Source organism: Neolamprologus multifasciatus, chromosome 2, assembly GCF_963576455.1.
Source record: "Neolamprologus multifasciatus chromosome 2, fNeoMul1.2, whole genome shotgun sequence".
In the NCBI taxonomy this organism is placed as follows: domain Eukaryota; kingdom Metazoa; phylum Chordata; class Actinopteri; order Cichliformes; family Cichlidae; genus Neolamprologus; species Neolamprologus multifasciatus.
This window is the reverse complement of record NC_140440.1, coordinates 8798634-9068034: the sequence shown is the minus strand read 5'-3', so window position 1 is coordinate 9068034 and position 269401 is coordinate 8798634. Positions and strand designations below refer to the sequence as shown.

The following is a 269401-nucleotide window of genomic DNA, read 5'->3' as shown; positions in this document are numbered from 1 at the left end:
TTCGGCTATAACAGGCCGTGTAATGTTACTCGGACATTGTTGGGGTGGTTTTTACCTTCGTGTTTACTGCTCATATAAAATCCCATCAATGGCCCTCTTAGATTATTTATTATTCAAATTAGAATTTATAGTTTCTACTTTATAAGTAGCGACTTTCGGTTTAGATTTGTATTTTTCTTTTTGCTTTTATCACCACGGTTATATTTCTGTTTTCATATAGCGTATTTTCTTTTAATGATTTTAGGCTAGTAGTGCATTCTTGTAAGGACTCTTCCCCTCCCTCATTCCCTCTAAAAGATACAACAGAACTGACTGGCTTGTCGAGCTTGAAGAATTGTTTAATTTCAGAGCCCCGGCGTTTCCTGAGGTGAGGTCTGCATTGGCTGCTAATAGAGATCTAATTGATGGGCCGAGTCCCGTTTCCGTGCTCTCTCTCCCTTTATTGCGCCCCGGCGTCTGCTGTAAAATAGGTCTGTAATCAGATTCCGCCTATTCCTCCTGGAGCAGGATGAGAGCTCAGGGCTGCGGAGAGAAAGAGATGGGGCAAAAAAAGAAAGAACAGGGGGGGAAAAAAAAAATCGTTATTAAAAAAGTTAAGCCTTGAGTAGAAATTCAACATACTGTTGAGGCTTGATGAAAAAGAGGAAAGTCGGCTTTAACATAGAAATTGCCTGACTTTTCTTTAAATAAACCCACATTATTACTATAGAACCCTCCAGTGCGGCTGCAGCACTCATTAGTGATTTTTTTTTAATCTGTCAGAATAGCCTTTTTCTCCTTTGGGATTCATAGGTTTGCAATATTTTTTATACTGAACTCTTACAAGATTAATATAGATCTGTCATAAAAGGCTTTGATATTGCTGACAAATGCGCCTTCTATAATTATTATTTTAACATGGTTATATGTGCTTTCGTGACTCGCACTCTTAGTTCATGATCTAATCAAATATCACACAGTCCACTGTTGTCATTCACCCAGAAGGTACAGAAGATGTCAATCAAATCAGACTGGCAGCAACAGAAACACACTGATTCTCTATTTTTTATTTATTTTTTGCCATCTCCTCTGCTTCTCTCTCCATCTCCTATAGAGCTTCCTGGAAGGCTGTGATTGGCCGTCTGTCTGGGCAGTGATAGCAGCCCTGGAGCCGAGGATGATTGATGATGGCGAGGGCAAGGCCGAGCGCTAGCAGCATAAAGCCCCATAGATGCCTCAATAAAGAGCCTGGCTAGTGGAGAGCCTGGGCCCCGCTCAATAGGGCCCCTCCGCCTCTAAGGACCCACGGCTAGAAGAGTGCATGGAGAGAGGGAGAGGAAGAGAGGGAGAAGGAGAGGTGCTCTGTTGTTGGATAATCTGTTTAGCTATCGAGCCAGCAGCCGTCTGAGGCTGGATAAGTGCAGCGACGGATGTGTGTGGGGTGAAAATAGCAGGGGTTGGCTGGTGGAGTGCTGGAGGGGAGATACAGGGAAAGAGAGAGAGGGAAAAACAGAGCGAGAGATGGATCATCCAGTCTCAGCATGCATAATGGAAAAAAGGGAAGCGGATGAACCAAACTGGAAATGAGATCTGCAGGCTGCTTTTCACACACACATACACGCACACTATAAATGATCAAAAGCCAAAAAAGTTGACCACAAGAAAGTGACTGGAGACTCAAACTGAGTGATCTGACCCCAGTGCTGCCACTCTGGTGGCCATTATTCAGCCTACAGATGCATAACTGTGGTGACCTTTGCTTCAGCAAATCAATGAGACCCTGCTAGGTTGGATTCCTTCGGTGCTGCGTCCACTGCTGTGGCCCCATGCAGCCCTGTTGCAACCCCTAGTTCACAGCAACTCTGAAAAGCACAATTAGGCAATAATCTGCTCCTACCAAGCCAGCTTTCAGCGACTCCAGCATGGCTACACGATGTCCTGCAGACCCCCCTGGCTGGAGTTGAGAGAATGGACTGTTGGCCTGATGACTGTTGGCCTGATGACTGTTGGCCTGATGAGGGTCTGGAAAGATCAAAGTTGTAGGGAAACACTTTCCAGAGCTTGGGCTAATAAGGACGAATATTTAAAAAAAAGTTTGCTATCAATTTACAAATAAATGAAAGTTTCATAACAGTTCCGGCCTGGTTTGAATGTGCTTCTCCCAAGAATACTTTGCACAGATTTTAACTCATTCAGATCTGCATTTTCTTCAGTTGGATTTGTCTTGCATGTTAATGAACATCTTTGTGTTAACGCATTCTAAAAATAAATCTACCAAAGTTTTCACCAACTACATCTGCTCTTTGATTAATCTGCTCTTGCACACCATGTAATAATATTAAAAAATACATATATATATATATATATATATATATATATATATATATATATATATATATATATATATATATATATATATATTTATAAGCACATGTCCAAACCATATCTCACAAATTTTAGAAAGGAAGTCAAGATTTTATAAGCAAATTGTTTAAATTTAGAGGTTATCTGGCACTGGACATTGAATGGAGGATTCTCACCTGCATGAAGATTCAAGGAAAGGTTAATGGGTTTGTAAGCCATATAAGAACAACATATCCCAGGACATAGTTACCGCTGATGTGTCCTTGCAGCACAGTGACAGGAGGGCATAGCATTGGAGGTCAAAACAATGGAGGTCAAACATGGAATCACAATAACAGAATAAACACACATCTCCCAAATCTTACTAGTAACCCAGAGCACAAATTTCTCCTGTGAATGAAGGCATTGACTGTGAGGTCAGTTTTTATTGCCTTATGAGGTCAAAACTAATCAAGTTTTTGCTTTCAAGTCTAACGTCCTCAGGCTGTTGAGACCTCAAAGCAGTAGTTGACTGGGCAGAAGATTCAAGTCAACAACATTTCAATAGCAAATTGTAATTTTAGTAGATTAGAGAATGAGGAGAAGGTGTTTTTTGACATGTTATGACAAAACCAATATAAAGAAGGCATAGCTATAACATGCTTTATATTTGTATGTTTGCCATGTAAGATGTACCAAAAGTCCAATAAATAGTCTAAACTTAAGATATTTGCAGTTATATTAATCACCGATCCAACATGAACACTAAATTGGATATCCAAAGTTGTATCAGTCACTGAATTTTTAAGTATTTGATCCTAAAGATAATTTTAAAAAACAGGATAGACAGACTGCAGACATACTGAAACAAAAATCACACAATTTCCTATTAAAGCTGAAAGCATTAAAGAAAAAACTCCATCTGTAAACTGAGTAGAACAGCCTGAACAAGAAAGAAATGCGATTCATTAAAGTGATTAAAGCCAAAATAGCATCAAAACCTACAGAACCTAACCTCCAGCAGTGGATTAGCAGGTAAAGGAAGAGTCAATGAATGTCAGCCGAAGAGTCAAACAATGAAGAAGGTGCAGGGGCTGTCCTTGAACAATGATGCCTTGCTGCTGACCTGGCCAGAATGCAGACACAGACTGCACCCTGAATCAAAGGTGGTAGTGGACTAAGCATTTGAAATGACTGCTAAAGGTGCAAAAAAGTAGATGAGTCTTATAAAAGCACTACAAATACACATTTTTTTTAACCAAACACTAAAGAAAAAGTTAAGTTTGTCTTTTAGGATACTTCTATTGCAGTGCTGCAATAACCAGGCAAGAACTTTTAAAAGAAGAAAAAACTCTTAACTGGACAAGAATTAACCCTGAGTTAAAATATATTTTAAGAGCACTTTAACAAATTAAAAGTAGACTAGAGAAGAGGTACTTCTGTCAAAAATGGTGACAGACCAGTATAATCCACTCACATAGGGATTGATTTGAAATAAAGGTGAATGTAGAGATGTTCAAAATAAACATAAAGCAGCATAATTGTAAATTAGACCTGTACTCAACTTTTGCCGTTTGTTGATTATTAATGTAGTGTATTTAACTAATTCAAAATATATAGAGCACCAATTATATCAGGACACTGAGCATTTTAAATTGTTTAATATTTTAGCAGCATTGCACAGGGTGAAAAAAATTCACAAACCCTCTTAAAGCAGGTTTAGGGCCACACTGTCTGATCAGACAGGACTTCGGGGTTTTTAGATGAACTGTGTGAACTCTGGGGACGGACTTACAACAAGGAGAAAAACAAAAACAAAGGAGACAGCAAAGCTAGAAAACACTGGTCAGGTTTCAAGATTCATGTACAAACAACACAGGAAGACAATCACTGGTTTAAAAACAAACAAACGAACTAGGTTTATGAAATAAACAATAATCATAATGACTAATGTTCAGGAGTGTGAAGCTGCTTGGCTTTTCTGTCAACCCCTCTTATCCTCGGCCTGTTATTAGGGTTTTGTAATCTCCTTATGATGCGAATGAATGACTTGTACTATTTACTAATGAACCTAAAACTGCCTAGCTAGCAACGAATTACATCTTATTGCTTTACAGTCAATTAAAGCCACAAGAAAAATCTGTGTGAGCAGTTCAAAAGCAATAGGTTGATGAAAGATAACAATCAGATGTGTCTTTATTGATTTGTGATTAGTGTGGGGGGCTCATTCGTGGGGTATCCATAACTTGATTTTGTCTCATATTATAATTGCTTAATTGGAGTGATTATTTAGCAATGGGAAACCAATCCACCTGTTCCCCCCTCTGTACACGTAAACGAGTCAACAGTGTTTGAAAGTCATGTTGAAGCATACAGTTACAAGTTCTGCATTACAAATAAAAGCCCCTGCATTCAAATCCTGCTTCCAAACTCCTTTTGCAGTAAATTATTTTTATGTGACATCCATTCATAATTTAATATTTTAGCTGGATGAGGTTAATCTGATTTAAACTAGTTTACCTACTAGCAGTTGGTGTTTTAGTCCAATTTTTAGTCAGATATCTTAAAGGACCAGTAAAAAGGAAAGCCTCAGATGCACCCTTTGTCATAAAAATGCAATATTTGGATAGACTTTTTATTTTTATGGTGCGTGTCCAAAATTTTGTCTCAATTGTTCATAGTAATAAAAGCCGAAAAAGACTTTGTCAATATACACTCAAAGCGAAAGCTGGCTGCTGCTGTGCTCTTTTCATATTTGTGGTTGAAATGTTAATGTAGTGGCAGAGAACAATCTTCCAAATTATAACTGAAAGTACATTTAGTTCTTTGTCCTCAAACAATGTCTGGGAAATTATCTGTCAGACTCCAAAGTAAGTGGAGGGCAGTGGAAGCTACCACAAATTCACCTCAGTGGTGATGGCTGGAGTTTATGGTGTTTTGGGTATAAATCAGGGGGATACATGCAATGTATTCACTGATGCTTGTGTGCTGGAAACAAATTAGAAGGTTTGTAACAATTTCCCACTTTTTCCCGTAACCATTTGGAAACTGATGAGAACAGGTGCTCTAATTTTGAAAGCAAAATGTCTTCTCCTTCTTGCTTTAACGTGAGATGAGTTTAGCTTGTGGGCTAGTATAACACCTGAACTCTTTCACCATGGAGCCATCCTGTTACATTATGTGCAGAATTGGTGCAGGATTCTCTTGCTGAAATAAGAAAATTCATATTGACTTGATTACTGCATATGTTTCTCCACCATCATGAATGGTGCTTTCAGAGATGTTAAGTTTTCCATACACCCCCATACAATCCCTGGTAATAGTTTTTGAAATGTGCACTCGTAACATGAAGTATAGTCCCCCTTATCTCTGGCTGGGATGTACTCTTTGTCCATGAACTCAAAAAACGAATTTCAAATTTTCATTGCCACAGGGCAGTTTTCCACTTCACTCCATCCATGTTGAAGAAGTTCAAGCCTGGAAAGGGCAATGCTATTTCTGGAATCTTCTCTCAGTATTTTATACGTATATTCTACACACAGTAGTCTCAATGCATGCTTGATCATCCAAGTAAGTAAATCCAAAAAGTTGACTCTGTTGATTTGGATGTTTTTAATCATGGTCACATATTTGGTCACATTCTCTGAGTCTTTTAACAATATTTTATACTTCAGGTGATAAAATCACCTAATTCTTTGCAGGTTTGCCGCTTTTTATAGTCTTTCTTTGGGCCCTGTCCTAATTGTTTTTCAAAAAGTGTTATTGAAGTAAAATTTTAAATGCATATGTATTTTTATTTATATTTTACTCAGCATACCATTTTTTGTTTTTTGTTTTTGGAAATGGTTGTACAGCACGGACAAATCCAATATGCGTGCTCTCAGGTGGAGCTATTATCCAGCACTGAATTATTTCATATTGCTGCTGTTGTTGTGTGCATTGTTGGTGGGCAGAGGTTAACAAAAGGCCAAGACAAATCCAAGCCACCGGCGCTGGCCGCATGGGGAAATGTTGGCAAGCGAGCCAGAGAATAATCATAGGCTAATCTGATTTCCAGCTCTGATAATGGAGGCCAGGCTAAATAAGAAAAATTCCAGGCAAATTTGTGCAAATGAAAAAGGATTCCTCCTGACATAATGGTATGGTGCAAGGCAGCCTCTAATGAGCAATAATCTGTCTAAGAGCTTCTCTCTCTCTACTGCCCGGTTTCTCCCTCCATCTTCTATCTCATCCTGTCTCACCTCCTCCCACCTTCCCCCTAGTTCTCCAGCTCTCATCAGCTTTTTCCCTATTCTTGGGAAGGTGCATGTAACAGCTGTGTGACACAGATGAGGAAGAAAGAGGAGGGAGTGAGGCTGTATTTATTGAGAGTATCTCATGAGCATGCCTTTGTAAATGTTCAATAATCCAGGTAAGAACGTATTTGCGGTGGAAAAGTTTCATCCAAATGAACCAAATTAAATTTCTTGGGTATCTCAATATCACATACAAACCAAGAATTTCCTTCATGACAAATATCAAATGTTTATAATTCATTTATTCAACAATACTGGTATTTATTCATATAAAAGTCTGTTGAAAAGGTTCACACAACATATCCATGGCACATGATTTTCTTTTATTGTTTATTTTTATATGTTTATGTCACAGTTTTTGCAGGAAATTGCCATGTGTTTGTTCTTCTTACCATTAGGTCACGTAAGTAAGTACTAGCTTTTCAAAACAAAAATAAAAACAAAACAAAAAAGGCATCCTCTAGCAACCCAATATGCTGTTTAAATGTTTTAAATGTCTTAAAAACAAGGTTTTTTTTTGTCTGAAATAGAACATATTTTTCCCCGATTTAAATAAAGATAAGAGCATTTGTTGGAGTTATTTTACAGAACTTTACACTTCACGCAAAAAATATATGCCTCAAATTTGTTTTACAAAAACAAATGTAGTTTATGGTTCACTTTGTGTCTTAAATATAATGAAGCACAAACATCTCAGTTTAAATGATAAAGAGGTAAAGTACATGTTAGATGTGAAATGAAGCACAAGATGTGTAACATCTCATGCAACATTGGGAAATCTACAGTTTGGTAGTTTTAGCCACTGCTGTACTTTGGGGCCAAAGGTTACCTTATATGGATAAAAGGATGGCATGCTAATTGGTGCTAAGTAACAGATTACTAAAGCAGTATAATTTAATTCACCGTAAGTTCCAGTTTGAGTAGCAGAGGCCAAACAAATGCTGATTGGGATGGGTTACTGTACATAAAAACTCACCACATTCAGAATTGTTATGAGATATCTGGCTTGCTATGCAGAATAGCCTGTCCATGGAGTTTAGCTTTATTTTTGTGGAAACTATGCACAGAAGTCAAAACTGCTTTTATACCAGGCTGGAAAATATGCTGGTTGCTGTGGTAGAATTGGAGATTTTAACAAAGGTGTCAATGAGGATCAACTTCCTTTTGGAGCCAGCCTCAAATGACACCTAAAGGAACTGCAGTTATTGTCACTTCCACACTTCATTCTTTAGATACAGAGTTTTTCATTTGGTCAGTTCCCATTGGCTGCCATGTTAAATGGGACAACTTGAACTATGGAATTTCGGTGAATGTTCTTCCAGAACCAACTTAAGGTGTTATGGAGCCTTAAGTTTTTGAACTGGGGTCCTCGCCCCCACCTGTCTGAGCACCACCAGTCAATGCTTGTTCTGCTTGAGCATTCATTTTTTGCTTTTCTCCCTCAGAGGGAAAAATCATTTTTTGGGGCATATTTGCAGAAATCTACTTATAAACAGTTACAGTGCATATGAACATGATTTCAGTTCTGACAAAGGCAGTAGAAATGATAAGACCAGTGGTATTAAATTTGCAGACAGCTAACATACTTATAAACATATTTTGTTTAGTCTTGCACGATTGCTAGTGATGTATGACACGCGCAGCAAATATACATTTATCCGCATGTCTTGTATGTCTTTTAAGCACTTTTGGACACCCCCAGTTGCTGTGGGAGCCCTAAGCAACTAGTTAATCTGCTTGTGCCTTAATGCTGCTCTAACATTGGATATTTCTATCTTTTATATACAGCGACTAAGCTATACCCTTTTTTTTAAAGTTAGCAGTAGAAAGGAAATAGTTTCTAGAAACAATAAATGCTTATAATTTTGTAAAAGGAGTTTTCTAATCTAAAGAAGAAGATGAAAATTTTTTTTTTTAAATGTATTTTTAAGGCTGCTTAAACAAACAAGATTTATCTATTTTGTTAATCGTCCTTTAGATGTGATGGTGGACATACACTGATAACTCTGGACAGAGACTGGCCAGCTGTTTCCACTTATTTCCAGTCTTTGTTCTAATACAAGCTCACTGACTGTAGTTTCACAATGAATGGAGAGACATTAGAGTGCTATCAATCTATCTTTCTGCAGATAAAGATATATCTTAAATATCATACATTTCCTTTTAATTGTCCTTCTCTAAAAGTCCTGACAAACATCAAAATGGCAATAATATTGAGGTTTTTCTTATTATCCTACTGATAGACTCTGCTGTATAATGTGTTACAACATCAGTATTCACACAGCGGTAGCAGCAGCAGCAGCAGCAGCTGTAAGACAATTTTACCTCTATAGAAAAATAACACCCTTCTCTCTCCCTCTCCCACTACTCCCCCTCCTCTGTCTCCTCAGCCAGCAGCAACAGCAGCAGCTTGGCTCTGTGTTCCTGACAACTTCCATAAATTATTGGAGATTTTCATATTTCAAATTTCATCTGCATTCATGTGGAGCAGCCAGGGCCCCGGCGGAGGCTAGCGTCGGGGTGTCGGGTGTGGAGGAAGCAGCCCCCTTGGTTGCAGCGCTGCCACCGGCTGCCTGCTCGGTGGCCCCAGAGACCCTTGGCTAATTGAATTGCATCCCCTGATTAGATTATCCTTGCGGCAGCTTGCTGCCAATCTGAAGTATGGGTGCCTTCTATCCTACTTAACCCTTCTGCCCCCCACCCGCTGCTGCAGGCACACACACACGACACACACACACACAGAGCAAAGGCAGAGTGCCCAATATATTCAGTGGCCATCAAAGTTGGCCAGTTTTGTTATTTTTCTTTTGCATTGTCTCGCCTTGTAAAAGTGGCCATCTTTCACCGCCTGGCCCTCACCACCACTCGTTCTGCACCAAATAGCCGAGTCTGGCAAACACTAAGTGTCATTACTCTAAGTTTGTTTTTCTGTTTGTTTTGCTTTTTCTTCACAGGTTTTGCTCAGGGACTGTGTGGTCAGCTTACTGAGGGACCAACTTGATGCATATATATATATACATATACATATATATATACACACGTATATATATATATACAAATACATATATATACACACGTATATATATACAAATACATATATACACACACGTATATATATACAAATACATATATACACACGTATATATATATATACACATATACATACATACACACGTATATATATATATATACATACATACACACGTATATATATATACATATACACACACGTATATATATATACATATACACACACGTATATATATATACACATATACATATATACACACGTATATATATACACATATACATATATACACACGTATATATATACACATATACATATATACACACGTATATATATACACATATACATATATACACATATACATATATACACACGTATATATACATATATATATTTATATATGCATACGTATATATATATATATATATATATATATATATATGTATATATATACGTGTGTGTATATATGTATATATATATATATATATATACGTGTGTGTATATATATGTATATGTGTGTATATATATGTATATGTGTATATATATATATATATATACGTGTGTATATATGTATATGTGTATATATATATATACGTGTGTATATATGTATATGTGTATATATATACGTATATACATATATACACGTATATACATATATACACGTATATACATATATATATATATATATACACACGTACATATACGTATATATATATATATATACGTACATATATGTATATACATAGTAGCTTTGACTAGTATTTTCTGTTAATGTTTATGTATATTAACTTTGCACAGTACGAACAGGGTTTTTTCAATACTGAAATTGATATGTTTACATTTTTCTATTGATGGTATTTGTAAATTTTTATCTATTTATTTATTAATAAATTCCAATTTACTTGACTAAATTATTTGAATGGACTCCCTTCTTGTCACCTACTTGCCAAAAAAAAAAAAAAAGTACTTTAATTACCGTTAACAGTTTAGTACAGTCTATCTGACACACATGCACCTGAAAACCTCTTTTAGTTTAGCCATGTTTAGCTTGAATTTTAAAAGACTTGGTTAGACTCCAATTTTCCCACTAAATCTAGAAAAAAAAACACACCACAGAGGAACATGAATGATATATTGCCACACTGCAGTTGCGTGATTATTTACCATTTATAAAACCATGTGGAAAATAAAGAAAAGATAATAACTTGAATTTCTTCCAACAAATGGTTATGTTCTTCACAAAACTTGTGGAAACAGTAACTTTCTCAATTTCTCATAGAAAAAAAACATAACGCAGCAATTGGTCAAAAATGCAGTCAAATAAGAAACAAATGCAGAAAAAGAGGGTATAAATAAACAGAAGTGATTGTAGAAACATTGGCAATAGTTCTGAAAATGATGTCACAATGACACATTTATTTAATTGAGAAATACACACAGTGGTGCCAAATGTGATATTTGGATAAAGAAGTCCAGCAAACATCATAAATGGCCTCATGACCCTGTGATGACTGGCAACACCTCCTCACCAACCCACCCCCACTCCTCGAAACTAACAGGCCATGTCATCTCATGCGTTGCCACATTTCAGTTTTGGGCCGATGCATAACCCAGATGAATATAAGTGTTCACTGAGGAAAAGTCATGTTCTGATGTAATTATCATCTATTGCTTCCTGTAATCGTATCAGATCTCTTTTGAACAATAATCTCATGGCGAACGTCTGGAAACGGAGCCCTCCTCCCTGTTTATTGTTCTCCACTCCGGTAAAACACAATTGAATTGAGGAGTCAGCTATTAGATTTTTTGCTCTGTAGAATAAACTGAAATCGTATTTTTGCTGGAAATTATCAATACATCTTGGAGAGCAAAAGTAAGAAGACACAAAGCAAAAGTAGACCCTGGGTAGAGTGAGAGGGTAGATGTAGTAGATGAAAGATGAGGGAGAGTTGATGGGAAGACTTTCACCAACTGGAAAAGGGGATTTATTGACATACTAGGGTCAGATGTATATGATACAGTTTGCAAATCACATCAAAAACTGTAAAATAGTGCTCTGCACACCAGATACTTTATTGTGTGCCTGTTAAATCCAGTAAGTAAATGGATATATATATTGAAATGTGGAAAGGAAGCTTCGTTCAGTACAAAAAAAACCAATCTCACCATGGCTAAGAATGAAAAAACAAAACAAAAATAACATTCTCAGAGATACAAAAATGAGCACATGTACTTGTCTGAAAGTTTCAAAAGTTATAAAGATAAATTATCGGGACAACTTTTAAACAAGACAAAAAACAATATTGCAATAAGCAGCAGTGGATATTGTCCTTTGTTTTCACGCTCAACACAATAACAGTAACGATGCTCCAGCATAGCTTCAGTTCTGAACAGTTTTCTGTTTTCTCTCACTCTTTAAATGATTCTGACAGCTTCAGAGAAAAAGGAATTATGCTTACACTTTAAGGCGATGCAGCAGGTCTGCAATGCTTTGCATCTGTCCTGTGAAATATTGATGACACAGAGTTTGAGGGAAACCAATAGCTTTAATTTGATCAGTAAACTCAGACAGTAAACACAGACAGCTGAAGAAATACATCCTGAAATGAGATTTTAAAAAAAGCAGCAGTGCCTTTGGGGGATTTTGTGTTTTAATACTTGAAATATACATAAATGTATCTGCAGTAGGGTGAGGTTCACACAAACAACTGTAGTACTTCTAGTTACTTTTAATCATCTGCGACTGGGTGACTTAACTCAAAACTTTGGTTTTCTTTTGTTTGAATATTGCACATTTTTTATAGGAAGACAGCTGATAGCGTGTCTGTTGGACCCCTGACACCTACAATATAAAAGAAAATAATGATTAATTGCAATCCAGAGCATGTCCATACAATTAAATAAATAAAGACCTACTTGTTGTTGAGGCTACTTTGGGAAAATATTTTAATTATGTAAAGTATTTCTATTTTTGGTAATGTAAAAGAAACCTCAGACAAAACCGTTGTATGTTTTCGGTGTGTTATCTTGGCACTGAGAACACTGAGGTCATGTTCTGAGGGGATTTTAAGCATCCAGTGAGGGTTTTGCTCTAACAAATAAAGACAAATATTATTTTAAATCAGAATAAACTGAAGGACATTTCCTCACATTTCCTCTCAGGATGTCATTAAACTTTCCATGGTATCCCTTCACAGAACAGCATTTCTCCAGTGATATCTTTAGGGTTAAAGTTGTGTCTTTGGAAGTTGTTAGTAATCCTTTGTTCACACTAACAGTGAAGAAACAATTGCTACAATGCTACAATCTTTATTTATTTGCTTTTGTTTTAACTTAATTTAACCAAGAAGGGAAACCTCGCATGTCCAATAGCTGGTGAAACCGGAGCTCATGGAGAAAACACACATTAAAAGCGATCAGTAAGACGATGAAAGCCGTTTATAAATGCAAGCCAGTGCCATTACAAGAACCTCACACTCTGACCCTGGGACACTTCTGCTGTGAGGCACTGCTGCTGTCATTTTCAGTGAAAGGCAGTGATATGAAGCTCCAAAGTGACAGCCAGTGACAAATCAAATGATGTGGTGAATCGCCAGCCAATCAAATGCTTCCATGTTTACAGAGCCATGCAAGCCCAGGGAGATGTTGACTGGTGTTAGAGCAACACTTCAATAGTGACTAATTGTGGCGTCGTGCTCCTCTGCTATACCACAAGCTTGCAAGTCAGGTGGACTAGTTTGCAAAATATGAGTGTGATGATGCAATGTTACCATGAAACTTTTCAATGGGACTCCTTAGACTAGGGAACAATTTTATAAGGATACTCTCACAGTTCTAACACCCATTTATTTAGACTGTATTTAGTATTGCTTGATGATATCATGTGATATGACCCAAATATTTCTACACGCTCACCAGCTAGCTAGCTGTTTAAGTTAAGTCACATAGTAGCAGGGACAGTTTGTTGCATCCTGAAAAAAGTGTAAGGACAGACAGGCATGATAATGTGTTACAGTCATATCAGTGTTTGTAATAGCACAAACAGGAGCGGGGTTAATGGATACGATTTGCTTGTTTTGGTGGCACAAATAGTCCTCACTGACATATAATCACTTTTTAATGATTCGGAACATTTTCTTGAATTATAGCAAATTATTTTGTAAACCTTTTGGCTATAGTTATAGACCACTGGAGGTCTCCAGACTTCACTTGGACAATCACTCAGTTAGTATATCATCAGCTAATGGTTTTAGTTTGTATTCTGGAATTAGAAAATGCTTTACAAGTAGTTATATGCAAAGTAAAAGCAAACAGAAACATAATATTTGAAAATAGGAACACTAAAACACATTAAACAGATGGATAATCTAAAACTGAATTGCACTAGGGTAAAGAAACAAACTGCAGTACCATGGCTGCAGTTTGGGGGTTTAATGGAGCTTACCTGAATACCTTTGAATGTTGTCCTTATGTTTTGACTCCATTGATTTCTTTCTTGGTTTTGGGTAAAATGCAAATTAAAGTTAATTAAAAATATAATAAACAAAAAAAAGTGTTTTTATTATAGGTTAACAAAAGCATGCTTTACTAACTGAAGCAATTTTATACATTAGTATCAATTAATATGATCAAATAATATAGTAAAATATTTGGAAAATGAATTGTTTTCAGAATGAGGGAATTTACCTACACATATTTTGATGTATTTAAATCTAATTTTGAGCACACAAAAGGCAAAATCCTCTATACTGCAGGCTGTATCATCAGCTAGCATAATATTTAGATTGCACCCACCCTTTGTAGCATCCATTACTGGATGCTTCTGGGTGAAATGTAACTTCAAAGTTGTAATTAATTCATACTCAATATACATAGCTCTGTTTTTTCAAATTAAGCCTGATATTTTGAATGCAGGTGTTTGTCTTTCTCTCTGATGATCCAAGTGGAATAGTTTAATTTATATTCACAAAATACAACATGTCTTTGGGATAATGGGGGCTGCACTGGGTGAATTTGTGTTTCCTTTAAGTCAAAGCTATGTGGCCGACAAATAAACCTCACCTGTTTTACGCTGGACCAGGAGGCTGAGGATGCTGAGGCATGTGCAGAGGGCTGGCGGCCTCCCTGTTTCCCTCAGTAGCCATCCAGCCATCCATCCATCTAGCCAGCTCTCCTGAGTCACTTTTCATAATTATTGAATTACATTCCTGGCAACCCATTAAGCAGGACATTCTCTTCTTAACCACCTGCTCTTCCCCCCTCCTCCACCTCATTTTACGCCATCAATCTTTCAGCGTTACCGGAGCCCCTAAAAGCTTTCTGACTGCTCTATAATGGGGGACAGCGCGGGGTCAGGGGGTGCTACAGGACTGTGTGTTCAGGAACAGTGATGCCTCAGCATTTGGGTGGGGAGCAGGGCAAAGGGACAGGTCGTGGTGTTGGTGTGAGGGGGCAGTGGGGGTCACTCTGTGCAGCCTGGCTGGAGTAGGTCACTGACTGGACCTTTGGCTGGGAACAGGAGGGAAAAGACATGTTTGTTTTGTGATTAGGTGACTTTGTGTGAAAGTTAACTAATCGTGTGCTTCAACAAATAAAAAAAACAAAAACAAAACTAAGGTGTGCTGAGACTGTTTATAAGATATTATAAATCTGTCACGTTCATACGGAAGCGTAGCGCTGCCACCCAGGCAAAAGAAAAATACAAGTGTATCACGTTATAACGTGAAAAGTTTATTGTTCTAACAAGATGCTTTTCCTGTTTGTACAATATACTTTTCACGTTTGAACAACATAATATCACGTTATTACAATATACATAATTATCACGTTCGTACAATATAAATATATTGTACGAACGTGATAATTATGTATATTGTAATAACGTATTACAATATACATAATTATCACGTTCGTACAATATAAATATATTGTACGAACGTGATAATTATGTATATTGTAATAACGTGATATTATGTTGTTCAAACGTGAAAAGTATATTGTACAAACATGATAGTATATTGTACAAACAGGAAAAGTATCTTGTTAGAACAATAAACTTTTCACGGTATAACGTGATACACTTGTATTTTTCTTTTGCCTGGGTGGCAGCTCTACGCTTCCGTACCGTTCAGGCATTTTTAAAATTTTTTATAATTTACTTTTTCACGCCCTGTTTTGGGTCATTCTGCTTTAGGTAGCAATTTCCTACATTTCCCAGAATGCCTTTCTTGTCATCCTTTAAAGAATGTTGGACGAAGGATAAACCTGCTGCATTAAGTGATGGATTCAAGCATTAAACACCTCCCCTGCAGGCTTGAAACAGCTGTAAGAAGTTTTAGTCAACAGAATCAGATTGTTAGTCCTTTTTTATCCCGTTATTGTGTTGGAGAGTGATTCTTTTTTTGTACCACAGCATGAAACTGTTTGTGTTGTGGCAAGAAAAAAAATGTAAATGAATTTCAAGGACAGCTTATGCGAAGTGAGAGGAAACTCTTATTCATTGCCTACACAAAAATATGCACATCTACTCATCAGATCAAAGTTTCAAAGAAGGGGAAACAGATCACTCAGGAATTGTGTAAGTGATGTAAGTTTCTTCTGACATTTCATTTTACATACTTTAAAAATGTGCTTCAATTTAAGTGCACATGTTGCAATAGTTTCTACTTCAACACAGGACATGAGTGAACAAGTGTTACACAGGATTTATATTGTAATTTCACCTGCTCTGTAATGACCGGCAATTCAAAGCCTCTTTGAGCTCACATCTGAGCAATAAAACATAACACAAAAATATCAGTTTCTGATTGGCTAGGATGTGTCTAGTAAACCTGCAGTTAGCAACTGAGTTTTGTTTGTATTTTTCAAATTTTTGAAGAAACTTTATTTGCATTTAACAGCTTAGATCGATGACCTATTCTTTTATTCCTGCCACCAGGCTACTGAATAACGCTAGTGATTTATCTTGATTGATATCAGTGGTTATCCTTAGCTGGCATGGCGGATATATGAACACTATTGGAATATATTAGAGTTTAGTAATACAATCATTTAGACAGACATTTCCTCACATACTAAATAATTCTGATGTAATGTCTTCTTTTAAGACTACAGGGATGTGTGCTTTCTTATTGTACATTTTTCCCTTTCCACTGTGATATGGTAGTAGCTGCAGCTACTACCATATCACTACAATACCATACATACAATACCATACCATACAATAACCACTTGTTTGGAGGAAACAAAATTTTAGGAACTGTAATTATACATAAAACCCACATGGTAATTTTACTTTACCTCTTCAGTGAAGATGGTTATTTCTTGTTTTCTTTCTCCGTGTGCTGTCTTGAGTGCAGTTGCTAGGTTATGAAGAAAACAGAAGTGATGCCATCCAGCACAACACCATTTTTGGACAGTCCCACCAACTGTATTACAACTACAGTGGTCATCTTAACCACTGTCACTTTAATGTCATACAAATATAAAGAAATTAATATGGTAAATGATGTTGCTGCTTTAAAATGTGTTTGTTTTATTACAAAGCATGAAGTTTCCTTATTCTTGTTTGTTGAAAGCTACAATTATGTCAGTAATTGTAGTCTGTTTACATAAAAACATTTGATAATACCATACTCAGTAATAATGCATTAAATGCAATAAATGTATTATAAATTCATAGAGATTTGCATTTTGCAAGATTTGTAATTTTAATTATTAGTAATAAATTGATAAATGGTCTTGATCCCTAATTAATTGAGCAGCTAAAGGACCTTTTTGGCTGGTTAATGTATTATTACGTCAAATGGGTTCTAGGACAATCACAGTGTGAAATTGGTGGGAGTCACACTTAACACTTTAAAGCTAAGTGTATCATATTTGATACATGTGTTTTTGTGAGTTTTGTGAGTTGTGAGACTTCTACATCGTCAGCATGACTTTTTTACCATCAAGAAATGATATAAATTGCATGACACATTTGCAATTAGTACATTGCTAAAATACGGCTAATGTAGCAAATGTGAAACAAATTAAAACGCATATACGCAGATTAAAATTTTATATATTTTTATATTTTTTTTCTAAAGAAAATAGGAACACTCCATTATCAAAAAATTAAAGATTTCTGGCAGTTATTTCATGGTTTGGGCTTTAAAGGGTTAACACCATAATCACAATACTCTATTAGACAGACAAAATACTAAAAAAGACTTGACTGTGCATTTTATCTTATGAAAGTAGCAGTTCCCTCATAAAGTCTTTAATTACCGGGACACAGTTTTGTTTTATCATTTAATTACCAGTAAAAATATTAAAGAGCATTACAGAAAACATGATAAGTAAGTATAAACTGCATAGTGACTCTATATCCGCCATCATTTTCAACATCGGTTTTCTGTATAGTTTGTTACCACTTATTATGAAAGATTTACATTTTTTGGCGTGGATCCATTTATTCCAACACATATGTATGCAAACCCTTTATACAAATTAACTATTGATGTAATAGGAGCACTATTAATCATGGTGAAACGGTAAATACTTTGACACTCATCACTTGAAAACCACTAACAGTATAATATGCTGGGGTATCTTGCTATTGTGAAACTCAGTGCTCTTTTCGCTGTGTTTTCCAGGAGATTCCACGTAAGTCAATGTTAAGTGAATAGTAAGGTTAGGCTCGTCTTTACCCTGCTGGCTTATTGACTCACCTGTCAATGCCACTGCAGGGAAAATCTATAAAGCCTAAGAATGTTATCTCAACATCCATTTGTGGGTGTGTTGGTTCACTCATGCATGCCGGGGTTTAATGGTGTTGCAAAATATTTTAGCAGAATGTGCTTTAAATTGACTGTTTTGGAGAAATGTTGTTAGTGTACGGTGTAAATGTACTGTCATTGAATGATGGGAAGAATGTTTCCATGAGAGCAGAAATATGTATAGATTTTAACAAAACAACAAGACCTTTCATAAAACTGTAAGAATTAACTTTTGCCCTTTGGTGACATTAGATTTTTAAAACGAGGTGACAGTTGTGCAGCTCTCATAAACTTATAACTAGGCATGAAAAGCGATAGTGGAGGATTGTGCAATATAATGAAGACTGTTAAGGGACAAAAATTTTACAAATATTGGTAACGGCAGTATCTAAAATGCGAATTACAGTTTGATAAAGTTTGGAGAAAAATTGTGGTCACAGTAAATAAAAATGCAGACTGTGGTGCAGGTCTCAGTCTTATGAATGAAAGTCTAAAATGATACACATCCATCATCCTGATCTAAAGTCGTTCACTTTGTACATCATCAAATTGCAGAGCTTTCTTGACTGGAACATTGGACACCAAAGAATAAACTGCAGGATACGTTGAGCAAATGGTTATTTCTTCTTCTTCTTGTTATAATAATGAGAAATAACCATTTGGTTTTTTGGGGGTTCTTTTTGCTGTTTATGAAAATGGGTTTAATAAGATGCTCAGTTATATAGTAAAAATTGTTATGTAACCACATCAAGAGCCTAAAAACTGGACTGACTGGACTAAATATTGTTTGGAAAATAAAATGCTAACTTGCTAAATCCTCATCAGATGATAGCTAGTATTTTTGAGGTTTTGTTTAATCTAATTTGTACCCTTTTTTTGCTCTTCACATGGATTTTTACCAACATAATCCCAAAGTCTACTTGAATAATAGCCTTAAACTCAAACAAATGACAGCAGAAGCTGTCGGCTGCTCTGTGTCTTTCCACTAGTCTGTATCCTTCCATGCACAATCTGTTTATTTTTTAAGGAAAGTAAAATATTACTTAGGACTTCAGTTTTGCTGAGGATCAGGGAAAGTACAAGACTACATGTCCTTACAAGGATAGTAAAACAAACGTGTGTTGTTCCATGTTTACAAGTAAGCACTATCAGTGCAGATGGAGGGTTCATGCCTCACCTCACAGCATGGAGCTCATTACCTAATGCTCAGATCCCAACACGTATTATTCATCTCTGACAGCTTGCGCACTTTGCATAAAACAAACACACACTCATAATCACACAGATACACACATGTTTGTACATCTATCTTTCTGAGGACCCTCACCGATAGAATGCGTTTCCGAGCCCCTCGCTCTAACCGTACCCATCCCAAATAAATTCCTAACCACTATCCTAACCTTAACTTAAACCTGATTCTGAAATTTTGACATTGAAACAGTTTTATAGGATGTGCATTTCCCAAAATTCTACTCTAAAGGCATCATAAACTCGAAAACTTAAACGCGTTCTCTTAAACACACAAGAAAGAAAAACTAGCCTGCTTTGCTGAACACAGACATAATGCACAGCTGCTCAAATCCACATATGCTGCATATAAAAGTGACCTTGCAGACCAAACGTAAACGTATGCCACACACACGCACACACACACACACACACACACACACTGAGAGCATATGAGTAATGAACAACCTTAATAACACCTCCAACTTTTCCTCTTCTTCTCTCTGCTGGCTGTTTAAATTCACATCCCCCTTTAACATCGTTCTAATCTGATTACCACTGGGCTAATGGCTCTCCTTCTGCTCCTCCCAGACACTCTGCCCAGACCTTGGAAAATACACACACACACACAAACACACACACAAACTGTTCAGGGTGTGTGCAGAGGCGCTACGTCTGCAAAGTATGGCAGAGGGAAAAGAGCTGAGAGAAAGAGAAGAAGGGAGAAGTTGGTGTATGGTGTTTATATGCATGTGGGTGAATGTTTTGGAGGGTGAGGGTCGGATGAGGGTGGAGGGGTGCAGCAGATCAGCGGCCAACTCCACTCCAAAACCCTCCCCTCACTCTCCCTTTCTCTTCCCTGCAATACCACCCCCTCCCCTTGAGGAAATCTATAGGGAGGGAAGGCAGAGACAGGTGCATTTCTCCACAAATTGAGTTAGCCAAGACATGCCACATCCAATTGGGTTAAATTGATGTGAGAGTTTGTGATGTCTGCCGTGGGTATTACAGCAAAGGTCAGTGTGCCGAGACAATGACATCAATCTGGTCCACGTGGCCGAGCGCTCGGGCCCCCACCAGCCCACTGATTCAAATGCAAACCTGCAAACGCAGGCAAGGGAAGGAGAGGGCGGACAAACGCTGGTATCAAACGGGTGGGCATTTTGTTTGCTTTTAAACAGACCTCAACACTCTCTGACTGACAGGATAGGATTGGATGGGAAATACCAATTAGCTCTTTTAATCATAAAGTATTAAACGCAGTAATCAAAAGGTGTCAACGATTCAGATAAATGTAATATTCAGGTTAATTTGCTTATATGGACATACCTCTGCAGTAAACCACTTAACAAGAGACGTTATTGAATTACAATATATACCATCTAAAATAGTTTGTTAAATATAATAAAGCGATATATTTCTGTCTTTAACTGAGCAGCATTTCATTTGTAGCAAAATAAATTGAGGCTGGTACTTTAAATGCTTCTGTCTGTCACTTATTTCATATAATTGAGTCTTGTTTTACTCTGAAAATAAAGTGTGTTATCATAATAAACCAGCTGTATGAACTGGGTGTGTCATAATAAGAATATGAGATTAGCGGAGTTACCCTAACCAAATCACAACATGCATCAACTTGGTTACTTGATTTAATTCCCCATCAAATTGTACATCAATGCAAACACAACCAGCAAAGACACTTTAGTCATGCTAATAAATGCCTGTAGGAGTGGCCTTGGTTTGCTGACTGATTGGCTTTGCTGAAGACATGGTAAACACATTTATGGCTAAAATGTTGACAGTACTGAGCAAATAAGGCCAGATATTTTCATGAGAATTTGGAATTGGAATCAGGAAGTCTTTTCACCTACACAGCAGAGTAGGTCGATTGCCAGTGGTGCCCAGAACAGCTAATATTAGTGTGCAGATTTGCTCATGCCTCATTAGGATGGACAGTCAGTTGAGGTAGAATAAAAAGCAACAAAGTCCTCGTTTAAAGTAAGCAAAAGTGTTGAGGGACCGATACAGTCCAAAGAGAACTTTCATCTAGGAGACTGACGTTTGTAACCAGTGGGTGACCATTATATGAATTAAAGTGTAGGTTTTTACATTTAAACTGCTTGGTTAGGTTTAGAAAAAGACAGTGTAGGTTGTGGCTAAAATCCACCATGATACGTTTTTAATCACATGTTCGAACCTTTTCCACTCCACCTAATATATAACTGCCAAAAAAGAATGAATAGACTCCATAGCTTTCCTAAAAAAGTTATTTTTATTGATGCAAGACGTAAACTTAAACCCCCATAAAACCCCAACCAGGATTGTTTTACTTGTTAAGATTTACAGCTGTTTTCTGAATTCTACCTGAGAATTCATGCAGAATATTGAGATTAGCTTAAAGTAAAGACTGGAATTAAAGGGAGAAAGTTAAAATCCATCTGAACTTGATTAGTTAGTCCTTGCTAGCACTGGATTGAACCTAAAAAGAATAAGGAACATTTTTCCAGTCTTCTATTGTCAAATTTTGTAGAGCCCATACAATTTGTGGCCTAAATTTCCTGTTATTACCCCACAGGAGTGGGACCCAGAGTGGTCTTCTGATGCTGTAGCTCTTCTGCTTCAAGGTTGCGCAATCAGAGATGCTGTTTTGCATACTTTGGTTAAAACAAGTGGCTATTTTTGTTCTTATTACCTTCCTATCAGCTCACAGCAGCCTGGTTATTCTCCTCTGGGAACCACGGAGAACACGTCCACAGATTTTCTTTCCACATTTATAACAGAGCATGAAAAACAACATTAACAACCCTCAGCTGAAACTAGTGAAACCTGCTTTTTAACTGACCTTCAAATGCGTCAACCAACCATTAAGAAATTCAGTTAAAGTTTGTGTCAACTTTGCTAGTGTCTTGGATGTTATTCATATATAAGCCTATCTCAGCAAGTCTGCCAATGCAATTTACCTCATGAACAGATATTGCCTATCAATTTCATATCCAACACATGAGTAGTAGTGGTTTAGGGCTACTTTGCTTCTGCTCTCAGAAAATCCAATAGAAACTTCATCATGCTGTCACCTCTACCAGGGCCTGCAAACCCAGATTTCAGGGGTATGGCTTTCATTCCACCTCTATTCAGAGAGCCATTTTCTTTGATCACATTAGCTTTATTGCTCTTCTTATGGTTCCCTCTGTCTTCTCACTGCTACTCTATATCAGCCCAGGGCTATTGGTTTTCATTCTGTGGCTTCAATCTGGACCTGGACCAGGCCAAGCTAGACCAGCTTACAGTGACGTTAATTCATATAAAAGCTATATGAACAGCCAAGTTCAACTCCTGACTTCCCAAGCTCACTCCATCAATGGGGCATTACAACTGACAGAGTACATTAAAAGGTAAATATACAGTAATAGTAATTTGTTGATGAATGTAGCTTTTCTCAAATCCCTCAAAGCAATAAGGGTAAATTGATGTTCTTCCTCTGGTACTTTTTTATATTAAGGTTTGCTTGATGTCATATTCATTTCTATAAAATGCCAAAACATACAAAAAATCTGATCACAATACCATGTAGAAAAAAGATGGTTGTTTTCAGTGATGCTCTGCATCGATCTTTATTTATCTCAGAGCTACTGTGCAGTTTATTTGTGTCTAATCTCACCTTTGTTTTTACCAAATGAGCTGAAAAGCTCTAATTTCTCTGTAAACTATCTGCAAACCCCAGCTGATTAAAGAGGAGTCATCATTTGCTCTCTTTGACAAGGTTTCCTGGAACCCATGGGATCCAGGAAGAAGGCTCAATTCATCGCCAGTCAGTGGAATCCCAGACCAGAGATTTGTCTGAGAGGCAATTTACTGTCATTTGCCAGAGAGCGCTGGGCTGATGCATAAACATCGTTCCTAATATGCCAATTCATCATCAGGCAGCCAGGGGATTCTGGGTGTGTTCTGATCAAATTTGCACCCAGCGATGATGAGGGGCATGTTGGTTTTGCTGCAGAAAAGTGCAGATCCAGCTATTTGTCACGTCAAGCTACCAAAGGGGAGGCAGAGGAGGGAAGATGCACTGCACAGAAATAATATACTGCAGAGGGGAAGGAAGCTCAAAGGTGTATCATGGCACTCTGTTTATACTCAGCTAACATATGCATTTTTAGCCTTGTAGTTTGGGCTGATCTAACACTTTAGTCTAAAATAAAAACGGTAGATTGTCTGAAATGTTTTACAGGCCTACTGACATTAGTGATCCCTTTACCTGATGCCTTTCAACTATAGTTGAGACTATAGGCCAAATTACTTATTACACAGGATACCTCATTCAAAACTTTCTCGTCTGTGCTGGGCATTGTTTACAAATGTAGATACATTTTTAAATCTAATAATAATAATAATAATACATCATCGTATGACAATAGCCAGTGGTTTCAAGATTTCATTTTGGAAACTGTGTTCCCTCTCTTGCACATCACAGGAGGTCTTTACTCACAACTGGCTCCAAAAATAATGGATATTCCCTACAAATCATTATCATTTTGTATACTCATATGTCTCTACCTCTGGGACATCACTGGTAAAAATTTATTTGCATCTATTGAATATTTGACATGGAATTGGGTACAAATATATTCAAACATTCTCAGCATGCTTTTAAATAAGTAACGTTGACATTTGACTATATGATTTCTTTTTTCAGTACTTGGTTATATTAAAAAAGTAAAGTAAAATCGCAGTACCTGTATTTAGCAGGCATTATGAACATTGAGGTCCCAGTTTTTGCTAAACATGACAACGTAATCATTTTCCAAAAGCAGTGCTGCAGTAGTCTCACGGAGAGCCTAGACTTCTCTATCTCTATCATACCTTCATAATATGGCCCCAAAGATCACCTGGGAAAGCTATTATTACAGTCTAGTTATGCATTAAAGTAAAGCAAACAGCAGGGGGCTGTGTTACTAAGTTCATGTAAAATGAGAGCTGTCATCACCCTAATGTTAAAAATGAGCTTTCTGAGATGTGTCTTGTGTTGCAAGGTGTCTCTTTCAAACCAGTAATGTTTGGGGTTTTGGTGCCTTAAATCAAAATGCAAATGAAAGAAAAGCTAACGACAGTAACAAAATATTCAAATTCCAGCCATCTGGTCAAATTCTGACATGCTACCTGCCTCTTAACATGAACTTTGTCACTTCAAGAGTAAAGTGGATGACTTCCAGCTCACTTCTAGCTCCCTGTGTTTATTCTTGAGCTGGTGTAGTTTTGCATCATTACCCATTCAGAATAACTCTTACTTATCCTATACTGGGCTTTGACATGACTCCTACTGCTAAATACAGGCACTATGAACATTGAGGTCCCAGTTTTTTCTAAACATGACAATGTAATCATTTTCCAAAAGCAGTGCTGCAGTAGTCTCACAGAGAGCCTAGACTTCTCTGTCTCTATGAAACCTTCATATTATGGTGCCTTAAATTACAAAAAAGAAGGAAAAAGAAAGAAAATGATCAATTAGCAGTTTTCATTTGAGTAAATTTTACTATATCTGGCATTTTTGTGCAACTGATTGCGTAAAATGCATTGTGCCATTTTTTTAAAGCTTTGGGTAAAAAAAAAAATCACAGTGATGATGCAGATGTTCTTATAAATCCACAAGAATATGTATCATATATAATACAGTTTGTGTTAAAGGGTTAGTGCATGCTCAGTTGGTACTAAGGAGTCCAAAATCTGCCGCAAAGATTTTCCCCAATGCCATTACACCACCCTCAGCCTGAACTGTTTCATGTTGTTTACACCAAATTTGGACCCCACCATTCAGATGTTACAGCATCACTCATCAGACCAGGCAAGGCTTTTCCAGTCTTCTGTTGTCCAATTGTGATGAGCACATGTGAATTAGCCTTAGTTTCCTGTTCTTATCTTTTAATCATTCTCTGTAAACCCTGGAGATGGTTTTATAGGACAGCCAGTAGGTCAGCACTTTCCGAAAGACTCAGACAAACTTATCTGACAACAACATTCAAAGCCACTAAAATTTTCCCCATTCTGATGCTCTGAACTTCAGTAGGTTATTTGTCTAAGATAATGCCATGGCTGATTGAACAGGTGTAGCCGGACTCACAAAGTGGCTGTTGAGTGTATTATAGCGTGTTATTTCTGGACAATCTATGCATTGTCTCAGGCAGACTTATTCGGCAGACTTGTTGTTCCATACAAAGTCATACATTTGATCATTTTTTATATTTTTCTTACCCGCTTCATGTAGTGATTAGTTTGGTGTGCAGGTGGGTTTTTTTTTAAAGTTCTTTACCAACAAACAAACAAACTACAACAAAACTGCTGCTGAAAAGTCATTTAAAAAATAAAGCTGGTGTTATGTGTTTTGTTTTGTTTTTTCTCTGAGAAAATTTCATGAAAATTGCAAAAGCATCAACAGTAAATGGGTGAAAAATGTGTTTTTAAAAAGGCTGAAGCATTTCTTAAAATGATCAGGCATCATTAGTCAAGCTGGAGCAAATAGTGCATTTGCTATGGACTATTTTCAAATGCTGATCAATACACATTTTGTGCTTTACTATTTCCAGAAGCGGGAATGTTGGATGGACTCTAAACACCGTATCTATCCATCCTAATGAAGCAATCTGACAAAACAAATGAACAAGATTTTGGCTACAGAGAACATATCATAATGATCAAATCGTTGTGTTCTTTTGATTTGTTCATATTATGAAAAATACATAAGAAATTATGCCTGTATCTTCTAGTGACTTGATATGGGCTCTAATGATGAAGCCCACTAACAAGAGCCTCTGTGAAAACATTAGAAAACATTGTAAATCAAAGCACCCTTTTTGTTTACCGACCAATTTGCCATCCGCATCTATTGATTTCAGCCAGAATGCCGAATCTTTGTCTTCCAGCTCTGTAGTGCAGCATCATCCTTCAGAGCCCAGACAGTGGCCTTCTGGGAACAGGAAGTGAATCAGAGTCTGCAGTGGACAGACTGACTCTGATGGCTCCCATCTGGCTGTTCTTTAAGGATTCCATCCAATCAAATTAGCTTTGATTGATCAACAAGTGCTGCCATTGGATGGTAGTCATGGCAATATAAATCACCCTCTCCCATCAATACGGATGGCTTCATTGAAGATGAGCAGTGGTGACAAAGTGTGCATGAATTTCGAGGAAGTTGACTTCCTCTTGTACAGTTTAGTAAATTTGAGGTTGCTGCTGGAGAGAAGAGAGATGATGGTATCAGGATCTTGCTGTTCAAAGATGGATGTGATTCAACATGAACTCTGGATCATGAAAAACTTGTCACAGTTATCTGATAAAATGATTTTCTAGCATGCAAATGAATGCGCTAATCATTACTTATTAACTGATTATAAAATATCAAATACTATGCACTTACCAAAATACACATATAACAAACACAGCTATACATTTTGTTTGGGAAGAAACCAAGGTTTGTTTAATTTAGCATCCATCTGGTATTCAACAATTAATTCACTAACAACTTTTTTTTTTATGAGGAAACGTTGCCAAATAGAGCTTCACAAATTGGATGTGGGACTCAATACCATTAAAATATTCAAAGTAATGCACAAACAGCAGTTGGAGTAACAAGTGCTAGACTGAAACATGTCAAATCAACAAAAAACGAACAAGCAAATCAGTTAAAATGGTGGCATGGTCAATTAAAATAGATTTTATTCACTTCTTCTCTAAATATCTTATCAATAAGCTGTAGCCAAAAGCTCTAAACAGAGGCAGTTTAACTTATCAGTCACGACTGTACTGTACTGTTCTACTATTATGAAGCACAAGCGGTATACTATGTGGTGCAGATGCTGAATCTGCAGAATGCATCTCCATTGGTGAGTTTCTTGTTGTTTCAGCTTCTAAAGCCACTGAAAACAGTGACTTCAAATTTGGGCCTGCAAATATTGTGCTAGCCATGCCAGTGCCAGCTTTTCGCCACTCCGTGTCAATGGAACAAGTTTTAGATTGGGCGCTGGAACTGCTTTAGTGGAAAATAGATAGTGTGGTTATCTAATCTAAATCTAAAGTGAACTGAAGTTAAGTAACTTCTAGTGAAGAAGTAGCTCGCAGGAGGAAAATGAGTGATGGTGGGCATGACAATGGAAAATAAATTAGAGCGCTAATTAACTAAAGTGATATGATCCTACTCCTTATTTATCATAATAGATTTTCATGTATTGAGAATTATAAAACTGCTATATCGTGATACCATCTTTATTATGGGTGATACTAATGGGAGCTGCTGTAATGTCCACCCCATGTGGTAAACGTCTTCAACTGAGTAATTATAAAAAATGTGGAAACAAACCATTGAGCACAGCTTCTTCAATATTTCTGCTGTTATGTTTAGCTTTCTTTGCATATAAGTTTAGATCTATTTGTTTTATTGTTATTTCAAAGCTTTTGTTTTAAAACTGAAAAATAAAAAAAGACTTTGTAAAATTAAAACTATATAGTACCTCATCTCAGTGGAAAAAGTGGAGAGAAACTTGCTTAAAAACACCAGCCATGGTAGATTTAGACTTTTTACTTTGCAGTAATAAAGTTCAAACATTGTTTGTGTATGAATGAATTGTAAAGTAGCCATTGTAATTTAACCTACATGACTGTGGGGGTTTATAAGTATGGTGTTCATTAGTTGTTAATAAGGGTGACTGAAGCTGTTCAGTTTTCAGTCAAACACACCTGCACACTAAAACTACCTCAAATCATCTGCATGATCAGGTGATGGCTGTACATCAGCTTAAATAAATGGTTATTTAATCTGTCTTACAAAATGTTTGTGAGAGACACTGTTTGAAGTTTTGTTACAGCAGTAACAATATAGCACCCTGACAGCTTGTGATATTGATAAGTTCATTACCATTTGTGACCTCAGATGTACAAGAAACAATAGATTTGAGAAGACCTGTTTTTGTGCATGCAGGGTTATTGTCTCTTGTTTGGGACTCTTTTGACTGTATGGAAATAATAATTCATATGAGCTGCCTGGTGATTTATGCAGATGGAGTCTGGGGGCAAAATAAAGAGTCTAATGTACAACTGGGGCCACGTGTTTAGTCTGAGCGCATCAAAAGAATATGAAATTGAGAACGGGGCACGAGGCTAAACAAATGAGCAGCTTTAGAAATTGATAGCAGGTGTTTACATGCGGCATTTTTGCATATTGTAATGTCGAAGCAGGGGTGTGTAATAAACATTACAAAGCGTTGTATAGTCTAATAATCAATATAACTCACAATGACCTTGACGTTTTATGATGGATTGGGAGACACGGCCTACTGTAATTGCTGCCCAGCCCTCCCTCCCTCTTTCCTTCCTTTCACCCTGCCGCCTCCGCTCCTTCTCTCTTCCCTTTTTTGACATTAAAAACCGCTCCATCATCCTCGATGCGCCGCCTTGTCGCCTGCCGCTCAGATGACCATTAATCGCTTAATTCCAGTAAACCTACGTGCGCACAAAAGGCCCCTGTCTGCTGCTTAATGCATGTGTGATTAAGCTTTTAGGCCGACCACACGGCATTATTAGCAAGCAGGTCCTTGTATAGAGAGCCAAATGCCTTCAGGGGGCCCGAGGGTGGTGTAGGATAGAGGAGGGGTGGGTGCGGAGGGTGAGAGGGGAGGCAAGTTAATGACACTGACCCTCACTTCCCCAACAGCTATTCAATTCAACAATAATAACGGGTCACGCAGCTGATTTATGAGGCTCAGGCTAATAATTGTCAATTGCTAATGCGGGGGTTGGAAGGGGGTTAATGCCAGTAGACTATACTAAATAAAATATGCTTTGACCCCACTGGGGGGAAAAGCAGGAGGCCAGAAAAAAAAAATGACAGATGATTTTTCAGATTGCCCCCCTCCCCAAAAAGCTTGTTGCAGTTTAACTGAGTCTAAATCACAACGTGGTTCGGCGTCTGTGACTTGAAACATTTATCTGGGACCTGACTCTGACTCTAAGCCTGACTCCGGCCTGCATACCCCATCCATCCGCCTGCATGGCTGCAATAAATTAATAACAACCAAACAATGTGTCGTGGAGAGGCGGATTCAATTACCAAGTTTATTTACAGGGAAAATCTCATGAAGGCCATTGACCAACGTTAAACAGCGCGGGATGAAACGATGACAAGAGCTCCGATAAGAATTTAATTCCATCTCATTTCAGACGATTTTATGAATCAAATTCTTGAACACTGGCAAGAGATTTAATGATCACATCTTTGCGAAATCTTATTTCAGGACCGGTCGATGGCATTTCTCTGCGTTAATGTCGACTTAGAGGTTGGAGTAATTTAGTAATTGATTCCTTGCCTGGCTCTCGCTCGTGCCAAGGCCGCGTTTGAGGGTAATATGTTTCCTAATCTTATCCACTGGAATAAGATTTTTATGTTAATCCACTGGCTGGTCTCTTGGTCACTTGGGAAGAGCAGATAAAGGCTCAGAGGGGCCAGAGAGGCCAGAGGAGACGAGCTGTGCTCTGCTGGAGCTGGCTGCAGCATCTGGAAGACAGTTAACGTAAGATAAGAGGGAAAAATTACACACAACACAACCTGTAGTCCACGAATTCAAAACAGTTACATTCGCAATTTATTACGTGATCATTATAAACCCATAAAGGCGAGATGAAATGGTGCTAAGTTGATTTTTTTCCCCTCCCTTCCTCTCCTTTACTGTATCTGACGATCACCGTGACCTCTGGTGATTTTATTTCATATATTTTAACAAGCTGTAAAGGCACATAATATTTTCTCCATAAAAATACACAAACAACAACACGAGGCTGAGCCTGCTCGCAGCAGGCTGTATCCCTGGCGTCTTTTGTGCTGGCTGAACGTTTTTTTCTGCAGACATGGAGAAAGACACCAGCTTCTAATTGAATTTTGCCTCTTTCCCAGATGTCACTTTCCATCTGTGCGCTTGGAAACGCGATGCGCCTTTTACGCACCAGCCTGGAACACCTTAAAGTCTGATGTTTGATCCCCCCCCCCCACTCCCCCCACCCCAACCCATCCTTTTGAGTTAACATATTTTGCGATGTTCAGTTTTACATGGTGAAAAGGAAGTACACCTAGACAAAATATCCAACACGAACGTGATTTATTACAGAATAATTGCCGCCCATTAATAATAACCCGAATTATTAGTGTAAAGATGTAGCAAAGCCTCCTTTCTCATCTTGTAATCGTTTTTCTCAGATATTTTTCACGCATTTTGCAACTAGAGGGAGACCTTCTATCCATCCCGTCAAATTGAGACATCAGACTAAATTGCCATGAGAAATCGTCCCCAAAATGAATTTTTTATCTGCTCCAGAGCCCCTCCCCTGCAACACGCGGCCTTATTAATAACCGTTTTGATAAGCGTAGGATTTCCTCGGGCGGAGGAGTGAGACATTGTAGGTGAAATGTGACAGCGGGACCCTCCCATCTTTCTCTCTCTCTCTCTTTATCCTCCTCTGTTACTTTGCCTTTTCAGGGGAGTGGATCCATCCAATCCATCCAGAGACAATGGCATTTTGTTCCACTTTTTGTCCCTCCTGTCGACCCGCATTCCTATATTGCTGAGCAACGATAGTGTGCACTAAATGGAGAGGAGTTCCTCCCATATCCCTTCTATTGTCCGGCACTTGCCAAGGGAATTTAAGGTCTTGCACACATCGCGTTTTCCTGATTTATTTAAGTGAATACATATGGTTGAGGCCCTTTATTTGCACCGTAATTACGAATTAAAGGACAATTATGTTAGTGTAAATCACTGTTTCTTCCTCACTCACTGTGTTTGGAAAAGGTGCTTTGTATGGAGAGTGTTTCAACCTGCAGCCAACAGACCCTGTGCATCCACATAAAAGCTGACTGCACGTCTTGCATCTTGCAAAATCTTTTCAAAAGTCATTGAAGTCAACTCACATTGCAGATTTTCTCCTTTCAGATTTTATATTCTCACATCAAAACAAAATCAAACTGCGGCTTTGGGTGCCAGCCGAACCAGCTGAAAGAATTAAAAGATGTTGAAACTATAAAAAAGGAGGCGTTTCAATAGCTGGTCTATGGCGGAGGGACTATAGACCACAAGAATAAAGAGCAGCTTCAGTGAAAGAAACCGATGGCTAAAAGCTATAATTGTATTTGCCTCGGCGAAATATCAGAAAAGACTTCTCGTTTCTTTGAGCGTTATTAGATTAATTCCCAGAGATGGTTTCTTTTCTCGCTGCCAGACGCGTGGAGGGAGGACGGTGAACCATTTGGCTCTTTGGTTTCAATAATCAAATTAACCATTTGGTACAACTTTTGGGTCCCAGCTCGTGTGTAGAAAGAGAAAATAAAAAAAAGAAAACATTTACATAATAGGCACCGGGTTGTGTCAAGAAAGAATTAACTTTTTTCTGTTCTCATTGATCCCTGGGAAGACAATGTACACAAGGAAGAAAAGGGAGAAACACACTGCAACACGTCAGCAATTGTGGAGAAAAATAATTGATGGCAGAAAGCAAGCAGGTTTTCTATTTTTTTATTTTTTTATTTAGCGGGAGCTGCACCTTGTTGTGTTCGGTGCCACATTCAGCTTCATATTCTCCTCTGTTTCAGTTTAAATAACAAAGCAAGTCAATATTTTTACTAAAAGGCAGCAATTAAAAAAATAAAATCGTATATTTTATGTCATGGAGGTATAAATGGTGCACTGTCTATAAGAATATATAGCTATAGGTAATATATCTTATTTTATTTAGTGCAGTTATTTAGAATATGAAATCTTTATGTCTTCAGATATTTCTAGTAAACGTCTACATTGTTTTTATATCAGCCCATAAAAATTATTGTATATAAAACTCAATATCATGACAAAATCAAATATTTCCGGGGTACTACAGTTACTAGAAACAAACATCCATAAAAATCTTATGATGACGTTTTATAGGTTTTAAGACAAAAATCTTGTAATATGTAATGTCCAAGCTGATAGCCTCAATATAATAATAATAATAATAGAAAATACTAACATACTCTATTGATCATTTTATCCTCAGATTATTATAAGAATATTATTGTAACACGTCGATGTAGGGCCACTACTCATATCAATCACCCAAACATGAACAGAATAATAAATTCAATAATCAAACACTTATGTGCTAAATTTAATAAATGCACCGTAATTGCTTTTTCTTCTTTTTGTGTTTCGATCATTTGAAAGGAAAAACTCGCTGCTTCAACAGAGGACTTGAACTCGGTCCAGTGGAAAAAAAGAGGAAGAAGAAACGCATCAAGAGTGTAAGCGCCATACAAAATGGTTCACCTTATTACGCAAACCAAATTAACCACTCAGCCAATATTGTGAGCCTAAGAGGTCCGATGACTGCCTCGCCAGTTCGTTACTTTCATTAGAAAGATGTTATTTGCCAAATAAACGGAATAATGAAAGTAATAAAGACAATTACAAACTCATTTGAATCATAAAAATACACCCGGAAGTTTCGGGGAGATTATATTGCAGCTGTGTAGGAAAAGATTTGGAAAAATGTTGGCAGAAAAGGCAAAATTTAGTATGAAATCGAAGCCGGAAAATACGTTTATTACCGCGAATAAATTCCAACACGTTGGGCTTTGAGCCCATGGAGACAATTTCTACCTTTCTTTCTACCTCCCCCCTTAATAACAGCAACAAAGTCGTGAACCACAAATGACACTGTCCGGATTTAAAATCGAGCTGTGTCTAAGAGTTTCGTGTTAAATAAAACCCGAAGAAATCCAGACAGGCGATACTGCGTGCAGGTAGCACACATTCAGTTTAAAAATCATATACGTGAATGCATATCTCGTTTCTTTTTCTCTAAAGCTGATATAAACAGATAATTAAAAAAATTAAACCAGGTGCATCTGTAACAAATTGTTTAGCCCCAATAAAAATATAGATGGTTATAAGAGATAAAAGCCGACACGTTTGGCTTCACTGCAGAAGACCAGAGTCAGGATCAGTGAAAATAGTCGGAGCAGACGGGCAGAAAGAAGAGGTAGAGGGGGAATACTATGTGAAATCCTGCCCAAGGTATACGGTCGCTTAAAAGGCTTAAAAGCTTGGAGAAAATTGGATCAGGGAGAATCGTCACCCAACTTTCATTATTTCCAAGTGGTGTGATTGAATTAAAGGGCAAGATGGTGGTTGGAGAGGAGTGGGGTGGATGGGTAGAGGGGTGGGCGGCGGCGGCGGTGGTGGTGGAGGGGTGCGTAATGGCGAGGTATTAAATTCTAATTAGAGATGCAGGGGATCAATGATAGGGAGGTTGGACAGCCCGGGCCCCCAGTGCCAGCCCAATAGACTGATGAGTTATTGTCATGTAAAAAAGCGCTAGCAATAAGACCAAACGCTTTGCTATTGTCCAAGCGGAAAGAGCCAAGTTTATTATGAGGACTATATGCTCTAGAGACCTCGGGCTAGGCGGCTCTTAGGGGGCTTTTCATAAAACAGGGCTAGGTTCCTATAAAGGAGGCCAGTTTTGGAGCAGGCGCTGAGCAGTGAACATCTACCCACCGTCCAGCCTTTTTTCCCCAATCAGTTCAAACCAAACAAGTAATCTTTCCCCCCAAACTCAGACCGCGCGTCCTCCTCATTTTTGTTTTTATTATTTTTTTCTTTCAAACCCATTTTTTGGGTGCTTTTGTTTGCCATTTTTTCCAGGGAAGTGCAGCTTTCTAACTCTACCGAGCCTTCTCAAATGTATAAAATGGAGTATTCTTACCTAAATTCCTCTGCCTACGAGTCATGTATGGCCGGGATGGACACTTCGAGCTTGGCATCGGCCTATGCGGACTTCAGTTCGTGCAGTCAAGCCAGTGGGTTTCAGTACAATCCCATCAGGACCACTTTTGGGGCCACCTCCGGCTGTCCGTCTCTCACGCCGGGGTCCTGCAGTCTGGGGACCCTGCGGGACCACCAGAGCAGCCCGTACGCCGCAGGTAAGCAGCGGCTCCAGAGCCACAACCCGGTGTATTATAGGACGCCTTGATTGCATTTGAAAATGGAAATGTGTTTAGTATTTACGAAACGAAATTTGCTTACACAAATGAAAGAATTTATCACGTTAGAAGCGATTGCAGGCAAGCGGTAATTCGGTTACGGGGTTATACTATCCCAGTCACACCCAAAACCGCCAACAGAATTATCTTAAGCTGCCAAAATGATAGGCATAATTTATTTACTTTGCGATGAGACATAAAGCTTCGAAAATAATTAGATAACCAAAGACTAAAGCTCATTATTGACACCGAATTGGAGTTACAGTAGCAACAAGCGGGGCGGATGGGAACATTATGACAAGTTTTCAAACTTGAGCCTCAATCTGAGGAGAACAATTAGTTTAACATTACAATTAACCCCATCACAGGTCTGCAACCTTATCAGTTCTGAACTAATTCAAAGGTAATCAAAGGCATAATACAATTGGAAGCTTTAGCCCAGCGTCCTTAACCGGATTTTAAACAAAATATTGAATTTGAATTTACTTCCATTTGACAACATCACATTTACACACCCCCATATCTCCCCATTACTGCACCGATAAGACCACTGCACGTGTAACCATGACATTTCATTTACAGTTCCATACAAACTCTTCACGGATCACGGGGGACTGAACGAGAAGAGAAAGCAGAGGCGCATCCGGACCACTTTCACCAGCGCACAGCTGAAGGAGCTGGAGCGGGTTTTTGCTGAAACACACTACCCGGACATCTACACTAGAGAGGAGCTGGCACTCAAAATCGATCTGACTGAAGCCAGAGTGCAGGTACATAACCATGTGACAGTGTGAAGTGCTGAGTACTACTGCTGTGTACACATTGGCAAAATAGACAACGTCTTTCTTTTGAGGCTTTCAGATATTAAAACGTCTTTATATGACTAAAATTATTTAGAGAACTCAACTTTTCTGTCGCCCTTTGTTTTGTCAGTCTTCTAGAAATTTAAGTCACGGTCGTTAAACGTTTCTACTTCCACCTTTTCACAACTAAACAGGTATGGTTCCAAAACCGACGTGCCAAATTCCGCAAGCAGGAGCGGGCTGCAGCAGCGGCTGCAGCGGCAGCCAAGTCCAGTTCTGGAAAAAAGTCCGATTCGAGAGATGAAGACAGCAAAGAGACCAAAACCACCGACCCTGACAGCACAGGAGGACCGGGCCCGAACCCCGTGCCCACCTCCAACTGCGGCGGGCCGAGCCCTACTGCAGGCCAAGTCAACACCACCGGGAACGGACAAGCGGACCAAGTGAAGACCTCCGTGTCCACCGGCATGGGAGTGACAGCACCAAGCCAAGGCTGGGCCACCGCACCGGGGACCATCACCTCTATCCCGGACTCATTGGGCGGGCCCTTCGCCAGCGTATTGTCGTCTTTGCAAAGACAGAACGGAGCCAAAGCTACGTTAGTAAAGACCAGCATGTTCTAATGAAGCTTCACATCGGGGAAAGAGAAGCAGAGCAGGGGAAGAGAGATACGTTTCCTCCTTCTCTGGAGACTGAAAAGCAATCGCCCAAGACTGACTTAAGGACAACAAAAAGCAGTTAGGAAAAAAAGATTACTACTGTTATCTTTTAATTTTACGCCTTGCGTCGTTTCTTGTGACCAGTTGGCAGTTTGCGGCAAACATATCCATCTTGACAAGTCAGATCGTCTTATAATAAAAAAGGTTATTTTCTACAAACAAGTGCAAGTTGTGTAAAATCTTTTCAAGCATGTCTCGGGACGAAATACACTGAGAAATAAGACAGAAAAGGTCTTTTTCTACGTGCACCAGTGTTATCTAAACATCCATTATTCATGCATTAATTAAAAACACATTAAGCTTGAAATACATACTTAAAATCGGATCAATTGACTTGTTAAGATGAATATATTTTGTTCAGATTTGGAGCATAAACAAACGTCGCCGCGCTGGAAAGGCGTAGTGGCATCAGTGAGCAAAGGAGCCTCGTTTAGTCACATTAAATGTCAGTGTTCATCAGATGCTTTGTTTCGTTCAGAGACGTTGAATCTCCACGACTGAGGATGCTTTCCACAAACATATGGTATGAAACAACCAATACCCAACAAGACGCTGACGCATTTTGCTGTTTTGTTCTCTGCAGACACAACCTGCTGTGTGGAAGTGGCCTCTTACAGCTGTGTTTTGGTTTCTAAGGCTGCTGAGAGTTTAGTTTCTTTAAATTATCGATATAAACACAATTATTTCCTCAAGAAAAAAGGCACAAACTTACTGCAATGTTCACCTCTGACAGGAAATCTGTATGTTTTGTGTGTCTTTCTACGGCAATGTTTTTGTGGCTCAAAATTGTATAGTGTTAATACGTATTATTGTCTCCTATAGTTGAACCATAGGCCATACTCCCTCGTAGATCGATCATACAAGTCTTTTTGATGTTTTACAAAATTCCCTCGGAAGAATTTATTTTGGGTAAAAAAGGGGAATGGATGCAAACATTGTATTTATTTCTATATAATTTGCATGTTGTCTCTTTGTCTGATTTTACAATGATTTCCCTCCCATTTTGTGAGCATTATGTAACATGTTTTGTCCAGGATCTGAAAGTTATTTATATGTAGGTAATGAATGCTTATATTTAAGAAGGAAATATTTCTACATGTGCACATAGTTTTCCAGGTGTACCATTGAAATGATTGTTGATGATAAAAAAAAATAATAGTCCATATTGTTTTTGTCATGTTTTTCTTTGGGAAAGAAATCGTGGAAATGATCGGTTATTATTTTTTTTTTGTAGTATACGATTCTTGAACAATTTTGAAAAAACATATTTTGTCACGGTGGTTTGAAAAGGGCGAAGATTTCAGCACCACGGACAGCACCGCGACGTTTCAGAATTCGTTCTTTCCGATTGACTTTTGGGAAAAAGAAAAATAATGGGAGAAGGTAATCCGGCCTTTAGTTTAATTTATGAAATCAGGATGTTTCTTTAAAAACAAACAAACAGACAAACAAACAAAGTCAGTCAATCTTTCTTCAAGAAACGAACTCTTATTAAAAGGCAATGTTTAAATTCGGGGGAAATATCGTTTACGAACTTGAAATTAGACTACACTAAAATACACAAATTAATTATTTTTCAAGAAATGAAACTCAATCAGGTTTATTTTTAAAATGGTAAATAAGGAGTTAAACAAACTGGCTGACACTTTTTCTATTATTAAAAAATATCAGTGGAATCCAGTTTTCTGACTCAAGGCACAATTTGGGAATAATCGCTACCAGATTTTAGGTGAGATCAAAAATACTACGGAAATCCGTTTGTTGAACACAGAATTCGTTTCATGTATAAGCCAGAGAGTCCATCGAGGTAAATGTTTTAATTTTATTAAGTCACATTTTTAAAAGGCACTCTAATCAAAAACTTAGGACCTTAATAGGCACCTCTTTGAATTTAAGGCCAAATAAATGTTCGGAGTCGTTATTCTCGGTTTATTCTGACCCAACTTGAGTATTATTTTAGTATCACCTGAAAACATCATTAGGCTACAGACAGGTTTTTTGTGTTTTATCTTTAGAAATTTATGGTGCCGTCATAAAAACGCACATGGAAAAAAAAGAGGTTTCTATTCTCACTGGGTTAGAATGAGCTATTATATTATTTGATAGTTTATCAATAGAAAGACACATTTTAAACAATTTCTATGTAAATCTTTAAATAACACTCGAAAAATGGTAACGGTCAGCCTTTTTGTTCTTGGAGTCACATGACACATAAAAAGGACAAAAAAAATACGCTGTGATTACAGGTGAAATGACTGAGCATAATATTTGTCCGTTTATTCGTGATTCCAAACCTGAAGAGTTTCGCTTTGTGACACTTTTAACAAACTGCCATCTCACTAAATGTACATTTTAAAGCATTTATTTACTTTTCTTCTGTATTTTTATTGCAAAATGACCAGACAGAAGCAGGGCGTTAATGTATAACATTTTATTTATAAACATACAGTATGCTATAAATGCAAATGCATTTAAACATCAAATTAATCTATATTTCGCATAGTGCTCAGGTGAATATTACAATAAATACAGAACAGACGTAAAAGGTTTCATTCCCCAACTATCCTGCGATAAGAAGACCGTCTGAATATAGAGCTCCGTCTCAAAGATCCCGCTATAAGAGACTGGGCTTGACAATTATTCGTTAACTAAATTGAGAAAAAAAAATACACAATCATAACAGAAGTTTAAAAATACTGTAGATCAAGAGATGACCCCAGAGGGGAAGCTTGGCTATAGGACACAGTTCAGGAGGAGAAAAAGGAGGCTGTTTGCTAGTTTGCTTTCATACAGCAAATCATTTGGTTTTAGGCTTAAACGTGCACTTTTTTTCATTACATCCACAACACATAACAGGAAGAGCTCTTCTCATACACCTTAAAAAAGAAGCAAGTGACTGAAAATGTGCAGCCAGCGCCACAAATCTTTAGTTTTCATCCAACCAAATATTGCACAGGTGCAGCTGCTGCTGGTATATGTTTATAGTATTTTTGCTCTTTACCTAGTAATAACGTGTATTAGTGATTTTTTTTTAATTTTCAAGGTATAAATGAATTCTATCATTGAGCCATTATCAAAATTACCTCAATTAAAAGCATAGAGAAGTCTATATCACTCTAGAATAAAACATCCAAATTAAATGAAATTTTCCCCTGCAGTATACATAATCTGTCTTTTACCAAGTAGACATCACACGCTTTATTTCATTTTATTCCAGTCTTTGCATTTTTTATAGCACTGCAAACCACAGAGGAAGGGAGGCGGGGGGATTATGAAATCAAATTTAAGTGAAAATAAACAGTACTTATCAACTAAAATAAAGCGTGATGTGAGGGAGAGCTGCAGCCTTCTTGTCTGCAGTTGAAAATTTGGCCAGATCCCTCCAACAAAATAAAATAAAACAACATAAAATAAAGGAGAAATAAAACACCATCATACAGCTGGTGTTTTTCCTGCATCACCTTGCTTTCCTAAGGCACATTGAAGTCTTGACTTTCCAAGCTGATAGATTGGAAGAGGAACAACCTGCTGTGACCCAAAAGCACAAAACCAGCTTTTAAGTCCTGTTATTGCCCTAATGATGAACCTACATCCATACTATGTCTTTATACTCGAAGCTAATTTTATTCTGTAAAGAAAAAGAGACACTGGAGGTCACTGCGAGGGCCAAGGGATAAAAATAGTGGCTTGCTCTATATTGTATTTGAGTCTAAATAGTCACCTTTATTGCACTTTCTATATCTGTTTGCTGTAATTTATCACTTAACTGAAGGAGGATACATTTATTAATGTGTTTCGGATTAAACCTGTTTAGGCTCTCTGTCTGCCTAGCTGCCTCACCACATAATCTATTCTTTCCAGTTTTTGGATGCTTATCCCTCCAAATTAAGAAAATCTCTCTTAAACGATAAAAAGTGATATAATATACTGGCAATAATTCACATTTTTGAACACCTTGTTTGTTGTTGTGTGTTCATTCAGACAGTACAGGGCATCAACATCGTCTACCTGTGTTTGAAGCATCTGCAGATGTGTTTTCTTTTCAACATGGCTGCCACCTCAGAGCAGTCTTTTTTTCTCGCTGCTGCGCGATGAAACACAGTCTGTGGTGGCATGAGGACCAATCAAATCCAGATTTCACTCATGCATCAGATGACACACATATGAAGATTTTTTTTTCCCCAACATTTCGGCCACATGATGAATCTTGAATGGTTATCGAACTGCAGAAGATGCAAAGATTCTGACACGCTGCGAAGGACGTGATTTGCAGATAATCAGGTTAAAACAGGGATGGGGGGCGGGGTTCTTCCTTTGAACCTTGTGCTTGTCAGTCGAGCGTCACAATGTGGTTGGCTGTCCGGCAGCTTGACAGGAAAGAAAAAGAGGGGAAAGAGAATCAAATTGACAATTTTTATAAACCACAATTGTTTTTCTGGGACTTCATGTTCAAGGACATGGAGCTTTAATGAAAGAAGACCTTCTTAATTTGAGATAAAGACTCAGGAGTCTTCTGATAGAGGCCCTGATTTGATTTTGCGGTTTACTGATCCCCGAATGATAACGGCTGTTGAGAGGTTACTGAAACACGAGCTGTGTTGTTCGAAAAAGTTTTGCTGTTGTGCAGTAAAGGTGAAAGGGACAGAAAGTTACTGTCTTCCTTTTCTGAGTGCAACACCCCCATTTCCTCCTTCTGCCCGTTTCAGCTTCACTGCATCTGGTGCACCTGTATTAAGCTGCGCTGGCGAGGATTTTCATATTAAAATACACTTGTCCTATCAGCCTCACAGTTACGCTGCAATAAAGAGTCTAAGTTTTGAAACACCCTGAAAAGTTTTAGCATAAAATAATGTCAAGTTTACTTTGAAAACAATAAATCAAAATAAATTTGGTTTGTTTTTCTACCTGGTTCATGAGAGCCGTATTTACTGCTGCTGCTCACATTATTAAAATCTGCATTTATTCATCATTGAAAATAAGACATATGGCCAACATTAGCAAACAATAAGGGAGAAGAATACCTTTCCTTTTCTTTTCTAATTTTATACAAAGATTAAACCTTCTGTTTTGTGAGGATGATTTAAAAAGATAGTTATTTATTTCTGGTTATTTTTAGCTATTTATGGTGGTGTTGTTTTTTAATTCCGTACACCCTGACCTGTGAAATGGGACGGTCTAGCCTTCAGATTTGTGTCACCGCTGTGTCGGTGGAGTTTAATAAACTCGGCCGTCTGCTCCTTGCTATCTAAAATATAACAGGACACTGGCGTAAATTCTCAACCGTCTCACACTTCTGTTTAATCAGTTTTCTGTTTAACGTTTATTCAGCTGTATGAAAATCCCAGAGGTACGGAAGAGGATTAGGGCCACTGGGAAGAAAAAAAAGTGGGCACGTCTTTTTTTTCTTCTTCTTTTCCTGAATTCTGAGAAAAAACGTCAGAATTCTGAGATTAACATCAGAATTCTGAGATTAAAGTCAGAATTCTGAGATTAAAGTCAGAATTCTGAGATTAGTCAGAATTCTGAGATTAGTCAGAATTCTGAGATTAAAATTGGAATTCTGAGAAAAAAAGTCAGAATTCTGGGGAAAAAAGTCAGAATTCTGAAAAAAAATAATTTAATAAAAAAGTCAGAATTCTGACTTTTTTCTCAGAATTCTGACTTTTTTCTCAGATTTGTTTTCCAGTGGCCCTAATCCTCTTCCGTACGGAGGAACCCACCCGATGGATTAATAAACTTTTATTTAATCTAATAATCTAATAACTTTGATCTCAGCCAAACCGATTTACTCCAGAACAAATAAAACACAGAAAAAAGGTAAACAATTACATTTTTAAGTTATCCGAGTGACTTATATCATGTTGAACCTGAGTAGCAAAAGAGCGGGGGTCTGAAAACGATGAAGCCGGGAGTCTGCTGCTCTCGCCGGCTGGAGTGACCATTGAACGCCCCGGCTTGCTTTCGAGCTGGTGGGTAACAGACGCCTCCGAAAACGTTGGCACACTTGCAAATATGCTAAAAGTTTATTTTGTGGCCCAGAAAGATTAATAAGAGTAATTTTAAAACTTAGTAGCGGCCGCCATTGTTGGCAGCTGAAATTTGGCTGGGCCGCGCTATGAATTCGGGCCACGAAGGACACACCCGACCCATCCTTCAAATTCGGGGAAATGAAGGACGCATTTGAAGGAGTCGACGAATTGGGACAGCCTTCGTCGCATGGCTATGACGTAATCAGCCTTCAAATGCGGCCTCCGGAGGATGCAGCCGACGTTTTGGGACACAGCTATAGATACAATGTAGGGGGAGACAGAGGAGGAAGACATAGGAGAGGGTTCAGGAGGACTCACAGCGGGAGCGGATGTAGCACTGGTGGCAGTTGAGGAGGCCGTTTTTTATTCGGACATCCGTCCCTGTGGTTGTATCGCCTAACTGTCCTTTACACACGCCACACTGAAGAGAGAGACAGAGGGAAATTGCAAATGTTGTTACCGACTGTTGTATCTTAAAGGAGAAGCCTGGTGTTCCCCTAAGTGTTTCTAAGTGTCAACAAATCCCATGAAAGACTTCATTAAATCTTTTTGGCTTTCAAACCTTCAATTTCTGTGGTACTGAGAATCAAACCAATTATTTCTACTAAAGGTGGACATTTTTAAAGACAGATCACATACAGATGGGTGACTGATTATTATTAAATCCTTTATTTATACAGGCTGTCCTTTTCCAAGTTCAGGCTGAATACGGAACACAGCTAATTTTAAAATGTCCTGTGACCTGTTATTGTAAGTGCTGTACATAAATTTAATCAGAGAGCAGAGGTAACCAGGCAGTCTTTGAAGCAAAGCCTCATCGATTCAACTGATACTCTTACACGTGTTTGATGATTTAAAAATCGTTTGCACTTGACTTGACTTGAAATATTTGTAGACTATTGTCTGAAGTAAAAAAATGAAGAAAAACAACAATAATTTAACCACTCTTATCTTTTAACACTGCTACTCATTTTATCTAATCTAATCTGGATAATACACAAAACAGAGAATGACAAAGATGAGCAGTCTCTCTTTCATCAACCTTAAAGCAGTGGATGTGGAAATAGAGGCTGAGGGTCTCTATGATCATGGCAGCCCCTTTCCCTAATGGCTGACCACAGCTGGAACACAGCTTCTTCCCACTGACAGACCTATAGGAGAGAGAGAGAGAGAAGTAGGAAGACACATAGAAGGAAAATCACCAATATTAAACACTCATCTGTTTAATTACCACCAGTTAAGCTACTTTGACAATAAAAAAGGATCCAGTTAATAACCAGTTTATTTTTTCATGTTGTTTTCATTCTGGAAAATTAGAAAAGACAGAAAGAAAAAATAATTCTCAAAGCATAAATATCCTCATCAGAAGACCAGATTCTATCTTTCTTTCAATCAAAGGGTGAAAAAAGTGTGGCAGTGAAGTAGATTCCACTCTTATGTTTTGTGGTGCTCTTTTTGACCCCTGCTAACTTGTGAGTCTGTATATTTAAAATAGTGAAAATTCATTGACTAGTATGCTGACTTAGCTCCTGGGGAAAAGCTAATATTTAGGGGTTTTGGTGTAGCCAAGAGATCCAGACTCTCTGTTCCTTCTATCAGTCACTGTCTTTAAATGGAAACACATTTGAAAAAACAACATTATCATCAGACAGTAGATGTGTTTTCAGCAAATGCATCCCCTCTTTTGAGCTCTACAAGGACTGCTCACCTGTGTGTAACTTAAGCCTGCTCAAACACGATTTGCCAATAAAACTGCAAACAGAAACCAGAAAGCCAGAAGTCTTATTCATTCCCTATAGATTCTGCAGGCAGTTATCTGTGGCAGAGATTCATGTACGTGCTGTCTTGTGCTTTCACTGATGTTCAGCAGAGGCTGTTTGCAGACATCACGGTGTGCATGTATGTTTTTGGTCTCCTCTGCATGCTGTTAACTGCATTTTAAAAACATGTTAACTGAAAGAAAACACAATTTCTTAAAGCTGGATAATGGATCATCTGGAGCAGTTTATGTGAATGTGCTCATTGTACGACGATGAAACATAAAAAAACAAAACTACATAAAATGAGTGAATAAACTGCTACTTCTCCTCGACTCCACTTCTTTGGTTCTATTCAAATACCATACAGGTTAGAGGGTAAATGCTGCTGGTACATGTTATGAGCTGGGTGGAGAAATGCAAGCAGCAAAGCAGAAAATGACAATGCAGAAGTGAATCACAAGCTCCCTTTCCTCCATGTGGGCCATTTGTGATGCAATACCTGTTGGGTGCTGGAGGCAGTGCGTCAGAGGGTGGTGGGCATGCTGCAGGGTTTTTTGATGAGCTGCGGCCCATGTTATTATCAATAGGGCCACTCCTGGAAATGGACAGCAACATGCAACATGACGATGACTCGCAGTTACAGCGACACTATTGGCTGTCAGAGTCAGACACAAGCCAATCCAAGACAGAACAACAGTCAAATCTGCTCTGTGATGTTTGGATAGATCCAGCATTACTTCATCCATTAAAATGTATTGTTATGTGTTACTATAGTATATGATTCTCCTGATAAGGTTTATAACACTTCGGTCATGGCAAACAATAACGCTGCTTCAAGTGCTGGAAGACTATGAAGCAAAATGCAGGTATAAGATGCCACCTGGTGGCCAAACAGCATAACAGGCGCTTTTACTCCAACACAATAGAAACCTGCTGGTTTCTGGTGTGATTATTTAAAATATGCATTTATAACATAGATTAAATATATATATATATTTTTTAAAAAGCAGAATTTTTTTTAAACTAAAGACAATGGACATGAGAGGATAAAATAATGTTAACGAATCACACTGCAACATGAACACATGGCACATTTGGAGACTATATGTGTCAGGAGAAGAAACTGCATTAATGTGCATGCATGGTTTTAACCCACCTCTATTTAGAAGAGGAAAACAAATGGAAACTATTAGAGAATAATATTCAGGAACTGTGGCAGAAGCTACACTGAAGCCTTGTTCGCTCTCACACACCTTCGTCCTCCTGGCGGTTTGCTGCCGTCTGCTGGGAGTTCTTGTTGTTTCTTAACTGGAGTTGAAGACTTGGCCAGCACCGGAGGAACCTTTTGGCCATTCTGTAGGCTGTGACCAAATTTCTCCGCCTGACTGCTGCTCTGACTCATTGAGCTGATGACAGCAGAGAGAGAAATGTGTTAAAATGATTGGTCAACTGTCAAAAATACACAGAATTCACACAAAGACACAAAACAAAATATCACACATCACACAGAAACAGGCGGATCAGTCTCACTGATCTCATTTTATCATTTAGTAGTTCATCATTTTAACCTGAGAGCAGTTCTCTTCTAAGCTGATTTACCTTTACTTAAAGTATCAAAATCAAAAGTGGCTCTGAGTTTAAAACTGAACCTTTCAACTCATTTGCAAAAAACAAAACAAAGAAAGCACTCCTATTTATGACCAAATATAGAGCAGTATTCTAACATTTAAGCCTCATTAAGTGCTACTGTGGATTAAGAACTTATTATTTGAAAAACATTGGAACATTTACTTAATGGAGACACCTTAACTAACCTTCTGGCTGTTTTCATGCTGTCATCAGCGGTGCTGATGTCACTAGTCCGGTCATTTTCTCTCCGTTTCAGATCCATGCTCTCTGTGCTCTCCCTCTGTGTCAGCAGGTAAGAAACAGCAAACTGTTAGCTCAACAGCCTCCATGTCCTCTTAAGTGACTTTCAAAAATAACTTGAGCCAGTTAAAAAGTAATGAATTTAGCAATAACTTATACTTATCATACTTATCATATATGCTATTAAAATCCAATGAAGTGCTCTATATGTGGTTGTGGCTTGTTTACAGCCACATACTGTCAGACCAAATTTAATAATGTAATTTTGTGCATGCATCAAGGAGCATCATAAACATATTCGTGTATAGACTATATTGTAAATTGTAAATTGCACCTTTTTTGTTTAACCTGAACTCATCTAAACGAGGTAGCAAACGAAAATACTTTATTAACAAAACAAAACAAAAAACATGCCACATGCAGGTGTTCTGGCCACTGTTCATATGAGGGTGAATTTATACAGTGTGACAGTACACAGCTCATATTATGATCAATGCGCTATTCACCGATTGCCTCTCCAGCAGTTCCTGTTTACGTTCCCAGTCAGCCAGAGAACGAACGATAGCGTCCTGAGGATCAGTTGGGAGGGAGGAGAGTTCACCTCGACTGGGGGAGGTCAGGGCGGAAGAGCGGGGCGTCAGAGGCGTCACCGTTTCCTCCAGTATCCGACGCTCCTGTTTCAATATGAAAATAGATGAATTTTAAACCATAATGTAGTGGTTTAAACTTCAAATTCACACACACACATATTACATGTAATTCAGTTGATATTGTTAAGCAGAAAAACCCATCACAGGTGCAGTCAAGCAAAAAACACACCCACACACACACCTCCTCGTGGTACTTCCTCTCCTCCTCTGCCACCTCCTTCTGTGCTTTCTCCCACTCCTCCTTCAGTTTCTCCTGCTCACGCTGGTACTTCTCCTGTTACCATGGCAACACAACACATGACATGCAGCACAGCAGAGAGGAAGACTAAACTGTCTGCAGTTGGAAAACAAAGGCAATGCGCAGACATATCCGACATCAACAGAGTACTGAGAGACTTTTCAAAAGGCCAACCAAATGCTAAAAATTCTCTGCTTGTGATAATGTTTTAACTTGGTCCACGAAGGCAGAGAGCTGCAATAACAGGCACACGCTACAACATTTCCATGCAGAATACCCTCTTTACGCACTTTAACTACATGAAACTTGATGTACAGACATATGTGAAGACAAATTTAGCTTCCTATCCACTGCTATGCCTAAAAACAGATTTCATATCTGCTTGTTAGGAACAAAAAGCAAACAAAGGAGACCAAAAGCAGGCAGTGCAGACAAAAGCAGAAAGCATATCATGCAGAAGCTCTCAAACAGTGGGTTCCTACACAATTTTCAAAACTCCATTTAAATGTTCTTTGGTTTGGAGTATGGTTTATAACTGCCTATATCCAATAAAAGCAGAAAAAACACAAACGTATTTTCTCAGATTACCTTTTTAACCTTTTAGACTTGTGTAAGAACCCCAAAAAGAAGGCGCCATTTAAAGATCAGATATTCAAAAAGAGGAAAATTAAACAAGACGCACAGCAGATCAAGACTGAGCCACATAGACAACACAGACACAGGGAGGCTAGAAGGAAGTAATGAGTACACTGATGCACCAGACATTCATCCATTTCAGCGCATCTCATCTCAAACCATCCTGCAACAACTGGAAGGAAGGGAAATCGGCTTTCATCACTGCTTCGTCTTTTTTCAAGACAACACTGTAGATGAGCTTGATAAATAATGGACACTGCAACTCCATTAAATGTTGACAAGTGTGTGGACTTGAGATGCACCTGTTACAAATCGAGGAGAGAGAGGGTGACTTGGGCAGCAGCAACAGCAGCAGCTTTGGACAGAGTCCTTGCCTCTGTCTGTGGCTTGAGATGGAGACAGTGAGGGAATAAAACCAAAACAGAGGTTCTTCCGCTGCACAAAATCGCCACCTAATGGTTAAAGTGTGCACAGACGCAGCTTGGGGGGGGATGGGGGTGAGTTTGCCTTTACAGGAGGATGTGTTCAATACAAAACAAATATGGAGGCAAGCTTTGCGAGCAGCAATGAAATGTGGTTAATAGGGATGGGTATCGTTTAGGTTTTATCCGATACCGGTGCCAAACTGGTACTTTTGAAACGGTGCCGGTGCTTAAACGGTGCTCAAACCGGTGCTTAAAGAATGGAGAACACAAAATTGGTCCAAAAACCTCTTATGTTCAGCTGTTTTTTTGTAAAAAGATAACAATGTTGACCTTTTCTGCAGCTATAGGGCATATATGGTATCACTCTTGGCTGGAAGCAGTGCTTAAACAATGGAGGAAAAAAACACAAACTTTGTCCAAAAACCTCTCATGTTTAACTGTTTTCCACTTTTTCTTTGGTCATTTTAGCCTTTTTGGCCAGGGTGAAGGGAGTATCTGCCATCAAACAAGAAGACAGCTGCATGTAGCTATGATGGTGTTTGCTAGTTCACCTTACATTCATTAATGTAATAACGTGGTTAGCCTACTCAACGTAAATTACACACGAACAACATGAAGCTACTCACGCAGAGAAGAACGGCTGCTGCTGCATCATCATCCGTCACCACCACACCCGCAGTAGATGCGCTCGGTGTGAGATCTCGCAGCAAGCTATCAAATACGGCGCTTTTTTAAAAAAAAAAACAAAAAACGCTATGCGTCGCCAGGTGTTTCATCGGATTTGAGGTGTTACCTCCTTTGCATAGTATCAGCTTAAAGCACTTGTTGCAGGCTGCTGAGTTTGCATCTTTTTCTGTGAAGTACAGCCAGACATTTGACCGCTTCGCCTTGGGCATTTTTAATCTGTAGCTCTGCTCTAAAAGGGCCCGCCTACTATCCTCGGAAACGTAAAATGATTGGCTAGAATTCAAAGTGTGTGACATCTCAGGAAAAAAAAGCACCGAAATAAAGCACCGAAATGTGCGCTGCTTTTCGGTCTGGTTACTACCGTTTATGTCAGAACCGGTGCCATCATGGCACCGGATACCGGTACCCATCCCTAGTGGTTAATACATCCGATTGTAAGCGGAGCAAGTCAGTGACTGTGCAGCTGTGCAGCAGTGTGGTCTGGATTCATGTTTAGTTCCAGTTACAAAAAAAAAAAAGCTTTCCAGAAAATCATATTAGAAATAATCTTTAATAGCAAAATTCAGTAACAACACCTGCTTTCCACACCGGCTGCAATTTATTATTATTATTTTTAAATCACCTCATTTGTAGCAATGAGTCTGAGGTCTCACAATTAAATCCTCAGGGGCCGAGACTGACCACAACCTGTCATGTCTTTCCACAAAACTGGTTTGTGCTGCTAAAACACAATATGTCATTATAGCACACTGTAGGTATGTTGTTCTCTATAAGAAAGCTAACCCCTAACTTTGCAGCCTCATGCACCATGCTCGACTCTTTTAGGTATACTGTGTACCTGCAGCATGCGCTCCTGCTCTTGCTGCCACCTTTCCTGACGCTTTCGCTCCTCATCCGGGTCCCAAGACCAGCGGTCTCCCCGCTTGGCCTGGGGTAACACCGGAACTGACACCTGATAGACCCCAACACACACACACACACACACACACATATATCACCATATACAAATATCCATGCACACATTCACATCCAACCACAACCCATTCACGCACAGATCAACACCAAAGTGCACACACATCCACCACAAAAAAAAAAGTAGAAGAAGAGAAGGGAGGAGACAGAAATAGTTGGTCTACCACAACAGCACTACTCCAATGCTAGCCAAAGGACTCCTACTAAGGAGAGAAGAGACAGAGAAAGAGAGAGATGAGCTTAAATGAAAATAAAATAAAAGCAGTCTCAGCCATCGACTACAGCATCATCATCTGGCATGCTACATAAACAGCTTTGTGTGTCCTATAATAATTAGCTGAGGCGCCTAAAATATGACAGTATGTGAGCACTGAATAATAAAACTGAAAGATTCACATGCAGTCATATTAATGGTTTTCTTGCTTTGCGTTTCTGTTAAAGTCTAAAACACCTTTTTTCACTCTTACCTGTTGTATTTTGTGTATTCCCTCCCTTCCGCATAATTTACTTTTACAACATTAAGCTAAACTACTGGTGTACCCATGGTGCTGCAGGAGGGGATAAGCAGTAAAAAGGGTTTTTGTGAATTTACTCACATTTCCACGGTGATCCTTTTCCGCCTCTTCTGCAGAGAAAGGAAACAGCGGTTAAAGCAAATGAGATATTTGGACACAGGGGATCAAACTAAGTCACTCGGGTATTGAGGAAAAAGACAACACGCCAAGTGCTGATTTCCTGAGGAGTAAAATGGGCATGAAAGAAAACAAAGACAGAGCTGAGTCCACCAAGAGCACCAATCATAGTCAGTAAATTAATAATTTGTCAAAGGTTCAAAGGTTTTATTTTGTCTTTCTGGTTAGAAAAATGTTGATATAAATTGAAACTTTGCCTCTTACTGGGTCAGGTTTTGTAGGTTTAACCAGTGTGTGGAAAACAGCTGAACATTTTTTTTTTGACCTCGTCTGGCCAGGACTCTGCAGTCTATTTACACCTACAGGCCAGTGGACACTCTTTCAATGATGAGGATGAACACATCCTGAACAGAGAGGAAGGCTGGTTTGAGCGTGGACTCAAGGAGGCCATTTACGTGAAAAGGGAACGACCTCTGAATCGAGGAGGGGGCCTAAGGGTACATCTTTCAGCATCTTACAATGATTGCAGCCATTCCCCAACTCTCTTTGAATGAATCAGTAGTCTTTGATCAATAGTCATGAGAATTTGCATAATTATGATTAAGGAACTGACCTCCCAGCCCATTGTTCCTTCAGCAGGCTGGTTTCAGTCATTATGCAAATGTACTGTTTATAAGATTGGGGAAACCTGCAGTCAGCTGAGACTGAAGACGTCACTTGGATGAGTGACAAAACATTTCTCCCACTGAAAACGCTACGTCCAGATGAACAGAATCAACTTTTAGAGATTATTTTTTTGAAATTCACGCTTGTTTATGCAGAAAGACTGCTACGCAAAAGGAGTCCACAACAACTTATAATAACAGTCAAATGTTTGAATGATTAAAACAACAGATAAACCTTACACAATTAAATCAATTTCTGTTAGTTACAGGCTGTAACTACAGTTCTGTGAGAATATATTTCTCCCCTACCCAACATCTGGCTTTCCCACTGCAGTGGGTACTGATTAATGCTGATCACAACTTTAATAGAGCTCTAATACACACCAGATGTTAGAGCTTTTGGTGGAAATGCCCCCATAATGTGAAGCACACTGAGGCAAGCATGAAACTAAAAGTTAAGCAGGTCAAAAATGTGTATAATCTTCTTTTAATACATTGTCAAAGGGCACTTCTTCTCATTAAGAGCTTCTGTAAACATGATGAGAACATCTTTTACAACAACAAGACACTGATGATCCAGTAATACTAAGAATGAGAAACACATTTAAAACACAGAAAACGTCACTGTTAGGGATGGGTACCGGTATCCGGTGCCATCATGGCACCGGTTCTGACATAAACGGTAGTAACCAGACCGAAAAGCAGCGCGCATTTCGGTGCTTTATTTCGGTGCTTTTTTTTCCTGAGCTGTGATACACTTTCTTCTTCCTTACATTTCTATTGGCGGTTGGCAAACAACTGAAAGGTGCATTACCGCCACCAACTGGTATGGAATGATACACTTTAGATTCTAGCCAATCATTTTACGTTTCGAGGATAGTAGGCGGGTCCAGGTACGTACGTTCTTTTAGAGCAGAGCTACAGATTAAAAATGCCCAAGGCGAAGCGGTCAAAAGTCTGGCTGTACTTCACAGCAAAAGATGCAAACTCAGCAGCCTGCAACAAGTGCTTTAAGCTGATACTGTCAAAGGAGGTCACACTTTAAATCCGATGAACCTAGCCCTGCCAGTGTAGCAGAAATGATGATGGCAGCAGCAGCCGTTCTTCTCTGCGTGAGTAGCTTAATGTTGTTCGTGTGTAATTTACGTTGAGTAAGCTAACCGCGTTATTAAATTAATGCATGTAACGTGAACTAGCAAACACCATCATAGCTACATGCGGCTGTCTTCTTGTTTGATGGCAGATACTCCCTTCACCCTGGCCAAAAAGGCTAAAATGACCGAAGAAAAAGTGGAAAACAGCTAAACATGAGAGGTTTTTGGACAAAGTTTGTGTTTTTTCCATTGTTTAAGCACTGCTTCCAGCCCAGAGTGATACCATATATGCCCTATACCTGCAGAAAAGACTAACATTGTTATCTTTTTACAAAAAACCAGCTGAACATGAGAGGTTTTTGGACCAATTTTGTGTTTTCCATTCTTTAAGCACCGGTTTGGCCACCGTTTAAGCACCGGCACCGTTTCAAAAGTACCGGTTTGGCACCGGTATCGGATAAAACCTAAACGATACCCATCCCTAGTCACTGTTCATTCACAAAAACGTTGGAAATGAAGGAATAAACAAGAGATGGGTCTGGGGTCTAGCCCTTGGAGAAACGGCAGGGAAGCCCTGTGCACCAGCACTCAAGGGCGGAAATGTGATCGCCACGAGTGGAGGGAGTTTACCTTGCGGAGCGAAGAACTCCCAGCGTAATTTAGGGCTGCTGGTTGCCAACGAAGACCTGACACTGTTTGCAAGCTCTATAGCGAAATAAAATAAAAATGTGCAGGTGGAAGGAAAAGAGGGAATTAGGGGAGAAAGGGAAAGAAAGGAGGAAAGAATAAGGGATAGATGTCAAAACCAGGAGGTGGAGAGGGTGCAGATTGCAGCATTCCTCCTGTGATACTGTAGGACTGATAAGCGGAAACTGGAAAACTGGTATAAAAAAAAACTAAAATCAAAATTTAAAAAAAAAAACCCTTAAAGAGCAACACTTTTTCCCCACATAAAAATGTATCCCAGTTTGGTTATACAAATTATGAATAAAAACAAATAAGAAAAAAAAACAATAAAGCAAGGCAGATTTTTTTTGATTGATGTTTTGTTGGATTGCATGTCCATCTCCTTTATGAAATAAAATGGGACATACTACAGCGATATGATAAGTGAGGCGAGGCTTTGCTAAAACAAGTCTCATCATGATCGCAAACCTTTGAATGCCCCTTTAATCATAGCAGCAAAGCAAAGTGACATATTGAAAGGCAAAAAGAAAAACAGGCACCAACAGCGAGTTGCTGATCAAGCATCCAAAACAATAAGTATGGTAAATAAGCCAGATGTCTGGGTGTTAAACATGTACATACCTGCTTTTGTTTCCCATTGCTGGTGATAACCAGATGATCCTGGTGGAGCTGAGCTTGATGACATCTCTGACCTCTGTAAGAGCTCCTGGGAGCAGGGATCATTGGCCTGCAGGTAGATTTAAGATTATAGAATAGAACGCCTTTTATTGTCAGTATACACATGTACAATGAGATACAGAGCATCTTCTACACAGTGCAGATATGTAGGAAAAGAAAGGGGGGTGAGGTGCACAGGTCTGCAGCACTATATACATACGAACAGTATTCAAAATTTAAAATGTACAAATATACAAATCGGGAAAAATAAAAGAATAAATATTGTTATATATTTACAAATTAAGGATTGCACCGTGGTGATGGTAGTTGTGTAGTCTGTGTGTAGAGGGAAGCCCTTGGATTGGGGGGTGGAACTGTGTTATGAGTGCATGTTATCTACTAGACATCTACTAGACAGACGGCTCATAATTTGAGTTTTGATATCACCTACTGGCTGATATGACTGTATATCAACCGCAGACTGGACAAGATTAGAGAGGTCTTCACTAGATGGTTTGGCCATTTCTTGTTCTTGTTTGGCTTCTGAAAAAAAGACATACAAGAAGTTTAAAATCTACTAAAATAGTTGCACAGTGTTGCATGAACTTCAGCAACACGTGTTTGTTCTAAAAGTAACCACAAGGTGTCAGCATACCTGCAGGTTGGTTTTGATGAGCTACAGCATTTGGCTTTTCTTCCTCTGAAGCAGCTGCTGTCTGGTCTCCAGTCTTTCCAAAGCTTTCCTGTGGCTTCTGCAGCTCCTGTAGGGGTCACACATGGATTTCTTTCTGAATGCTAAACTAAATTCTGCAGATCAAAGGGCCTATGTTGTGTAAGAAGTACAAACGAAACGTGATATTTCAGACTTTAAGAGTTTAATCTCAACTAAATTTGGGCAAAATCATTGCAAGATGCATGATATAATGCATGGCAAGGAACAGATTACAGGGCAAGTATTGAATATACGGCATTATTGAGAGAGGCAAAATACTCTGCACCCGGAAAACTGGCCTTGGAGTAAAATACCCACTAACCATGCTTCTTTAAAAGACAAAAAAAAATGTAAATAACTATAAAACATCGGAATTCTCACTGATGGGAGTGAGGTGGGCCGGCTGGGTGGTGTTGACTCAGTGACTTTCTCCTCCTGGACCTCCTGAGTGTCCTCAGAAGCTATCTCTGTAACATCTTGTGTCTCCTTTGCCTTTGTTGGCACTGGACTTCCTTCCCTAGCAGAGGTGTGGGTACTGTGAGGGAGTGAGGTTTCTGACAAGGGAGCATCTACAGTGCTGTTTTTGCTTTGGGAAGGGGATGCCTGAAAATGAGGAGGCGAGTCCCTCCCTTGACTTTCAGGTGTGGTGGGAACATCGTCGCTTCCAACGTCACCATTTACTCGCAGCAAACCATCCGCCTGGGTAAAAAGAGAAAAAGCTTAATGTTTAATTTTCTGTGTGTAGTGTTTATACCCTTCGCTTTTCAATAAATGGCTTCAACATGCATTAATGTTAAGAAAGCAAGCTGGAAGATATGGCTATACCATTCAATTTTATTTATTTTGCTCTAAATCATAACATATGCAATTTCAAGGTAAGATTACAGTATTGATATTTCTAGATAAGAAGGCGCTTATTGTCCAATTTATTCTTCATTCATTACATGGATGAATATAGAAATCCTGAACAACAGTGACTGTGAATAAAAATGTAAAATAAACCACGCCAAAAAACCCAGTGGCCTCATTTGTGGTCATTATGAACCTCTCTTCTCAGTTAGTAATTAGCTATTCATCCAGCTCACAAGACCACACTGCCCTCTATGAACAAGAGGCACTAATATATGTGCGAAGAGCTCCAAGTGAGCGGTAACTCAAGACACGGTGGTAAAGATGGGTGAATGCAGGCTCAGTCTCCCCCTCTCTGCCTCCACCTTCTCATCCCTCTCCTTGCAGCCTGTGTGGGCTCTCTTTGTCCGTCGGGAGCCCACTTCACATTGAGAGGGTCCTACTTGTCAACTTCTTAAGTCAATAGGGAACAGAGGGCTCCATTGAAACCCAGGCTTTGCTCAGACTCCTGACAAGGAATTCCAGAAAAGTGCTTTGTTCCATTTGGTCTGATAATAATCTTACCCTCCCTCTTTTCCACACCAAAACATAAGATCTCATCATGAAAATTCCCATTTGTAATTTTTTTCTAGAAGAAAAGGAAATGGATCCCGTTGAGAGTACTTCGAGCTAAATTGAAACATTACATGCTTCTTCGGGGAGGGAATGTCTTACATTTTCCTACAAACCAGCCGGCTCATCACCATGGCAGTTCTGTGGTATTCTAATGTAAATGCCAAGAGACCCGGAGAGGAATTTACCCACAAGGAGGGAAACCGACACTTGCAAGTAACCACATTTGAAACGGTCAAGGCCTTAATCACCGTTAGACTACCAAGATCTTATCTTCTTTTTTTGTATATAGGAATAAAGCTTTAGAATCGCTGTGTACACAACCTGAACAAGAAGCACTATACTGTATATCCACAGCAGCCCTGAAGTTTCCTGTGACAATACCTGCAGGCAGTGCAAATGAGAACGCAAATGTTGAAAGCAGCTGGATTGTCAGCTGCTTAGTGCATAGTCGTAGTCCAATATGTTCATGTACATGTTCGATGAACAGACACTAAGAAAGTGGGAGTCATGTGCACTTCCTTCTATACCCAGGCAGCATCCTAGCCCAAACCAAACTGGGTATATCGAATAGTGAGAACAGATCACACATGAATGGGTTTATTTCCTGCTGTGTCCCACAAGTGAGAGAGGGTAACATCTGCCAATGTTTTGGACTGATCCTCCTGATATTGTTCATGTGCAAAAACAGCTAAAAACAGGACTCAGCATTTGGAGTAGACTACTATGAACATTTTAATTGTTGTCACCTTATTCCTCAATCTTAAATGTTTCCACGTGTGAATTGTGGTGCAATGAAAAAAATATACGGACATCTGTGTTCTCACATTAGATATATCTAGGTAAGTCAATATCTGACCTCCTTCGCCTGAGTCAATCATACCTTGTTGTTCCAAGTTTCACCTCCTGCAGGTCGGGCCTGGAAATAAGGCTTGGGCATCAGCAAAGGCACCGGTTTGGGTGACAGGGCTCGGGTTGATGGCGGTTCAGAGGAGCGAGAGCGTATCTGAGACCGCTGGTGTGAGGACGGTTCTTTGGGAAACTCCTCGATTCGCGCCTCAAATGTAGAAGTAAACTTTGGAGTCGGGGCAGACTGCTGGCGCAGATACCTCATGGGCCCATTGAAGTCAGAATCGAAAGGGTCTGGTGTCGTGGGAGAGGCTGACAGGGAGAGGGAGAGCGGGAAAGGTGAGGTGGGGAAGGAGGGGTCCGCGGATATGCTGCGGTCCAACAACTTTGGCAGCTGCAGGCGTTCGAGGACTGTTTCGCTTATGGAGAAACGCTGGGCGTAACGTTGGAGAATGGCAGTCGCCTCCTCAGGATTTTTGGCTTTCTTGTATGCCTGCCGTAGATCCTCCTCACGACGCTCCCTTAGAAAGAAGAGAAAGCATAGCAGAGGTAAAGTAGTTGATATAACAATTATTTGAACCTACTCTTGCTTTAGCCAAGCTTAGTCTAAAAAGACGGATACAGAAATCAGTTGTAATTGCTACCAAAGGCTGACTGGTTGCTGTCAAACTCAAGAAACCTTTTTTTTCTTCACTGCAAAAGATCAGTTTCTTCTAGTCATTTCACAATCACTCACACAATCTGCTCTTCCTTTTAATTTCTGAAGGAGACCTATTTAAAGTGAACTCCAGGAGGAGCTGCATTCACCTTTGTGCCCGCTGACAGCAATGACAGGGGACATATAATTCTCTTTTCTGAGAATGACCCAGTTTTTCTTTACTTCTGATATCATACTGCGCAAAGAGCTATTGGCGTTCCTGTGGTATACTCATTAAAGCAGTTCTCAGTAGGTTGTCGTGGATGTAACTTACTTGTCCTCCACTATCTCCCTATAGGTCTTGATGCTTCTTCTCCTCTGAGAGGTATAGGTGTCTCCTGACATCAGGCGCTCCATCATCTTCCTTTCCTCCTCCTTTTTGATCAGATCCTGGGAAATACTCCTCCTCCGATTTTTCCATCGGGCCAGGTCCTGACACCCATACAGACAGATTCAAAGTATGTCCTGGTTCAGCAGCACTTTGAGCTCAATGTTATTTTACTGGGGCACAGCTAACATGACTTTAGAAGGCGCTTGTATAACAGGCCACAGGCAGTAAAACCATAGCAGTTAAAAAGGAATAATGAAAGTAATGCAAAGATGTGACAAACTGAATGCAAATAAATGTCAGTCCCATAAAACAAAGACCCAAAGATACAGAGTGAGCGATCTAATGTCTGAGAAACTCACATCCTGCCAATGGTCCTCCTCTTCCTTCATTTTGTTGTACTGGTTATGCATCCGCTCATGACGCACCTGACTGTGCGGCTGTAACGTGGCTTCTTCCTCACCACGCATGTCGATCATACTCACACTCCTGCAGGCAAGGGGAAAAAACAAGCAGTAATTATTTAAATCAAACGGGGCTTATTAGCTATACTACTAGTGATTCTATAGTACATGATGTACTACTACTGTAATGGTGTTTTCATTTTGTCACTGGAACACAATATAAAAAAAACTGCTTAAACATATTCTATACTTTCAATGCAACTTTGAAGAAGTAACATGTTTAATGTTGAATAAAAGCTACTTTTGGCTGCTCACTTAATCATAAGAGGTCACCATAGCAAGTAGGCCTACATGTTTGATCTGGCAGATTTCTTTTTACACCAGATGCCCTTCCTGAAGCAACCCAAAAGGGATTTCTCTCTCTTCCTGTAAAACTGGGATTTTTCTTTGCTTATAAGGCGAGTGTGTAATCCACTATACTACCGGAGCCACTGAAATGGTTAATGTCAAATAAACAGAGAAAATTAGCTTTACCATGTATACCATGGAACAGTCCAAACAGAATGTATCAAACAAACCACATCGTTCACAAACTACGTCAATTTATCATAATGAGGAAAGGTAAATAAACTGGTGCCAGTGTCTCAGAGAGATACCAAAAATAAAATCATTGTTCCATGGAAACATGTTTTTAAAGGAAACTTCATGCTCGCTTAGTAAGCAGAACTAAAATTTTATCAAGCCCATCGTTCCTTCGGAAGATCAAACAAAAATTTCTGCGTCTTTGCTCTTGTGATGGATTCAATATGTTTCAAAACACATTTAAATACATTTAATATCAGTTTCAATCTGAGTTTATCAGATGCAACAATCAGTATGATGTTCATACAATCATCGACTCATTAAAGGCAGTTTACATTTCTCTTTACATTTGTTCTGCAATGGCGAAACAGTTTTACATTACAGATGAGACAGAAAGTACAGCTTTATTGTTAGAGGCATGCAGCAACAATGCATGTTCATCACAGAATTAGAAAGCCTAAGAGCAATGACAACTGTCTTAACTATATGAATATAGCACCTGTCTATTTTCAGTACTTTTATGTGCTGGCAACAGGTAATTTTCAAAGGTATCGCTTGGCTTACAGTTATAAAAGTTACAAAAGAGTGGCAGTTAGATGGTACTCACTCACAAATGCTTTTTGGTTCTCACTGAGCAGTGTGTGCATTAAAGAACATTGCAGCAGGAGACTATTTTCACACCAAGGGGCAACTGCACTTAAGCAATCCCCTGTCATCATGCTGCACTTTTAGCTGTTGTGTATGGGATTAAAGGGACTGGGTGTTGGCAGGCTGGTAGAAATGGCTGCTTTACATGACACATGCAGCTGGCTCGCAGAAGCACTGAGGATGAGTTTAGCAAGTCCTCTCCACATCCTTGGCAGCAGGCCCGTTGAATAAATTTGAGAGAAATGGATTGTTGCCAGGCAAAGGCAAAAAAGCACTAGGTTTATTGAAGCCATATTTTCCATGATAAGCCAAAGAGCCAGGGACACTGTTTGACACTGTTGAAGCGCACAGCCAAAAATGTCCACCACAAATCATTTAACTGCAAGCAGGAAAATCTGCTTATTTGTGAGACATTTATGTTTTCCATGCAGAAAAAAGTTGTCACATAAGATCGCCTTGTAACAAATGCTGTCATACATCAGCACTGACTGGCTGCACTGATTCCCACTAATACATCTTCGAAAACAGAAATCAGATAAATTACTGTCATTGCAGAAAACATTTTGGTTCCATTCCACATTTCTTTAGACTATGTGGTGTTTAACATGTCATGTCAAAATTGCCCCAAAAGATGAATTAAAGGAATGATTTATGACATTAGGGTATCGATTCCAGTAAAGTTTGAGGTTCTATGGGCCACTTCCCATGATCCGTACCCTGGTAAGAGCATATTATGGTTAAATGACAGCACAATGCAGCATTTTTTTTAACACAAGATTGTCAATATGAAATTAATAAGAGAAAAACTAAACTTTTATAAATATAAATTGCTGTCAGTGGCGACATTTTTCTAAATTCCTTCAATTTCTGGCAGATTTCCCCACTTCCATGACCTATTTCCAACAATGAACAAATGATTTAATGACTTATTGAGCCAGCTGGATTTTGTACTGCAGAGCAATGCCAGGCAGCTGAGTCTGTGAGGGGTAAAAAGACAACTTACTGCGGATCATCTGACACACAAGCTGTGTGGCTGAATCTACAGAAGTCAGAAAGCATGGAGGGAAAACACAATCACAAATGAACACAAAACTCTGAAGAGAGAAACATCTCATCCACGCGTGCAAATATTAAAAAGCCATGTTTGCAGCTGATAATGAGTTAGTCTGTGACTATGCACCAGCTTAATTTGATTACTAATGCTTGAAACAAATGTGTGTGGTGACTTTTGGTTGTGTTAGCTCCTAGGTTAAATGGCAAACCTCAAACCAGACACAAGGGGGCAGTCTTATCCAGAACACAAATTTACTGCAGCACTAAAAGCACTGCTGGCATAAAATAAAGATAATTTAAAAAAACACATTATATGGCCATGATCTTAGAATGCAGTTGACACTAAACTATTGAAAAAAGAAAGAAAAAAAAGGAAATGTATGTTTTATTAGACAGCACAAGGGTAACATCAAGGATGCAGCTGTCTTTGTGTCTGTGACCACCACTTGTAGGTTTGGCCTTAACCACAAAGGTCTTCATACAGAGCTGTCTCTGTGATGTTGGAGGGGTGTGAGAGACAGTGTGGCCTGTGGTTTGAATCTCACAAGATGGAAAAAAAAAAAGACTAAATCAAGACCAGACAGTTTGCTAAAAATGGTATTTGTCATATGGTATGTCCTAGTAAAACATCTATTTGCCATATGTTTTGGGGTAGATAGATGTGTGGCTGGGAATATGCTTTAAAGCCAGCTTCACAGCTTCATTGGCACACTTTGAACTATCACTGTGCGATTGCTTAAGAGTAGTTGGGCCAATCTAGATTTGGATTCAAAGATCTAGACTGAAGAATTACTCATCGATTTTGGTTCAAACTGGATCAAATTTACTTCAGAATGCACTGAAGTTGTTTCCTAATTTGAAATCCCTGAACAGCTCAAAAGCTGCCAACTAAAGTCATGCACAGTTAATCAAAAAGCACATTCTCAAATGTTTCTACTTTCCCAAATTAATCAGTAACAAAAAAGCAAGGATAAGAGAAAAAGTCAACTTTTCAGACTTTCCATGCAGCCCTTTTCAACAACAGATTTTAGCTGGCACTATCAATTTGCATTCATGTAAAACAGGTAAAAAAAGTCATGCGGTCTTCAGATAGTGACATTCATCATCCACAGAGAAGCACTGCAGTCTCACGTCAAGATCACATGCTGATATAGAAAATTCAAAGGGATCATGGAAATAGAAGATCCCTTCACTTTGAAGTGAATTAAGCCGTTTTAGCTTAATGCAGCAAAGTTTCATTAAATAAAAGTGTAGCTGTTGGAGTGAGCTCACTTTGCTGGAAGACTGCTGTCCACCCAAGACGTGCCTTCGTGTGGATCATCCCTTTCAGTCTGTGGCTTTCCCTTCTGCCGGCACGTATCAGTCGTTTCTGTTGATGCGGTTGCCATGGCAGTGGGCACAGGAAGGAAGCTAGACGTACTCAGGGTGTCGATACATTTGGGCGAGGTCGGCATTTGACAAGCCTGTTTATCATCTCCTTTTGCATCTGCAGCTACCAGAGAACCTGCAACTCCTTTCCTCATTGCGACATCCTCCTGGTGTGTCACAGGTGAATGCTTCCCAGCTGTGTTGATGGGGCTCGTTTGAAACACGGAGGCGGCCGTGGCATTTGCTGCTAGAGTCGACGAATGGTGGAAGAATTCTTCTGAGCACGAGCGAGCTGGAGTACTGCAGAAAGCAAAGCAAACTAAACCGTTTTCCTGCCTGGTTATTATCCTACATCATAAGACAGCATTCCTCTGGAGAAGCCTCGTTTTTTTTAAAAGACATAAATCTATGAAAATAGCGCATGGTCACAAATTCCTTCAGAGCAGACAAAGTCAAAGCAAAATTCACAAAACAGTCTGCTGTTTGTCATTCTGTGATGAACAGCTACTTTCTGGGAGGCTTATTATTGGACTGTAAATTCCCAGAATACATGGTAGGGAGGGAGAGACTGGCCAGCTGCCGGCAGTGAAAAGGCCAGGCTTCAGTCCCAGCCTGCTCAGGGTCAGGGAAGGAAGAAGGCCTCATTTCCTTACATCCTGAGGGTGGGTCGAATGTTCATGTTCTCTGTGAATGTTTGTTTGTGTGTGGACACATACAGTACATTCTTGTGTGCATGCATATTATATATACATATATATGTATATTTATGTGTGTCCATGTTTCAGTTGTGCTTGCAGCTTTGCTCCTAGCATATGATTGCAGATTTGATGGAAATATATTGTGATATAACTGGAAAGCAACCACTTGGTTCTTTTGTTCTCCCTTTCACTTGATCAAAATTTATGTTTGATTGAAAAAAATCTAGAGAACAACAGATTTCTGATACTTTAGATGTTAAACAAATTTGGTCATTACTGCAACTACAAAAACAGCTAAAAAAAACATGGCACTGGGTATCTGCTCTACTCAACTAATTGAGTGAGACAGCAAAAGCTCTTAAAAAGGATGTGTTAACATTGCAAAAACCAATTAGCTGAAATTGAAAAAGAATTCTAGCCTTGGCTTTATTCAGGAAATATGCAAGATGGGGAACTCCATATCAAATATCCTACAAATCCCCTTTGTCTTGGACAACCATCCGATTTCTATTGAGGATTCACTCCCTCAACATTCTCAATATTCAATCAATGTCACAACATCTGTGCCAGAAGACAATGCTGGAAACTGGAGGCATGACTCTCCAACAGCACTGTGAACGAAACGTCGGTTTGACTAGGAAATAACACCGGATAAGGCCGGACTGCGCAATTACATAAGAGACCTAAACTGACATTTTTCAAGGAGCACTACAATCACATTGGATTTGTGTGAGCTGTAAAATATACAACGGCATTGTTCTTTGACAGCTCATAATCCTCACCTTGTTTCCTGACACCAAATGTATAATTTGAGACTTTGGGTTGTCCTGCTGCGTACAGACTTTCTGAAATTCTATAAGCAAAAGGCTGCAAGTGCATTATAGTGTGTCTGAAACTGGTTTAAATAAGATGTGACCCTCTTGCTAACTTATTGTTACCAAAGACTGGATAAAAGGAGCAGTGGAAAAGATGATCTGATAAAAGCAATGCCAAAAAGCAAAATTAAACACCATCTGGAAAAATCAGAAGAGTTTTCTACCATGGAAACGGTCCCAAAGAAAACTGTTCTTAGAGATGTTTGTTGAGTATCGTGACTATCACGAACATTGGTTTTGGACAGATACGCTACAGCTGAAATAAGCAAGGTCAATTTTTCAGTGTTTTCTGTGGCATTCAAGAGGATTAGAGTCAAATATATCAAAACTTGCACACGAAACACAGCACTACTTGATGTAGAATAAGTTAACCTTTTAAAAAACAAAAGTTCAGCTGAAATATTACTGCTGACTCTACTCATGACCAACAATAATAAAGATCTCTACACATTGAACACTAAACTCTTCTATCATGGACTTGCAACAAAGTTTCTTCCTGCAAAAACCAATTGTTGGCATTTGCCAGGAGGTTTTAGGCAGAGCCAAAAGAAAAATCATCAGTATCGAAAAACCAATTTCAATTTTGCTCATTTGGTGATTGATTTTCCAAACATAGCAGGAATAACTGTCAATCAAATGATCAGATTTTTACAGAAAATGTATACATTTCTATCAAATCTGTCAGAAAATCCATACCAAAATCCATACCATCCAAAGTTATTGCACTACCACCCAAAATGCCTATTCTGACCCCAAACAACTCCAAATACTGTTTATATATTATTATCAAACTGGAGTGTAGAATAACAATAGTGTCATGCTATTCGTTTTTCATTTACCTTGGAGCTGTTAGCTTAAAGCAGATATGGATAGTGGTGTGGTAATTTTACTTTATTTACTTTTCTGACCTCCACCCCCCCCCCCCACCTTAGCTGTGACACTGCACAGAGCTCTCTGCAGCCACCTAAAAACTTTACACATATAAAATAAATTTTTGCTTAAAAATCAGAGAAACAATGTGTAAAAGCACAAAAATAAACTTGATGGGTCAAATAATAAAAAAACAAACATAAAAAATAGTAATTACAAAAAGGAATGGGGATTTGATATCTGGTATTGAGAAAATATGAGTGAAGGTTAAGACCTTTGCTCAGAGGTGACCATCAGATGAATTACAGTCTCTCTTGGGGGCTCTGCTTGGGGCTGGGGGAGACTACTGGGCAGAGGCTCACTTCTCCTTCTTTTGCCTGCTGTATGGATCTCAATGCAAGGCGGAGATGCAGACTGCCTCCCTTCGTGCTTGTCCTTTTTAATGTGGTTCTCCTTTTGAATCTGTGTACAGGGTTCAAGGGGCAGGGCAGGGGATGGACTAGGGGATTCTCCAGGAGGGATTTCTAAGCTACAGACCTCATTTAGACTGAGGCATCACCCATTCATGCAACACACACACAGGAGAAGAATCCGTAATCACATTGGGAGGGAGTAAAATTAGTCACATGAGGATAATCACAACATGATGGTCATAAGACATGAAGCACAAACAGATGTGGGGAGGGTTGGGGAAAGAAAGAGTGAAGGACACACCATGACATAAAATAATAAGAGGTGAAGTAAAGAGATGGAGAAGGAGAGAAAGAGGAAAAGAATAAATGCAAAATCAATATGTGAGCTTTGATGGATGAAATTTAGGGAAATAACCAATTGGGTGATACATACAAGCTCAACACACTTCCCAAGAGTATATCTTACAAGTGAAGGAGCTGCTGTAAAAATGCAAACATTGTTGGGTAAAATTTTAATTAAACACGTATAATCTCCTGGAGATGCCTGTCATTGAAGCCAAATTAAATATAGAAATATATGAAACACAGCCCAACATTACTCTTATAAATTGCTATAAATCCTCTTTCCTTTGCAGCAGCACATTTGGGTCCTTCTCTGAATCCAAGCAAGCTGTGGCAGGTTCAGTTCAGTTGAGCCAAGATAACAGAAACGAAAACTTTGATTTGCGAGAAAAATTAAACCAATTCAGCTGTTTGGAAGAAATGTACTTTCCAGGAGTCCAACACGGAACAACAAATAAAGATTATTTTTCTTCTACCAAGTCATTATCATGTTAAGTAATCAAAATACTGACCAAAATAATTGCGATTGTTATTTTTGCCACAAGTATACGTTAGGGGTGCAACAACACTCGTATCGGTATTGAACCGTTCGACACTGTGCTTTTGGTTCGGTACGCATATGTATCGAACAATACAAAATTTTTTATTTATTTCATCAACTTTTCTTCTGACGATGCTGTCTGTGTTGAGAGCTCAGTGGATCTGCGTTCGACTACTCCGCCTAGGCTGCACTGTCGAGCACAGATCCACTGAGCGCAGCACAAGCTAGCAAGACAGTTAACGGAGATTTGCCTGTTGTGGCGTTAACGTCATTTCAGATTAATGCTGACAGCACTAATGGGAACACAACGAATATGACTGCACATTTACGCCGACATCATCCTAGTGTAAAGACAAAAACAACAAGCATGCATGCTACAAACTTTACCCGAGTCCTTTATACAGCCGTTAGCACATGATTCTCCTTATGGGGACCTGATATGTTTAATATGCTGCTGAGAGTATACCGCAGAAGAAGCGTATAGTACAGCTTTTATTTTGGAAAGAGCCATTTCTCTGTAATAAACTCTCTTTTCCAAAGATGAGTGATTTCTCGAGCAGATAGATTTTTTTTATTATTTTGTTGTTTCAGCAACATTACATTTAAAAACTGTACTTTTGAGTTAAAATATATATTTATAATTTTAATAAATGACAAATTAAAAAGGCATGAACATTTTTTTTGTATCGGAAAAATATCGAACCGTGACACCAAAGTATCGAACCGAACTGAACCGTGAATTTTGTGTATTGTTGCACTCCTAGTATACGTCCCTAAACACCAAACTCAAACAAGCAACGTCCGATGCTACAAGAGACAATCAAAGCACATCAAGGAATCCGCTGAGCAAGCGGAAATCGGAAACTTGTGATGAAATTTGCATGGTGCAATGCCAGACTATTTCAAAAAGACCTTTTGTTTTAAATCTGCTTCAGACATTTGTTTCAGTCAGAATTAGAGCCAATGAAAACCCACATCTGGCCTCTATTAGCCACTCACATCTGTACAATACTAGAAAAATAATCAAAATCTGAGAGGATTTATTACAGGCATATGCAATTTGACATAACACCTAATCTTTCCAGTTACTGTAAAAAAAACCCAAACAACCCCCCCCCCCCCCCCAAACATCACACACACACACACACACACACAAAACATTTTACAACATTGAAAAATGTCCAACTGCTGATTTGTTTTAATATCTGCCTTTCACACTGGTCAGTTTTATCAGTTCTGTATTAAAGTAATTACTTTAAATTATTTCATGGTCTACATCCACATCTACTAATCTCAGCCATCATCTTCAGGCTTATTTAAAAAAACAAAAAAAAAACCCAAAAAACTGTTTTAACAGGATTTCTGGGCAGTCAAACTTCTTCTATCCGCACCCAGAACTGTGCGCTTTCAGCCAGAACTTTTTAAACAAGCTTTAAGGGTTTATCTGCACCAATCAGTGTCAAGCCACAGTGGTGTAACATGTCCTGCTGATAATCTGTTCATTAAGCTATTAGACTTCTTTGTTTCTTATTTTGGATTGTGCCCAATTTAACAACAATTGTATATATCGACACATATGCTGTTAGAAGTTCTACACCCAAACAACAGAAACCTCTTAGTATTCCATACATATAATATTATATGATATTTCCAGTTAGGCTAAACTAAATGCCTTTTTGATAGCCAAGTCACAAAAGCACTCTATAGTGTTACACCTACCTAAGAGGTCTGTCACCCCCTACAGGTGAAGTGGCGGTACTCCAGCTCTTGTGTCCTCCCTCCTCTTTGTCGTTGCTCTTTTTGCGTAGTGGCGTTGGCAGATATCCACTCTGGTTGCTCTTGTTGGGCAGGTACTGGTTAAAGGGTACGGCGGTTCGTAGCTCGCTAACAGACGTCCGTCGTGCCAGCATGTCATCCTTACGAACGTCTGGCATCTTCCGGTGAGGAGCGCCGTCAGACTCCGAGTCGCTGCCACGGCCTAATGAGACAAACAGAGACGAACAGAAGTGTTCACTGGCACCAGAGGACACATTTGTCATCAAAATGGTATTTTTTAACCCATATGGAAGAAACAGACTATACTACATGTTATACATACACTGTGTGTCTTTAGAGACTACACAGCGATATCTCTCAAAAAGTATTTTGCATGAGAAAAACATAACCGCTTTTTTTGCATTGGTCATGACAGAAACGCTGATTAAAAGTTCTGAAATTAAGCAAAATGGCAGGAACAATGCTACCTGCTCATACTGATTTCCTTTACCTCAATGCTGAGAAAAAATAAGCTAAAAACAACAAAACTCAAAGTGTGGTAGAAGTAATCAGAGATTCAGCTATACTCTACAAAGCACCCAGTTCTAAGCCCATTTACACTTGTGACAAATCATGTAAACACAAGTATGTGTTATATTAAAGCCCCTTTTTCAATCTCAATGTGTTCAAAAAATGATAAAAAATGACTTAATTTTAAGTGTCTAAGAAAACTGTATCTTGCTGAGTCATTGCAAGAGAGAGACAGAGGGAGAACTGAAGGGAGACATAAGAGATTAAACCAAAAATAAGATCAGAGGAAAAACTGTTGATTGAGGAGTCTCGTGGCAGAAAGCCCAGATTTATTTCTTTAAACCATCATATACGCATAACAAAATTACAGTGGTCTAATAGTGTTATTATATGCAGTGCATTCTTGCCACAGAGCATAAATCAGATGCAAGCCTGTTTTTATGAAACAAAGCAGGTGACATAAATCATCACAAAACTTGCATTGTGCAGCTTGTGTTGACTAAATATTAGCACGCAGTTAGACACGGAGTAAATTCTTCCTGTGTGAATCAGATTTTAAACATAATGTTAGCTTTGTAATATCAGTGGTAACACCTGGCTTTGCAGAAGTTCATTGCTTAAGGACTTTCCCTACTTGGGGTCCTAAATTCCTCTGTGCGATGGCCCACTGTGATCCTCTAAGAACATATAGAAGAAAGAAATGAAACTCAGTCTCATTCAGCAGGTCACATGTTTACAGTTCCAGTGATTTACTGAAGCTATATCAGTCACATCCACGATTACTTGGCGAGTTTTTGCAAACCATAGCCTAGATATGTTAAAACCCGCAGCAAACAGATAACTGCAGCCTTGCTTTATTCAAGGTCGCTAAAAATTCCTCTCAAAGATGTTCAGCACATGTGCTACTGTCCCCTCCCTTTGAGTGCATGTGTACTCAGACTATGACCTATAAATTTATGACTCAATGTATATATATATTCAGAGTACAAACCCAGAATTTTAACCAGATCTAAGTCATAAAAGCTTCCCTTATTTTTGTGGACATACACTTAGAAGCAGCTGTCACATTTGAACTTGTGAAAAGCTTCTTTTTCTATCAAAATGCTTTTTATGTGGTTTCAAAGATTGACAGATCAAGGTCCAAAAAAAGACTTCGAGAAATCTGCACTTCTAACAACGAAGGGTTCAATTATGGCTCTTAACCCATGCAATGGAAACATGAGGGACTCTACCATCCAAGTCGATCCATCTTTAAGGAACAACATATGTTTTTTACAGGATGATGTGCTCCCTGTGCACATATGGTAATAGTGAAGCTTGAGAGAAAATGTATCATGGGTCAGGTCCATAGTGTACCAAGATTTTAGAAAAATACAGTGACATCAATAGTCATCATCATCATCTAGTTATACTGCATTACGAAAGAAAAAGTTACAAAGTCTAATTCAATAATGATCGCAGTAACTGAAAAGTTGTAACTACTTGGTGTCGAAAAACACCAAGTATGAAAAGACAAAATGTAAGAACAATGTGAGAAATAATTAATTCAACAATGTGTTGCTAACTAGAAATACGTAGCATTTATTATAACTGTACAATGCAAAAAGAAAAACTACAAGAAATAACACAAATGTACTACTATTAATACCAATAGTAGTAAATAAGTAACTAATACGTAGTATGTATTATTTCCAGTGCACAGAAGCACATCAGTTGCTGATGAAAGTGCATCATTATTACAGGTTCTGAAGAACATCTGGTCCATACCAAGACATCCAATGAATGTGAACAAACGTCAGCTTTGTTATATTCATCTGTGAGTCCGCTATTGTCGGAGTGATTTTTATCATCAGATGGTGAGTGCGAGTGTCCATGTGGGTGTCTGTGCACGTGCTTGTTTTTCTGACCACTCGAATGTGATCAGAAACACTGACCACATACACCGTACACTGCTGAGACATTATAATGCACCAACTATCCAGACATCCGAGGCACAAGCCTTCAAGGGAACTTCAAAGAAGAACAACAGGAATGACTACTGAGCTGCCAGGTCCCCAGCTATACGTGTCCGTACAAGCGCTAGTTACACTCTACATTTTAGTTTACAAAATTAACAGTTGTTGCCTTTATATAAGATGTCCATTTTCACTTCTATGCAAACTAAAATTAAAACGCAAATTAAAAAAAGATTCCAAGTTTGAATACAGACAATATCATTCTTACAATCGTAAACTGTTTATGTGGCAGTATGAGAAAAAAGCTATGCTTTCAGTTTATGATGATTTTTCATTGATTATGTATGAAGCCAGGAGTCTGAAAACAGTTTTCAGACACTTTGGAGAGATATTTTCTACGAGACCTTTAAAACTACCTCAATTACATCATTCAATCATTCTTTCAAACGGCTTGTGACTGGCAGTGGGCGCTACCCTGTAAACAGAGAAAGTGAGAAGGACAATTTTACTATAGGAGCCCACAAAAGTGCCTCATTTATCCAAACCGTATCCATCTCCACACATAGCCCAAACAAAAGGGCATTGCCAATATTGAATTTCTCGATTGAATCAAACTTCCTAATTTCTGTCAGGGTGAAGTCAGTTTTCAGTGCTGAACAGAGAAAAGGCTTTGTCTAAAGGTCAGGGCAGGGAAAACCTGCTGGAGTCAAGTTTGTATGGATGTTAACAAAAGGATTCTTTTGTCCTAGAGGTACTCAAAGCCCCCTGGGTTAAAAATATCTAGTTTGTACCTGTGGGTCTCATTTGATCACTGATATTTTGATAACCAGGAATAATAAATATCACAAGATTGTGATGTTAAATATGTAGCTTTTGAAAGCATGTATGAATCACAAAGTGCTTCTGAAATAAAATAAACTTATCAAAACTTAAAAGGAAATTCCACCACAGGTAACGGTATGCTAAACTCCAATCTGCCTCCTCAGTTCATCAGCTATCAACTCTCTTCGTTCTTTTCAATCTTTGGATGATATGTAGGTGTCAGCAGTTTGACAGTGTGACTAATCAGCTGTGGGTTACATGTGTCGGTGGAAAAATTGATTAGGTAATGCTTCTGTAGTATAAACAAGAGAGGTCACCCGAGGCTATTTTTAAGAAAACAGAGTCCATTTATTCCATCAAGTTTATTTTTGCGTAATAGTGGAATACCCTTGAAAAGCTAATTTTGGGTCACTGCCGGAAAAACTTGAGTTATTGTCAGATTTGGGGGTCGTCAGGCTGGTGTTGCTTATTGTATGTTTAATTCCCACTTCAAGCATGAAGAGAACGTAGCAGTTTCTTGTGGAACTTTTAGGGATCTATTAAAAGTATATAGTGACTTGTCTTGACTTGACTTATCTTGCCTACCTTTATTAGCAAACATGAGTAGACAGACAACAACAATTAACATTTGCCTGGTTCTCTTAACTCTTTCAAGCTGCCCGTGCATGTGTGTGCATGTGGTTAACAAGATTGCTAATAAAAGGTTTTCCACATGCCTGGCACCCCACCAAGCCTACACAGTCCATATTTTTTAATAGACAAAATGACAGCAGGCAGTACAACCTACGTTAAACTTGAAAAAAAGGTTTTAAAAAAATAAAGAGAAACATGGTAAGGGGTCAACTTTCAGTAGACTGGCTAAAACTTGTTTATTGGCCCATATTTAGGATGTTTTGGATACCATCATCCTAGCACTTTTTTTTTTTAAAATAGCAAATATTGCTTCTACAACCAAAAATGAAAGCTACTTATCTACAACAATAAAGTAAACACTTAAAAACACTAACACTAAAAAAACAGGATACATTGCGGATTTTTCCCTAAAGCACTATAGTTTGACTGTTGATGACAACAAGGGACAACAGTTTCCTTTTGCACTTCCCTCAAAACAAAAACATAATCAGACAGGATGCTTTTCCTCAGTTTTTCTCAACTTTTTCCCACATTCAGCTCAGCAATAAGAAGTACATGACACTGTGTGACAAACGCAGTAATCTCTTTTATAGTCTACCATTAAAATTTTATACCTTCAAATCCGCAAACAGTCTAGCAATTAGCAGCTTTTGATGAAAGCATGTGGCCAGTTTGGCATTATAAAATACTCATGTGAGACCAAAATGTATTTTTAACTCAATTTCTGACATCAGCACAAAGCCACTTCAAAGGTTTTGCAGCTTATGCTGGTCTTGCAAGTGTCATGCTACCATGTCGGATGTCTTAAACTGCACATATACAGTAGTAAGCATTTTTCGTAATAAACAACAAAGCAATGTAAACACGTTGAGGGAAATCTAGAGACAAAGACAGAAATTAATGTGACAAATTTAAAAGGATACATATTTAATCTCTATTTGATGCCTTCCAAATAATTACAAAGACCATATTTTTACATATATACATACATTATATGTAACAATATCTTCTGTTCTCAAAACCAAGAGCTGTTAGTTTCATAATCCTTGACATACCAGTCAAGTGTCAGATCAAAACCACTGAAAGCTCCTTCATGAAACCACAACTCTTCCTCTTCTTTGTCTCACATACTGTATAGAGATATGTCATACCTTCCTTAATCTTTGGTGTTGTCACTCATCTGAGTGCACGCTTAAAGAAACACATCAAAAAGCCGTAACTAAGAACAAAAGGTTCAAACATCAAGCACAGAGATACTTTTGTGCAGATGGCAATGGTATGAGGAAAGGTACAAACACCTTAAGACTGCGAGCTGGAACAAGTATGATAGCTGAGACTATTTTCATTCATACTAGATTTAACTAGATAAGCAACAGAGTTAATAAAGAAATAGAGTTATACAATAAATTACTGCATTGTGCATTTTTAGGGGAATTAAGGACTAAGATTTCAAAGAGCTTTCCCTGAATAAGCAGGGTTTAAGTGTTTCACTGTTTAAACTACAGCTTAAAGTCTCCCTGCTTACTTCTTCATAAGGACAGGCTCTAATTTGTACAGTAACAAGAGGCACTTTTCAAAATTTCTAAACAAAAGAAAAGGACAAAACAGGAGCTGTGTGGCTGTTGCTGCCTTGCCAACTTCATCTTTTCATAAATTTTGAAAGATGAATAAATGAAATGCCTTTGGTGTTACATCACTTGCTTGCTTGTTGGAGCATATGCTAATATTACATAACTGAAATGTGTTTGAAACAAAAACAAATGGGGACAGATTTGTTATTGAAACTAGACTCTAGGATGTTTTTTGACACTGCAGATTGACGTCAGATAAGGTGAAGAACACGGAGAGCTTTAATGTGGTGCGATTGTAGCCCTTGGTCTAAGAGAGTTAACAGACACTGGAACTGAGCCCAGCCACTACTGAAGTCCTTTTACAATGTATATTACCATGGCTTAAATATAACAAGAGCCAGAAATTGACTTCAAAACAGTACAGAGATTATTCATGTTATTCTCTCAAACAGCCTTTGACTTGAACTGGGCGTTGTCCTGCAAAAACACAGCCAGAACAACAAGCCTTCATACAGTAGCATTCAAAGCACAAAAAACCTCATTTATCTATATGTTGCATCTGTGCACCTTGCCCAACCTGCCCAAAGACTTACTTCTCACTCGCAGGAAAAACAGCTATTGCTAAAACAACACAATGGCTACTGAACATATTTAACCTGCAAATTGTGATTTAAAGGGTGGCCATTGTAACCAGTCTTTCACGGTCAACTAAAACTAGCAGTTCAGTGTGAATCGAAGAGTGTATAGACTCAATTTGTTTTCCTACCATCACTGCTGCCGCGGGCGACCAGGACGTCTGGTGACGGGGTTTGTCTTGAGCGTGATCCGAAGGAGTCCAGGCTGTCGAATGAATCCTCGCGCCCGTGGCGTGGCGGAGAGAGAGAGTCGCTGCGCTCAGAGTCCCAGCAGTCAATGTAGCCACTGTCCCGGATGCTGCGTTTAGGGCTCTCTGCCTCTTCTGTCTCCTGAGAATGCATACACACATTTTACAAAATGCATGAGCACAAAAAAGAGAGGTAACAAATGGTGGAGAGTAATGAAAGTTATCAAACACCCTAAAATGAATTAGGAATTTTCGATGCATATTCCATCAGTCGTCACTGAAGTCCCCCAAACTTGTGTTGTGTGGCCTTTGTGTCCACTATAGCCGTCATGCTGCAAGTCTCCACTCTGCCCACATCTATTTTTCCAATAACCTCTCTCTTCTTCTGCCTACATCACTCTTCATCATTTTCTCTTCACCTTAGTGACCCCTCCCTTTCTCTGTCCACAGCTTTAATGTGTTGTTGCAGCTAATGGAAGGTGGGGAAAGGCCTTTCCTGTCTACCAAAAGACTTCCTGCCCATGACCCCTCTACCATCTGTTATGCAACTCCCAAACTCTCCTAAATGTCTTTGTTATGCTTATAAAACAGGCTCTACAGCAGCAGAAGTCATGTGTGATTTGTTTCTTTCACTTTTACACAATTTAAACCAATATATTATAAATTATATACCACTATACCAGTTAAGTAAGAAAATATGCATCTCCCTCGTAACTCACCCTTTAACACAAGCACTTAAACTAAGCTTTTTACAAAAAGTAAATAAGAGTCCAGCTGAGCTCACATTTACCTGCTTAGTGCTTTTCAATCATCAGTTTTTGTAAGGTCCAGCTTCCATTTAGTAACTGTTGGAAGTGTGGTGGGAAGTGAATAGTCACTCTGGAATTTCATGCACCTGCACATGATGAGCTTTCCTTCATTTTATCAAAGTTTTTTTTTTGCTTTGTGGAATTATGGCTTTGTGCTGTCCGTCTGCAACGTGTGAACATCTGGGAAAGTATTTTTGCTGAATTGGCAGCAATTTCCCAGTTTTACAGAATAGCAAAAGGACGTCACATAGTGGAATAAATTGCACAGAACTGACATCATGGCTACAAATGACTGTCACAGAGGGTGTATGCATGTATGTGTCTTGAGGGTTTGCCATTTCTAACTTTTCTCCTTCCTCTTGGGTCATTAAAAAGGTAAAAGGTAGGTCAAATTCAATTTTCTTGACTGGATCTCAGGTGAAAAGTGTTTTCTCAGAAATGTTAGTACAGCGAACAAACACACATTTACTGAATCTCAGTTCCAAAATAAGTGATTCTGCAGAAGCTGTGTGTCATGCCTAAGGTCACTTTGGCTGTAGAAATGAATTACTGCAGGGATCAAATATTTAATATAGCATATGGTCTCCCTACCTATTACACTTTACAGCTCTGGTTACTAAGAGAGACATAATGGGGGGGAAAGCAAGTGCTGACTATATTATCCATGTACTTGAGATTTCCATTATATTTTTATCGCTGGCATAAACATGAGTTAACCAACCTTTCGCATCTGTGACAGCAGGCCCTCAAACTCTTTCAGGTCCAACGTGGGCCCGTTGTAGGATGTACAGCTATTGGCAGCACGACCCAACCAGTAGATAGTAATTAAAACCTGAAGAAAAGAAGAAATGCAGACAAAAATCATGAAAAAATATCAGCTGATCTTTCCAATAAAAGAAAAGCATGAAACAAATTAACCTTTTAAAACTAAAGAGCTACTTGATCACATTTCAATACCAACTCAAAGCACTCTGTCTTAATTCCAGTCAGCCTTACATCACCAACAATATTAAACTTATTAATTAAAAAAAATACCATTAAAAATTAGTTTTCAAATCCTAATTAGGGCTGGGCCATATCATACCGTTCACGGTAATACCGGTATAATTTTGGGCAACGATAGAAAAATGAAATATCGCGATAGAATATGGGTTAAACGCGCATGCGCAGTGCCTTTGTTTTCATACGCACACGTCGGAAAAAGCATGGCGGCGAAAGCAAATTGTTGAATGAAACGGATGAACCAGAACTGGTTTATAAAAATGCTGCAACGTCAGTGGTGTGGAACTGGTTTAGCTTTCGTTCGTCAGACACAACAAAGCACTACTTTTGGTAGAGCATGCTAGCGGGCCGTCGTTATTACCATGTTGTTTGGAAAATACGGCACACTTAAAATCAATCCTTTGATTTTTCTGAAAATCGACAGTGCCCCTTATAATCCAATGGGCCTTATGTATGAATTCTGGTTGTGTTTACTGACCTCTAAACGATTTTATGTGGTACACGGCGCTCGAAAATCTGTCAAATGTTTTAGTATGACTTTGCTAAGCTACGAACCCGGACTGCTTGATGGATTGTCAGCGCATTACGGCTATCGCAGGCAGGAGCCTGGCGGAGTGATACGTACTGTGCTTCAACATAATATTACCATATTGTGTGTGTATAACCTCTTTTTAAGTTTTGTGGATAATATACATGGTTATGCTGAGGATATGTCGGCCAATTTCCACTGGAAATGCCTTTTGGTTAAACTGTCAGCAAGGAATTTGCATTTGCACTGTTAATTTTTTATATAACTTTAATTCACATAAAACAGCTGCTTGTTTAAGTGAAAATACATTGATGTTTTTTTTTTTTTTGCACTAATAAAGTTGGAGTTGTAAAGTATTTTGTCTAGTGTCAGTTATATCATCAGTTATATCGTTATCGCAAATTTTCAAATGTATATCGTGATAAATATTTTTGGTCATATTGCCCTGCTCTAATCCTAATCGTCACCAGCAGAGAAAAAGCAGTCTGGGCAGCAGCCTCCCGGCCCACTGGCATCCCAAGTCTTCAAAATGATACCCTGGATTCACATTGTTCATTAGCCTGTCAACTCAAAATATGCTACACAGGTGTATCTCTGGTATGTTCATGCAGCAAAGCATTCAAATAGCTATAAATAATATTGGATGCATTGAAGGAAAAAGGAAAAAAACAAAGAAAAAACTACAACAAAACACCCACTCTCTTGCTTTCCCTTTTCCCTTTTTGTAAAACAGTGCCAGCTAGTTTCCTGGTAATTGCAGCTCAGCCTCTTCCAAAGAAGTGATAAGTTAGCAAACGCAGCTGGAAGAAACACAACAACACTGAGGCACTGTTCAGACACCGAAACTGGTCACAGGCACTTCTCTTGCTGACATATAGCCACCTTTCTGTGGTCACAGTGATTTATAATTGCCTGTTAGCTAGCTTAGTGCTGAGTATATCAGTTACCCGGTCATTCTTAACTCTCTGAAACACATTAACAGCAGCTGAATGAGCAGCTGAAAGAGCCTCTACTTTTGTTTTGGCACCACTGGTTGTAACAAATGCCCCAAAGTAACTGACTGTGGTTGAGGAACCAACGAACTGAAGTTCTTTTGTCAGCTAAATGTCTAAAATGCAAAATTTACACACCGACTCCGGCCAAAGGGAAATCACACAGAGCTGCACCTTTAACACTGTTGGCAAAGAGCTCCCAGCTATATTTACTGTGTCCATGTCAACGCGCTGTCCACAGGGAGCGCTTTGATAAGAAAGCTCAGCAAGGCTTAATGTGTTTATTTCAGTCATACTGTCAGTGTAAACAACTTCTGCCATTCAAACGCAGTTGGAGGGAGTGCAAAAGAACCAGTCTGCTGATCAGAATAAGCACAAAGCTAAATGAGACCTTTTATGTGAAGCTGTGTTGGACGGTGAAAATACGTTAAACTTTTAGCCTTATTAAAGGGTGAAACATCATTGAGCTGCAACTGGGGACAGTTCCATCGATTAATCATTGACTCTAACTATTATACAATTTTAGTTTCATAAGCCATATTTTCAGAACCACATGAGATTTTTTATCTAATATCCTGACACTACAGAGGTGAAGCTGTGACAATACAGCTGCTGAGGTTAAGCTTCATTAGCTGCATACTGCAGCTCTCTCAGCAGCAGAATATGGAGTTTCTGTGTCACCACAATAGCAGATTCATGCCAACTCCCACTGGAACTGGGTCAGCAACAAATGTGTTTCACTCGCTTACTATTGTGCTGTAAACACACCCTTATCAATCCCAAACTCCACAATCACATTCCAAAACTCTGTCTGTCTGTATGATTTACACATGCAGCACTAAACCAACCAATACTTAACGAAGAGCATTCTTAAAGAATTTCAAAGGCAAACTTTGAGTACATCTCAGCAGAGTTTCGACAGTCAGGAATGAAAATAAACGACGTGACAGCAGAATGATGCATAGCGCCACATATGCTTTGCCTTGTCAATTTCAGCAGCTGCCTGTCAGTGCACACGTGGACAGACCTGTCAAGGAAGTTCCACTGGAAAACAACATTCATCTTTTTGGTTCATGTGCAAACACACTTAAAGCCACGCACTGCAGGGTCATGAACGAAGTCAAAAATCCACCTATTATGTCAGGACCTCAGCACTATCCAGTGCATGCACACATGCATACAGATACAGATTTTGTTTTGTTACCTCACAGTCATCACTATGCATAATCAGGCCTTCTTCTTCACACTTTTACCTGCTAAATAACAGTCTCATGAACACAGCAGATTCAGCAGTATCTTATCCAGGCATACCTCTTTTAAAAATGGTAACGTCCCATCTGCTGTTTGCTAAACAACACCTTTGTCATCACATCAGCAAATTCCTTTCGATGCAGTTTCGTCACCACTCAATATTTGATGTGTTGCAGAGACAGCTGCTGTCAAATCCTAGTCCTTAGTCCTGAATCTACAGCACATCACAGCAGAAGGTTCCTTGCAAAAGTGTTGGCTGCTGGGAATATGTTAGCCATTTGCCACCGCTGCAAATGCTGGAGTCCCCCATGTTTAGTCAGCTAAATGAGCTAACAGGCCTGACCAGTGCTGCAGCTCGACACATTAACTTGTACAGTGCACAGCAGCATCACAGAGAGAGGAGGGGAGGACATAGCGAGAGAGAGAGCGCGAGTAGAACTGCTTTGACTGCAGAGTAGGCAGGGCCAGCATTGTGTGTTCTACTTCTTAAAGCAGCATTATTAGAAAAAGGATAGGAAGGTGCTGATTTGAGCAGACAGTGACTATAACGGGCCTCTAAATAATTAAAAGGCTGTAAGAGGGGCAAGAATAAAGACGCCTGAAATCAATCAAGACTCACAGAATATGTAGAAATAGTTGGCTTCGAAGGTGAAAGAAAACACTAAGCAAAAAATATGAAAAACCAACATACCATCTAAAACAAACAAAGTAAGATGCATGAACAGATAAATAGGGTAAAAGTGGAAAGGTAATAAAGGATAATACAGACAGAATAGAAACTAGATATTTAACACCATTTCATAGTAAGAGTTGTGTCAAGGTACTTTATGTAAAGGTAAATGCCCCACAATATAGAGAAAGAACCCCAGTGATCCAGCCCCAGGGACAAGAACGTAGAAAAGAGGAACAACTTTTTAACAGGAAAACACAGAGGTGGATCACGGATTAGTAAGAGCCATTGGAATTATGGATAGTGAAAGCAAAAAGAGAAACACAGCACCAGAATAACACTTTCTTTCCAAACATGTATTTAGCACACAAACAAATTATCCCACTGTAACCTGACAGTATCACTTACATTCTTGAGCTTTCGACTGCCGTCACTTCCCCTGGAGAATGAAACACAGAGAGAGACAGACAGAGGAGGTAGTGAGACTTCTGGTTCTATTCAGTGAAGTGTCTTACATAAAGATAACAGCAGACAACTTCAAGATGTGCCATCTCCCACATATCTATGTGAAACAGCAGAAAAAAACTAAACTTTGTGAAATATAAGAATCTGCAGTGACTGTAGCCCACGCACAGAAAGCGAACATTTTGGCAAAACCTTTTGTTAACAGTCTTAGCAACTGAATAACTGCTGAAATAGAAAGGAAAGAAACACTGACATTTAAAATGGTAAGTCCAGAATTCACAAAGAGAAATACTTTTGTAGTAGATAGAAGAGACACGTGCTATAGTCGTAGCCTAGTGAGTTGACTGCCAACTGATCTCTGGGAGGTGGAGCATCTCTAAGAGAACACCCCAGCGGAGGCCACTTAGCACCACAGACGCTGCCAAAATGAAATGATGCGAATCTTGCGGATTACCACGTGAGCTATAAATGGGAAGTGGAATGAAGCAATTGTAAACCTGACTAAAATGCACTCATGTTGTAGAAATACAAATTTCTAGGCTGAGAGGTGAAAAACAAAGACAGAGAAAACAAAGGCTAAAACACAGACACATACAGGAAGTGTGAGACTTTGTTTTCTTAAATAGTCTCAATCACATAAAATCCACAATCTGCCTTTTCTTAAGCTGTGAAAGACACGTGAAGCCTGATGAATGGCAAATAAATAAATAAATAAATGAAAATGGATAAAATAGACAACAAAAACATTTAAAAGTATTCTTAAACTAGAGTTGATAGCAATTATGTCCTGCCACAATCTTTGTACCTGGATCAGCGCAGCATTAGAGGATCACAGGATCAATAAATTGTTAAAATTGATGCTTGATTAAACATTAACGACTTGGGAAAAGCCAGAATAGTTATTATATCTTAGTATCAAGGTCAATAAAAATAACTAATGTATATCAAATCAGCACAAGGTCATTTCACAACATTTTACACTGTCCATAAAGATATTTAAAAAAATGTATACAAGGTCAACTTAAAAACAATTAATTATGGGAAACTCATATTTAGCTTAAATGTTACAGTTTTTTTAAATTAAGAATAATAACCTTTAATTTGGAAAAAAAAAAAAAAAGCATAATGGATGTAAACTATGTATAGCCAAGAGGTGAACACGAATTAGACTGGAATTATCTTTTGCTGGGCTGCTTATAGGCAAATGTAGAGGAGTTCAACCAGAGATGCTTGCGCGCTTCATCTTTTCATGTAGGACACTTCCCAAGACTCCAAAGACTGCTGAACCAACCCATTTGTTTGATGTATAAATGCACACAGCGTTTTTATTTTTTTGTTTGGTGCCTTCGTAAACATCTTTACAAAGGCTCTCAGCTTAACATGTCCTTATTATAAATATATTGTACTTCCAGGGATTCAAAAAGAAAAGATAAACAAGGACACGAAATAGCTTATCTTGTACTTATATACAGGATTTTCTTATGTGGGGATTTCAATGTTACAGGTACAGAACACAACTATTTTATGCCATAATTCATACAACACATCCTGAGACTCGGCTTAACTTAGGCCAACTCATTCAACATGCAAGTGACACTCAAAGTTGGGCTTTGAATGGCAGCAGGTACATGAGAAACAAATAAAGGTGGAGAAGGTGAAATGAGCTTGAGAGCATGAACAGCAACACCTCCCTCATCATCCTCTCATTCTGTCAGTTGACTAAATAAACATGGAGACAAGTACCTTTTGTCTGCTGTTAGCTAGTAAGTGCACAATCAACAGACAAATAGACATTCCACAAGGTATTAGATCATATTAAGAGGCCCAAGCTAATGTAAACAGCTGTCATATTCTTACATTTTTTTCCTGCATGTTTGTCTTTGTCGTTGAAATGACAAAATGTATTTAATGTAAAGGCTAAAAACAGATAAACTAGTAATGATATTGCTGCTTATTCTTTTCTCTTACATATGTATATTATATATTAAGCATGGGTATATACTAGGGGTGCAACAATACTCGTATTGGTATTGAACCGTTCGATACAGTGCTTTCGGTTCGGTACGCATATGTATCGAACAATACAAAATTTTTAATTTATTTTATCAACTTTTCTTCTGACGATGCTGTCTGTGTTGAGCGCTCAGTGAATCTGCGCTCAACAGTGCAGCCTAGGCGGAGTAGTCGAACGCAGATTCACTGAGCGCAGGGCAAGCTAGCGAGACAGAAGTTAAGCTCTCGTTCAGATCTTGCGTTTGGAACAACTTTGGTTTTCATGTGACGTATGACCCTGAAGGTAAGCGCGTCATGGACTAAAGTAAAACAGTATGTCGGATGTGCCACGCAATGCTCAATTACATTGGTGGGAACTACTGCATTAGCGCAGTTAGCTCGTTAATGTGTTGGCCGTCCAGCCCCACGCACGGAGCGATCCGCGGTAGCTCGTTGACGGAGATTTGCCGTGTTGTGGCGTTAACGTCATTTCAGATTAATGCTGACAGCACTAGTGGGAACACAACGAATATGACTGCATATTTACTCCGACATCATCCTAGTGCAAAGACAAGTGGAAGCAGACAAAAACAACAAGCACGCATGCTACAAACTTTACCTGAGTCATTTAGTCAGCCGTTAGCACATGATTCTCCTTATGGAGACCTGATATGTTTAATATGCTGCTGAGAATAGACCCCAGAATGGCACACTTGTGCTTGGAGGCGACCTCAACCTTGGACTGAATGAAGAAATGGAAAGGCTCAATACAGCAGGAACTCAGCGTAATTGGCAGTCCACAAATATAATCAAACAGTATATGAGCGACTTTGGTCTTTGCGATGCATGGCGCTCCCTTCACCCCACCAGTAAGGAATATACTTTTTTTTCACATGTTTATCACTCCTACTCTCGTCTAGATTATTTTTTGGTCAGCAGCTCACTGCTGAGTGACGTTTCAGACACTGAGATTCACCCTATAGCTGTCAGCGATCATGCTCCTGTATCTTTAACACTAATGCACAAGAATAATACTATGCCATGTAAAAACTGGAGATTTAATACATCACTGCTTAAAGATGAAGACTTTATTAAATATTTTAAAAAAGAGTGGACTTCATATTTAGACTTTAATGACACTCGCGGAACATCAGCTTCTGTTTTATGGGAAGCAGGGAAAGCTGTGATGAGAGGTAAAATAATTTCTTTCTCATCACATAAAAAGAAAAAAGAAAACAAAAATATTCAGGAATTAGAAAAAAACATCAAATCACTAGAAGAAGCCTACGCGTCCCACCAAGATCAGGAAACATTGAACAAAATACGCAAAACAAAACTAGAATTAAATGAGATAATTGATAGAAAAACAAAATTCTTAGTACAAAGACTACGCTTACAAAATTATGAACATAGTAATAAATCCGGTCAATTTCTAGCAAACCAGCTAAAAATAAATAAAGAAAAAACAACTATATGTGCTGTTCAAGATTCATCTGGGAACACAATATATGAACCGAAACAAATAAACAACATTTTCAGGGATTTCTATAAAACGTTGTATTCACCACAAATAAACCCATCTAAAAAGGAAATTGATCAATTTTTAGACAACATAACTCTCCCAAAATTATTAGACTCTCAAGCAATGGCACTGGATTCGCCACTGACATCAGGTGAACTCCAGGAAGCCCTGATAAGTATGTCCAATAATAAGGCTCCAGGTCCAGACGGCTTTCCTGCAGAATTCTACAAAGAATTCTGGACGATTCTAGCACCAGTTTTTTACAGAACGTTGTTAGAAATCAAAGAAAAGGGCAGACTTCCATCAAATATGAATTCTGCAAACATTAATCTCCTGCTAAAACCAGGCAAAGACCCTGTATATCCCTCAAGCTATCGTCCAATATCCCTTATTAATGTAGACCTCAAAATAATCTGCAAAGCTCTCTCGAAGAGACTAGAGAAAATAACCCCCCTCTTAATTCATCCTGACCAAACTGGTTTCATAAAAGGTAGGCACTCATCAACAAATACACGTAGATTACTTAATTTGATAGACTACTCATACAGTAAAAACCTTGAAACTACAATATTTTCCTTAGATGCAGAAAAAGCGTTTGACAGAGTTAACTGGAAATTTCTATTTGCAACTTTACACAAATTTGGTTTTGGATCTTCTTTCATCAACTGGTTAAAAATATTATATAATTCCCCAACAGCTTGTGTCAGAACAAATGACCAGACATCCTCCAGCTTATGTCTCCTGAGGGGCACCAGGCAGGGATGCCCACTCTCCCCTTCACTGTTTGCAATTTTTATCGAACCACTAGCAGCAGCAATTAGACAGAATTCAGCAATTAAGGGCATAAAATGCAAGAACGTGGAACATAAAATCAGCCTTTATGCTGATGATGTGTTACTCTTTCTCCAAAATTCACAAACCAATATCTCTGGGGTGATTGAATTGATAAACTCTTTTGCAAGAATATCAGATTACTCAATTAACTGGTCAAAATCTACAGTCCTTCCTATTAATTGCTGCTTCCATAATTCCTCTTCTACTCCACTGCAATCGCGAAATATAAAATATTTAGGTATTAATATTTCTCCCAAGCTTGCAGATCTAACTAAATTAAACCATACACCACTTTTAAAGAAAGTAGAAGGTGATCTGGCTAGATGGAAATGTCTACCCATATCACTCATGGGAAGGGTTGCTGCTATAAAAATGATGGTATTACCAAAAATAAATTATTTATTCTCAATGATCCCAACTAAACCGCTGCAAGATTGGTTCAGATCTCTAGATTCATATATGTCCAAATTCCTTTGGAAAAATAAGCCCCCACGTATAAGCTTAAAAACACTACAAAAGACCAAGGATAAAGGAGGATTAGAACTACCTAACTTTCAGCACTACTTCTTAGCCAACAGGCTTCAGTTTATCTCAGGATGGCTAAAACATACCCTTTTAGATGAACCTTGGCTAGATGTAGAACAAGCACTTTGCAATAATCTATAGATTTCAGATCTACCATTTATCAGCTCAAACATCCAACGACATGAATGCTTCAAAAGCATCAACATCAGCTCTTCTCTGACAGCATGGTGGGAGTTTCTGAAGTTGACAGAGTCTCCATTAATCCCATGCAAACGTACACCTATCTGGAACAACCCTGACATATTACAAAACAATAATATGATAAACTTTTCAGATTGGAATGGTAAAGGAATCAAATATGTAGAACATATACTAGAAGGAACAGAATTTATTTCATTTGACAGACTAGTTACACAATATGGGATCAACAAGAAAAGATTTTTAGAATATCAACAAATTAAATCCATAATAAAAAAGAAATTTAAACCGGGTCAAGTTGAACTACAAACACCACCAAGTGTGGTTCAATTTTTTACTCTTAAAACCCCCAAATTACTATCCAAAATATACAGAATGCTTTCTAAAACAGATGAATCAATATCACTTCCTATTGCAAAATGGGAAGCGGATTTATCAGTTAACTTAGACCAAAACTTCTGGTCTCAGATTTGCTTAAAAACCTTTCATCTAATCAGAAATCCCAGTCTGCAATTAATTCAATACAAAATACTACATAGAGTGCACTATACAGGTCATCGGATGTTCAAGATGGGCTTTGCATCTACCAACAACTGCTCACACTGCCAAACCAATTCACCGGACAATTATATCCATGCTCTTTGGTTCTGTCCACCAGTTCAGAAGTTTTGGCGCGAGATATGTGAAGACTTATCAAAGTGTCTGAAATGTAACATTCCAACTTCCCCCTTAGTGTGTTTGTTGGGCAGCTTAGATAATGTCACTTCAGAAAAGAATATAGCCCATATGGTTTTCACTGCCCTATGCATAGCCAAGAAAACAGTCCTCATGAACTGGAAAAATAAAAACAATCTTAATTCTAACCAATATAGAAATTATCTATTAGATTACATTAGTCTTGATACAGCCTCTGCCACCACATCAGATCAATCGCTCTGGGCTCCTCTGATCAGCTCCATCACCTAGTGGGGGTGGGGGGTCATATTTTGGTCTCGCCTTCACTGTTGTGATTGGTGTGGGGGTAGGGTCAGGCTTAGGGCGTCGGGGGGTTCCCCGGGAGCATCTTCCTTGGGGGGCTCAACCCGGGGTAGCGGTCATGGCCAATTAGGGGCTCTGTTGGCTCTTAGGTGACGGTTTCCTCGTGGCTACGTGCAGCAGGGCTAGGGGAGGGTCTGTGCTGACGGACGGGGGTTACTGACCTGGTAGCCTGGCTGCCCCTGGGTGGGTCCGGGACGGGCGTGAGGTTCTGGGGGCGCTCCGGCTCTGGCCTGGGGCCCTGGCCGGGCCTCGGGGGCCTGGGTCCTGGTTGGTGTGTTGCCGGGGTTGTGGGCCGGTGGGTATATGGGGGCCCACCACTGGCGCAGGGTGCCGCCGGTGCGCCGAGCCACCTGGGGGGCTCTTCAACTGGTGGGGGGGGGGGGTTGTCACATCTTGCAGGAGCTTTCCTCTCTCAGGAACTCTCTCTGCAAGAGGGGGAGATACAGGAGAGGTGGAGGAAGATCTCAGCCTGGGCGTCTATTGTCTTATGTAGTCTGGAAGATGAGTGGATGATGGGGTGGGTGCAGTTTTCTCTGTGGTGGGGTTGGGTGGACTGCCCCGGGCTCTGTGGGGCCGGGCGGCGCCGCTGCACTGGGCCCCGGTTCGGATGGGCCTGGGCCCCCCTTCCCTGGCGGGTTGCGGAGTATGGGGGTGCCTACTGGGGTCAGCGGGGGAGCTGGCCCCAGGGAGGGGTCACTTGCCCCTCCCTTCCTTCCCTCCCCATCTCCAGCTGCCTCCCTCTTCCCGCTCCACCACAACCACCCACACATGCAGGGCCTTGGAGTAGGGGTGTGTCACCAGGGTGCAGAGGAGGTAACCCCCCCCTCTGTCCCCTTCTGGCTGCCTCTGCCTCAATTTTATCCCGCAACTTAGACATTCACATTACTCACACTCTCATTACACATACATATAGGATCTTGGGGGTGGGCACGCTACACGGAATCCCAATTACCGTCAGGGTGTACACCTCACCCCTGGCGTCGTTGCCCACCTCTCAATTTTAAATACACGTAGACATTGAGGGCTAGCAGGAGGGACTATGCGCTTACCTGCTGCTCTCTGGCAGGTAGCTCCATGCCCTCCTGGGTTTTAAATGCACCTTAGAACACACATACATCAACACTACAATGAGCGGGTGGAGGGAGGTTAGGAGTCTTCTCTCACCCTCGTTCTCTGCGGTCTGCTGGAGCAGGGGGGCTAGGAGGAGGAGTTGGCCGTCCGACTGGGGTCCGGAATGTGGGGCCTCCCTGCTGCTGCGGAGTCGGGGCGGTCTGCTTCTCCCCACCGCAGGGAAAAGGGTAACACAACCTGGGTCTGGGTGCAGTTCTCCCCTCCAGGGGCAAGGGTACCTAGACCCGGTTCGTAGAGTACGCTTGGGGAGTGTGATTGTGTGTACAGCGTCTCTTTATGTCTGTCTCCACGTTGGTTGAGTGTGGAGTAAGTGCATATGAGAGCATGAGGGTGGGAATGGATGTTTGTATCTGTGTGTGCCTGTATGTCTCTGTCCATATGTCAGGTTGGGTATCAGACGCCACCTCTCTGAGGACAGCTCAGGCCCTCCAAGGTTTGGAGGCCTATCTCCCCCCACCACTTCCCCTGCCGGGGGCGGACTCCCTCAGACATCGGTGCGTTGGTGGTTCTTTGTGTCCGGGGGTGGGCGTCCGGGTACCCACCGGCTCACTCCTTGGCGGCTGCTTATCGGGGCCTGGAGCCTGGGGCTCGCTTGGGCCACTTCGGAGGTGGGGTGCCCCCGGCCTCTCGGCCTGGGGCTCGGTCACTCAGGCACAGCTGGCTGCCGGCGGAGCTCACGGGCACGTCACTGCAACCCCCCCTGGCTTCTGCTCCGTGGCTGCTGGGTGACCCCTCATCTGGGACTCTCCTCAGCTCTTTCTGGGACAGTGGCACGGCTGCCCCTCTGTTGGTCTTCCTTGGTCTCTTGTGTTCTGGGGGCCTCTGGATGTCTGGAGTTTTGATCTCCTCCATACCTGCTTCATGCCCTGGAGGACGGGGCAGTGGCCCCCCACACCCTCTAGCAGATCATTACATGAGGGAACCTTTTAAGAAAACAAGCGCGTCCATGCTCACAGGTGTACACACGGGTGATCACACACACAAACTACACCCTTTTTGGCTCCTACCTCAATGCACACTGTGCTGTCGATCTTACGTGCTGCACAATAATGTTTAATATTTAGTATTTACTGTCATATTCCCATATATCATTGTGATGTTGTTTATTGTATTACTCTCGTTTTCTTCTGCTTGTTTTCTTTTTTCTTTCTCAACAGGTGATCCAGGTGATTGATATATGTATTTTTTTTTTTCTGCTTATTCTGTTGGTTTTTGTTTTTTGCCCTTCTCCCCCGTCCCTCTTCTCAACTGTTTTTCTTTCCCTCTTTCTTTCTCCCTTTTCTTTCCCCCAGTCAAGTCTGTCCCGTATTCAGCAAGTGAAAATAAAATAAAGAATAAAAGGTGAATCAAATGGACCATTACGGCAAAGCTGGGATGGTCAATTTGGTAAAGAAAATCCGTTGGGCATCTTTCTTCGCCTTTAGACAATAATTCTGATGGCAAAAGAGCCAAACGGGACAGGCAAAAAAAAAAAAAAAAAAGAGAATAGACCCCAGAAGGATATCGAACCGTGACACCAAAGTATCAAACCAAACCGTGAATTTTGTGTATCGTTGCATCCCTAGTATATAGAAATAAAACTGATATAAAGTAACTTGGCTGAAAAAACAAAAACATTTTAAAACGCCTTTACAAATGGGCTAGCTAGTTATTTCTAAAAAAATTCTCTCATGTGATTAGATTTTATAATCTGGCTTTGAAAGTCATAATTTATTATTTACACTATATTTTTTGTTAGACATAACTACCAAGACATTTCCCTCTATTAGCTCTATGCTATGTGATGACAGTAACATTATTCTTTCTGCTTATGAGTTAATCTTTATTTATTTTTGATGAAAGCATTAAATGGTTTCCATAATTACTGCCAGTAGCATTAACTTAGCCATAATCAGTATATTTACGGATAATGCAACTGAGGTAACGATTTAACCTGTGTTTTATATTTTACAGCATTTCAAAATTTTCTGTGAAATCCACTAGACTGCTGAACAGAAACACAGCTGTCATCTCCTCTCATCTCCACTACCTGGCAAACCATTGCTTATCCTGGAAAATGAGCCATGACCATCAACAGGAACAGTAGATATTCTATTCCTCAGCTCACAGTGCACTACAATCTGTTTGTCTGAGCCCTAGCTGTCCAAAGTTTTCTAGAAGAGTAAAGGTGTAGGAAATAACCTTCTATATGTGAGAGAGTTACCTAAGCACCAGATGAAGTGCAGGGCTACTTGTACAATGAAAGCAAAGTTCCATTTTAACATGTCAACAGAAGCAATGGTGTATTGAGTAAATATAAATCCAGATTGCATCATTTTTAATATATTACTGCCTGCATGTTTTTGGAGATGCTATTAAACACTCAATGACAGAAAGAGAAAAAAAAATCACCCTGTGGCATATTAGGTACAGGCTCACTATGAATGCTAATGAGTCGCCCAATTTAATTGTGTTGTTACCCAAGGCTCTATCCTGGGCCCCTGTTCTTTGTTTCGATATATACCTACATTTTTCTTTTTTACCACATCACTCAAAACCAGTTGTAAACAGTGTTATGAAAATGACACAATTATATGTCCCTCTTCATCTAACAATCTTGATTGGCAATTTTAGACCTTTCTTACATTAACTAAATGATTATACTTGTAGATATGTGCACATGCCGAATCAAGAATAAATAAATAGAGACGCAAACAAAATAGAGATGCATTGCCCCATCTCCAAAAGCACCTTTAAAACCCTTCTGTGAATGAAACCTTGGTAATACACAGCCAGCAGACAGTGCATGCCAAAGACACAGAAACACCCACATATTCACACAAACACATATACAGTATGAAAAGCTAGATGCAGTTGGCTTTGTTACCAAGCAACAAAGTAGGAGTCATGGTTCAGTGTGTGATGCACACCCTTGTGTTTTATTTGGACAGAGACCAATTGTGTCTCACAGATATGCCATTGTTGCTTCACTGGCACAGGCTCATCAAACTTCCATTGACTCCCGTCTACTTATTTGTGTTTCAGTGAACTGCTTGATTGTCTGATGACAGACGGGTTACTGACAAAGTGAGACAAAGAAATGCACAACCAGTGTTTGAGACAAGCAGGCTAAAAGTGTTCACCATCACCATCTAGTGATATAAAGCATTTCCAACAAAGAATTTTAGGAAATACAGTTTTTTTTTTTGTCTTGTTTGAAAATTTAAACCTCAATTTAAATGTGATAAGAATAAGTAAAAAAAAAAAGTTTAAACAACTGTCCTATAACAACAGAGAAAAATATCTCCAAAGGTAAATGTGGAGATATTTACCTTCTGAAGCAGAGAAACATTTAAGAAAATTCCATTCACCAAAGCTTCACTTTACTATGAAAGAACAGCACCCTCACTGTTTTGTAGAGAGATGTAGAGAGAGTCTTGTGTAAATAAATGTCAAAGCTATAAATAATTTAAAGCTCACATTAGTAAGTTTTATTTTAAAACTGTCACCTTTAGTTAGCGCCACAGTAACAGTGTCAACAAACAGAGCGCAAAAAACAGTAAATTCTAAGACATTCACAAACTAAGCAAACTGATTAAAATTCATCAACTAACTTTTAGGCTCTTTTTTTGTCATCCGTGTATCTATGTTTTATCTAAGACTTTTCTACATACAGTATATATGGTCAAATCTACACAGTCAACTCTGCAGGACTCAACTTGTTCAAATGGTAGATATTATCTGTGGAACATAACTCAAGTGGTCGAGTCTTACTTGGCCGTGGGGCGTGTTGATGTGTCCTGCAGGTCTCCAGGGTCAAAGAGCTGGGAGCCCTTCAGTCCTAACTCCTCACAGCCACGCAAAAACACACTGAGGTTGTCCTGTAGAGCGAAAGCACAATTTCATTGGGATAAATACTAGGAGACAGAAAGAAAAGCTACATCAGACCTCAACTAATATACACTTTCTATTATAATTACAGAATTTTATTATTCTATTATTCTATTCTAAATGCAAACTCTGCAAGAAGGACCAGATCATTTAACATGAATATACACTGAACTACTCGAAACATGCGAGTCACACAGATGAGACAGATCACTTATTGACTTAAACATTTAAATCAACATGTTGCCTGGCTCATTATTTCATCAAATCAAAGTTCATCTAAAAATAAAGGGAATGAATATATAAATCAATATTAACTGCTAAAAGTGATTCTGTTGACACAGTTCTAGCCCTTCTGAGTATGTCTACTTCATTTATTTTCATTGGCATAGTAATCCCCCCCACCCCAATTTTATATTTTCTTTTCGATTAAATAGACTGAACTCCTGGTAGAAACATCTTTGCACACTAACAGCTAAAGAGAGAAAATGTCAACATTCTCTTAAATTATCCCACATGAACCATGTCCCACAAACATTTCCAAGGTCTCTGTCAGCCAAACACACTGAAATGACCAGATACTTTCTATCCTGCACAGAAACACACACAAACAAGGAGTCTCGCCATAAAAATCAGGATACCTGCTCAACAGAAATGTGACACCATCAGGTTTTGTGCCCAGCTTTCGTACATCTCATCTCTCAGATTACTCCAGCTTTCGCTCTTGACGGGTTCCTCTGTTCAAATATTTCCTGCTTCTTGTTTATCGGCTTCTTCTCCAATTCCTTCCTTCCTTCTCTCCTCAATGTTTTACTCTGCCCATTGTCTTAGTCCTTCTCCCTCGCTCTCCTTTGCTCTCTGACAAACTCTTTGTTGGACGCAACCTGAGCCAGGCTCTCCTCTCCAGTTCCCAGGTTCTCCCGCTCTCTTTGTTTCTATGTCTCTCAGTCTTTCAGAGGGCCACAACCTAAACCCTTTTCTCCCTTTCTCTCTCAGGGTGTCACCATTTCCTCTCCACCCCAATTGTCCCAAACACACTCTCTCCCTCTCACATGCCAAACACAAACACACTGTACTTGTATACATGCGCTTGCACAAAATGCTGCTTTAAATAAACTATTTTTGAAATATTCACACTACCAAGTGTAAAATTAAAAAAAACAAAACATGCATGGGTGCAATGACAAACATGCACACTTGCATGCACTTGTTCTCACGATCCTTTTCCAACTGTAGCAAACTACCCCTCCAAATCCACCCTGCAGCTTCCTGTGTTTTTGGGACAGTGCCATCTCTGCTCTCCTGGTGAGGCAACCCCACCCAAAGATATACACACTTACGCTAGGATATCTCTCTAACAGGACCAGCAAGGTCTTTTTGAGAAATTTTACTTCTGAAATGACTCACCTGCCGCAGGATTAAGCCGATCAAGGTCATATTAAACTTCAAAACAAAGGGGTTTCACATCAGCTGCATTTGATTAATACTAGTATTTATTTTCCAGACACAAGAAATGAGTTAACACTTGGAACAAGGAATCATCTAACTCGCAAAGGAGGATGATTAGAATTTTTGTGAAACATACTCTAAGAATATGATCATCATACTGATGTAACACAGGGAAGGCAAACATGTTTTATTTTTCTCACACAAAAACTTGGATCTTAGTCTCAAATAATATCTTTAAGCAGACATAATGAGTCTACTCTGAGCTGTTGCCTAACATCTGAAATTGCAGAAAGTTGAATATGAGACCAAATACAATACAGATCTTTAAAAAAAAAGAACCAAGAAGCATGCATAGATATGATTAATTATCACCTTTACAATAATTAACAATGACAAACATTGTAATATCCTTTTCTAGATTTAGATATGATAAGCTGAGCTGAATAAACAATGATTGCATTATCCAACTCAAGTAAATCACAAGATAAACTGTTGCATAGACACTAAAAGCATTGCAAACAAGGGAAGTGTACAACTACTTGACTAGATGTTGCTGTGCTTGCAAGTTGGCAGCATAGAAAGTGGTTAAAATAATTATCAACATTTTACCCATGTACTTTCAGGTTGACAGTTGGTTCTGCAATGTTTTTATAGAGCTGCAACCAGAGCAGAGAGCTCTCTTGCTCACAAACAAGATGGAAAAAAGACAGCTCAGAAAATCACAGCAGTTATGCATTATTTTTGTAGGCTGTATCACCCTAAACTGCTGAATGACCCTTTGACTAGAGGAATGCATAATCACATTTTTACAGGTGTGTGTTAACCTATAAGCAAAGATAATGGCTGCTGCAAGCACTGCTGATACTCCCACTTGGCAAGTAAACGGTAGATTTGTGACTTCAATGTTGTGCATAACACAAAGTAACACACATTTCTGCTGCAGGCGAAATGTTGTGGTTACAGAATAATGCAATTAATGATTTAACCTGGTTGGTAAATACAGACACATACATACACAGTATTTCTATAAACAGTGTCTCATCTTGTCAATTATCTATCTATAGTCCATCCATCTATACTCAGGGGATATGGTAGTGTGAAAGAGGAACTTAATCTTGTTTCCAATTAAGCAGTTTCATCTCACATTTTTCTCTGTTTAGTTCTAATATCATGTAGTCTGGAACCAGACTAAATAACAATAACAAAAGGGGATTTATCCGGCTCATTTGTTAGCAACTAACATGATAGATAAAGGGGTAATTTAGTGGATACTTGGAAATGGTAAATGGACTGGTTCTTATATAGCGCTTTTCTACTCATCTGAGCACTCAAAGCGCTTTACACAACTTGTGCATTCACCCATTCACACCCATTCGCACAAGCACATCTTTCTAAGTGCTTCATAGCTAACATTCACACACATTCATATTCTGATGGATGCATTGGAGAGCAATTTGGGGTTAGTATCTTGCCCAAGGATATTTGGCATGTAGACTAGGGGAAGCCAGAAATCGAACCACCAACCTTCCGATCAGTGGATGACCTGCTCTACCACCTGAGCTACAGCCACCCTGTAGCTCAGGTGGTAGAGCTCAGAAAGAGTGTGTGTGTGCGTTTTTAAGGAAGGGAGTATAACTTTGTTCTGATATGCAGGTCCTTGCCACAGGAAACTGGGTGTCTACCACAAAGAAATGACTGACAGCTCAATGTGTTTGGAGGAGGACCAGATGTCTGGAGGTAGACTCAGAAATAAAGCCCCTGTTCACTCTGTCCATTCTCAGCATTGTGGTGAAATTTGTATGAATTAGAATGGAATGTAAATTAATTTTACAAACATCAGAACATATGTTCTTTAGCTAACACATTGGTCACATATTCCGAGACGTAAAGGTCAAATTAGTTTTATATGTTTGGATTTCTTCAGACTTAACCTTCACTGGAATTTGATAAATGTCGTAATTAGAACAACAACTTTCTCAGGGAAGCAGGTCAGAGTTTAAGGCCTGATGTTGGACAATTGTTTTTGTCCCTTTCAAGAAAAACACTGCAAAAGACTTGGTAAGCCACCCACAGATCACCTCAGATATCCAAATATGAAATGCATTTTTCAGAGCTATCAGTCATATAAATTATTCTAACGGTGCAAAGTTTAATATGGCTCAATTTTTACTGCAGTGGTGAATCAGGTTTACAGATATTCTAATGACAACAGGATAATTAATTTTGCTTCAAACTGAAAAAAGAAAGTCTTCAACTTGATCAAGATGAAATTTTGAGTTGACAGCATACACTTTTATATTTTTTCAAAAATGAGTCATAGAATTTTTAAAATTGATATGCAAAATATGTAAAGTTCAAATTGGAAGGCATTTATGTAACATACCAGTGTTTATTATTAAAAATAATATAAAACACTTGATCTAATAAATGTCATGTCTAATGACTAATGAACTAATGAACATTTCACTCTTTGTGTTTGAGACGCATCTGGGTGGCGCTGTCACTTGGTGTTCGCTCGCTCGCTCTGTGGTATAGTATCGCTTCCTGTTCCTGCTCAAACACAGTGGTGTTTCTGAGTAGCTTATTTGCTTAGCAGTTTAATTAACAACTTTTAAATACATTATTTTTTCACAGTATAATCTTCACGTGCTTCATCCGAAGCACACTTTCTGTGTACTCACTACCTAATTCATAGTATTCACTCACTGTCTCTGTACTGTTTCGCTAGCTTAGCTCGTAGCCGACCCGTTAGCACCATGGCTACTTCACCTGTCCCTTCTGCACTTTCTTGCTCATTGTGTCAGATGTTTAGTTACTCCTCGGCCTCCTTTAGCAGTAATGATATCTGTAACAAATGTAGCATATTTGCAGCTCTGGAGGCCAGGATTACTGAATTGGAGACTCGGCTTTGCACCCTGCTCTCACCCTTAGCTAGCCAGGCCCCTGTAGCTGGTGCAGCCGAAGATAGCGTAGGCCCCGCTAGCTGTTCCCCGGCAGACCCCAAGCAGCTGGGGAAAGGCTGGGTAACGGTGAGAAGGAAGCGTAGTCCTAAACAGAAGCCCCAGGTACACCACCAACCCGTTCATGTGTCTAACCGTTTTTCCCCACTCGGTGACACACCCGCCGGGGGTCAAACTCTGGTAATTGGTGACTCTGTTCTCAGACATGTGAAGCTAGAGACACCGGCAACCATAGTCAATTGTCTTCCAGGGGCCAGAGCAGGCGACATTGAAGGAAATTTAAAACTGCTGGCTAAGGGTAAACGTAAATTCAATAAAATCATAATTCACGTCGGCAGTAATGACACCCGGTTACGCCAATCGGAGGTCACTAAAATCAATATTGAATCGGTGTGTAACTTTGCCAAAACAATGTCGGACTCTGTAGTTTTCTCTGGTCCCCTCCCCAATCAGACCAGGAGTGACATGTTTAGCCGCATGTTCTCCTTAAATTGCTGGCTGTCTGAGTGGTGTCCCAGAAACGATGTGGGCTTCATAGATAATTGGCAAACCTTCTGGAGGAAACCTGGTCTTGTTAGGAGAGATGGCATCCATCCCACTTTGGATGGAGCAGCTCTCATTTCTAGAAATATCGACAAATTTATTAAACCCCTCAAAACATGACTATCCAGAGTTGGGACCAGGAAGCAGAGTTGCAGTCTTACACGCCTCTCTGCAGCTTCTCTCCTCCTGCTACCCCCCCAAAAACCCATCTCCATAGAGACTGTGTCTGCTTCCAAAAAGACAAAAAACAAACTAAAACCAGCAACAACAACTTAAACAATCACAAAGAAAGAACAATACAGTATCCACATCTGAACCAAAGAGTAAAACAGTGAAATGTGGATTATTAAATATTAGGTCTCTCTCCTCCAAGTCTCTGTTAGTACATGACTTAATAATTGATCAACAAATTGATTTACTCTGCCTTACAGAAACCTGGTTGCAGCAGGATGATTATGTTAGTTTAAATGAATCAACACCCCCGAGTCATTCTAACTACCAGAAATCTCGAAGCACAGGTCGAGGGGGTGGTGTGGCAGCAATTTTTCACACCAGTCTATTAATTAATGAAAGACCAAGACAGACTTTTAATTCATTTGAAAGCCTGATGCTTAGCATTGTCCACCCCAGCTGTGAAACTCAGAAACCAGTCTTACTTGTTATCATCTATCGTCCACCTGGGCCTTACACAGAGTTTCTGTCTGATTTCTCAGACTTTATATCTAATTTAGTTCTGAGCTCAGATAAAATAATTATTGTGGGTGATTTTAACATCCATGTAGATGCTAAAAATGACAGCCTCAACATGGCATTTAATCTGTTGTTAGACTCAATTGGTTTCTCTCAAAATGTAAAAGAACCCACCCACCACTTTAATCACACTCTAGATCTTGTTTTAACATATGGCATAGAAACTGAACATTTAACAGTGTTTCCTGAAAACCCTCTCCTGTCTGATCATTTCTTGATAACATTTACATTTACAATAATTGATTACGCAGCAGTGGAGAGTGGACTTTATCAAAGTAGATGTCTTTCTGAAAGCGCTGTAACTAAGTTTAAGAATATAATCCAGCCACTGTTATCATCGTCAATGCCCTGTACCAACACAGAGCAGAGCAGCTATCTGAACGCTACCCCAACAGAGGTCGATTATCTTGTTAATAATTTCACCTCCTCACTACGTACGACTCTGGATACTGTAGCTCCAGTGAAAACTAAGGTCTCTAATCAGAAGTACCTGACCCCGTGGTATAATTCTCAAACACGTACCCTAAAGCAGATGACTCGTAATCTGGAGAGGAAATGGCGTGTCACAAATTTAGAGGATCATCATTTAGCCTGGAGAAATAGTTTGTTGCTTTATAAGAAAGCCCTCCGCAAAGCCAGAACAGCTTACTACTCATCACTGATTGAAGAAAATAAGAACAACCCCAGGTTTCTCTTCAGCACTGTAGCCAGGCTGACAAAAAGTCAGAGCTCTGTTGAGCCAACCATCCCTTTAACGTTAACTAGTGATGACTTCATGAACTTCTTCACAAATAAAATTTTTATCATTAGAGAAAAAATTACCAATAATCATCCCACAGATGTAATATTATCTACAGCTACTCTTAGTACCATTGATGTTAAGTTAGACTCTTTTTTTCCAATCGATCTTTCTGAGTTAACTTCAATAATTACTTCCTCCAAACCATCAACGTGTCTTTTAGACCCCATTCCTACAAAACTGCTCAAAGAAGTCCTGCCATTGATTAATTCTTCGATCTTATATATGATCAACCTATCTCTAATAATCGGCTATGTACCACAGGCCTTCAAGGTGGCTGCAGTTAAACCTTTACTCAAAAAGCCATCTCTAGACCCAGCAGTCTTAGCTAATTATAGGCCAATCTCCAACCTTCCTTTCATATCAAAAATCCTTGAAAGAGTAGTTGTCAAACAGCTAACAGATCATCTGCAGAGGAATGGTTTATTTGAAGAGTTTCAGTCAGGTTTCAGAGTTCATCACAGCACAGAAACAGCTTTATTGAAGGTTACAAATGATCTTCTTATGGCCTCTGACAGTGGACTCATCTCTGTGCTTGTCCTTCTTGACCTTAGTGCAGCATTCGATACTGTTGACCATAATATTCTATTAGAGCGATTAGAACATGCTGTAGGTATTACAGGTATTGCACTGCAGTGGTTTGTATCATATCTATCTAATAGACTCCAATTTGTGCATGTAAATGGAGAGTCCTCTTCACACACTGAGGTTAATTATGGAGTTCCACAGGGTTCGGTGCTAGGACCAATTCTGTTTACATTATACATGCTTCCCCTAGGCAGCATCATTAGAAGACATAGCATACATTTTCACTGCTATGCAGATGACACCCAGCTCTATCTGTCCATGAAGCCAGATAACACACACCAATTAGTTAAACTGCAGGAATGTCTTAAAGACATAAAGACTTGGATGGCCACTAACTTTCTGCTTCTTAACTCAGATAAAACTGAGGTCATTGTACTCGGCGCTGAAAAGCTTAGAAATATGGTATCTAACCAGATTCTTACTCTGGATGGCATTACCTTGGCCTCCAGTAACACTGTGAGGAACCTTGGAGTCATTTTTGACCAGGATATGTCCTTCAACGCACATATTAAACAAATATGTAAGACTGCGTTCTTCCATTTGCGCAACATCTCTAAAATTAGAAATATCCTGTCTCAGAGTGACGCTGAAAAACTAGTTCATGCATTTATTACTTCCAGGCTAGACTACTGCAATTCATTATTATCAGGATGTCCAAAAAACTCACTGAAAAGCCTTCAGTTAATCCAAAATGCTGCAGCAAGAGTACTGACAGGGACTAGAAGGAGAGAGCATATTTCTCCTGTTTTGGCTTCCCTTCATTGGCTTCCTGTTAAATCCAGAATTGAATTCAAAATCCTGCTCCTCACATACAAGGTCTTAAATAATCAGGCCCCATCTTATCTTAATGACCTTGTAGTACCATATCACCCTATTAGAGCACTTCGCTCCCGCTCTGCAGGCCTACTTGTTGTTCCTAGAGTATTTAAAAGTAGAATGGGAGGGAGAGCCTTCAGTTTTCAGGCCCCTCTTCTGTGGAACCAGCTTCCAGTTTGGATTCAGGAGACAGACACTATCTCTACTTTTAAGATTAGGCTTAAAACCTTCCTTTTTGCTAAAGCATATAGTTAGGGCTGGACCAGGTGACCCTGAATCCTCCCTTAGTTATACTGCAATAGATGTAGGCTGCCGGGGGATTCCCATGATGCATTGAGTTTTTCCTTTCCAGTCACCTTTCTCACTCACTATGTATTAACAGACCTCTCTGTATTGAATCGTATCTGTTATTAATCTCTGTCTCTCTTCCACAGCATGTCTTTATCCTGTCTTCCTTCTCTCACCCCAACCGGTCGCAGCAGATGGCCGCCCCTCCCTGAGCCTGGTTCTGCCGGAGGTTTCTTCCTGTTAAAAGGGAGTTTTTCCTTCCCACTGTCGCCAAAGTGCTTGCTCATAGGGGGTCATATGATTGTTGGGCTTTTCTCTGTATCTATGAAGCGCCTTGAGGCGACATTTGTTGTGATTTGGCGCTATATAAATAAAATTGAATTGAATTGAATTAATGAAACGCCTGTTCAAGCAGATTAATTACTACTATTCATATTAATTAATTACCACTACTCATCTTGCCAGGAGATCACCGTTGCATGTCTATTAACACACTATAAGACATGAGCATGCCAGTCAACCCAGAGATCCCTGGGATAAGAATCTGCCACAACCAGCGAACACTGACCTACACAGCTTGACCTGCCAAAACACTGAGGTAGCTGCTGTGATTATAAAACAGCCTAAACTCCACAGAGACTCGTTTTCGCATTAGCCCCCAAACAGGAAGAGGAAGGGGGAGTAGGCTATGTTTTATTACGATCGTCCAGATAACAGCAGACCCTTGTTTATGTATTTCTCACCTCACTAATCAAAGCCAAGAGGAAGAAAAATCCCTGCAAGGCCACAGGAACTTAAAAGCTATGAAACTTTGTAAGTATAACGAGTCACTTCATTCAGAACATATACATCCAGCCGCGTTTTTTGTTTTCTTGTTTAAACTTTTATTATATATTATCCTCTAGCTAGTAGTATAAACAGGCAGTCAATGGGTTACTGATTGTCCCTTTGAGCTAATTAGTAATGGTTGTGCTGTGTTTTTTGACCTTTAAGTGTCTACACCTGAGGCTAATTAGATTTCTTTTTATTTATAACTTTGGGACATGGAGTAGCCACAAGTGGACACAGTGATGCAACAGTTCTAGCTATAGCATCACCATGCCACCAGAGATACACTATGTGGACAAAAGTAATGGGCAACACCTCTTTAGCTGTTTGTACAAACAGTCTCAATTAGAGCCTGCTACTGAAACTTCTAAGTATTCCACAATAAACTACGAGTTATATTATTGCAAAGTGGAAGTGTTTAGGAACCACAGAAACTCAGCCATGAAGTGGAGTCCATGAAGTGAGCAGCTTCTGCAGGTGTTTTATGTGAGTGTCCTGGTATTTATAATAAACCGTGTAAACGGTCATGAATAAATTAATAACCAAAAAATCTTCAGATTACAGATTGTGGTTTATATCATCAAAAGGCGTCAAATAAGCTTAAAGATGCTCATTTATAATATCCCTTGTGTTAAAGCTTTTTTTTTCCTGTTGGTTTGATGCTCAGCAGAAAAGCATCAACAACCATGAGCTGAGTGGATAAAATATATCCACTCTGCTGAAGTAATGCAACAATGATCCAAGTACAGAGGTTTGAATAGTCTATTACTTTATGGTAGAAAACATATAGTGAAGACAGCGTAATTATCCAACGCTCTTTAATAGTCAGAGCACTCAATTAGTGGCACAGTGAGACAAGAGCAGCCATTCCGCCCCAACCACGGCCTCCATGCCTCATCTGTGATGTTATGATCTAAATAACTACATATTTTCTGTTGCTGAAGTACCAGAACTTCTGCTCTAAACTGCTATCATAGACAATCACCACATTTAATTCAGAAATTCCATTTTATTAAGGAAACATTCTGCCAGAGTAGTTTTCTTTGCTAAAACACATCAGTGTAAAGTACAGTTAAATAGCTGATGAAGCTTTCACAATGACACAAAACAGGGCAAAGCATCAGTTGTTTTCTTATCAATACAAGAATAGACTGCCTATTTCTTAAATACAGTGATATTTGCCAAAGGATCAAAATAAGTCATATGCATTTTCAGAATGACTCTAATAAAATATAGTTTTAATTGTCACTTTTTTTTTAAACTTTTACCTCTTGGTGTTCTATATTTACAAAAAAAAAAAGGTGTTAAATTAAACGTGAATATGAAAAAAATACAAAGACAGCCTGAAGTTATACACTGACAAGCTATTCATGAAGGGAAGAGAGATGGAAGTACATGCTATCAACTTTCACTGTGACTATGTTTACATGCGAGTGCTGGTCCTGAAAGGCCACTTCATCCAGATTAAGGTCTAAGGTCGTTATGAAAGAACTCTACTGTATTGCACTGTACTCAGCTGGAAAGTATCAGTGTCCGGATCAACTTCAATTCACAGAATCTCATTCAAAGCAAGACCCAGACTTGGGATTCTTCAGTAAAACCACAGACAACAATGAACAACTTCCATGTGAGGTTTTGGGAGCAGGAATAGGTTTCTATCATCTACATCTTTGAAAAATCCTTTTGGTTTTGATGCACCTCACCAATAATAATGCTGAGGCAGTAAATGACTTTGGGACGTATAAAATCCTCAAGTGGATTTTTTGTGTTCCTGCAGTGATCCAGTATATTTCATAGCCAAGGGCTCTCAAGATTATCTGGTTCACTGCAGAACTGTACAATAAGTAAGCTGTTAAGTGCTGAGTGTTACATGCGACTGCTAATGCACACTTTGGCTGTTGTGCACCACAGCAACAAACATAATCACCATCTTAATACAAACCAAAGAAACAACTTAATGTAACAGAAACTTCATCTAATTCACATCCATAACTTTAGGATACTGAATTCTACTACTACTGCTACTCAGCAACTTTTGAAAAGCAGACTTAACGACACGTTTTTCCCTGAGAGATTGTATCAGCTCACCCAAATTCCACAATGACACAACAGTACTTGGGCGAGGGAGAGGGGTGATGAATGGAAGAAAAGCCATTTCCTTACAAGCTGTTATTTTACGGAAAATGTGTTTCATATCTTTACTTTAATCAGCAAAGTGGGTGGCAGAGTGTTTAGTGGTAACTGTGGCCTACCCCAGCTTCCTCCTACAATTCAAAGAAATTTATATTAAGCTGACTGGTGATTCTAAGGATGCCTGAGAATGAGGGGAAGATAAAGATCTTGAAACATATGGGAAAAAGTGATGTATGAATGTATAATTAAATGTGGCCTGTAGTCTAAAGACTTTGAATATGACAGCAAGTTTTGATATTAGACAGCTTTGAATCAATGATAGAAAAAGGAGCAAACAATAAAATGGTTAAAATATTCAAGAATAACATCTTCTCGTCTTCAGTTTTGGTTAAAATGCTGTAAATCAGTCTAAAGAATGATTCCAAAACACTTACTAGGCCAGCAATCGGTGTTGGAAGTCTGTTGATTTTCTTCACCAGTCCAGGTCTAATTGAGCTCAGCAACCTGACAAAAGACGCATAAAAAAAAAGAAGAGTCGTGGCTTTAAAACTTCTTTTAATGACAAGTTGACTTCAATACTTCAAAGCATGCATTTCAAAGTTGAAATGTCGCTAGAGCAGAATGAAATAACTGCAGGCAAAATACATGAATAGGTTTAAACTGTGGGTGTCTCTACAGAGAAAAGAAAGGGGAATCTAAAGGGATAAAGAAACATTTCTAAAACTCCCCTGTGGCTTCTGGAACGTCTATAACGACGACGCATCCTAAAATCACAGTGGAGAATCGTTTCTGCTCCTTTCACCCACTGGGACCTGTTAACTAGTTCCAGTAAATGTTATATCACAGGGAAGCACACATGAGTAGGTTTGTCCTGGTGCTGTCGTCTCTCATCAGACCCACGCCGATGCAAAAACTTTTTGGCGGGAAGTGTACAGTACATTGCATTCCTCAAACTCTGCCCGCTTATCAGCCATGAACAAGCAGTTTCAGCATTCCCGCCTCTCTCTCCCTTCCTCTCTGTCTCCAGTTTCATCTTTTGTGCGTGTTTTCATCAGAGGAAGCGCTGTAATGATTCTCCTCTAAAAAGGAAAAATCCGCCCTTGGATACGAGGTATTAGATATCAACAGTCTTATGATGTTCATAGTATTTCAGCAGGTATTTTGAGATGAAGTGCTGTAATTTACCTTTTCAGTGAACTCTCTTTCCCTCAGCATGCCTCATGTACTCCTACGTTAAGTTGAAGATTTCCTGCTACACTGTATATTTCCCAGAATAATTCTGAACGATCCCAGGAGAAGGCAGTTCTTAATCCTACCTACATGCCAATATATTAAGATGTGTAGGTGGGGAGAATGAGTAATGGCATCAGAGAAGACAATATTTTCACTCTGAAAATTGCCTTGAATGTGAATGTTTGTCTGCTTTTTCGAAATGTAAGACTTTGTTTATAAACATGTTTTGGGGGAAATGGTTTTCAAATCCCATTTGTGGCTTTGATGGAATTATTCAAACTTATATGCTGGGAAAAGAGGCCCACTTGTGTCTCCTGAAAATTTCACTTTCAGCCATAACATGGTTGAACTGTGAGACGTGTCATCTATTATCAAAACAAAAGGCACAGTCAAAAGTAATCTAGACGCATAAACAAATAATCTTATGAGTGTGTACAGGGACATTTCCTAATTCTTTGAATATCAGGAAAATGAGGAAGCGGTTGGAGAGCATTTAAACTGTATGATTCAATCAGGTCTCTTCTCTACCTGAATTATATGTAAATGAATTACTTGACTGGTTGCGCAGTTTTGGGGCCAAGAGGATGTCACATGCTCCAGTAACCAAGGACTCACTATTTTGATCACAGCTCTTGCCAATGACCTCTATAAACGCACTGTTTCAATGATCCCCAGTCTGTAATCAATCTGCTACAGTGGCTACAGTCAATCTGTAGCCATTTACTGACAAGATTATCTCAGACATTGCACGACTTTCCATTTCTCCGACAGCATCTGTCACTTTATCTCAGGACTTAATAGGGAAATCTTATGATGCCATAGCAATACTTGCATTGCCACTTTTAATCCAGCACAAATGGCTAAATTAGTCTTTATTTACTTGGTTGTAATTTGCCCCCCTTTTGTCAGTCACTTAGAAAGCAATGTCAGGCTTTTATTTTTGAGACTTACAGTACTACTGCACGTCTAAATATTCCATGATTTCCTGGAAATCCCCAAACCAGTGGGCACACTAGTAAATTGGCTCTGATATCTGTATTCACAATAAAGACAGCACAAACACTGCGTTCGTGCAACACCGGCAGCAACTGGAACGTGGAAGAGGAAAGCGCAAGTGCATGTGAGTGCTTTCAGTCTCGTTTCAGCACCTCGACTCAATATGAGTGGGTATACCAGTTCAAGAGTCAAACTAGACGACAATTGAACCAGACGCCAGTCTTTCTGATCACTGGACCACACTTCAAAGTACTTGAAACAAAAACCTGCTTCACTGCTAATGTTCTTTCTATTCGCTTTAAATAGTGTGTGATTATTTTACGTTTACACTTCCTCTTCAAAATTCATTTAACCAACCAGAGCATTATGATACCGAAACAAATACAGTATTAAACCAAACAGCATATGTACAATTAAATTACAAAAACATTACAATGAATTGGTAAGATGACTAATCATTGAAAACTATTCAAGAATAATAAACGTACAAACCAGAGATGTGTAACATTCTGCTACTAGATTATAAGAAAAAAACAAAACAGCAACAATAACAAATATAGTCACAACTTACTCGCACAGTAGTATTCCATTCTCCAAACCTCCTCGGAAATCCTTCTCACCAAAACATCTTCCTGTCACAGCCTGCAGATGGGAGTAAAAGAATTGAGTTAGCAACATATAACATGTAAAGAGGGCTTCAGGTTAAAAGAAAAATTAAGAATGAAAAAAAAGTGCACCAAAAATTGTGTTTAGTAGCATTCACTGCTGAAAACCAAAAAGCAACACTTATCAGCACACCTTTTAAATCTTTCTTTGAACTGGATCGATTGTGTGGAGAGGTGCACAAAGACTTCTCGGACATATATCAACTCCCTCTCAAGTCAACAACGTTAAACGCTAACAAGCTTGACATAAGCTGCAGTCATCCCAGCCAAGTGGCTCTGGCAGGCTAATGTGGTGGGACAGGGGATTTATCGGGTAATAGTTGGTCAGACCCTCTGAGGAAAAAAAGCTGCCAGCTTGCATGTGAACAACTACTGTACATCACAAAACATGCATTTACTTGGACAAATATTGCACCAGATATGTTTGAATCTCAGATGTGACATTTCGTTTCCGTTACTGTGAGAAGTGATGGTTGTTCTTTACTGCAAGAGATTCTGGATTCTATTTTAAAGCTCTTAAGCTTTTTGAGCTACTTTTATGTGTAAAACTGGTCAATGACAAACACATACATGCATTTTGCACAGACAGACAAATAGACAGATAGATAAAATATAAGCAATCTTATAGATAATCTTATCTTTAGTGAAACTCCAGTGTTGAAATAATTACCTCCTCCTCCAAAAATCTGCTGTTGCAAGACTTTTAGGACCAAGCCTACTTAAAATCTATTTATTCCCACAAACGCTGGCAGACAGTTGGCGTAAAATGAGGAGACCTCTTTAGAATGCTCTTTTAAAAGCCAAAACAATTACAAGATTAAATTTCCTGAGAATTTCTTTCACATTTGTTTGCACAGCTGTGGGGAAAAGAAAAAGCGTGGAGATGTAGAGTATCTGGCCTGGCTGGATCTTTCTGTCAGCTTCTTGGCTAGTTTGGGAACCTGGACCTCTTACAAAAGAAATGGACTGCTGTGTGTCAATGAGTGGGCCGACAGTAGGCCTCATTTCTACGAGAGGCGTGATGTTTGGTGTTCAGGAGAGGCAGATAAAGAGATAAGCGGTGAAAGGAAAGTGGCAGAGAATTTTTCACTTTGCTGACATTTAGCTATTCACTGCCACTATTCCATACGGCAGCAGCACTTATGAACAGGCCATTGTGTGTCTGGTGTTGACAGCACAAAAGCAATGAGTGAAGCCTGAGTGTGAGGCCTAAAAGTCTGCCTTACAGTGCAAACAGATGGTTCACAAACCCACACTGTAACGGACCTGCTCTGCACAAAGAACTAATATTTCTTGAATTAAACATGAATCGGACAAAGGTCTATTCTAGGAGTTAAAAGTTTTTTTCTAAAACATGTGTTGTGCCTAGACACTCTTTACAGACATACAATGCAGGGTAGGGATGCATAAGATGCAGGATTATGTGCCAGGAGACCAAAATTTGGACCTTGGTTTTACTTTTCTCCCCCACTCACTGTTTGATGTCGTTTTTACTCGCAGGTTAGGATTAGTCACTAACATCTACTTGGTAAGGTTTAGAAAAAAATGACAACATGTTCCTTTAAAAGTGTAATTCCTCTTGTGTAAGTTGTGTAAGTGAGACACAGGGAAACTCAATCTTAAACTTAATCTGCAAGCAGGGAATAGAGCCAGTTTGTTATATTTTATTTGATTAACCTGCACAATAGCTGATGTGCAATATGCAGACTTGTATTTGCATTATTTTTCTAGCAAATACCTAACAAATAAAAAAAATTGTGGGAAAATGGCACCCCACAATAGTGTTCATGAGTTGGATCTCGTTATCTTTAAACTTAATTTGCACTGCTGTATAGTTTATGGACATACAGACAAAAAGAGCAACCAGTGTGCATCTGTGTGTTTATGCACCAGTGTGCATAGATGTGTCTAGGACCACACTGTGTCATAATGACATGCCCGCACACATGCACACTGCGATAACAATCCCATAAATGGTCTTGCAGTTGGAAACAAGATACAACATGTTATAGAATGAGGTTCTGTGATCCTCCTACGTGCATTTTGTTCCCTCTATAGACAGCCAGGCTAGCTATTTCTCCCTGTAATCTGTTATAAAATTTACAGAGTGTTTAGAATGGTCACATCTAACTCAGGAATAAATCAAATAATTCCCCAAATGTTAATTGGTTTAGTCAAGCAGACGACTATCGATGTACAACATCTTCTTCATTGACTGCCAGCAGTAGTTGGAGTCACTTTGATTCAGGGTAAAGATACCTTGCCAGAAAATTGTCTTGGCTCTTCGTGCTCATGCTTAACTTAAACAGTAAGATTAAATCGATTCCAAAACCACACCAAATATTTTATAACACAAAAGATTATTTTGTGAGAGATTTTACAACTAGAGGACAGCTAAATGATCCCACTATTAGCTAATGGCATTTTCATCCTTTATACAGTTGAGAATGAAATTTCCAGGTCTTACAATACTTTGTATACTGTAGTGTTGTGCATGAGAGATTATCCTTCCCAGGGGATTAGCGTTTCTGAATAGCAATCCCAGGTTACAGCACATTAAAAATAGCATTCCCTGGTTTGGTTCAAGACAGCAACATTTCATGGTCAGTGGACTAGACAGACAAAAACAACACAGGCCATTATTTTTTAAAATAAAATTTTTAAAAAAAACTTTCTATGCTGACTTATAATGTCCTTACAGGTGGTATTTTAGGATTTCAGTGGAATACACATAAACTATCATAATTTCATGAAAAAAAGAAACAATGAAAAAAATGTTTAGAACTGTACGTGAATATTAAGCTTTTTTGCCAAATCCAATAAATCCCATATTTCATTTTATTGGCCTTCAGTAGGTCAAAAATCCTCGGTAGAAACCAGTGTCTCCAAGGGTAAATCAATTAATATATTGCCTTTTGGGATTCATGCACATTAATATCAATTACATGTTTGACTTCTGGCTACAGAAAGTTCTGACCTGTAGAAAATGTAAAGGATTTGGTATCCTCATTATCCTGCTTTTCAGTTTGGCAGTGTCTGCACACAAGCCAAGGACTTTGATTCATGCACATCTGTGGCTCTAATAAGTGCCATTGTTAGAAGACACTCCTAACTCCTCTGTGACCCAAGGGAATTCTTAGTTTGACTATACCATTTGAGCAAAATACAAAATCAAATGGACATATTAGGTAAAATACTTGTTGATAATGGGCATACCAGTGGTGACATTAAAAATAAAAAATCATTATTTATAATAAGGGGCTAGCTACCTGCGTGGCCTTGCATCTCTGTTGCATCAGCTATTAAAATATTATTACCTGCAGGTTAATTATAAAGACACAGAAATCTACAAAAGATCATTTCAAGTGGGCAATAAAGATTTCAACAAAAACATTTCTCACAGCAGCTATAATGGAAATACTAATACCACAAAAACTATTTCCTGATCACAAAAACAAATATTCCAATGAGAACATTTCGAATTTAAAAGCTGTCAACGCAAAGATAAAGAATTTACAGCTTTGTAAAGAGCTGGAAGCTTCTGGATATGAATGTGTTTTCTAACCCCTTCAGGGTCATATGAGGGTATTCAATTAAAAAGAGGAATGTGTTGCCTTTGTTGTTTTCAGTGGAATGTCGCCCACATTGTTTCACACACAATCGAACGTTGTTGATTGGCTTTACTTTCCTTCTTTTCGCTTCCTTTTCCTTCAGAAGCCCTTCATGTGTCCAGACCAAACTAATTCTCATGGATTCATGTCTAGAGCACCCATTACTATTATTCTTACATCAACAAATAAAAGAAATCCCCGTTGGTTTGGAAATGCATGAATGAAGCTTGCAGAGTCAAACTTTTGCCAAATCAAGTATCCCTGAGGGAGCATTGGTGCGTGTGAATCTATTTTTTTACTTTGATGAAACGATTTCTGAAAACGAATACCCAATAAAAGGTCTAGCATGGAAACTCCCAGGAGACTTTGCTTTCATGTTCTGAGAGATAAAACATGTGAAGTTAGGATTAACTGTGGAGGAGACTCCTATCTGACGGTGGACCACAATTTCAAAACAATTTACTAAAAAAATATCGCCAAGAAAAATGAAAAACTAGGAACAGCAGTCATAACAACAGCTATATAAAAGAGCCTTCCATCAAATCATTGAGTCTAAGACTATCAGTGTTGGCTCCCTGTCTGAACCAGATTACTGCAATCCTTCCACTGTGACTGTCATCCAATGAAAACAAAGCCATTGCAGTAATCTCAGAGGCCTTGCTTTGGACCACTACCTGTCCCAAATTATCCAGTAATAGCTCAAGGTTTACAGAGAAGCTGTTTTTTGTGACTTGTAAAAGTAAAATATTACTTACATCAGGACCCTTGGGCAAAGTGTTATCGGCCTGTTAAAGAGCTGAAAGCTGCTAGCTCAGGGGCTGGTGAACATAAACAGAGACATGTGCTTCCAACCCACAGACTGCTTTATAACCACATGCCTCCTTTGTAGTCAAACACATTCTGCTTCACAGTATGTTGCCTTAAGTGTGTTGCATAATCCTGGTGGAATCCAACACTATGTGTTCAGGTCCAAGAACACATGTAAATACGTCTTCTGGCCTAGGGCCGATAATCTTGTTAATTCAACTGGGCAAGAATCTATCCTAATCTGTAAATGCTTCTGATTAACAGAACAAAGGCAAGAGTATGTGACCTAGCAATTCACTAAGAAGTGCGGGAGGAACAGAAAGAAACAATAATGCTGCTGCGTGATTTGTGAAGTTTAGTGTCTTTTCAAAGCAAGCGACACAATAAAACCACTCAATGTGTTCAGTACTGGAGAATCTAAATCAACTTTCCAGTTCAAGACAAAACACCATCTTGGCACAGAAATGGAGCGTAAACTGCCAAGTTTTTAGTATCATAAAAAGATAAAATCTTGCTTTTGGCTTTTTTGAAAATAAAGGACTTGATAAAAAAAAGGGAGATTTCCAAAGACAATAAATAAATAAATATATTAAAAAGGAGTGAAATTACGAACAAATGACTGTTCATAAGAGGAGACTGTCTGGCCGGGGGTACCCCGACTTATGGAGCCTCAACAAGTTCACCCAAATTTAAGGAGTGGTATCTGACTATGATTAGTCATCCAGACCTTTTCAGTGCCTGCCGCCACTGCCACCATCACAGGGATCCTTCATTGTGACTACAGAGCCTTCGCTCTGTGCACAGTGTGCTGGCGTTTGTATAAATGGGAGAAATAAAAGGAACTGGGAAGTTGATCTGGGGTCGGGGTTGATCTGAGCAAGCTAGGTTAATTTCTTTTGCTTATGTCAAATGAGATGAGTCAGCATTTGTGTATTTTTTTTGTGCACTGTTTATCCAATGGAGCACAATATGTGAGTTTTTTTTAATTGTGAAAATTATGTTGAATTTTTTCCTCTGAACTTCATACTTTCAAACAAAAAACAAAATATGTCTTTAGCATTGAGCCAACAGTTAGCTAACAGTTGGAACATCTTTTATCCCACATAAAAGACATTTTGGACTAGCTTCTAATACAAGAGATTATAACTACATAAAGTATTATCTAGAAAAACCATCTGTTGTATTTAAGAGTCACATAAAACTTGAACTTCAAAGTATGGAAAGAAAATCTATTTATCAACATATCATTAGGGATTTGCTAGAAACCATCATTTTTCAGTGTAAGAATGAGCTCCAAATCCTGTAACAAAGTAATTTCCAGTTAGCAAACTGAGGTGCTTAAGGTATTTGGGGCCCATGTGAATCTGGAAAACGGAATAGCGTGTCCATCTTTGAGCTCCATGCCTAATCTTTAGCATGCATCATGAGGTTTCTATGAGTTGGCAGAGGTTTTATAAGATTTGGGATAATATTGGATCTTGCCTCTGAAGTTGACACGGCAGCTCCCCATTAAATCACAACAATCATCAGCACATCCAGCCTTTCTCCATGTTAGACTGATCTGGAGACAGCATCACCAGATCCAGTTTGCAGAGCAAAAACAGCCAGAGGGATGATCAAACAAGCATGTTCGCACAATCTAGCCCTAAATGCCAGTGACTAACAACGGTTTATCAACCGACACAAACACAGAGACCCCTATTGGACAACACATCAAAAAGCATTCAGTTACCCAGGCTTCTACAAACCCATCAGTATATGTATTTGATGTCAGCATGTGTTTACAGGATGCAAACACCAAAGTTTTTTTTCTTCTTTTTGGCAGGAGTTAAGACAAATGGCTTTGAGGAAGCGGCTAAAGTTTTTAAGTCAATTGAGCAAAGTTGGAACGGCAGTAGTGCTGCTGCCCAGCCTGGAGACAATGAACAAAAGAGTATTATGAAACAGGTATTAAGCAAGCAATGACAGTTAATAGAAACTAATTGGCATGTTATTATAGGAAATAGTAGAATCAGCACTGGCGTGCAACAGTCCAATCACAGAGCAGGAATGCTCAGTTTATCTGATAGATGAGTGAGTTTTATAGAGAAAAACGTGTGAAAGACTGCCCTGAAAAATGCAATAAAGACTGCTGTCAGAAGGAAAGCATTTAGGTACAAAACATCACTTAATTTTAAAACTCAAAGATAAAACAGAAAAAAATATGTGTGGGACAGCATGTTATGCAAGACCTTTGTACCACACGCCGTAGGCAGCAGCAATGAATTATGTTGATTTATAGTCATGCAGAGCACAATAAAGAGGGAAAGGAAGGAATAAATAAAGTGTGCAGTTCAAGACAAGGAAAGGAAAAAACAGACTAGTTAAACAGAATAGTTTCAAAAGTGGTAGGAATCACCAGACACACCACAATATAATGTCACAATACAGCATCCATAATATGGCATAAAAACCTTTTGCTGAGTTATCACCTTTTTTCAAATTCTGTCCTTAAAAGTTAAACTTTGTCAGTATTGTTTGTATCCAATAAGAAAGTCATATCACTTCAGTTATTTATTTATTTATTTATTTATTTTTTGCTTCAAAATTATATTGCTAAGAATACCAACACTGGCACTAAAACTTGTCATAAATATTGTTATAAGATAGAGTTTATAAACGCAAGGAGGTTGCGGTCCTATTTTTACTCATGCGAATGTGCCTTTAGTTTGGTCTGAATTGGAAGGTAGCTTTGTCAAGCTAAGTGTGTACACTGTTGGATGCTTTTTCAGTTGAGTCAATTCAATTTCAGATTTATTTATCAAAATATCAATACCCTGAATTGGATAAGTGGAAGAGGATGGATGGACGGATGGATGGGTGGAAATATTAAATATTTGGTGTCCCTGTATGGATTAATATTTTCCAACCCCAACCCCCACCCCCCACCCCACCAGTATGCAATAGATTTCCTTTTAAAACACAAACAATCTCAGCAGTACTGTCACATTTCAGTCCAAAGAGCACAAATGTTTCCAGGCACATGGTGGATCCTGTGAGAGTCATCTGGCGTGGGAAACCTACAAAACCCATGCTTAGTCATGTACTGCTCCTACTCAGCAAGACACACTGGTTTTCTCTGAGAAGAAGTTTCATCACATTAACATGTTAGACTGGAGCTGTCAACTGACACTCGAAGAGCAATCGTGGTCCAGATAAATATTTAACTACAAATCTAGTAGGGGTGGGGAAAAAAAATGATACTGTGTAGTATCGTGATATTTTGTTTGCTAATAATGTATCGATACAGGGACAGCAGAAATCGATAATTTGTTACAAAAAAGTTTTTTGTGCTCTGACTTCAGAGCATGTTGATCCTTTTTCTGAGCAAGAATCCTGACATTCCTTCACTGTCCAAATGTGTTTAACGTTTTTTTGGCAGCAATAAACATGACAGTTTACTTATTTTCATTTAAGACATGTTTTATTTTAATTAAGTTTAAAACTTTTTTAATGTAAAATTATATTTTGTTTTAATTTACTTTCAAATTCTTCAGTTGCTGAATGAGCTGCATAGTTTTCATAAATTGCATAGTTCAGAATAGCTATAATTGTACCAGATGGTTGCGTTCAGTTAAGTTGGACTAGACTGTAATACAAACTGTTCAGTTTGTCAACAATAAAACTGAAATGAGAGAAATGAGAGAAAGACTGAGTGTGAGACTTTGATATTAGATAAAATGAATATTGATAAAGTTTACCTTTATGTACAGAATCTGAATATCGCAAAAATATTTTTAAAAATTGCAATAATATCGTAAGGCAGCACGGTGGCACGGTGGTTAGCACTGTTGCCGCACAGCAAGAAGGTCCTGTGTTCAATTCCACCATCAGGCCGGGGTCTTTCTGTGTGGAGTTTGCATGTTCTCCCCGTGTTTGTGTGGGTTCTCTCCGGGTACTCCGGCTTCCTCCCACCGTCCAAAGACATGCAGTTTGTGGGGATAGGTTAATTGGAAAATCCAAATTGCCATTAGGTGTGAATGTGCGAGTGAATGTGAGCGCGAATGGTTGTCTGTCCCTGTGTGTTGGCCCTGCGACAGACTGGCGACCTGTCCAGGGTGTACCCCACCTCTCGCCCTATGACAGCTGGGATAGGCTCCAGCGCCCCCCGCGACCCTGAAAAGGATAAGCGGAAGCGAATGGATGGATGGATGGCAATAATATCGTATCGTGCGTTACGTATTGTGATAATATCGTATCGTGGGATGTATGGTGATTCCCACCTCTAAAATCTAGTTGGTTAAAAATAAAAATAAATGTGGTCAATCTCATGCTAAAGTGGAAACAGCAAAATGAAAGCTCACATTGAATCCGAGAAAGACATTTTCTTGTGGTGGAGCTATAGCTACAGTTATGATAAAGTTTATTTCATGAATGAGGAGCATTTTTATGTTTTAACACAAATGGAGAAACAATAAAAATGAACTACCAAAGACTGAAACTGCACATGAAACCAAAAATATATATAGAGATCAAGGATTGACAAAAATGTACTGAAGAAAACCCAAGAGCCACATCTCAGTTAGCATGTTTAATTTTGAATTTCTTGAGTACAATAAGTACAATTACAAAAAGATTGAACAAGTGTGGAACAAGCCTCTTCTCTCTAAAAAGAAGATGGCAGCATGGCTTAAGCTTGCAAAGTAGTCTGAGCTGAATAAAACCTTTCTCCGTCCTTTGGACAAAGGAGAACTTGGACATAATGCAAAGGACAATCTTTGGTGAAAGGTCCAACACAGCATATTAGCACAAACAACTCATACTGTACTTTTCAAGTACAGTGGTGAAGGGGCGATAATTTTGGCTTATTTTTCAGCCACAGGACCAGCTGGAAGTTACCAAGTTGAGCGTCTTTGTATAAGAAATCTAGAGTTAAATTTAAGGCCATATGTCTGATAACTAAAGCTTGTCTGAGACTGAGTCATACAGCACGATCCTACCGCAAACACCAAATCTAAAATAGAATGATTCATATCTTTTGTTAGCCAAAGGGTCACAAAAGCCCAGTCAAAGTCCAGACCTCAACCTAACTGAAAAGCTGTGGTGGGCCCTTAAGACAGCTGTGCATACATTATTGCCGGCAAACCTCACTGAAGATAAGCGACGATATAAGGAAAAGCGGGCCAACAATGTGAGATACCGATAAAGTAAGTAATTCACAATATTGCTGCTACTGAATCATAGGGTGTACTTAGTTTTTCACAGGATTGCTTAGAATCCTTAAATAACTTTCCTAAAACTGCACATGTGCTGACTCATTTAAAGGTAATAGATACGTCTTATTGTTATGAATTGTAATATTGTAAAAAGGGTTTATAATCTTGATTACATTATGACAGAGGTTTTTGATATTAACATTTGTTAGTCATCACTGTAAAAACACCGCAGCTCTTTAAAGACTGCAGTTATTCTGATTTTTATGGAGATACGTTAGTGCTGGATACACAGAAGTCAGTTAACTGGAGGCCCTGGTTTTATGATATCATAATTGAAATGTCAGAATATAAAACACATGTCCTGTTTGGTTCTTTCCAAATGCTATCAGGCTTTTTTCTGTCTTGCTGATTTTTTTCTTTGGTTTTCAGTGAGTAGAAAGTGACTCTCTCACTCAAAGGTAAAACAGCTTTTAAGTTGAAAGGTTTTCTCGTGTTATGACCTTCATGTTTTTCTTTTTTCTTTTTTGACTGTACCTGAGTGCTGAGTGCCCCATGTTACTGGTAATACAAATAATTTTCTACTCTTGAGACACTGGTCAACGCGACTGTCAATTTTAATAGTAACCACCTCTCCTTTTCACCCTTGCATACAAGCGTGCAAGTGCCCAACCGCTTGTCACCTGCTTTCAATTAGCAGGAAAAAGACAGACAAACACAGCCACACACACCAAATCTGTTACATTCAGCTAAACACCCTGTGACAGTAATTCCCAAAGACTAGTAGGTGAACTTGGAGTGTAGCAAGTTTTCCACACTTGGCTCAACTTTTGCATCTCTCTTCAACAGAGCAATGAATCAACTCCCACTCATGAGAGAGGTGACACATATGGCACAATATTAACAAAGTTAAGTTCACAGTTTAAACTAACATTTAATCTGTTCCCACTACCTTGTTAAGGGAGCATTCAAAAACTATTAGCTACTTTTAATTTACTAGTTGCACATGTCATCCAAGTTAGTTTACTTTTCAAAGGGTGCTTGCAAAAGATGCAGTCTTAGCCTTTCCTGCATCCATAAATCTTTAAATATATGGTGTCAGTAGATATCATTGGGAGTTAAACTCATAATGTCAACTGGAAATCATGCAAGCTGCGACCTCTTGCAAAGTAAACACGTTGTCATCACATTTTAAACGGGTACATTAAGTAGGATTTTCCCTTTAAATTTCGAATATTTTCCATGGATCATGATAGAAATGTGGGCAATGCCAATGCAGCTGTTCATTTAATACCCCATAATGGTGTAAACAACGGTGTATAACAGCACAGGTTTATTCATTTAATAACCAATGACATTAAATAGTATTATACTATTTTTTTATATGGATCTTTTTAAATTCAAGAGCCATTAGCATTTTAACCCATTAATCCCATTGGGACACGAGCAAGGAGAAAACTCGCTGTTATGTTTTTGTTAGTTCTTTGTCATTTCCTTTCACATCAAAGATGAAATGCTGGATGAAAAGATGGCTCAGCATTCACATAAACTATACTACATAACTATAAAAATATATTTTGATGAAGCTTGACACTAAACAAGAAGGTCAAATTTCAAACATCTCAAGAATAAAGCATTGGCATTTAATATGAAAAAAAAAAAACAAAGAAAGAAAGAAGGAAAGAAAAAAAGAACTGCAGATACCGTATTATGTTAAAGTAAGGGCTGAAGTACTACACAACACTGGAGAAACTGCAGAATAAATTGTTTGTGTAGCAAATTGTAAAGCTGTATGTGAGCGCAGTGGGAAAAGATTTCTAACCAAGAGAGCAGAAAACAATTATGCTATAGAATAGAATAGAATAGAATAGAATAGAATAGAATAGAATAATCCTTTGATTGTCCCACAAGGGGACAATCAGCAGAAGAAAATAGTTGCTAGATAGCTATATTTGATGGTTAATATACTTTCTTTACATATTACATACACATTTTCATATTCTGGATTAACTATTCAAACATGGCTTTGAACAAGCAGGAAGAACAGGAGGAATGCAAACAAAACATGTTGTATTAATTAGGTTTGTAAAAATTGTTCCATTGAACTCTAACCTACACCATCAAAAGTTTTCTTTTTACAAATTAATCTCTTTCATTGTGATTATTACTCAATGAGGAAAAAACAGCTTACCAAGTGTGCCACACACTCCCACACACCATTCACACACAACACAGTTCCTTTTCTACTCAGGCATGCCCAGTGCTATTGTATATTTAGCTGTGAATAACAACAAGGGGGCTTTTCAAAGTGCTACAGTGTTTAAAATACCTAAAATTCTATTTAGCTTGTTACTCTGCTAACCCTTTAGACTATAGCAGTATAACATACATTCAAACTATACACCTTGCATTAGAGCAGAGGAGACAGCTCTCTTCCAAACATGTTTTCCTAAGAGCTTTAACTGTCTGAATTCCAATGCCCAGTTCTCTTCTTTATGCCTCCCTTTCCCCTCAACTCTGGATAAGCCCCCTCTGATTAAACATGCCAAATTTCCTGCAAGTAAAATGGCAACGCTGTGAGCTAAATGTTAGTATTCCAGCCAGTCCGTCCCATTTCCACCCAGATTAGATGATGGAACAATGTTTGGGTTGTGGATTAACTGAAGTCCTGGCCCCCAAAGATGCTCACTTCCACCCCAACTCCCTCCAGTGTTTTCTCCTCCAATACTCTTCTATGCATGGTGGGTCTTTGAGTCGACGTGAGGGGAAGATGTTTTTGTCCTGGGAATGACTTGGCAATTGTCAGGGTAAAAGACAAAAAAGAAGAGGGGACTAAAATGGATGATGGAGTAGAGCCCAAGGTGAGGTATATTATGAGATGACAGGCAGGTTTAAGTTGATTAAAATGTCCTGTTTTAGCTGCAAGGTGACGCTTATATTTTTGGGTTGGTTGCCAGCTTCAGAAAGGTGCATGTGGCGAGTGTGTTTACACAGGAATAGGGATGAAACAGTTGTGTGACACTTCCTAAATCAATATTTAATTGTGTTCACAGTAGTCTAGTGGGCAATAGGCAGACTAATGCAGCAACACTTTTGAATGTTACGGTGATCCATTTGAGCTGACACTTAAAGAACATATAGTATACACTTATGGATGATTTGTCTAAAGGCCTCACACACAACTGAACAAGGTGAGACCAAATTTAATCCTGAATTGTAAAGAAATCAGTCAAAATTCTTTACCAATACATCCATTAAGCGAAAGTAAAACTCTAATATCAATCCTACAAGTTTACAGTGTTGCTGCAAAGAGAAATGTCCCAACTGAGGGCAAGCAGACTCACTTTAATGCACTTATTAAAGAGATAGCACATACATGACAGCAAAATACTGGTCCCACAAACGAGGTCCTTAGAGGACAACACAGGTGTGGGTGCTATAACTGACATTTGATATCTGCATATTGACACGCAAATATTTGTTCAACTGTGCCGTTAAAGTGCTTGGGAGGACAAAAAACACTGACAGCAGTAGAGGCCTATTTACTACTTTTGCAAGGCTGCTCACATGGAAATTTGTAAGATAAGGGGGTTATATGTCTTTTTTTGTCTTAAAACAATGTATCTTTGTTAGGTACAAAATTATGAATGTGAAATCTGCTTTTGATTTTTTTTATAACTACAATTGAGAATTTAATATATTTCTATATTTGCATTTAGCCTTTTGGGTAGGACAGGGGCATACAAGCCCTTAACTGTCACCCCCAAACTGGCTTGATGGGATGAACATGAGTGAGAATAAACTTTCAAACCCCCCTCTACTCAGGAAATACTCTAGGGGCTTTTGAATTCCTCTCAGTGGCACAGATTCTGGCTCTTCAATTTAGCTGCTACAAATCCCCATTCTACTAACCCAGATCATGTTACACACATGTTGAGTGAAGTTAGACACAGCAAGCGAAAGGGTGAATTCGTTTATAAAAGACAACTTTGTGAAGGGGAAAAGAAATTATGAAGAAATGGCGTTCCAGTTTGACACAAACACCACAAAGTTGCTCACAATGAATGACAAGAGTGATATGACCTTTGAGCTATAGTCTAGCCTTTTTAAGGCCAAGTACTCTGGATACAATACAGATAAAAAAAACAACCCAATAATGATGGTTCCTGAGGTTAAACATTAACCATCTCATGCAGAGCCATGTCTTACCATACCATGCATACCATACCTAGCTGAATTTAACTGACTGCTCCCCACAGCTCTGTAAGATCAGAAACAAAGAACCTCCGTGTCTACACTGGCCGTCTGACCTAAGCTTTGCAAGCGCTCAGGTTTTTACAGGGGCCTCTCCTAGTCTCCAATATCCTGCCTGCTACAGTTTTCCTGTGAATGACGGAAACATCTATCCAGTAGCCACACTGGAAGCTGTAGTAAAATAGACAGCCACTTTGGTCTTGGTCTAGCTGGATGGACATCTTGACGCCAGTGTTAGATCGAACAGGTTTAAATAGGCGCTTTTATTGAAACAGAGGGCCATTTAAGCTACCAAGTAAACACATCTCCAATAGCTACTGAAAGACTTGACTCAGTGGTTAAATGTACAAAGACAGCGTGGTAAAGGCCTAAAACACTTTAAAATAGTTTAGATGCATTACTAGTCCAAACATAATGAGATCCTTCATTATATTAGCAAGTTTTATAAGTTAACTCCTAGTTGTGTTTTCTCTATATTTTTAATTAGCAAGTACAGAAACCACAACAAGATAACACAAAAAGCTTGTTACTGGGAGTATGATTTAGAGCTTGTACAGTTTTAATTTAATAAAGGCTTTAATCAAACTGGTTATGCAGATGGTGAATACCTAATATCAGAGACATGTACTGATCTTAAACAACCTAATGTCCAAGCTAATAATAACCCTATGAAAAAATGTCTTAAACTTTAAGTAAAAACAATATGACAGAAAATGTCAAACCGGAAACCATAATTTTGTAGAACGCACATTAAAAGCACCATCCTTCAGACAGTATCCAGGCAACAGATCTTACTGCTAGAAACAAGTAAGAAGATAATGATTACATTCATCTTCATGCTTTAATATTAAGAGAAGGGGGCCTGTATCACAACCAAGGCAAACCAAAACACTTCTAAATTTCTATTTTAGAACTAGATTCCGGTTTAAGTTGTTTGCGTGTCTCAACATGCTCTTCTTTAGTCTCATTATTAAGCTCTGTCCTCAGAAGAACTGAACAAATTGGGAGCTTTACTGAAACACTGTGTCAACACGAGATCACAGTCGGAGATAATCAGCCCGTTTACTGTGACTTCTGCTGTTGGATGTTTGAGACACGCTTTGTTCAACAGTGTAATTATGATGAAGCACTACAATGTTTGAGTTAAACATGACCAAAAGCTTACAAAATTAATGTAAACATATAGTTAAGAAATTGCTGTAAGCCACAACCATGTGGCTACACACTTGTTTTGAGACAGTTGGTTTTTTTCCACCCACTCTGAAGTCCCACCCATCTGCTGTTCAAACCTTCTGTGTATAATGGGCAACCAAATAAAAGAAAGTCGTCTTACAAGGAAGGGAGCTAAAAACTGGCTGTTTCAGACAGTCTTGACAGTCTTGTGCAATGCCATTTTTAGCAGATCTAAAAATACAGATCTATATGATGATATGATTCTAACAGGGCCCCTTTAAAACAACTTAAAAATTCATTTTGAATGTTGAACTACACTTTTAAAGAAATATATCCAGCTAAATATATGCCTACACCCCCTAAGACTACCCAAACACAGATGAGCACTTAAAGCATCAAAGACTACAAAATTCACAAATGCCACCCACTCTCCCATGTCAAGGAATCAAACTTTCAATAGGTAACTGGAAGGTAATGGAATCCCTGTTCCCTGACAGATTCCCAAAGGTAAGCGCTTTTTTTCCACCCTAGGGAACATGGATGTTTGTCATTCCAAGTTAGCAGTGAGCTTCCACTAGGAAAATGAAACACTGAAGCCAAGCTTTCCTTTCCCAAAATGCACAGAAATCCTGCCATTGTACCTCTCCCCAGGGGTTCAGGGTGTTTTTAAGAAAGAATCCCTGGACCAATACTGTAGCGTTCAAAGAGCAAAATAATGGACTATACTTCAAAAAGTCTTTTTTCAAAGCAGTAGGGCTGAAAGCATTGTGGCTGTAATGTTCTCTTAAATATCAAAAATAACACGAAATAGCAAAAAAAAAAAAAAAAAGAAGTCTTATATGGGTCAACTCTGCTGTTGATATAATACAGACAGACAAAATGTTGGAGATAACACATCTCAGATTTATCTTTTTGGCACTATAGTCATTCCATGAATTGGATGACTAGCTCAGCCACATTTGAGTAAATTACTAACGTTAATCATGTTGAGTTGCGGGTGGGTCAGTCCCTCAAAAGAAAAAAAAGAAAAAAGTAGCAAACAAAAACAAATGACTATAACTGTATCTGTAATATTACAAGATATGGAAATCATCTGTTTTAAGAAAATGTAAATGTTTGTGCCAGATCAGAGACAAATGTTATGCTTGGAGAAAAGAAGAAGCCGTGTGACTCATTGACAGATTCCCAGAACCGATGGGCACAATGTGGAGTACAAATGCTGCTCTCTTCAGGTAATTGTTGTGATGTAATGGAGCGATCTACCAGTGGAAATGCTGACAACAGTTAGAGGAGCCATCATTTCAATGTCAAAGGTTTGAACTGTTCAAAAGCTGGTGTAACAATTGCAAACCAAGAACAGAGAGTCCCTAAGCAGAAAACTACGAACCTACCTATCATTCTGTGTGGGCGAACATCTTCTACATGGTGAAATGTCAATAAAAATAAAATAAGGAAAGAAAGAGACATTTCTATGATAGCACTCTGGTGGCATATTGTAAACTAATTTGTAATTAGGAGGTAAACTCTTAAAATGCTCAAATAACCTGTAAGTAAAAACTTCTTTAAAGGAATTTTCCATGAAAGGATCATGTAAACCGACAGCCCACACTCTATTACATAGAGCTTGTATTACTTACTGTTTATACACAAGCCTGCATACTGTCAGCAATCTGATACTGTATGAACTGGTGACAGGTCTGGTTGTTTCTACTCCTGCTGTAGTAGGATTAACATGAAACTGAGCTCTGAAGTACATGCTGTGAAAATGAATCTTAAGTTTAAAGCATCTCTGCCCTGTGCTGCCCCGGGGGAAATAGTTTCAAAGGCAAGTAACATATGATCTTGACAGTTCGCTTACATCATAGAGTATCATGAGTCAATATTCCCTGTACTCAGAGCTATAGATCTATCAGAGAAAAACAAATCCAGGATAAAAATTTCATTTAATAACTCAGTTCACAACATCACACTGCAACGCATGCAGATAAGCTTCTTGTTTTCATATAACGATGGTGTCAAAGTTGGTCTAAAGCCAAGTGGGGGGAGCTGTCAAGCTAGCCCCCAAAGAAGGGAGGTGCAGCTGGCTAGATTAGTCAAGATTAGAGTTTATCCTCTGTTACGAGCAAGCTGATGGGGATAACATCATTCAAGACCGGTACTGTAAGCTAAGCTACACCACTGCAGGTATTAAGTTGACATTGTTACCAAGACGGACTCGGGGTGGGAGCCAGTAGTGTTCTGAGCAAGAAAACTAGACATATTGCATAATGATTGTTGCACTATCAAACTAAATGAACAGTGTGTTAGTTGGTTTCTAAAAGGTGACATGACATGAAAGAGTAGCAAAACACCCCAGCCTACAATCACTGTTAGTTCCTAATGTAGCTCATTCAAAATATATATACACTCAGTCATATTCTTGAATGTCGGTCTCTAAAATATTGCAGATTTTAAGTAACAAACAGTATTTATACCAGTTGTATAAAAGTATCACCAATTGTAAGGGTGCTATTTGGCTTTGCATAATATATTTTGTTTTTTAAATGTCACAATGCCAATTTAGAACAACAGTGAACGCACAAGTCCACCGGTCTAATTATATAAGAGAGGTTTTAGCAGTCTGGTAAAATGGTAAATGGCCTGTATTTGTATAGTGCTTTACTAGTCCCTAAGGACCCCAAAGCGCTTTACACATCCAGTCATCCACCTATTCACACACACATTCACACACTGGTGATGGTAAGCTACATTGTAGCCAAAGCCACCCTGGGGCGCACTGACAGAGGCGAGTGGTAGTGATTTAGTCAGTTTAATTAATATCAGTGTGTATGTGAATACAATACAATACAACTTCATTTGTATAGCACATTTAAAACCAGCGGTACACCAAAGTGCTTTACAGTAATACAATAATTTAGAGAAAGAAACATTAACAGGGAATAAATACACCAACAGGTGGAGAGCACTAATTAGCCGCAGCGCAGTGAAAATATGCAAAAGAAAATACAAACACAACTCGACTAAGAGATTATTCAGCAATAAAATAGAATAAAATGATTAAAACTACATAAAAGAACATTTGCAGCATACAGACACTAACTAGGGAAGGCTAGATTGAATAAATGGGTTTTCAACTGCGATTTAAAAGATTGAACCGATTCAGATATGCGAATAGCAGTAGGAAGATTATTCCAGAGTTTGGGTGCAGCTATGGCAAAAGCGCGATCACCTCTGCTCTTCAGCCATGACCTAGGTTGCACAAAGAGCAGTTGGCCTGTTGATCTCAGTGCTCTACTAGGAGTGTACAAGCTGAGAAGTTCAACAAGAAGCTGAGAAGTTCAACAAGATAGCTGGGAGCAATGTTATTTATAACTTTATAGGTAAGCAATAGAATTTTAAAATCAATACGGTATTTGATGGGAAGCCAATGCAGGTCAGCGACGATAGGGGTGATAGAGTCAAACCTGCCAATTCCAGTTAAGAGGCGTGCCGCCGCATTTTGAACAAGCTGCAGTCTGCAGAGAAGGGTAGATTGGAGGCCAATATAGAGGGAGTTACAGGTCAGTTGAGGGTGTCATATACAATATTTCTAGCAGAGCTTGCCTTTGCCAATCTTGGGTACAGTAAATACCCTGCCAAAATTAAATTGTTGCCAACTTGTAACAAACAGGCTCCCTGAATTGAAGGGCTGGCTTTGGTCCAGCTCCTCTGCCCGCTGCTGTTGTTACACAGAGGCTGACCTGCTGCAGTCAGAGAAAACAGGGCTCCTACTGTACAAGCTAAACATATGCCATCTAGCGCAAACTTTTATCCCCTTCACTACAGTGACTGCTTGTATTTTCAGCATGGCTGGGCCCAGGGGAAATCTGAACTTTTTACCCTGCTAGTGGAAGTGCCAATAAGATACTAACAACAGGCAACTGACAGAGTTTAGGATTGGTTTTCTTTTTTCTTGTAGTCAACTGCTGTAATTAAGCAGATGTACATGAATTCATGATCAGCATATAGGTTTTGCCATGTTTGTGTAAAACATTGTTTGAATTTATAAAATGTGATAATTAATTTCAAGATTTGTTTACTTCAACAGCACTTAGTCATAGCACAGTAGCTCACAGTTTCATCTTCCCTGCTTAAGCGAAGAATGACTGTGCATCTATTAATGTAGGTGCAAGAGACGCTATTAGAATAATTTGCCAGACTGTTACAGCTAGCTACAGTAACATCTGTTGACAGTGTATCTGTGTGGCCCTGGTTCTCATCTTGCCAATTAAACTTCATGCTCTGTGATGAGATCCAAATGGGTGAAAGGAAATCACCACAATATGCCACTATTAGCTGGACCACCTAGAGTTTTCAATCTTCCAATAAATTCAGATTTCGCAACACAAACTGAGAAGTGAGGATCTATATTTACACAGACAGCCAGCCAAATATTCCACAGTTGTATTTATTTCTCGTGTAAATCAATAGATGTTTCAAATTCACCACCAGGACCCCTCTCGCTGTCTCAGGAGCTGACAAACACAGCTTTTCATTCAAATCCAAAAGAAAAGCAAATATAAAAAAAGAGAAAGAGAGACTTTGAAACTTATTCTAAAGCAAATATGAGTTAATAGGTTGAACTGAAAACCAAATAAATCAACCAAATAATAATAATCAATCAAATAAACTTAATGTTTGCACTGAGGGATACAAACAGATGTTATCTAGCAAGCATTATGTTTTTCTGTTATAAACTGAAGGTTTTGCCTCTCCCATACAGCTTCTTGGACCTGAAAGTATGGGAAAACAAGAACTGAAAAAAAAGAATCCCACTACAAAAGGAATATTGTTTAGGAGTCATTTAATAGTGGCGCTGAGCAAAGAGAAATTTCCGCAATTAGTTGTTAGCAGATGTAGCTGCAAGAATTTCTAACCAGGCATTTAACCCTTCAAGTGAGTAATCTAAATCAACTTATGTAGACTTTAACTACACGGAAAGATCTTTTATAGACTAAACAAACATTCACTGATACAGCAGAAACACACTGACATGCTGTATCATGCAGGCTAGTTCAGACAAATGCCAGTCAGCTGAGGCACAATTGTGTCACTTTCCAGAGTTTGGTGACAGCATGCATTGTTGTTAGGGGGTTACCAATATGTGTGTAACAGTGTGTGTGTGTGTGTGTGTGTACGCTGGTGTCTGAATGGGATGGGGACTGAGGGGGTTAGGAATGTTGGGGTGAGTGGGAACGGAGTCATGTGTACAACGCTGTGTGCGAGACAATGAAAACCATCCCACTCAGTATTAAAAGCCTCCATTCATGGTGAACCTGAGTCATCTTGATCCCTGCAGTGAAACAAGACTAACAGTTTTACCTTTCGCTTTAAACAACAGAAAGGTGTTTTATAAGAGACTGAAGCGGATGATTCTAGTTGATTCAAGAATTCCAGAACGTTTATGCTGAATTAAAACTGAATACCATCAGCAACTACCTACAACAACTAAATATTAACTCTAGTTAAAATTTAAATGTCAACTCTGTCTAACATTTAGTGGTTTTAGCTGTAAGTTGTACAAAGGGGCAATGCTAGCATGTTGATGTTTAGTCATTAAAACATTTACCTACATGAAAAACGTTCTCAAGCATGTTGCTTTCAGTGGGTTTCATCCGGGTGCTGTGGTTTCCCCCCGTAGTCCAAATACACGCAAGTAACGTTAATTAAAAACTACTTTAAACTTTTTCAGATTCAGATAACTTTATTAATCCCATAAAGTAGATTTGTTTACAGTTTATAAAACCTATTCACAGAGTGAAACTCAAACTACGGTCCTTAAACACTAATCACAATCAGTGTTGTGTGCCAAGGCACCGATCAGCAAATATAGACGTATTATTATACAAAAATAAATAAATAAAATCAATGAATCAATAAATAGAAAAGCAAGAACATGTGTAAAATTAAACAATCATAGAAAAAAAATGTATCCAAATGATGCCAGTCAAAGTTAGGTGACCTACTAACTGAGAGGATTTTAAGTATCTATTTGTTTTACACTGTGGTAAAAGGTAGCAGCGACCTGCTCCCTTATTCTGCTCCCTTATTCATGCGACATTGCCACAGTGCTGGGTGCCCTTCCTGACACAAACCACCAGCTCTGCGATAAACACTTCGATGCCCAACCAACACTGCTGTGACAAGAGCCAAGGCATGATCTTCAGCCAATCATGTACATTAAAAGAGAGCAAGCTAAAAGCAAAAGGAAGGGAACTTGATCATAGTCTTTTTATATAAAGCAGCCTGAAACTGTTGCTATGTGACTGTGACTGTCAGTCAGCCATGCAGCACAGGTCGCACTTGCTCCCTTGATAGTCCGAAAGAGTCCAGCTCCCCAGCGCCTCAACTAAGAAAACTAGGAAACCAGCTCATGACCCAATTAGAAACATCCCTGGACAGTGCAGAAACATCATACTGCCTGATCTATCAAATAGTTCCAATTACTGCATACAGAAAGAAATCCTGGTAACAATTCTTGTAAAGCCTTAATATTAATTAACATGTTTTATTGCAGTTTAATTATAGCCTTGAAAGCTGCCTATTGCACAACAAATCTGCATTTTGTACATCACTCAGTAGGTTCCAGAAGATGTTGAGAGAGGTCAGCACATGACCCAAAGAGAGATCTTTACAAGTATCTCTTGAAGAGCGTTGAACATTTGCAAATGTTTGCCAGTCTAAGGCCATGTTAAAAATCAACAGAGCAGTAAATAAATTTGAGTTAAACGGATGCATGCAAAGTGACCCACTTTGCCTGTGAATAAGGGCAATCAATAGAGCAATGGGAGATTGCATGAAAGAGGTATGGCCTGTAATGATAGATAATGATTAGAGGACACGCTTGTGACGCTTTGATCTATGAGAGCTTTGATAATATCTCATAATATTCACAATATATTGCAGATCCTTTCCGAGCAGTAGTGATGGCAGTACTGTCTGTACAGGCCATATTTCACATGTAACTTTGTTCTCCCTTTATCTGCTACACAAAGCAAGTGCTGAATATTTTAAATTAACCTGAATAATTTGACAGACTGTGCACAGCTGCACAGATCCCTGTCATCTTTGAACTTCATCTCACATTTAATGAGAAGAAAAGCAAAACCTTGAAGTAAACTTTAAATGTTTTCATTTTATGGGGTATTAGAAAGAAAATTATTACCTCTAGCTGTGGGTTTCATGAGGAAGTAGCACAGCAAATTACAAGACAACTGCATAACAGTATCTACTTCAAGAGTGCCTTCGAGTGGTTTTTTCCTTTTCCTTTAAAAATATTAATAAAAATGTTTTACGGTTCCTGTACTTGATGTTGATGCTAAATGTCAGCCATGCACAAGTACCGAGCTGAACGACGATCAAAATGTTCTTTTGTAGTTTCATTTTGAATTTGGCCTTTCTTAGAGAAAAAAGAAAGTTTAAAAAAAGGGCTGTGACTCATCAGTCCAAACAACAAAATTGGCAAGGCTGATGGGGAATATTAAAGCACGCCCGCCCAGGCTGTGGAGCTGGTTATCAAAGATAACTGAAGATTTTTTGGAACGAGCAGCTGTCTATCCTTACATTCAGCTAGCTGTCTCCTGGAAACTAGAGTAAAGAACAAAGAAAAGTTTCTCTGTCTGCTTGGCTTTTATGTTACTCCTGAAAACTCACAATCCTTCTACAATGAACATTAAGTGCTTTTAGAGAGTTCAGACTTAACACTTCATCAGGGTGCTGAGTGTCTGACTTTGTACTTGCCACAATCCAACTTTCTTGGTAGGTCACGCAACAGCAGATGCTGCAAAATAGAATAGAAATGTGAGTGAAAATGGGGACTTATGCAAGAACACACTGGAAATGATCGCATTATAGGGATGGTGAAAGCTATGATTACTGGCCTTCAGGGCACTCTAGATACTTTAAGTATACTCTAAAGTGCTTGATGTTCACAGTAAGATGCTGTTATTATCTGTCAGTTATGTTTCTTGTCAGAGTGAGTGTGGTAAGTAACAACAGTTACCAACAGCTTCCCTGCAGAGGGTGGCTGTTCAGCCCTGGCACACAGCCGGCTGTCACTTCTTCACAGTGGTCCTTATTGTCTGTGAATGTGTATGTGTGTGTCACACTGCAGTTTAAGTGCCAGGCTGCCTTGATCTCTCCTCCTTTCTCTTTCAGTGCATGAACACACAGCGCTGACAGCTGAACATGATGAGTATGTTCACCTTGTCATAGGCAGACATGCCGCATCAGGCAAAATAAACATACACAGAAAGTCAAAGACATCCCAAAGGTAGCAGCAGATATTCTCATTGCTGGATTCTAGATGGCTGTTTAATAATTCTAACCAATTTTAATTAAAATGCACTTCATTATAGGTTGCAGTGGACTAATGTCTCTGCTAGAGTATACAGTATCTAGTGAGGAGATGAGCACACCCTGGATAGATGGACAGTGCATTACAGAATTCCGGCATTAAGTCGGACACGTGAGCAGGTCATAAGACAGTCTCATCAAATGTGAATGTAACAAAGGTTAAAGAGGCCTTGAAACACTTTGACATATTAAAATATTCTAAGAACTAAAACAACCTTAGTTTTTTCCCCCATTAAGAGCCAAGAAGCTGATTCCTAAACCTAACTTGTCATTTTGTAAGAAAAACTATTTCTCAGACGACCCACTAACTATTAACGCTTGAAAAAAAAAAAAAAGCTAAACTAACTCCCAAAGGGTACACCAAGTAAAATACCAAAAAATAACAAACACTACATGGATACATGGAACAACAGCACCTTGAGGCGACTGTTGTTGTGATTTGGCGCTGTATAAATAAAATTGAATTGAACAGAGCAGAGCTAGCTCAACAAGGCAATGCTAAGCTGTAAATCTGCACCTAAAATACCCTCTTTCAAGGACACTCCTGTTAAAATTTTGAACAGGGGGACAGGAACAGCTGGCTTGACTGAGGAGCGATACATGTCTGTGTCCACCATGAAAAACCATCATTAAACAGAATTACACTCTTACGATTAACACACACAGATTTACCTGTGAAACATCTTCACAAACCAGAAAGTCATTCAGTCGTTATAACTTTGATGCCTGAGAACCTATAAAGACACTGAGTAAATATAAGCTGCTATCGGTCAAACTGGATAATGCTGCTTTCACCAAGTGCAACGACTGACATTATTTGAATATATTTGGCTGTGCAAATGAAGTACCTGCAGATTTTAATAGATAAGCTGAACCTCTCTGCATCGCATCAGCACGTTTCTTGTGTAAGTCTGCTCTGGTAGATACAGCCTTAAATATCCACTATGGAAATTTATGGAAGTCCATGTGGGAATGCAAAATTATCCATAATGTTAAAAAAAAAAAAAAAGTAGTATCCACTTGTGGGGGGATAAAAACAAAAGAACAAAAACAGAACACACAAAATTTAATTGACAGAAATAATACATGCGAGAGAAAATGATTGTTATACCATCAAAAAAGAAAAACTTGTTGAGTTGTGGCTGCAGAAGCATGTTTTTATGATGTGTCCTCCAGCTGTCATCATGACTAAGCCAAGGGGGGGGGGGGGGGGGGGGGTGGCATGGAGTCCAACAGCAGAGGAATAACAGTTATCTTGGCCCTGATTCAGTAGATATCAAACAGCCTACATATTCTTGACGTCCTACCCAAGTTTATTTCATTAATATGGCGGTGTCTGGTTTTCAGCTAACCTGAAACCTCAGCATGCGTAGCCACTTTTAACAACAATATGAGCACAAATATACAGGGATTCAGACACACTGAATTGGAAAGGGGGTTAATCTGTCATCTAGTTGAGTAAACCATCATGTGATCACCTCCCACTCTAAACGTGCATGTGTTTATAAAAACCCATCTGTACCCAGACTGACAGGCATTTGCTGAAAACATTATAATTTCATTACCATCTGGATTTTTGTTTAAAAGGTATACATGTTTTTGCTAACAGTCCATACTTACGGATAAACACTGCACAAATCCACATGAAAGCTAGTGATTATATCTAAAAACACTATAGTCAAAAGATACACCTTTCCATTCATAAAGCCATCAGTCAACCGCTTTCAAATGTGTAATTCCTGCTACTTCCTCTTTCACTAATGTCACCATGTCAACACACCAGTTCTCAGAAGGCTTTGGCTGTGGTTAAGAAGATCATAACCACAGGATTAGAGATCGATTAGCATCTTACCGTCAGGGATTTCTCATTTGTGTCAGTGACTGAAGCGACTGCATTAAACTGTCAACACTACAGAATCCAATCTTGTATGGGAGTAGTAACAGCCATAGCGCAGTGCTGCATGTTAATTATGTTGTGACTAGCTCAATCGGTGGCATTTCTAATGCTTCTCTGTAAGCAGTGTAGGCAGTGTCTTTTTGACAGTTTAAAGCACTTTATACTACAAGCAGCATTCACCCATTTGTACAGCATTTTTGTTCTGCCCAACAACACTTCAACAAATGCACTGGAAGACCTGGAGATTGAACCATAAGCGGTAATGCCCCTAAATGATTATTAAAACCTCCTTAACAAGAATTCTGAAAATGTTCATGCAACTACTTCATGTAACAAGGTTGAGTTTTCTTCTATATCTCTGCCCTGATAGTTTCATGAAAATTGTTCAAAACAGCAGATTTTTTTAAGTAAAAACTTCTGTGTGATGACAGTGACTAGCATCTTGAAAAGGCTGTATGTAAGCATGCCTTGTGCACTCCATGTCAAAAGGATATAAGCTTTGACTCTTTCCACTTGGGAATCTGTCTGTAATAATACTTGCACTTGAAAACAGCTGGCCTATAATGGCTGTTAATTTCCTTACGTTTAATTGAAAGGCCATAACTCAAAGTTTGTTTTTTCCAATTTGATAAAATGTACTAAGAAAATCATAATCAGTAATCATAGACAAGACAGAAGTTAAACCGTTGCTTTAATTTTATTCTCCTCCTGAAATAACACCTCGTCATTCAAGCTTTACAGTTAGCAGGTCATGTGGTAGAGTGTCATATCCTTAAGGTAAGTGATGAAAGGTACTTCCTCAATATAGCCTGAATCCTTCTCTAACAGAATACTTCCTTCCAAAATTACATTCCTGCATAGCTTGTAGTCATAGTAATGCATGGCAGGTACTGCAAAAAAAGTGACAAGAAAACTAAACATATCTCAGTCTGTTTTGCAGGAAAGAATGACAATGACCACAAACTGGGAATGACATCATGGAATGATACAGGAGAGTACAGACCTTTGTCAGGCAGCCTTTCAAAACAGCCTGGGGCCACAGAAAGAAGATACTTGGATCAAAATGCCTAAAAATGCCAACAGCCTCTGGGAGGCTAGATTCAAAGGATTTCCATCTTATAGTTTAGACAGAAGAAGAGAGAGCGGGACTTAATAAGAGCTTTTTGTCACTATGAAAGACAATGATGGCTTCTCCATGTGTACCTATCAACAGCGTTTGTGTAGCAAAAAACAAAACACTCTGAAGTGGCTAATCCAGACTGCAAAGACAACTACAAAGAAATCCAAATAATGATGAATAACAACTGGAACTTCAATATGCATCAGTCTTAAATAGCTCTCAACTGCCTCTCTTCTATCAGCCTGTGCTGGCACTGCAACTAAGCTTCTGCCTTGGTTCCTTTTGAGATCAGGCCCACATTTAATAATCAGTCCTAAAACCTGTTGATTATGTAGTGTTACAAGCACATGTTGACGTTCAGTGGCAAAATAATCATGGCCGGCTGTATCTGCAAATAAGGGGTTAAATTCCAACTTCGGGCTGAGCAATTTTGTGGTGTCACCTTTGGCACCAGTACCAGATTTCTTTGGTGGCAATATATTGAACTACTTCCAGACAGGACACTTGCAGCAGCACTGCATCAATGGAAAAGGTGTAAGAGATGCAGCAACAGTTCCCAAATTTAAGATGTTCCACTGATTACTTTATCAACATATTGTATAACTCAACAGAAGCCATTTCTTTGGGTCTACAAAAAAGTTATGCTGCTCTGGTAAACATTCTTATATCATGCTGTCCGTCTCTATCACCATAGGCTCTTTCATTTTATTGGATGGGATAAATATTAATTTGGTTCTCTTTAAAAACACCTTTTGGCTGTTTTGTTCCACAGAGTACTCAGAACTTCATTCAAATCTTTCACAGTCTTACAAGCTAAATGTTTTTTTTATTCAATACTACCATCATAGTCTAAAAAATAATCTTCTGCAAATTTGAATGATCCTCATAGGAGTGTGTAGAGACTGTTCTCAGAGGGCGCGATCATCAGTATTTAAAACTCTTTAACAAATATTACATTCTTTTTCCCCTCCACTGTCTTGGTTCATGTTTTCCTTGCTGTTTAACTCAACTTTTCCGTAGCAAACACCAGGAGCTGTCATCAAGTCTGGTCCCGTTTGGCATTTTAACTTGATATACGGCATCCCATTCCCGTAGGATTAGTTTGGCTCTCGTTGTCAATCAGTCACCATGTAAACATGTTTGCCGTCTTGTCTGTATTGGATGTCTTCCATTGAACCTTTGCACAGGACTTATCATGCCTTTGCAAAATCTTTTGTTATCATTTCAAAGAACACCACCATAGATACTTGTTCTAGCTGAGTGATATTTTGCAATTTTGTGCAGGTTTGTTGAATATAGATATATGTTTTAACAATGAATGCATTAAAAAAACAAAAGGTTCCAAGGTAAAATACCACTGCAGATACATACTGCAGCTAGTTGGTTAGGATTAAATCTCCACTGATGTAATATCTATACTGTAAAGATGTTCTGAGGACATTGATTAGACTGCGGATTTGTCTGACCCAATAGCATTTTCCCAATTCCATTTCACAATGGAATTTTATTATTCTCAACTGCTTAAACATGTTATGACTTAGGCAGTAGACGAGAGAGATGAGACTCTAAACAAGTTGAGACAAGTGCTTGGAAAAATACCCAACAAGCACTTCATTAGTAACACCACAAGCATATATCTAATCAGCCAATGACATGGCAGTTACTTAATTTAGGCAAGTAGACATGGTCAAGACAACCTGTTGAAAAATAGCCAGTGAGTAGCAGTTCTCTGGGTGAAAAATCCTAGCTGTTTGAGCTAATAGGAAGGCAACATTAATCAAATAACCACTTGTTACATCTAAGGTATGCAGAAGATCATCTGTGAAGCAACAACATGTCAAATCTACTGCTGTAGCAGATGGGCGAAAGCACCAGGGGCCATTCCTGTCAACTGTGGATACAAAACTGAGGTCACAATTCATAAGGACTCATGAAAACGGGATAATAAATGATTGGAAAAATGTTGCCCGTCTGTTGAATCTCAATTTCTACTGTGACATTTGGATGGCAGGTTCAGAATTTGGTGTAAACAATATGAAACCATAGAACCATCCAACCTTGAATCAATAAATGGGAGATATTTTCTTGGCAGACTTTGCGCCCACTGTTATCCAATGAGCACTTATTAAAAACTACAGCCTACCTGAGAATGTACACATGTTCTGATGGGTGTATCCAGAGTCCAGGATTATGTAGTGTGATGATTGGAAACCAGTTTTAAATCATCAAAAATGCATGATTTTACCATGTCAATATGATCACAAACTCTCAGGAATATTTCCAGCACTGTGTTGAATCTATGCCATGAAGAATTAAAGCAGTTCTGAAGGCAAATGAGATGCCAACCCAGTAAATGTCGATGTAAAGTCCATGTTGGCCTTCCAAGTTATGCAAATATGTGGACCCAGCTGTCTTTCCAGTTTATGCAGGTTTTGTGCTAAACAGTACAAGACAAGCTCTCAGGTGATGATGGGTAATTGCCAGTTTACATAGATTACTACGAATTTTTTACTGTGTCTAACACCTCAAGAATCAGTGAGATAATCTAAAGCACTTGGATTGGTTTTAAACTGACAGGATATCTTATTAGACTCCATCTGCCAAAGTAAGCTTTCTTTTCTTGGCAACCTTTTGGCTGTATAATTTAAACTTTTTTCTCAAATTGTTCCAGTGGATACTCTTCATGTTCATTTATCAGCTGAATGTTTGTCTTCAAACATGAGGAGAGTAATGGAATTACGCAACTCTGGTATTCACTCATAGTTACACTTTGTTTTGAATTTGCCAGCAGCAAAGTACTCCTCAAACACTGTTAACAAGGAAGCAAATTAATCAAACTAAAAAGAGACCTCTGAGAAAAAGACCCAGTCAGATAATATCATCGGGGCTCCATTCACACAAACAACCTGTGGCTACATGACAGAAATCAATCAACTTAACCAACTGAAAGCTTTCGCCCTCATCAAAGGGCTCGTCGGTCTTCTGAAGTTCAGAGAACCTTAAACACCATTACTGGCAACGGCGTTACTGACAGATGGTGAGAGGCTGCCACTTTCAAGGAAACAATAAGTGCAGGTGTGAATGCTTCTTTAAGATGTTGGATTTTTACTCTTGGATGCCATCTGAAAGGACTTCGTTGAAGACTCATTAAAATTGAACAATATAGATTTGCTGCTTTGAAAAAAAAAACTAAATTGTGCCTCTCTCCCAGTTAAACATTGCCTTTGAGCATAACTGCGATTGAAAAATATACTTCAGTACATTGAATTTTTAAATTCACGTCCTCAAAAATGTGTTAACACTATATATATATATAAACTATGTGGAAAACACTTCAAATATGATTGTTCAGCCGAGTCTGCTCATGTTCTTTCAGGCATGTCGCCACTGCTGTTCGAGATTGTTGAACTCAAAAAAACATGTGACAACATGAGGATTCATTAATCTTCCCTTAAAACATTTTCTAACACAAATGTGTTCATTAAATATTGACATGTATCACAATTGATTCCTTTTCTTTTGCTACAAAAGACCGTTTTGTTTTCTATCTAGCAAAGTAATTGTCAGTGCAAGCCCTCCCATGTCACAACATGCAGGAAGAATTAATTTAAGTATACAATAAATGCACGACATGGTTATGGTGCTTGCATCAGCAATCAACAGAGTAAAACCCAACACTGAGCTATAAATCAATTTACTGTTAATGCATTTTTGGTGGGACCAGCAGAACAGGCTGACACAGAGGCATAAATCTGGAATTCAACAGCAGTTTCAAGGACCTCTGTATGCTTATCTAGTGCAAAGATTTTAAAATAATCTCACTGGCTGAAACAAACCACGCTTGAATATCAGCTGCTCTACAACATAAGAAAATAAATAAAAGTATATCACTCTCTATATATTTGGACCTAAAATAGTACAAGGAGGATATTAAGAGCTCTGCAAGACAAGTCTCTATCATCTGGTCTAACAATGAATGGCATTGTTAAACAGGGTTTACTGGTGGAATTTCATGCCTTCTTAATGGGACTATCGGTTGTGTTGTGCAGAAGTCAGGTTGGGACACAGCTGACGTCCCTATTTGACACCTGTTAGAATTTATATTATTGCAAGAACCAATCAGCTAAGTAAAGAGAAATGACAGTCCATCATTACTTTAAGAACTGAAGGTCAGTCTGGAAAACTCCAAAAACTTTGAATGTGTCTCCAAGTGCAGTCGTAAAAACCATCAAGCGCTATGACGAAACTGGCTAACATGAGGACAGCCCCAGAAAAGGAAGACCAAGACAAATTCATCCGAGTCACCAGCCTCAGAAACCGCAAATTAACCTCAGATCAGAGCCCAGATAAATGTCACACAGAGTTCCAGTAGCAGACACATGTCTACATCAACTGTTCAGAGGAGACTGTGGGAATCGGGCCTTTATGGTTGGTCCCATCATTTATTTTTTAAACAGGACAGTGACCCCAAAAACACCTCCAGGCTGTGTAAGGGCTATTTGACTAACAAGGAAAGTGATGAAGTACTACACCAGCCTCCACAGTCACCTGACTTAAACCTAAGCGAGATGGTTTGGGATGAGATGGAATCGCAGAACAAGTACTTGTGATGTCCGGTAACTCCTTCAAGACTGTTAGAAAACCATTTCAGGTGACTACCTCTTGAAGCTCATCGAGAGGATGCTAAGAGTGTACAAAGCAGTAATCAAAGCAAATGGTGGCGATTTTGAAGAATCTAAAATATAAAACATGTTTTGAGTTATTTCACACTTTTTGTTTACTACATAATTCCATATGTGTTCATTCATAGTTCCGATGCCTTCTGTGAGAATCTACAATGTAAATAGTCATGAAAATAAAGAAAAACCATTAAATGAAAAGATCTGTCCAACCTTTTGACTGGTAGTGTTTAAATACAAAAATTATATATATAAAAAAAGCAAAAGCTTAGTTTCCAAACAGAGGTGAGTGGTTGCAAAGGTGCACAAAACAAAACCCAAAGGTCTTAACAGTCCCTTTGCTTTTTTAAAAAATTTCTATCTGACAATTCATGTCAAACAGAGAACCTTTTTTACAACCTCTAGCCTCAGGCCGGATATTATATAGGGCAGCAGTTGAATATGAGCAGTATTTAGAATCTGGACTGAGGTTTTGTGTTGCTGTTTTCACTCTGGATCTAGTGAGTGGTCTCTTGTTCCTTGAGGTTACTTAAGGACTGTCACAGGTGTATGTTGATAATCAGTCCCCATGGGGAAAGGGTGAAAGAGGAAAAATGCAGGAGTGGTGTCACTTCACTCTCACCTTTTCAGCTTTTGCCCCTAATCCACCTTGGAAATTCTAGGTCAATAGTGGCTTTTTAAAGATGTGATATGAGCCTCTGAGGACTTTGGAACTACTAAATAGGCCTGTAATGGCGCCTGACACGCTTAAAGAGGATCTGTCACTTTTAATGAAGTCAATGACATACGCAGGTTAGTCAGTGTATTAAAATACCAACGGGCACAGAAGTAGTAAAAAAGGAAGTTTCACTTCATATTACTTCCTATTAACTATGAGAACCATTACCACTAACTTTTGTGCTGTTTTGTGTGTTTCAGGTAGTTTTTCGTTGTTTAATTCAAATTTAAATCTGGTATTATTGGCCTTAAGGACAACGATGGACCAACACAAAGGTGCTTTAAGAAACTGATGTGATCATTCTAAAAAACAAACAACAAAAACATTGATGCCCTTCAGAAAAAATGTTTAAAAAAAAGAAAAGAAAATCACAAATCATATCATCAGCACTGACAAAAATGTTGTATAGAGGCCCCATAATCCCAGTCTACACCCCTGCTACCCTGAATCACAAACTTTAGAAAAAGCGCTGTGCCACTCCGAACTGTTATCCCTTTATGGAAACACACAAAGTCACGCCTGCACTCGACCAACATGCAAATTATAACCACCCAGTCATCAGTGTTTTGAAGCCTGACAGGAGGACAGCTCACTGCATGATGACAAAGTCAAATGCAATGGGGGCAGGCAAGTGTCGTGATTGAAATTCTCTCAGAACAAAACCTCGTTTGTGTGATTATTGTTCACCAGGCTCGCAATGAGGCAAAAATCCATTCCACATGATGCATTCATTGTTTGCAGCCAAACACGCACCAGGCCTCATAGCGACCAAAGCTACTGTACACAGGCCCTCACCAAAAAACAACTGAAAGCCTTCTTCAACATTTAGGAAGGTCTGGTGAAAATGCGCACGAAATAAATAGCCAGTGTCACTTGGAAGAATTCTGTATTATTGCAGATAGGAATGAATTATCTTTTTCATTTTATTTTGAGGACAGTTATCTTAACTCATATGTACTGATAATTGTTAACATCATAATAATTTAAACAGCTCTTACTGACATAATATGCACAACTGCAAGGGAACTCTAACCCATCCCGGGGACTTCACAGGAACACAGTGACGATGTGTTTTTAGGATCTGAGTCAAATTACTGTCACCTTTCAACAGGTGACGAAGCAATAAAATAAACTGCCTTTTAAAGGGGCAGACGCTGCAGGTACAAACCAGTAACTAGGGCCATGCGATGACAACGAAACACCTGCGCGAAAGGGAAGGAAAGTGGTGGAGAGGTGACACAGCGTTTGGGCTCGCTGCTGACACTCCGTGACTCACCTCTATCCATTTCTGCGCCTCCAGAAACGCGGACTGTGCGGCCGACTCGTTCACGGGGTGATGCTGATGAGACTGTCCTATGTCTGCAACCGGACTTGCCATTGGCGAAGAAGCTGTGTCCTGCAGATATGTATGAAAGCAGCTTGGTGCAGCGTTATTCCACCGAAATTGGTCGTCAAATGCGTCGGTCAGTCTGTTTTCCCCTGATTGTAGAAGGTGCTGTAGCAGCAGCAGCAGCACCGGTAAGACGGACGAACCAGTTGCTGCTCCCGTATCGCTCCTGTTGAGAGTATGTGGGCAAACAACCAGCTTCCAAGCCAGAGAGAGTCGTCAAACACAGGAATTCCGGTGGGAGATCTCAGAATAAAAGCTTTAGTGGAGGACCAGGAAATTCAAATTTATCAAAAATAATAATACAGTCCAGTAAATTGAGTATAAACCCACCATCAATGCATTATTTATCGCTATTAGAATTATGTATTTATACTCCAGTCTACTTCTTTTCACTGTTGCAAGAAAATGAACATTGTTTTTGAGAGTAATCACAAACTGATATGATTGAAAAATATCTCACTTTTAACCAGGCTTAAAGGGAAAACTCTGTTTATGCCTGTCCTGTAACTGTTCAGTCATAATTTCTACATCCCACCTTTGGCTGACAGAGTTCAGTGCTACACTACAGGCATTCACGGTAAGGTAGCATGTGTTTCTCAAAGATAAATATCCAGTTACATAGATTGATTCACCATACACTAACCCAGCTTTTGAAATTAAATTAAGTTAAAAAAAAAAGTCGCAGTCCTCTTTCTTAAGAAACATAATGGCAATCAGAAGTAAACATTATTTCATTATCATTATTTTGGCAATGCAAACACAAAAAGTGCATATTTATTTACTTATGTATGATTTACACATCATACATATGATGCATATGATACAATGTTTCATTTTGATAGCATTAATGGTTCAACAATATGTTGCCAAGTATGTTTCATTTCTTTCTAGAGCTGGTCATCTCCATGGTTACAGGCTTCCGTCCACGCTGATATGTTGTGTTTGCTCTTATTTTGATGGCACCGTGCTTTGCTTCCGGTTACAATCCAGCAATTCTAGGTCAGCTTGATTCCGTTGGACTGATGGACTTGCACACTGCAGTATGATTAGCTCCAACGGCCAAAAATACACAGAGCAGCGCCGTTTCACCGGCAGCCAACGAGGGCAGCAGCACGCTGGGGAGCTCACACCCACTTTCATTATATGGGGCAACTTAGAAAAGAGAAAGTGCACAGATCTCGAGCAAAGGCGCCTGAAACTGAGAGCCAACATTAAACTCCAGATGCTCATCCATTAACATAATTTTCCATTAACAAAACTCTACAGGCTCTATGATATAATGTCTTCATATTTATCAGTTTAATTCTGTTACAGACTTCTGAGAATTGTGTTAGTCTTTAAAAAAAAACACTTTTGTAAATATAAGCAAACGAAAGTTCAGCAATGTTTCCACGCTTTTGCAACTGTTGGGTTATTCTCTTTTCAGCTATTTTATCTGTTTGCATCTCACCAGCTGTCCACCTGGAGCCAAAACAACCAGCAATGAGTGAAATACCCATCTGGAAATTATTTATTCGTCAAATGGCAGATTTCGCACAAAAACATTTGCAGTCGCATCCCTTGCCTTGTATACTTTGAGACTTGTCAGTTCGACGACGCCCCTTGAAACTTTTCAAAGCCCCACAGACTCTTTTTCCAAATGATTGCTGGCATTCTTAACCTTCATCTCTGCTGACCTCTTGTGGAAAAAAGCAGTGGTGCAGACAGAGAGGAGGAGGAGTTTCCCAGACAGCACCATCGACTGTATGTTCTTTTTGTAGTTTAGGTGCACTCACCACGCCTGCTTCCTGGATGCCACCAAACAGTGTTGTCTTTCGGACTTTAGTCATACAGAGAATCTGTAAGAGAGAAAAAAAAGTGATCCGTTTATGCTGACCACCTGTTTGACTTCCACAAGAGGCAAGATGACCTGTGTTTGACAGGATGGACTCTGGTCCTGGACGAGCAATATTGAAATTTGGCGAGGACTGCTTTATCCATTCATTCATCAGTTTTCTATCCGTTATTCAGGAGGGTAAGCAGGGGTGCCAAGACCTTCCTGTCTTCGGCTTTCCCTGGGGGTATTATCCCCGAATGGTTTTACAAACCAGGGAGCGTGTATAATACATACATATAAATACAAACGTACATACTCTATCCAGCAGCGTGTCTCTGTTTGTGTTCCAAGCCTGAAAAACTTGACCAGGGATTGGGAGGCGTCCACAAGGTATCCTATACAGGTAGCCGAAGCATCTCAACTGACTTATTTACTCCGAGTTGAATGAGCTCCTTACCTAAGACCATACAACCAGACACCCAGCAGCAGAAGAACCTCATTTCTGCTGCTTATCTTCACGGCCTGCTTTAATGCAAGCAACCTGTGGGCAGGTTTGAAGTGGAACGGTCAAGGTGACTGTACGGACATAGGTCTACCATTTAATACTATTTTTTACTCATTTTGTATGAACAAATGGATTTTATTTCATTGCTTAAAATGCTATTTCACCTATTTTAATTAGCTGCGTTAATAGTTTTAAGGACTTTAAAAACTGAACTAAAAAAAGAACATCATATGTTTATGGATGTGATAATGGTTATCATTAAATATAATGGATAAAGAATGTAGGCTGTACTCATTTATTTGTTTATTTTTATGCAATGATGCAGTAGGCTACAATTATAGAATAAGACCTCTAATAAAGATGATATTTTTGCAAAAAAGTTTGTGAATGCTCACGTTAATAAATAAGATGCAGTCTCTTTTATTTAGATATAAAATTACATTTGTGACTTGATGGTAAAATAATAAAGGTTGTGTAATTTATTTACAAGAACTCTGTGCCGAAAGAATGGAAAAGTATATGATTGCTTTCTACATCACTAGCCAGGAGCAATGCAAGACAAACGTTGTTGTTGTTTTCCCCATAAAGTAATATGGCAGGAGTAAGAGCTGTGATTTAATAAGGAGGACAATAAAAAATAAATAAATTGTTATCAAAACTACACTCAACTAAACTGAAAGCACAGGTCATTTTGAAAAAACAAAAATACAGTTTTTTGACCCACAGATTTGAAGGCTTGCTGACCACATGTGGTTGATTGCTCTTTTGGTGCCACTGCTTCCCACCATCTTCATGGTGTCCAGCCATTATTGTGGTAAACTTTCTATCCTGTGCCATCAAGCATTGGCCTGGGCTCTGAGGTTGGTGGGAGGGGGGCCGTGTCTCAAGAGCACACACGTCTTTGTGTTCTCTAATTGCACCCATGGCAAAGGTGACAGCGTCTTAGAGACCTTTGACCTTTATGCTGAGACACATCAGTCTCTCTGCATTGGTCCACAGATTGGTATGTAAGCATTAGAAACAGTTACCTTGATAGTGCATTAAATTAGAAAGTGTCTCACTTGTACAGTTAGTGCACATGGGATACATAATGCATGACATATCTGTTGTGGGCATGGTGCTGTAATAGAAATAGGAGTTTAAGAAGTGGTAAAGCTCAAACACAATTTTAAAATAACCTTTATTAATTCATTATGAAGAGACATAATCAAGTGTGGATTGTACAAAATTGTGAATAATTACATATATTCTACAGAAAAGAACTAAATCAAGATTTAGTGTGGCCACTATTTCCCTTTAAAGCAGCAACTTTTCTCTTTGCTACAGTTTCCCTTTTTCTGGAAGTTTCTGGTGACAGGCCTTTTGTGGATTTAGGTTATCTGTGTTTTCAGTCTCATTGTGTAATGCTCAGGATTTTCCATGAATCTGTTGTTGCCAGTGCTATTCTCTACGCTGTTGCATGCTGGGGGAGCAGGTTGAGGGTTGCAGACGCCAACAGACTCAATAAACTGATCCATAAAGCCAGTAGTGCTGTGGGAATGGAGCTGGATTCCCTTAAGGTGGTGTCTAAAAGGAGGATGTTGTTCAAGATTAAGACAATGTTGGACAATACCTCCCACCCACTCCGTGACATGCTTGTTAGCCACAGGAGCACGTTCAGTGAGAGACTGAGATTAACGAAAAGCACCACTGAACGACACAGGAAATCATTCCTGCCTGTGGCCATCTCCCTGGACAACTCCTCCATCTTACACACTGTAAACACTTTAATAGTTACATCCTTTTGCGCAGATTCTTTTCTAGTCCTGTCAACATTCTTGATATTTATTTATAATCACCTCTTTCAATCAGTGATATTTATTATTGAGCGACTCGTATATATTGTGCATATTTCATAAATCTGTAACATATTGTATTGTTAAATAGTCTAGTCTGTTTCTGTTTCTGTTATTTATACTGGAGCAACTGTAACCCACATCATTTCCTTAGGGATGAATAAAGTATGCTGATTCTGATTCTGATAGTCACACATTGACTTCATGATAATGACATCAAGACCCCGTAGGGCTCATTGCCTTTTCTTTTAAGACTTCTGAAAAATATTTCTTTCTTTTTTTTTCATGCTTTTGGATATTTTCCACTTCTGTCAGAGGAAAACAATCAAAGTAGCAGTCATTAGCTCAGTTTCTACAAACTATGTTGCTTTTGCAGATGTTACGGCCCTCTGCAACCCTTCTTCTTCTTCTTCTTCTTCTTCTTCTTCTTCTTTGTGTTTAACGGCGGTTGGCAACCAACGTAAAGGAGCATTACCGCCTCCTACAAATTGTAAACTTACTGTATGGGTCAGACAGTGAGTTTACAATTTGTATCCAAAAAAAAAAAAAAAAACTACACTCGTTCATAAACACCTATATCCTTCACAAACCCCACCAGTTCCCTCACCTGTGCCCTACTACCCCCCAACACACTCATCAGATTAAATTTCCCAATTCCCCGCCCCTTCAATCTAGTCTGCAGAACCCTCTGCAACCCCTAATCATCTCAATGTTTTCAGCTGGTGCTAATTGGCCACACCTAGTCAGGTGTGGATAAAAGCATACCTGAGGCAAGCTCCCCTGGAGCTCACCTGTCTTTGCCTTGGTGGCACCAGCCATTTTAGCCAACCTGGTATTCCATTTTAAGATAAAACCTCCTCTCACTAACACTCTGGTATTCATCTCTTTTTTTATGTTGCGGCCTTTGAGCCGGGTCGTAACAGCAGAGCATTTCATACCACAACATCTTGCAATTTTACCCAACTTGCTTGTGCTTTTTTCCGCAAAAGTCAGAAATATAACACCTTTCTTTGAACACTGAGCATTTAGCAATGCAATGGTAAATCGTGAACTTGCTTTAAATCATTTCATTTACTTAATTTTCTTTCATTTACTAAACATTATTAGTCTGCAATTACTATATTTTGCCAAAAAGCAAGTTTGGCTGAAATGGCAGCAGGCACCTACCTTTGGTTTAGTAACCATTCCCTTAACTTATTATGTAATACATTTTTGTATTTTATATTCATTAATATAAGTTATTGTAATGTAACTTATTTATTGGGTGCATACTGTTCTACTTTCCACAATGTCAAAATGTTCCAAAATGTCAACTATACTCCCTGGTGTGTGCAAAGGAAATAAAGTTTGTTGTTTCTGTGGATTCAGGTGAGATACTGGATGACGTAGTGAAAAGTGTCCGCCCTTTGTGGGTGCTGGAGCTGGGAATGCACTGTGGCTTCAGCTCTGGCCGTCTGCTTCGTCTGCTGCCCCATGGAGGCAGACTGATCACAGTGGTGCTGAACCCAGTCACAGCAGATCTTGGAGAGGAAATCATCCTGGTGGCTGGCTTCAAGCAATCCCAGGTACAGTGAGGACTCTAAACCAGAATATGATTAAAATATCTCTAAAAGATAACTTTCTATTACTCACTTTTCCAAACCTCCTCAGTTCCAGGTTTTTACACAGCTCAGCTGAGGCCATCCCAACATTACGTTCTTTCCTTGAGTCTGATCAGGGTACCAGTGATGGCATCAATCTGGTGCTAATGGACCACGATTCCCAGCAGTACCTTTTAGATCTGCTGGCCTTGGAGAGAGAGGAGCTCCTCTGCCCATCTGGCTGCACTGTGCTGTTGAATAGAGGAACCAAAGAGCCAATGATCTCAGAGGAGTCCTGGATCACACCAGAGGAAGAGTCAATTCCTACTGCATCAAAACAGAGCATCCATTTATGATGGAGATTTTTTACAGGAAGGGAAGTACAAAGGAAGTCTGCAATGGCAAAGTTGAGCTAAGATGTGGGTGTATTTTGGGGGTGTTAAATATTTCATTATCTCTAGTATGACTCATAAGGCAAAGAACTGCAATTTTGAGAAATTTTTATTATAAATAAAAAAGTGATATTAATCATCCTATAAGTCTGTCCTCGAGTTCTCAGTATTTCAAAGTCTCCAGAGATATTACAGTTTCCTTTGTGGCAGAAATAAGAAGCAATTATTATATACTTTAAATATGATCTACTTTCCTTAAGCGTATTACTTCTCTACATTTATTTCTTTTCCACATCATAACCCCCAAAAGACAAATGACTACCTCCTATTGTTTAGCACATCCCTTAAAAAATTCTTAAGGTGCTTACACAATCGCCTCGCCTCAACAAAAGAAACAAAGAAAAGACATTACCTGATGTACTGCACAGACTTACCACTTGGTGGCACTCCTGCCTTAAAAAGATAACAAGCTAGACCCTGAACTGTGTTTGTTATGGAAAGCGTTTAAAGGTGAATGCCACCCATTTTGTTGTAAACACATGCATATTTATTTTGCTTTAAATTGGAAATTTAAGCCTGGCATTAATACATCCACTTTATCTTTAGTGGGGTTTTTTTTGTTTCATGCGTTTTGACACATATTTCCTCCATTGATAAGCTGAATTTCTGTGAAAATCTAAGCAAAAACAAAGAAGAAAATGAACTCAGTTGTTCTTTTCCTCCCTTTTCTGCTAAGTGACTCTAACGTCTATCAAGATTAACGGTTCCACCAAACATCTTAGATGAGGGGATTCAGTGTTTTGTCTTCTGTGCAGAACTCAGGTGGACTTTAATAAATTTGTCGGTAATGGTGTTACTGAGGCTTTCAACGCAGCTGGAAAGCCATTACATGGTTTAGAGACAATTTAATGCCTGATATAAATAAATAATATTTGTGCAATAACGATTTAATTAAATGCAATATTTCCCACAGCCTCAGGGAGGGTCTAGATTCTAGGTCGCAACTGTTGCACAAGAGAATAATGAATGTCGCAATATGTAAAATTATAAGAAGAGAGCTTACTGCAGTTGAAGAAAGACAGAAAATGAGAGTCAGGGGAAGAGTAGTGAATGAAACTACTATTATGCTACCCGTGTTCCTCTCACCCTAACTGGTCGAAACCAAAGCCCTAAGCTCCATCCAGTTTAACTGTTCACTCTTAATACCGAGAAAGAGCAAAACAGGTAATGGGGCAAGCCTCATTAATACTTAATAACCTCATACATAGATGATACTTTTCTTTATACCACAGGAAAAGTCATGATTGCGTTTGCTGATTTAGACTTTAAGGAAAAACACAGATTTTCAGGAAACTCTGACAGCCTGCAGATTAATAAATGTTTCTTCATCTTTACTATTGTGCATTATTTATCAGTTTAATGTTCTCTGGTTAACATGGGTACAACTATTGTTATTATTTAGCATCCTGTTGCTTCGGGCACACCATCAGCCAAAACACTGACTGAGAGACCGGCATGTTTTATAGCTTAAGTATAAATATTTGACAACAACGGTGAAAATTTGATGAATGCTGCAAAAATTACACATATCTGGTTATTTCCTTTTGCCTTGCATTGCTCTTGGCTAGGGCTGTAGAAAGTGGTATATACCCTTACTTTGTACAAGTAAATAATTTATTGACAGCTCAAATGAAAACAATTTGTAAGTACCATGGATTGAAAAAATGACATTTCATTGGCTGAAGTAATATGAAAACAATAATATAACTTGCCCGTCAGTTCAGACCCTGTTGTTTATCCACTAAAGAGAGTGTTTTGCTGTGCTATATATTGTACTGATCATTAGTTCAAGCTAACTCTAGCCTCTCTAAGCCAGAAGACAGCAATCTTAGGGTGAGTTTTACATCCTGAAATGAAAGTCCGTCCATGAATGCTCCGACCTGCTGATGTCGGTCCCATTTGGGCTTTGCTAGATAAAACAAGTTATCTTCGTGATAAGATCAAGTCCAATTTGAACTATTTCACCACAAAACCTTGTTGTTTCAGGTACGTCAGCTGTTCATTAGACTGATGTCTGAGGGTCATTTTACGCCGGTCTCATTCCTGGGATAAATGTCACATCCTTTTGATTTTTACCCAGGTCCTTTACAGTGACTATTAGAGGCAACTGCTCAATTCAAAATGTGTTTAATGCATATTACAAATATGGGATAAATAATATATTTCGCATTCATTCATTGATGACAAATACTAAATAGTGCAACCGACTTTCTGAAAGTACAACCCCATCATCTCCACTATGAGGTTACATAGTTGACTATGAAGTAATGCCATAGTTAGGACAAACTGACAAATTTATCTGGGATCAAATAATTATTTTCTCCACTGTAAATAATAACAAACAAATGAAATGATCATTCCCCCCCCCTAATTCATGAACACCCTTTTGGGCCTTATGCAGATACCATAGAGTCACAAACTGGTGGATAAATAATCAGGCCCCATCTTATCTTAATGACCTTGTAGTACCATATCACCCTATTAGAGCACTTCGCTCTCGCTCTGCAGGCCTACTTGTTGTTCCTAGAGTATTTAAAAGTAGAATGGGAGGGAGAGCCTTCAGTTTTCAGGCCCCTCTTCTGTGGAACCAGCTTCCAGTTTGGATTCGGGAGACAGACACTATCTCTACTTTTAAGATTAGGCTTAAAACTTTCCTTTTTGCTAAAGCATATAGTTAGGGCTGGACCAGGTGACCCTGAATCCTCCCTTAGTTATGCTGCAATAGATGTAGGCTGCCGGGGGATTCCCATGATGCATTGAGTTTTTCCTTTCCAGTCACCTTTCTCACTCACTATGTGTTAACAGACCTCTCTGTATTGAATCATATCTGTTATTAATCTCTGTCTCTCTTCCACAGCATGTCTTTTATCCTGTCTTCCTTCTCTCACCCCAACCGGTCGCAGCAGATGGCCCCGCCCCTCCCTGAGCCTGGTTCTGCCGGAGGTTTCTTCCTGTTAAAAGGGAGTTTTTCCTTCCCACTGTCGCCAAAGTGCTTGCTCATAGGGGGTCATATGATTGTTGGGCTTTTCTCTGTATCTATGAAGCGCCTTGAGGCGACATTTGTTGTGATTTGGCGCTATATAAATAAAATTGAATTGAATTGAATTGAATTTGCAAACCTACATTTGTATTTTGCATTTTAGTCTTTTAAGTTGATATTTGCACATTGGCTCTTTTTCCCTTTACAGCCCATAATGCACAAAGAGATAGTGGCTTTTTCATACTAGGAAGGATTTTTTGAGTCACTGGCAGCATTACAAACATATCAGTGTGTGCTCAAATGTCATGTTTATGCATGTAACTACACAAAATAGACAATGTGTAAGGCTCACTTATTAGCTTCCAGCAACTTCTCAGCACAGAAAGTCTCCTTACTTCCCATAAGACAAGTATAAGAGCCAAGAAGCGGTCAATTTCTCAGCTGTCAGAAGTGATTTAACATTTCCTTGCCTTGCTTACAGAGTAACACTAGTGTACATAGTGATGTACAGCCAGATGTAAACACCAGGCTCTATGACCACTCCAGCTTACACCCCTTCCTCCAACTTCCCCCCCAAAATTCTCTTTTTAATGGGTTCAATTTTCTGGTCTCCTCTGTCACCAGGCTATGAACTGCACTCTGTGCTGTGGTGGCTGGAGAGCAGATGTAAACACAGCTTTCAATTATAAATCAAACCCTAAAAGAGCCATGTTCTGCTGCCCTCAGGCTCTATGCACAAAGGCCCGGCCTTCATAGCAAAACACTTCACATTGCACTGATGGGAACTTCTGCCCTTCTATTTACCAGGATAAATTCAAAACAGAAACTTGTTCAGTGTCTGTGAGTGTCAAAGTTACTCAGAGGACGTTATGCTAATCTTTTGCACTGGCTTGCCTACTACTGTGTGACATCTATGATTTTATACGACACTATTAAACATGACCGAATGTAAGATTGCACCTTAAACATCACAGTTTATTATGATATGTAGATTACAACACTGTAAGTCAAACCAAATAGTAGTGTGCAGTGTATTTTCACAAGTTGCTGCAAACATCAACATATTATATCATGACCTAAGGAGATATACAGCATATCCTAAAAGTATTAGCCTCAAGTATTTAGACAAAGAGCAACCAAGAGCTTCAAATTTAAGCCCATCATTACATTAGATCACTGTTTTACTCTGATGGACCTGCCACAATACACAGGTCATTGTCAGCTAACTGACAACTAATATTAGGCCTAGCTCATCTATTTCACAACCAAGGTGGTTTATACCTGCACCAAAGTAACCTACATCTACAATATGGTCACGGGATTATTTTCGTCTTTACATCAACATGGGTGCTTTTTAAATTCACGCCATGTTTCTTCTCAGGCAGTGAGGGGAAAAAAAGCTTTGCCCTCTGTGCTTAGTTCATCAACTGGAGTGGGCAGAGCAAAAGAAGAGTGAGTGTCTTGATGGTCTCTCCTGAGACCAAGTGACTTCTATATTTGGTACGCTGTGATAGCTTGTAATCCCGCCTCACGGGCCACCACCATCACACACAAACCAGCCTGCTCACTCTTCACCTTGGGGTTGTGAAATGGTGCTGTGACACAAGCTTAAATTTAGACTGTCCTGCTCTTTTGAGATATTAGAGTGAGTTTACAGTAAGAGAATACAACAGTCTTAGGGTTTGTTACTTTACTTTTGAAAATGAACTAAATTATTACACATTTTTTTCAACTTACTAATATTAACATATCTCTGGCAATTGTGCTAATATCCAAAGAGATGTTTTAGAAGGTAACATGCTTATTTAAAGTTCATCTGAATAAATAAAAGAAAGATTTGCTTTGAGATAAATATTTTACCTGGATCATCGAAGCCACAATAAGAGGAGTTCTGTGTGACCTGTTCCTTTACTTCCTATCATTTCGATAAGTGTCAGCGATTGAAGAATGAAAACACTTGAATTCTCTCTTATAATCTGTAGAGGGATCTGATAATGTGAAGTGACTCTGCCACCCGCCTTTGGCCCAGACTTTAACCTACACACATACACTGCACACACACACATATGAATTCAACCTTCCCTGTGGTGAGAGGGAAGATTGAGAGAAAATAGACCTCCCACTGTGTGGTGTCTTAAGAGGACTGAAGCCTCTCAGAATGCACTTTGTCTGTTGAAAGACCTCCTACGCTTGGGATTTTATTTTTTTTTTAGTGAAAAGCAACACACATTGTCCATCTCTTGCTTGTAATTCAAATTTGTTGAGGGAAGATGTCATCAGACATTTTGCACCAAAATGATGGCAATATTTCTTCTTTAGAAATATAAAACAGACGGCATTTTGTCAACATATCATCTCACCTGTTTGGACTATATTGTGAATTTCTATAAATGCAAATGTTACTACAATTGATGAAAATCTGGATTTTATACATTAAGATGGGAGAAAATCAATGTTTTACACAGTATTGAAAATAACAAGCTTATCTCCTTGATGGTTGCTAGCTATGTACGTTACCTTGTTTAATGCCTTGCTAATTACTTGGAAAATTGCCTAATTAAGCAGCAACTGAATAATGTAGCACAATGCCCTTGGTTTGTCACTGAGGGCCTTTGTTGTATGTCAACACCCTCCCCTCCCCCACAGTTTCTGTCAGTTGCCAAACAAAGACAGTGAAACGCCTCCTCATTTTAATGAACTTAATTATAACCTTTATACATTAAAGATTTCAATGTTTGCCACTGTTGATGTTTGTGAAGCTGATATTAAAACTAAACCTCTCAGAGACATAGCAGAAAGATGCACAGCTACGTTCACCACCAAAAAAGTAACCATCAGATTGGTATAAATAAATACTCTCATTCATCATTATAGTTGCATATATTGTAAAGGTTGGCACTATTATAAGCCTGCATTAGGAGATTTTAAATTGACAAAACTGCTTTGTTTCTGTGTATGTTTAGTAGTTTGCTTTGGTAGTCTTCATGCTGTTATGCCATTTATAGAATATGAACTATTATAAAAGCATATAATCAGAATAAGACATGAGAAGCTTTTGGCCAGTTATTTTTGTGTGGCTCGGCCCATAAAGGAAAAAGAAAGGAAGAGATGGGACATTAAGGGAAGGTCGATGAGGGAGGTAGATTGGAAGTACTCTTGGTGAAGAGAGGGAACAAATGCAATTAGTTCAATAAGTGTACATTGGCGGGACATCTCATTATCATTGACCTTTAATGTATTATTCAAGCATTTGCTTGGTCCACCAGGGTCAAGAAATACTTTGTGTGACTATAGTGTGTGTGTGTGTGTGTGTGTGTGTGTGTGTGTGTGTGTGTGTGTGAATGCACTACATGCACTACATGCATTCAAATGCATGTAGTAGGCCAGTGTTCACTCTTGCTCAGTATGGATTGAGCTCAACAGTTTTATTAATGGATCAATTGTGTTTCTGCATCATCAACCTTTTAAAGCTCACTAAGGGTGTATTGATTTCAGCACAAAAATACACACAAAAAAGGTGGGCTGGAGAAATGTGAATCCATTCATCTATAAGTTACTGGGGAAATGAGAGATGAATAGGCACTAAAAAGTTCTCAAAGGAGGATTATATAAAACCGACAGTGCATACTCCATACTCTGTAGAAGACAAATTAAAGGAAAAGATGAATTCTCTTAGAGTATTAGACCGCTGCATGCCTCCAGGACAGGTTCAATGCACCTTGGGATTGATTCTTCAAATCTCTGGATATTTGCTGAAAGAATTAAACACCAAAAGATTTTCCCTCATCTAGAACAACGTTATATTTATAAATAAAGAACAAGTGAAAATAAACCAACACAGGTGAAAGTAGTGGGGCTGGACAATCACGAAGGAATGGAAGGAACAAAGGCAGGAAGTGAAATCAAAACAAGAGCCAAAAGAAAACTAATCTTAACTGTAAAAAAGGAACTGAGACATGACGAGTAACCCTAAACATGATGACGTGATGAAAAGCAAAACGATCGAGGCCAACAACCACACCAAACCTGAAACAATGGCACAAGGCTTCAGGAATTACATTTAATTTATCCAAATTTCAAAAAGCTGTAATAAATACTTCATGAAACAGAAACATGATTAGCTGAAATGAGAAATCCTACACATCAAAGTTCACATCAAAAAAGTCATCACTTAGAACTCACAGAAAATGATAAGAATTAGTTGATGAGTAAAAAGTGATAGAAAACAAAACTGTTATTGAACACAGTAATGTCATTTCTTGGATATACTGCAAAATCTGCTCAACTCTTTAGACTAAAAATAATGATTTAAATTAATACAGTGTTTTGATATTGGATGTGATATTCAATTTAAAAAAAAATCTGGTAGATCTACTTACTTCTAAAAAACCACACATTGTTTGCATTAGTGAAACCTAGTATGATTGTTTCAGTGTTATTCGGCTTGGCTAACTGAAGAAACCAATGCTGTAGCACTGGAGGTCAGTTAGTGTTGAAACACAAAGATAGAATTACAAGCTCTGTTTTAAGTGTGTGCAGTTTACAACTGGATGTTTGTTTCACACTCACATGCTTAACAATGTGAGTTTAATTGTATTGTGGCAACTTTGTTAGCAGATCAGTTGAAAACAGAATTGCTGTTTTGTTTCTTTTGTCTCTTCTTTCGAAAAAGGAGAAAACTGCCAGCCTTATGGTGATATTAGTCAGACATCTGAGAATTAACAAACTCATTAGGAATAATCTTCCTTGGAATATGATGAAAAAAATGCATTCTTATTTATAGTCACCAGTATTTTAGCATGGGCCCAAAGGACAGATTAAAGGACAGCCTGAAGCTGCTTTCATGCACACACTGCAGCCCTGAACTGTCAAAGGCACTACTCAGCAGTTGGATCAGACATTAAGCTACTTTTAACCTGCCAGATCCTTAATTCAGAATCGGTGTGATGTCTGATTACCCCCATGTGAGAATAGCCAAGGCAATTATCCAGCAAATTCACAGCGAGTGAATGATTCTCTTAACATTGTCCAGAGTTCATGTGAGAAAATTGCTTGCCATTAGCATCCTGAAAGTGACACTACCGGCTAAAAACCTGTGAATGTTGCCAGAAATGATCATCAGTATATGTTTCAATAATCTCTTAAAATAGCAATTCAGTCAGAATGAGCCATCACCAAATTAAATGAATGTTAAATTCTTAAATCTGGCAAATGGTGAAAAAAATAACCTCACGTAAGCCACAGATGTTCCATCAAGCCCCACAAAAACCCAGCCTATAATGACCCTATTTCAAAATGGAGAGTAATTCCAACAAACTGCCATGGGTGAAGCAGAAACGGTTATGGAACTGCTGAGTTTATTTCCCATGAGTCTATAACTGTTGTAGTAGCCATAGATATATTAAGCCTTGAAGCAGAAAGAGCGCCATGTGATCTAAGGCATGTTTTAAAGATATTTGGTAGTGCCACACCATAATATCAAATTTAAATTGTATTATTATTTTTCTCTGATCGGCACACCTGAATTGAGGCTATTTCTGTGGATCCCTAATGGAATAAACTCACTTCCAGAGACCTGGATTTTTTTTAATATTGTCTAACCTATTTGCTCCAGTAGTTTCTGTTGAGATTTCCCTGCATACAGCTGCTAATGGCTGCAGTGAATGTCTAATCTGATGCATCACTTTGGTCTTTTGCATTTTATTTGAAAATAGAGGACAAGTGTTCCTCAATCCCCTTGTGCAGAACCTCATTTTATAAGGCCACATAAGAGGAGGAGGCAACATTACTTGCCATCCAAATGGACTTTTCATTAGGACACGGAATGGGTTTGGGTCACAGCGGCAGCAGAGATGATCAAATCTCAAACAATGTAGCTGCTGGCTCTGCTCCAGGTCTTTGTTTACTGATGTGATTCCAGGTGTGTGTGTGTGTGTGTGTGTGTGTGTGTGTGTGTGTGTGTGTGTGTGTGTGTGTGTGTGTGTGTGTGTGCGTGTGTGTGTGCGTGTGTGTGTGTGTGTGTGTGTGCGCAGATGTTAATGCTGGCTTGATGTGGCCCTGCCTGTAAATATAAGCTGCAGTGTGATCTGTGATTTGGCAAATAATGCAGGATTCACAAGAACACCATTTGTGTCTTCTTTTCATGTTTTCAACATTTAATCCCAGTCTTTGCACGTTGTTCAAACAATTCCTACTCACATAAAGAAATTACTTTTGTGATTGTAGTAATCAAAGCTTAAAGAGATACTTTACTGCTGAAGGTTGGATTAGTGAACAAATGACATTCTCTTTCCAGTTAATTTAAGGCTACAGGTTATTGGTCACTGTCATTAGCTTAGACTGATGACAGTAAACCATCAATAGGTTAAGCTGGCTCTGTTCAGAAATACAAAATACAAATTTTAGAGCAAAAGTGAAATTTAAAAAACAGCATGCTGTTCTGCTGAAAGTTATGTAATGAAATTTATTTGTACAGCTATATTTGGATGACTCTCTGGAAGTCCAGCTCTAAACCACTGGCATTTCACAACAGAACTTAAACCTCAGAGAGCAAACATCTGCTTTTGTGCCAAACTGAGCTGGGTCTCCATACTAAAGCAGTTTTAGTGGAAGAACCTGGAGTAAACAAGCCTAAAGGCTGCTCATCATATTACCAGCAGCATGGTTGACTTAATTTTGGACATTCACATTTATGACATATTTTTACTCCATAAATGTGATCCAAAGATTATGCCCGTCATTAATAAACTCTATACTGTAATGTTTTGAAGGGTTTGAGGAATTCAATACAGATGACCATACAGTTATGCTATCCTGCACTTGCTTTCAATACATTCAGGGCAGGAGTATCTTTGTTGTACTAACAATCACTGCTCACTATCTACTCTGCAGGTCTGCACCACATTCGTCTCCCTTTGACTTTTGTCTTTTCCATCAAATGAAATTCAAATTCAAGGGTTGCTTTCTTGACTCAGCGGAGAAGAGTCACCACACATCAGAAATTGCTTGAGCTCTGTAGGTGTAAACAGCAGAGCACTCAAATATAGTCGCATTCATTAACATAACCTTACAGTGTGCACAAATTCAGCTTTCTAAATGTTTATTGGTTGAAAACAACAGTTTGAAAGGATATTTAACTATGATTCTCAGAAACATCACATGAAGTTAATCCATCCGTCGATCTATCCATTCTCTTCTGCTTCTTATGTTTATCAGTGATGTGGGGGGATGAAGTCGATTCCAGCTACCGTAGGGTGAGAGGCTGGGACCCTGAAAGGCACATCATGTTAATCTCATACCAAAATAATGTTGTGCTCTCTCTACACTGTTCCTCACAGGGGTATCCAAAAAGTAGCAGTGCCATCTGGGGTGTGATTAAAAACTGCAGCATCCTTCCCCTCTGGCTACACACAAGTTAACCAGTAATGTAAAATAGTTAGTAAAAAAAAACCCCAGAGAAGCTAATAAATTGATTATTACCTTTGGACAAAGCTACAAAGACTAGAATCCATCATTTCACATTTCAGTTTTTTTTTGCAATGTATTCTGTAGCTTGTAATTCCACTACCTGTAAATTAGCTGCCAATGTTCGAAGACAAGGTAACTGCCAGGTATCAAATATGAAAAAAAAAAGTCCTTAGACCAGCACATCATGATGCCGTATGTCAGGCTGTGCTCTCTCTTTCTGTCTTTTTGACCTGGGAGCAGAAAGGAAAAGAATGAAATGCATCCCCATCCTTTTCTCTCAATAGATTTATTGTAGATGTTTGATAGAAAAACAAATGGCTATATGATGTGAATGTGGCGCTGGGACATTAAGTGGTTAGAGGTTGTAAATCAGACACTGATTAAATTTGTCTAGGCCAGAGCTGTCCATTTGCCTTGAGTGCAAAACTGACCTGATTTGGGATATTTTCCTGACAGGTCTATATATCACTTGCTGCGTAATTGCATAGTGGTGCATTTTGTGCCATTAAAGCTATCCGTTCAGAGGTACAACATCCTCAATAGCACTTCTATGATTCTGTGAAAATTTTCAACTCTAAATGCATCAAATCTCTTAGGCTGCATTTTGGCAGGATAAAGAGAAAGTGGGAGATTCTGTCGCGTTATTTTCACTTCCTATAGCATTGTTTAAGAAAAATAAGAGTGCAATTTTTTCCCTGTTGCTGAGCTTTTATGTTTTGTAAAACACAATTTTAACTAAAACATAAAAACGTATATACACACTTTGCTCTGTTCTCTCTTGCAGCATTTCATCAGGTAGGTGCTTTTTCTTCTTTCTGAAAAGACAGATCTGTCAGAGCCAGTTTAAAACTGAATACCTTCCCTCCTCTTTTTCCTTTCCTTTGTGTTCAGGTAGACAGAAGGTCATCACGCTGCAATGCAACAAAGAAATGGTTTGTTACTGGCTCAGAGTAAATTGTATTTTGTTTTAAGTAACAGTGAAAACTTTTCTTAGCATATTCACACTTTAGTTGGTAATCTGCACTTGAGGAAAAAAACTGTTTTAACATTACAAACTATAAATTGTCAGATCTTAAACTCAAAACTCAAGAAGTACACTAGAGTAGCAGAATAGAACAGAATAGAATAGAATAGCTCTTTATTGTCGCTGTACATGTACAACGAAATTCTAGGTGCTCCACACCAACTGTGCAGGAATAAAATATAAAATAGCAAGACAGCAGGAATAAATAACACACATGAGAAATATATACAATCAAGGGGGATATATACAAAACAAGAGAAAGGCACACTTATTGAGCATTTCAGCAATTTGTACGATTCTGTTTTCTGGCTGTGTGAGCAGCATATGGTGGACAGATGCTGTAAGATAAAAAGACAATATTAGCTACAAATGTAACTTAATATCATGTGGTTGGAGAAAAAAGTTTGGTTAAATGTATTTGTGCAATAATTGTGAATAAGGGTGCTGATTTTAGTACAAGTGGATTTATGCTTTGGCAAAATCTCACCTGTTTTCTCCTCTGTCCTCTCCAGGGTGTTTGGGTTAATGTGTCCTTGGGGCTCTGAACATGATTTAAAGATTTCAGGATACACCAAAAATAAGATATCTGTGAGTTTCTGACAAATGACCATGAGTAGTTAGGTTACAATCATTGCAGGCAGAGACAGGTGTAGACTGGCTTTTGTTATTTTTATTTATCAGACATTTATTTACAGAGATCAACTTGGCAGGTCTATGGGGCATCTGTGACCTATACTAACACCAACTCCTACCTTGTTGTAAGTAGCCTGTTATTGATGAGCCACACTTCTAACTTGACAGGAGTGCCGCCATGTTTCCCAAAGGGCAATTAAGCAATGTAACAACTGTGTATATCATAGCGTACATTTTAAAAGTATCATCAACTCTTTGGGAAAATTTTGAAGAGACTCAGAAAGAGCCTGAAGAGTCATACTGAAGCAACCAATTAAGGATGACAAACTAATCAAATTCATGAAAAAAGTGAGAGGCCATCTAAAAAATGCCACTGTGTACATAAATAAGGACAACTGAGGAAGAAAAGAGTTTAGCTTTTACCTGAGAAGCCAAATTATTACACTGTACAGCTTAGGGCTGTACGATATGACCAAAATCTCATATCCCAATATAAGAATTCTATCGTCCGATAACGATATAAATCGCAAAAATGCAACATTTTCTGTAAATTTAGTGAATTTGTGAAGTGAAGTGTTTCCAGCTGTGCGTCATGTAGCTGGAGTCCAGTGTTTTAACCGATGCATGAAACGATACATTTTTAGACATAATTTGTAACAGCCGCCGTTTTCTTTGTGAGTATTTATTACACGGCATGCTGCGGGGAAAAGCCTGTTCTAACGTTTTAGTTTAAGGTTTATTTTTAAACACCTGGCGGCTCTTTTTTAAATTCTAATCCGTAAATAATCTGCTCTTTCACGTGATTCAGTTTATTTTGAAAAGTCTCAACAGGATCTTGAGCTTTATTGTGAAAGGTTTATGTGGAACATAAACAAGAGGACACGCGATGCTGTTACCATCCTTGTTGCTAACCACAAAGCATAAAAACAGGCGCTTGTCCGTCCATAGTGTGGTTATATAAAATATTAGAGAAAGAGAGAACTTTAAGAAATTAATATAGCCACTACAGTGACCATCAAAACGATGAAAAAAATATTGCCGTAAACAGTTTATTTTGCCACACCACGAAACAAATGATAGCGTAATCTATATCTATGATATATATCATCATCCAATATATATCGTTATATCGAACAGCCCTAATTTAGCTCATTTTAAGACCAAAGAAAAACCTTGGCAGTACTTTTTAAGGCCAATGATTAAATCTGTGCTGTTTGGAAATTACTTTACATAATATTTATCTTTTTGAATCACAGCGCTATGGATGATACTGAGATTGCAATACAAGGGTATAGTATACTATAGACAGGTTAGAAATAAATGTGGTGGAAGTGTAGTGCTTTATGTTCAAGATCATGTACCAGTCAAAATAAGAAGGTACACCTAAGTGTACGAGGGATGGAAGTATTGCAGTCCATTTACCTTAAATGAAACCTGTTTTATTGTTCTGATGTTATAGTTATATATACAAGTTGTAATATACTGTACCTTGAGGCCATATGAACAATGCTACACTTAGTAACTGATACTGACAGAGATACATTTTATTGAAGACCTTAATATTGACTGTTTCTTCTGTACCTGTATCTTGACAAAAAAATTAAATGACCTAGCTATTGTGTATAATAAATCCCCAAATGTAAATTTACCAGAATTAATATAAATTGTTATGAATGTCTTCAGCATGCATAGATCAGTGTTACTGATTAAGTACTAATTGTGTGGGCAAACATACTCATAATGTACACATGTAACAGGTTTTATGTGTTACAGTAGGCCTCGGTGAACATGTTATTGTTGTAGAAGGAAAACTGAGATCCCTAAAGCTGTAATATATTAAAAACAATGCAATAAAAACTTTTGTCAAAATCCATTTGTTGAAGATAGGAAAAAGGTACAGTGGTATATTTTGGAGAGTGAAAAAATGCAGACCAAAAAGCTGAATGAGGATCACAAGGATTACTAAGAACACTAGGGATACAAGGAAGTCACTAAGGGAGTAAGGAGGAAACAAGTAAGCAGACTACAAAAGTACAACATGACAAAGAAGAACAAAGAGGATTGGTGCTATTTATATAGTGGCGCATGGGCTAACAGAAGACAGGTGAGTAATGAGAACAGCTGAAAACAATCAGAAAATCAGGGAGAGCAGGCACAGGAAGTAAAAATACATCCGACATGAAAGAAAATTTAACTTTTTAAAGTAAAATACAGGAAGTAACTCAAGGAAACAGACACAGACAGAAATACAGACACTTAACAACAGCAACAAGAAAACATACTGAATGTGACAAAGAAGACTCACATTGCACATGAAGCCAGAGATGAAAAAACACAGAAAGACGCATCCATAACTAAGAATTGAACTAAGAATTGAAATCCATAACAAGAATTGAAAACTAAGTGTATAAAGAAAAGCAAAAGAGATCAGACTTAGACAACTAAGATAGAAAAAAGTCAAAGAGAAATAAACAAGACTTGAAAGCTTCTAAACACACAACACTAATTTAGAACAACAATTCTATGAAGTAAGCCAGGCACACAGAGAGCAAAAATAACAAAGAATAACCTAGAACCTAAAAAGACTCATACAAACAGAGAAGAGGTGAAATAAATAAAGCACAGAAATACATACAACCTAATTCTCAAAAGAAATAAAGAGCAAAACTCAAAACTAAAAGGAACCATGAATCATCATGTCATAGATCATCCTTTCATTAATGATCATGGACATAAATGATATAGCTTACAATTGGCCCGTCCAGCAAATGCCACACGTGGAAGCAGGAGGTGGTGGCAGTGCCATAAGTTACAGTACGTTAAACTTACAATATCATTAGACTACAATATGAATCTCACACAAGGTCACTCTGCACACCTGAGTTTTACTTTGGTTGTCATTCACTATTTAGTTATAATAGATACAATAACAACTTGTTTTTGGAAAGATCATAGGTTAAAGTACAGTGATTACAAAGTGTTTCAGTAGGTCCTTTTCTGTGAAAATGCTAGCAACCTTTATATATGGCTCAAAACATGTATGAAACATACCTCCAATGAAATGCACAGCTTTAATTTGTCATAAAAGAAAGGGGACAATTTCTCATGAACTAATACATTAAATTTCACGTTTATATAAATATATATATATATATATATATATATATATATATATATATATATAGGCTATATAGTGTGTTAAAATGTGATGATGTCTTGACTAGATGCATGTATACCAAAGAGGGAGAGAGACTGGGCTTTTCACATATCCTTTTTTTCCCCCAAGTGTAAGCTTTCTGGGAGTGGTGTTCTGTCAAGGCAAGAAAGACAAACAGTGTTTGGCTAGTAAATTCTAAAAATTGATAGCATTTAATTCATACCAAAGTAAACAGAATTGCTCTCCTTTAAGCGCAAATGTTAATGTTATAAAGCTGTTATAAAGTTGTCTTATGGCCGCAGCTGGCCATTGTCTCTGAAAGCAAAATTAACTCTGCTTGCAGTGTTGGGGAGTAACGGAATACATGTACCGCCGTTACGTATTTAAAATACAAAATATAAGTAACTGTATTCCGTTACAGTTACCGTTTAAAAAGGTGGTATTTAGAATAAAGTTACTTTGTTGAAATAAATGGATTACACGGCGGTATTTTCCTGTTTCATATTGTCGCGGGTCAGGACTGTTGTTTGTTCTGTTATCCTGTTGTTCCTTTTGACTGTGTGTTTCCTGGGTGACAGAGCGCCTTTTTTGTTGTTGTTGTTGTTGTGCTAACCTGAATGCTGCAGCCAGGCATAGCCCTAAAGAATGTAGCCTCATGGGTAGTGTAGGCCGTGCTGCAGGGAGAATGGACTGCCATAGCCTACCCGTTATGTGTCTGTGAGCGCCAGGAGGGAGAAAAAGGAGAGTGGAAAAGTAAGAGTTGACATGAGCAGAAACTGGAGCTGGAAGCATGTAAATATAATAATAACCACTGCAGCCAAGAAGAGTGCCTGACGAGCCCAGTTGTAAGTAAGCTATTAAGACTCGACTGTACACCGTGTTCGTGTTTTCCTCTGAAACAATAAGTTCCTTTGGAGCAGCCTTTCAATCCTCTCTCTGTCTAACACTTGACCCAGACAACAAAGTAAAGCTATTTTTCGTCTAGAGGTCCCTTTACTACGGTTCGGAGCCGTGGACCTTCAGTAATAGTAATAACTCACACAGCAATAGTACATTCATGTAGTTGTAAAAAGCATAATTAAGTAATCCAAAGTATTCAGAATACGTTACTCTCATTGAGTAACGTAACGAAATACGTTACAAAATACATTTTGGGGCATGTATTCTGTAATCTGTAGCATTTTAAAAGTAACCTTCCCAACACTGTCTGCTTGATGCTATGAGGCACTGGAACCTGTATTGGGCCAGCATTTGGTGAGCATGTATGTATCACCTTAACAATGGCTTTAGCTTGCCAAATTCTTTTGTTTTTGTCAAGCTAAGAGGCCATGAGCTTTTTTCTGGTTGTTTGTCCATGAGCATTATGGATAAATTTGTTGTCTGATAAGAAACCTATGAAAGACCAGCGTGGTAGGCAATGTAACCAGCTGTTCTGCTAATATACCACTTTCATTTTTATATGTGTTTTTAATATACATTTTTAAAAGAGGCTGTAGGCTTGTGCTTCTGGGCTGATTAACAGCTTTTAGAGATAACATGTCTTCACAGGACAGCCACACTACAAACATATTTTATAGAACACGATGTATTATTGTAGATTAACCAGAATATGAAGTAAATGAGCTTAACCTTAAACATCAACAACAGTAACATTAATCCATAAAACACCAATTGTGAACGTCTTTCTGCAGAAAAATAGCTTTTACTTTTGATTTTATGTGTAGTGAGGTGTTTTCATAATGTTTTATTGTTACCTTTACTAAAGAATGATTCTAAAAAGTTCCACCACTCGTCATTGTCAGGTAATAGTTAAATATTTAGATGATGACTATAGAAGCAATATTTTTATGATCCTTCAGCTAAGAAAGACTGCAGATAGGTGAAAATGTCTAGGAAGAGTGCAGCAAGCTGCTGGAGACTGTCAGCATATAAAAGAGAATCGTTGTCTCTGTTTTTCTTTCTGTGAATGTCACTGCTTTTTGACATTATGTGCTAATGCACACTGGCCATTCAGCACATGTCATGTGTTGTTCTTCGGTAATTCTTGAAAGGAAATTGTGAAAATGTGCTTGAGCTATGTGATTCACAGTGTATTTATGATCAGTGCATCACTGCATAGTAAAATATAGGGCTTGACCTTGTTTTTCATACTGTTCGCATTGCCATGTAGATACGTAGCTCTTCTTGTCAAATGCAGGGACCATTAAAATATGTGGACATTCAGTAAGACAGAATCTATTATAATTATACCAAATTTGCATGCATGCTGTGTGTTTTTAGCTGTTAGTGCTTATATTTAAGATGCAAATTGTATCCCACAATGTCTTAAGACTCACCTAATGAAGGTCTTAATGCAAGCTTTGATTGCATTTTGGTTGTCATAAAAAGTGATTTGAAAGCTCTGCTATCTGCATTAAATCTCCATAATGAAGCGAGACAAAAATGCCATGGCCATTAGCACACGGATTGCAATTTTTAATATGTTGAAGTTCATTACGTTGAAGCTTATGTGCAGGAGGAAGATTATTCGGGGGAGACATTGACATATTTAGTTTAATATCAGCCTACACATCTGCTGTTTACTATAAGTAAATCAAAATGCTGCATGCTACATAGAGTTACATAGATTTAACTCAGTATAGTATGTAACTAGGTATATTATAGAAAAAAGGATAATCTGATATAGCTGAAGTTCTTTATTAGATGAAAGATGAAGATTGATTGATTGATTGATTGATTGATTGGTTATTTATTTCAACATGTGAACAATATACAAGTACATTTAGAAAAGAAAATAAGAGAGAAAAAATACTATACAAATTACATACAAAAAAAATGTTCTGATTAATTTACATGTTGAAAGGGAGTGGGAAGAAGTAAACACTTATTTAAAGATGAAAACACACGCACAAGGATGTTGAAAGAACATACAGTGGGGCAAAAAAGTATTTAGTCAGCCACCGATTGTGCAAGTTCCCCCACTTAAAATGATGACAGAGGTCAGTAATTTGCACCAGAGGTACACTTCAACTGTGAGAGACAGAATGTGAAAAAAAAATCCATGAATTCACATGGTAGGATTTGTAAAGAATTTATTCGTAAATCAGGGTGGAAAATAAGTATTTGGTCACCTCAAACAAGGAAAATCCCTGGCTCTCACAGACCTGTAACGTCTTCTGTAAGAAGCTTTTCTGTCCCCCACTCGTTACCTGTATGAATGGCACCTGTTTGACCTCATCTGTATAAAAGACACCTGTCCACAGCCTCAACCAGTCAGACTCCAAACTCTGCCATGGCCAAGACCAACGAGCTTTCGAAGGACACCAGGAAAAGAATTGTAGACCTGCACCAGACTGGGAAGAGTGAATCTACAATAGGCAAGCAGCTTGGTGTGAAAAAATCAACTGTGGGAGCAATCATCAGAAAATGGAAGACATACAAGACCACTGATAATCTCCCTCGATCTGGGGCTCCACGCAAGATCTCATCCCGTGGGGTCAAAATGATCATGAGAACGGTGAGCAAAGATCCCAGAACCACACGGGGGGACCTGGTGAATGACCTGCAGAGAGCTGGGACCAAAGTAACAAAGGTCACCATCAGTAACACACTACAACGGCAGGGAATCAAATCCCGCAGTGCCAGACGTGTTCCGCTGCTGAAGCCAGTGCATGTCCAGGCCCGTCTGAAGTTTGCCAGAGAGCACATGGATGATACAGCAGAGGATTGGGAGAATGTCATGTGGTCAGATTAAACCAAAGTAGAACTTTTTGGTATAAACTCAACTCGTCGTGTTTGGAGGAAGAAGAATACTGAGTTGCATCCCAAGAACACCATACCTACTGTGAAGCATGGGGGTGGAAACATCATGCTATGGGGCTGTTTTTCTGCCAAGGGGACAGGACGTATTAAGGACAGAATGAATGGGGCCAAGTATTGTGAGATTTTGAGCCAAAACCTCCTTCCATCAGTGAGAACTTTAAAGATGAAACGAGGCTGGGTCTTCCAACATGACAATAATCCAAAACACACCGCCCGGGCAACAAAGGAGTGGCTCCGTAAGAAGCATTTGAAAGTCCTGGAGTGGCCTAGCCAGTCTCCAGACCTCAACCCCATAGAAAATCTGTGGCGGGAGTTGAAAGTCCGTGTTGCTCGCCGACAGCCCCAAAACATCACTGCTCTTGAGAAGATCTGCATGGAGGAATGGGCCAAAATACCAGCTACTGTGTGTGCAAACCTGGTAAAGACCTATAGTAAACGTTTGACCTCTGTTATTGCCAACAAAGGTTATGTTACAAAGTATTGAGTTGTATTTTTGTTATTGACCAAATACTTATTTTCCACCCTGATTTACGAATAAATTCTTTACAAATCCTACCATGTGAATTCATGGATTTTTTTTTCACATTCTGTCTCTCACAGTTGAAGTGTACCTCTGGTGCAAATTACTGACCTCTGTCATCATTTTAAGTGGGGGAACTTGCACAATCGGTGGCTGACTAAATACTTTTTTGCCCCACTGTATTTTCTGTGTCAAGAAAGTCACCTTATTGTGCGACTGCTATACACAGAAAGAAACTGGACTGCAGGTGCATGCTGTAAAAGCTTCATTTTCAATTTAAACTTTTCTGTCAAGTTTCCTTTTTCTTTTTCATCCCTGAACAGCAGCTGCAAATATAAAGCAGCAACACCAGCTGACCCTGTGGGTCTTGCTTCTTGACAGTGCTCTCTGCTTGTCTCTGTGTTATGCTATAAATACGAGATAAGGGCCATGGCAGATCCCATATGTAGTGTGTTAATTGAGACCTAGCTTTAGTGACCCTGGTGTATGCCCAAGCCCTCCACACTACCGCCTATCACTCATGCTAGGTAATTGGTAGCAGAGCAGCAACAGAGAACTAACTCAAGGGCTATGACTGACAGCAAATTGTTGAAGAGACTCTTGTGGACAAATGATGTGTTGCTTTTAGAGGGAGTTTCATTAAGAAAACTAGAAAGGGATCCAGGTGCTGCTTTTGTGATGCATTTTTGAAAAGGTATTTGTTTATCTGCATGCAAACAACTTCACTAGGCAACATCAAATCACAAAGTACTAAAGAAAATAGTACTCCATTTCGATGCACAACATAACTCTCACGGTGTATGAAAATTAAAAACCATAGTCTCAGATGCTGCTCTTTTGTAACAGGGAAAGAGATTAATCAAAACCTAAGAGGTAAACACAAGCTCTCTAACAAACAACTCCATCAGAGACAGCTTCATGAGCTTTGTTCAAAATCCCCAACTTGTTTTCTGATTCAGTACTCTGTAAGTAATTGACACTCACAGTAGTATTCTATGTAATGATGTGAATATTTAAACAAATAATTTGTAATTACAGACGGATGTAGAGTCCTGATGTAGAGTATGTAATTTATGCAGGGGTTTTTTAAATTAGATTTTGTATATATCTTATTTTGAATATCTTACGTAATAAAACTTAACAACAGTAAAGCTTATTTTTTGTTTCTCCTTCTCAAAATGTAAAACAACAAGTTTAGCAGTTAAGACACTCAAACAAAGGATGAGCAGCAGTTTGCGGTCCACCATTTTTAAAATGTTTCTTCTGCTAAATCTAATTCTATAAAACAGCTTTAAATGTTAGCCTACTGTCTTTTCTTGCTGACTTTTGTACTATTATGCAATCGGTAAGTAGAGATGGACCGATCCGATATTACGTATCGGTATCTGTCCGATACTGACCCAAATTACTGGATCGGATATCGGCGAGAAATAAAAAAATGTAATCCGATCCGTTAAATATCAAAAAAGCACCTCACAAAGCTTGCTACACGGCGTAACTCGGCTCATAACCGTAGCACGTTGCAGCAGTATGCATCACGTGATAGAGCCGCTGTGTGTATTTGTAGCCTTGCTAGCAAACCAGCATTTCATCTCCGAGGAAGTTTTCCCAGAGAGAAGTAAAGCAAGTGTGTAAGTTCATCTCTGAATGTTTGTAAAGCATTCCCACCTTAAGCTTAACAACAGATATATGGAGCGACTGCCTCTCTCTCTCTCTCTCTCCTGCTGCTACTTCAATCGTGAAACTGCTTAATGATCAGCTGATCGGCTTTTCTGTCGAGAGTCCGTCTCTCTTCTTAGTTTTTGGCCCACTTCTCACCAGAAAGAGGAAACCAGCGGCTGAACAACAGCAGCACTATTAAGCTTGATAAGCTGTTGTTAGAATTTATTTAATATTACTTTCTAGACCAGGATCGTTTCTAGTAGCTGACGGCTGGTAACTGTGCAGGGGCGGATCTAGCAAAGTTTAGCCAGGGGGGGCCGATAGGGCATGAACAGGGAAAAGGGGGCACAAAGACATACTTTTCTTTCTTGTTCTCATTTAAAATATCTAGCTTTTAATAAATAATTATCTGACTCTTACACCCAAAGTTTTAATCTGATGTAAAATATATAGAAGTCCATTACTGTATATAGTAACTGTTAAGTCTAATATACCCTAGTAAGCTATACTACTTTTTCCTTTGGGAAGATACCATATGTGCAGTCTGCAATTCTGTTGAAGAAAGATGTTGAATCTATTTAATTATTCTTGAAAAATAATTTCTTTCTGTGGATTTTTCCCCCTGCATCAAATTAAATTTGATTACATCGATTAAGCATCATGAGCTGGAGGCTGGGGGGTGGTTCCCTATTTTTTTTTTTTGCTGGGAGTTTGCAACCCTATTAGTTAGGTTGCTTGATATTTCTGCTAAGTACTCTTTAAAATACCAGAATAGGGAGGATGGAGCAGGTTTACGTTTATTAGATTGATCAGTATTGCTGAACTATGAAATATTTTGGGCGCAGTGTATTTTTTACATACAGGTATAACAGAATAGCTTTAGTGTTGTTATTTATTTAAACTTGAGTATAAACTTATACAAAATGCAGCAAGATATTAAAAAAACGTTTTATTGATTAAAAAACACACTATATCGGATTCATATCGGTATCGGCAGATATCCAAATTTATGATATCGGTATCGGACATAAAAAAGTGGTATCGTGCCATCTCTATCGGTAAGTTGCCATTTTTTAGTCTTTACTGCCTATGCACATCAACGATACATGGTCACAATGCACCAAATTACAGAAATGGTAGGATCACACATAAACATTGTTCATTGTGTAGCATAGTTACATCTGCAGGAGTACCTCTTCATTGTGATTACATTGTTAGTCCAATTTTGGTTCAACCTATACAGTTGAACTTCAGGGGTTTGTTCCTAGCTGGCAGCTCTTAGAGGGCTATGCCTATATAGACTCTGTTACAGTATGTGTTTTAGCCTTATATTGACTGGGACAGCTAAACATTTGCAGCAAAGGGGCTTTCCACAGTGAAAAGAGTGGCAGAGCTATGTAGGCTGCAGTATTACAGAAACATATTTCTTGAACATTAATGCATCTGAAGTGCTACAAGGAAAAATATATGTATGTACCGGTAAATGAGCCCCATGAGGACATTTTAAGGTGAAGGTTAGGGTTATGTTTAAACAAATAAAAACAATCAACAATGACTTGCTGAACATGTTTCCAGATAAGTCTTTGTTCATGTTTAAACAGCATAAAACAATAAATACAGGTGACGTGAATGTTGCTAGTTAACATAATACAATGCAATTATTTTTCTTTCAAAAGGTACTGGGTAAAGCAAATACGGAACAGTATAAATAAGTATATTTCTCAGTAGATGCGATTGGCTTTTGATATCTAGACATTTTAAGTAATACTTATTATTAGTATTGTTTCAAAATGTCTGTGTATGAAGCTGTGCATGTCTCACACACAAAATCAAACATTTACAAAATTAGATATGAAAAAAAAAATATTCTGCCAGCATAATAGACAGCCTCCATACTCAATTGCATCCAATAATCATTGATCAATAGTTAATATCTTCCCTGTAGATCTCTACTCTCAATTGAGCATAGTGGATTTTTTTCCACATTCAATTAGCATGACCCCCAGAAGAATATGCTCTCCACTGTGACTGTGCTCAGTTACATCCTTCCTGAATGCCATTTCCACCCATGGAAAAGGTGACACAATGAACAGCCGCAGGTATTTTTTCACCCGTCCTGAAAGAGGGGTGATGGTGGAGGGGGCTGTGAGTGTATCTTTGTATGTGTGCAGTGTGGAAATGGGGGTGCAATATCCCCAGGGGAGGGCAGCACAAATCCAAGGGAACAAAAACGCATCCATATTTGGCAGGGGGCTTTTGTCTCCCCTGACAGCTGAGTGTACCAAGGGGGGCCCGCAATAATGAATTGGATTAAACGCGAGAGTAAGAAAGCATTGCTCCTCAAAGGCCAGGGCAGGGGGGAGAGAGGTGTGCAGTTGCAAAAGGTTTTGAAGGTGGATCAAAGATACGTTTTTAAAAAGTTGGCTCACTAGAGGAGATTAGTGATATTAAAAAAAACAATTTCCTATTTTTATGCTTGCTAAACAAGCTCTCTGGAAAATGATTGCTTTCCAAAAGCAGTCAGCACTTCCCTTGTTGTTTCTTTTAGAGAAATGAGCAGAAAGAAATGAAAATCTCTCTCTAATGAGCAAAGATGAGCTCGGTATAGCAGTAAATCATACATATATGAACTGTGTAAATCACAGTCACACATAGCCCTCTAAACTGATTAAAACACCTGATACCACACAGTATAGTGCCCAGTTAATTTAATCAGCTATCCTGCTCATTCTATATTCCATTACTCTACACTCTTTCAACATGACCTTAAACCTAGGCAGATTCCTTTTATTGCCGCACTTTAATGTATAAATCTTCCAAAGAGAGAACTGCAGAGATTTTAATTTGCATTTTATTGAGCCTTAGATTGTTCTGGGATAATGATGAGATGTGGGGGCAGTGTTAATGCTGTAAATGTTGACCATCACCATACATTCTCTTTGTCTTCGCTGCGTGGTGTAATTGCTTTTAGGTATCCATGGCTTGGCTAAAATACAAGGCAGGTTGACCTCACTGACAAACGAAGAACACTCAGATATAAATAAAATGAATTTAGATGCAAACGCACATTACTGCAAGTGATTAATAATGCCCATGTTACAGGTACTTCCAATAACGTTTAAATCACATCCTTTGTCAAAGTAATATAACAGTCAACATACAAGTAGGTTAGCTCTCTTTATAAGGCATGTAGATGAGTGAATAAATTCTTAGAAAAAAATAACTGATAACTGTTATTTTAGCAGTAACTTACCTATATCAAATAGTTTCCCTTTTGAATGATAGTTCATGCCATTCATACTCAGTTTGCATTTACAGCATTATTATTATTATTTTTATCTATGTGCCAAATTTCTAAATGCAACGTGTGAGCTGACCAATAATTTTCATCATGTTACAAACATCTTTTTTTTCTGATGATAACTAAACAAAACGCACAATGACAAAAATGACGACTTTTGTCAGCAAATAAAAATGAGATGAAGATATTCTGGAGAGACGAGATCCAATTAGAAGTAAAGTTTTGGGTTAGATTTGAGCTGCCCCTGGTAAATGGTACAGCTTTTTTGGAGGAAATGGTAGAGCCAGCACCCATGCTCCCTGTTTCTCATCAAAATAATAACAACAGGTCAGTGCTTGAGAGGAAGCCACATTTTTTATGTGATTTTTGAACGTTTTTGATGTAAAGTGTCTGGAGCAACTCTCACGGGTAAAAACATGACAAACTTGTAAACATTCTATTTTAGTCTTTAGATTTAGTCGCCTTTAATCTAGGAATGAAAGAATTACTTAGATTAAGATTAAAACTAACTGACATTTTAGTCAAAACTCTAAGACTAAAACTACATTTGAATTTGTAGGGAAAATTAACACAGCTGTCAAGACACTGGATTGCTCCTTTCTCTATAAGGAAGCAAACATACATGTGCATAGGTCGCACCTGCAAACTTGTTTACTGGGGTAACTTTATTACCCCTGTCAGCACAGACTTCTTACATTACTGATTTAGTGTCTGCTATTGGTTCTCCATCTCTCAATCTACTACTAGTTGCCCAGTTAAACTTTACTACTAATAAGCCTGATGTAAAAAAATAAAATAAAATAAATTAAATAAAAAAGGACCAAGGTGGAACCACCTTCACAGAGAATAAGGCTACGTTCACACTGCAGGCGAAAGCGCATCAAATCCGATTTTTTTGACCCTATGCGACCCATATCCGATCATGGTGACAGTGTGAACAGCACAAATCCGATATTTTCAAATCCGATCTTGGTCACTTTCGTATGTGGTACTGAATCCGATACATATCCGATGTTTTAGAAAGCAACTGCTGTTTGAACGGTCATGTCGCATTAAATCTGTCTTTTACGTCACTGACACAAGACAGACGCCAATTATCAGCTCCGGAGAAGACATCGCGAACGCTTCCTGGCCATCCAGTGTAGATGTCAGTGAAACTGTTGGGAAGACAACGTTGGAGAAACGTGAACATTTTATTTGTACTGTATAATCTGCAGATTCTGACAGAAATCTGCAACTATCCTTTGAAGCACTGCTCCTCTAAAACAGCAATAAGGATAATTATTAGGTTATTTACATTATTGTGTAAATAACAAAATAACTTAAAGCAAAAATTGGGAAACGTAAAGTTCGAAGTCTTTATATTAAGGGCCGTCAGTCAAACAATATTGTTTGCTCTGGGTCTAAACAGAGCGCGTTGTGTGTGACGTCTTGTTTTGCGCATGCGGGCCGCTTTGAGCGTTCACACTAGAGCGCGTTTGCTGTCGCATTTTATTTGTAGTTTGAACAAGCAGACAAAAAAATTGGATTGATCAAAAAATCGGAATTGAGCATTAACACCTGCAGTGTGAACGTAGCCTAAAAGAAAATCCAGCCACCATCCAAAAGTCTAGTGTTTTTCCATACTTTAATGTTCTTTGATATACTATTACATTCTGGTGATGGTGTTTTGCAGCTATTTGAAATATATAGCTGTGATGTGTGAGCTCTGGTAGATTATCTCTGTGCAGAGGCTGTGATCAGGTGACCCATTGCTGTTTGTGGATTTATGCAGCTCAGTTTAACAACATGTAAGCAGATGTTTCATGAGCTATCTTGGCTGGTTTCCATTTCCTACACTAACAGTATATTGTATATTGCCTTTATACTAGACTGTATACAGTTGGTAATTCAGTGAATTAGCATCTAAGCATCATCACAAATAAATGCAAATTAGTCTACTACATTCAATGTAACCAAACGCTCACCATAAGAACCACAGTAACTGTCCAGAGCACCAGTCCAACACAGCATAACTGTAAACTCACAGCAGTATGGCAGCTAACTTTTTCTCTCCATGGAAATACAGCAGCTGGATTTAACAGCTGCAATAAAATACACACAAACAGTTTGGTTGTTTGCTGTTATTTGTTGAACTAATAGAAATATAGCATTTGAAATGAGCTGACAGTTAAATGTTACTTCCTTTATGCTCGCGCCTATTCAGTAGCACTAGCTTAATGCTAAAGTAGGTTTTAAAAATGCAGGTAGTAAAAGTAAAAAGTTGTCAGAAAAATAAATCCCCAAGAAAAGTACAGATACGTGAACATTTTATTTAAGTACACTAATGAACGTTACTTCCCACCTCTGCGAGTGGAGCTTCTTCTGTGTGAGGTTTGCATGTACTCCTTTGTCCCTGTGTGAGCTTTCCATAGGTGTTCAGTTTTCCTTCCACTGTTTAGGAGTAGGTTATTTGGTGATTCGAAACTGATGGTGTGAGCGTGGATAGTTGTATGTCTCTGTGTTAGCCTTGTCCATGTCTGTCCATGGTGACCTCTGCTGCATGCCCAGCGTTTGATTGGATTCATGGTAAGCAGTCCTTAATGTTTAGATCTCCAAGTTGCTATTTCTTCTTTACTTGCACTTGCAATATGTATCATATTTTGGTCAAAAATACACACATGGGTTATCAAAGTTGATATTAGAAAGACAAATGACTCCAAACACAAGTTTCAAGTTTTCACTGAAAAAGTATCGCAACAGAAACTTTGTCTAAATGAAATTACTGCCTAATGTTTCCTGCAATGAATCATCTTATTTTATGGAAGCTGCTTCTCATATTGTTCTAGAATGAATGGCAGCTAACAACCTCTTGTGCAAGGAGGAAACAACTGCTGAGTTACAATATAAGTGATTGGCACTAACATAAAAAAGCACTCGCTTCACTTTTTATTGCTATCCATCACTTTGTCAACCAAATGTCACATATATTAAATGCTGGTAAAAACAATAAGACGCCAATGTTTTCTGAAACTGAGTAGAAGAGACAGAGTGCTTCAACAGAACCCGGAAGCACCAACCCCAATAATATTACTATATTACAGGCTCATTCACAGTAAAAGGTGCTCTGCAGATTTATTCAAGTTATATAATGACAACAAAACAGAAATATGTTGCAGGCATTTTATGCTGTTGATTTAAGAAGTATAACCTGCAGGTGTGACTATACTGCTCTAAAGAACGCTATGAATCAATCAGTGTCTGCATTCCCAAAGTGACAAAAATAACCTGTTAAGCTTGTGGCCTTCTAAGTTTTGTTAGTCTGCTCATATTCAGTCATCTCTTCTGTGCTGAGGGGTGAAATGGATGATAACTGCATATTAAACAACGTTAACTTCATACAGTCTCTCATTTAGCATTTCTTTTATTAGTATTTGTGAAAACAGGAAACATGTTCCCCATGGGTTACTCCCACTTCAGTGGCTGCTAAAATAAATAAAAAAATAACATGCCCACATAGTGTTTTTTTTTTTTTTATTTATATAAGCTCCAAGACATGCATGAAAGATTATATGCAGTTAATATTTCAGTGCATACTTCACGAAAACATGGCTTCAGACCGCTGGGTTTGTCATGTAGTCAAACCAAAGGGTCATCTATGTCTTATGTTTGAAAAGAATTACATTATTTTTTAAAGAGATAGGTGAGCCTTTACTTGTTGCTCTTCTTCCTGAGGACAGTTGCAAGTGTTTTTGCAACTTCTTTCATGTCAGTATGCTTCTGTTGTTAGCCAGAAGAATTCAGAAACGACTGTTCCATGTAACAGCTAGTGCTCCACCTAAAAAGATAAATGCTCATACATATCTTTGAACTTGGAGCATGATGTTTACATGCACAAAAACGAGATACTTCAAAAGCCCAACATCCTCCAAAAATGGTTACGCTCATATCATGCTACCTGGTGCGGCTCTAACACCGCTAGTCTTAACGGCTGTATGATTAGAGCAAAATGTCTGTTCAACGTGTCTGTTTGTAACTGAAAAGACCTCTTTGTTCAAGTTCATTGGAAGTAATACCAGAAATGACACACTCAAGGCCTCCCTTGACACAGTTAAACTACACTGGAATTGCATGATATTACCCTCAGGCTGCAGCGCTCTTGAGAGCCCCGAGGGGAGCACCTGTCCTCTGTGAATTTTAAAGGTCGTGGCAGTTTTACTCTCTCCCCTTGTCTCTCTCTTATGGCTGAGAAAAGAACATGAGCTCATGGCCTATTGAGAATATTTTGTTCTATCTCCGAGCCCCTATAGTGCATTTCCAAAGCTGCCCTTGGAAATGTGTTGAAAGGCAGCTCACAGCATGGCAAAACACACAACACGTTCTTGTTGATGCCCTGGGTGCCTCTCAATATGCACACCACAGATAATGGCATTCACTGCACAGTTGGTACGGACTTTCTTGCCCATCTTTTGAATGGGTACACTGGCTCATGCTGTTCTTTGTCTCATACTCTCTTGATAAACAATGAGAGCTGCACTGACGCCACCGACAACATGGATCAAATCTAGACACCAGAATCCCCAGGGAGAATGGGCCTGTGTTTCTCTTAAGCAACAATATCATGAACACGCACACACACACACACACACACACACACACACACACACACACATATATATATATATATATATATATATATATATATATATATATATATATATGTAGCAGTGCAGGGACACACAGGAGACAGTTCGAATAGACTGAAGTTACATTGCCAGAGATAACAAGGTCTCCTTAAGCCTTGCTGTATCTCAGCAGAGGAAGCAAGATATCTTCCCAGTTTGTTGACAGTCAGGTGGAGTGATCGTTTTCAGTGAGCTAGCAAACAGATGGTGTCACACCAGGGAAACACTGTTGCACTGTGGAGAAATCTGCTTCCTAGTTTTGTTTATTTCCATTTATCTGAATCAAATAAGCAGTAAACAGAACACGAATAGAGTGAAAATGGGAGAACGGGTGGTTTAATCCGCTGGGATATGTACTCTTGTTTGTTGTTTCAGCTCGTGACTGATTGTAACGTGATCCTGCAGCTATGACTTCATGGGTTTTGTGGAATAGTATGAGTAAAAGTGGAGCGCATGATTATTCTGACAGTGTAAATATATTTCATGAAAGATAAAATGAAATGGAAAGTCTGCATTTCGATTTCTAGCTCCCATATCCTTGAGCAAGATACTGAACCCCAATTTGCCCCTGAGGCATCCATGAGAGTGTCAATGTTAGGTAAAGAACTCAGGCATAGAAAAAAGTAATTGTGTGAATATGGCTTGTTGAAAGAAAGTTCTTTGAGAGCTCAAATTGAGTAGAAAACGCACAGAAATTGGATTGATGTTGACAAGTTGACATTTCTATATATCTCATTCTTGTGAGTTGGGCAAAATTGCATCCAACTTGCAAAAGTTAATATATAATAATGCTCTATGAACTCTTGCATGCTACATGTATATAACACTGCTTGAGAGACCTTTTTCACTCTGTAATGTTTTCAGGAGTCACTAGCTATAGCCGAAACAATAAACTGTATTGTTTATGCATTCGTACTGGTATCACTGCGGCTTCGCAGCAAGTAGGTCCTGGGGTTGCATCCACTGTATGACTGCGGCTTCTTTATGCTGAGTTTCGATGTTTTCCTTGTGCCTGCATGGGTTCTCTTTGAGTACTCTGTCTTTCTCCCACAGTCTAAAGACATACTTGTTAAATTAATTTGTGATTTTAAATTGGGTGTAGGTGTGAATGTGAATGATTATCTGTCTCTGTATTTGCCCTGCGACAGACTCACTCCAGGGTGTACCCCTCCCCTTTGACAGCTAGGATAGGCACCAGCCTCCCCACGACCCTGAATTAGATAAGTGGAAGAAAATGGATGGATAGATGGTTTCACCATTTGGGGGAGGCATTAAAAAAGTCAACCCTGATGGAAGCTTTTGGAGCATAATTATTTTGGCTCCATAATGGCCTTCATGGATAGCCTAGATACACATTGTTATACTTTTCCTTATCTGGAAAGTAGATGTAGGAGGGTTATATGAAACTCTGTGTGAGATAATGACTTCAGAATTGATCAGAAATGACCATATATGGTGTAACATTTTTTGTCCATCCGTTCTCCTTGATACCAAGTAATAAGTGTATCTATATTTTATATTTTTTCAGTATGTCTACTAAGCAATAATTTCAGCATGTGGGTAATCCTTGTCCCACCATAATTTCAAAAACAGACACTTGGCAGAATTGGGATTTGTATGGATAGCTTTAAGTTTCTAAAAAATGTTAAAAAATTTTTGAGTTTGTGAACAAGCATGTTTATAAACAAAGGTAAACATAACATCAAAAAATAGCTATCAGATACCGTGAATCATTTTGCATCATATGGTCATGCACTTTTTCATGTCTGCATGCCATATCACATCATGTAGCTACAATCACAGGTAGTGTGTAGTAGAGCAGGGCGATATGACCAAAAATATTTATCACGATATACATTTGAAAATTTGCGATAACGATATAACTGACGATATAATTGACACTAGACAAAATACTTTACAACTCCACAACTTTATTAGTGCAAAAAAAACCCCATCAATGTATTTTCAACAACAAGCAGCTGTTTTTTATGTGCATTACAGTGATATACAAATTTAACAGTGCAAATGCAAATTCCTTGCTGACAGTTTAACCAAAAGGCATTTTCAGTGGAAATTGGCCTACATATCCTCAGCGTAACCATGTATAATATCCACAAAACTTAAAAAGAGGTTATACACACACAATACGGTAATATTATGTTGAAGCACAGTACGTATCACTCCACGAGGCTCCTGCCTATGATAGCCGTAAAGCTCCGACAATCCATCAAGCGGTGCGGGTTCATAGCTTAGCAAAGTCGTACTGAAACATTTGACAGATTTTCGAGCGCCGTGTACGACATAAAATTATTTCGAGGTCAGTAAACACAACCAGAATTCATACATAAGGCATACGGGCAGTGTTGGGCAAGTTACTTTGAAAAAGTAAGTAATTATAGTTACTAGTTACTTCTTCAAAAAAGTAACTGAGTTAGTAACTGAGTTACAATATTCTAAAAGTAATTAATTACTTGAAAAGTAACTACTTAAAAAAAAGTTTAACCCTCTGGGGTCCAGGGTACAATTGGCCATTTTTAACTACTTTTGATTTTCCCTCCACATTTTACCCTTTAAAAACTATTTACTTTGCCTTGTTTGGTATAATCCTTTTCAACCTCACGTGTCTGAATTTACAGTTATGTTTTCATTTTGACATACTGTATTAACACAATTGATCTAAAATCAGAAAAAAAAACAACATAAAATCAGAGTAGAAAAACTTATATTTTTTTACTGTAACAACCACAAACATGTTTAATGAATCATATTTCATAACTTTAAATGCAAATATAAATTGTCAATTTTAAAATCCTATGCACAAGTTTTGCAAACAACAAAGTTATTTGCATCCATTTACCTTTTACCTTGATTTTTTTAAATAACCATTTCAAACTATTTGCAGAACAGACTGTTCTGCATTCAATAAGATGCCACACAAATTATTTGTGCTACTCCAAAAAAATTATTTCTGTCCACTATAAAGGAGAACACCACAGCCTGATACCTGCAGGTCTGACAGCAGCAGGCGTATCACTCCTTTTTCTACCTGGAGACAGCAGTCACCTCATTGTTCTGACACTGTCACGGCGAGTGAGATGAGCCGTGTGGAAAATAAAGGAGGATCCAATCGCAGGCACTTGTACAGGTGTGAGGGTGGTTTATTAAACACAAAAAAAGGAAATGGACAAACGGAGCAAAGCCTAAACTAAACTGGGAACAAACTGACTATAGAACACGAACCTAGACATGAATGAGAGTGGGCGGAAACAGATGACGGTAGACTGCAGGGAAACACACAGATGAAGCACGGTGGAAACACAGACGGACCAGCAACTACAAACACAGAAGACACGACTTAAATACACTCAGAAAATCACAGGGAGATTACACACAGGTGGGAGACACAGCTGGGAATCATTAACGGGACGAGAGGTAAAACTGAACACACTCACATGAGACGCAGACCTTCACAATAAAACAGGAACAAGAAACCATCACACTAAGACGCAGACTCGACATTGAGAGACAGACAGAAAATGACACATGGAACTAGACATACTAAGCAGACACAACCGAAGAACAAATCCTAAACACAAATAAACAGAAACATGAAACCCTAATAATAAACATAATCGACATCATCAACACAACGAGAGAACAAGAAAACAATCCCTGATGGAAAATTAAACCAAAACATTATAAACTCAAAATACTGGGTAGAAACTGACCCAGAACCGTGACAGACACACAACACAAAACTATCCACAACACTACACACTAACTACACACTCTAAACATGCTAAACGTCACAAATCTCTCACATCTCAAAACTCGCTCTCTCTCTTTTTCTGCTCTCTCTCTCTCTCTCTCTCTCTCTCTCTCTCGCCATCACTCCTAAAACTTCCCCTGTTTTTTTTGCTCATAAGCAGAGAGTGCTTGCTAGCGCTGTCCTTAGACAGTAAACGTGACGAAACTATTGAGGAAAAAACGCCGCGTATATATTGTTTATCATGACTCTGGTGGCCTATCAACACAATTTAAAAGCTGGTATATATCACCTTGTTGCTTTGTCTTTAAGTGGTCATGTGATTGGCTTACCACGACTACTTTATTCTTCCTCAGTCAAACAGCAGCACTTATGCGATTGTTTTGCCCCCTTAGCTCCAGGTGTTGTGCTAGACAGTGATCGTGATTACCGTCCGTGGGAGCGCACGCAGCTGCTTAAAGCTGTAGCGCGCAGATAACTTACGTTGCCCAACATTATACAGGTATTACTGTGAATGGTATGATATGGCCCAGCCCTATTGTGTAGTGTTGAGTGTAGTCTTAATAAGTTCCATTACTTTTTGAGTCATGAGTTGGAAGATTCAGATTAGCATTTTGTTGCATTAACATTGTTTAAAATATATGCCACTTTAAACTAATCGGTACCTGGCTTGACAATATATTGTGTTGTGTTGGCCATAGGTAATTCACTGAGGTGGTGTTGATTGTTTTGCCTCACCTTGAGGAAAAAAAGTTGTTAAGTTTATTTAGTCTTTTTGGGACTAATACACTAATCTATTTTTTAGGATAGTTTGTAATGCACAAAAAGCTGCTAAAATCTGTCAACTTGAATATGTACTTTGTACTTTTTGTTGTTATAATGTACTTTTGAATAATTAAGTATTTCAAATCAGTGTTATTTGTTTAGCATCAAACCACAACAGCAGTCACCTCAAGGTGCTTTATATTAGCATCCTAGGCCTATTGCAGCATAACTAAATGAGATTCAGGCTCACGTGACCCAACCCTAACTATATGCTTTGACAAAAGAAAAGTTTTAAGCCTAATCTTAAATGTAGAGAGGGTTTCTGTTTTCCCAATCCAAACTGGGGTCTGAAAGCTGAAGGCTCTACCTCCCATTTTACCGTGTTGTTCTAAGAACCACAAATAAACCAGCAGCCTGAGAGAGAAGTTCTCTATTATAAGTGTAATAAGGTACTATGAAGTGGGGTCTGATTATTCAAGACCTTGCGTGTGATTAGCAGTGTTGGGTAAGTTACTTTAAATTAGTAACTTAGTTACATTACTAGTTACTTCTATCAAAAGTAACTCAGTTACTTCAAGTTACTCATTACTTTCAAAGTAACTAGTTACCAGGGAAAGTAACTCAAAATTCTCTTGTTAATGTGTTGCTTCCGTAACTGGATACCCAGCAAGATTGCCAGTCTTCTAGCTTGCTTACTTGCCACAAGTGCACTGTGCCACCTACCAATAGGAAGGAAAAAATAATCTGCATATTTCCACGAGAGAAATCCCACGCCTGGACCGTCGTTGACCGCTGCCATGATTCTAGCCTACGTCACAGCGTCATGTGCACTTTTTACATCCAACACGAAAACTGCAGTCGTGGTGCTTTCGATTGTACTCAGAACTCGGAAATTCTGCCTTCTGAATAGGAAGATGTAGGTAACACCAGACTGCAGATGATCTGCATCAGTAACATCATAGCACCCACCCAGCTGTATAGAAACTCCGTCATGCTAGCTAGTACGCAGTACGAAAAAGTCAGCACAACGAAAATAAACTCCACCTAAACTTGGTTTATATCTGACCCAGATAGACTGTAGGTCATAACTTCTTACCTGAAGTTCAGTTCACCTGACACTCGGACCGGCGGCCGCCTTGGGTCTCTGCTCCTCCTCCCCTTTCTCTCATCCACCTGCTGGCCTCCACCACTTGCTAATGTTACTGAATCTGTGGAAGCTCCGCGATAGCCACCACATGAAGGAATAAATAACGACCCTATCTAAATCCCAGTAATAACTAGTTACCGTGCTCGTTCCCACAATAATAACGTAGTTACTGTAACGTGTTACTTAATAACGCGTTAGTCCCTACACTGGTGATTAGAAAGATTTTAAATTTGATTCTTGATTTAACAGGGAGCCAATGAAGAGAAGGCAGTATGGGAGAAAAATGCTCAGAATAAACAACTAATTTTAAAAAAGTCATTAGTGATGTGATGGTATGTAATGCCATCTACATCTGCATCACAGGAGAACATTTTTTGACCCATCCCATATGGAAAAGAAATAGTAAAAACATATATGATTTACTCATGAAAGTGGCCACTTTCATGAGTAAATCATATATAAATCATATAAGGCTTACATGATTTACTCATGAAAGTGGCCACTTTCTCATTACTTTCATATATTTTTTTAGTAAGTATCCAAAACATACAAGTTTCATTATATAATTTTTCAAGGGATCTTATTTGTGTTTTCACTCTTCTATGCTTTTCATACAAGTTTCATACAAGACAGATACAAACTTTATAAGATTTATATATATCTTTTCCATATGGGATAGTACTGGCCAAATTGGAATTAAAGCAGACCCTTAAGCATACACAATACTAGCTAAAAGTAGAAGAGTGCATTCTTAACAGTTTAAGCAGCGTTCACATTTCTGTTTTTCATCCAGGCAGGTTGGCTATGAACACAGCCACATTTGCAGCAACAGCCTGGAGGAACAGCTCTACTGGGAGGGAGTCATAAACACACAAAGCGCACACATGATGACTTGAACACTTTGATGGTACTTTTTTCCCTTGTGTTTTTAAAGTAGCATTAAGCAAGATGTACTCAAAGTAAACCCTGATTTGATGGAGAGTCAGGAAAATAAATCTACATTAAATGTGTTCTCTCCACCTTAAATTTTGATTTTATTTACTGTATACATATTGTTTGGAAATTATGTTACAAGGTGTTTGATGCAGCATGTGAATAATCTGAGGATGCTGCAGATGTTATGAAGAAAGTAAGAAATTAAAGTTTATTTCTAAATTGTTTTCACTGACATGTAGTCACAATTTGAATTTGTAGTCAGTAAGTATTCTGATTCTCATTCTGAATGCTCTATACAAGAAGATATAATAAGATACAGTCAAAAACTACTGTAGGGATGATAATGATAAAAAATATAATAGAAAATTATAGTAAGTAAACAAAATAAAATAAAAATAAATAAACAAAAAATAATAATTTCAACAGAAAACCTTGTTAAGCAAGAAAGTCATCAACTGCTTTTTAAAGGAGTCCACAGAGTCCGCTAAGTGTAGATGGAGTAGGAGATTATTCCAAACAGAAGTCTCTGTCCCCCGGAGTCTTTAATCTTGTGTGAGGAACAACTAACAAATTCTAAGTATGTGATTGAAGAGTGTAAGCAGTAGTGTGTTTAAGGAAAAGTTAAGATAAATAGTCTGGCCGTCGCCTATTTAGTGCAGAGTATAAAGTAGGTGTAATGTGAGCTCACTTAGTAGAAGCTTATATGTACCGTATCAATGCCAGTAAATAGGGCTTTACCGTTATCTGTGTTTAGTGATACAAATGTATGAAAAAAATGTCTCCAGTTCAGCTGAAGAAATCATAGTTCACAATTTAGAAATGTTCCTTAAATGAAAGTAATTGATTTCATATGCAAGTCAAAACCCAGAGAAGAAGAAAATATTACACCAAGATTTTTAACAGGACATGGATGAACAAAAGGAATTAATAACATAGTTCAGTGTCTAAAAAACAGTCAATGAACTATGGTGGACAGCCTGTTGTAGTAGTGAGGTTTCCATCCATTTACTGCTGCTTATCCAATTCAGGGTCAGGGGGGCTGGAGTCTATCCTACCTGCCATAGTGCGAGAGATGGGGTACACCCTTGTCAATCTGTTGCACAGCTGTTTAAAGACCTGTACCACTGAATGCCATTGGCATAAAAGTGATAACAAATCGTATTAAAAGGAAAGAAAATGGATCCAGGATTGAGCCTAGTAGAACCCCGCAGGTTCGAGAAACAGTAGTAAAGGAGAACATGTTTGGCCTAACAGAGAAACTTCTGTTCAAAACAGAGGTTATCCAGCCTAACACTGAGCAAGAGATACCATTCAAAAACTTAATCAAGTAAAAGATTATGGCAAGCAGCATCAAAGTAAGTTGAACAATCCCCTACATCAGAGGCTAATAAAGATCATTATAGACCTTCAAGTGAGCAGTCTCAGCAGAGACCTTTTGAAAATCAGATTGAAAAGGGCCACACATCTGTTTGCATAACAAAGATTTCAATACATTTTTCATATAAATAAATAATTTGCTAATAAATTAACATTTTGAAATAGGTCAATAATAGCCAACAGAACTGGCACCAAGATTTTTTAAGTAAAGTAACCTTGTTTAAAGTAGGAGGGAATACAATCTTGCCTCAGAGAGCTGTTAATAATACACAGCAGAAAATGACCAGTGCTGTTACAGTCAGACTCCCAAATAGGACAGAAAGATGTAATATCTTTTACAAGGATGATGTGAGTTTCCTCCTGCCTATTATTGTAACTAAGTCATTTAGTGTAATTGGAAAGAATGCAATAAATAACTCAGGGCATTGAGGGCCATCTTCATCAGGGGAGGGACTTTATGGGTTAACCTTATTCACACTGTGAATGAGAAATACATTACAATCATCATCAGAGTGTATTGCAGCCTGCTGAGTTGGGGGGAAAACGATGTTGTTGATAGTATCAAATAACACCCTGGGATTATTCTTGTTGTGGTTTATGAGACTGTTGAAAAGAATGTAAATAATAAGATCAAGTCTCATTTCACTGTGTCATTATTAGGGATGGGTACCGGTATCCGGTGCCATGATGGCACCAGTTCTGACATAAACGGTAGTAACCAGACCGAAAAGCAGCGCACATGTCGGTGCTTTATTTCGGTGCTTTTTTTTCCTGAGATGTGATACACTTTGAATTCTAGCCAATCATTTTACGTTTCCGGGGATAGTAGGCGGGTCCAGGTACGTACGTTCTTTTAGAGCAGAGCTAGAGATTAAAAATGCCCAAGGCGAAGCGGTCAAAAGTCTTGCTGTACTTCACAGCAAAAGATGCAAACTCAGCAGCCTGCAACAAGTGCTTTAAGGTGATACTGTGGAAAGGAGGTAACACCTGAAATCCGATGAAACACCTGGCGACGCATAGCGTTTTTTTTAAAAGCCGAAAAATGCGCCGTATTTGATAGCTTGCTGCGAGACCTCACACCGAGCGCATCTACTGCAGGTGTGGTGCCTGTTATCGGACGAAGAGTTAGCAACATCCCCCAAAAACCCAAAGAGTAGAGTCCTGGCCCCTATCCTGCCAGTGTAGCAGAAATGATGAGGATGATGATGGCAGCAGCAGCCGTTCTTCTCTGCGTGAGTAGCTTAATGTTGTTCGTGTGTAATTTACGTTGAGTAGGCTAACCGCTTATTACATTAATGCATGTAAGGTGAACTAGCAAACATCAACATAGTTACATGCGGCTGTCTTCTTGTTTGATGGCAGATACTCCCTTCACCCTGGCCAAAAAGGCTAAAATGACCAAAGAAAAAGTGGAAAACAGTTAAACATGAGAGGTTTTTGGACAAAGTTTTTGTTTTTTCCATTGTTTAAGCACTGCTTCCAGCCAAGAGTGATACCATATATGCCCTATAGCTGCAGAAAAGGCTAACATTGTTATCTTTTTACAAAAAAAACAGCTGAACATGAGAGGTTTTTGGACCAATTTTTTGTTCTCCATTCTTTAAGCACCGGTTTGAGCACCGGTTTGAGCACCGTTTAAGCACCGGCACCGTTTCAAAAGTACCGGTTTGGCACCGGTATCAGATAAAACCTAAACGATACCCATCTAGTCATTATATTATGTGAGAAGTTCTATAAAATATTCTTTATAGATAACCAAACCCGTGGTCTTCCGTGGTCATTCCGATTTTCAACATGAATGTTCAAGGCCAGAAATTGGTGAGCAATAAACGATAGAGAGATATTTAATATTGTAAGGAGTGACCTTAAAGGAATTAACAAGGAGCTCAACATTATCAGACAATGGGAAATTAAAAAGAGAAGAAATGAAGAAACTAAGAAATGGCAAAGACAAGAAGAAAATGCCCGTGCCTGATACTGAACAGTATTAACAGCACTGAAGTTCAACTTTTTACAATAAATACAACTAATTTTGCAAATTACTTGTATTTTATTAGTGGTCCCCTCATGACAAAGCTTTAGTGGCTGAAAAAAAATGTACAAATAAGGAAACTGTCTTAACCACAACCTGTAAGATTAGAAAATCTTTGTTGTTACTGCTGTTGTTGGTAAAATTCTGAGGACCCATGTAACATATTTAATTATGTATTAGAGGAGAGCACAAAAAACTCCTTTTCAATGTAATAGACAGACACTGTTCTTCAACAAAAGATTAAAACTTTGTTGTTCATGCTCGCCTCTGTAAAAGAGTTCATCATCTGTAAATGGGGTAAAAATTTTAATTGTTTAACATTATAAAAAAGTGTATTTTTTGTTTAAAGCCTAAAATCTGCTAACCTCAACCAAAACCAGTGAAAATTACACTTAAACATGATGCCAAAAGGGACTGTAGTGTCTTTGTCAAAAGTTTGATTTGCACCTTCATCAACCCTCCTAAAGCCTTTTTTTAATACATGCAAGTTTTTAAAGATAGTATTTATTTTTAGCAAATTACGTGTTATTTTATGCAGAAAGAAATACAACACTGAATGTGTAGTGGGAAGGCTTGTTGGAAAATTTAGCAGTCTGTATGGCAATCAGCCATTATAGCAGCAAAGTAAACTGGTAAATAACACTCTATTAACAAAAACTGAACATGGCATAAACATTTATGAATAATATGAATAGTTTGTGGGTGTAAAATGCATTTCACAGTTGTAAATTTACCGAAGCAGTCATGGTGGGCAGATAATTATACTAACAAATGCTCTGTAATCATAAAGCATGAAATAAAGTACACTAAATGGAATGTGATTATTACAACAAGGTCGGTTATGAAAATCCTCAAATTTCTACAAAATATGCTTTGCTTGGAGGGTCACTAGGGTGAAACAAGCTCGCCTTCTGTCTCACTCAATAAGCTTTTAGTTATACTGAGCAGCTCCTTTTGTGCCAGATGATCCTACTAAAAATATTCTCTCTTAAAAATATAACAAGTGCAGCAACACTTTAAAATGAATCCAAGGCCACAAGTAATTTACAGCTAGTCTACATATTTTCTACTAGAATATTCTTATGAGAGTACATCGACACATTTATAAATGTTGCTTAGCTACAGGGTAAGCAGGTTCACATTTAAAGATTCATGGTGAGTGACACTGGCTAAATAGCTGCTGCCTAAATCTGGCTCTCCCAGGATGATTGTTGACTGCAGTTTCATTTAAATATTTATCATATGCATATTGGACCCCTAAGGGCAGCCTTTGAAATTACAAAAGTCAGTTCGTTAATTGCCAAAAATGCCACACAAGCTCAGGGATCTAGATGTACCATTTTATTATTAATGAGCCAGAGAGTGCAGTTTGACATTTATGTTGGGCCTGCAGATGCAAATGAGTCTCTGTATGAGAGTCAAAAAAATGGAAGAGCATGCAGTGCTAATCTGATTTGGAATATAAAGAAAAGACTGTTGGTTTATAGAAGTACAAATTCTTTGTTCAGCCTATTTCCTTCTTAAAGGGACAGCTCTAGTGATGTGTCGGTTGCGAACAAAACGGCTCTTAGAGCTGGATCTTTGACGTGAACGACGTGAGCTGGGTTTTGTTTTTTCTTTCTCTCACCCTCTGTCACGTTCAATATACACACATTAACAGAAATCTCTATTCTAATGAGGACAAACATGCAAGCCAACAACACAAAGCCAAGATAAAAACCAGCCCAAAGTGACTTCAAAGTGACTCCCACAATCTCTGGCTGCTGGGTTGGAATTAGGGGTGGGTTTTGATTATCGATTTATCGATTAAAATCGATTCCGGCTTAGATAACGTGATATCGAGTCATTAAAATCCTGAATTGATTTTTTAATATAAATTTATTTTGCCCGAAATGCCAGAATCTCCGGTTAAACCTCACAAAATTTCAACAACCACCAAACAGCTAAAACAGTAAATGAGAGCAGGTACACACGGTCGGGGCTGAAAGCCGACAGCAACAAGTGCTTTTAAGTTTCAATGAATCCAAGAGCAGGCCGGCTTCTGTGAAGGCATTATCTCCAAAACTAGACAACTCAGATCAATGGATAAACAACTGCAGTGAAGTGCTCTTTAAATGTTGTAAAGAAGTTAGTATTCACAAAACTTCACAAGTAAATGTGATTCCTTCAGCCTTCCTCCAACCCTAGCTAACTTAAAAAACACATCATGGCTGTATCCCAATTCAGAGTCTGCAGCCTTAAAGTACGCAGCCTCAACGATCCTCAAGGGCTGCTTACTTAAAGACCGCTAAGGCCGGAAGTGCGAGGCTTGTGAAATGGGACGGTCTAGCCTCCGTTGCGCTGCCCAGGTTGCCTAGCAACCATGATACTAACAGCTGGAAATGTTTCATAAAGCTTTGTTTGACAGAAATGAAGGAGAAAATCTTTTGTTCATTTGTTTGTTTGTTTCTACATGAGCTTTGATCATTCTCTGTAAGATTAAGCTCAGCTATTGAACGGCGTATATTTTAAAGTAAAGGCTGTAAAACCAAGTTAGTACAAACGTCACTAATGTCACATAACTTTGCCAACATGTGGCCAACAGTAATGTTTTAATGTTCTTCGTTATTAAACATTTGCACATAAATAAGTGACATGATATTCAGTACTTACTTAAAGTTTACTCTTCGGGTGCCCCTCATCCGCCGTTTTTTTCGGCAAAATTATCCACACCCAGCGGCGCGCTATGCATTCTGGGATATGTTGGGCCACAAAGTCTACACCGCCACGTCCTTAAAATTCAGGGAAATTAAGGACGCATTTGAGGGCCGCATTTCGAGCAGCCTTCGAATTGGGACAGCCTTCGTTGCGTCGCGGTGACGTAATCGGCCTTTAAGGCTGCAGACCCTGAATTGGGATACAGCCCATATGTAACATAGTTACAGGTTCTTTTGTTTTTGTCTTTTTTTTAGGACCAAGCAGAACAGTTCTCTGAGTTTCACTACAAATTCAGACATCAATAGACATCCTAATCCTCTCCTTAGTACCTTATTACCCCTCAGACTCAAACCGAGTCTAATGCCTTAGTGCAGGTAATGTCCAAAATGATGAAATATAGCACAGGCACAGAGCTTAAAAGGTCATTTCTAATGCTGTCTCTAATGGGCTTTCCATATGTTGTTAGCTCCTGCCACCTGAATTCCATCAAGCCAGCTAAATGGGGAAAAGGCAGCCCCCTTCCATAAACATCTGCTATTAGAGTTTAGGCTGCAGAGGGTGGGATTAAAGTCTGCCAGGGTTCCTGACAAGATAACTTGTAAAAGCTTGGCTGAGGGTCAGAGGTAGGTAGCATCAGATGCGATGCATTCTGCCAGTCCAGGAAAGATATATAAATCACCTGGAAAGCTTCTGCTGCCCATTTATATCTGTCCGTGTCTCAGCATTTAGTTTTTTTTTTTTTTTTAACTTTTCCTTGTGCAAGCCTGAGAGATTCACACAGATAAATCCTCCACTGTAACTCCCTGGACTTTGCAGCTTACCGAATGGAGGAAATGAGGACGGGGAAGCTGCTGACATAGTGACATTGATAAAGCACTAAGGTCTTAGACCAGTACATTTTAGTAGAGATTGATTATCCAATTAACATCTGGCACAGTAGGGAACTTCACATGTTTGGAGCGGCAATAACAAGATGAAACCGTTTGGTTACACTTTCTATGCACATTATGCCATTCCAAGTCACCAAAAAAAGTACTCTTGGCATGCTAAGGACATCCAGTATTTTTCATGATTTAATTTTTATTATTACTTTAGTGTAAGAGATTCACTGACAATTTCAAGGTTTCAGTAGCTGCTGCTTAACAGCAAATTATGTGAAAATGGAAAGCCAGTGAAGAGCTTTGTTGTAGTGGTTATACAAATTCCTTAGTTAATATGAGGTAATAACATAAAATCTGCACTAAAATGAGATTTTGATGGTGGTAGTGAAGCAATTAATCCCAAGAGTTCACATCCATCTTGTTTATTTGTTTACACATTCAGTGTCTGTATTATCAACACACTTTTGTTTTCACTCATTGCTGGTTAACAGCAGGCACCAAAAGAACTGATTATGTTTGGGAAAAGATCATGCTCGGGGGCAGTAGGGCACCTCTTGTTGTCTGAGTAAGTCTGTCCTTTTTATTGGGGTAGGTTAATGTTTGTTTAGGATTCTCCAAGACAGTAGTCACACTCGATGTTTCGGGCACATAATTTTAATATATTATGAACAACCACCACATAATACAAATTTGTCTGTGAGACCAGTATGGCTGTTATTATACTTGGTTAACAGAACATAAAAACATGGATATTTCTAAGGGCTATAACCAAATGCTTGTCCAATTTGGAAGGGGAATCACAAGTCCATCTACTAAAGATAGCTGTCTTCTCTAATGTAAACTTTACTCCATCAAAAGCATATTTCTATCTAATTAACAAAAAGAACAGTTGATGCACGCTGTAAAATGGCAAGGGGTATCGTCACACTACCTCATTACCAGCTGCAGCCTACTGGTGTCTGTGCATCTATCGAACTAAAAAAAATGAGATTAAGAGTACTCCTAGTCGTCACTATTCATGGTTGTAATGTCGCGTTACACAGGTCATTAAGCTCGTCGGATAATTAATGATTAGGAGAGGACCTCTCTTGTTGGAGTGAATTTGTGTCAACACGATGGCAATAAGCCACGCTATGTCAAGTCAGTCACTGAACAACAGGATTTAAAGTCTATTGTGTTTCACCACGCTTGATGTATGTGAGGGAATTTGCTTTAGATGTTTCTAATGACTCCCTGTGGCGAGTGTCTGTATGCACTTATTGATTTTATGCTGGCTTGCTAAGTATTTCTGTAAAAGCTTTTAATGCTGCTGATGTTTTGATTATCATATTGATTTGATGTAAATGTTTGATAAGCAGACAAATGGCAGACAAATTACAACCGATGAGCAATATTCATACCATATTGTCACTGATATACAAAAGCTTTAACTATGATTAATTCCAGAGAGGGTTTTGTGCATTTTCAGTGTTTTGATTTATGTGGTCTAAGTTTTATTTTTATGTTCATGAAGTCGGTGCAGTCTCAGCATAAACTCTGTTTTCATTAGATTTCTTTAGCTCCTGTGGTCCTTCACACTGGTTCCAAACACACACATTCTTCCATATGTCTAAAATTAGATATCTGATGAGACACTGAAAGCAAACTATGTAATATAATCTGATTACTTTTCATTAAGTTCTTGCCCTGCAGATTCCAAAGGATGTGGGCTTCAAACAGCAGATTTTCTTACAGTCAACAACAGATTGCACCTGCTTATATTTTAGTATTTAGATTACAGTAATCCTCCTTACATAGAATCTGTTAGCCCTTAACCATTCACCTCTTTCTCTGGGAGCAATTAAAACAAGCTCTTGAAGCTCCGGTCCAACAGGAAGCATTAGGAGACTTATGACTTCAAAGGCTCAGCTCAAAAATACTACAGAGAAATGTGTTTCAGTCAAGGCTCATTCATGAAATAGAGGTTTCCTTTTCTTCACTATTCTTAAGAAAAAAAAAGAGAGAAAAATCCACATTTTCTTTGTAAAAAGATTCAACAGCTGGGAGAAACAAATTCTGAGAAGTGCATGCAAAGGAAGAAAACAGGTCTCTGAGCAGTTATATGTGCATTTGATTTACTCACATAATCCTTAACAGACTATTCCTAAACTTATGGGTGACATGTAATTTCATCTCAGCAACGGGTTGTGAATTTTTATGAGCCAGTAAATGTTTTTCATTCCTAAAGCCACGAGAACATACTTTTTTCCTCCTTTCCTAAGTGCTCATAAATGCTAATTCTGCATTTATTATGAGATTTCAAAACTGCATTTGACACTGATGTCTTTTTTTAATCCCTTAGTTATAAGGGATAAAAACGTTATAGTTGTGATTGTTAAATTTAAATGTCTTTGTTTATATCCTTTTTATGTGTCTAGCTGGCTATCAGCCAGATGCTTCAAGTTGAAGAGTAGGAATATTTCCCATTTTCCTAACCACTTAAAGAGCATATACTTCCCCTATGAAGCTCTGTTTAGTAGGATGGTGCTGTTTGAATTGTTATTATTTTAAGGTTGCCTGTATGTGTCCTGCTTATCCATTTGGTATCCATTTTGGAAACAGCCCAGAGACATAATGAAATCTATTCTGCTCCTAATGTATCAGTGACGAGCGTTTGATGTGCACCTATAATGATATATTTGCATTACTGCTGGCAAAAACAGCTTATTGTGTACGAAACCAACCCTAAGCCGGATTGTTTTTCCATGCATTCTTATAAAATCATATATGGTTGTGAATAAAGTCAGTCTCTCAATCCATCTCAAAGCCTTAATGAATGAAAAATGTCCTTTTTTTGGTCCTTTGATTTATTGTGCACTTTCTAGAGAAGAAATGGACATTCTCTTTGTGAGCATCACCTCTCACGAAGTTACCTCACTCTAAGCTTTCAAGCCACTTGAGACATGCTGCTACTGATTAGGCTAATTGCTTGTCCCTCCCTCATACCCCCCACCCATACCCAGCGCTTCCCCACCCCCACCCTAAATTGCCTTCCACCTTCCTAAAATTCAGCTGTGCCTGGATCATCCATTTGTCTTTGTGTAATGAAATCCCAAGGGCTCCACAAACAGTGGCACCCCATCGCAGAAGCTATTAAATACAGACACGCAGGTTTCTCATGCACTCTTATCACTGGCCTTGTTTATCCCAGACTGCTCCCACTCTACAGCCTAAGGTAATAACTCTAAATCAATGAGACGAGCAGAGGGAATTCGCTGTGAAAGGGTAGAGTGGGGCTGAAAAATCTGTAGACAAAAAAAGGTGCAATTGTGTGGCAGCCTGGTGCAGTTCAGTTGCCTATATTTGTCCTGCTTATCTGTTTGGTAATTTTTTATTCCGCTGTTGCACAGTATAGTAAAGGATGTTTTGATTTAGAGCACAATATGAAACTACAAGCGCAGTTTAAGAACATACTTTTTTAACCTAACCTTTCTGGCACGGGGGTAAAATTGTTGTTTCACCGAACCTAAATCTTTCAGTTATTACAGTATTGAACCAACAATAACTGAGTTTTTGGTCACTTGAGGAAAGTAAAAAGTCACGAACACAACAAAGACATCACCTTTTACTCTCTGGTGAAGCAGTTGTTTAATTTCCTTCTTATTCCCAAGAGTAAAACAAGCTACTGGGGTGTCTCAGTTACATATAATGAGTCCTTTGGTGGTGACGTGTGATGCAGTGGTTTAAGTGGGATTTGGCAGGCTGGGGAACACACACTGATATAGCAGTGTGCTGGGGAAATGAGTCACTTAGAAAAAAGCCACAAAATTTCATTTCTTTTCTCAGCCAGTGCAAGTCCATTACTGTAAACTGCACCACATACTGCTAAAGCCCTAATTGAGCCTGCACTTACTGCCCTGTATAAACTTTGAATAACATGCAATTGTCATTTAATTTGTAGGCATTTCTCAATATGAAATAATCATCTTCCCCAACACATCATGTGCAGAGTCACTGTCTGATTAAAAAACGTAGCTTTAATTTGAAGATTACATATTTGTTTTAAATTCTTATTTAAGAAAATGTAATCCCTGTCTTCTATTTCTTACATCTTGCTTCTGATTAACTGTGTTTCCCCTTTGAAAATACAGCAGCTGTACTAGCAATGCACACTGTGTGCCTAACTGCACACAAACAACTTGTGTGGGTGTACATTTGTTGAGGGTGTATATTTGTTGTGCTGTTTGAAAACGGAATTTAAATTACATGCTACAAAAAAGTTACCCTGTTTATTCTTGGTCCTCTTTAGTAGAGCTAGCGAGAAATACCACGGCCACAATTTTATTGACATCGGCGTGCATGTTATGACAGGGGTGAGAAGGAAAAAGGGACATGTGCATGTGGGACCATGCATTGATTTTATAGTCTCTGAGGCATCATCTAGTAGGACTGTCAGGCAATAGCACATGACAAATGTACTTGTTTGACAGTAATTTTCCATTAAACTACCTCTAAGATTTCACTACTCATTAACTGATGATACTGGATTACAGCTCTGGATTGTTTTGGGCCAACTTTAACCTCTAACTGTATCACCCAACTTGTCATTCTTCAACACAATTGGTGTAAAGAGCATGTTTATTTTAACCCAAACATCATCTTTAAATTCCTGAACCAAACCAAAGAAGCTTTTTCTACCTGGACCTAAGCCTAAACAGAGGGTGTAAGAGAAAGTAAAAGTCAAAACATGGAGTGGGAGAAACGGTAAAAGCACAAAATTCTAAACCAAACACAAACCATTTTATAAACCAGCAATTTTAGCAACTGCCAGCCTTCTTACAAAATCATTGTAAGTCTCAGCATTATTTTTTCTGGGTACCCAGTATTACCAAAATGCACCGACACCAGAAAACACAGCAAGGGTAATGATGACAACATTACCATTGGTCTGTCCCTCTTTTTTTTAAAAAACTGTGGTTCTACCATCTATTCACTTAATTACCTAACTTTAAATTCTTCACAGTGACTGTCTGCTTTTTGTGCTTTTTCCTCAGCTGCCTTCCAATGAAGACATCAGAAGACAGCTTTATTCATTTATTTTTTCCATTAGGAAGTTTACATTGTGGGATTTATAACCAACATGGTGTTCTTAGAGTATGACATGCCCCTGTCAGCTGTGCAAAACTGATGTTAGTGCTAAATCCTATATCAAGACATGCCCCTAAAAGGCAGCCAACCCATACAAATGCGTTTTTCTGCAAATGTGTTAGTAACATAGTTATGCAGCTAATTATGTAACTTCTTGAACTTTGATGAAAGTCCAATTGAAGTCAAAAAGGACAATCTGATCTCTCCCTGATTTTATTAATGATGCATATGTGTCCTTGAGAAGCAGTTAGCCTGTTTCCTCTGTAAGTAATATATATCCCTGATTAGATTAGAACAATAATGATTATAATGGACTGCCCTCACTTTGCTAATTACTTGAGCCATTAATATGCGATATTAAACTCACACAATCAGCAGAAGGGGCCAGGCAGAAAATACTAACTGGATTTGTAAAATCCATCACTGCTGTTTTTATTCTGGGGAAGCACAAAAGATTGGATTCACTTCATCAAGTCAGATGCATTACTCTCCACACAAACAAGATAATGTGAGGCAGAGGATTAATACAGTCATAACGTGCAGCTTAATCCACACCAGCAAATCGGGCAACAGATGGAAATGTGAACGTGTAGTGGGAGCAGTAATATAGTTTCTAGCTCACTGAACTGTAGTGGCTCTTGGTATTACATGAATGCACATCATGAACCCCCAGTGTACCCTCTGCTTTCTCCCACCAGGAAGAGTACTCTGCTAAATGCCAGTGTGGAAAACACCAGTGCAAAACATGATAAATGGTACTGTAGTCTTTAAATGGCATCATTTCACTACTTGCATAATGGGAAAAGAAGCTTAGCCCCTCACTCTGAAAATGAGCTTTAGTGTTCAGAGGCTGCAACTCCAGTATAATTTATTAATTGATATTGTATGGTGGTAGTGGTGGTAGTCAAGAGGTGTTTATTTCATGGGCCCCTGCCCCACTGACAGTCTTTTCATATCTGGACATGATATAGAGCCTTGACCTGGGGACATTACACTTATGAGGAGCAAAGATAGCTCTTCTTTTTGAAATCCAGCAGACCAGCAAATGCAGGAGCCATGAAGCGGCTAACCCCTCTGTCTTGTGTTTCAGTTCACAAAGAAAGAGGCCGTAGGTAAAGTGTCATCAGGAGAGACACAAAGGAGTCAGAGATTACCGAGGTCCAAATAGGTCGAGCTTGCCTGACAAAAGTGGGAGTGTTAGGAATTCATATCTCAACCCCCAAGGTGATTTATTTGACATTACACAGAGCCTGCAGTACAAGAAATGAGTCCACTGAAGGGAAAACAACTCAGTGGCAACTGGATAGATTGTTATGGAACGAGTACAGACGTGGTTCCCACAGGATGAAGATCCCTTATTTTAGCAACAATGCTGATTTTTCCACTAGGACCAACAATAGGTTGGGATTTGCGGTTGGAGTGAAATGCAATAAAACCCCGTTTTATGAAAAAACATTGACTGGTAAGGACAATCATGATATAAAGAAAAAACTTATCTTAAAAAGCAATTGTTGTCATGTGCTAGCCCATTTGGGGCGTGGTTACAGTATAAAATGCTGTGCATGATTGTTGTACATTAGGATTACATATAAATAAAATAAAATTAGAGTGATTATGATATTTTATTAGCACAACTGTAGTCTCTGACAGTGTGTCTCAGTTTGGATTCCTCTGTTGTTACAGTTCCATTATTTGTACAATGCAAGTACTACATACTTACGGTATTGGTGTCCCAAATTGAACACAGCAAGTTATCTTCTTGTTTAAAATTAAGCTCTCAGTTAAACACGTCAGCAACAATCTGGCAACAACTGGTTACTAGGGAAAAATATGCATTCCTCTTCTAGCTGGCGAGTGATTGGTGGAAGGTGCTAGCTGTTCCTGGGTGAAATTGGTCAAAACGAAAAACCTCCTTGCCTTTTCTTTGGTTACTGTGATCTCCCAGCATTTGCATGCATCTTGGAAAAAGAGAATATCTGTCTTTAGAGTGACAATTTTACATTACCATGCAAAAAACATATAAAAAAAATTTAAAGGATCGTCAAAGAGCTTTTACTGTAAAGGCAACACTTCTGTTTGTGTCACTTTTCTCAGTTTTAAGATCACTTGGCAAGTAGTTTGAAGACATGCTACTATATCCACACTAGTTTTTGGCAACTGCAGCATCACATGCAACCTAATGACCAAAGCACCATATACCTCTTTGTGACCAATTTCACCCTGGTGGTTTCCAATAACCTCCAGCAAACATTCACCAAACAGTCACAGGATACTGATAGTTGCCAGACGACCACTGACTGGTCTCTAGCAGTGATTGTTGCACTAGCTGTCACATTTACAGCTTTTTAAGATTTTCACATAATGCATACATAACAGTAAATTCTTTTACAGGAAAATTAACGCTCAACATTAAAAAGCAAATTCAGCCGCTGTTTGCAAGCTAGCTAGTTTTTAGCGAGCTAGCAACAGGGCATGGCTGTCTGCCCTGTCAACACTTGGCCAAGATGGCAACTGCTAAGAATTTGTATTGCACTTAACATATCTGTACAAATTGCATTGTACTCCTGGGATTACATCTTAATGTAACCATGTGGTCTATTTGTAGTATAAGCCTCACAGAGTAACTAAATATGATTTTTCACTGAGAATTTCACAGAAAGGCAGCAGTAGATGGCAGACCGTAATATATCATGCCTTGCACTTCCGTAAAATGTCATTTTCCTTTTTCTTTCTTTTTTTTTTTTTGCAACCTTTGCTCTCTGCACTCCCGCACACTTGTAATCCAATATCCATTTCAGCATGGAAATGAGAAATAACAAGATTAGGAAACAATTTATATGAATCGTCTCATGTTCACTCACTGTTTACACTTTCCTAGGAGGGAAGGGAGACTGCGGTCTCCATGGAAACTGGCTGGCCAATAGTGAGTGTTTTCTGTCTAAAAGTATGACGTGCTGCTGTTGGAGATGGGTTTTGAAATTGGCAAATGTAGTATCTACCCATAATTTTTATAGCAAAGGAAACTGCATGAGTGGAAATTTTTGCTCATCATGTGCAGGCTCAAGATGTTTGCTTTATGGTTGTGCTGTCCTGTTTTAGTTTGTTTAAACACCAAGTACACCCACCGCTATGTTTAAATTAATAATAACAGTAACTGAAAATGCAGCTGAAATGTTTGGATTTATGATTTTGAAAATGCTGTGGTAGTGTTACAAAATTGGATCTGTATTAACATATCCCCCCAAAAATGCATACATCTGGAGTTTTATTGAATACCTTCCTGGATTTATTGTTTTGAAAGCACTGTAGAGTGCTACACAAATAAAGTTTGTTATATAATTTAACAGGCAGATACAGCTGAGCCCTCAGGAAAATGTGCTGTTCCCTGTTCTGGGCAATATGAGCAGCGGCCTTGAAACTACCTGTCGACATTGATCAGTCACGCGGCGGGTTTCTCTGAAATGGGACTTGCAGTTATTAGAGCGAGAGGCTGTTAGATGGAGAAGCCTGTCATCTCCCCTGCCTCTGACGACTCAGGTAAGCCCTGAGGAAAACTCCCCCCAGAGCACATCAGCTCTCGCCATCGCTCGAGTTTCAAGTGCTTGTGTGATGTATTGGCTCTCACCTGTGTGCTCTCCGGGAGAAATTGTGTGGCAATTCAGAGTCATAGCTATGTAAATTAGGATATCAAACGATACTGTAGAAAATGGGGATATATTTAGGGTGCAGTAAGGGAGGTTTTTAATCCAGTGTGGGAGTTCATGACAGTGTATCTGTGGTGGGTTTTATAGGATTTTTGTCATTACAGTTGCCGCTATATCAGTTCCATTTTAAAAAAGAAACGTATTTTCAACTGCTTAGGAAAGAAGCACACAATTTTGCTACACTGCAGCAAAAGATTTTATTTCTCTACTTTGGTGTTATAGTACCTTTCTACCATTTATTTATGTTGGCTTTCAGTTATAATTAGCTTAGTCCTTTCCAATTGTTTCTAAGTTAATTTGTGTTACTGTTCATAGATTTAGCTGCTGGTTGTTACGTGGATTTCAGACATCTCTGATTACTTGTGTTATGTGTGTAAATCACCTCCATCACATCAAGTTTCAAGCAGATTAAATGTTAACACCCCTTACATTACCAGGCTAAGACGTGGCAACAGTGGCACTTTCTAAACTCCGACTATATTTCTGTAGTTTTAGGTAGAAATGTTTTTGCGGTCAGGATTATTTTTGGTGGGACCATTTTTTTACAGTATGTGTGATTTGACTGGAGTTTGCATGATAGCGGTTATTACAGGACACAGCAGGACCTGGCGTCAGCTCATAACTCATCGCCCTCCCTCTCAACTAAATATGGTCTACAAAAACTAGGATGGTAACAACCACAACGCTTAAGTTTAGGCTAGAAAAATGTGGTTCACAAACCAGCGGCTGAGGTTACAAGGTGTACATCTTTTACGCACAGTGTATGTTAATGTGAGCAAAAGTGCTGATAAAATTCTAAGCAGGTGACAAACAGGTAATGCGGACAAAGTAATGTGGGTGGCATATTTTAGCTTAATACCTTGCTGTTCCACACTTGTAGTGTTTTTAAAGCTAATTTCTTGGAGTCAAGGTTAGAAACAGAGCTACATTCACCACCGCCAGCGATTTAATAAACAAGTTAAGCATATTATACTTTTAACAAATTTGATCTATTCAAAGCTCTGAAGCTGACTATCTACCAATACTGAGGAAGATATGGATGTGTTTGCACTGATTTGCATTTAAAGCTTGTGCACTTCCCTTCATTTTCTTGTTTAACTGTCAATGCCCTGATGTTATTCCAAGGTATTCAAAATATTCCTTGATGGCTCTGTAGAGAGCTGAACCCAGCAGTCCCTCTCCACTCATTCTTACTCTCCCTGAATATCGCCAAACGTCTTTCAAAACATCTTTCACACTACTCATTTCGCCAATGTCTCCCCTCCTGTCCTATAGACAGACACAGCAGGTAATATCTCTCTGGGGCTGCCAGCTACAATGTCTTTCATAGCAACACCTCATCAAACTAAAAGACAGCAACCCAGGGTGTGTTCGTTCATTTGCGAGGTCCCTTCACTGTGGTCCGGCTCTGTGAGGAGGCTGGTACCCGCCAAGGCTTGGGAACCCATTTAATCAATTGCAGAGATTACAGTAGTCAAGACCAGCTGGCGCCTGCTTAAAACAAACGTCTTTGGTGTCCACGCAGGGGCCGATTACCCCCACTGCTTACCCCGGAGCCCCCTTGCTATGAAGGGGCAAAGACCACCAGTGGATTGCAGTCAAATACTGTGCCTTGAGATTGACGGCGCTGTTGTGTCACATCTCATTCAGCAAAGGTCACATACTTTACATGCACAAAGCCGTCTTATGGTGCATTGTAGCCGAAAACCTGAAAGGCTGTGTTTAGTTTCACATGGTAATTTGTGTATGACGCCAAATGTGGTGTTATTTGCACAGAGTTTGTTTATACTAGCTGTTACACTAAAATGATCAACACACAAAGTTTTGTACACATATTTGTGATTAGCTGCTGCCTTCACTTCTGTGAGATTTTCTCTTTCTGGCACCCTGTGGACCAACTTTACATATTTCCCAGCATGTAGCAAAATAACATTCTGAAAGAGACATCTTTATGTCCCCGTGTTATTTTTCAGCAGCAGTGATTCTTAAAATATTCACAGTCATATTGGGTAAACCTTCAAGTGCTCCAAGGTTGCCAAGGAAATGTTTATAGAATTTGTTTCTCCCAGCAGCTGCTCTTCTGAACCCAGAGCTCTATACAAAAATCACCACGGGCACTGTCACATGAGTCACTGTGAGTTTGCGAGGTTTCTCCAAATGACTTGTTATATTCATTTAGAAAAATGTAACTAATTCATTTTTAATGATATACCATTGATTTCACATGGGGTTGATCGGGGGAGAAAAGTAAACAGCACTAAGCTTACTTTTTGTCTGCTAATTTATTTGTTGAACCGAAATAAGAACAGCTGCTACTCTGAATTCTTTTTGTTTGTTATATAGTTGATCCATTTTGTGTATACTGTGAAATGCCCAACAACAGTGATAAGCCCCTAGCTCGAATCTGCAGAGATGGTGTTTCAGTATCTTTTTAAGTCTTTTTGGTCCTATAGCCTGCAACCTTGCTTTTCTAGCAAACTCTCTTGCTTTCATTAGCTTCATTAACACAAATCATAGCATCTGCCAAGCACTACAGGTGATGGCACACAGATAATGTTTCCAGCAACCATGTGAAGACAGGAGCTCATTTAGCAGCTAAATGACTCATCTATCCGTCCGTCCATCCATCCATCCATCCATCAAATTCCCTCACCCAATTCAGGGTTGCTGGAGCCTATTCCAGCTGTCATTGAACAAGAGGTGGAGGACACCATGGACAAGTCACCAGTCTATTGCAGGGCAGGTAAATAGTCAGATACTATAGTTCACCAACTAATTAATGAGAACCCAAATCAGGACATAATGAGACCACAATCAGATATTGAGCACTAATGTGCCTCTTTTCCTCCTAGATGAAAGGAGTTCTCTGAATCAATAGGCGAATCGGTCATTCTGGGCATATTTATATTACCTATAAAGACACATCTCCTGGATGCACTGGTACGCATCTTCTTTTTTTTTCTTTTTTTTTTGTGCCTGTCCCGTTTGGCTCTTTTGCCATCAGAATTATTGTCTAAAGGCGGAGAAAGATGCCCAACGGATTTTCTTTACCAAATTGACCATCCCAGCTTTGCCGTAATGGTCCATTTGATTCACCTTTTATTCTTTATTTTATTTTCACTTGCTGAATACGGGACAGACTTGACTGGGGAAAAGAAAAGGGAGAAAGAAAGAGGGAAAGAAAAACAGTTGAGAAGAGGGACGGGGGAGAAGGGCAAAAAACAAAAACCAACAGAATAAGCAGAAAAAAAAAATACATATATCGATCACCTGGATCACCTGTTGAGAAAGAAAAAAGAAAACAAGCAGAAGAAAACGAGAGTAATACAATAAACAACATCACAATGATATATGGGAATATGACAGTAAATACTAAATATTAAACATTATTGTGCAGCACGTAAGATCGACAGCACAGTGTGCTTTGAGGTAGGAGCCAAAAAGGGTGTAGTTTGTGTGTGTGATCACCCGTGTGTACACCTGTGAGCATGGACACGCTTGTTTTCTTAAAAGGTTCCTTCATGTAATGATCTGCTAGAGGGTGTGGGGGGCCACTGCCCCGTCCTCCAGGGCATGAAGCAGGTATGGAGGAGATCAAAACTCCAGACATCCAGAGGCCCCCAGAACACAAGAGACCAAGGAAGACCAACAGAGGGGCAGCCGTGCCACTGTCCCAGAAAGAGCTGAGGAGAGTCCCAGATGAGGGGTCACTCAGCAGCCACAGAGCAGAAGCCAGGGGGGGTTGCAGTGACGTGCCCGTGAGCTCCGCCGGCAGCCAGCTGTGCCTGAGTGATCGAACCCCAGGCCGAGAGGCCGGGGGCACCCCACCTCCGAAGTGGCCCAAGCGAGCCCCAGGCTCCAGGCCCCGATAAGCAGCCGCCAAGGAGTGAGCCGGTGGGTACCCGGACGCCCATCCCCGGACACAAAGAACCACCAACGCACCGATGTCTGAGGGAGTCCGCCCCCGGCAGGGGAAGTGGTGGGGGGAGATAGGCCTCCAAACCTTGGAGGGCCTGAGCTGTCCTCAGAGAGGTGGCGTCTGACACCCAACCTGACATATGGACACAGACATACAGGCACACACAGATAAAAACATCCATTCCCACCCTCATGCTCTCATATGCACTTACTCCACACTCAACCAACGTGGAGACAGACATAAAGAGACGCTGTACACACAATCACACTCCCCACACTCTACGAACCGGTACGCATCTTCAGTGATGTATCCTGGGGTTATCAGGTGTTTCGGGTCTCACAACATCATACACCCTCGCCCAGGCGACCCAGCCGGGGGTGATCAGGCCCCGACTTGCGTATCAGTAGCTACCCACGGATCAGCCCTCTTGATCCACAGCCACCTTGTGGCTTTCTCTGCCGCTTCACTCACAGCCTGAATGGCCCTCTTCTTGGCTGCCCCAGCCACGCCCAGCCGGCCTAGGACTTTGCAGAGTGATCGTCCTGCAAAGCCCCTACAACTCACTTCTATGGGCTCATAGAAAGTCTTCCAGCCCCTTCCCCTGCACTAGTTCCTGGTACTTTCCTCGTTTCCTTTCATTGGCCTCCTCAATCCAATCTTCCCAGGGCACTGTGAGTTCCAGCATGATCAGCTGTTTTGAGGCCTCAGATATAATTATCATGTCTGGCCGGAGTGATATTTCAGTACAAAAGAAAATGGAAAAAAAAGTTCTTTGTCTATCCCATAAAAAATATACTTGAATTAAATTATTTTAATTCAGTTTCATGATTTGGTGGCTTCCAGCACTGCTGGTGTTGTTATCGTGCTCTCGTCTAACCACTTGAACTTGTCACTGAGATGCAAGCATCTCGTCCCTTGTGTCAAAATGACAATACCTAAATCAGAATTTATTTTATAGGGGGTAGTTACAAAGAGCCAACTGTGAATTGCGAAGGTGTGAGCACTCAATGACTCCTGTCTGTCAGTGGGCGCACCATTGCTTGGTGGCTATCTGCCACATTGATCCAGCCATCCATTTTTTATCAGTTACCCAACTAAGGGTCGCTGGGGGCAGCTGAAGCCTACCCAGCTGGCAAAGAGAGAAAGTGAGGGTGCATACTGGATAGGTCGCCAGTCCGTCACATATGGCACAGTTTGTGGCAAATCTCCTTCAGCCACTGCAGGGCTTTATAGTAGGACACTGAATTGAAGGTTTGGCCTTGGGGGATAAATTCACAAGCCTGTGAATATTCTTTCCTTTCACTGCCCAGCTGGTCATGACACATGGCTGTCAATGCATGAACCTTTTTCTGGCCGAGGTCTCTTCCTTTCAAAAGGTACTTTGAGTGCTTGCTCATATAGAGCAATTTTGTTATTTCTGTAACATTGGAGGATCTTTAGCTCATATCATAAAGCACCTTGACTATTGCTGCGAACTGGCAGTAAAGAAATTGAATTACATCCCTTCCCACCAAAAAAGAAACATAACAAACTGCAGCTGTATAGTTTTTTGGTTTCAGCCTCATCACCAGTGATGATCCATAACGGAGACATTTTTTACCTTGTCCTTGTACAAGTTTGAGGCGTGTGGTGCAACTGCTGACAGACTTGATCAAGTGGTCAGAGCAGGACTTCCAGGGACAGATTCAAACAGCAGGAGCTCTGGAATCATTACAGAATTTTACAAGCCAATAACTTTTAAAGGGGATGGGTGCCAAAATCAGTTTTGACTTCTTAACCAGTCGCAATTTGTTTATTTCACTCGCAATTCAAGGTCAGTCGTTTTAGGAAGCAGGTTGCTGCTGGATGTCCATACACAGAGAAGCCAAGGCTGGGAATCAGGCCCACAACACACATGGCATTATAAAAAGGATTAAATTGGGTATTTACAACAAACTAAAGAAAAGCAGGTGTAAAGGAAGGTGCTTTTCATTCAAAAACAATTCGAAGACTAGCAAAAAGTTCTAAATGAAAACTGACTTTTTATGCTTTTCTTGAAAATGACCTTAAATGACATCAAAGAAACCCACCAGAGGGGGTTTTCTGGTGAGTGTGAAAGCACACCTTGTCTTGGCAGTCAGGCATGAGCAGTTTAGCTTTATGAATGTACATGTTATATCCTCAGCCAGGTGAACATACAATCCTCTGGCTGTTACCGGGGAGTTTTCTTTGGCCTCTTCACCCTGTCGCTTTACCCCAAATGATGATAGAGAGCAGCTCCTCTGGTGATTCTTTGAATTTTTTTTTGTTGGCAAGAAAAAAAAAAAAACGGAGCATGACAGGGTTGTTTGGTTGAGTCTTTTCAGTTTGTTGTGTGATTCTTGGCAAGAAGTCTGAAAACAGTGTCACTCATTTTTAATTTGTTTTTTATTGATTAGACTTGCTGCCCTTTAGTGTGCGTACTGCTGGTGACCTGTCATGTCACTGTAGAGTAGATGAAGAATGACAGGGAATAATTATTTTAAGCATATTAAACAAACCACAACCTCTAAAGTAAGAACTGTACCATTCCCCTTATCTGACTTTATTCTCACATGCTGCATCTACTTTGTCCTGTTTAAAAACAAATAAAAATGAAATGGGGAAGATCTTTAACGATTTATAACCAAAACAATTTTTTCTTCTACCATTCTCCACATTTCTCAAATGCCTGAAGTTTTCCTGTGAAACATATTTTGTTAGATCTTAAATCTAAACCTTTAAAATTCTCAAAACTTTCAAGAATTTTTGAGTGTTTCAGATCAGGACCCTCATTTAGTGCTTTTACAATGTCGTTGTGTAAAGTTCCAACAATTTTTAATGAAAAGAACTTGAGGTTGTTGGTAACTCCAATTTGAGTTGCCTTGTTTTTGGGACCACATCAACCTTTGCCTGGTTAGTCATTTGAGAGAATAGTAGATCCTTAAAAATAGAAAAGTTCTGTTTAGAATTATGAAAAAGCACTCGTTTAAATTGACTTTTGATTTAAAATAGAACATGAAGCCATGTTGCGAGTCTACTTTGTCATCTTATTTCATAACTGACAATGTGACTCAAGAGCACTGCCCTATGAAATTTAACTTTTGTTTGTAATAAGCTGTTTAGACATATGAAAATAGTTTTGTAATGTTTTTTAAAATAATTATAATAATAATCCAAGAAATTTAAAATTTCATAGCATAATTTCTGTAGGCTATTATTTGTTTGTAATACCAAAAATATTGCATTCACTGTATAACTGTTACTGAGATATAAAAATGTACTTGGAAAAATTAAAAAAATAAAACAGATTTGTAAATTAATATTATTTAGTAAGTGCAATATAATCTTATTAAACAAAAATGACCTACAGTAACCTATCAAATAGCTGATTTTTAATAAGATCTTTTTTTTTTCCTGGATTATTTAACTGTTTTGTTTTGTTGTCATGACTACAAGTTAACTTAACTCACCTGAATAGAGAAATTGTGATTAATGATTGCTACCATGTCATGCTGGCCTAACTCCTGTAACATAAAACATAACAATCTGGACAGCCCAGACCCCTGTGTACATGAACTTAGGAAGCCAAGTTACAATCATAAATATTTCATTGTGAAAATTGCTGTGAGTCATAAATGCATCATGTGAACAGAGACGACTGGAGCTCAGCCAGATGTCCTGTAACAGGGCAGCGAGATATGCATCACCTCATAACAGGCATCAATTAACCGGGCCCTCGTACATCAGGTCCTCGTCACTTACAAAGTCATTGCCTTCCTTCCTGCTCTCATTATTGTCACATGCAGTAGGATATGTACCCGCAAGAGTGCACTTCAGTAAGGGGAGGTATTGCCCCACCCACTTTCTTTTTTATCAGTGAGGGCTTCCTTCGGTGGTTTTCAGGGGCTCCAGGGTTAAAGAATGGGGCTTTCCTCATGTCCCTGTGTGACATCTCTATTGTACTGGGAGAAAACACTCATTCAGAGCAGTGCAGACAGGTTTCTAAAGCATATGAATTTTGACAGTGGGACATATATCAAAGCACCAACTCTGCATATCACAACGTCCAAATCACCAGGTTCACTGGTTAGAAACAATGTGACACTTAATAGCTGGCTTCTGAGAATGTGTGTTTTTCTTTAACTGAAAAGGTCAGACGGTACATAACCTGATAAGTTTGCAGTGGCCTTTAATATCTCAGGTACACGAGTGCTCATTATCGTTGTTGAAATTATAGCAAAGAATGGTGCAAAACATAGGACTGACTTTAGCTCCTACTGAAAATACCTACCTTTCTGAAATGGTTGGAAAAATATAATATAATGAATGCTTACATTTGCAGGAACTATAAATGCGAGAGATAAAAACATCAAAAGAATGTAATGAAAAATATATCTTTTAGTATTTCAACAGGCAACTATTTAAACTATATAAACTATATAAACTTCTGCAGTGAAGGAAGGTGAAGGTTGTTTTTAATAACTCATAGGTTGAAATTATAAATACTTAGTGTTTCTTTTTTTGTGTGCTTTTTTTTTTTGGTCTGAATTAGTCGAGTCTGTAAATCTGTAGCTTTTAATTTTCACACAGAGAAAACTCAAATATGTCATTACAAAACAACATTCAGTCTTCTTATTGGCAATATGGAAGGCATTTAGCTGAAACATGCAGTGTACACCTAGTAGCTGGGTTGAATCATGTTCTCGTGCTAACCATACCACTCTGGAGTTGATCTGGAATCACAAATCCACGTCCTCCAAAGGATCTTGCTTTTTTGATCCGCATCAGAGTGTGATTACTGTGTTCACATTTACATAAACGATGTGCAGCAAGCTGAAAAACGAACCAAAGTTTGATTAAAATGAAATAAACATTATTATTATCAGAGTTTGGGCATTTTAATGACAAAAGTAGTCACTTAAATGGACTACTAAGTCATATTTAAAAAGCATTTTTGTGCAGTTTTCACAAATATTACATCTTGTTGTGCAAATAAAAGCCTATTTAAGAACTACAGACAGTATAAAGGATGGGACAGAAGTGCATCCACAGCTATCGCCACCTGGTGACTTTTAGATAGAATGCTGCTCCTTGTGTTACATACAGTGTATTTTCCAAGTACACTATTTTCCAAATAAACTTTTACAACAAAAAGCAAGATGGTGACAATGTTAAACTTCCGGTTTCAAAATGCTCACCAGCTCATTGGTGACATGATGGTGGCCATGTCCATTTTTTTAATATTGTCAGTTTATTATGTCCTGTTCCTAGGGGTATGATTTCGATTATTGCAACCATACCCAAATATGGTAACACTGGCCAAAAAGCACATCACATAATTGAAACTGCAAAATCAGCATCTTGTCTAAACACATTGGAAAATCATCCTTACAGCGTGGCACTTTGCTGAAATGGTAGAGTGGAGATAAACAGAAAACTGAAACAGCTGAGATTGAGACAAACAGTGCTGCTGTTTTTATAGCCTGTATCTCCACACAGCAAATGGTGCTGCTCGCCATATCTGCCCCCTACATTATTTACACCTCATTTTTATTGGGGCAGTCTTGACATGTGTGCCCAATGATCGATGGGAGATTTTTTTTTTCTTTTTTGTAATAGTAGTCTGCAGGGTAGCCAAAGTGGTGCACAATCTTACAGTTTTTATTTATTTATTTATTATTTTTTAATGGAGGAAGTATAATAATGGAAGGGGGGATTTTTTTTATTGCATTGTTTTTTTCTACTTAAACAGGAAAGAGTTATACATCAAAGATGTATAACCCAGAGGGTCCGTGAGTGTTTGATTTCAGAGAGTCAGAGACCAAATGTAAATACCCCCCCCACTGTTGTAAATGGCTTAACCTAAGAGTCAACATGCATCCAATTATTTCTTAATTTTAATCACATAGAAACCAAATCCAGAACCGTTATTCATCCTTGGCTGCAGTATCTAATTTGCAGTAGGGGTAAGAGGTTACTTCAACAATTCACAGTCGGAATCAATTTATTTATATAAAGTAACCATCAGTGACACTCAAATAGAAGCACATCCACTGATGCATAATAAAACACAACTCAAGGACCATACAGCTCAACTTATGATGTGATATACACTTATCATTACACTCTATTTGCTTACAGAACACTTTCTGCTACCATCATGACTGACACATACTTACAGTAAAAGCCAAAAGTTCTCAGATGCTTGCCTTAATAATACATATTTATATTAGTTGCTGTTGAAATGCTGTCCAAACTGATCTGACCTTGCCTCAGCTAGGGAACAAAAATAAATTATATATAAGCTATACAGACTTCGCATGGAAAATAAGGGAGAATAATACATACTATGAAGCGCTGAAGATGCACTTTTCAAGCCGTTAAGCCAGGAGGACATCCACACTGGTGAAATGTAAAAGCCTGAAATCCACAGGAGATGCATTCCTGGATTTGTAAAGGGATTTTCTTTGAGGCAGATACCAGTGAATATTAATGTCCAGAGGAACTGCGGTTGTCAGGCTTTGTGTGGCTCAGAATGGTCACGCCAGCATGGAGAGAGGCTACACAGGTTGTATTTTTCAAATCAGGACCAAAAATAACCTTAAAATTAATCTTAAAATCACTCCCTGCCTTACCTGAGGTCAGATTTCCTTCATTGCATTGAACTGAAAATGTTCTTGGCAAAATCAGCTTTTAGTGAGGCTTTAGTAACATCAGGAAGGCAGGAGCAGTGAAGTTAAACTCAACTGCTGTAGATTTCCACATGTCCTTGTGTGACATCTAAATTCATTGTTTGCAGTTTACTCAACTTTAAAGGGTTTGTACTATAACCACACAGTGTAAAGCAATACAATGCATGATAGTAGCTTGTCCTTCCTACAAGTGGTGGAAAATTGAATAAAATACTATTATGTATACTTTTTACTATTTAATATTCCCACTCTACTACATTGAACCGAGAAATACTGTACTATAGAAATACTGTGAAAGCTCTAGCACAGCTAGAAAAAAAATGAATTACTGCTTACATATTGTGTAATACACTAATATATTCTACACATAATCACATAAAACTCACAATCGCTGTTTTCCTTCTTTACCTGTATCCTGGGTTTGGTAGGCACGTGCCTGCCATAGTAGTATGTCAAAAAATGACTGGAGAATCTGGGTAGATACACATCATGTTAATATAATGATGAGCCAGAGGTGTGCTCATTGATTGCAGAGGAGCTGAAAGGGCAGGAGGTAAAGAGCTTCATCAGCCACACACACAAACACAAACCGAGACAAGGCCAACATGGAGAACACAGAGGACAGGAGCAGTTCATCTGTACCTTTAGAAAGAAAGTATTGTCCATACGGTTAATTTATTTTTCTGTACTTCTGTACTTCTAACATAAACTTGTGTCACTAAGCAGGATTTATGAGAATAATATTTAAGAAAATTCATATTAAACAAGCGTTTTTCAAATTAAATATGCATAATTGTTTAATACTAACAATAATCATAACTAAAGAAAACATAAAAAATTAAAAAGTACAATAAGAAATGATGAAATTTCAAGCTACAAATTGACCACTTTTTTACATTTTGTTAATTTTAACATTCATTCAGCATTGTTGCTTTTTATAACCCATGAATTTCATTTTGTTCATACTTTTAAAAAAGATACAATTTGAAAATGTCCGCCATAAACCATTTGAGGTGTTTTAGTACTCAAAGTTGACTCTGCTAAGCTGCTGTGAAATGCAGTTAAATTATCTGCTAACATGTGTGTGACTAAGATGGTTTCTTCATCTTTATATACAGCACGAGCAAAGTGATGAAGGTAAAGACTTACCGCTGGATCCCTGAATGTGACTCTTGCACCTCTATTATTTCAATCACATGTATTATGTTCTTTCTCAATCACTTTTCAAGGAAGTCACAAGGTCACCCTGCAGCGAGGATGAACTCATGAATCCATTTTATTTTCAATCCCATCAGAATTTTCTGACGATGATAACGACAGTGGTGGCTCTGAAACACAGCTTTCATTTTAGAGCACAGCCTTCTTGAAATGAGTGATAGTTTTTCTTTCATTCACTAAGAATATATTATTAATCACATTATTGCATGCATAAATGCACAGGTGAGGACAAAGGAATAGAAAATTGAATTGTGCTGGAAAACACCTTTAACTTGGGGATGCATGCACAAGTTAATTACAAAAAGTATTATATACAGTACAAAATAAATATTAATAAATGGCTATATATGTCTGAATAGAGCTATAGGTAGTCACAGACATATCAGGAGACATGTAAACGTAGTTGTGTTTCCTTCCATCGCTGCCTTGCGCGCGGCCCGCCTACGGACCTGTTCCGGCCCAATCGCTAGCTTGTATATTCTGAACTATGTTCTGGACTCTTGGCCTGTCGACCTTCAGGCCGACCCCCTGAACCTTTTCAGAACTGTTTCCTTGGTTTCTGAAACGTTGATGGACTTGTTTTGGTTTGTTTTGAGCTGTTTTCTGAGCACCAGTGTTCCCTGTTGGCGAACTCTGCGTCCTTGTTTTTTGTTTAATGGGAAAGCATTTTAACAAACATTATTAACACATTTACATGCAGTGTTTGGGAGTAACGGAATACATGTACCACCGTTACGTATTTAAAATACAAAATATGAGTAACTGTATTCCGTTACAGTTATCGTTTAAAAAGGTGGTATTTAGAATAAAGTTACTTTGTTGAAATAAATGGATTATTTTGTCGCGGGTCAGGACTGTTTGGGTTTTGTTTGTTCTGTTGCTCCAGGCAGCAGTGCTACGGTTACCATGGTTACAGGGTGACGCGCTCTCTCTGCGACTGTGTGTTTCCTGGGTGAGAGAGCGCCTTTTTGTTGTGTTGCTGTGCTAAGCTAATAGGCAGAATGCTACAGGCATAGCCTCAAAGAATGTAGCCCCATGGGCAGTGTAGTCCGTGCTACAGGGAGAATGGACTGCCGTTATGTGTCTGTGAGCGCGAGCTGGGAGAAAAAGGAGAGTGGAAAAGTATGAGTTGTCATCGAGCAGAAACGGGAGCTGGAAGCATGTAAATATAATAATAACCACTGCAGCCAAGAAGAGTGCCTGACGAGCCCAGTTGTAAGTAAGCTATTAAGACTCGACTGTACACCGTGTTCGTGTTTTCCTCCGAAACAATAAGTTCCGTTGGAGCAGCCTTTCAAATCCTCTCTCTGTCTAAAACGTGACCCAGGCAGGTCCCTTTACTACGGTTCGGAGCCGCGGACCTTCAGTAATAGTAATAACTCACACAGCAATAGTACATTCATGTAGTTGTAAAAAGCATGATAATGTATTAAGTAATCCAAAGTATTCAGAATACGTTACTCTCATTGAGTAACGTAACGGAATACGTTACAAAATACATTTTGGGGCATGTATTCTGTATTCTGTAGTGGAATACATTTTAAAAGTAACCTTCCCAACACTGTTTACATATATATACATATTAGCAGCCTAGCTTAATCCTTTCCGGCATTGAAGGACCCTTCATACGTTTTGTGCTTACTACTGACTTCGTGGTTTTAAATATAATAATCCTATATTGCAACTTCTGTATGTCCATTTCATGTTTTGGAGAGGCAAAGTGTGTGACAGCAGTTGCAGCTCACAGTGATGCTGAATGCATGCTACTAGGCTACTGTGATAGGTTTTACTGTTACTGTTAACTCCCTGCCTCTTTTTCTTGTTGGGTCTCTGTTTGGTCTTTATTCTGATTAATTCTGATAAGTTTTAGCAGGGTTATTGTCACAGTTTTACCTTTATATCATTCATAAATTAAGTCTTTCCGGTTGGAATGTGTTGTGTTCCTGTTTGTTAACTTGTTAACTGTCTTGTCTTTTAGGACCCCTCCACTCTCAACTGCTGTTTTCTAATCACAGTTTAGTAACATAACCTTCCTCTCTTCTCTATTCACTTGCATCCACTTGCACCACCTGTACTGATGATTCTCCCATATCACCTTAGTCCATAAGTCTTTGAGCCTTCTTTTGTAGTATTCCAGCATTTGTTTATCTGTTTGTATTTTCAGCTTTTTGTTGAACTTGGAATTTTGGACTCCGCATTTATCTGCTTTTTTGTAAATAGTAGGAGGAGACATCCCATATAAAACAATGAATTCTAGTTATTCTCCTTTACTAGCTTATTCTAGTAAAGGATCAATGTATTTAGTATTAATGGATCTGGATCTGCCACTGGTTATACTTGATGTCTAACATTTTTTTGTAGGCAAAAACTGGAGGAAGTGATTTGTCTTTTTTCAATGGATTAATATCAGACTTTCTGAATTATATGTCGAAGAAGAAAATATATTTTACACATATATCATCCTGCCTGTGTGACTGGCATGTGATCTTTTGATTAAAAAACATAGAAAGACACCATAGAAATAAACATTCAGCACCGTGGATGTTGTCACATTAAACAATGAACAACTGATAAAACGTCAAGTCTTATCAGTTTAATGAAAATTGAAATAAATCAAACCAACAAAAAATGAGCACATTACTTGTCAAGGCTAGATACGAATAATAAACGTTTAAACAGACATGGCATGATAATTAATTCTGCAGTGGCAGACAAAGGTATATGAAAGTCAATGCCTGCAAGATAAACTTCACCACATGGGCATTTTTTGTCTTGAAATCTGAAATAAGACCTTGACAGTATCTAATCATGACCTGGGCACTGCTGCAGAGAAAGAAATAATGATCGAGATGAGACATGAGGATGGTGCACTGCTGCATGCTTCAGCTAATAGCAGAAGAACAGATGAAAGAGAGAGACATGGATAAGAATTTCAGTGATTCCTTTTTGACTGGGGGAATTGCCGGAGAACACCATTTGATGTAATTGCCTCCATATGTGGAGGGGCTCTTGAGATAACTGTGGCGCAGGGTTTCTTTCCCCTCCATCAGATACCACTGTCAAAAAAATCATTTCTGTTGAGCACAGAGACCCGGAACCTAATGCTTCTCCCTGTTCTAAGTATGTCATGCTGCTGTGGATACTAATGCTACCACATGGACCTGGTGCAGGAAAAACATTTCCATATGCTGTGTGTGTGCATGCTTTCCTTTCAAGATTTATGAATGAATAAGCCTCAGTTTCTCCAGAGTCTATACAGCCAGTGACATGCTCATGTTTGGAATTTCCCAATGAAATCAATTTGCTCTCTTTTTGCTTGCGGTTTTGCTAAAGCACTTTATGTTACTGGTTGATAAAGGATAGCGTGACTGATTTGCTTCCTCTTTTTCAGTTACTCTAAATTTGGTTATACTGTGGCCTGATTTTTATTGTTTACTCCACTGTATATAAAAACTTGCATTTGAAATGGATAAAGAAAGTCCTTCTTTAAAGGTCCTCTGTCACTTCTTTATGTTGTTTTTTGACAGTCTTTCCATTATTTTCTTTTTTTTTTTCTGCTTTTATCACTAACAGTTTCTTCACATGACAATGTCAGACCAAATAGATCATGTTGATCCACTGGCTATGTGCAGACTAATGTTAAAGATGTAAAACTGAAAAAAAAAGGACAAAAACATAAGGTGAATATCTTTAAACTGCATTTATGAAACCCTCAAAGCTCATTTATATAATATGCAATATCTTATGCACCCATTTCGGATGTTATTAGTTCACTGCATGCCTGCTATCAGTTATCAGTTTTCTACATATCACCAGTGGATGGTGTCTTCTGCCTAAAAGTACTCAGAAAACATTTGAATAACAGTCAGCTGACCAGCTTGTCTTGACATCAAAACACTAAAATGGTTCTAAAATGAAAGCTGTGCTGACACTGGAGATGCAACCTCTCGATTTGCTGGACTTTCTTCTTCACTTTTGCCTGGGACAAACCAATGTGTTTTATATTATTGTTTTATCATTTGAAGAAATAGAACAAAATAGAACAAAACATTATCAATTCTGGTAATGGTAATAAACTTCTACAAAGCCCCAGACTCCCCAAGCCTGGACTACATTTCTTAGCCTACTGAGCTACAGTAAATGTCATGATGCTGAACTTTGGACCTGCAGTTCTATTAGTTTTTCAAATTTAGGAGTTGTATTTATTGTCTGTATTTTTAGTTTCTAAAGCCTCTTTAGAAACTCGGCTTGGCTCGACATGACTACTCTGGGTTTTTATGTAAGTCTGATTTTATGTTTTAATATTCTTTTTCTCTTTCATTTTTATTCTGGGCATATTCTTTGTTAGCAGTTAGAGTTCCCTTAATGTTCCCTCCGTGTGATCCATCAGTGTTATTTACTTCTTGTCTGCTTTCCCACGTTTCCATAATTGTTTCTTATTTACTGTTTTATTTTGACAAACATTTGTCTTCTGTATTTTGCTTTTAGTTTTACTTTCCCCCCTTAATTCATTTCACCCGTGCTTCATTTCTTTTCACTCCCCCCAGCTGTGTCTGCACACAACCAAATCAATTACATATTTTTGATTTTAATACTTTAAACTCACATTTGTTTTCTACACTGGTAAAAAAGCTTAGTTTTGCTTGCATACTACTACATATACCACCCGAGGTTTTACATGCACTTCGTTACCTGACTGCTAGATGTATCCTACATAATCTTTTATTCCTCTGTTTATCACTGATCCCAGTAACAATTCACTGCACCAGCTATAAGGTAGAAGACTGATGAATGCCATTCAAGCGACTGACAGCATCAAAATTATATCACAGACTGTTGTTCTTGGATCTACTGCCTTACAGCTAAAGATGGCATTTTCTGTCAATGTCATCTGAAATTGTAACTAAATTTCATCTGCCACTTTGGTTAATGTTTTGTTAGATTTAAACGCGCAAAGAGTTGGGTTTGATAGCGATGAGCAAATGAATCAGCACTGACAGCTGGGAAATAGTAATGATCTTTGTATGCATGTCTGTCTTTATGGCATTTGTCATTATTTCAGCCAATGATTGATGTTGTGTTTTGTTTTTGAAATAAACAGATGAGTTCATAGAATTTATCAGTGTATTCACATATACAAAACCATAACACATTTATTGATCAATCCTGCAGGATTCACATCAGCTTTACTGTGTACCTTAAATTTTTAATAGCTGCATTTATGGAGCTTTTTATATATATGAATACAAATTGCTTTGTCCCAGGATATGCTGACCAGCAGAAGCTGGTGATAAAACTGCAAAACCTACAATAGTGGATGACCTGAACTTGTGGGCCACACCTGCCTAGTTTAGCCAACAACAGCTGAATCAATAAAACAATAAAAATTCTAAAAACTTATTTTTTTACTTTTGTGTGAAAATAAAATCGGTCCCACTTTATTGAATAATTAACATACCTTAATATTACTTTTTTTTAACCACTATAACCTTCATAACCTTTGCTATTGTGGCTACTAATGCTTTGCAGAGTCACCCTGAACCTCTTGAGGGCAGTGCACATAGTGAACTCTGCAGAAGGTTGGCCTCAGCTTCCACAAGGAGACTCTCCAGTTTTCTGCAATTGACATTTCCCATCATGCCCACACAGCCTGAATCAGTATTCACAACTTGAGTGGAGGAGGCCACTGGGGAGGGGATGAAAGTGAGAGTGAAAAAGAAGACAACACAGTACAGAAATACAGTGAGACATTGAGCCTAGTTGGGTCATTTAACTCCGTATCTGTACTTTCCTCATTCTGTCACCGCTGTTATCTTCTGGCTGTTTCCAGGTGCCTTTGAAAATAAAACATTAAATGTGAAAGAGAGCTTGTTGTATTAAACACAGAAAAGGGAGTCAAGGCTTGACACATAATGTCCGCTATTCTTTCTCTCTTTTAAGACCCAAAACAAATACAAATGGACACTGAAGAAACTGAGATGTGGTTTGCATTCTTGAACACTATCCTGGCCTTGACAGGCTCTCAGCCCAAGGTCTCAGGAAGTGATTAACACTCCTCAGATAGCACAGGATGTTGTGTACACACACATGTGTTAGTGAGTGTGGATGTGCATGTGCATCTGGAAGAGAACTGGTGGGAGTCAGGTGTGGGCAGCCAATTTCTAACCCCTTCTCCTGAGGCTCTGCCTAAAAGTGGGGTCATAACCTCCTGATCTTGAAATTGAATTCCGATGATTCTGTTTCCATCGTGTAAATCCTCTTCCTTTTGGGCCTCCCACCCACACACTGTGCAATAAGACTTACTCTGCAGCTCCCCCCGCTCAATCCAGATAATTGGATGGGGTTTTTTTTTGTTTGCTGAAATGTGATAGTTACTGTTCTAACATCCAAATTCCTTGATTAAGCCGTAATGTAAATGATTGTTCGCAGCCTATAATCCTCACTAGATGCAGTATCTAGCCTTGCTGCAAAACAAATAACATTAACAGGACAATATTTCTGGTGAAATTAATGAGTTTTGTACAGTATCTCAGTATCAATTTAATTTAGGCAGTTTAATTTAAAATAATTAGAATATTTTCCAAGATGGCACCAACAGCCAGCTGCTAATTTAGATCCCAGCTTTTTGTTTTGTTTTGTCTTTCTGAACCAGCAACAGTGAATCTTAAGGTACTTGTGCAAACAAAGTTGCACATGTGCTGGCTGCCGTTCTGTTTTTTTTTGTTTGTTTGTTTTTTTTCAGGAGGGGTGGGGGTGGTAGGCAGATGTTTTCTGGGTAAAGCTGCCAAACGAGGGAAAACAGCCAGTGAAGCGAGTAAAGAAATGCGTACATCAGTTTGGTGTTCGCCACAGACCCAAACACCGGATGCCAAGCATGAAGTACCACATGTCACAATGAACACAACAAAGCAGATGTAGCAGAAGTGGTTGCTTCAAGCAGCAGCCGCTGGCATACTTTGACCTATACTGAAAATTTTCAGTGGACAGAGAAAGATGGACTTTCACACAGTTTTTGACAGGTAAAGAAAAAGAAGGCAACATTAAATGTGTCAGTTATAACCAGCAAAAAAACATTCTCATTGAAAACTATATCCATAGTGCTATTATTTGTTTGTTTTAAAAGAGCAGTCATTTTTTTTAAAGAACGATAACAAAAAAGTGTTAATATTTAATGGCTTAGGCAAGCTCATTAAGTCTAAAATGTGCATTTTACATACTGTGTAATGCAAACTTTGTAACTACTGTTTAAAGTCATAATTAACCATGCATTCTCAATATTTGCTTCAATATTTGCTCTGCTTGGTAACTTACAGTGTGTATGGTTATGGAATGACTATCTGCAGACTTGAGAATGTATACATGGCAAGACTACTTAAAAAATAGTGTGATTTTTCTCTAACCTAAAATTATATTTTACCAGATAATCATTGGCATATCTATTAGAATTTATAAAATGTATATTTTCAGAATCATCAGCGTACTTTATTAATCCCTATGGAATTTTCACATGGTTGCTCACCAGAGATGGGCACCAACGCGTTACTGTAATCTGATTACTTTTTTCAAGTAAAGAGTAATGTAAAAGATTGCTATTGTAAAAAAGTAATTAGATTACTGTTACTTTCCTGTAAGCACGCTGCTTTAATGCGTTACTAAACCGTCTTGATTTTGTTTTTTGTTTGACAATGACGTAAGCACGTGCGACGTGCGTGGTAGCAACATACATGTGTAGATCAACAATAGATAATCTGTAGTCTGGGAGAGAGTACAACCATGCAGTATTTAAAGCTTGGAAGTTTAGTTCATAAAAAGTGGCAAAAACATTAGCGTCCGCTGTACACTCTGCCTGGGAAGAAAACTTCTTTCTACAACAAAAAATTGTAACTTCAAATCTGAGGAATTGATTTATTACATATTCAGGTTGTGTATCATGTTTTTTAAAAAGTAACTAACTAAGTAACTAATTCCTTTAAAAAATAAGTTATCAGTAAAAGGATTACGTTTCTGGAGAAGTAATCAGTAATTAGTAACTAATTACTTTTTTCAAGTAACTTGACTGACACTGTTGCTCACATTGATATTACAGTACAATAGTATAAACTCTTGTATTGCTATAAACTGGTCCTTGCTGAGTGCTAGTTGCTAATGTCAGTCTGCTGTTTTATGCAGTACAGGTAGCATGCAATGAGCTTGTCAGAGCAGTTTCTCAGGAAACAACTGTCTACTGTGGTTGGAAACACAGATTGAAAGTTGTTGGTTATATAACCAAAAGCACGCAACTGTGAAAGGCTGAAATACTGCATGGAGCTTAAGGAATAACTCTAAGTGAGGTTAACATCTCAGTATGACTGGTAAATTTAAAAATATACATACAATACATGAATGGATTGGTTGTAAAAAATGCATTTAATGCTTGTACTTTAATCGTTATGTTACTTTGAGATACTTAAAGCAGTTTTATGGGTTATACACAAGCATGTGAGCTTAAACATGGAGGAAAACATGTCGAAAATGTCTGCGTGGTGAAAGCAAAAACTATGACCTTTTAACACTGTACCTTGTATTTTTTGCCAAGGAATCGATTTAGGTAGCGTGATGTGAAGGGCCAGAGAACACCTTGGTTTGGTTTAATCTTGTAAATATCCGCTGCTGTTGCTGTCTTGAAGCTCTTTCAACTTGAACTTTAAAGCTAAAGGGACTTGCTGTTTGTTTTCAAAGAGATCAGGCTCGCTTCTTGGCAGTCAATATTCCCTCTTGGATTTATATGAGGCATGGGAGTGTACAAGCAGTAGCAGTGAGGTTTGATGCAAGAGTTCACATCATTACACTGCTGTGCTTAAAAAGGCGAGCCACAAGCTTAACAAGAGATTTTTACTTCACCTTTGACATTTAGCATGTCATTGAACTGCTCAGTAACAGCTCCTCTTCTCATTACCCTCTTTGGCAGGAGAGCACAGTGCTCTTCAACTTGTTCTCCGTTTCTACCACATAATCTTTTTCCCTTTCACTCCCTCTTCCACCCCCCCACATTCCCTCTTGCACACTCTCTCCTCAGCAGCATAGCCATTTTATTCTGCAAATGACTGCACCTGAAGTCAAGTGGAAAGGAGAAGGTCTGCTCACGTAGTTGGATTGCAAGGCTCAGTCTGCAGAGTCAGTAGTGCTTCACTTTCCCCCCCGCAGGGTCAGTATCCTAGGGGCTATAAGGCTGAGCCCCATTCTGTTCCAACCTGGATAAAGTATGCTCACTGTCAGCAGTTTCTCCAGCAGCCTGGCACTCTGTTTATTTTTGCAAGACACAGAGCTGAATAGACTTTAATAAATACCGTGGCCTGAGAGTCAGGGAGCATCTGAGCTTGTCACAACTTGTAACTTAGCTGGTGGACCAGTTCAGACCTGCGATTGGGTGTTCACTTAACGGATGAGTGAGTGCACAGCTCTCTTGTCCAAGCCCTTTTGGAAACTGCACTGGTCAGGACACTGCAGGGGAATCACTGCTGCATTTACCAAGCTTCACGTGTACAAACAAATGCACTTACACCTCTGCAGTGTAAAGATCCAATATTTTATGTTGTCTGAAAGGATGCTTAAAAGAAATCAATCAGCAGTGCGCAGAGTGCTACATAAGAGCTATAACTTGTTGAAAGTAAAATCCTGCAATACGGAAATCCATTTGTGGAGGATTTGTGTTTCCAAATATAGCTAGGTCACATCCTGCTTTCGTTTGAATGGATTGAAATTCGCCTGTACAAAGGAGGACAAAGAAAAAGATGCTGAAACTAGATCAAAAAAAATGAGAAAAGAGTAGAAAGAACTTTCACCTGCAAGAGTACATTTTGGTAAATACTTTTGCTTTCCCACAGGCAGATGACAAGATTTATCCAGATCTTACATCAACATCTACAGGCTAACATGGTGGGAAACATCTAGCCTGGCTGTCCAGCCAGTCTCCTGCCATAACAGGTCAATCTTTTCTTTTTCTTCTTGAATCTGTACAAAAATGTCAGTGTAAACAACATTTTTGGGGTTTTTTTGGTGTGGCATGGTGGACTGCTTCTTGCCTGTGAGCTGGAACTCTCTTCTTTGATAGAAAATTGGCACACAATACACATGAATATACAATTTATGGTGTTTTTATACTTTGATATATACTCTCACAGAACGCTATGCTAACTGCTCACCAGAACTATGTTTGTTATAAGTACATGATCTGAATATCTGTAAGAAAGAGCGCTGCAACTGCTGCAATATTAGAGAAATGAAAATATCATTTGCAATCAGTTATTGTTATCTGGAAATCAGTGTTGACCAGGTGCGCCTCATTATGTTCAGTGGTTTTGCTCTTAATTATTTATGGAAAAGTATTGAATTGACACTAGCAGCACTGAACTGACTGAAGTAAAGAGGGAAAAAACCTACAGTAAGCCAGGTTATACTTGTAAAGTGGTCTATTTGTTGCTGGAATACAGATGATGAGAAAGTGAATGGAAACGGAGAATGAAAGTGTAGCCGAGTGCCTTTGATACATGAAACAACATTAAGTAAAGGGGTTGTGGCTGTTTAGTTTAGTGCTGGATAGGCTGATCATTCAAGTCAAGCTCTGTTGCTGCTATTGACTTCTCTTTTTCTTGTCAGTTTTTTTTAGGGTTTAAATCGGAGTTGCTGAAAATTCCACAGTGGTTTCATCCGGTGTTAATCTTTAGAGATTTGCATTAGTGTCCAGAGACACCTTTGATCTTTCTAAAGACTTTGATTGGATGTGTGAACGAAGGGGCCACTTTCCCATCATAGATCTGTTGGATTAAAGGAGGGGTGGAGGGGTTATTTATAATTTTGTAAGTTTTTTTCAGGTCAGTGCAGGCTTTCAGAAGCAATCAGACAAACACATTTCAGTGGCAGTGGCGCAGAGACAGAGAAAAGGGGTGGGCGCCCTGGGTACGATTTCAAACTCGGTGAACTTATGACGACAGCGCTCACTGTTTCAGCGGTTTGTCTCTGTAAGCTGAGGTGGGTTTAATGAACATCTGAGAACACTGGGACAAGACTAGTAGAATTAGGGGAAAACCCTAACAGAACAAAGGTGTTTTATACTAATGAAAGTCTGATAAGCCTGAATGCTTGAACATGTGCAGTTGAGATTTTCACCTCGGAAAACAGGTAAAACGATTGTCCTTCTAAAACAAGCTCTCAACAAAGGTATTTTTGACTGTAGACTACATGTTACAACCATGGATTTTCACATTCTCTGGTGTGAAACCCATTGTTTAGAGCAATCATTAACAACAGAGCTTCTTTGCTGAGTCAAATCCACCGGGCTTCACTGACAGCTGGTCTCTGCTCCCGCCTCTATCCATGCTTCACCTTTCAGGAGGAATCAAAGCTCGTAAACATTGTCTCAGTGATGCCTGAAACAAGTTTCCATGCCACATTAATGTCCTCAGCAGCAAGAGCAAGTCTCTCGTCGAACAGCTGCCACCCGTGTCTGCCTGGCAGCAGTGCCGGGTTAGATTTGCCATTAATTTGTCGCACCTGACAGTCGACTCTGCTGGGTACCCTCCGTCTACACCACTTTGCTACTTTGTGCCTAGAAGGGACATATCTAGCCCTTGTGAGAATAAGCCTGAAATATGGTTAGGGAGAGAATGGTATAAAATAAAAGCCCCAGGCTGTTACATTTCATGTGTATCTAGGACAGGCCAAAAGATTTGGTAGTTAGAAGTTAGAACTGCCTATGTAGTAAACAGGCTGTGCCTACTTTCACAAAAGTAGGACTAAAGTCATGGCCTTCTCTAATAAGACCAAATTAAAGAATCTTTAAGGCCAGATACAATTTGAAGGGCATTCAGCATTTTTCTTAATTTTGAAGTTAATACAGTATTGAGAAGCATTCTTTACATGCTTAACAACTGATTTGGATGTTTTTTTAGCCTATTGATGCTGACAATGGCCATCATCGGGTATAATCAGTCCATCAGATTTGGCAAGTACGTAGTCTGCACAACAAGCCTGGAGGTTCAGTAGGATGTCATGATCTGCTTCATGATCATGAAAGCAGGCTGTTTAGTGAAGAAGCAGAATTACTGGCAAAATTTAAATGAACACTGTAACATACATACATACATATAAAAAAGTGTATTTAAACCCAAAGTATGATCCTTTTCATAAACCTAACCAAGTAGACTTAGTTTTTAAACCAAGTCAAACTGCAAACCTTTTTTTAAAAAAAAAAAAATCCACTCATGTTTCACCAGTCACATGACTTAGCCCACTTCCATCCTTGCACCCTCCTCGTGCAGACTTTTCATGCTGTTTTAAAGGAAACGCTCCACCCATTATTTCCATTCAGGAAAGCCGAGTCACCACAGAATGAGGTGATAAAAGCCTCATAAGTGTTTATAATAGATGGAGGAGGATGCCTACTCGCCATATGTACGGGGCTGATAACAGCTATTCAATTCTATTCAATAGGTAGACTTAGGGTATCTTCTCTTTTTACAATGTGATAAAATACTGAAAAATAACCAGTCCAAATATATTTGGTGAAACTGGAACCACAAATAAGACAAGTGCATGACTAACCAATCAAATGCCATATACAGTCACCAATTTTTACATAAAATTATGCTTTTTTTACTGTGAAAAAGAACTATGGAATTTACTCTCATTTATTAAGCAAGCTTAACTTTAAAATTGGCAGTGCTATGCCATGATATATTTCATTACCTGCAAAGACATGAAGGATCTTTCAATGAAATATCTTAGCTTCCTGACATTATGCTCCATTTCAGGCCACTGCGAACAGATGGAGACAAACATAAAGCTATGAAGGAAAAGATCAAATCCGAACTTGACATTATTGAGAAAAATCATGCTCGGGTCCATCCTCTTCATTAATGGATGGATGTATATATGGATGTATATTTTATTATTGATGAGGTTGACATTCAACTCTGTAATGGAAGCTGTGGTGAGTTTGCAAAAGGTAAAAGCAGAATGTGAGCTCGTGACTAATAGTGTTGAACACTTCAAATCAATGCCATTGTCGCATCATGTAAAGCACTTAACTCCACCCTCTGATTTATTATACTGTACCAGTATTATCATGATTATAAAGAAAGAAGTCTACAAACAGCCATTACCATGCACATCAGCAGCAGAGGCAAGAGCATGCAGTGGCCTTGGCTTGCAAATGGACAATAACATTTGACAAAGAGCTGCAATAAATGAGCTGTGAAGGCTGGGCCCCTTACCTGTCAACATGTGACACTTAAAATAGTAATTTGTCCCTCTCGGGGGTTGTACATTCAAGGTATTGAATTTCCCTTTAGACCCGAGATTATTCAGCTATCACCTAGAAAGAAAGCAATACCTTTTAAAGACAGCTTAATGTCAATCCAGAAACTACAGTTTTGAACTTGAGCCGGCAAAAGCAAATTTATTAAGTCACAGTTCCTACACATGACACAAATTAGTCTTTTTGTGCTTCCTGCATGCTTATATAAGATGCCTGTATGTCAGGATTTGTCAGATTGTAATAAAGATCTACTGCAAGATACCCAGTGAATAACATTTCATAGCTGTCATCATCATATGGCTCATAATGCCTTAATCTTTTATGCATTTTTTCCCCTCTTAAAACAACATAACGTCCATGAACAGGGCCTCTTTTGTCGTCTGTGAATGTCAACATCCCTGTTATCCCATCAGTTCCCTCTGCCTGAAACCTTAAACCGCCAAACACCTGTTCTTTTGTGTGAGCTGGCATTTTACAGCAGGGTTTCTCAGACACGCAGCGAAGCCTCTCCTCTCTCTCGCTCACTCAGCCCTGTTATTTAGTTCGTACCGACCGCTCTCTCTCTTTCTCTCTCTCTACTCTCCTTTTGCATGTCGTCAGCCCTTCTCCCCCTTCATACTCTGTTCCCTTCCTTTTACTCGCTATTGTCAAGTCTCTCTCTCTCCACACTTCTATGTCTCCTGCTCCATTTGCCACATTACCTTTTTCCATCCCATCTCTCCATCTCTTTTAGATGCCCTTTTTCCTTCTCAATACACCACTCACTTTCTCTGTCTGTTTCCCTCTTCTCATCTCCCATGTCAGTAGACTTTTTTTCCCCCCTTTCTCTTTGAATCTTCCCCATCTTTTTTTTCTTGTAATACCCTTTCCCATCTTTTGGACTCACTTTGGCACTCTCATCATCTCACTTCTTTGTGACTGCCTGTCTTTTTCTTCCTTCCCCTTCATGTCTTTGCTATTCTTGGTTTCTCTTTAAAAGTAATCTGTCTTCAACTGCTTTTCATTCACACAATGAGCCTAAAAGTACTTACTTGCCATCCAATTCCAAAATGATGGTCATTACAGTAATATTCAGCATTAAGAGCCTCTCGGCTTGGAAAGGCTTTCTGTCAGATTTTGGGAACTGTTTGCAGGGATTTTCTCCCATTCGACCACAAGCGCACTGGTGAAGCTGGCCTCTGATGACAGGAGATAAGGCCTTGCATGCAGTCGGTATTCCAGTTCATCCCAAATTGTCAGATGTGGTTGAGGTCAGGGTTTTGTGTGGGCCAGTGGAATTCTTCCACGACAAGCCTGAAAACCTATACCTTTGTTTGGCATTGTTGAAACATTAAAGTCTTAATTGAGGGGGGAAAAAAAGCTTGGCTAAGAATATCTTTTAGGATTAAGATTGATCCACGTGCTTCCACAAATAATAAAACATAGCCCCTGATCAAAGTGGACACTTTGATTTATTTATTTTTTACTTCTATTTCTTTAGAACTCTGATGCTGTGAGGTGTGTGGTTAGATGTTTTATACTGTATTATACCAAAGGTCATGTTTCCCTAACCAACTGTTTTCATATCTTCTTCATAGTTATGCAAGACCCGAATAAAACAAATGAAGCATGTGTCTGTGCATATGTGCACTAATAATATATATTAACAATTCATTCAAAGCATTTGTACTGTTGTTGGAAGTTTGGGTTTTTTTTAGTCTAGCTCCTGTCCTGAATAAGCAGAAATAACCACAGAGAGAGGTTGGTGAGGATCTGCAGCCGTCGAGCTCTACTGTGGTTTGAGAAAACCAGGGTACCTTGAGTTTGTGATTATAGTAGAGATTTTCACATTTGGAAAAACATTCATAAATAAAATGGCACCAGCATGGCTTTGGTGGTTGTGACTGCTCAGACATCAGTCTCAATAGTCATACTCATACGGTAAAAAGACAAATATGTACCTATGTATCTCTTTAAAACATATTTTTAAAAAAAGTTATTACTGGCTCTACGCTTTCTTTTCTGTGATTACCTTTCTTCACTTTCCTTCCTCTTACAGCAATATACCCATCTTCTCTTCCTCTTTGTGCCTCTTTCTGGCACTAACACTTCATGTCTGCTCACCACTCTCTCTTACTCTCCAACAAGCCTTCATTTTGGTTGTATGGAAGATGAGGTAAAAAGAAAAAAAAAAGCCCTCTAACCCTTCCCTCATCTCATTTCTTTTTTGAAAGCTAGTCTTTGTGGAGCTGCCGGGAGTAGCTCCAGTGTCTCCAACCGCAGCCAAGGCTCTTTTCATCGGGAGAGGTTTGAAATCTAACTGACCCTATTCATGCACTGCCAGGCCTTCGCTTGTGCTCATGCTACATAATACGAGGCAATGCAGCGACTGGGGAATGCGAGTTATTCAGTGAAGGGGGAGACAACAGCAGAAGAGCACAGAGGGAGTCTGGATCAAATCAACAGGAGGCAATTTAAAATGGTAAAATTTACATGGACTCCGTAAGACTTTATTCCCCCTTAGGGATTAACCTCAGCACTGTATTGTAGTTTGAAGGTTTGACCTCGGTTCACTTTAAAATTCACAAATATTTTTTTTCCCCTTTTGGCCTCATCGTTTATTGGTCATGCTGTTTTCTTTTTGTTCTGTACTTCCCGGAGATTCCCTTTCAGTCAGACAGCGAGTCCAGCACTGGAGTGCTTTCCTCTCTCTTTATATATTTATTTTTCTGTTGAAGACACTTCTCTTTATCTGTTGAGACATGATAGTGATCACTGCTCATATTACATTTCCAGTTGTTCAAGTGTTTATGTGGTATTTCAAACAAATTACAGCTCTCTAAAACAGGGGGGAAAAAAGAGAGCACTACAATCCTCACCCCTTCCCTCGTGACTGTATTATGAGGCAAACTTGCTCAACTTCAGGAAACCAGAAAACTTTGAAGTACCTCTCACATTTAGAGCACTCGCCTCCTCTTCACTTTCCTCTTTATTTGCCTGATTTTTTTTCTGGTGCTACAGTTCTGATAACAACACAATCACATATCAGAATAAACTGAGAAGTTCAGACCCATTAATTATTGTTTTGGAGTATTTTCGTAAACTTCTATTAAACTTCTAATTCTTTTTTTCTTTCAATTTCAGCCATTTGGGAATTTGCATTTGATTAGGAGGCTAAAGAAAGAAAACTCACATGACTCTCATTCTCAATCTTGCAAAACAAGAATTCAAATAACAATCTTTTAAAAAATACTTATTAACTGATGGTCATGTAAAGACAGATCCAGATCAGTGACATCATGCAAAATTCTGTATTATTTCAAATTTGTAATATCCAGGTGACATTGTGGACATGCTCTTACATAACAAGTAGCAAGATCTTAGTTATCTTAGTTTTTGCTACAACAAATCGTTCTGAACTTTAATTTAATTCTGACATTCCACATAAATCTTGATATTTTGATCTAACATGGAGCTGGCATGGTGGTGTGATGGTTAGCACTGTCACCTCAGAGCAAGACCTTTCCATCTGGGTCCCTTTATAGTGGAGTTTGCATGGTCTCCCGGTGTCTGTGTGGGCTCTCTCTGGCAACCCCTTCCAGTCCAACGACACCATTACATTAACTGGTGATTTTAAATCCACCACAGAATGATGGTTGTCTGTCTCTTTGTGCAACAAATTGGTGGCTTGCCCTTTGACAGGTGGGATAGGCTTAAGCCACCCCATGACCCTGACTTTGATAAGCAGACAAAAATGGATGGATCTAACGTAAACTTATCAACCACCTCATTAGTTACACCTTTGTTTAACCAACTTTGATTGTCTTTTGCCTTGAGAACTGCCTTAACTCTCTATAGTATAGATTCCTCAAAGTACTGGAAACATTCTTCATATATTTTGGTTTACATTCAGACCACAACACACTCCACACCATTACATCGCTACCATCCCCAGCCTGAACAGTTGATACAAAGCAGAATGGATCCAGGACGCTTTATGTTGCAGCATAAATTACGACTCTAGTTTTCTAATGTCCAATTTTGGTGAGCGTGCACAAATTCGAGCCTCAGTTTACTATTTTTAACTGACAGGAATGGCACCCTGCTTCTGTCACTGTAGACCATTTATTTGAAGATTTGTCATGAGTGGTTATTTGAGCTACTCTTGCCTTAATATCAGCTTACTATCAGCTCACAGTAGTCTGACAATTCTTGTCTGACCTTTGGCATCAGCAAAGCATTTTCAGGCAGAGAACTGCTACCATTCTCTGTAAACCCTAGTGATGGCTGTGCCGTAAAAATCCCAGTAGATCAGCAGTTTCTGAAATACTCAGATACTCAATCTGTTTGACACGAACAGACTGATCCTTTGCCATGTTCTTAAATCACACTGACTGGCTGGCTAATTCAATATTTGCATTATCAAGCAGGTGTACCTAATGAAATAACTTGTGAATGCATATTTTATTTTAAAGATATGCGGCTGAAGCTAAGCAGGGAAACTACTCCACTTGCTTGAGTGGAGCATCAACAGGGGACTTGTCATTCTGTTAGGTATTTTAGGCAACCTTTAGCAAGCAACAAGCACAGTGAATGCAATGTGCGCAGATCGTAACCTATTAACCTTAATTTTTGGGCACATTTGAACCGCACATACATCTATTTTAATGCTTAATATCTTCACATAATGAGTCTGGTAAAATGTGATCTGTAAATCGGCAGATGGAGAATGAACTATGCTCACAATATATCACAATTTGGCTTTTACACATCATGCGCTGCACCAAATTTGGGGATTTGGTGCCAATTTTCTATGCAAAACCTTCTTGAATTTACTCAAAGTTGTTTTTTTAATAAGTTTTCATTCAGAGATTCTGTGCGAAACTGTTTAAAACAGTATCTAAAAGCTTTATTAGGTTTGTTGTAGATTTAATTGTTGTGAGTTATGAAAAACAACAATTTTAGACCAAAAAGCATCAAAACAGGATGGATTATTGCTCTTAATGTTCAAGACAAGCCTTCATCTCAATGAATGGTAGCGCAGCTCTCTTGTGCAACAACAAAGCCTACTTGAAATTGAACTCTTCAATCATGAAGCATCAAAGCGCTTTACCAAAGAGCTGAAAATGATTATGTTAATCAGCACTGATCCTATCTGAAAAACAAGCGTATACAGCAAAACCTCTTTTAAACCCAAATGGCAACCTTTATCTTAACTTGAAAAACAAATAGACTTTCTCTACACCTTCTGAAGTTTTCATTGAGAAAGAGGCAATTGTAAGTTCAATAATCTTTTATTTAACAATTACTTACATTTGACAAAGCACAAATATTTTCTTTAAGGAACACTGGTTTTCGCAAATTAATAACACTTAACTGGTAAGACTGAATAAAACTTTAGTAAAAGTATACCTATACTAAATTAAATTAATTTTCTTCTTAAGCATTTAAGCCTCAGCCTACTTTTAAATTAAGCTCAAATTTAGTCAAGCCCTCTGACTTGTAATGACCAAAAGTCAGCAGCTTTTCTGATGGCCAGCAGGGGGTGATGGCTCTAATTGCAGGCTTATGTAAAGGTTTATATAAAAATCTCCCTTCATTTATTCCCTCAATAACCTTTTTCTTATGGGTTTATTAGGGTGACCCTGAGAGGCCAAACAGACTGCAACTTAAGAAAACACCAGCAATAAGAAAAACGCTGCAAAAGCACACAAAACACAATGGAAATAGGAAAAACGACAACGGAAATAGGAAAAAACAGATTTCCAAAAGCACAAGGGAAGTGTTTCTGGGGAGACAATAACCTGACGGACCAGTTGCAGGAACCCAAAACATGGTAGGTGTGTTTTATCACGATTCATTTTAATACTGTTAACAGATTTTTAGGCTAATAGTTAGGCTAACACACTTACCTCTCATCTTTTCTTTCCTCACAAAACCGATAGATCCTCCACTTCTTTTAAGTCTCTCCCAGTGCAATTCTTAGCATATTTTGGTTCCTGCAACTGGTCCGTCGGGTTATTGTCTCCCCAGAAACACTTCCCTTGTGCTTTTGGAAATCGTTTTTTTCCTATTTCTGGTTTTGTTTTTCCTATTTCTATTTTTTTTTTTTCCTATTTCCGTTGTGTTTTGTGTGCTTTTGCTGCTTTTTTCTAATTGCTGGTGTTTTCCTAAGTTGCAGTCCGTTTGGCTTCTCAGGGCCACCGTAGTTTATGGTCCTGTTGCTAATTTTAGGTCTTTTTTAAATGACACTAAATTTGTGAGCATTATGCTCTGTAACAAATATTTTAGGGCAACTTTGCTACCTTTTAAGTAACAAATCACAACTGAATGAAAGGTCTCAATTTCTGAGTCACATGCAGTCTTTATTTGTGAAGTCTGTATTGAAAGTTAGTGCTGTGCCAAATGCTGAACTCAAGGCTTTAAAACAACTCATCACAAACCAACTGACAATGTTGCAGTCGCTAAATCCTGCTTCAATATAAAGTCTATAGAAGGAAGTAACTTTTGAAGTATAACATTATATATTCTGGAATTGATTTGTGGGACAGAGCTTTACAGTGCTCACAGGCTGTTCTCACAGTCATTGAATTTGACTATTTATCACATGATTAGATGCAAGACTGCAATAAACGTTATTAGCATACATTATTTGTCTTTGTTGTACTGAACAGCATTGTTGGGCACTGGGTGCCTGCGTGTCACTTTTGAAATGTAAATATGTTGTATGTTTGCATGTTTAAAAACATTTCTTATTTAGGAATATCTTTTGATATTTACCAAACCCAACTGAATGTTTAAATCTTTACATTAGTATCAATGTTAATATTAATATTCTCAAACAACAGCAACAAATCTAACTCTAGTTTGTCCTTTAAAGCTCCATTTTTTTTGTATTGTGCTGTGAAGATTGAACATATTTGGATTTTAGAAAGCTGGTTGGAAAAGAAAAAAAAGGAAACATGGCACAAGTTGCATGTTACAAGGTATGTTTTCCAACGTTAGGCCATTTATTAAATAAACAATTAAATCATTATTAATTATTACACTCATTACCATTACCACTCATTCCAGATCCTGTGAGTAATAAAAATGAAACCTAAATCTAAAAATAAAATAAATAAATCATTAAACAATTAACCCAATATCACGTGTTAAGAAAGACCAACAGGTAAAGCAAGCTTTGCCTTCTTTCATTTATTTATTTATTTTTTAATGTTGACTGAAGAATGACAGAATTTGGTGGAATTATAAGAACTTGTCACAGAGATCAAATATGCAATCTTTCTGTTGCTGGACTGCTCTCTCACACAAGGCTGGAAGGTTTGTGAGTAGATGTGCAAAATGTGCTTGTGTAAATACAGACAAGCCTAATGGTCTGTGTGTTTAGACTCTTCAATGGGACAACAGTGGGGCTTTGGCAGATCATAATGGGAACACCAATGTGTGAAATATGTTATGCAAAGACAGCAGGCAAGTGATGTAGCAAAGGGCCACCGTTTGGCACTAAGTCGAGAGAGTCAGCAATAAACGGGGACTAAAGTAAACACCTGCTGACATTCAGTCTTGGCCACCACAAGAGGCGCCTTCCAAAGCCGACCAAGTGAGACAAATTATGGGAAGAGTACGCTGTCACTCCCCAGTCATGAAGCAGGAAAGATCGCTTTTCCTGTTTGGCGACTGAAAGATTTTTCAGGAGAAATGGTTATTACGTTATATATGAAAACTCTAGATTTATTAAGACATTGAAAGTTTAGTTTGGCAGTATTCCTGAAAATAAACTCCTCCCCTCTCTGCTTGTTAATTGTGATTGCATCTCTGCGAAAGCTACAGTATTTTTTCTATACAAACTGAGGAACTTGTGTCTTTTAAAGCCTACTGTGCATACAGCAGATGCAAAATCAAATGTACAAGTTTGTTAGGGGTCAGAGTTGTCCATCTGGTGCATTAACTATAAAGAGACCATAAGTAACGCCCCATCCTGTTAATTTAGAAGACGTTTTAATCATGCTGGGGTCTTTTGTCTGTATAATTTCACATGCAGCAAACCACCAGATGGACATAAATATTCACAAATAAAAAAAAACTGAAGTAGTGTTTATATATTTTGTGAAAAGGTGAATAATTACCTTGAGAGCTTGGTCACTTGGTGTTCCTGATCTCCTTTAATCTCTCAAACAAATGTCATTATTTCTGCCAGCAGAAAAATCTTGTGGGGCTCGACAATTCCATCACTGCTAACAAAACAGTAGGTATGCTGCCTTTTCCAGCCAATCATTGCATTGACAACAATCACTGAAATGGGAACATAATTAAAAATCCAATTAATCATGCAGCTCTGGACCAAAAACAGTGAAAACTGTGGGCTGACCTTCAAAATACAATTTTCTCTCTGCCCTTAAACTATAAAGAAGGAAAAAGAAATACCTAAATAATAATAAATATTGTTTCTTTTTAAAAAAAATTAATTATAGAGGTAGATTGAATACTTACAGGGCACAAACAAAGAGTCATATGGGGTTGATGCGTTGTGACCAATCAGTCAGTTCGGTTATGAACAGCAATTTAGCGGTTAGGTTATAACCTGCAGCTATATATACCTTGATGAAGGCGATAGCAAAATAAGTTAGGGGTAAATGCTCAGGAGGAAATCCTCAAAACTGGCAAAAAAAATGTTAAAAATAGCAACCATTTCCAACTAAATCTTTTATGTCATCCTCCGTTTCATAAGACCTTTATTATATCATTTATTTTCAACCATCATTCAGTTTAGAACAAATGAAAATTGTTTTTTCCAGTTTCCTATCTGTCCCTTGGTTCTGTCCAATTCTTCAAGAACACATAGCTCTCCAATATATTAAAAACACATTGTATGAGGGTTTGTTTTTTTAATCTCCTACCAGCAGCAGCATAGTTATTGTGTCACTCTATCTGAACAATAGAAATGAGTGTAACTCCACCTTTCCCTGACATCGACATATGGGCCCTGTCATGATCCTGTTTCCAGGATGAGCCTAACTCCTGGGCTACTAATGCACACGCACCATTTATGCCCGGCATACATGCCTGGACAAACTCATCCGGACACATTCAGCTACAATAGTGTCACGCCTGGATTGGCTCTGTGAGCACTGTCATGGCCTGTTGAGCACGCAGAGGGGTTGTGGGTGGCAAGGGCTGTGAAATAACAGGGTGGGGGACGTTCTGCAGTGTGTTGACTCTGTCTTACACTGTAAAATGAACCAGTCTGCTGAATACGATAAGCAGTTGCGATCAAAAATTATACAGATTAAAAGTAGGGATGGTCATTTGTCATGAGTACACAGATCTAGATGCCAATTTGTGTATCAGGCACTTTCTATTGTCTACTTCTTCCTGTGGACAGGAGATAAGGACTAGTCAATCCTGGAAACCAAATCATTGTGCATGTCTGCTGAACTCAAGAATCATCCCTTTTATGTTTTTTTTTCTTTTTTTAAAGGAGACCACCCTCTTATCCAGTGGACACTTCAGAAAAGCAAACAATCAGGTTCAGGAAAAGCAGCAGTATTGTTGCAACCCTACATTTCCCATAAGAGCCCTCCTCCTGCCCTTCTTCTAGAGTTTGAAACCAAACCTGAATGAAAGCTGAACAAAGAGCAGCTGTCAGTGGTATAGATGTACTGGATTAAGCAGAGAAATGAAGACCTGTTGTAGAGTTCAGCCAAATAGACTCCCTGGATCTAAGAGGCAGTGGCAAGGAGCCACATTTCTTTCATGACAGACCTTTAATGAGCTCTAATTAAATATCTGCGGGCTCAGCAGTTGTCCAGGGGGTAAGTGGTGGATCGCTGGCCACCTAAGAAGGAGTAACAAGAAAAGGAAGAAATAAACTCTTAAGAAATAACTTGCTCTAATGCTGCAGTCTTTCATTTGTATGTTATAATCATACCAATGGCAAATTTAAATATTTTTGCTCGAGTACCTCCATTCGATTAGTATGAACCAAGCAAGGTTGAGCTGAGTGCATAATCCCTCAAGTGGAATGTGAGAGGCTGTAATGCTCATTAAAGTAGTGAAAAACTGATTGTTTGAATAAAGAAACTTTTAAACAAAGCTCATATGAATGCATATGACTCTAATTTTAAGTAATACATTTGAACGCCACTGATAAAAAGTTCTCCACAAATACAGTACCTTTTCCGTTTCCTTTACAAAATTCTGTCATCTAGCTACTTGATATTTCACACTGAACAATCAATAAAGAAAATCCAGGGAGTGAACAATCAGTATTCTCATCAATTAATGTCAAGGATGGATAATTGATATTCATCCTCTTGCGAGCATGAATGTCTGTCCCAAACTTTGTGTCAATTCATGTGGGAGATCTACATGAATTGACCTCCTGACCACAAAGATACTGGATCAACATAATGAAATTAAATCTCCTGGAAACCATTCGTTTCATTGCAGACTAATGGCTTCCAGTTGTTGAGATGCTTTACTAAAAATATAAAAATAATATGAAGACACTAGTGGAAAATTTAGGGTCCCATATGTTGTTAAAAATGAATGTCAATCATAATAGTTTTTCTCCCCCGTTTACAAATGAGCAGGCATGTATACTTTATATATGTAATATGAATAATTATTTTTCAAACAACGTATTTTTGAGTTGCTTTCAAACAAATTTCATTTTCAAAAAAATGCAACCTATACCTTCTCTGAACGAGTCATTAAATATTAACATATTAAATTAGGTTAGTTGTGTTATTTAGGTTGATAAACTAGTTGGTTGGGTGATTAATACAGTTATAACCTGTTAACAATCATTTAATACAATTATGGTGGTTAGTATGTGTTAGGATTTCTAAACTACAAAAAGACTTGTAAAGTCCAGCTGGGTTTAATTTAGCCATGTCTTAAGTTAAATCTGGGCTTAAGTTTGACATTTGTACACCATGTTGCTATAGCAATACCAGTTTCTTGTAATATTACAGCCATCATTTTGTCTAAATGATGCCCAAGCAAATATTGACAGACATTTTTATGTTTTAATCTCCTATTTCATTTGTTTTCTTTGTAATGATTTTGATATATTTGTTAAATTTTTTCTTGTTTAACCTATTTATGAAGTAAAATGTAATAATTCAGTAAAAATTATGAAAGACAAGACAGGAATAAATAGATAATGTATGACTTAATAACAATAATACTATACAAACAAAATAGAAGAACAATGTACACTAGGTAGGCCTACACACAAGGTGGAATGTTAAGCCAAGCAGCACTAGAAGGTTGTGTGCTTAAGCATGACTGTTGCTTCTCCTAAACTCCCGACACTCTGCAGTGGAACAAAGTGCAACTTTAACTGAAAAAACAAACAAACAAACACAGCTCCTCCTTCTTCGTAAAGCAGAAACTCTTCCTCCCACTGATTATTGTGGGATGAAAAGCTTTTACATTACAGTAAGTGAAGTCAACAAAAAAGCCTTGCTCTGGAGCTTCCGATTCACCATTATGTGCCGCATTCCTGTGCACGATCCGTGTGAACACCTTCCAGAAAGAACGATTCCTTCCGCCTGGCTGTGTTTTATTCATGGGTGCCTCTCTCTGCTCCATTAAGCAGGAGAGGTATCTCAGCCTTCAGGAAGATGGGCATTGTGCAGTACAATTAGGAAAGAGGTGACCAGGTAGTATATGTAATATTTAAACGTAGATCTTTCCTGGAAGGGCTGTATACAAGAGATGTCAAGCCATAGTGGTGTACTGTCTAACTAACAGACCACCAGAGATCTTGCAAAAATATCCCAACTTCAGGACAGAGTTGATCAAATTGGATTGGCCAGCATCATTGTTTATGCCCTCTATGAAAACTCTCTTGTAATTTGACGCTCTGACTGGTAATGGAATGTCTCTACTTTTTAATTCATCTCCATCTAAAAACAACAGCTTTGATTACATGCACTTACAAATCCTCTGCATTTTTATGACAATGAGATGCTACATCTCATTGTCATGCCTTATTCTTTTATTGCATTTTCCACAGAGCTGCAATTCAAAACTTACCCATGCTAAAAGTTCCCTTGTTCTAGCCCCTAAAATAAATCAGCAAATGTAATTATTTCTGCTTGAGCATCTGAGAAATGTTACTAAACCTGGACCTCACCGAATATGCATTTGGCCGAGACACTGCTTTTTCCCATGATTGTCTAAGCGCTTATATAACTGGAGTTATCCCTCTGCTAATGTTTTGTAATACATTAAAACTGAATTGTTTATGGAATGTTTTGATTCCCTCAGCTGATAGGTGTAGGCGGGAGAGGCCTGAGACAAAGAAAGAATGCAGTGTGAGGGAAAAAAAAGAAAGAAACAGGGGAGGAACAGAGAGAGACACAAAGAGAAAAAGACGCCTGCACAACTCGTCTGTACTGAGGATCTGTCTCATGACTTAAACATTCTGGGGGATAAAATATGCCCACACTGCAGGAATTCTTTCCTCAGTAAAACCTGCAGTTTCAGCAGTGCGAGAGGCATGCATCAATGCAGCATTGTATCAGTGTGTTGTGATCATATTGTGCTGCCTCATGGTTGTAAAGTACAATCTAACAATACCTTTGCATTGCAGCACAGCAGTAAAGGGACATAAAAAAAACTACTGCAGAAACCTCATACATTTTGTATGTTACAGTTTCTTTCCGATATGTATATTTCTTCAGTCCCTTTAAGTAACAATAAATGAGCTCAAACGTTTTAGTGGTCTAACTTTTAGATGTATTGCATTTATCATGATCCCATTACACTGGAACCAAAACACAGTGCACTAGTGTACATTAACATCAAAATACATTTAAGTTATGTATACAGATTGGTGCATAAACAATAGAACTTGGGATTTATTACTGTGCTGTTCAAGCATTCTTTGAATTCTCTTGTGGAAGGGTGAGAAAAAATACCTTAAAATCCATTTCCAAATTTGGTGTTTTGATAATTTTCATAGAACAGCCCATTGTCATTTCAGGGGTGTTATATAGTGCTGTTCTAACAAAGCAACTGGCATCTCACAGAAATGCACAGGCACACGTTGGTGTTCATAGTTCACCACACGTAGAGACATAAAAAAATCCCTTGGAGTCACATTTTGAATGTGTGGTTTGTCAGCTTGAAGAATGATGAAGGCTTACATTTCAATCTAAATGATCTACTAAACCTAACCAAGTACTTTTTAATGTCTTAATCTAATTAGTGACTGAAAGCAAAAGTTAAAAAAAAGGGTGCAAAAGAAACAATTTAGTGCGTGAGCAGAAGTGCAAAACAGGACACAAACAATGATCTTCTGGATAGCCTGTACTCTCCTCGTTTCGTCCAAAACAATCTAATACAGGACACATAAGCTTTGTGGATTCTACTTCTTGACATGGCATACGATTTGTAGTCAAGCTGGCGGAATGGTTTTAATTATGTTTCTTTTTCTTTCTTTCTTTTTGGACTGACAGGGAAAAACCAGATGACTCATAATATTTCCTGGCATTTTATTTTTATTTTTTGAAGTTCTTTAAAGTTCTACCAATTCTTTCATTATGTAAAATTGTCCACCATATGTCTTCAGACTTTCTCTGATGAATAGTGGAACAAAAAGTTGAGGAAAATACATAAAACAATGTATCTGTAAATGCAGTTACTTTGAGTTAAAAAAGCTAAAATAAAACCAACAAATAGAAACACCCTCCTTCTGTGGAGTTTAGGGGATGGCACATCATGTAGACATTGGCTGACTTGCAACAAATGCTGGATGAAGAATAGAATGCGTGGTTCGACATGCCAAGCAGCCTCGCATCTACCGGGACATTCATTAGGGACTGCATGGATAATCCATCCCACACATGAAAGAACTGTGCAAATAGAGAGGTCGGCTAGTGTAGCTCAGACTAGCCATTAAATCTCTGCCCTGCAAGCCAGTTAGTGGCTAGTTAGCTAAGCTATCAAAGTTAGGTGCTGTTAAAGTGCAGTTTCTGCACAGGACAGAGGGCTTTTGAATCACCGGGTTGAAGACAGAGATAGTTAGACTGCAGTTCCGCTCTTGAACTTGCTCTTAAAAATAGGGCTGGCGCCATTTTGTTTTTTTGGGGAAGTTGGCGTCCACAAAGGCGCTGCGTATATATTCATCCACTACTGCTGTGGGCTCCAGTAAATGTACTGCTTATAGCCTGTATAATGTGTTTTTCTAATGTTATAGTTTTTTGCACTTTCGCTGATAAAAAAAGTAGACCTGCCAATGTTTGCAGCTTATCACTCACCACTGCCACCTTGTTTGTGTTAATGTACCTATAGCGAGACTAAGAAACATTGGTCTGACTTATCAAGATATTAAGCACCTTAGCAGGTCCGCTTGGGTTGCTGATGCTATGGTAAGTGAAGCCAGACCAGAAAAGATATCCTGGGCATGTTTAACTTTCCATTGCACAGGCTGCAGGTTGTTTACTCATTTCTTCAATATTGATGGTGTCTCCATATCTTGCAGTTGTGATGGGACTGTTTTCCATTATGTAACCATGGCTTTTGGTTCTGTATGATCACACTTACCTTTACTGTAAGTGGGAGGTGGGAGCTTGCAACTGTACAGTAATTAGTCTGGAAAAATAGGTTAAAGGGTCCAAAGCTGCTGTTGCTAACACTTGACAAAAACTGGAATGCACTGAAGGTCAGATTCCAGCAGAAAAGTGTTATACAACCCGGAGTGGGTGGGAGGGCACGGAGGAGGGCTTTCACTCGCTTGTCTTGCCGACTTCAGAAGAACCACAAATTCCTCGGGGGTATTTATCTGTAGCAAGGTGATTTCCAGGCCTGATCAACCACATATTGAGAAGTGAGTGGAAGAACAGGTAGAGGAGAAGGGGAAAGAGCAGTAGAAAGCAGTTTATCTGCGCTGTGATGATACTCTGAACAAAGACTGCAATAAAAAAGAAGGAAGAGTGATTTTCATTGTCAGGTTGAGGTACCGGAGGAAGAAATGGAAGATAAAAATGGTGCAAATGAAAGGGGAATCCACATTTTCATGAAGTATATGTGCAATAAACCTGAATGTCGTTTAACTCAATCATGCTCTCTCAGCCCCACCTCAAATACACTCACATTCTATATCCAGGATCTCTCCTGTCCTTGTGACACATGATACAATGCTATCTCTGACGCCTAATCCACAGCAACATGGGGATACTAGAGGGCTCATGACACAAATTGAACATTTCAACATGGTGTCCAGGAGTGCAAGGACTCGACTTACCCTATCAGAAATCTAAATGACATGCCTTTTGTGCCAGTTCCTGCGTACAGTAAGGAAATTGCACATGGGATTGTGGAAGACATCCATTTTATGTTCCAAATCCTTCAATAAAACTCTCACATCCTCCCCACCCCGACCACCATCTCTGTGATAACAAAGAAGGTGTTCTCGTTTGTGAAGCCAACTGTGCCTTTATTTTGATTCATTGAGACATTAGCATTTAGATAACCCTTCTGAATACAGGACGTGTGGGAATTGAAAACAGAAACCAAATAAATAGTGTGAATAATCAGTAGTTACGTTCAGAATTAGCATTAGTTTGTCTTTTATCCTTTAAAATAAGAAAAGACTAGCAACAACCGTTTGTTTTGTTTTCCTGTTAGACTGGAGATAAATAGAACAGAGGAGGAAAAAAACAAATATTTTTATAGGGTCTTTGTTGCCAGTGCTTTAGGCTGACTGCAGCAGCGTTTTCATTTCAATCACACCACAGATGATTTGCAGTCATAAGCCATTATTCCTTTTCAAAGCAAAAATATAAGTTGGGAAACCTATCTCTTAAATTAATTGGTACCAAATTAAATGAATGAAAACAAATCAAACAAACAAAACATGAGCTACAGTCTTTCAGTGATCTAGACTTGAAATACTATATGAAGACTACTATACTATAAGAAGTCCAGACGCTTTTCTTTGCAAGCTCCTTTGACTACGATGACCTGGATGACTGAGAACTTTCACAGACACTATATGAAGGAAATTAGCAAGGATTATATATAAGTTGATATCTGTTGATATCAAATCAACTTACGCTACAGTGGATAAAGTCCTGCATATCAATTCAAATTACCCATAGCACAGCTTCTGTGATTTTCTGATACTTCTGCCCATTCCAAATCGGTCATTTAACATAATCAACACTGAAAAAAGCAAGATTATATAATTATATAATGGTGATTTCATCTAGTAAAAAAGTTTCACCTGGGTGGTCAATATGCAACCTAACTGCAGGCAGTGATTTCATGGGCCCCAGTTTCTTCTTGATTTATCATTTAGGATTCTTCTCCTGCTCTCATGTATTATAGTCACATCCAGGCCTTTTATTTGATTTGTGCCACCAATTAGTATGTGATGGAAATGGCTGGGACCTCACAGAGATCAATCTCAGCTCCGGTGACACAGACTTGGGCAAAATATTGTCTTAAACACTCAGACTGGTTCTTTTCAGATGTTATTCTGTGGAAGTAAGCATTTTCAAACATTTGTTTTAAATTTTGAGCTAACATATACTGTAACCCTCTAAAGTTTTTATTCATTAAAACTGAAACTAATTTCATGGAATAATTTCTTTTGATTTCATTCACTTGGTATTTTCTTATATTAAATACAATCCGTGTTTCTACTGAGCGGCACGAAAAAGGACATGTTGGTGGTGCAGGGAGACCCAGAGGCAATCAGTATTCTGGTCACCTGCTGCACAACATAAAGAGCATGCTAGCAAGCTGTGGACTACCAAACACGCAGCCTACCAATACATGCAGAGACAGACACATATGTGCACACACAATTGGCCACACAGCGCCTTTCAAAAACCTTCATTGAAATAAATGGCAACCTCTCCAACAAGCTGCACCTACAGCAATTTCTTGCCTTTAGCAGCAGTTGTGTGCGTGTGCATGTGTGTGTGTGTTTGGGGGGCAGCCTGGAGCAGATGATTAAAGTCTGACAAAAGGTTAGGAGATGTGACAACATGGCTGCAAGTCAATCAGCAGGGTGCAATATAAGAACCTTGCCCAGAGACCAGGTAATGGAGAGGAGGATAAATAGGAGGGGGAATAAGAAGGGGGATGGGAGGCATAATAGAGTGATGTTGCACAACACGATCAACTTTCAACATCTCTTTGATGTCCATGGTGTAAATTTACTCCTCCAAAAAAAGAGGAGCATTTTTGCTGGACAACATCAGTGATTAAATGGTATTAGGGGGTTTTCTGCCTCAAGCGCTTGAATACGAGGTTAAATCAGGCATGTATGAAATGAGTAAACATGTCTAAGTAAAACATGTCTGAGGTGTGGAGGGCCTGCAGCAATGGCAGGTGGTAGTTAACATTTCAAGGTGTAAGCACTGTGAATTCCTATGATATTTTTTGAAAAGGGGCAGCAGAGAAAATAAACTAAAAAGAAGATCCCAGGGAGACAAAGACTTGACCTGAATGGAAGGTAGTGTTGTGGTGATGCAGAGAAGAATGAAGCTGGAAGGAAGAAGGATTTCTGAGCTGTCACATGCTGTGTTAAGGTGCAGAAAAAGCTCAAAGTGATATCACAAAGGCATTTTGTCACCTACACATCCACACTCACAGAATTCATAGTAATCAGGCTGACAAAATGCCATTACCATTTGATAACTGATGGCCTGCATGCGTCTGTGTGCCTGCATATGTAATGATGGAGAGGTTGTATATGTATTCACACACGTGTGCTTGTACATCATTGTGTGTTAAGCATGTCTCACTAGTGGTGTCTCTCTCTGCTTCCACCCACAACACCCTCACTCAACCCAACCTCCCACTCTTGCCTGTCAGTAGTGTGGGCCTCTTACTGGGGGCCATGGGCTCAGTCGCCACGGAAACTGCACCAAAGCAAACAAAGGGGTGGAACGGAGCTTAGGGAATACGGTGACACAAAGGGGCTACCTTGCACTGTGGAAGATTTCAGGAGAGACTCAAACAAAGCCGAGCTGCCACTAAACAGTGAAGTCGGCGTAAATAGTCCTTGTTGTGGCTGTCATTAGCAACGCCGCTTCTTAATGCTCACTGCTGAAATCTGCAGTGTGCCGCTGTGCACGAGCGCTCAAGATTTAAAATTAATTCCTAGTCTTTCTCTTCTCCAGGCTTTGGAATTGCTTTATTAACATATGCAAATGACAACTTTGGAGATATGATTAGTGAAATTGCACACTTTTTCTGTGATTTTCCATGCAGTGCATAAAAGGAGTCAATCCAAAGTCGTTTCAATCCATCCTCTGCTTATCGCTGTGCATTTTGTCAGTCAAGCTGCTGTGGCTGACTTTAAACTGATAAAGCCTTGATTCGATTTCTCACTGAAGCTCCAGCAGCAGATAGCATTAACACCATAAGATGACTTTACACCATCCATAACAATAACAATGATAACGTTAAGGTTATAAAGATTCGCTAGTAAAATTAAACAGATTATTGAAAATGAAACTCTGTCATAATATGGAATTAACTAACAACATAAAAGATATGTCTTGAATATTTTATATTCTATTTCAAGTGATTGATATTTCTGCATCCAGGTACTGTAGTAGTGACTGATAAAAAAGCAGACATGGGTACATTCAGGAAGTCATTGGTCTAAAGACGGATTACATTTTCGTAGGGGGGCTGTGGTTGGTCCTGTCCACTGAGACTCATTAAGAATGGCCTTGACATTAAGGGCTCTCTCTTTTTCAACCTGTTTGCAGCCATGATGCTGAGATCAAACAGAGTGCTATAGGTGAGGGCACTCTCAATGGCCTAAAGCTGGTCATTCATCCTTTTTAAAGACAGGAAATCAGGCTAAATGGAGGTCCGGCTCCTCCTCCACCCTGCTAAAGAGGCTTCAGAAGCTGTAGAGTTTTTGCAGTAAAGAATTTCAAGTGGCCATGGGCCTTTGAGGGGGACTGCAGGACCAATAAAACTCGGGATTACTTGTGTCAAAGAAACACACCTGCATTTCATACATTATCAGGGTCCTTTCCTAATCACCAACTCCAGGCAAGGCAATGAAATGCTTCTTTTCCAGGAGAAATTCAACCCGAGGCAATCATGTATTAAAATATTTCTCACAGGTTTTTACTTGTCTAGTATGCACTTCCCAGTGTCTATGCCTGTGCAGTTCAAGTAACAAAAGAAATAAAGGGCCTTTGTTTGATTAGGCTGACATATCTTTAACTCTGACTTTTCAGCCTTGACATCAGCCCATTGTGATTTTCTTCTAGTGCTACTATTCTTCCATCTGTATAGAGGAAGCATTACCCATACCTTCATTGTGTCCCTATGTCTTTACCAGGAATTGGTGTTATTGGTCATATGAAATTATTCGCCTGTTGTTCATAAAAATATTCATGAAATCAAAAGTAATACGGTAAAAAAGTTTTCATGTGTGTAATTGTAAATTCAGTCATGTCACACATCTTAAGTGTATAAAGAAAGAATGTTTTAGCATTTGCAGATGCACTGTGTTTCCTAATAGTGGGTAATGGAAGTGTTTCTTTATATATTTATATTCCCTCATGTTAAGCTCCAGCTACACAGGCCTAGAGACTGGTTGGTGACCTCTCACAATAACCAGTTACTAAGGAAAACTGTTTATTCTCTGACCTGTTGATGAGTTGTTGTTGGAGGTAGAGCAGGGCGATATGACCAAAAATATTTATCACGATATACATTTGAAAATTTGCGATAACGATATAACTGACGATATAATTGACAACTTTCTCCACAACTTTATTAGTGCAAAAACCCATCAATGTATTTTCACTTAAACAAGCAGCTGTTTTTTTTTATCTGCATTAAAGTTATATAAAAACGTAACAGTGCAAATTCCTTACTGACAGTTTAACCAAAAGGCATTTCCAGTGGGAACTGGCCGACATATCCTCAGCATAACCATGTATAATATCCACAAAACTTAAAAAGAGGTTATACACACACAATACGGTAATATTATGTTGAAGCACAGTACGTATCACTCCGCGAGGCTCCGCCTACGATAGCCGTAATGCTCCGACAATCCATCAAGCGGTGTGGCTTCGTAGCTTAGCAAAGTCGTACTGAAACATTTGACAGATTTTCGAGCGCCGTGTACATAAAATCGTTTCGAGGTCAGTAAACACAACCAGAATGCATACATAAGGCACACGGGATTATAAGGGACACTGTTGATTTTCAGAAAAATAAAAGGATTGATTTTAAGCGTGCCGTATTTTCCAAACAACACGGTAATAGCGACAGCCCGCTAGCATGCGCTACCAAAAATAGTGCTTTGTTGTGTATCTGACGGACGAAAGCTAAACCAGTTCCACACCACTGAAGTTGCAGCATTTTTACAAACCAATTCTGGTTCATCCGTTTCATTTAACGATCGACTTTCGCTCTTCTCATTCTGCGTTGCTGCCATGTGTGTATGTAAACAAAGGCACTGTGCATGCGTGTTTTACCCATATTCTATCGCGATATTTCATTTTCCTATCGTTGCCCAAAATTACACCGGTATTACCGTGAACGGTATGATATAGCCCGGCCCTAGTTGGAGGACGCTGGCAATCACTATGAAATCCATTGCAAAATTCTGAGTCACCCCGATAGCAACTACAGGTCACTGGGAAAAATATTTATTAATCTGTGTTGTAAGTGATTGCTGCAAGTTGCTGTCAGTTACAAGATTAAATTGTTTGCAAAGAGGTGTATGGTGCTTCACCAGAAAACTTGTTATGATTGCTATAATATTGCCATGGTTGCACATTGTTTGCATGAAATATGCATGTCTGCAAACCCTTGCCAATTACTCTTGAAGTGGAAAAAGGGAACAACAAGGCAACAAATGTCAAAAGGTGCAACTTTAACTTTAAAGACAAACATTCTTCTTTTCTTCCATCCATCCATCGAAGAAAAGGAGAATGTTTGAATCGTGTAAAACATTTTTCAGGTTTTACTTTCTGCTTGTGGTTAGCATGAGTTTGGAGACTTCCATGCAAACAATTTCACCTAGTGATTGCAAGCAATCCCCAGCAACCACTAGCCAACTGAATAGCCATAATACATATTTTTCCCTGTTGAATGGAGGGTGCTGAGTGTTTGCCAACCAAGCTTTAGGCCTGTGTGACTGAGGTCTTAATTGGCTAGTTTACCTTTTGCCAGTGCTGTCTTAACTTGCATTCTCACTTTGTCACTAGGAAAATATAAATCTTAAACCAGATCAGTTTTTGTTTTTGTGTTTTCGTGCAGTGCATGGTGTCATTTTGTTATTACATACTAGCAATAGTACAGTATACAGCATCAGGCCCCAGGACTGAACACTAAAGGAGGTGGACAGCCCTCATCGCTCTGTCACCCTCACGCTCTCATTTTCTCCCCTGTTTTTTCTTCCGCCTCATCTCTCTCTGTCCGTGACCGATGTGTGATTGATACCTGTGGTGCTTGGTGATATGCTGTTTCTAATTTTAGTCTTGCTCACTTGGGGACTCTCACAGCTACAGGTAAATTGCACATCCAAGCCAGAGTCCATCTGTACTAGACTGTAAATAGGCACTGATAATTTTTTTTTTTCCATGACAGCCATAGATATGAATGATGAAGCATGTGCTGCTTGCGAAATGGCACAAACGATCTATAAGACTGATGTATTTATTTTGCTGTAGTGAGTGCTCGTACTCATATGCACACTTCTGCATGTTTAACATTTGTAGAAAAGCCTTTAAAAATATCCGCTCAAACTAGTTTTTCTATGTGGTATTTGGATGCCTTGGGTTCTGTTCTGTGAATAAAAGGTTGTGTCCACTATCACTATTTGCATACGAGGAGTTGCTTTATCAAGATAAACAGCTGGTAGCACAAATTGTCCACATGAGTAACATCAACTATTACCAGGCAAATCTGCAAGTGCACTAAAATTTCAATCATAAAATTGTTATTTGGCTCAAATGTCCTACAGATAGCTTTGGTATTAAGGTTATTTCTTCCACCAGAAGTGCTCAGTTCACAAAGAAATGAAATAAAACATTGATTTATATTCTTTCTAATGTTAAATGCATGAAAAAACTGGTCACAGCATCAATAGTTGACACTTGCTCAATAGATAATTTTATTGAAAGAAAAATACAGCATGGCCAATGAAGCCTTTGAGCTTTAAGTTTCTGCAATGTGAAGTAAACAATCAATCACAAGGATTTTTGACAATGTTTATTATTGATTGTTTTGTTCTCAGAAATAGCACAAAAGTCTTTTCTGCATGGTGTAAAATATTCATGCCTGACACAACGTGGTACCTTTCTCAGTTTTTTCACACTTTGGAGTCTAAAATGCCAATTTTCTTTTTCTGAGAAAATACTTTTTTTGTTCGTGGCACACAGCCGGGAGGAAACTGGGTCATTTTAATCATTTGAATCTCATAATGTAACCAGGCCAGCAATCTACCAGGTACATATAGGTCACAGACCATCTTGGCTCCCGTGTGGTTTTTTTGACCACAGCCTTCCCTCCACTGTCACTCGTGATTAATCTGCTTATGTACACATGCAAATTTTCCAAATTGACCCCCTCAGTGTGACTGTACAACTAATGGGTGCCAGCGGAGACTGTTTAGCCATTCCATGCATATGTATGAGCTTGTATATTTAGCAGCCAAGTTTCTTTTGATCACCGTGTGGAGATTGAGTGGGCTGAAATGAATGGTGGTCCAAAGCTGGGGCACATTAGCAGCTGACCACCTGCCTTTCATTGCAAGCAGGAACAACAGATGGGCCAAACAGACTGCAACACCATTATGACGATGCAAAGCAGGGATAGAGTTGAATGTTTCCTTAAGTGAAGGGTTCTTTACTATATTCCAAAACATTTTACAGTGTGACATTCACATGGGGGCGAAAAGTTTAAAAGTTAACTGCAGTTGCAATATTTTTTAACTACATATGACAGCCACATGGGTGACTTTATAGATGAATATTCCCTATTCAAGTTTATTATAGGGGGAAATACCAAACATTTAAATTGTAAGTTTTAATTTTTTGATGGAGTAGCAACTCAAATAACACACGCTGGTCTGGTTTGGCATGACAATTAGGTTTAAATTCTGTCCTAGTTTTCCTCTATATTCTTTTTATAAGCACATTTTTAATATTTGGGATATCCATGAATTGCAGGATATGTGGGATATGTGTTTTACTGAATTAATGAAACATGAATTTTGCGAAAACTTGCCTTTGACACATTGAATTTATGTTAATTTGATGAGAATCTCTTGTGGTTGTAAAAATTATGACATTGTAAACATTAGAGTACTTCTGGCGAAGATACAGAGTTGTCCCATCCCTTTGCCAAAAAAGCGCTCTGCTTTCTGGCATGGTGACAAACAGTGTCATCCTGCCAAAAAGGGCAAAAACAAAAGACCAGTTCTGTAATAGGATGCAACATGCAGCAAAAATTAAGAAAGTTTTGGAAGAAGAAGAAAATTAAACAGGGGGACACCAGACAAAACTACAGAGTAGTTAATTTTCAATATTTTTGGAGCTACAATTTTAAATTTTCCCAAAATGTTCTTGGTGGAGATATCGTGCTTCATATTATATTATAAAACAGTACTTTGCATAAAAAGCGCTTGCAGCAACAAAAACATAATATTCCAGAAACACGCTTTGCCGATCCGATCAGCTGTTCATAACACTTCCTACGTTGGAATAGACGTCAGCGTGAACTATCGCATGTCCGCCATTACCTGCCCGAAACCGGAAGTGACGTAATTTCGCGGAAATGTAATTTTTTATTTTTTTTTTACCATCAGGGCCTCATGAGCTTATACTGGTGTTTTTAAAAGTTATGTTTGACTTTATGACTTTCTGTGTCGTTTCTGGGACGCTTAGGACTCATATTGCACTGCTGGAAATAGTTTATTTTGATTCATATGCTGCTTTTGTGCACATTTGCACTATAATATTTATTTTCGTTTTTCCTGCAGTATATAAAACTTGGTGTATTTCAAAAATAAAACTATGAAGACACTCAAAATAAATTTCCTGTGGTGGGAAACTATTTTGTGCAACTTTTTTGTATTTACAGTTTTGAGGGATAAGCCTCTTAAATTTCTCTAACTAGAAATATATGTTATAAAGGAAAAAAATTCAATTTTTTTGTAGTTTATTGCACTTTTTTGCAATTTATGTAATTACTGTGCACTCAATGCATACATATTATTAAGATTTGGGCTATAATGGTTGTACTGATGTATAGCAACTTGAAATGCTCCCAAAAGTGGCACTATAGCATGTAAAAATATAACATAAGCTCTGGCGGACTTGGTTCTATGGTAGGTCTTAAAGGGTTAAATAGTTTATATGGCATGGAATACTTACAAACAGGTCTTGTCATTCCAGTGAAGGTTTACTTGTTATTTTTTTAGTTCATGAATTGTTGATCTACACATTTGTTACATTGGTTCACCAAGCTTCTGAGTTGTCTTCAAATACAAACTCTAGGACACATCTGGTGCCGCAGTGTGCTCTGCCTGTTATTCAGCAAATTGTACCAATAAAGAAATCTTTCGATTAGAACTAGGAAATTGCTTCTGTCAAGATCACTCAACTAGCTGAGATAACTTTTGGTTGAATTGGGTCTCAATTTGAAAAAGAGGAGTAATCTAATGCGGCATCTTGATAACATTTATCATGAAAAAGAAAGGAAGGATATGTGCTGGTGCTGTAGGGCTTTGGGATTTGTATTTCCTTGTGCTAAATGTAGACAAGCTTTTAATGTGCTGAATTTAGGGCTGTTGAACTACACGTGGTAGTTTCAATGTTCTTGATCACAAAGCATGATTATCTCTACTGTAGCTAATGAGAATTCCGATGTACAAAATAAAAGCCAATCTGGCCCAGCTGCACCGTTTTGGGGAAAAAAAAAATCTTATCACAGCTTTGCGGATGTAGTCTGCACATGCAGTAATTAGGCTCGCTAAATGTTTAATAGGCACAATCAATGTGGAGAATGGAGTCTGCCACATGGGGCTTCAAGCTGAGTTGTAGGAACTGTAACTCACTCTGTGGGCTACCTTTACCTTATTGGGGGAAAGAAATCTTTGTAAAGTACTCAGGCATTCCTTTTCTAACCATTTTAATGGCCAATGCCTCCTGGTCAAGAGGTGGTCGCAGAATGGACTAATTCCACAGGATTAGTTCTCTGTGGTGATCCAGCCAGCCAAACAAATGCGACCTTATGGTGCCGAATCTGTGCATGCACAACTATACAACAAGTGCATAGGAAGGGGCAGTTCAGTCAAGGGATTAGTGGGAATCAACCATTCAGGCATGCCCAGCCATTTTCAGATTCTCTTTCTTGACTTTGAAAGACTTGTTTAACAATAATCACTTCACAGAAGGGAGAACTGGTGGCACAACAAATGAAAGACCAGCCAAATGACAAAGAGGAAACTCAGGGTAAGTTAAGCCTATAGACAGGACAGCTAAGCAAACTCATAACACCCACACTCTGTGCTACTAGGATGTATCTTCAGTATCCAAGGGACCAAAAGAGAGGGACTGTAGGTAAAACGTGGTGAGGTAAACATGGTAGACCTGTGATACACTGGCCTCCCGTGTGTCAGATGACCTTTTCTGCAGGACTGCACTGGCAGAATAAACATGAAATATTCCAGAGGATGGCTGAAACTGTACACTGTGGTATAAAATTAAATAAATTAATAAACAAATTCTTGTTCTGTGTCACTAATACAGCCTCATAATTCATCTCATATCCAGTTTATAAAAAGCCTTTTTTTCTAGCTGTTCATTTTTTGGGGGTTTTTTTTAAATGGGAAAATGTCTTTTGAGATGGATTTAATATTTCTTGCCATAACTAAAATGCTAGGTGATGTAGCAGAAAAGATGGGGGTAGGGGGTGAATGATTGGAGCGAATGAAACTATATTGATTTTGACATCTCCACCTGGTGCACGAGTGCACATTGTATTTCCCTTCCGCAGGGTTCTGTACAGCTGAACTGTGCATACTGTGATTTCCCTGAGCAGCTTGCATGGGAAAAAAGAAAGTGTTTAAACGTAAACAAAGCAATAAAGCAATCAATAAACACAGGAAGCCCTGAGGTACTGCTGAGCAACTAATAACCAGCAACAATGAGGGAGACTGCACAAACAGAAAAAAGAACCACTGACAGAGTCTCAGACATTAACAGAAAACAGTGAGGTTCTGACAGTTTAATGAGTAAGTACTGAGCTAAAAAAAACAAAAAGAAAAACCCCAAACAGCAACAGCTAATGTATGTGAGGATTTATATTTTTTCATCGACTGCTGGGTTTCTTGCAAAGACACTGGACTGCAAACCTTAACTGTTTATTTTAACTGCTGAAAACCCAGCACACGCTTCAATCGAACTTGGTCACCTAAATGTATTATTTCAGTATGCCTGCTTGTCAAGTTGCATCTTGCTATTGTATCTGTCCACGCTCATAATCACGGTTCACACACATCATTAGACAATAGTCACAAACAGATCGTATTTGAAGAAAATAATGATTTTACTTCAATCATAACCTAGGAGATTTGAAAGGTGTAAGTCTCTAATTTTAGTAAAGAGTGTTGTTGAGGTGAGAAACTTGTGAGAATTTAAGTGCACTCCCCCTCTTGGCTATAATTTTGTTTTCTTTCTTGTGAGATACTTGCTTTGATACTTTTTTTATCAGTCATATGTGAATAAAAGTGACCGTTTATGCCAGATATCATGAAATTCTCTGTTTCAAATAAATTATCCTCACAAGAAAGGGACAGACAAACCTTTGACCCTCAAGATTGAATCAATTCATGCTTAATTTAAATCGATTGCATATGTCAAGTGTGATGAAATCCATAAAATGTTAACATCACACCAATGTACCTAAACTTTTCCAACTCCTTCTCTTAAATTCTCCCACTAGTGTACTGAGAACTGTGGCCTCAGACTTAGAGGTGCAGACTACTGAATAAAAGCACACATTAGGTTTATGCTCTCTCCAGTTTTCATTATGGAGCAGTCTCTTTAGTTTCCAGACACAGATTTAAATACTCTCTACAAAAACTTAGCCATGAATGGGGAAAGAGAAAGAGCCAAAAGCTTTGACAGTATCAGCTACATGCCTACAAACAACAAAACATGAAACACAACTGAACAGTTTTTTAGTTAATTAATTTTTAATGAAATAATTGCACAATTAGCAATTATTGAATACTGCAGATCATAGCATTTTGTCTCATATAATTTATTAAAATATTCTTCTCGCCAAAATTTTCAATAGTCCCCTTGGCACCTTTTAAACAGTCAATAGGGGTTTGCCCTAGTGCAAACAATTCTATGCAAGGTGTCCACCCATTAGCTTTTTTATTCACAAACCTCTTATTCTTTGGAGGGTTGCAAGTGGCTGGACCGCTCTCCTTCATCCCATTCTTCCTAAAGAACAGTTATGTTTTTACATTCTTTAGGCAGTAGCTATTGGTAATCATTTTCCCAGACCCGTCTGTAGATTTGCCACCTCTCTATCTGCTCATGGACAAACTTGCAGATTGCATTTTTAAAGCTTGCACAGGTATCAGATCTATCATAGTAAGTAGAACAACAAAAAATGCTCAAAATGTGTTAAATATGGCACACTGGTTTTTACACACATCTACAAGTGTTAATATAAAATGTAATCACAGCTCAACAGTGGGCTCGCACGTATCTATTTTTACATATCTTGTGGAAAATTAAGTGCTATTATTTTATTCTAGTGGCTTCTCTAAAGATGCTAGATCGCAAGACAAGACTTCAGAGGACAAAGAATTTGTTACTATAATTACAGCAACAATCTGTTTCTGGGTTGTTTGTGACTACTGTGTAAGTACTGAGCCCATTAATTTAAAACCACTTTAATTTGGTGCATAATTCTTTATGAATGTATAGTTTTAGTCCAAATTTCAGTATCAATCTTCTAATAAATGCCTTTGAATTTATGTGTGTAGGATAAGTCCTCATATCAGCTCAACTTCTCTCATCCCCCTACCTTGTCAGCGAACCACAGAGGCTGTTAATATTATCGGCTTTATGACATGGCCATTAAAGATCACTGGGATTCCTATGAAACCTCATGCTTGAGGTTGTAGTCTTCTGACCACATTCTAATGCAATTTCTATTAAAACCCATTTAAGGCTGCTATGACTGAATTGTACTTAACAAGTCTGTCATCTCTGCGGCTTTATCAGCATCAGTGGAGCCAATAGAATGTGAAATGGCTTGCTGGGTTGATGAAACCCCCAACAGTGAACTTTGAGGTTTAGGGATTTGGTTTTGGTGGACAGGTGGTTCCACCGGAGAGGCAGGAGCTTGGTACAGACCCTTTGAAATCTTCTCAACTGGAAAATATGGCTGCATTGGAGATGACAAGAGGGTCCTACTGCAAATAATGATCAAGTCATTCAGTTGAGTCTTAAAAAATCTTTTTTGCTGAATATGTGTTGAAAGCTTCTTCAAACTTAATTAAATCGGTTTCTGTGTTTATGGATTAGTCGGGCAGTTTCAATTAAATTATCCGGTGTGTCTTTTAGAAGGCAACATTTTATCTGATGTGTCATTTTTTTTGTTTGTTTAAATACTCAGATGATGAAATTACCTGAAAAGTGGCATTGATTTTGATAAGCCCGTTTGTTTACATTTCAGTTCAACAGACAATAATTCCCTTTGAAGCAGACATTGAGAAAGACAATTAGTAGTGAGTTTCATGTGCTTTGTGTTATCACTTGCTGCTTGAATTTACTCTCACTGCCTCCCAAGTTAGGTTTCAGAAAAAATAGTGGCTTTTATTTGAAAATTACCTTTCATGATATTACCAGAAAATATTACCGAGTATGTTCAAATGAGACACGAAGATGTGTTAATCAGACACTCAACTTTGACAAGTTGTGAAAAGTTAATCTTACTATCAATGCAATGGTTTCAGAAATAAGAAAATCATAATAGAGAAATGAGGCAGGTGTAGTAAGTCCAAGATCCAAAAACCTTAATATGTGGCTTGAGGTCATGCAAAGAAGGTCAATCAGTGAGGCATAAGAGGGAGGCTAATAGCAGGCAAAAGAAAAGTTGTTAAGATTGAGTGGGATGCAGTGAAGACCCAAATGCACAGACGGCTTGCTTTTTGAACCAAAAAAAGCAAACCATTCATTTAGGCTGTTAAAACCCACTTGAAACTAAACAAAACAAAACAATACTTGGAAAACACTAGAAACAAGCTGGAAGCAAGCAGTCAGACTTCACAGTACAATGCAACAACAAAGAGACACAAACTGAGGGTTTTAATACACACAGACACACAGGACAATCAGGGAGGAAACACAAGGGAAACACAGCTGAAACTAATCAGAAACAAGACAAGTGAAGTAAAGTACAACTGAAGTGATATACATGCAGATAACACTTTCATATATAGACATGCAACAACTGTAGAGCTTACAGGGAAAAAAATTAACAACTGCATTGGGAAAGATCATGGAGTGGCTTGACCAATCGTGTCTGACTAAAAGTATGTCTTTTTAAAAAACAAAATGGTCTGTTAGAGAAGATATTTTAATTAAGAGCATAAAAATACAATAACCATGAACAGAAACTACATGGCTAAACTAAAATCAGAGAATAAAACACAAAGAAACCAACCAAGAAATTATTACCTATAATCAAAAAACAAAAACACCAAACACAAGAATCCCAACATACTGTTAATATCAAAACACAGGCACAAGGTCCAGTTCTGGACACAAGATCCAGAAAACACGAGGACATGAGGAAAATAAGAAAATACACAAAGAATACAAGAAATAAACAAAAAACGAATATGAACTAGGAAAGAGAACTTAAATAATAAAAATGAAATAAAATAAAATGTCTGAGAAGCATAACTACTAAAAACAAAAACAAAAAACCAAGGCAAACTGCCTGGAAACATGATTGTATATACTAGAGAGAATGAAAAACTGATTGGGAACATGTGTGGCAGAAAAAATATGGAGGGGAAACTTGGAAAGGTTGGAAGTGAAACCAACAGGAGTGCACGGAGAAAAATAAAAGCAAAATAAAATAGACAACTGACTAGAAAGATAAACATAACCAAAATCCAAACCTGTCACAGTGGTCACGACTACAACACTAATGCCAGAGGACACCTTGTGCACCAGCAGCTTTCACCAGATGTGAAATTCTGTAGAAACTTGGAATATATATATAATATATATAACATAAAAAGTTCCAGGGTTTTGTATTGTGCATGTTGTCATGGCTTACTGTGAACTTGGTGGAACAGAGCAAGAGCCAAAAAAAGAATTTTACTTCTAAGAAAGAATCTGTTCTCTCTTGTTCATACAAGCACACAAAGCTGGCAGTTTGTTACCAGCCATTTGGTTCAGTGCTCTACACAAGGATGGAAAGAACCAAAGATGTGGGAATGTAGTTTTGACATTCAGAATGATTGGGAACGGTCTGTAAAATGTTAAATAAACAACTTGTTAAATAAATGGATAATTATTCGTTCGATTGTCATTCATGTCTAAATCATCAAACAAAGCCACCCAAAAACACGAGAACGCCACTGAAATCGACCACGGCGACAATGGTTAAAGAAGTCTATGTTATGATATAAAAAAATAAACTGTATAGCCTACATGTTTTTTTCAATTTTTAAAAATCTTTAAATCTCTGTTTCTCTTCTCTGTCAGTGCTGTGCATGAGCTTTAATGATCCAAGCTGCCTGTAGAAACCTTTCTTGGGCTGCTCTTTTGAGTGAACTGTCCAGTTATCTGGCATTCACTCCTTCATGACTTTGACAGGTGAGTGGAGAATACATGGAAGTGGGGTATCTTCCTGGGGAAATGCCAGACGGAGTCAACTGACCTCTAAGTTTCACACAGATCAGTGAACACAGATATTATCTGCTCACCATGCGCACACAAAGGTCTGCCAACAGTTCATGTACCAGCACATCCCAGGCACAACATGCTAACACAAAGACAAATCAATCACTTGGATTGCAAGTGCACTAATGATTCTGTTGACGTTAATGAGAAAGGGGACACGCTCGTGAAGGCAACTAACGATGCCAGACGTGGCGATATCACACCAGTGCCCCTGTAACAAGCCATCATGTCAGAGAATGAGTCATAGATTAACCTGTTTTTTATGTGAACTGAAGTGGAGCACTGCCTGTTTCAAACCTAAAATGCCAAATGCAAAACATCTCAAAAGGTAAACCCAGCATCTCACAAAGATTAAATATGTCCCCTATAACTTGAGCCACATTTTCAGATATCATCTTTGCAAAATATTGCATCAGCTCACAATTCTGTTGTTTATTTTTTCCTTTTTTCAAGATAATCTAATTTGTTTAGTAGTACCTCAATGCATCTCTGTTTAATAGGAAACCTGAGCTAAGAAGCAGTTAGATTGTAACCAATGGGGGTAAGCCAACACTAAGCACTAACTATCAACTGAAGTCTATAAAATGAGATTCATTTAAACTGAGCTACAAATGTTCCAGCCTCGTGCCATGGTACTTCTGAGGAAATTCACACCAAAGCACATGTTCCAAAGTCAAGCAATAGCTACATATGTGATTTTTGGCTATTTTATTCAAAAGCCATGCACATAATCTCCCTTAACAGGCTCCATTCTTCTAGTTTCAGACTTTCCACTAAATGTTGGATGTTGGCTGCAGGGATTTGCTCCAACACTGATGCTCTGTAAAGGCCAGTGAAGTTCTCGTATGACTGGAAGCATGCTACTAAAACTTTTACTGTAAAATGAAGGTCTTCAGTCATTAGAAGTAAGGGCTTAGAAGTAAGGGCTTACAGCATTAAAACAATCCTTGGCTTAAAGCAGACAAGAGTCAGTCAGAGGCAGAGAGAGGATGGTGGCATGGAAGTCTAATAACCTATTGTGATAAAAAGAGCTCATGTTTTACTATCATTCAATTTTAAGATAGCTGATACTTATATGTTTAAAATATATGTAGGCACAGACAGAGATATGTATGAAAAGCATATATTTATGAGTAGAGGAAGAAAATAAAATGTTAATTGGAATGGAATCAGACCTATTTGCAATGCAGGCTTTGGTTTCCAGCTCACTGGTAGCCTCAAATATAATTTAGCATCCTCCAGCTGATTGCAAATCTGAGATCTGGTTTCCTTTCTATATCTAAATATTAATAGTCTCCATTACATGAAAATTACTTTCATCTCCGACTCACATGGAGGGATTAGATTTTAATCAAGGCATTAAATATGACTTTCTATTCCTGCAGATGGGATATGATGGCAGGCAGTCAATTAGTATCATGCTCCGTTTGCGGTCTCACAGTGAAGCCTGATAAAGTCTTTGTTATTACAGAGAAGCTGCAAGAGCATAAACAAAAAGACAAAGTGACATGTGGGAATGAGGCAATATAATGATGAGCTTCTGTCAAGGATCACTGCATCAATAAAACTTTCAAAGATATTTGCTGAATTAATCAATTCTAAGCTGAAAACTGCAATTATGGAGTGTTTATGTTTCCTTCAGCTCACACAACTAAAGATTCAAACTGGTAACACCATCTGCTCGAAAATAGCAATATTCTCAAAATGATACTAAATTGAAGTCAGTCTGTTGTACTTTTGGCTGCATTACTATTCTGCTAATCAAATAAGCTTTTGTGGAGCTTTTTAGCCAAGAAAATTAAACCAGTTTCTTTTCTTAAAATATGGCAGTGGCTAAAAATGTTTTCAGCTTACTTAACTTAATTTGGTTTATTGTCATAGAAGAAAACTTTTCCAGTGTGCCAGTAATTCAAAATACAAGAGAAAAAACAATGTTTATTTATTTATTGTTTTTTTCTCTGAGGCTGGCGCATTGTGGCAGGAGGCTAAGAAAGTAAGTCCAGACATCCCTCTCCTGAGCTCCTTCTGGGGGATCGCCAGGCCAGATGAGATATATTATCTCTCCAGCATGTTCTGGGTCTACCCAGGGGGTTTACTACCAGCTGGACTTGGCCAGAAAATGTCCAGGGGAAGCCACCCAGAAGGCATCTTAATCAGATGTCGAAGCCACCTCAACATACTCCTTTCCAACGTAAAGGAACAGCAGTCCTATTTCGACCTCCGTTAAGATGTCTAAAGTCCTAATATTACTTCAAGACAGTAAACAAATACATTTGACAAATACACATGTATTCATAACCTATCATAACATCCTAACATAAGGTGAAAGGCAGATAGCACTGTTGCCCAATATTCACTGGTTTTTATATAAAACTACAGTATTTGTATTTTAAAGTCTAAAAAACAACATGATAATAGGAATGACATCATCTCCTGAAGTGCTGAATTAAATAGAAATTCTCAGCACAACCACAGTCTGGTATTCAGTGAGTGTCCTGACTCTGTAGCAGCTGTTCACACCCACATTTGCTCCTACAACATGCAATGAGAACTGTTTTGAGGTTGTACCGTTAACATGGCAAGTCTGTCAAACTATTTCCCACTAGTGTGTTGTTGATAGTCTGTGTGCCAACATGGTTCAGCTCCAACGTTCTCGTTAGACCTATCTCTTTGAACAACACCTTTTTAGCAATAATTCGATGTTAGGTTAACTAGTGATTCTAAATTGACCACAGCTGTGAACAGTGTTGGGAAGGTTACTTTTAAAATGTATTCCGTTACAGAATACAGAATACATGCCCCAAAATGTATTCTGTAACGTATTCCGTTACGTTACTCAATGAGAGTAACGTATTCTGAATACTTTGGATTACTTAATATATTATCATGCTTTTTACAACTGTGAATGTGATTTATTACTGTTACTGAAGGTCCGCGGCTCCGAACCGTAGTAAAGGGACCTCTGGCTAATACGGTGGGTTCTGTGTCGGGCTCGTAGCTGAAAAATAGCTTTACTTTGTTGTCTGGGTCAAGTTTGCTAGCGAGAGACAGAGAGAGGCGTTGAAAGGCTGCTCCAACGGAACTTATTGTTTCGGAGGAAAACACGAACACAGTGTACAGTCGAGTCTTAATAGCTTACTTACAACTGGGCTCGTCAGGCACTGTTCTTGGCTGCAGTGGTTATTATTATATTTACATGCTTCCAGCTCCCGTTTTTGCTGATGACAGCTCATATTTTTCCACTTGCCTTTTTCTCCCTCCTCTTGCTCACAGACACATAACGGGTATGGCAGTCCATTCTCCCTGCTGCACGGACTATACTGCGCATGAGGCTACATTCTTTAGAGCTATACCTGTAGTATTCTGCCTATTAGCTTAGCACAACAACAACAACTAAAAGGCGCTCTCTCACCCAGGAAACACACAGTTGCAGAGAGAGAGAGAGCGTCGCCCTGTAACCATGGCAACCGTAACGCTGCCGCCTGGAACAACAGAACGTAGCTGTCAAACAAAACCGAAACAGTCCTGACCCGCCACAATATGAAACAGGGAAGTACCACCGTGTAATTTATTTCAACAAAGTAACTGTATTCTAAATACCACCTTTTTAAACGGTACCTGTAATGGAATACAGTTACTCATATTTTGTATTTTAAATACGTAACGGCAGTACATGTATTCCGTTACTCCCCAACACTGGCTGTGAATGTGTGAATAAATAGTTGAATATACTCTAGTATCCCTCTTCTTGAGACCCTGAATTGGATTGACAGTTAAGAAATGGATGAATGAAGTTTATTTTTACTAAGTTGTTCCTTACTAAATTTCATGTTTATGTTCCAACATTCCAACTACTTTTAGACTCGTTTGAAATATGCTTCACATATTTTTGTCACTAAGACTTTGGAATGGATTCCATTATGGCTCTGTGCTCTCTATTCGGCTGTTGTATTGCTGCCTCACCACAGCAATCTTTAGAGGTGTATGATGTGCTCTTGAAATTCACAGGGTGTCAGTTTGAACCTGTTACCTGTGCATTTCTGTGAGATTGTACAATGCTTATCCTTGTACAACACAAGAGAACTAAAGCTCATCCTCATAAAGAGCAGAAATGTTAAGATATGTAAGATTGCTGCCACTAGTCCAGTGAATGTATTTGAATGGGATTTTTAAATACATCATTTTAGTTTATCAGCAACATTTCTATTAAAAAAATTACATCCTTGTTGCAATACATTGCCTGTAGTTTATGCAAAAGACCTTGCTTTTAAAATGTATTTTCAACAACAAATTATAAATAGTTAAAACACTGATTAATTCACAGAGGGTTTTAATTGTATTCCATCCTATTTCTTTAATTATCAAATGTAGATGTGCCTCAAGCTGATGTTTGTGTCTGTGTGGTGGGGTCTTTTTCTCAAAAAGAATGCACATATTACGGTGGCCCTGAGAGGCCAAACGCACTGCAACTTAAGAAAACACCAGCAATACGAAAAACGCTACAAAAGCACACAAAACACATCGGAAATAGGAAAACCGACAGCAGAAATAGGAAAAACGACAACGGAAATCGGAAAAAAACGATTTCCAAAAGCACAAGGGAAGTGTTTCTGGGGAGACAATAACCCGACGGACCAGTTGCAGGAACCAAAATATGCTAAGAATTGCGCTAGAAGAGACTTAAAAGAAGTGGAGGATCTATCGGTTTTGTGCGAAAAGAAAAGATGAGAGGTAAGTGTTTTAACCTAACTATTAGCCTTAGCCTAAAAATCTGTCATCAGTATTATATGAAACACACCTACCATGTTTTGGGTTCTTGCAACTGGTCCGTCGGGTTATTGTCTCCCCAGAAACACTTCCCTTGTGCTTTTGGAAATCAGTTTTTTCCTATTTCAGTTGTCGTTTTTCCTATTTCTGTTGTCTTTTGTGTGCTTTTGCAGTGTTTTTCTTATTGCTGGTGTTTTCTTAAGTTGCAGTCCGTTTGGCCTCTCAGGGCCACCGTAAAATATGATCTTGTGATTGAAGAACAGTTGGGATCCCTGTGATCCCAAAACAAATATGTGATTTGTGGAGATTTTTCTTTTCTCTATAATATCTGCATATTAGATTGTATCAACATTAAGCATAGAGGAGTGATGCCATCTGTTTTTCTAACAGTACAAACTTTAATGTACTTAAAAAATGTTTTAGCATCACCACTAAACATCATCAGGTTATATTTCGCATTCTTCCTTCAGATGTGAAATCACGGCAGTGGAAAAAAAAGCTGTTTAATACTATGAAAATATATACTTCTGAATAAAACAGGTACTAAATACTAAGCTGTGTACAACTCCTGTGGAGAGCTAGGAGTGAGTCATCACATCACACTTAACAGCCTCAGTTTTACATAGGTCAGTGGGTTTTCAACTTGGCATTTGAAAAGGTGATGTTAGAATGAAAGAAGTAGTTGCAGTTCATTTATTATCCAATTGGTCTATAGATCTTTTAGCTTCTTTTTAAAGAGTTTAGGATTATGTCAAGTTCCTTGACAAGTCAAAATACCCAGCTTTGGATGAAGAGTATTCGCACTGGGATATGATTGTACACTCAACCAAACTAGACGTTCAGGGTCATTAAGATACTGCCCATATAAGTAAATTCTGATATAAGGAAAAACCTTGTCATTTTTCGGTTATTTTGCAGAAGGTTTTCATTAAGCAAGTACAAATACAGCTCAGCACCTTAGACTCAGAAAACTGAGCCATGTGCTGTTTACCTGAAATGTAGGAGAATCTGAAATTTAGATCAGTAGCTCTTTTATTTTTTTCTGTCTGCAACCTTTGCTGTACTTTGCAGCTTTCCAGGATCTCACATAGAACTAAAGTCTATCGCTGCAGAATGCTTATTTATAAAGCTGTTTAATACAGAGAACCATTTAACACTTGCCCTACTTTCAATATGTTATATTAACTATTTTATTATTCCTTATTACCTTATCATTACCATTTTGCTATTACATGTATTACTGTATGTGTTTTTAGTAGGAAAAAAATCATGTCAGTAAAGCAGTGACATAATAGGGATGGATATTCGGACATACTAGCTTTTTGTGGAGGTTTTTATAATATCTGACAATTATGCAGACAAGATTGTTATTGTGTGTCGCATAAACAGTGATGTGCATACTTTACAGGTAACAAGAATCCATAGTTATATGAGGTTTAGATAAGAAAAGAAAACAACCAGAGTGGCATTAAGAAAATAAAGCAATTAAAGCAATGGAACTGTCTGGCCATCTAATTTAATTCTACCTTTATTCCTTAGTGTTCTTAATGTCATTAGATCAGTTTCCAAAACACTGGATCGCTGCTAGTGTATGTGTTTGCAAGCAGTTGTAGTCCCATGTGAGTGTTCCTAAAACAATTCATGAAATGTCTCCAGAAACAAGAGAGGGTATAAACACACCTGACATTTGACCTAGAAACTGAAGTTGGTGCAAAACTATGTTTAGGTAAAGACATTAAGCTTTGAGAGGAAATAGACAATTTTATAGTGTTACACATCAACTATGAAACGCTGGCTCCTTTTTTTTTTTTTTGCCACAATAACAGCTTGTACAAAACATGATGTTTGGGTTTTCTTGGGAAGGACTGTCTCCTGAGACCATACGCCTCACAAACCTGTATTTTGAGCTACTGCCCTGCACACTGAAAGGCACACAACTTATCTGCTAAAAAGTTGTGCAATTGGCTTCATATCTCCAGGGGAATCCTGGATAGATTTAGCTTTGAGGTACATATTCTGAATTATATTTGTTGGAATAGTTATTGCAGGAGACCTCATGTGTTACCCAAAAGTCTCTTATATGCATCTGGATCGGTACAAGGTCACACTGTGTCCATGTAAAACTGCCAAGTAGTTCTGGGAGTTTTTAGATATGGTTTTGAATGACATTTAATAACATCCATGTAATTACCTTGAAACTGAAGGTCATAAAATTACTAAATCAAGCCAGCCTCTTTCAAAAGCTGAATGCCATTTGTTTGTTTTACATCTCAGAGCTTTATAAACAGACCGACCTCCCTTATTGACTGACATGCTTTATTAGTTTCAATTCTTTCATGCTTCTGGAGTAACATTTAGTTTAATCACCAGTTATCTACAGTGGCACACACAAAAACACAATGGCATCCTCTGAGTTTATGTGCAATTATAAGAAGCCCATTTTCTTGCTGTTCAGCAGGGGAACAAAAGAAACCCAAGCACTTAGATATTTGGTTCACGAGACGCAACAATAATAAAAATGCAAAAACACAAGCTGCTGTGCTTTGCCGATATGGAAATGCTTCCCATTAACTGCAGTTTTCATTCAGCATCTCTGGGGAGAACAAAGGATAATCAAACCTTACACAGGGCTGTTAACTTCAAGCCTCTGAACCAAGACAAACCTTAAGCCTATAAAGGTATGGCGTGTCCGAGTGGAGGCCCACTGTGAAAACAAATATTGAGCATAATTTTGCTGCTCGGTATTATACGATCGAGCCCCCTACCCTCCAGCAATCTTTCATATGAAATCAAATTTGCGCACTGATTAAATTTCCTGCATGTTTTCTCATTTGCATAATCACAAACAAAGCTCTAATGGCTATGAATGAAAACACATGGTAATCTGTGGGTCTAAGGCAAACAGGGTGTTTTTGGTACAACAACAACAACAAAAAGAAAATGCATGTTGCAAGTGCACAAGCCATTTTCATACTGCGTGATTCAGCATTTATCTTCATTACAGCAATCAATATGGCAAACTGGATTTTTCAGCAATTCCTGCAAACCTATTATGTATTGTTTCAGTGATCAATATCTTGCTCCCTAAACATGAAGACTAGACGAACATTTTTACAAGAGTATTACTGAGACTTTTTGGTTGTGCAGAGGCCTGGATTATCACTTTAAATAGAGCTGGAGGGAATATCTGCGTCTTAAGTATCTTCGAGCAAGGCATTGCAATGATTTATCTATAGCAGCAGCTGCTCCTAGCAGTGGAGTAGGAATATGCCGAAAGCTTTCCTCGTGTGAATGCTTCATGTAATCCTCCCCCTCCGTATTCACTTTTCAAGGCCACTGCGGAAACTTTCTTCAAAAAAACAAAAACCAAAAACAAAACAACACCAAACATCAGATAGCAACGCATTAACAGACAGCCACAGTTCACAGAAATATGTGTTCTGTGATTTATCTTACAATGTTTTAGACATCGTATCAGATTCAAAATACGCTCCAGTGACACATTTAAATTATTACTGGCTGTATGAGCAAATGCAACAGGGGAAAAAAGGCGATAGTTTTATTTTTTTAAGGCATCCCACAATGTCATCAATCATTCATTCATCGTGGCAAACATGAACTGCGCTCCAAATGTGACCAATCTTGTTCTGTTTGCTAAAATAAAAGGCTGGATTATAGCACAGAATGTTGAGGATTATAATTATGAAGCATTAATCATCGGTGGAAGATATGCACTTTAATGTCCTATGAATCAGACATGATCACGTTCCCCAAATTCAGCAAAATGCTTGTTTGAGCTGGATTACATACTCAAAGTGAACACACACACACACACACACGAAGTAAAAATAAATGAAAAAGTAAAAAAACTGACAGACTGAGCCTCATATTGCTAATGAGCCTGTGCAGGAAATATGATCTGATCATTAAAACAAAGTGCCTTCCTCAGACAGCCCCCGCTTTTCCTGATGATCCATGTGTTTCTCCCTGTCAAGCGAAAAAACTCTTACACAACAATCACTTAGTCAGTGTGATTCCTAAATCAATTTACAGCCGTAGCCACCCTGCTGAAGTGATGCATCATTCCACTGCTAATCTCACTTGCTTCTCCAATACACTCAAGCAACCTTGAGGCGCCCATAGAAATTAGCTTTACTTAATGGATGAGTATTAATCCCTCTTAGTCACAACAAAATTAAGGAATAATGCGCCCATGAATATTTCAGTTACACTGCAGCAACACAGGAATCTGCTTACACAGTCTGCCCCGACTTGTAAAAAAAGAACTGGCAATTAAATGCATTATTAATGCTTCATGATAAAATTCATATCCAGCTCCAGCTGAATGGGAGCTCGGGACTGAAAATTCAATGAGGAGTCGATAATATTTCAACTGAAGTTGCTGAACACATAGAACAGTGAAAAAAATGGCCTCTAAAATACTGCAGCTCATTGAACTGTGCCTTTTCTCTGCTCCTAACACGCCTGTCTCCTTAGGTAGTGCATTCTTATTATATCCCTTAAAAATAGATGTGAACCTTCCAAGTCAGTGAGTTCTTGCAGCCTCCCCCTGGAAGTTTTAATTAGAACACCAGTCATTCGTGTTATCGTTGTTTCAAGAGGGCTGCTTCCACATTCCTGAGCTGCCCACTTCATCACAGGATCAGAGGCCCGCAGTGAGTGGATTGTTTAGGACAGCTGCCTCATATTTACTCTGGATTTTACCTCAAGAGTAAGATCTAGATAATTTATGTTACTGATGGAAAGGAAACATAATGTGCTGCTATTTGGCAGAATTCCTACAGAGTCATAGCAAGTCTCTCACAAGGAAAATAGCAAGAAAAACTCCAACTACCAGCTTACACATGCGGTGAGCTTTCCAAATACACACAAATAGTATGATAAGAAACTACTGGTGCTGTGTCACACCTTTTAAAGTGTGTTTGTGTTTTGCAAAACATACTTGCAGCATTGTTAGAGGTCTGTAGATTTGTAATAACTGAGATGTTTTGATATTACAGCTAAAATGATCATATACCTCGAGATAAAACTCAATATGACTTGAATAAACATGAAAACACAGAACCAGCAATGCTCAGAAAAACAAAACCAACTTAACTTCAAAAGTCCAGGGCTGAAAAATTAAGCCAGTGCACACTGACCCAGATGTTTCTCAAATGGCTCATTGAAGTTGGCTCACAAAATGAATCAGTCCCCACAGAATCCCATTTTCTATATTCCCAACTTCATAGAAAACATCAACACAGACTGGCACAAGAATTGATTATTAGGAGCATGCCTAGTTTGAGTGACAGATATGTCCAGACTAGACCAATAGATGTCCTTTACACTTCACCCTGTACACTTCAAATCACTGAATCAAACCTTTTACTCTGTTGCCATGTGTGCCTTGTGGAGCATTTTAATGCAATTATCTAACAAACAATATGAACTGCTGTTTGGTAAACTGTAGTAAGAGCCTATCCAAAAACTGCGCTCCAGTATTTGTGAAAGGAGTTCTGCATTATTTTCTTTCATATGTTACAATAGATGTTACAACTACTGTGGCAGGTATCTCTGTATGGATGATGCGCCCATGCAGTATTCATACACACAACTTAGCATTTGACCCTCACTTGAGGCTTCAAAAATCTATGATGGTGGTAATGGCTGAAATGTTAATGTCAAAGCTTCAAAACGGGTGTTCACGCATCAGTGAGTTACCTCATGGTTACCCATTGGTTTGGTCTTTCATATACTTCTGTCTTTACCTCTCTGCAGGCGACGCCATTTGAATTTTTGGGGTTAAAAGAACAAAAATTCTTTTTGTGGTTAAAGTAAAACAAGCAGGAAAAAAACACAAGGAAATGCTTTTGGGAACGACTGTTCTCTTGGAAAGTAATACCGCTGTTATAATGTTAATGTCTGTATTTTATGTACCACTCAGACAATTGCCTTCTTCAAAGTTCATTATTATTTCCAAGATGAATTCTACACAGCACCTTTAAACATAACAATACTACCAATAATAATAATGACCACTTTGGTAAATTGATACAAAATGATACAACATAAATAATATTTTCAGAATAACATTTGCCATATATATTGTCACAGTTGTTCCACAGGTCATTCATAAACCAACATCTAAGTAATGTGCTTTATTTGGCTAAATGAAAAAAATAAATGTAAAAAAATCCCCCAAACTGACCAAATTGTTTAGTTGCTCTCTGAACATAACCACAGCTGCCTCACTGGATTCAGACTACATGAATGCATCTGGATTTAGTGAAAGATAATTGGTGACTGTCATCTTCCAGCCAGTAGCCATCATTATAGTATTTGTTTGGTACTGTCATTCATACCGGGCAGAGAAGTAGGGAGCAAAAGGTCTTTTGGTTCATATGAACTGACCTGCAATTGCATGATGCTGCCCCCTGTTGATAAACTGGTCTGCATGTTGTGTTTACAGCATGACTGTGAAATGATGTGTTGTTTTCGAGCAACAAAAGATTCTTTTTAATCTACTAAACATTTTTTTTTTCATTTTAAAATCTTGCAAGTAAACTGGTTTCGATCTGGAGGTTAGACATTTTCTGCAGAACTTATTTTCTATTTATACAACATACAAACTGTTAGGATAATACATTCCCCCTCTGCCAAACCATGTTATCAGATAGAAAGGGTTGTGAGCAAGTAGAAAATACTTTAGTGACGAAAAACACAAAATATAGGATTATTATGAACCACTCATCAAATGATTTTAAATCAACCACTGCATGTGAGTTTGTCCTGGAACTGTAAAACCTGACAATGTGGAAACATGGGAGTCGGTTAGGCTTCCCTCATATTGATTCAGTTTTAACATAGCACGCATCAGCCTAGGCTATTTCTCCCATGGACTGTAGGAGGATGGCTTCTGCAAGAAACAAAGGGCCCATGCTCTTGGCTCACAATGGGTTAAGTTGTGTGAAAAGCCGAGTTGGCGTTGATGGTATTCATACAAACTGATTAACGATACTGATCAACAAAACACGCGGGATTGTAAAGTTTAGTACGAAGGGGAACGAAACTCCGAGTCGTAATTGATTAGTACTGGCGCTGAAATGATGTAATTACCTACAGTAAGGCTTTGTGCACGAAACATTTTCTTTGCGCACTTGTTCAAATCATTAAGTATTAACAAGCTATTTTTAATGAAAGTTGCCGAATGCCTTAATTGCAGAATAATGATTGATAGAAGAGAAAGCGCCAGCCTGCAAGAAAACAAATCTGTCTAACTGTAGCTTTGAAGACAGCGAGCTTGCTTTCGACCTGATCAGGAACTTGGTTTTCAAGGGAGAGCGCCCCGCCCTCTTGGTACTTATAACAAGAAAGCCTGTTTGCAGGACGCTCAAACATAACAGGAACACTGGAGACCACATCGCTGTACATGAACCATACCTGGAAGAGAACTCTGGCTATAAAGACTTTACGGATTACGCTGTCTGTTTCGCCTTTTTACGGCAAGCGAAGGAGCAGAAGTGGCCATGGATTTTCTCAATCAGAACTATCTGAATGCGCGCAGCCCATATGACTATACTTTTAATTTCTGGAACGACTATCTTGGGCTGACGACTTTGGTTACGAAGAATAACAAGCTCAGCATGCCCCAAAATCCCAACTCCATCACCGAGTCCCTGAAAGCGACTCTGGGCTTGGACGATTCCCCGGCGTGTCCGTGCTTAATCGCGGGTGCCGTTGGAGAAAGCGGGCACATGGATTGTTGCTGCCCGTCCGGGAGCCCCCCACCAGCTTCCATCCTGGACTTGAAAGAGCGTTTCTCGATACTGAGCCCCTTCCAAAATCAGCTCGGCGTCCAGCTGCCGGAGCGGGAGGTGGGTTTTGGTGGGAACTTCACTGGGTTCGATATGTTCGGCATGGAGAAGAAGATGCGCAAACCCGCTTCCAGAACCAAACAGGAGCCGAAAATCTGCGTCTTCTGCCGAAATAACGGAGCGCCCGAGGAGGTGTACGGCTCCCACGTCCTGAAGACTCCGGACGGCAGGGTTGTGTGCCCGATTCTGAGGGCTTATACCTGCCCCCTTTGCAGTGCCAACGGGGACAATGCTCATACGATAAAATATTGTCCACTGTCAAAAGACCAGCCATCCCAGCGACCATTAAAGGGTGGGAGGGCTGTGGGTGGTAAGAGGATGAAAATATTTTAAACAAACAAGACTATAAAGTAAAATAAATTGCACTGAACAATTTCCAGATGACTGTTTTGATTTCGGCTCTAGCCTTTATCCCAGTTTCATAAACATATTGATTTTATCTTTTTTGTTTCTCTTAAGATCTCTTATATTTTTATAGTTCCTTTATCCACATAGAATAATTTTATGCTTTATACATCGGATTTATTTTTCTTTATAGTCTGTAGTTATTTTGAGTGTGGGTATACATACACATATGTATCAATAATCACAAAGTGTGAATAAATACAAAAAAATAAATAAAAAGTATTTTGGTCATGTAGGGAACACACTGACATTGGCAAAGGGGATGAATGTCATAGCCTTTTTCTACCAAGTATTTTTGTATGGTGAGCTAAGCTTGCCTCGATTTTCTTTCACGTCTTAGAAACCAAAGTTATGTTTGCCATTAAAGAAGCTCAAGAATGTGTCATTAGTGAATACTTGTGTGAGTCTGACTGGAGGAGGAACTCTTTGATCCCATCTGCCTGCCTAAAAACTCCACAACATATTTTCCAACTTGCTGTAAAAGTTGACATTCAATCTGCAAGGCAGGAAGAAAAAGAAGAAAAAAAAAAGACAATGTGGCCTCTGTTTAGGGCTCATATTCTCTGGGGAACGTTCTAATCAGTTGTTGTAAAGCCAAACCTCTGTTCTAATCATGTGTGATGAGACAGTTACCCGATTTTACATTTAATGAGAAATATTATTCAATATGTTTTATGTTTACATTCCCAAATAAGGGTGACACACTGGATTTCTTTTCTCTGTCAGTTCTCTCGTTCTTTATGGTGTTTTTGGTTTGGTTTGCCCTCACAATGTATTCACCACAGAGTCTCATAAGCATGTCTGCTTTGCATTATGAAACTGAGTAAGTCCCATTTACCTTTCATTCTGTGTCGGGGTGAAGAAAATGGCAAATGAATGTTCGCAAACAACATGTTATCCCATTATTACATTTCTGAAGAATCCCAAAAAAGATGCAAAAATGTTGTGAATGTATGATTGAAAGTGTCACTTGCAGGACTGCACATTTCTGACAGTTTTGTTTACCAAAGGAATACAATTGAATTGAAGAAAAAAAAAAGAGAAAGATTTGCTGTATTGTCTATAAAGTGATGTTTATTCAGTATTTTAACATTACAAGTGACTTCAGAGGGCGCTACCTCAACAGGATTTTGTACTTACACGTAAAAATGTCAACAGCAGTTTATTGATATAGTGCTGCCATTTATAATAAGGGTTTTGATAGGTATTTTTGATCTTTGTATAACATAATTGTATTTTCATTTTGTTGCATTTAACATAATGGAAGTAAGTTTCCAAGAAGCTATAGCATTGCTCACCAAAAGGTGAGACTGTCTGTAAATAGTGATATACCCATACTTTTTAAAGTTTAGTTGTTCAATGTTGCATTCTTGAGAGTGTGCAAGAGAGCGGATATTGAAAAAAAGCTGACAAAATTTGCCACTTTTAACAGAGGTTTTTTGGATTAAATGAATAAGAGAAAAAGAAACACTGTTGAACTTTGTTATTTATATTTTACCACAATTTCCTGTATGCTGCTGTGCAGAATAACAACATATAAATACACTAGAGAAATAAAAACGTATGAAATATTTGGACCTATGTGGTTGTGTTCTCTAATTGGTTTACCCTTTTCTAAACACAAAGGTTTTTGTTTAAGTCTCAGATTACTGATTTAGTGATTCCTAAACTACATTAAATCAAGCGGGGGGTGGGGGGTGGAGGAGGTCGACTAGAAACAAAGAAATGGCTTTGCTTGGCCTAATTGGCCAGCTAGCTGACTGTCTCACTCATGAGTTAACACAGAGCCTGTGTGTGGATCACATACGCCCTGCTTATGTTACATTTACTACTTTGCATTTTACCACACTTAACCTTTGCTTTTTGGATGAATTCAGACCGATCTGTTGCTCTCATATCTTAAAGATTTGTTTCTGAAAGGCAAACGCACTGCCATGGGTTGCTCACAGTTGTTTAGGGAGGTCTTCCCACACAAGAATGTCTTGGCTTATGCCTCACCATTCAAACAGATCATGTTTGTGCTGAAGTGGATTGAATAGCTGGCCCTCCCAGCCTTCTCTGCTTGCCATCTGTGGAATGGCTGCTGCAGACATATTATGTGGCTCAAAAACAGGCAGGAAGCCTTGCTGCCTTGCTTCTTGTTTGTTGGAAAAAAAAAATCATGGCTGTACACAGTTGTGCAGCTGTGAGTGCTTTTGATTTACTCCAGCAGCTTGGTTTGTTACAGATGTTCTATAAATTATGGAAATGTACTAAAATCATGATGACTTTATGAATCGCCCTACTGTCTTTTGTCTGTCTCACCAGCCAAACAACCTTAGACACTCTTAATTGCTGCTGATGCTAAGCATACAAACACATATTAGCCTGAAGCATTCGTCTGGTGTCAGCCACTTCTTGGCAGTTCCTCCCTCCCCCCCGTCCCTGCTTTCCCTCCTCTGTCTTCTCCTCCTCTGTCTTTATGTATCTCCAGCTGAGGCTGTGGCATTAAAAATGGATGACTACTAAGTGCAACAGGGATTTATCTCAGTGAGAACAGTGGTGAAAAAGCCTGGCGGGCTAGCATTTCAGGCAAACACAGTAAGCTAACAGGTCTTATTTCCACTACACTGCAGCTTCCATTAGCTGCTCTGCAGAGAGGGCCCATATAATCTAGTTAGTTCCACCATTTATGAGATATGTATCTTTCATGATCATATAATTCACCTTAGTTGGCTGTTTTTTTTTTTTTGGTGGGGTGGGTTATGGAATATAGCGATCAGATGTGAAACAGCAACATCTGGCCAGTGACTACATATTCTTTGTTTAAATAGGAAAGATGAGTGAGAGAAATGTTTTATATAAAAGGCAAAGATATTTTGCAGGTGCTGACTTAGAGTACCATTCACTGAGAATGAGGCGACTGGATCCCCTCTGGCATGTGATGAAGATTTAGCTAATGCTCTGCAGCAGTAGTTTGTCTTTGCTGTTAATGTGATTTAGAAGAGTCATTAACTCACATTGCTTCTCATCATGGTCGCTACATAGAAGGTCTCCTGTTAAAAGAGATGTAGTTACAGGAGATTAGTGGTTCCCAATACTTCTTAGTCTGATGTACCATCTAAGTCCTCTTAGATGGAATGAGATACAACCTTCAGCATTCAGTGCACAAAAAAAATGTCTGTAGGCAATCCAGTAGTTGCACCTAAGACAGAAGTGACTTTATCTAGTATTATCAGTGTTTAGGTTTGTGCCATTTTTATTTCTTACCTGCAGCTGCCTTCGTGTTAATGATGCAGATAACATTTTAATAATGAGCACTGATATATAGATTTTGTATATTATGAAAATGTCAATTTTCAGTTTTTAATGAAAATTATTTATGTATGGCGCAACTGACCCTGCTTGGAGCCTGATCTAGATAGATGTGGTTTTGTTTTGACTTGAAGTGTCAAATATTAGATTTTCTCATGCACTCTAGGCGATTGTAAGTCCCGGACATGTCATGATGACATGTGACATGTCATGAACCATATCCAGCTTTTACTGGGCAAAAGACATGCTAGTGTATTGCAGGGCAAAACAGTGATCCATTTTAACAGAATTTCAATTACTCAGAAGTATATAATAAATTAAATGAAGAGTAAATAAGTAAATAATAAATTATAAAATGAATTCATTTTGCCATTGTAAATTAGTGTATTTATTTATTTATTTTTTAGAAATTAGAATCTTAAGATTTCTCTTAAAATTTTATTTGATGTATTATTTTCTAATAAGATCAACTGAAAAAATGGCATTATAATGTAAGACCTTTGCTCGCATACCCACTCACTAATTTATACAGGGGCAAGGCAGCATATGTGCTTCTTCAGGCAGGACAAAGCAAACACTCAGATGTCACGGCTAAATGGCCTGATGGTCCATTTGCATAGCAGTCTCCTCTTTCGTTGACCCATATCACAACAATGTGGAATAATAAGTTACAGATCTACAGAATCCGTTTATGGGTACAAGGCAACAAGGATGCTCCTGTTGCCTAGCAACTCATGGAGATCAAATTGAACAGCAGTTGAGCATGAAAGTCATACCATACATTGAGGTAAAGAAAACACCTTTAGCCTTTATATTTAATGGTTTATTAGTGATTTGATGCGGCTTTGATTTTAAAACTGGAAACACGATCCTTAAAATAAATTGTAAATTGTGTATTTTTTTAACACATTGCCACCTCATGTGGCGATAAAGGGTATTACAAAAATATCCATACCTTTTTTTGTGACACTTTTTCTATATTCGGTGTTCTTTAAAGCTGCTGATGTGGAAAAATCATAATGGCATGCATGGTGTTGGTGAACTCTCTGTCAACATCTCGACAGTGGCTATTCAATGGACTTCATTCCAGCTCTGTCCCACTGAAGGGCAGAATACAGCTTTGATGCTGTAATTAAAATTTCACAAAGGATTTATCTAAAATCAAAACTCATTGGTGTTTAAGTGAGGTGGACAGGTTATTAAGTTTCTTTCTCAGCATGATCAGCTTACAGCTCAGTGGCTGTTTCACGGGTGCAGATGTACTGTCAGTTGAAATAATCCTCTAAGTCTCTGGTGCATGGATCTGCAGAACAAAAGAACAATAAATAATACTAGTATTTATTCAGGCAATGTGCATTTTTTAAGAGTGTGCTGTATTTAAAAAAAATGGTTGGCTTTTGAAACAAGTATTTTCCTGTCTGCTTATGATAAAGTGGTGGTATTTAGATATTTGCTTTTGGGCTGACTGACTAATAAATGACATCCAGACTTCAAATAATATCTGCTACCATTCATTCCTCACATTGCAGTTATAGACTGCAGCAGTGTAGGAGTATCTTTTAAACTGTTCCAATATTAAATGCATCCCACTAAGCCCTCTATCAGAGGAGATAATCAAAGCTACTTAATGTGTCAGAAGGAGAAAACATGCTGCCATACCTTATCAATTAAGTATCTGAGAAAAACCTTTTCAAAAGATTCAAACAATAGTCATGTTTTTCTCCTACCAGAGCATTCATTTTTTATTATTTTCTTTTGGTGGGATTTATCTAGATTGCAGTGGCTTAATAGTGTTTTGTTATTTGTTCTCTGGTGTAGTGCTGCCTCAGTGCTGTCATTATACCACTTCTGAATCATTGAATTCAGGTCAGCAGGTTTCAGTGGGAAGTTTGTAGTGCCAATTAA

General features: G+C 38.7%; 4 protein-coding genes and 1 long non-coding RNA gene across 9 annotated transcripts; 3 read left to right on the top strand and 2 right to left on the bottom strand.

Moving 5' to 3' along the window:
• Window positions 1-26025: 26025 nt before the first annotated feature.
• On the bottom strand, window positions 26026-34516 carry LOC146523949 (uncharacterized). The gene is made up of 2 exons (XR_014877025.1): window positions 34401-34516; window positions 26026-30165 (listed from the first exon to the last, which is right to left on the bottom strand). It is a non-coding gene; the product is annotated as an uncharacterized LOC146523949 (long non-coding RNA).
• phox2bb (paired like homeobox 2Bb) lies at window positions 33640-38327 on the top strand. The gene is made up of 3 exons (XM_085178459.1): window positions 33640-34617; window positions 35260-35447; window positions 35675-38327. The coding sequence occupies exons 1-3, from the start codon at window positions 34377-34379 to the stop codon at window positions 36101-36103; spliced, it is 858 nt and encodes a 285-aa protein (XP_085034585.1). The 5' UTR covers window positions 33640-34376; the 3' UTR covers window positions 36104-38327.
• A 288-nt stretch (window positions 38328-38615) lies between these two features.
• LOC146523947 (LIM and calponin homology domains-containing protein 1-like) lies at window positions 38616-137469 on the bottom strand. Of its 5 annotated transcripts, XM_085178137.1 has the most exons (29): window positions 137126-137469; window positions 103911-103981; window positions 101545-101614; window positions 89843-89949; window positions 78793-78823; window positions 74662-74772; window positions 73075-73273; window positions 66761-67019; window positions 64020-64292; window positions 61207-61602; window positions 59885-59920; window positions 57610-57736; window positions 57194-57351; window positions 56257-56743; window positions 54294-54611; window positions 53856-53961; window positions 53652-53743; window positions 53165-53270; window positions 52487-52561; window positions 50062-50090; window positions 49332-49445; window positions 46689-46781; window positions 46364-46531; window positions 45803-45897; window positions 45242-45394; window positions 44488-44583; window positions 43271-43379; window positions 42547-42649; window positions 38616-40566 (listed from the first exon to the last, which is right to left on the bottom strand). In XM_085178137.1, the coding sequence occupies exons 1-29, from the start codon at window positions 137225-137227 to the stop codon at window positions 40541-40543; spliced, it is 4110 nt and encodes a 1369-aa protein (XP_085034263.1). In that variant the 5' UTR covers window positions 137228-137469; the 3' UTR covers window positions 38616-40540. The 5 variants fall into 5 exon arrangements, with proteins under 5 accessions (XP_085034263.1, XP_085034283.1, XP_085034272.1 ...); XM_085178157.1 differs by lacking the exon at window positions 64020-64292 and having other exon boundaries at window positions 137126-137467; XM_085178146.1 differs by lacking the exons at window positions 49332-49445; window positions 59885-59920 and having other exon boundaries at window positions 137126-137468.
• Window positions 137470-139162: 1693 nt separating this feature from the next.
• LOC146523946 (catechol O-methyltransferase-like) lies at window positions 139163-143205 on the top strand. The gene is made up of 4 exons (XM_085135258.1): window positions 139163-139253; window positions 139505-139627; window positions 142764-142960; window positions 143046-143205. The coding sequence occupies exons 1-4, from the start codon at window positions 139163-139165 to the stop codon at window positions 143070-143072; spliced, it is 438 nt and encodes a 145-aa protein (XP_084991384.1). The 3' UTR covers window positions 143073-143205.
• A 118834-nt stretch (window positions 143206-262039) lies between these two features.
• Window positions 262040-265779, top strand: nanos1 (nanos homolog 1). The gene has a single exon (XM_085181433.1). It carries the CDS (start codon window positions 263450-263452, stop codon window positions 264128-264130), a length of 681 nt encoding a protein of 226 aa, XP_085037559.1. The 5' UTR covers window positions 262040-263449; the 3' UTR covers window positions 264131-265779.
• The last annotated feature ends 3622 nt before the right edge of the window (window positions 265780-269401 follow it).

What these genes read in the sequence shown, in the direction of transcription:
- phox2bb (XM_085178459.1), top strand. Translation starts at nt 34,377, where the DNA reads ATGTATAAAATGGAGTATTCTTACCTAAATTCCTCTGCCTACGAGTCA. An exon ending in GAGCAGCCCGTACGCCGCAG is followed by an intron (nt 34,618 to 35,259) that starts GTAAGCAGCGGC and finishes TTTCATTTACAG; the next exon opens with TTCCATACAAACTCTTCACG. An exon ending in TGACTGAAGCCAGAGTGCAG is followed by an intron (nt 35,448 to 35,674) that starts GTACATAACCAT and finishes ACAACTAAACAG; the next exon opens with GTATGGTTCCAAAACCGACG.
- LOC146523947 (XM_085178137.1), bottom strand. Translation starts at nt 137,227, where the DNA reads ATGGCAAGTCCGGTTGCAGACATAGGACAGTCTCATCAGCATCACCCC. An exon ending in TGTGTGTCAGATGATCCGCA is followed by an intron (nt 57,737 to 59,884) that starts GTAAGTTGTCTT and finishes CCTTGCCTGCAG; the next exon opens with GAGTGTGAGTATGATCGACA. An exon ending in AGCATGAAAACAGCCAGAAG is followed by an intron (nt 45,395 to 45,802) that starts GTTAGTTAAGGT and finishes TGCTGTCATCAG; the next exon opens with CTCAATGAGTCAGAGCAGCA.
- LOC146523946 (XM_085135258.1), top strand. Translation starts at nt 139,163, where the DNA reads ATGGACTCTGGTCCTGGACGAGCAATATTGAAATTTGGCGAGGACTGC. An exon ending in TCTATCCGTTATTCAGGAGG is followed by an intron (nt 139,254 to 139,504) that starts GTAAGCAGGGGT and finishes GAGTTGAATGAG; the next exon opens with CTCCTTACCTAAGACCATAC. An exon ending in TTTGAAGTGGAACGGTCAAG is followed by an intron (nt 139,628 to 142,763) that starts GTGACTGTACGG and finishes CTGTGGATTCAG; the next exon opens with GTGAGATACTGGATGACGTA.
- nanos1 (XM_085181433.1), top strand. Translation starts at nt 263,450, where the DNA reads ATGGATTTTCTCAATCAGAACTATCTGAATGCGCGCAGCCCATATGAC.